Here is a 288,358-nt window from a genome sequence, read left to right on the forward strand (position 1 = left end):
AAACACAATCAGCTACTTACTCCATAATATGCTTTCAGATTACCCAAAAACAAATTAGGATTTTTATATATAAAGTACCTACACAACTGAAATTTAGACAAGAAGTGACAAGAATAGACCCATAAATTGTTTTAAGTGATACAAGGTTTATCAAATAGAAAAAAAAATAAAAATCAGGGGTTAATATTATTTACAGTTAATAAGCCATATTGACCGTAAATATTAAACATTTCCACCCTACAAAATATGACTGCTTATCTCTAGACTTTTACTAGTTGTTTTTAACTGAGTTTAAAAGAAAGAAGGATAAATTGCCCTGGTTTAGCTTTCACTTACCACAGGATAGTTGTGGACCTAGGGACAGTTACCACAGAACAGCTGAAGTTAGAAAAACAGGTTCTAGCTGTCCTTTGGTTTACAATGGTTTCACAAAGTCGTAAGTTAACTGAACTCAGTTACTCTTAGCACTGATGTGAAATCACAATCAGAAACAAACAGTCTGATCAAATGATGACAAACCTTTTTTGAAATTCACATTCTTAATGAACCCATGGGAGAAAGTCTACCATGGGAAAAAGAAAATTTAATGTAAAGCTTCTTTCTTTACTGGTAAGAAATTAGCCCATGGTTTCATGCCTGGAAAGGGATGAAAAGGCAATTTTTGAGACCTTTTATAGAAAAGTGGTGAAAAACAGAAATTGGTGAAAAAACAGAAATCTTTCTGACACATCTTACATTCACTTTACATTTGCCAACATTTTTGTTCCTTCAAGTTATGGAGCAAATGTTCATAAATGTGATTCTTCTCTGTAATATGACATTTAAAATGCCACATTTGTTGTGTCTCAATGATTTCCATATGATATGCATCTAAGTTTTAATTAGAAAACAAGCTTTTCTAGCTTCCAGAGTTGCAAATTAGAATTTTCTAAGGTGTAAATGGTTAGAACTTAATAACCAATACTGCTGATAATGCACAAAAAAGATAAGAATGCACAGCTCTATCAAGCCTCAATATTCTTGCATTGGCTCTTTAAAATGTAGAAGAGTAAAAATGTGTTTACCTTTGGACTTTTGAGACAAACCTTTACCCTGACGATGCACAAGGAGCTTATCTGCTAAGTAACAAGGGGCCTTTTTGTACAGTTTCTTTTCAAAACACAGCTACACTAAATTAGACCAGCAGCTCTCAACTTTTTTAGATGCAACAGGCCCCTTGTTAGCCTCAAAGCGCCTTTTGGAAAATGCCAACTTTTAGTTTTCACTCCTTTTTTTGACTACAGGTCACTGTGGGTAAAGATAGAGTAGCTGGGAGCAGCACCTCCTGGGATGCTGAAGGACTGATCCCAACTGGTTTGGGGCTTGTGGAATAGTCACGTGACTGCAACATGAGCTGCCCAAAACCAGTTAAGAGATAATCCTTGATGGAAGAGGAAGAGGGTTCTCTCTAAGCTGCTCAGAGGGTCCTTAACACATTTCCCTGCCCTAACGTGTGGACACTCCTGTTTTAAGAGCCCTTAACACATATTTACATTAATGTGTAACACTCTAAGTGATGGTTCCTAATGGTAAAGTGTTTTAGAAAAAGGAACTAACATATTAACATATATAGTACATTAATATAACCAATATTAATGATAGTGTTTTGATATTTTTTCTATACTTTCTTCTCTGTTGATCTTTTCACTTATTACTATTCAATTTCTGTAGCTTCTTTGACATATTCCCAAATGCTTTGCAGAACTACAATACCTTGTCCTTCATCATTGTAGTGTTATGGTCTTTTTAAACAGCGGGCGGAGACAAAAACCAGAAAGTTCTGAAAAGCAGAAACAACAAGAATGCTTACAATCATCCTTCACATATTTTCTCTTTTTCAGAAAGCATGCAAGGGAAAGTCTTGTTTGACTTGAACTAGAATGACTAATTTTAAATGCTGTTTCTTTCAGACTTGTTCACTTCTCATGAAATTTGATTATTGCTACTTTAATATAGAATAGACAAATTAAAATAACTTGATCAAGTCTGATTTTAGACCCAGTGTCCCTCCCTCCCGACCTGCTGCCCCATGTGTGGGACACAGGGTAACTCTGCCAGCCTGCAAGAGTAAAGCCCCGGTTGCCAATGATTTTCTTCTTTAAAGAAAAATCCATTTTTAAAGTTTGTTGACCCATTTTTTTAAGTGTGTTCGTGACCTTTTCATATATTCTTGTGACCCACTTTTGGGTTGCGACCTACTGGTTGAGAAACACCCATCTAGGGCACAGTAGATGAATGCAGGGTCCAACGATGATATAGGAGATTTTGCTTTGATCTGAAAGTGAAGAGCAGAGTCCTGAGCTCTGGGCACGTTAGGAAAAGCCTCTGGCTTCCTTTTAAGGGGAAAAAACCCTGCGGGCTTATAGACGGTCATGCAGGTGTACGGCAGCCCTTGCACCCCTCTCTGCAAACTCCTAAGTACCCGGGCAGGTGGGGCTACCCCTCAGGGTCTTTGCTCTTGCTGACCTCCCTCCCAACAGCTCTGAGCCGCAGCGGGGGGTCGGGGCGCTCCTGGGCGAGGCACGCTCCACTCAGGCGGGGAGTCGGAGCGCAACCAATCCGCTGCCTGCCGGGCCCAGCCGAATGCGCATGCGCAACATCACCCCGCGCTTCAACACGCGCCTGCACGCGGCGCAGCCCCGCCCCATTACCATGGTGACGCCAGCTGCCGGGGTTCGAGGCAGCTAACGAACCTGCAGGGCGGCGCGCCATGTCTCACCCGGTGGGCTGGACGCGGGGCCGGGGAGCGCCTGCGGCTCCCTCCCCAGCAGTCCGCCTCGCCGCGCTCCTCCTCGCCTTCCTGCTGCAGGCCGCACCCGCAGGTAGGAGCCCCTCCCCGGGGCGGGGTCGGAGCACTGAGAGGCGCCGGCGCTGCTGCTGCTCTCTGGTGGTGGTGACGTCACAGTCACCCACCAGTTTGGGCGGGGTCCGGCTGCAGGACCCTGGGGGATGGGTCTGCCCTGCCCTGCACCGGCCCTTCATCGAGGGCAGGGCAGCGCAGGGCAGTTCTGAGCTATTCTTGACTCGGGAATTGACCACAGGCTTATTCAACCGAAGGTGTGATCCTCAGACCCCCCTCCAGGTACTCATGATATTTGCAGTGCCAGGCCTGCTCTTGCCTGGATCCATTTCCTTCTAAAGCTAAGGAAACACCGCCATTTTAATAGACGTCTCATTCCTTCCCCACTCTTTGATTCATAACGGAAGGCTTTTTGGGAGCTAAGTGAGTGCTGAAAGGATGAGTTTCTGCTCTCCCAAGTTAAACTGGAAAGCTATACGTAGTCAGTCAGTTGCTAAAATGGTACCCTTTCCTCTACCCAAGGCTGTGCAGCAGCTCGTTACTACTGCACAGCAGCATCATGTGTCATGAAGCATGACGTAACATTACTGTGCAGTAGTAACGAGCTGCTGCGCAGTCAGTGTTACCACAAAGCCATGCGGGGACACCACTGGGCACACTTACAGTCCTTTGGTAATCATATATGCAAGTACTAAATGACCATGCAGTAACAACTGCACTCAGCATCTCATGTAGAGTCCACAGTGTCTTCTTTGAACTGGAGGGGGGGGGGTCTTTAAAAATAACTCCATTACATTTGGCCTGTTTGAGGCATTGGGGGGTGGGGAGGAAAGGGAAGGGGAGAGTTCTTTCATTAGAAAGTGATGGCATCTGGAACAGTGGCTTTGTTGTAGTGTCATGCAATGTACTCTAACCTTGTCTACACACTGCATTAGCAGTGGGTTTAATAGTCAGAAGAGAAAGGTCAAGGCATAATTAAAAAAAAATTGGTAATTATTTTACCATTGTTAAACTGTTATTAATGCAGTTTTAAAAAGCTGCAATCCAGCCTCCAATTTTCCCCCTTCCCCCACAGACTTTTTATATTTCTAGCAATAAGACTTCTATGACAAAATTTTAGCCGAGCAGTTTCCCTCAGCAGGCAGCTTACAAATGTCAATTGTAATTTAAATATCTGAAAACAAGGGACATACTTAAATGTAAGTTTGATTAAGTGAAACAAAGTCTAAGTCAGCAGCCTTGTTTTTGTACAATTCTTGGCTGCAGATATCTCTTTGCAGTAATTATTTCAGAAGTTAATTACTTAAGAACAGCAGCAGTTACCATAAGAACTCAATTTGGTCTTATGCCAAGACTTCCCATCATTTGTAGAACTTTCTTTGCTATATACATTCATTTAAATTATGCCAAATGAACAGTGTAGCAATACATTATTTTATTAGCCAATACAATTATTCAAAGCTCATTGTAAAGCCTATTTCCTAGCAATAACATTTTCAGATCAATTGTAATCTTTTGGTGAAATATTTTAAAGATGATTAAATTTACTATTTTAATCTTCATTCTGAGTGTCAAATTAATGAAAAATTTTAAATAAATTTGTTGGGGTTACATTATGTAACTGGTTTTTAATCATTGTACTCTTTTTGGTCTTTTAAACACAGTTGTGGTCTCATTGGAGAGCATGCATATCATTGTCCCTGTTCCCTGGAAAAGGACATCACTGATTTGGGACAGGTTAAATCTGGACAAGAGATGTAGTTCATCGTGCATTCATTACGTTTCTTTCTTTCAGCTCTGTGGGGATTCCCTCTTCAGTGAATGTTTGACCCATCCAGTTAATATGTACTGGGATAGATTCTTCCTTGGCGATACAAAATCCCCCAATCCCAAGGTTGCACAGACAGCAACTGTCAGCAGCACTGTAGCTCTGGTGTCTTTGAGGCAGAGAGGGTATGGAGGAAGTGTTGTGGAGGTGTGCAGTTTTCATGCACCCTGTTCTGCAAAGTACGAGCAGGGAATCTGTAAGTTACTTTTTTTTTTTTTTTTAGGAATCAAATTTCCAACTCCAGAGAAGAACTCAAAAACAAGTCTATAAACCTCTGGCATGTATGTTTGTGTAATATTTACACCTGTGCAAAATACCAGAAAGTTTTAAATCTACCAGAGGAGAATGCTGGCATATTCTACTGGGTCAGAACCTTAATTAGCAGGTTTATCAGGTTGAAACAGTTTTCCTAAATTATGTTTTAAGTGCATATGGAAAAAGCAATACAACAGCTTCCCTGTGGGTAGGATCAGTAGCTCTGCTTTTGACACATTTTGAAAAGGTGCTGCATATACCTTTTTCTATAACATTGTATGCAAAGCAGTAAAGAATCTGGACCTGCGTGTTTCTGTTGTACAGGAGATATCCTAAAGGTTTTATAAGGCAACTAGGCTCCTTTAATTAATTGTTTCTGAACTTCCATTTCATCTTTTAAGAAGAGATAACATTTAAAAACGTCTCCGTCTTTCAGGAGTTACGCTAATGAGGAAGAGATACTAATAAGCAATTTAAAGATAAAAATGACAGATTTTGAATCCTGTCCTTCACCATCTCCTACTTCACCTTTGCCCTTTTTGTAGTACTTCACAACCTTGTTACTTCTGTTTCATACTTTCTCCAGTTAAATTTAACATATGGTCTGTTCAGAACAAAGTTAGAGTAGAAAGAGGATTGATTGCTAGAGACTAGTATAAGAAGGGTCTCTGGGTGCATAGATGTTAGGAGGTGTGAAGAAGAATTCAAGTAAACTAGGATTCCTGAAAAAATCTGGGGACAACACTTTAAAACAAATATGGCTCAGATGTTGTCAAAAGAGGCATGCAATATGTGAGCCTAGGCTTCACAAGTAGGCACAATCACATACTTGGACATTAAAATGACTAAGCTGTACTGCAGACAACTGAAGGAACAAAAGTTCAGGTTAATTTTTAAATTACAGCATATGGTTTCATAGTGGTTCTTTTGGTCTAGATTTTCTGTCTTTGAGCTAGAACAGAAAATAATTGTAGAAATTGTGTGCGTCCTCGTATCTCCTTGCAGTAACCTACTACCAATACCTACTTTCTTCAGTTCTTTTTCTATTAGTGGTTCAAGAGCTCCATCTCTGGGTTAAAGATATTATAGAAATATTTTTCACCAGCTTTATTGCTGAAGCAGTTTAGAAGTGTTCCATTATTAATACAGTATATTAGGTTTCAGGCTTTCAATTTCTGTTGTTTTATCATTTTAGCAATACATGTTTAAAACTTTCATTGTATGACTTTTAGTAGCTTTTGACAGATACGTGATCATAGCAATATATTGCTCAGTATTTTTTTATCCTAAGTTTTTACTTTTTATTTAAGGCACTTAAATCAACATGGCATCCTGTAAAACATTAGGGAGGAAACAAAGAGGTCCCTTGGATCATCAGGTCCAGTCCTATACTTTCACAGGCAATTAAATTACCCAAGGAATCCCCGAAATGGTCATTTCAAAGTTTGAACACAATTACAATACCAGAAACGCACAGAATGCCCTATAACATGCAGTAGGTAGAAGTGGAAAGATGAGGGTACTGTTACTGTAATTACATGGAAATCATTGGCTAATATACGCTCAGAAGATCCTAAGAAAAGGACCATGCGCTGTCCTACCAAGGAGGCTAACTACTGGCCCAAACACACCGCACTTGCCAACCTGATCTAGGGGAGGGGAAAAGTACTTCTTGACCCTAGTGGGTGATTGGATTCTCCAATTTTCTGGGTACCAGCAGGATCATTGCTGGAGCCTTAGGTGTGACTGATGTCTGAATGCTTTAGAGGAAGGTGAAGCCCAGACACCACCCTCAGAAGTCAGCTGCATTTGTGGTGGCCAACAAAAGCCATGAAGCATAGATAACTGGATGTCTACCATGTTCCATAATATCAAGTTCAAGTTTCAAATGACTCGGGTTTTTTGCTGCCACTATTTGGCTTAGAAGACCAAACTTCATTCCTCTGACGGAGAGAAATCCTATTTTAATTTTCAATTTAAATTTATCCTTAACCATTTTATAGTCATTTGATCCTATGCTGATGTCTTTCAGCTTAAAAATGTCTTCACCTCACTTAATATCAACCTACAGATGTACTTGTAAACAATAATCGAATCGGTCTTTTGCTAAACCAAACAAGCCAAGTTCCTTTAAACTACTGTGATAACGAAAGGTCTTCAGTTCCCTTAACCACAGTAGTGGCATTTCTTTGAACCCAGTCCAGTTTAAGTTCACTGTTATGGAACATTGGTGACCACAACTGGCAACAGTATTTTAAAGGGGGTCTTATCAATGTCTTATACAATGGTACCAAATACCTCCTTGTCACTACAGAATGTAGTCAGCCTATTATATCTTTTGATTGCATTTGTCTTTCATTACACTGTCAACTCAGAACATCCTGTGAATGACAAATACACATAGGTGCCTCTTTCTCAGTTATCACCAGTCTGTGCACCCAGTCTTAAAGCCAAAGTCCCAAGTGTATTATTTTGGACTTCATACTGATAAACGTCATACCATTTTAATGCTCCATTCCTCAAGATGATCCAATTTTTCCTGGGCATGTTTACACAAGATGTAGAGTAGGCTACACAAGACTGCTGAGTAGACTAATTAGCTCCATATTAAATGCCTCATGTTAGGTCAAAAGAAACTAACCCTGCAGAAGGGTAGTACTTGTGTTCACAAGTACTGCCCTGCTGCAGAGTGTTTTTTGGGGTTTTGTTTTTTTGTTGTTTTTTTTTTTTTTTTTCTTTTTTTACTCTGCAGCGATGCACGTGTAGACGCAGATGCGGCTGGCTGGGGCACGAGGGTGCTTCAATGCAGGGGGCTACCAGCTGGCTAGCCCTACTTTGGAGCAATATTGTGTTTTAGGCCAGCCCATCCGCAACATGTTGAGCTGGGTTGGAGCAGCCTCGTGCTGGCAGGCTGATGCTCTGGACCCCCTGCCAGCTGGGGCTGCTCCTGTCTGGATTATGCTTTATAGATCAGAGGTAAAAAGAATTAAAAAAAATAAATAAAAAAATCTGTGTAGTCTCTGGGTGGGAATTTCAGTTGATATAAATTGGCATAATTTCACTGAGGTCAAAACATCTGCTGATAAGCACCAACTTTAAATCTGGCTCTTTTCTGTTACCCCCAAATTTTAATGAAAAATATTGACTCAAGACTGTTCGTTATTTACTGCATGACCATGTCTTATCTGTTCATACAGTTCCGCTATTGTTATTTACCTGTAATTATCTTGCCACCGTGTCACTGCAGGGTCTTAGTTACCCCAAATCTTGACAGCCAGCTTATGAAGTAGAGAAGTATTACTAGCCTTATTAAATAGATCAGAATCTGAAGCATCTGAGTCCTATTTTATACTTACATGCTTAAGCAGCAAGTATGCAGCCATGTAACAGCAATTTTTTGTCACTTACACAATTTAGATTCTATTTTAATCTGTGCTGGAATAGGATTGTCCTGCGTGTGTGTCTGCTGGAAGTAAAGTGGAGTAGTAGCATAGGGGAATTTATCCAGGGAATGGGAAATCCAGATTCAAGGCTATCCTCATCCAGGGGAGGTTTGAATTTACATCTCCAGTTTCCTAGTAAAATGCTGTAGCTATGAGGCCATAGGCTATACATTACCTAAGTCATTCTCCAGCACTTCTCTTGAAGCTGGCCCACTGTATCTTGCCTTACTATTGATTGGCTAAGAGGGATAAACAGAAGTGGAATAATGGGACATAGGCCAGGACCTAAGTTGCCCTTCTTGTATGGAGCAGCAAACATTTTAATAATCCACATTCACTCTGGCTTGTTTTACTCCCCCTGACTCCAGTGGGCCAGGTTCAATAGGAGAGTTGGAGATTATTGGGTGTAATACCTAGCTAGTGGCCAGGTGTTTAGAGCATTTTGTTGGGAAGTGGGAGATAACAGGTTCAAATTTCTTTTGGGTCAGTTGGGGCTACAAACTGCATCTCTTGCTCTCTGAGCTAGTTTCCCAGCTTATTGAGTTAAAAGGTAGAAGAGTATTCTGCTGCCTTCTAAACCCCAGGTTTATCTGCAGCTAGATTTCAGAAGGGAAATGCATGATAAGCATAAATTTAAACAGAGTATGAGTGTTAAAAATTGTTGCTTGATAAGTTCTACTTAAGTGTGGTAAAAGTGAAATAGAATTTAGCCCAAAGTGACTTGCCTGCTGTCACAGGAAAGGTAAAGATGGGAAATAAACTCATGTCTCATATTTCTCAGACAGGTGCCTCAATACCATGACCATTTTCCTTCATCAGTACTTCTATTTTACAAGTATTGTGGCCAAATTATACAGTACAGATTGGTATATGTTGTTACAGTGTTGCATATTTAAACTGTTTTAATGTTGGCTCTTAATGGTAAACTGTTAGAAAAAGGAACCAACATAATACACATATACATCTACAGACACACATATACATAGACACACGAATGATAATATAATCATGATTAATGATATTTATAGTTTTGATATTTTTCTATACTTTTTTTTTGGTTGATCTTCATATTCTTATTACTACTAATTTCTGTAGCTTCTTTAACAAGTTCCCAAATGCTTTGCAAAATTACAATATGTTGCCTTATATCAGGGTGTACAATCCTTGGCCTGTGGGTCCGATTTGACCCATAGAGCCATGCCATCCAGCCTGTGGGTATCCTCATGCATTGGGAAATTTGGTGGTGGAAGAGTGGTAGAAGCTCCGCATGGCTAGATCCAGCCTCACCCTGGCCATTGCAGTGCTTGGATTAGGTCTGGGCTCACCTCAACCTGTCTGGATTGTGCAGAGTTGCTTCTGTCCTCATCCCCACCCCCCTCACATGTCTGGATCGGGGCCAGTTTGCTCCCTGCCCCTCCCCCCTCCAAACTTCTCAATCAGGGGTGATCTGCCTCCCCTCCCCCCCCCCCATGAGGATCGGGGCCAGGTTGCTCCTCTGTCCCCTGCCCCCCCCCCCAACACCACCCCCATGCCCAAATTGGGGGGGTGCCATCACCACTGTCTCCCTCCCTTGTGCATCCAGATCAGGGCTGGGCTGCTCTTCACTCCCCACAACCCCCTGTGCATCCAGATTGAGGCTGCTGCAGTTCCATCTCTGACCCCAATCCTCATGTGTGTGGGGGGAAGACTGCACCCCTCTCCTCCCCGCAACTGGATTAGGTCTTTGCCATGCTGGCCTCATGTGCTAGATCAAGCCTATCAACTGGATTTGCCCATAGATGAACCTGACACCACCCATCCTGGCCACACAACAAAAAATTTGGGCACCACTGCCTTACATCATTGTAGGGTATGCTGTTTTCAAACAGTGGGTGGAGACAATAATGATAACATTCTGAAACTCTTTCAGGAAATATGCAAGAGACAGTATTGTCTGATTTGAACTAGAATGACTTATTTTAAATTCCTTCTCTTTCCAAAGTGTTTTTCATACCTGTGCAATTCTCATGAAATTTGAGTCTCTCTTTTGTAATCCAGAATGTAGACAAATTAAAATAACTTTAATAAGCCTGATTTTAGCTCTGAAGGGAAAGTTAAGACTCAATATTGATCCAGCATTAAGAAATCATCCAACAATAAGTGTGATATTTAAACACAGAGTTTAAGAGATTCCAAAAGACCTGTCACTCAGAAATTTTAAGAGCTTCCTATCCTACGTGGCATGCTTCATGGAGGGAGACTAATAGTAACTCCATATATACAGTCAAGTTCAGTTTTATATTTAAAGTTAGTCTCTTTGTTAGATATATGTACTATATCCTCTTTAGAGACTTACACTGAGTATTTAAGTATATTATGATTTTCTGAGAATTTACAAGTAGGTCTATTAGTTTATGACCTAAAATTAATTAAAATCTGGGTCCTTTAAGAACTCCAGGATTTGTGTCAGTCTTTTCTTTATTCAAATGAACTTAAGAATAGAATAGTACATGATCAGTATACACTTACTAGTTTGAGAGCTAGCCTCTAAAAAACTATTTTATCTGTACTGAGTCTGCTCTACCCCATGGCTGAAGGGAGAGAGTAGAATTTTCTCTGCAGTTGATGCTGTTGTACTCAGCATGGCAACCGAGAAAAGTGGGATTGGCTCTCCTGTATTCTTGGGCATTTTGCTTGCTTGCTGATTTTTTTTAGGCAGCACAGAACTAGCTTGATTGAAAGACAGGAGAGAGAAGAGTTTCACCTAGAATACAATTTTAAATTGGAGGCACCCGTCTATAACTTTTCTGAATTTAGTGGCATTTCATTTCCAAAACTTATTATTCATACTGTGCTCCTGTGTAATATGTAAGAATGTACTTAAATGTTAAGTATGTGCTTATGTCATTCAGAGTAAAGATGTCTATATCATTGTCTTGTTCATTTCATTCAGATTGCCTTAATGGAGGGTTACTTTTATACAAGAACTTATAAAAAGAGTGCCTCCTATCTATTGGTGAACAAATCTTGGAAGCTTTTACATTAACCTGTAGCTCAGTGCTTGCTTTCTTGGTAATTTTAAGTCTCTGCTTTAATATCAGAATATATTTTATATTTTAACAGTTAATTCTTCAGAGAGGTTCTCAAGAAGTATCAATGAAAAATCCAAGGACATGAAAATAGTGGGATCAACTACATTTCCTGGTATTCATATTTTAAATTTTAATGTTAATTGTGTAAACTGTCACTTTTATAAATGGTTTTGTCATTGTGCTATCAGGCTCACTCAAGACCACAATATGCAAACTGTAAATTGATTACAGCTATGAACTGCTCCATTTACTCACTCTTAATATCTTTCCTTTTAGTATGTAACATTCTTAATTGATAAACTTTGTTCTTCGTCATAGTTGTTGTTTAAAGTGATATTGGTGAAATGTTTCAGTAAAATATAATAAAATGATTTTTCAGTGACAGTACTTTAAAATGCTTGAAAAAGTAGAACATTTGTTTTCTATTAGAGAAGCTTCATCAGAACATCGTTCAAAAGAATTTTTCTCCCATATGTTATATGGTATAAAGGTCATAGTATGCCACATGATGTGTTCAGGGATAACAGCTAGTGTTTCTCCAAGGACTCAGAGGATGAACAGTGGACTAGAAAGTCTACCACTCTTTACTGGGTTACAGAACGCTTTCCTCACAGGGTTAGGCCAGCTGGGTGGATTATTACAAAATAGTTTGAAGGTCATATTCTTACAATGCTCAGCCCCTATCTTTTGGATAACCTAGTTCTGTAGGTAGCATTACACTGTTGCTGTGATTCATATAACCCATCCAAAGAGCCAGCTGCAACTGTTTAAAGTATAGGCCTAGTGTCCATGCAGAGATAATGGGAGCAAGGTTTTTGAACCTATGCAGAACCAGTCATAATTTAACTACAAGGGTCTTTCTTCAAGAGAAAAATTGGTATATCAGATACCCAGTGTCCTGCAACAGCTTTGAAAAACTGCTCTCTCTGAAGTTACAGAACATGAAACATCAAACTTTTTCTATACATGTGGCATTTGGACTTCAGTGTCTGTTATATTCCAACAAAATTTTTGTTAAAATAATAAACATTACATGTGCGTTTCAGTGACATCCAGATAACTCTAAAATATAGTTATTGATTTCCATTACCATGTAATAAACCAAATGTTGAAAAAAATCTGAAATATGCTATTCCAGCCTATTCCTTGGTGTTGTGTAGTACTTATGTTAGCAACTGTCTACCACCAATTTCATACTGATCACCCCATCTTAACTTAGGTTTATACAAATAAATTATAGGAATAGTGGAATTCACCACAAATTGTAATGGAATATACCTAATGCAATTCACCTCCACAATTTCCCCATCAATGCCCTGCCCCCAACTGTGATTAGCTAACAGCACAGTCATTACCAAGTCTATTTATAACATATTTTAAAATAAAATTAAATATTGTTGGATATTCTTATAATAACAATTATATATATGTATGACTAAAAGTTAGGCCCCTGGCACATTTTATGTTTCTGGCATAATTAAGGTGTTAATTGCACTAGGAATAGCAACTGGCCACATATACACAAAATTTTTAGTGCCAAAATCACAAACAAGCCACAAAGGTATTACTTGAAAAAACACACAATATCTTTGTGGCTGGTTTGCATGGCACCATAATTTGAACATATGGCATGCCATGCAGGGACTACTTCAGAGCTCAAGCTCAAGGCTAGTCCTGATCAGCTGGTGGGGATGGATGTGGGACTCAAGCCCCAAGGGTATCCCTGCCAGCTAGTGTCAGATTGAGGTGGACCTGGGGCTTGAACCCTGGGCTGTCCTGATCAGCTGCTTATCAGCCAGCAGGGACCACCCCACAGTTTGAATCCTAGGGTGGTCCCTGCCAGTGGATGGGAGATTGGGATGGCTGTGGTGCTCAAGCCCGGAGGCAGTCCCAGTCTGACAATCAGCTGACTCTAGGCCAGCTCTGGGGACTACAGATGGGCTGGAATGGCCCCACAGTCCCTGGAGCTAGCTGGCAATCAGCTGGTTGTCAGGCACCCAACCTGCTGGTGCAGGGGGAGCCTGGGATTGTGAGCCCAAGCTCCCTGTACACTGGCAGAACTGGTGTGATTGGGATATGTTCTCCAATCCTAGCACTTACACCTACCATGCAACACATGCATGGCTGGTACGAGTATGGGATCCGATTCCCAATCCCATTGTGCCTTTAAGTAAATATCTGTCAAGGGCCCAAAGGAGCCAGAAACAAAATCCTTCATCCAGCTGTAATAAGATAGTCACACCTCTTTGCAAAGCACTGCTATAATCCAGACTGGTCTAAAGGGAGTCAGCATTGGGGATTTTTTCAGAATAGTTTATGGGCTGAAGATCAGAAAAACAGCCTGGTTGGGAATTATTTAAAATTATGTAAGTGTGTGTTACAAACAATTTTAGTTTCAGAAAAATTTCATTAATGACCTTTGTTGGGAAAGTATTTCAGGTTTTGGACAGAATGTCTAGTTAGAGACAAACCTGAGAAGAATAAAGAAAAGCCAGTTGCATGGTGTTTGGGCCACTTTGAAGTTTTGGGCCCTGGTATGATTCAAGTGTTAATGATGCCATGAGTAGTAACAGTGACACATGTTAATCTGTGGAATAAGAATATAGCAAGTGAGCCACAGAGATGTTCCTTGTTACATATTATATTTAGCACATGTTATATTTAGATCCCAGTAAGCAAGCATTAATTCAACTTTGCTGATCAGTTGTACAGTAATGTTTACTAGGATCTAAATATAGATTGTCGTACTACACAGGGTCTTGAACCACGTCTGGTAATATCCCAGGGCTGATTCTCAGTCTCAGCCTTGGAACTTTTCAAGTTCAAGGCTCTGGTGCTGTGTCAGGTCTGGAAGCAACACCAGCATAGCAGAGCATGAGAGCCTGTCCCAGCCCCCATGCAACACCGAAGACTTGAACCAGCAAATCTCCATTGGAGTGGGGGGTTGAGTGGGAACCCCACAAACAACTGTTTATCTGGCTCACAGCCTTCTTACCACACTGGAGCCTTGCCTGTTCAAGGCTCTGGTTTAGTAAGGAGGCTAGGAGCCGGACAGACAGCTTTATCAGGCCCCCACCTCTGCACTGCACTGGAGTCCTCTCCTGATTGCATTACCTCCATGGAGCAGTTGGGCCTTAACTTAATACATGTTATAAAATACAGTCTGGAGATGCACCTTGCTAGAAAGGGCCTAACTTTAAAACTCAATATGAACTCTGTATTTGGTGGGGGAGAAATGTCTGCCATTATTTTTAATTAAAACATGAAGTCCATCTTTCCTGTTTTTCACAGAAAGCATATGGCATTTTGTTTAGATCAATGTTAAAGTAATTCTTCACTGCCAATGTTGAAGTATCTTAAGGCTTCGATTCTAACAAGCATCTATTTCTGTGTAAAGCATATGCTGTTAAAATAGACATGCTAATAAGCAGTTTGTAAGCTGCTGTGGGAGATTCTGGGCAGACCACAGCAGGGTATGTTGGTCAAGCTGATAGAGCTGACCAATTTAATTTTTGCTGCTGGCTTGGGCCCTGAACAGTAGGTCCTTGGCGATTGCTTCTGCTGCAGCCAGGCCACCCCAGGCTTGTCAGCAAAGGAAAACAAACAAATGAAGTTAAACAAATAAACTATCACTTAGCTGTCTTCCAGGAGTTCTCCCAGGCTTCAACTTCTGGTTGTCTCTTATCTTTCAAAGGTTTTGCAGAGCCTACTGGCTTGTGCAAACAAAACAAACCAAGCAAGCAAGCAAGCAAACAAACAAACAAATGAACAGAAGAGAGCCCTACTCTCCTCCCTTTGGCCCTCCCAGTGGCTGCTTAACCCACGGCAGCTACAGGCAACCTGCTCCAAGTAGGTGCAGCCCTTTGAGGCTGCTTTCAGCATCTTTTATCCTTCCACTTGTGGGCCCAGGTGACTAACTCTCTCTCACTCGCCACACCTGTGCAGGCTCCCTTGTGGGGAGACTCGCTACATCCCAGGATATGGTTCCCTAGCTTTCACAAGTCCTTCCAGGTGTGGGGCTGCTTAGACTCCCCACCACCCCTAGTAACAGGGCAGGGTTAGGGTTACACAGCTGAAAAAGCATATTATACAATGCTTTTGGCATTTGGTTCTGGGGTTTTGATTCTAATAGTAGGTGGCTGATTCTATTGTGTGAGATTATAATAACTGATGGGCACTGTCTTGATCTCCACTAAGCAAAAAGCTACACTATTTTGCCTCATAAACAGGTTAGGAGTTGTTTTTGAGGCCTCTGGCATATCTTAAAATAATGTCGTGATAGGATCTTATCTCCAAAATTGCACATACTGCCATGCCACATGCATAGCAGGATATGCAATTGTTAAAATCAGAGACCAATCCCAATCATGCCATTATTTTACAGGCAACTTGCAACCCATTTGGGGTTAGCAAGGTTCCCCTCCAGGGGAGGCTCCCCCCACCTAGAGAGTTTAACCTTCCCCTGCTCCCAACAGCCCAGCTGGTTACAAACAGGACCAGCTGGTCATCTGCCTGGCCCTGCAGCCCCCTTGGAAGCTGTGGACCAGCTCGCTGTCCTCCGCAGTGACTTATATGTTGAACCATAAAGGAAACAAAGCAAAACACTGGGGAATCCTGCAAGAGAGACCCTCTTGGATGAATTTCAAGATACATTCCATTCTTCCAAGGACAGCATGGTGAAATATGCTGCAGTTCTTACAGAAAGTAAAAGCATGGTGTAAACAGAAGAAATTGAGAGGTTATAATTGAAAAGAATATTTAGTAAAATGAGAAAAAAATATCCCCAAACTTCTAAAGGCAAGAGCATGTCTTTAGTATTTCTTTTTTTGGTGATGGAGACTGTAGGGCAACCCCAAAATCAGAATCCCACTGAGGTTATGCTTAAAAAAAAAAGACTGCACTTTATTAGCTTATTTTTGTAGTACAGACATTTTATGTTGCCTAAGAAATATTTGCTACTGATGATCATATAATGTATTTTCAGTCAAAGTCTATGTCAAGTTGAATCATGACAGTCCCCGTATTTTATGTGTGACAAATCGGCTACGGGTTTCAGAACTGATTGATCCAATATTCCAGTGGCATGGACCAAATGGTGACATGGTTGCAGGTAGATACTTGATCTTTTTTTCCTTTCCTTTATTTGTGTAGGTGATAAATGCAACCTATGAAATGCAATTTAGAATAGTTGTGATGCTCCTACTGCTCTTTTAAATTTGGGTAACAGTATATCACTTAAGATGCAAAGGTACAGCATAACAGCAAAAAATAAATCTTAAGAGGAATTAGATTTTTGTGCATCTGTTGTACATGTGTATGCATACAACATATTATATAGTACATACTATTTTACATAGATACCCATCTGTTGAGATCCTCACTTTTACTGGGTGCACCTGCACACGCGCTTTACTGTGGAGTAGACCAATTAGCTCCGCAGTAAAGCATCACTGTCACACTTGCACTTGTATTAGGGTGCAGTAAACTAAAATTCAAACACAAACTTAGCACTCTGGCTATAACTTAAATCTAATCCCCCTGGCTGTCTACCCCACATCTCTGTTCATTCTGGACTTCAGTCCCCTACTAGACCTCAGCTCCTTGCTTGCTGTTCTCAGGCTTGGTGGGGTCTCAGTCAGTCATCCAGCAACAGCCATCTCGCAGCAGGGATCTTTCCCTTTTTGCCTCCAGGGCTAGAGTGACTGCCTTGGCTCAAGCCCTGTGTTTATGTCCCCAGGCCCTGTCCCTTTCTGGTTAGGTGACTTCCATGAGCTGGCTACAGGTGTTATCTAATTATGCTTGCTGATAGGTCTGTAGCCTGCAGTGGCTGATCTAGCTGTTGTAGTAGTACTTTGCCTCTTGTGCAGGGCTCTTATAGTACGACTGAGAAATCACCAACACTCTGATAGGCTTCTTGCTGCCCACCCAAATCCTGTCTCATAGCCTATAGCCTATAAATCCCTAGTGGCCAGCTCTCCTACAGCCCTTTATGTGCAGTCTCTCCTCACCTGGAGTTTCATCCAGAATGTTTCCCCCCTGAAAGTAACAGGAGCCCTAGGTTAGTCACTCAATTTCCAGTACTCTTCCCACAAGAATGACTTTAGCTCTTGCTTCCTCTCATGTTGTACCATCTTTGTAGTGGGGTGTACCCAGTTTCCTGGCAGCTGGAATCAGGCAAGGGTTTTGCTCTGTTATTGCAAGGGAGTCTGCAGAGCAAACTGAGATGTGTGCACAGAGGTCCACTCTGCCTTACTGTCAGCCCTGCAAACTTCTCACTCTTCAGATCTCAGCATTCAAGTATCAATACAAGTGGCTCTGGGCAAGCTTTTCTACCAGGAGACCAAACCTGGAAGAACTGTCCCACATAATTTGAATGTGTATATGCAGCATATATTGCAGGAGATGTCTGTTAGCTTTTTGGTGTGAGAGTACAGGCAGCCTGGAGCTGTCTCCAGCCACCCCAAGCAGGTGCTCCTGGGGTTTGAGGGGCCCAATCCTGAGCACCCCAGGCATTCCCATGCAGGATCAGGCCCCTGTAGCCTGGGAGCACCTGCATGGCTTTCACCTAGTACAGAGACAGGCCTAGGGGGAAACCCAGCTTTCCCTGTCTACAGAGACATGCCCTGGAGATCGCTCTGGGGTATGTCTCTGCAAGTGGGGAACACGTCCATTGTCCCTCAGGATTAATGTGTGGACAGTGTGAGACATATTTTGCCCAGTGAAGGGGATCAGCTGTGCTAAGGCACAGCCCAGGTACTTTTTTATATCCAGGCTCCGATTTATGTTACACTGATCTACATCTGAAGTACTTCTTTTGTTTTCAGTTCAAAGTGTAATTAACTGAGAATCTGATCCTTAAAGAGGTTTTGTTAGAGATTCAGAGGCTGTAAGCAAATGCTTCACTGCTATAGAGCAGATCTTGGTATTTATGAATCTCATTCAGGAGTTGAAAGTTCTTTTAATACCTCAAAGCAGTTTAACTGGATTTAATTATTTTTAATTTGAATTATTAAATATTAATTTAATTGTTTTGAATGATTTTATTCCACGTGTTTAGCTGTGAAACATATTTTTCCTAATGCAATTTTTAGTAGTGAAATGGTAATAGTATTTTACTTTACATTTCAGGCAATGAGAATTAACATAAATATTTCTGTGATCAGGTCTTCTGAAAATCCAAACTGATAATTTGGCTTTCAGATGACCTGTTCTACAAAAAATCCAATCATCTTGACATGCCCTTAAGGAAAGAATCTCACCTTATCTATTCATTTGCAAGTCGTCTTCTACCTCACACAGCAGACAAGGTTCCTTGGGTGAATTTGATATCTTTTATTAGACTAACCCAAATGGTTGGAGAATAGTTATTAAGCAAGCTTTCGGGTTCAGAAACCCTTCGTCAGGCTAAGGAAGCTGCAGCAGTTGGTGTATGCTCTTCCTGGATGGAATGAAAGGAAGAGCACACACCTTTTTACCTTGTCTGCCTATATCCTTAGACCAACACGGCTACAACCTAAACCCCTACCTCACACAGCAGGCATTTTGAGACTGTACTGCAGAAAAAAAAATTAAACTCTTCTTTAAATTAATTTTATCTTCTGTTGTGAATATGGAAGAGAGAGAAAGGGAAGTAAGGACCTTATCTGTGAAAATAGTATACAGTGAAATATAATCAGAAATACTTGTCTCACTGCACAGAATATCTGCTCAACTTTTTATGAAGCAAAAGAAATTAATATAGCAAAATTGATTATTTGAATTTAAAAGCTTATTAACAATCTCAACAAAGTTTTAAATTTTAAAGTTACGCTAATGTTCCAATAATTCATTGGAATTATTCCAGTGCATCTTATCAAGGAAGTAATTTAACTTGCGAGCTACCTGAAGTCAGGAGCCATGGCCTGCTGTGGAATTCAGGAAATTCAGGCCGTGGAATTTCAACCCGTAGCCAATGGCAGTGGCCATTGGTGGTGAGCTTGGCTCACCATAGCCCTGGACCTCTCCCATGGACCCACTGCTACCACTGGATCCCTCCCACCACCTCCAGATCCACTGCTGCTGCTGCCTCCAGACCCCACACTGCTGCTGGCCCCCGTTCCTCCTCCCCTACCCTCCCGCCACTGTTGTGATTATCACTTTGGTTCAGCAGTTGGGTTTTTTTTGTTTTTTTTTACAACCAAAAAAACCCCTCTTATGATTTGTTGTCAATTCTGTCACATGCCTTGGGCTTGAGGGTTGCTTTTCCTTCCACAATTAATTATTTTTGACTGATTTTTCTTTTTGAGATTCATTTACTCTACATATTATAATTGTAGCAGCTAGGAAATCAAACTTTAGGCTTCATGCATACTCATGATATCAGATGCCCAACCTTTAGAATTTCTTGAGTCTAAGAAGTAACTCAAATGTGTTTGATCCACATGAACTTTTCTGATTCAACTGTTAAAGATTTGGAAAGCCTTTTACGCCAACTGAAATACTCTTCAGAGCTAATTGATGTGGTTTGATACTGAATATCTGGCTCCATTGGTACTGAAAGACTACACAGGCAGTAAACTAAGAAGATAATTGGAGTTAGGTTATTCTAAGAAATTGGCTTAAATTGGCAATTAGATACTTCACCATCACTCTGAGGGAATTAGGCATTTGAGACCCAAGAACAGTCAATAATAGTTCAGTGTTCTTTGCTTGTCTCTGAAAATCTTATCCTGAAAGTTTAAAAACTGTGACTTTAAGGCATAATAGAATCATAGAAAACTAGGATTTGGTGGGACCTCAAGAGGTCATCTAGTCTATCCCCCTGCTCAAATCAGGACTCTCCCCAACTAGATTATCCCAGCCACGGCTTTGTCTAGCCAGGTCTTAAAAACCTTCAAGGATGGAGATTCCACAACCTCCTTGGGTAATCTGTTCTAGTGCTTTACTACCCTCCCAGTGAGGGTATCTAACCTAGTGAAGCTATCTAACCTAACCTTTCCTTGCTGCCACTTGAGAGCATTGTTCCTTGTTCTGTCATTTGCTACCATCACAGTACTTCAGATGTGGCTTCACCTGTGCCAAATAGAGGGGAATAATCACTTCCCTCAAATAGGCAACACTCCTACTAATGCAGCTCAGCATGCTGTTAGCCTTCTTCACAACAAGGGCACACTGTTGACTCATATTCAGTTTATTGTCCACTATAACCCCCAGATCCTTTTCTATGGAGCTGCTGCTAAATCAGTTGGTCTCTAGCCTATGCTGATGCCTAGAACTGTTCCATCCTAAGTGCAGGACTTAGCACTTCTACTTATTGAACTTCATGGGATTTCTTTTCATTCAGTCCTCTAACTTGTTGAGGTGTCTCTGACTCCTAGCCCTACCCTCCAGTGTATCTACTACTCCCCCCAGCTTGGTGTCATCTGCAAACTTGCTGAGGGTGTGCTCCATCCCATCCTCCAGATTGTTGATAAAGTTATTGAACAAAACTGGACATTGCCAGCACCACCATCCATTGCTTCCTTTTAGTAGCAGAGACATCAATCCTCCTAACCTTGGGGTACCTAGCCTGGCCTCTTCCACCAATGGAACATGCTCCTGTTCCTTTCTTCCTCTTTCTCCTCCTCCTCTGCTGCTTAGGCTCTGTATCTGTTCTTCAGGGAAACTGCTGCAGGTGGAGATAGAACCATAGAAGTGGAAGGGACCTGTAGGATCATCAAATCCAGTTCCCTGCTGTGGGCAGGAAGTTATTAGGCTCAGACAAGCTAAACAAGGTGCCAGTCCAGCCTCATCTTGAACACCTCCAAGGAGGGTGACTGCACCACCTCTGCTGGGAGTTTGTTCCAGATTCTGGTGACCCTTACAGAGAAAAAGTTTTTTCTTGTGTCTAGTCTGAATTTACCCTCTATTAGTTTATGCCCGTTGGTCCTTGTCCTCCCTTGAGGTGCCTTCCTGAAGAGTTGCTCCCCTAGTTCTTGATGCTCACCTCTGACATACTTGTAGGCAGCTATCAAGTCATCTCTCAGCCTTCTCTTACTCAGACTGAACAGGCCCAGTTCCTGGAGTCTCTCCTCCATGCCCTTAACCACATGGGTGGCACATCATTGTACCAGCCTGAGCTACCCTCTTGAGCTTGTCCACATCTTTCTTGAAGTGTGGTGCCCAGAACTTGACACAGTACTCCAGCTGAGGCCTAACCAGCACTGAATAGAGAGGGAGGAGCACCTCTCTGGATCTATTGCCCAGACATCAGCTGATGAATGCCAGAGTTCTGTTTGCCCTTCTGACAACCTTATTGCACTGTTGGCTCATTTTCATCTTCCAGTCAATCGTGACCCCCAGGTCACATTCAGATGCTGTGCCAGCCACTGGACTACATGTAGTTAATGGTGAAGGTTCTTCCTACCTAGGCAGGAAGGACTTGCACTTCTCCTTTTTAAATCTCATCTGATTTTGTTCTGCCCATGAATCCAGTCTGTCCAGGTCATCCTGAATCGTTGCCCTCTCCTCTGGTGTGCCCATGTTTCCCCACAGCCTAGTGTTGTCCGCAAACTTAAATATTGAGCTTTCCACCTCCTCATCCAAACCATTAACAAATATATTAAAGAGCATGGGTCCAAGGACCAATCCCTGGGGGGCACCACTGGAGATGTGCCTCCAAGATGAGGCCATCCCATCGATTACAACTCTCTGGGACCAGCCTCTAAGCCAGTTTTCCACTCACCTCCCTGTAGACTGGTCCAGCCCAGTACCCTCCAGTTTGATTGAGAGAATCTTGTGGGAAATGGAATCAAAGGCTTTATTGAAATCTAGGTAAATGATGTCAACCTCATGTCCCTCATCCAGATGGCTAGTTACCTGGTCGTAGAAGTGTTAGGCCCCAGCTCAAGTCTGGGTTCGTGCCCGGTATGCAAAGGCCAATAAAGATACCAGGGGTGAAAGTATAAAAAAGATTTATTGCTAGCAATAAAAGGTGCAAGCGGAATAATTTCACAAGACAAGCACAAGCACATTCAATACTGAGCCCCTTATATACCAGAGGTTGAATCTTCATAAGCATCCTTGTTTGCTAATTGGTTATAAAGGAGTGACGCAAGGAGTTCTTTACTGAGCATGTCTCTATACCTGTGTTTTAGCTATGTATCTCATTAACGTACATATATGTTCATTAGCATATATCTTCCCCGCCTCAGGGTGTGATTTTTAGTATTATAATGAGCTCTTTGTTCCAGTACCTCTGATTCTGTTTTTTGTTTTCAAGCTTCCTCTATCTAAGACTGTCTGCTCCTTATCATTGCAGATGGGCATTCGATACATAACATTCACTTTTGCTTAGGCTTTGCATAGTAGTTTCTAGGTCAAACCTTACATTTCCCTCATCTGGAGCATTTATAATTATTATTAATTATGATTGCTCCATTCAATTTGACTTAACAGAAATCTAGTATTCTCAGCTTTCTTCGTTTGCAAAATCATTTGATTTACCTTAGGCCTGAAGATAGATGCGATACAAACCGGTATACAGTGGATACAGAAACAGATCATAATCCCTATAAAGCAAAACAGAATAACCATACAAAACAACTGCTTCAACCATCCAAAATTGGGAAGCCAGGAAGTTAACCAGGAAAAGTCTAAGCCAGATGTTTCTTTCAATGTCTGTGTCAATTGTTGTAAGGCACCAATTTTGTCTTCAATTAGCACAGAATTATCAGTGAGGTTGAAGCAGCACATTCCTTTTAAGGTTTCACACCCCAGATTGTGTCGTAACAAGAGATAATCAATAGCGGCTCTATTCTCTAAAACAGCGTCCCTTAGTTGTTTTTGTTCAGCATTCAAGGCTGAGAGCGCTCGAGATGTAGCATTTAGTCCTTTTGCTAAAACACAGGCTACTGAATTAAGATTTCTGCTATTACTTACAGCAAGACCCGGAACCCCCACCATAGATGCAGCTAATGCTATGTATTCTGCCTTAGATAATAGTCCAGGGGAATCATTCTCGTCACAATCAGCAGTGAGAGTAGTGTATGTTCGTTTAAACCTCCCACCCAGAGGGGTTTGTTCAGTGTGCATTAGGTCAGACTTCCTTGGAAGAGCTGCAGTTACCCGGGCAATGGTGCATGGTCCCCCAGTAGCATTTGCTGGAAGGTATGAATATATCATTCTCCCGCAGGCCAGAAACCATCCTCGAGGAAGGATAGTATGTGTATATACATAGGATATTTGACTGGTCTTATTACAGAAGATTTTTCTACCTTGGTTCAATTCAAAGCAATTATTGGTACAATTCACTATTAAGAAACATTCAGAAGCATTAGCTGTTGCCTGAACCCGTACAGAAAACATGTCTCTGCTTTTTTCTTTTACAATAGTCCCCCACTTATATATATCCTGATATGTATTTTCCTTCTTTACATCTTTCAGCATAGTATAATTCTGTAAAATTTTCAAAGGGGTAGGTACTGCAATTAAGCATGAGGTAAAAACCAGATGAGCATTGATCCCTCCTGCCAAGCAGAAGTCTGTTCCATTTAATATTTCCCGGGCCAGATAAATCCAGACATTTTCCTGAGGGTCAAATTCTTGTGGTAAAAGATTTTCCCCTCCTATAAGTAGGAGTGGACAGATCAGGGTGCCCCACACTAAAACCTTGAACAGTTTCATAATAAGGCTTGTAAAACTTGATCAAAGATTGACAAATTATTCAAAGTTCCTTTCTTTTGAATAGGAATTTTAAGTCCCTTATTGGCTCCACCTTCCACTGTTCTCTGCCTCCGGTCCCAGAGTTTGCAGGAGTTTCTTCTTGTTCTGGTTCAGCCACCGGCTTTAGGCGACTGGAATGTATCCAAGTCTTGATTCCTTCGAGCTTTGCTGCCGTCGGGGTCGTTAAATTTACTCTATACAGGCCCTTCCATCTGGCTCTAAGTGGTTCCTCGTTCCAATCTTTCACAAGAGCGTAACTTCCAGGTAATAATCGATTTTCCGGGGTAGGAGACTGGTTCTGTGTCTGCAGCACGTCCCGTACCTGCTGATGGATGGAAGACAAAACAGAAACCAAAGACCATACATATTCTCTAATCATTCCCTCTCCTAAAACATGTAACTGTTGTTCAGTACCCATGGGCAGACTCAGAGGGTAAGGCTTACCATACATTATCTCAAATGGGCTTAATCCCAATTTAGAATGTGGTGCGACCCTTACTCGCAACAGGTCCAAGGGTAGGGCCTCTGGCCATTTGAGTCGGGCTTCTTGGCAAATCTTTGCAAGGTGTCTTTTTAAGGTCTGATTCATACGTTCCACTTTTCCACTGGACTGGGGTCTCCAAGGGGTGTGTAAATGCCAGCTGATTCCCAGGAACTCAGAAACCTTTTGAGTAATTTGTGCAATGAAATGTGGGCCATTGTCTGACCCTATTCCTTTTGGAAGTCCGAAGCGAGGTATGATTTCTCGTAGGAGTGCCTTGACCACCTCTCGGGCTTGGGCAGTCCGACATGGGAAGCACTCAACCCAATTAGAGAAAGTGTCCACAAAGACAAGGAGATATCTCATCCCCTGTTGCCGGGGTAACTCAGTAAAATCCACCTGCCATTCTTCTCCTGGCCCATTGCCTATTCTCTGATGTCCTGAAGTTTCTTTTCTCCCTCTTGGGTTATTTCTCTGGCAGACCTCACATGTCTCTGATACCTTCTTGGCAGCCTCTCTTAATCCCACTCCAGTTACATAGTGACTGATCCACCTTATCAGGGCCCTGGGTCCATAGTGGGTGCCATGATGAGCTCTCTTCACTACCACATGAACCCAGGCAGCTGGGATGATAATGCGGCCATCCTTTGCTACTAGCCACCCGTGCTCCCCCTTCTTTGCTTGAAACTTTCTTATCAATTGTTTGTCTTTTTCCCCGTACTGTGGTGTCACAGGCTGGTATAAGTCTGGGAGGAGAGGTAACAGATTACTTACTTCGGGCAGCAAGTCTGTCTGAGGTTTTTTAGCTGCTTTCTTTGCTGTAGCGTCAGCAAATCGATTACCTTTTGTGGATGAATCATCATTTTTCTTTTGAGGAGCTTTGCAATGCATTATCGCTACTTTTTTTGGTTCCCAGACTGCCTTAAGGAGGGCTTTTATCTGCTTGCTATGTTTAATGCCTGTTCCTTGTGAATCAAGTAGACCTCGCTCTCTCCATAGCGCTCCGTGAGCATGTAAAACAAGGAAAACATATTTAGAGCCAGTATAAATATTGACAGTTTTGTTGGCCGCCAATTGCAAAGCCCGAGTCATAGCAATGAGTTCAGCCTTTTGAGCTGAAACAGATGGGTTTAAAGGTCCTGCTTCTATCACATTCTGTGCAGTCACGATAGCGTATCCAGATTTTCGAATTCCATTCTCTATACTTGAGCTGCCATCAGTGTAGAACTCCAGGTCAGCTTTATCAAGAGGTCTGTCTCTCAAATTTGGTCTTGAAGAATAAACAGTTTCCAGTGTTTGCAAACAGTCATGCACAAGATCTGGTGTGTCACCCATAGATGGCAGCAGTGTTGCTGGATTTACATTGCGAGAAATGGCTAATTTTATTTCAGGCTTATCTAGGAGGATGGCCTGATATCGAGCCATTCGTCCCGGAGTTAACCAGTTCCCTCCTTTCTGTTCCAAGACTGTAAGTACCGCATGAGGAATATATACAATCATTTCATGGCCTAGGGTTAATTTTTCAGCTTCTTGTATTAGCAGACAGGTAGCAGCAACAGCCCGGAGACAAGCAGGCCATCCACATGACACAAAGTCTAATTTTTTTGAAAAATATGCCACTGGTCGTTGCCAGCTACCCAATTTCTGTGTTAAGACTCCCACGGCTACCCCACCTCGGTCATGCACAAAAAGGGAAAAAGGCTTACTCATGTCCGGTAGTCCTAAGGCGGGTGCTTCAATGAGAGCCTGCTTTAACTGGCAGAATGCTTGCTCACACTCTTCAGTCCATTCGAGTACCTTTTCATCTCCGTGTGTTGCCTCATATAGAGGTTTTGCAATAACCCCAAAATTTGGAATCCAAATCCTGCAAAAACCTACTGTACCTAAAAATCCTCGTAGTTGTTTCTTTGTTATTGGGGGTGCCAGCCGGCATATAGCTTCTTTTCTTTCAGGCAACAGGGCTCTCTGACCAGGCTGTAATTCAAATCCCAAATATGTGACTTTCTGGGATATGGGCTGCATCTTTTTCCTGGAAACGCGATACCCTTGTTGACCCAGAAAATTAAGGAGGCAAATTGTTCCTTCCAGGCAGCTTGCTTCAGTGGTGGCTGTTAAAAGCAAGTAATCTACATATTGCAAAAGAGCACAGGATAGTGGCAATTCTAGCCTGCGTAAATCCTTGCTTAATGCATTGCCAAATAAGGTTGGGCTGTTTTTAAATCCTTGGGGTAAAACAGTCCAGCACAAATGAGTCTTAATGCTAGTATCTGGGTCTTCCCATTCAAATGCAAATATTTCCTGAGATCCCTTCTCTACCGGTATACAGAAGAAAGCATCTTTTAAATCAATAACCGTAAACCAATTATGATCTGGGTTCAAAGCAGATAGCAAGGTGTACGGATTAGGCACGGCCGGGTATATACTCACAACCACTTTATTTACAGCTCTCAAGTCTTGGACGAAACGATATTCATTACTCTTAGGCTTCTTCACAGGCAAGATGGGTGTGTTAAAAGCTGATGCACATTCACGGAGAAGGCCATACTCCAGGAACCGTTCAACTAACGGCTTCAGTCCTTTCCTGGCTTCCATCCTCATTGGATATTGCTTCACACATGGAGGCTGGGCCCCTGGCAAAAGTTGAATCTTCACAGGGTCAGCATTCTTAGCCTTCCCGGGTCGGTGACCTGCCCATACCCATGGAACAACAGCATCGAGCAGGGGTTGAGGAATATCCGGTGTACTTTCCTCTTGGAGAAGGCCGAGAAGGCAAGCCTGTAAATGCCACCCCTTTTCAGGAGGCACTGTTAAAAACATTTGCCCATCCTGGAACGACAACGTAGCTTGCAGTTTACAGAGGAGGTCTCTCCCTAAAAGGGGAACGGGGCAGTTTGGCATGTACAAGAATTGATGGGTAACTTCGGCCTGCCCAAGATTACAGGTCATTGGCTGTAGGAAGGGTCGTGTTACTGCCTTCCCTGTAACCCCTACCACCGGCACAGTCTTTTTACTTAAAGGTTTCAGTTTTTGAGTTAAGACAGAATGGGCAGCACCTGTATCGACGAGAAAATCTACCAATTCATCTCTGTCCCCTAGTTGCATTTTAACCAGAGGCTCGTCAGGGGACACTGGGATCTGGGTTATCTTTCCCTCCCGGGCCTCCGGTCCCCTTCAATCTGAATCCCTTCCAAAAGCGAACAATCCACTGCTCTCCTCTTTTTTCTTTTCACCTTCCCCAACTTTTCGATAAGGGCATTCCCGCTTCCAATGTCCTTTTCGTTTGCAAAAGGCACATTGATCTTTCTCTAATGGACCCCGTCTCTGCGGCTGTCTCCAGGATCCCTCATCTCTAGGTTTTCTCGTGATTGCAGCTGCCACTAGGGCTGCCTGCATTTTCATCTTTCTCTCCTCTTTCTTGTCCTGTATCTTTTCCTGAACACTTTCTCGGTTAGTAAATACTTGGTAAGCAATGTCTACTAGTTGGGAAATAGGCATACCTGTTGCTCCGTCTGCCTTCTGCAACTTCTTTCTAATGTCTGTGCACTCTGACCCATAAAGATCATATTTACCATGCGAGCGTTCGATGCATCCTCCGGATCCTCACGAGTGTATTGTCTGAAAGTATTGTAAATTCTTTCCAAAAAAGCACTCGGGGTCTCATTAGCCTCCTGTCGAATCTCATACGCCTTACTGAGATTTTGAGGTTTTTTCACAGCATCTCTCAATCCTATTTTCGATAGGCACGGATGGAGGTCATATCTTGGTCTGGTTTCCAATCTGGCTCCTGGATGGGGACACGTTCGTCTCTATTTCCTTGCAGGTTCCCTGCAGTAATTTCCTTTTCCACGTACTCACGAGCTTTGTTCACTACCATTCTCCTTTCCTCTGGCGTCAACAGGATATCTAAAAGAGACTGAACATCTGCCCAAGTTGGGTTATGGGTTTTGAAAATTGTTTTAAACTGGTTCTGTACCTTTTCAGGATTCTCTCTCAAGCTGGGGTTATTGTTCTTCCAATTATACAAATCTGAGGTATTAAAAGGAATGTGCACAAAGGTTCGACGGTCGGTTGGCTCACCGTCATCTTCAAGAGGCCCAGGTACCACTTGTTCTCTTAGGGGAAATACCCCATTTCCCTTCCCACGGCCAGAATCAGATTCCCTGTGATGTTTTCCCTTAACCCCGGAGTCTGCTTCTAACTGTACTCTCCATCCTCCTCCCGGGCTTATATCAGGAGAAGTCGGGGAGTTTGGAGATGCCAAACACCTGACGGCCATGGTTGGCGCTGTTCCAGATCCCTATGTCGGGGGGTATTTACAGCTTCTGCCTCAGGGGGGGAAGAAGCAGGAAGAGCAGATGCCAATGAGGAATCAGATGAATCAGGAGGAGGAGGAGGAGGAGGAGGAAGAGGATAAGGTAAAGGCAACACAGGAGGAAGAGCCTCTGGCTCCGGACAGTCCAGGACAGGATTTGCAGCTGGTCGAGCCACAGCCATCTCACAGATCCCAACCCCCTCCCCCAATCCACATTCCTCCAAAACTTTTTTATCTCTACAAAGAGACATAAACGCTTGCGCATACATCAATTCCTCCCATTTACCATTCTGCCGGCAGAACAAAATCAATTGTAAGATGGTATTATAATTAACACTTCCCTCCCGAGGCCAATATTCTTTATCATCTAGCTGATAGCGTGGCCACGCAGTTTCACAGAAGAATTTAGCTTTCTTCTTAGTCATAGCATCCTCACCAAACTCTGCCCAATGTCTCAATACACAAGAGAGGGGGGTACATTTCCTAACCTTACTGTTAATAGTACCCATCTCAGGACTGCCTTCCCGGTTCTGACCGTCCGACTTACCTGGGATCCAGGGATCTGTTTTTAGTCCTTGTCCTCACAGGGGAAAAAATCACTGGTCTTGGACTCGGGCCAGACAGAATACTTACAGAGATAATCCCAGGCAGACGTACTGACGGTAGGCCTTATGCCCTTTCTACCCTCTCACCCAGGTGCCTGTTACTGATACTTTCACTCTATGGCGTTGCACCGTTAGGCTACTGCCGCCTCAGCGATCCAGCTCCTCCTGAAACAAAAGTCTCACCGGGAAAAGAAATCCCGGGGCGCGCTCGACTTTTGATAAGAAAAAGCAGATAAACTGGTCGTCAGTTAGTCCGGGCAAAGCTATCTACGGCAGTCCCATCTGGGGTGCCAAAAACTGTTAGGCCCCAGCTCAAGTCTGGGTTCGTGCCCGGTATGCAAAGGCCAATAAAGATACCAGGGGTGAAAGTATAAACAAGATTTATTGCTAGCAATAAAAGGTGCAAGCGGAATAATTTCACAAGACAAGCACAGGCACATTCAGTACTGAGCCCCTTATATACCAGAGGTTGAATCTTCATAAGCATCCTTGTTTGCTAATTGGTTATAAAGGAGTGACGCAAGGAGTTCTTTACTGAGCATGTCTCTATACCTGTGTTTTAGCTATGTATTTCATTAACGTACATATATGTTCCATTAGCATATATCTTCCTCGCCTCGGGGTGTGATTTTTAGTATTATAATGAGCTCTTTGTTCCAGTACCTCTGATTCTGTTTTTTGTTTTCAAGCTTCCTCTATCTAAGACTGTCTGCTCCTTATCATTGCAGATGGGCATTCGACACATAACATTCACTTTTGCTTAGGCTTTGCATAGTAGTTTCTAGGTCAAACCTTACAGAAGGACACTAGGTTAGTCAGGCATGATCTACACTTGATAAAACCATGCTGGTTGCTTCATAACACCCCTTCAGTTACCAGCTTGGGATTGATGGCCTCCTTAACACATTTTTCAAAGATTTTACCCAGGACCAAAGTCAGGTTGACCAGGCTGTAGTTTGCCAAGTCATCCCTCATCCCTTGCTTAAAGATGGGCACCGCATCGGCCCTCTTCCTGTCGTCTGAGACAACTCCTGAGCTGCACGATTCTTCAAACAGCTTGGTGAGTGGTGCTGCTATAAGCTCAGCCAGTTCTTTCAGGACTCTCAGGTGCAGGTCATCTGGCCCAGCAGACTTAAAAGCAGTCAGGTGTTGTAGGAGATCCCTCACTTGTTCAGGACTAATTTCATGTAATCTGCTGTCTTCCCCACATTCCTTGGGACTCTGGTCAGGCAAACAGCTCCCATTCAGGAATATCAATGATTTCAGGAATATCAATGTGAAGTATTAATTTAGGAGTTCTGCCTTTTTCCGGGCATCACTTGTGGGCTGCTCCTCAGCATTCAGTAGGGGTCCCACAGTGGATTCTGATGTTTTCTTGCTCCCTATGTATCTGTAGACTCTTTGTTGTCTTTTATGCTGGTTGCCAGCTTGATTTTCATGCCTGCCTTCGCTTTCCGTGTGTCGTATCTGCAGACCCTGACAGCTGATTCCTTTCTGGTAGTTGATCTGTTCTTCCATTGCTTATATGCTTCTTCTTTCTTTTCCAATAGCACTCTAATATCCCTGTTGGCTCCTTTCCTGCTTTTTGTCTGCATAGGGATGGCCTGTTTTTAAGCTGTGAGAATTGCCTCCTTAAGGAAGCACTACCATTCCTGGACTCCCAAATCTTCCATTTGCTGGTTGTAGAGGACCTCTCCAACTGGCCTCTTGAGCCTGCCAAAATCTGCCTTCCTGAAATCTAGGACTTCTGCTCTTCTGACTGATTTCCCAGTCTTATGGTGGATGGTGAACCTTATCAGGTCGTGATTGCTGTTGCCCAGAGTACCACCAATTCTCAGAGATCTCCAGGACTTCAGAGGAAGGACTGCCAGAGGCAGGACATCTCATCTCACCTGTGATGTCCTCCCCCTTGGTCAGCACCAAATCCAGCATGGTCTTACCCCTAGTAGGCCCTTCAACAACCTGTGTCAGAAACATATTGCCTGTTGCTGCCAAGAAGTTAGCTGACCTGCTGGAGGTGGCCGAGTGGTCTTCCCAACACATGTCAGGTTGCTTGAAGTCACCCATGACAATCATGTCTTTAGTGTGAGCTGCCTCAATTAGCTTTCCAGAGAATGCCTGATTGCACTCTTCCCCTTGGGAGGGAGGCCTGTAGTAGACTCCCACCATCAGGTCTTCCTCTCCTGATCCCCCTTGTATCCTGACCCAGGGGGTCTCAAGGGGCCCTTTCCTGCTCTCAAACGTGACCTGCAGGGAGAAGTACCACTCTTTCACATAGAGGGCCACACCTCCTCCCTTCTTCCCGACCTGATCCTTCCTCTAAAGCCTGTAGCCCTCAATATTCACTGCCTAATCGTGTGTGTCATCCCACCAGGTCTCTGTCAACCCAATCAGACCAAATTCCTTGTCAACCAGAAGAAGTGCCAGTTCATCCTGTTTGTTTCCCATGCTTCTGGCATTCTCATAAATACACCTGAGTTACCCCTTGGTTGCCTCAGATTTTCTGTCACACCGCCTGTGTCTCAGGATGTTAGTACTTATCTGGACGTCCATTGCTTGAATGTCCTCCTGTGTGTCATTGTGGCTAGAGGATTCATGCACAGCAGTAGAACCTTCTCTCCAAGAGATGAAGAGTTCTGCTTGCTGCCAGAGGTCCCAAGCTTCCAGATTCCTCCTTTAATGGGAGCCCATGTACTCTTCCTTCTCTAGCACTGCCTCTGGCAGTCCTTCCTCTGCAGTCCTGGAGATCTCATCAGGCATCAAATCGACAAAGTCCTCATGGCAGAGGAAGCTTTGGAGCCTTGCCATCTCCTTCTATAATTATCTTGCTGGTTCCCTGAGGGACACCACCAGGAGGCACTGCTCACATCGCAGGCACTTCCCCACCTGGCTGTTACTGGAAATAAGCTACAGTCTCCAGTGCCAAACCAGGACCTGGGTGGAAGCCTTCAGGGTGAGCAGTCCTGCCTGGACAGACACCTCACAGGTGCAAGCAGAGGAAGAGCTGGCTATGGCAGTGACAGTGGATTTGGCATTGCAGTGTCCTCCAGCCATTTCTCTAGGTCTCTTAATCCAATGTCTGTCTCTCCCACCCCTTTCTGCAAGCAGACCTTCCCAAGAAAACTCCCCTTTAAGCTGGCCTGTTCAGTACTCTTTGGTCCCAATGGTTCTGTATGGTTTTGAGCTATTCCTCTATGTGGTGTTTTATCCCTAAGTTTTTTAAGCTCTAAATCATTCAATTACTAGAATGTAATTTATACATATTTTTTAGAATTTTTTTCTTCTGTGTGTTTACATATGAAATAATTATTTCATTTGATCCCCTGGGTTACCCTGTTTCTGAGCCACTTGAGGAGCCATTCACTATTAATTTTATCTCTAAGTGTTTTATAGCAATGCATCTGAAACACTGGGGATAGCAGGTAATCATTTACTTAAAAGATTTGATAAAATCCTTCAAGAGGGATTATTAAGAAAAAATAATCTTTGAGAAAGGGCATGTCCTGTTGAGAATAGCTTATTGTTGGGAAGTAGAACAAAAATAAATGGCTTTTTCTCACAGTAAAGAAGAAAAATAGAGCATTCTCCAGAATATCCCAAAGTTAGTATTAGGACCAGCACTATTTAGTATTAGGTTGATAATTTGGGGAGGAAACTGGATAGCAAGTTTTTAATGCACTGATATTAACATTGTTAATTTTCTTTTGATTTTATTAGGAGGCTTTTTTGAGGCTGCACCTATATAGGGCATCTTGTCACTGAAATGTAACAGCCCTTCCTTTCTACAGCTTTGCTATAACTGCAGACCATCAGTTCTGTGCATCATCTTACTGCAGTTAGACTAATGGGAGGGGTTCAGAAAGGAGAATAAAAAATTATTGTAGTGCTGGTGGAACAGAGTTATACAATAAAATGACACAAAAGGGGGTTACATACCCTACAGATGTTTCACTAATACCCACTGTAATTCCAAAGACTTTTTTGTTTATGGTGTTCAAGTTAAACTTTTAAGGAGCTGACACATATTTAGGGCAGTGCCGAGTCAGACCCTGGAAAGTCCTGTGAATGAAAGAGGGATAATGCTTCACAGATTTTTAATGGCTGGGGCAATATGATCTACAAGGTGCTGCATTGTAAGCTCACCTAGAGACAGACCTAGCTCTTCCTCTTCAGCCCTTTTCACCTGGCTAATGAGTCTTGTGGCATTTTCATAGAGCATTTCTTGTAGTTCATGGGATCTTCTCTGCTTTCCTGCCTGATAAGGTCCTGTTGCAGGTCTGGTGTGGGTCTGGCATGCCCATAGTCCTGTATTTCCTTCTTGTACGTCTGTGAGGTATAGAAAAGAAACAATCTTTGTGGACTCCAGAGCACAAGCCTATCGATTGCTGCCAATCCTTACTTGGCAGAAAACTTGCTGTATTCTCTCTTCACTGTCTAGTGATATGAGGGCCAAGTTGAATCTGGACACCAAGAATGCAGTGTAGTGTAGCTTAGAGGGTGATAGATTGTCTTTTGAGGTGTTCAGTTTTGGTTGCCTTATGCAAAAGTTTTAGTGCAGCCTCAGGAGAGTGTCAGAAATGGCTAGATATGGCAGGGTTTAAAACGGTGAACAGTTGAAAAGGCTAGTATAATTTATCCTGAAAAAGACTTGTTAAGGATATAACTCAAGTTTTCTATATGTTCTTTATATTTTTTTTTTATCTTTCCCGGTTTTTTGCCTTTCCACAAGTGTGGAAGTTTTTCAAATTTAAGATAGGCAGTTGGGAATAAATTAACACAACATGTTTTATGCTGCCTATCTGTGCTGTAACTATTTAATTCAGTAGTAGTATATGGAATCTTTCTGATTCCTTTGCACTGTCAGCAGGCCTGTAACAAGCGGAGTTACAAGCCCAGGACAAACCCACCCAGAAGGAAGGGGCAGCATGCAGTTCCTAGAGGTGGGGAAGAATGCACAGGTTCAGAGAGCGGAGACTGGGGGAGAGAGGTTAGCGGCTCCAAGAACAGGGGCAGAGAGGGGCATTCTTACCCACACTGGGAATTTCTAAGCAGTTCTGGTGGAGTTGCTGCATCCAGGCATGCTCTGCTTAACCTGGCTGGCAGTGATTCTTAAAAGTAGTAGCTGGGGACTGTTTCAGAGTTACTGGCCTAGAACTAAGTGCTCTTAGGGCATGGACTTCATGGTAGTGGGTGCTGATTCAGGCAGCACTCCTAACTTGAGACCTGGGGCAGGTACCTCTTTCACCCAGCCCTAGTTACGCTACTGACTGCCAGAGCAACAGAGAACAGTTGGGCTGGGGATATATATGGCCCATAGTTCTTGTGCCTCTGCCTGTCTTATGCAAATTGTAGATCATGTATAAATTGCTGACCTTCTGTTTGCTGTACTTCAGAAGAACAAAGTTTATCTGTAACATTATAATAGATGTATATCAGAAGTGATCTATGATCTAATTAATCTGAATTATGTCATCCATTTCTCAGTTTTTTTTCTCAAAGACCCGCTGGTACAGAAAAACTGGATTCCATACCTTGCATGTCAAAAAGGCTCTGAGTTTTTATTTTGATATGAGTAAGATACTTGGTAAGACCACTAGACATTTTGTGCCTGCTGGCAATGGAGGTAGAAAGCACTTCTCCACACAGGTTTTATCAAAGTGGATTAGAATATGCCTTAAAACCTGTTATAACTTATTCTGGGCTTCTGGGGCTCACTCCACTGCCTCATGCCTTTGTAGTATTTCTGTCATGTAAATCTATCGGACTGCTGCCTGTCAGCACTGCCTCTTCACTGGCATTTGTATGTGAGGTTTATCTTGGGAAGGTGGTCTGGTAGTCTTTTACTGTCTGCTTCAGAGTTTGCTGCTGGTTAAGTTCCAGCAATATGCAGAGATAATTCTTAAAGAAAGAAAAGTTACTTCTTACTAGTAACTATAGCTGTTTTTTTTAATATATTGCCTCTGCATAATTAGACTTTCCACTCCTGCTGGGAGTCTGCTACAATTGGAAGCTACAAATTTCTAGAAAGAACATCACTGGTTGAAGTTGCAAAATACTTTTATACTTTTATAACTGAATGTTTGGTAGTGTATTAGGGGAGAGAGGGGGTTCTCAAAGCTCAGAAATATCAGGGCGTATATCCCCAAAATGATAAATGTCCAGGAACAGTGCAGTCACATACTACAGTTAACGAGTTACCTGTCTTTATTAAGGCTATAACAGTATGATTCTGTGCACATTAAACATTGTCATTCATATTTATCCATCTGATAGTCTCATGTTATAATGGAAACTAAACTTACTTTACTTGTTTTATTTACTAGAAAATAGCAGTGTGAAAATAACACCCACAGGAACCCTAATATTCAGACATTTCAAATACGACATGAGTGGAGTTTATACCTGTTCCATTGTATATAAACCAACTGCAGAGCAGAGTGAAAAAAACTACTTAATCAAATACGTGATTTATGGTAAGATGTCAGAACAGATCAGTGCATTTTTATGTTGTAAATGTTCTTTCTTTTTTTGTTTTTAAATGAATGTCAATATTTTGAAAACATATTAATTCATTAATTTAATTGGGAGTTAAAGGCATTTAGTGTCTTTTAATAAACTGTTTAATAAGAGTCAGCTATCAGGGAATTCATTGAATGTAATTTACAGAGTCATAGAAAAAGTTCTTGGTTTTTTGACTGAGAAATTTTAAGTATAGCTGTTTTATGAAAGGAGACACAAAACATAATTGGAAAATAGAAATCTGAAAAACTGGGTAGATGGACATCCTTAAACACCATGCAAAATAGTCTCATTTCATATTGAAATATCATAGAATCATAAATAAGTAGGGCTGGAAGGGACCTCCATAAGTTATTTAAACCCCTGCCTAATTTCCGTCATTAATTCAGGATTATCCTAAACCATCCTATACAAATCCCCCATCTAACCTCTTAGCAAAACTACAGTGAACCCTGACACAACACAAGACACAACACCCTAATCTGTCACAACTAAAGCAGGGGGATCCTGGTGGCCAAAGTTCTGTTGCTGTGAAGGTTGTTAATATATGCTTAAGAGATCCCAGGAAGAGGACTGTGCCCCCTGCTACAGAGAAGGCAAAATCCCCCACAGTCCTTACCAATCTGACCAAGGGGTAAAATTCTTTCCTGACCCCAGATATAACCATCTGTCTCACTCTGAGCAGAGGGGCAAGATCTGCTAGCCAGGAACCTCTGTGTTTAAGTCCCAGCTAGAACACTGGCGTACCCCTGTCAAAATTCCCAGCCTCGGCTGTAGCCAACACCCAGTACCTCTGAGAGAGGCTCAAAAAAACCACTTGATACCTGTAGCAGCAGGAAGGGGAGAAAATTTCCTCCTAACCCCGTGCAGCAACCAGCAAAGCTGAGAAGCTTGGGAAATACCCATAGTAAAATACTGGTATTTCTTAGGACAGAGGTTCCCAACATTTTTATACCATGGCCCAGCAAACCATGGCCCAGAAGTGACTGCGGCCCAGCAAACCGAGGCCCAACAGTCACAGCCAACCATGGCCAGAATTTGCGGCCGGAGGACAGGTAAGGATACCCTCATCCCTGGGTGGGGGGCAAACCCTGTGCTGCCGTGGGCCCTGCAGAATGAGCTGTGGCCTCTCTGCCCAGCTGTGGAAGACCACGGTTTGCCAGTCCACAGACATTTCCGGTCTGGCAGCTGGCTGTGCTGTGGACCAGCAGCCAATCTGCTGCAGCCTGGGGATTGCGAACCCCTGCCTTAGGAGATTCATTTTTACCTTGTGAAAGTCACATTAGTGCAATTTATGCTAATTTAAGACACTACATTTTGTGTTTACAATGATGTTAAACATAGCTTTTTATTTTGAATGGGTATTGTGTGATTATAACATATTAACAATTCTTTAAAAGATGCTAATCTGCTGTATTTTGCTGAATAAATTATGTTATATGCTATAGCAAATGCCTCTCTACTAAAATAAAAAATACTATAAATATAATTTTCTCTCTTGACTACCAGATCCCCTTTTTTTCTTTAGGGTCTGATTATACTTAAGCTCAACCTATGGCAAAACTCCTTTTATCTTCAGTGGGAGCTAGCTCTAACTTTACATTTCAGATATAAGCAAATGGAATTTAGGAACTTGAAATATAACAGACTAGACAGAGTTAATGTCTGTCATTAATTCAGTGAATTTGTCCAAGTCCCTCCAACCTAGAAAAGGTACTTCCAATTCTAGTAGTTTCCCAATTTGCTGAACACAACTTGAGAAGAGAAAACTTTTCTGAATCATAATTCTTCATAATCCAAAAATTGACAAAATTTCATCTTTCTCAACAACTCCACTTTTTAAATGTCATCCTTCAGTCCAACTGCAGCTTTCATCTTCTCCAAGAAGGTCTATCATTCATAGATTCATAGAAATCATGAAACAAAATGTGACTTCTATAAAATGTACAGGGGTTCCAGAATTCTACGGTCTGGGGAAATAAACAGAAGTTCAGCGTTCATTATGAGCAAGTGGCACAGGTTCTGTTGAGTCATCTAAATTGGGAACCAGTATACCATCAAGTATTTTGGATAATTTCATGTTTTCTTTTGTTTGTTTTAGCTGCCTTAGCTCTCTACTTTATCATTCTCTTCTTAATATGATCTCTTCTTTTTCCTTTTTCTCTTCTGGTCCTTCATTTTCTTTTGCTTTTTGATTCCCCATAACTTCTGTTAGCTCATTTATGCTTTTTTCCTTTAGTCAGCATATATTGTACCAAAAGAGAGACTTTCCTTATCTGTCCTGTATCAGCTGATTAGGAGGATGACCATAGACTCAGATGTAGAGCGAGATGCTGCTTAGCCACTGATCATTAACTGTAGTCTCTTGGATCCCATTTTGGGGAGAATTGATATGCTAGCCCTTTAAAACTCATTTGTCATCCTTAGGTAAAAGATTTGAAATATTGTTTTATAATTAATGTTAATGATGAATTATTGCATCTCATTGAAGTGGGTTTTCTGAAACTTACTGGGTTTCTTGCAAGAGGCAAGGATTTTTTGGGGTGATATCTTTTACTGGACCAGGTGCAAAGCTGAGATAGGTATGTGAAGAAAGCTTGTCTAACTAAGGCACATGTACATGTTTGTCTCTCTCTTGAAAGTGATACATAACTATATAAGGAAATGGTAAGGTAAATAATAAACATTTAAAAATATTCCATGTTGGTCTGACACGTGTCCTTAACATGAAACAATTCTGTGAGGGTGCAAATTGATTTATGAATGATGACTTGACATCTACAATTCATTTTCAAATAAAAATTCTGTACTTTTTTACTGACAAAATTGTTTAAGCATAAGACTCAGTAGCTTATTTTCTTTTCCTGCAGCTTATTCTGATCCCGACTATTACTACGAATTTACAGCCCGATATCACTCAGCGCCCTGCAATAGTATCTACAATGTTTCTTTTGAGAAAAAGTTGCTTCAAATACTAGCCAAACTAGTTGCTGAACTTTCTTGTGAGGTTACTTTAGTTCAGTCAGAGTGCCATCATGTTAAAATGCAGAAAGCAGGTCTGCAAAATGAAATCTTCTTTACTTTTAGAGGTAAAATTTATTTGTATTTCAAAGAATGTTTAGTTTTTTTCAGTTAGAAGATAAGTTTATTTTGTGATATATCTTCACTCATATATACTTTTAATTGTATAGAACTATCTAGATGGGAATTAAGTGACCAGACTATTTTATGTGGTAAATCCAGTATATTATAAAAATCCCAGACATCTGACTCCAAGTATATACTTTGTATTATCTCGCAGAAATGCTTTATGACTTTCTGTGGCTGTAGGTAGATATTTTTAATTGATGATGTTAGAGTGATACTGTGACCTTTGCTGCATGTCAGTGCAGAGAAGCAAGGCTTGTGAAGTTTCCTTATTCCTTTTTGCTCATCGTTCACATTGTGAGCGGCAGCGTAACAAATGGAGCAGCCTCTGCTGGTTGTTGTTTCCCTCTACGCAGTGCAGCAAAGGAATTAACTTGCATTAGGCGTGTAGCAGAGGGGTGAATATCTTTTCTGGGAACGAGGCAGGGAACTGTTGAGCATAGTCATTCTCTGCATCATATTTGTACTTCCTTTCCCCAATGCTACCTTCTCAAGGTTGTGACCAAACCATTTGATCTTCTAATAAATGGCATCTGCTACTTCATAATTTATTTTAAATTGAGTAGGGTATGAATTGAGTATGTGAATAAAAGGGCCCTGAAGCATATGTTGAGGTTGAAGAATTTTTTCTTGTGGAAAAAATTCTTTTGCTCAAATTTTGCTACGTTTTCTATAATTTCTTCTGATGTACTGTGTTTTTGTCAGGAAAAATATTCAAGGGTTTATACCAGAAACTATCACCAGGAGTTGAGAAAACAATATCTATTTCTGTTGTTGGTCCAGACTCTACACATGTGGCTAAGCAGGAATTTCTGTAGCTTAAAGTTTGAATCCTTAGCTTCTGCAGGATCACTGCATATCCAGAGCAGCTGTAGAGATGACATGGTGCCTCCAGTGGTCAGTTCTTTAAACGGCTGCTGCAGAAATGTTATGGGGTAACTGCCTCCAATCACTATCTATTCTTGTATCTTCCTTCATTTTGCCATCTGTCAGTATAATTCCACCTTAATATCCTTTAGACAATTACATACTAGAAAAAAAATAGATGGGAAATTTTGCTTAATTCCCCTCCAGGCAGTTGCCAAATCTCTTCAGACAACTTTTTCAGAAATCCTGACTCCCCCCGCCCCACAAGGAAGTATTAAGACAAACTGATAGTGCCTCTACCACAGACTTACCATGCTGAGAGCTTCATCCCTAAGCATGCCATATGGTATGTAGGACAGTCTGAGCAGCATCCCTTCTCAAATCACCACCTCATCTGAACCAAAACTGCATGATAGGCACTGGAAAAGAAGCCACCTTTCCCCAGGATAAGGTTCACAGTGAGAAGGCAAAGCAAGAACTCTACCATCCTATGACAATGATCAACGTGTGCCTTTTATTTTCATGTCCCAGTGAAGAAGTAAATTCCTCAGTCTCAGCAGATCATGTTATAGTAACAAAAATGAGTCATGAAAACTATAAAGGAATTCTCTATATTCTCAGACCTGTTGGCTACAAAAGAAAGCACAGAACATGTCCTGTTGTAAATTATGAATGGCAGAGGTTTAAGTTGTCTGACGTGAATTTTCTGCTATCCTGAGGTCCCAAGTTTCTTCATCTTTCTTTCAGTACCCACGCTGTAATTATCAGAATAGTAAAGCAAGCCAAAACACGTGTGTTGTTAATAACAGCCTCGGTTTGGCTGTGATACTGGGCATTTTCTGTCTCCTGGCTGTAGCATCAAGACTTCTTTTTTCACTACTTTGTTTCCTGAATTCACTCTCTCATCACCAGGACTAAATCATCCATCCATAAATGAAATTATTGAGTCATTTGACATGACTGCTGATTTGTTTTACAACCTGGATTTGAATGCTTCATTCACATGCAGCAAATTGTTTTTAGAGTGAGAAGCCCTCAAAAAGTAAATGTAATGCTTTGAGGTGGAAAAGGATTATCTTTCAGTCTCTCAGAAAGGTCGATTTTTTTTCAGTTCCTTATCTCCTGTTTATGAACTGTCACCTTCTTTGGACTCGGCATGTAACATTTACCAAATGGATACAATCAATTATTTGAGTTTGGCAGTTTGCTCCCTATGGCTGTGTCCAGATGAGCTCAGCCATTTGTTTCCCTGGGGACAAATTGCAGTGGCACACCTTGTCTCCAGGGAACGCCTGTGCCATGCGTGCTCTGGTACATGGCAGGTTACCCTGGGTGGGGCAGGGGAGGCTGGGGCCAGCAACTGTGCTGGCCCCAGAAGCCTTACCTGGGGTCCTGGGGACCTCAGGGATCTGCAGCCATGGTGCTCCTGCAGCTGGTAGCCTGGCTGGCAGCTGGAGCATGGCACCAGCTGGCCAGGCTCCGGTTTGGGGCTGCACACACTGCTGTCGTGTGTGCCACCCTGCTTTTTTTTATGGCATGTGGTTTTTTTGACCCCAGGATCTCCCAAGGTCAAACCCCTCCTCCCCCCCCACAAGGTAGCAGTGCAGCACATGCCTGCATGTGTTATGTGTGGTGCTGCAGATGGGTCTGCAGCACCACATACCGCATGTCCATGCTCGGCTGGACACGGCTTATGTGGGGTGTAGCTCTCTCTAAGATCTGCATAAAGAATGTTTTAAATTAAAATGTAAACCTTAGTTTTACCTAAACCAGTCAATTTGCATTTTTTCCCTTCTGAGTTGTACACATTGCTGAAGAAGTCCAGTTTACATAGAATAGATATCCTTAGGTATTTTCTAGCTATTTAAGCAGAAGTTAGGTTTTTTAAATTGTCTGAGATGAGATTGCTTCTGGATCAAAATGTCCATACCTGTTGTGAACTTCCAGGAGTTGCAGTACCCCACGGTCTTATATTTTACATCTTCCAAGAGGCTTTTAATATGTATTTCACAAATGTTTCCATTACAGAGATGTGTAAAGATGGTACAAAGAGTTCAGTTCACAGATTTACAGTTCTTCATTTGACAGCTTAATTTTGAAGAGGAATCCATTAATCTTGATTTAATTAATACTTTTCATTTCTCACCATACCAAACTGTTGCTGCTTGTTAATCTGCGAAGAATGGGATCAGTATAGATGGTAACTAAAGCTAAAACATCTGTCTAGCTTGAACTATGCTTCTTACCTTCCTTTACTCACTTCTAAGTTTCATAAGGACCCCTGAGAAAACAGAAAAAATAAGTAGTGGCTAGACCTGCAGAAATCATGAGCGTGAAAAGTCCTTTTACAAGAATGTAGATCCATACATGCAGTCATTTAAAAAAACGATGCTAACTGGGCCAATTCTTTTTGCTATATATACTGTAAGATTGCTTGTGAATTAAAAAGAACTGATTATTGGAAGCATTAGGGATTGTTGTTTTTGAAGGTAGGGGAGACAAATATTCCTTTTCAGAAGTAAGCTTTTGAAGTCCCTGCTTCAGCTTTTGTATAACCACACATTACAAGTATTGCTCCAAATATGACGTAATTTAAAATCTTTCTTCCATAAGCCACTGCTGTAGGCACATTGTTCTGAAAGTGGTTGCTTATCTGTACTGTAAGAAATAGAAGTCTAATATAATAAGAGCCTCTGTCTGTCTGTCTGTCCATAACACTCTGGGCCAACCACGCATGCACCGCCCAGAGGGCAAGTGGCGATTGGCTGGCCCGGACTGTTATGACAGGAGGAGGCGAGGCGGAAGACAGGAAGAGGCGAAGGCAGAAGTGGTTAGGGGCCAGGGAGCAGGCCAGGCAGTGGGGGATGCGGTGTGGCATGCTGCCTGCTGCAGGGCATGGCTGTGTGGTGCGCTGACTGCAGGGCGCTGCCTGCCGCGAGCCATGGCTGTGTGGCACCCCTCCCCACTGCCTTCCATTGCCTGCTGCCTGTTGTCGGGAGGTGTGATGCAGCATGCCCCCAGACCACAGCCAGCTGGGAGCGGAAGGCGGTGGGAAGGGAGAGGAGGGCAGTGGCTATGCGGTGTGGCCCCACCACAGCATGCCCTTCCCCACTGCGCCACGCCTCCAATCACCTGCCCTGCTCGCTGGCCCCTGACTGTTTCTGCCCAGGGAGGGGGAGCAGGGTGGAGGGGTGCTTGCATGCAGCCAGACACTGAGCTGGGGCAGCATGGGGTGGTGGCTACGGCCGCTGCATGCAAGCTTCCCCTCACTTCCTGGGAGGCAGTGTGGAGTGGAGCAGGAGGAGGTGGGGGAGGCACACAGGGCCAGACGAGGGAGGATCTGGGGAGGAGGGCATGTGTCCCCCCGCATGGATCCCCTGCGCCAAGCCCCTGGATGAGCTGCTGGGCTTTGATTGCCCCACAGCCCAGCCCAGCTGGGGCCCCAAAGGCGGGGGCAGAGAGGGGCCTGGATGCGGGCCTGTGTCCTTGCCCGCCCATCATTCTTGATGGGCAGTTTGCTGGTACTTAGATATTTGCCATGTTTCAAAGTTAACAGGTTTCTTAGTGATCAGAAGCAAAAATAAATATTACCACCAACCAAACAGGGCTTTTTTTGGAAATGGATATCTCAAATAGTTTTAAGCATACTTGACAATATGCACATCACAGTAGATCACACGCACGCACAGTAAATCAGAAGCAGCTAATTCTGATGATTTAATGATTCCTTTGAAGTATTATTACAAGTCACATATCTGAACATAAAGTAATTCCTGTATAGTGTTTTTTTTCAGGGACAACCAGAAATTTCATTTTTATAAATTGGAAAAAAATCTTTAGGGCCAGGGACAAACATTCAAAAAGCCTGAGCCTGAATTGATTCAATCTTTGCAGGTTAGTTTAACCTGACTAGGTTAAATCAGTTTGTAACCAGACAGACATCCCAGAAATGCAGGCACATGCCTGCAGTGGCTCAGGCGAGAAGCTGGGGAACGCTAGAGCAGCTCTCCCTTCCTTTGCACAGAGCTGTGTTGAGGGGGGCATGGCCAGGCCCCACAGGACACTATGATTAGGGAGGGGTGCCCCTGCCCCCTGAGCAGCCCAGCAGGGAATGATTACTACCTGTAACTTCATGTTTATCAGCATATTAAGAAAACAACAGAGGGACATTACCAGCAAACTGTTGATTCTGCCTTTGTCTTGTGTGCCGCAGCTTGGACAAAGGATATGGTCTGTTAGGTAATGCTGAGAGCTATCTGTGAGGGACAGGGACTGCCAGCTTAGCAGAGAGTGGGGAGGGAAGGTGGGGAGCAGAAGCCAGGCAAATGCCTGCAGAGACTGCTGGAGCTGCAGCCAGGGAGCAGAGGGGAGGGGCCAGCCCTGCTGTGGAGCAGAGAGCCCCCCACACAGCCTAGAGAGCATGCTGGGATGCTGGGGGAGCCTGATTTAATTTAAACCAGCAAGGGGTCTGGGACAGACATTGCATAAACCGGTTTGAGCCAAATCAGTTAAGTCTGATACTACATTCAACCAGGTTTATCTCAAGCTGGTTTCAGCCATTTTCAAACTGGTTTATGTGCACTGAACATCTGTTCTGTCACAGGTTTAAACCAGTTTCTGATCACTTAAACTGGTTTATGTGTAATGTCTGTCCCTAGCCTAGAAGTTAATGTTTCTGGGATATTTTATGTTGATTTTGTTGTCTTTATTCTGCTAAATAAAACCATGTTTTGTTACAGTTTCTTCCTTCGAAGAAAACAAACCAAAGAATCGCTGTCAAAAAAACACTTGTGATAAAACTAAAAGATTAAACAAGGTACTGTAAATAAGGCAAAAAAAAAAGTAAAAATTATTCATTTATTTTTTTCTTTTACAAATAACTTGTTCTAAATAATGAATATACTTACACAAAACATGTTAATGTATGTACAGCTAGGGCTAGGCATGATATTTTATCATCTGCTAAAATTCTTTTATTTAATTTGGCCAAGTGGAGAGGAAAGAATCATACCATAGGTCTGTTTTGAGACCTTTAGGCATCTGTACATATGCTCTGTGGTGCTTGGTAGCTGCTCTAATTAAAATGCCCACAGCACCTCGTATATTTAGCATCTTGCATTTCAAATTGGCAGTGGGGGCACTTTAACTAAAGCTTTTTAACCAACAGGCTTTGGTTAAAGTGCCCCCCCCCCCCCCCCCCCCCGGTATTTTGAAATGCAGGGATGCTGAATACATGAGACACTGCAACATGTTGGTGTGTTCTGATTAGAACACTTCAGCAGACTCAATTAATCGTTCTAATAAGAATGCATCAGGGTACATGTAAAAGTGCTCTTTGATTTCAGGTGATGAGACAAATTACACAAGTAAATTATTGAGCTTAAAAAGCAACAAAACAGTCAAAAGAATTTTGATTATGAAGTGCTTTATTAACCTATTATTTTTAAATAAGGCATGTTTTTCCATCACTCAAAAATGACCATGATGCTGATGCATGGTTTACTATGAAGTTAAAAAGTCCTAGTGAGACTAAAAAGATTAAATATGCTTTATTTGATTTTAATGTCTCATTTAGATAAAGGACATAAGAGACTGTAATAGTTTTAGAACAATATAACATTGAACTATTTTTCAGAAATATTTTTTGGTTTTTGGTGAAATTGATCTTGAAGACAAGCACTTTATTAAGATTGAGTCATTGACTTTAAGTTAAAGGAACATTATGAAAAATATATGAGAAAAATATGTTGATGTACTTTTTCCCATTATAACATGCAAAGTTTTTTGCTGTTTGCATAAGAATTTCAAGTTCCTCTATTTTTCGTGAAAGATTTTGGGGATTGCTAGAGAGCTGGTAGGATTATCAACATCAGAGAAACCAAACAAATGAAACAGGATTGAGACTATTTAATCATTCAGATTGTTTAATGCCCTTTGAGCAATGAAGCTATACCAATTTTTACTGGATGAGTGTCTCCAATTCCTCTCTCCCCCACTGCCTACTCCCCCCTTTTAGACTTTTGTTCAAACCAAATGCCCAAGAAATACTTGGGGAAAAGATATGTATTTGCTAGGAGGACACATTCTAAAAATGTCTTACTTTTCTGTTCTGTTTCCCTTTTTTATTATTGTGCATCCAGGAGTTGAATCTTCCATTCAGATGAGAAGGGTGTATTTTTAGATAGTATTTCTGGAGATACTCAGCCCATCTTAGAGTTTCAGGAAGAGAGTTGAAAGTAAATGGGGAAAACAGAAATCTGAAAAATCACTGTATTTTGAAATAGCATAACTTTTCTTATTTTCAGATCTCTGGCACTTATCTTTTAACTATACTTCAAAGCATTAAACCCAATATGTAGGGGTCTGCCTATATCGCGGGGGAACTTACCAATTTTTGCAGGTTGATCACAGCATTAAGTTCTAATTCTGCAGTCATTTCCTGGCAGCCCTGCCCCTCTGCACTGATTGGAGGAGAGATGAGGGGGCAGTTGCCATCTTTGTTGCTGGCTACCCTTCATGCAGCCCTGCCACTCTGGGCTGATTGGTGGGGAGGAGGGATGAGAAGGCAGCCACCATCTTGTCTGCTGCCATTTGTGCCATCCCTCCAGCCTCTGCCTTCCCCTCCTGGCGGCGAAGACCGCTGACTCCCACTGGGGAGCCAGCATTTTATATTTAATGTCTTTTTTGTTGTTGGTTTTGCAGATTTTGCAGACAATCCTGGATTTCATGGTTTCTGCGAAATCTGCAAAACTGTGAATTAAGTAGGTCCCTTCCAGTACGGAATTTCACATTTGGTTGGTGGAGCTTCAGTTATGCAGTCATGAACTCATTTTCTTCTGTGTACTCTAAGACACGAAGCATGTCTGTTCCTCTTCTAACATCTCCTGCCATAGTTCCGAGAAATTAAATTCAAGCACTGTAGTTTGGATCTGGGATAAAGTCAGAGTGCATGTCAGATTTTACCTCAGAGGGCAAGCAGACCTGGATCCAAGCTCTCTGCTTCCTAGGGAGACAATCTCTGAACGTGAGACTGATGCTTCCCTACAGCATGCTGTCCTGCTCCCATCTCTGGCAGCAAGGTCCAGATATGCGCAGCAGAATCTTCCTCCTCCCCTCTCATTAATCTACAACAATTGTGATGGATGCCTTCTCTCTGTTAGACTAGGAAGCACATGTCACTGACTTGCAGACACAGGACTCTCTGGAAGCGGGATGTGACAAACCTCTGCATCAGATTGTTGTAGCTGATAGTGGAACAGAGAGCTTACAGGTTCCTCCTCTTTTGCAGACAAAGGTGTTATATCAATCTTGATTGTTAATACCACCACCAAATTTTTTCTCAAAGTGGTGAGAAACTGTGCAGGGAAGCAATTCCCCTGCCACACTGGTGCATCTGCCATTAAATGTGCCTCTGCAGTGCACCTTTGTGACTGAGGAAAATAAGAAATGCTGATCATATTGATCAAGGTCTCAGTTATGGCTTTCTGTCAGACATTCTGATTCCATGGTCAGAAAGTCTCTTATGTGCATTCCCAGCATGCCTCTGATTTTTGCAGGTGCTTTACAGGGTGAAACAGGACTTGGTCTGCATGGTCCAACTGGCCCCCATGTGCCTCAGTTTAGTTCTAATACCTTCTGCCTAGTGTCCATGAGGGGACCAGTGTCTTTGTTTTTGGTCCTGAACTGGCTTATCCAGGACCAAAGGGACCTGGCCCCTGAACCAGCCGACCCAAGCACAGCACTATACCCAGATCTGTACTCCCATCATCTCAAAGTCTGGCTACTGGATGGCTCTTGCAGGTATAGCAAGAACATTCTGCTGAAGTTAAACACATATGTATGCAGCAGGAAGGATCAATTAGACATATATACCTGGTGATGTAGATCAGATTTTCTAGCTGATAGGCAACTGAAAAATCTCTTTTTGTACCTGCCCTTTTTGTACCTTTCTATAAAATAAAGCAGTTGAAAATCTTTGAGCTTCTGCATGCATTGAGAATCCTTCAGCCTCTTACAGCTTCTCTGCATATAGATTGCTGCTGTGCCAGCCTAGAAGAACAAAAAAGCACCTAAGAGCCACAGACAATTGACTGGAGAAATTAATAATTATGTCTTCATAAGAGGACTTGAACTATTCATAGTAAATAAAGCATAGAATTACATATTGAACAATTCATATTGACCAAACAAAATACTGAATAGTTGCTAATTAAGCATCATTCATTCTATGCAGCGAATAAAGTAGAGGTATTTGGAAAAAAAGATTTATTTACATATTTAAAAACAGGCCTAATTCATACACGCATTCAAATTCAAGTTATAAAAGCTACCTTCAGTTGGTATTAGCCAACTAACGAGCACTCAACTTTGAAATCTTTATTCCCCAATGTCCATATTGTTTTGGTGCACAATTATTCTATCTATATAAATGAGTTTATTAAACCCATTTCAAAACTAATTTATTACAGTGCTTCTCTTCTCACACAGAGGCCAGGTAGGGTGAAGGGAAGGAGCAAGTTCTACCTCTGCACAGGAGCCAGGCAGGGAAATGGGAGCACTTACCTCCTTGCCCAGGGTCCAGGTGGGGAGAAGTGAGCACTTACCTTCTTGCATAGGGGCTGAGCAGGGACAAGGGATCATCCCTCCTCTTACCCAGTGGTATCCTTAAAAGGATCTCACAGCACCCCAATTGATCTCTGAAAAGGAAAAATTATCATGCAATTATTATAGCTGTGATGTTTTCAAAAAATGTTAATTCATATTACCGTAAGTACCCAAATCCAAGACAACTTCATATTTAAGAAAGCTCCCCAATAATTAGATTCTTTACATGGAAAATATATACATTTATTACAATTTTCTCTGTATAGAATCTAATTATTTCTCTGTGCAGCGCTGCAGCAGGGAAAACAGTGGCAGGGAAGCAGGTGGCAGGGGAGTTGAAAAGCCTGACCCTTGCCTCTTGCCCCCTGCCACCTCACTGCCTACACATTCCTCTTTTCTCCTTGCCCCCAACGCCAGTGCTGCCTGGTACCTCCACTCCTGCACCCTCCCCTCCCCTTTATGCCCTGTGCCAGAGCAACTGTGTGCTCCATGCCCCAGGCTGCAGCCAGACCTGAAGCTGCAACTGAGAATAAGTGGTAGGGCAAAGCTGACAGAAGAGGCAAGTTGGGGGAGCAGAGGCTGTGTGTGTGTAGGGGGGGGGGCTGGGCTGTGCCTCTGACCCCAAGCCCAAGTTGGGGCTGGAATAACAGCAGCTGTCTGCTCCTACCTTTCATTCAAATACAAGAAGAAAGGCTTTTTCCCCCACATTGAATGGAGGAAAACTTTGTTTTGAATTTAAATAGAGTTATGCCATTTTATATTTAACACTAAATACATGAATGTTAGACTGGCTAGCTAGCTATAGTCCATTAGAAAGCAATAATCAATAACAGTAATAACCCATCTCTTAAATCCTGTATGTTATAACCCATGCCTCTCGAATGATACAAAGAGATCAAAAACAGCTTGCTTTAATTTTTTGAATGGTTGATTTTAGAAAATATCTGTTTTTTTAAATTTAGGCAAAAGATCTTATAGAGAAATTTTTTAAAGAACAAGTGGAAGTGCTGGGAAAACGTGCTAATCCATTGCCTGAAATATACTACATTGAAGGCACTCTACACATTGTATGGGTTAATCACTGCCGCCCAGGATTTGGAATGAACTCTCTGATACATCTAGATTGTCCTGATTGTTGTGGTATGTAGTGAATTTACAAATCATACAGATTGCTCAGCAACTCAAGATTACTTTTATTTAATTGAGCCTCATGCATAATTGAATGTTAACAGAATAGTTAATTGTATCACTTTGCCCTGGGAACCTGTTATGTTTTTCCAGGTAACCAAAGTTGAACTGGGTTGGTTTTTTTGGTAGCTTTGTAAGAAGCATCTTTGTGTTCTCAAGAATAAAATTTGTCATTTAAGATGTGATCCAAATTAAAGTAATTGGGATTTGAGTTAGGCCCTTAGATGGCACTCTTTATTTTGAGTTAGCACAGAAGCTGTGATCCAGCAAAGGGTTAAGACTTCACTGTGCTGCTGGAGGCAGTGGCATAATAGAGTTGGTACCCAGGGCAAATTCTGTCGGAGAGTAAGGGCAGGGGTGTGTTGGCATGTGATTCCAAGAGCAAGGGCGCGGGAGGTGCACCAGCCTTACCTATGCTGGCATTCCTATGCAGTCCTGGCTGAGCTGCTGCTACCACCATGCTTGCTCTGCCCACGTTGGCTGTTGCTCTTACAACAGCGGCAGCCAGGAGCGGTTTTGGAGGGACTTCACGGCAGTTGGGGGCAATTCCAGTGCTCCTACTAACTTGATGCCTGGGGCAGATGTCCCTCCTGCCCACCTTTAGTTACACTACTGGTTGGAGGTGCCGCCTCAGATGAGACAAATGAAATGGGTCTGATTTTTTTATATTAAGAATATAGACTGTCTGATTTTTTATATTAAAATGCACCTTTATAAATGCAGAAATACTAATGTTATGTCCCAGTCTGATTACAAGTTAGTAATTACATATGGCTTAGTGGAATTTCTACTTCAGTTGAATTATTTCACACACATTTCACTGTTTCAAATAGCATGTAGTGTCACTAAGCACTTCAGAGTTGCCTACTTCACCCCACTGGTAGCTGAAATGTAAGTTGTGGAGGAAATGATTTTGATGTATGGCTTGCATATTGCATGTTAAATTTATGAAGCACTTTGTGATGCTTCAGAATGTAAGGCATTGTAGAAACAGAATATCTTTATCACTATCTTTATCACTAGTATTGATCATTAGTTGGGCATGGTCCTGCTTTAAACAGAGACCTGGACTAGATGACCTCCTGAGGTCCCTTCCAACCCTAATTTTCTGTGATTACAGTGAGGTTTTCTGGGGAAACTGATGTTTTATGAAGTCCATGTGTAAAGGCCATTGGAAGAAGACAGCAAAAATAGTGCAAAAATTGAAGAAATATTTATGGGGATTATTTAAAAACTATACAAGAGAAATTAGGAGAAAAATACAGGCTGGAAAACTCAAATGCAGAAACCCCCACATGCCTTCTAGCATAGAGGGTGAATGTATATTGTGACAGGGTGACTGAAACACCTTGTCACGGGAACAATGACTTACCCGGAGAGGCAGGGAAAATCATGGCAAGCCCGGGTGGGAGAAATGCTGCACTCTGAGCAATTAAAGGTACCAGCTGGGGCCGCAGCAGGTCAAAGGCTGCTGTGGCAAACCCAGCTGCTAGGGGCTTGAGCCCGGGAAAAGGAGAATGACGTGGACAAAAGGAGAAAAAAACCCTGTTAGAGGAGGAGAGAGAAAACAGCTGGGTCAGGCAAGAAGCAAATGGGAGGCTGCCATGGCAGACCCAGCTGGGGAAGAGGGAAATTTAAGGGATGCTGAGAAGGCATTCTGGGGGCAGCAGGAGAAAAGAAAAGAAAAGAAGAGAAGAGAGAGAATGCAGGGGAGACTGGAATACAGGACCGACCCGGAGCTCAAAGGAAAACCCCTATTCCTCAATTTACCTGGAGGGATCCAGCGAAGAGGCTGCTCAGCAGGGGAGAGGCAATGCAGGAACGGAGGAAACTGCTTAGCTGGTGAGTCCTGCCCTGGGATGTGGAGTTAACCACTGTGGAAACCTTGAAGAAAGCAAAGACACCAATGAGATTACTCCCCAAGAGAGAGTGAGTCCGTCCTGACCCTGAACGTAAGGGTAGGACTGGAAGCAAGGGTGGCTGGCTTGGGCCCTGTGCAGGGAAGAATGGAGCAAGCAACTTAAAGAGGAGGGAGATTCCTGTCAGTGGTACTTAAGACCAAGACTGGAGTACCAACATCAGAGGCCAGTACCAACGTGCCTGGAATATCTGGAGTGGTTAGGGCAGGGTATGGGGATGGTGGAGCCCTGTGAAGACCAGCCAATGCCATGAGTCCCTAACTAATGCTTTGTTTCCCCAGTGGTGTTTCAGCATCTATCTCCTGTAACGTCAAAGGGTGGCAGGGATTTTTTGAAAGATGAAACACTACCATTTATAGGGAGATGACTCGGTTCCAGGCGACACGGCACGCCAGTGACCTCCTACATATACAAAAACTACTGGCAAGATACAAATAGAATATGAACAAGAAAGGAGCTATTCTGGAATATACTGGCATGGAAAGAGTTGGACAAATCCTTTTCACTTTTCTTATGCAAGTCATGGATTTGACAGTGAAATTACTTACACAAGTGAAGTGACCAAAATTTGGATTATTGTTTTTAAAAGCTACTTCTGACTCCCTGGAAAGAGAGTTCATTTTTTATAATTGTGATAAAAGTCAAATGATCTCAACTCAGCATTGTGGCTGCTAACTTACTAAAGTGTTAGAATATAGAAGCATGAAGAGGAACAGAAGATAGCCAAGTAAGTCTTTTTCAATAGATGAAGTTTTCTGCAGAGCTGGAAATTGGGGCTCCCTGTACATGAGCACGGAGGCTGCTCCGGCGCACTATAATTACAACGCATTGGAGTAGGTCTGATTAATTGAGATGCCTCTGCATCTCGTGTATCAGCATCCCCACACTACAAACTAGTGGCAGAGGCATTTGAATTAAAACTGGTCAAATGAACTTTAGTTCAAGTGTCCCTGCTGCCATTTTGAAGCGTGGGGATGCTGATACACGAGATGCTGTGATGCTTTCTTGGAGCCACTTTAATTAAAGCATGCCCCGGCCCCTGCCCCCCACCCTCAGAGCACATGTAAAAGTGCCCTGGGAGAAAAGAACAATGGATTCCATCCCAAAAGCTATCTAGACACTTAAAGTGCTTTAAAAAAGAAAATGTAGGAGAATAAAAGTAGGCAGTATAATAAAACAAAAGTTGCAGACTGCAGCATATTTGAAGCTTCGATTTTCCATGTGCTCTGATTATGAAAAAGAATTTGTACTGTGCAGGATAATTTCTTTTAGTGGTATGTAGTGAAACATTTGGAAGACTTAGATATATCTATTTACATAATCTCAAGGAAAATTACATTAAAATCACTGTAGGGAGTACATCTTTTCTTAGGAAGCTTTATAATATAAAAGTTTCTAGTTTTATCATGAACTCACCTCCTTTATCCTATGCAGAGGCCAGCTACCATAAATACAGTTGTTCCAGACAAGCCTTCTCAGCTAAGATGCTAAAAGATAGTATGAAAATTAAAATGTAAAACACCAGCTTTTTTTCTTAGAATAAATTAGTAGTTTTACACATTAGAATTTTTTGAGGAAAACACTCTAGGTAAATTAAAGATACCTGAAACTTGGATTCTGAGTTCACCACAGATTTTCATTCCCATCAGCTCAACAAATTTCCTTAAGCAAATACTATTTTCTAATCTCCTATGATAGGTATGCAACTGTGAACAGAAATATTAGTTTTTTCTAAAGTGCTGGCAACATTTTTCCTTCTTACCTTTATACGTCAGTCCCTGTTTTTTCTCTACTCACAGATTTGAAAATGGATTCCTTCCCAGAACCAAAACCTCACATCAGCTCCTTCCTCTTATTCCACTTCTTTTGGGTGGGTGGGTGAAGTTTAACATTTTCTTTTAATTTAACTTCCTCCTTTTTCTTGCTGTGGCAGGCAGAACTATTACATGACCATAGTATCAATATGCAACAGCCCCATTTATCTCAGTCATACTATAACCATATGATATTAAATAAAGATGAGGCTTATTCTCTCTGTCCCTGGATTCCTTTCAGAAATTTGTCCTCCTGTTCAGCGACCTCTCCCACCACACATCCCAACACATTCTTATACTTCCTCCCACTCATAGCTGTTATTTTTAAGTGGGTTCTCATTCTATGATCACAATGTTTGACGTCCCTGGACATCCTTCTGGAAAAGTGCTCAAATCTATAGATTTTTTTTAGCTTCATTTCCCAAGTTCGTGAACAATGTAGACTTCTTTAAACGGTTGTACATTGTTCGGGAATTTGAGCAATGAGATTAAAATATCATTGTAGGACTTGCATACTTGGTCATGCAGCTATGGAAGCTTTTTGTTTAGTAGATCACTATTCAATAGTGTGTACGTTTCTCAAACTATACATTCTGTAGGATATAAGACAGAAAGAGACCTCTCAAGGTGACTGAATGCACTAGGAAACAGCTTTTTTGCTCCTGCTCTGCGTATTATAAATGTGGTCCAGAACCTTCCACCTTTGATAGTGAAAAACCTTTTACTTTTTAACTTAATCGTCTCAATTATTTGTGTCTATAGTTTATACCCATTTGTTTTTGTGACAGCCTTGTCTTTTAGTTAAAATACCAGTTTTCTGTCTGTGGTATTTACCCATCCAGTATATTTCTAGAGAACAGTCATATCTCCATTCAGCCTCAGTTTTGCTGAGGTAAACAATTCAGGCTCTTTCAGTTGACTTTCATAAGATAGGCTCTCTATCCCCTGTTCGTCTTGGTAGTCTTTTGCTATGTGTGTTCTGGTTTAAATTCATGGTTTTTAAACAGGAATGACCAGATGTGTACATTATATTCAAGATGAGTTCTTACTTGTGCTTTCTGCAAACACATTAATACTTCTCTGTTGCTGCTGAAATTCTCACCTGGCATGTTCTTGTATCACAGTTGCTTGTTTTCACAACACATCACAGAAGTGGCCCCACAGTTATTCTGCAGTCAACTAATATACTCAAGTTTCCTTTACTTTATCATTTCCAGCCAACGAGCTTATGATGTGTACTTAGCTTATAGCAGAAATTCTTTTTCTTAGTCCTTAAATGCTATTAAATTTTATTTAGTTTCTGTCTAGTCTCAGGGTGATCAAGTTCTTCCTGAATGGTATTCGATTCTCCTGTATATTGATGCCACCTACTAACTTTGTGTTATCACAGTATTTTATAAGCATTTTTTGTGCTGAGGTTATTAGTGAAGATATTTAATAAAATCAGTGAAAAAAGAAAAGAAAGTCTATGAGGACCCCTATTGGTAACTTTCTTGCAGCCCAAAAGTTCTGCATTTAAGCATCCCCTTTTAGGGCCTTTATACACACATGATTTTGTCACATGACGCGCTGGAGATCTGCCACTTCAGAGCAGATTCGATTAATCAAGTCTTCTCTGCACATGAGCTAATGTGAACTGTGCTGCGCCATATGCAGTTGTATAAGTAGTGAAATGCATGTCAGCATGCAGAAAATGGTGGCGGTATGCTTTTGAACTAAAGCACCTTCTATGTGTTTTAGTTCAAAAGTCATTTGCTGCCATTTTCTCAGTGCTGATGCACATTTCACTGCATTATACAACTGTAAGCATTGCAGCACCAGGTGCTTTTAAAAGCACCCGGCGCTCCAGCACTTACATGTGTAAAAGTGCCCTTAGATTCCTTGCCATTACAAGAATAGAACTTTTTGACCCAAAGTAAACCAATTCCTTCTGATCCAATGCAAACCTTCTGTCATGATGTACATTACCCCATCACTTCAATCTTTCTTTCTCTTCCCCTGAAAGTTCCAGTCCTGATTGTTGTTCTCTTTTTTTTGTTATTACTATAATATTCCACTTTATGTCCCTCACTAGTAACTCTAGTCTTTCCATTTTGTTACCTTAGTAATAAAAGTACCAATACCATACATACAGCCAATTCCATCTCTCTGTGACCCATTAAAATTGTAACCGGATTCAGCATAGGCCATCCTTCCACCAACTGTAACCCCTGCCCGCCTGTAAATGTCATCAGTACTACTTTCTTTTACCTTTCTGTCCATACTCTTGTTGTCTGCTATTCCAAAATATATCTTTGTTTGTAAGGTTTTCCTTCGTCCATATATTAAAACCAGGTCTCATAACCTTAAAATTGTGAGACTCTTGCAATTTGCAGCTCTCAGTTCCTAGTTTAAAAGTTATCAATTGTGTCAGTCATGATCCCAGAATGTTAGAATCCCAGGCATGCAGATAGACAACTTTCATCAAGGAGGGTCAGTTTTTTTGGAAAATGCCTTCCAAACAGTAGCTGTACATCTCAAACTTATTTTTCTACTCATCATGTTGATTCCAAAGCCACATGGATAGGCAAGTAGATCTTACTTTATGGTCCTGTGAAAGCAATCATTTGAAGAGAAAGTGTTACTGCTATTCATATCTATATATTTAATCTATAATTTGTATATATATTAGAGATGCACTTAATCTCATATATATCAACATAACCACCTTGAACATGTAGGTTTGTTATTTTTAGTATAAAAATCCTAGAAATACATTTCAGATGATTTAATCTTCATTTTAGAATTTCCCCTTCTTTGTAAAATGCTCAGTATGATATTAGAGGTGCACTGATACATCGGTCCGATATCAAATCGGTACCAATATAAAGAAAATTGGCTGTATTGGAAATGGGACTGAAGCGGCCAATAATTTGGCTGATAAATGCCCGTGCATGCGCACAGCCTCAGCGCAGCACACAGACAGCGAGGAGCAGAGCCTAGCAGCGTGCAGCTGGTAAGTCTGTTGGGGTGGAAGGAGAGCAGGGAGGGAAGGGATGTGGAGTGGGGATCAACACCCCCTGCAGTGAGGGAGGGAAGGGGCAGAGGCAGGCGCTGCCTAGCCAGGGTGGGGTGGGTGCAGGACAGAACCACAGTTCTCGGGGGGGGGGGAGGGCAGCTCATGCCACTGCGTGCACCCTGGGAGGGCGGGTGACCCCGGATCTGCATGGGGTGGGGCCGGACAAACAGGCTGCAGTTGCAGGCTGCAGTTGGGGCTGTGCTGGGTTCTTCTTGGTGGAGGCTGGGCTCTGGGTGGGTTGTAGCAGCGCTGGGGGGGGGGGGGGGGGGGGGCTACTAAGGAGGTTGCAGCCACCTAAACTTTTGCCATAGTCTGACTCCCAGTGCCACTGCTACCCACCCAGCGCGGCCACGGCTCAACCCCTGCCTCTCCTCATGTGCCAAGAAAAGCTGAGTCTGCACTGGGTAGGCAGCGGCACTAGCACTGGGAGCAGGGCCACAGCAAAATTTAGGGTGGTTGCAGCCCCCTCAGTAGCCCCCATCCCAGTGCTGCCACTATCTGCCCTGAGCCCAGCCCCTGCCGAGAAGAGCCTGGTGCAGCCCCGGCTACAGGCTGCAGCTGCAGCCCACCTGTCCTGCCCTGCCCTGCGCAGATCCATGCCCTCCTAGGGTGCACCCCCCCCCCACTCCTCCCAAAGAGCTGCAGCTCTGTCCGGCGCCCCATCCCACCCCAGGTGGGCAACAACTGCCCCTGCCCCCTCCCTCCGTCACCGCAGGGAGCACTGTTCTGCTCCCCCCCCATGCCCTTTCTTTTCCCCCTCCCCTTCCACCACAACAGACTTACCAGCTGCACACAGCTGTATCGGAAATCGGATTGATATTGGCCGAAATGCTTCCTTAAATATCGGCTATCAGTATCAGCCCCCAAAATCTCTGTTGGTGCACCCCTATATGAAAAAAATAAAGATGCAATATATCTGTCTCTGGACATATACAGATGTTCAGTTAAAGGCACGATGGAATCTGATCTGCAGTCTCAACAATTGCATCTCCTATCATACTACACATGCATGGCAAGAAGCCTGACTGCAAGATTGGGGATTAGATCCCAATTATGCCTTATTGCTGATGCAAGGGGAGCCTGGGATCATAAGCCTGGCTTCCCTTGCACCAGCAAATATCAAGCTAGGTACCCTATGTGCCTGTAGCTTGACATGCTATTCAGGTGATCTGCAGTCCTAGTCACAAGAGCATATTGGGAGCCCTTCAAGACTCCAGTGTGTTCCTGTGACTGGGAGCACCAGTCAGCTAACCGGCACTGGCTACATATTCAATTGAAGGCATGATGGGAACCAGCCACAAAGTTATTACACAAAATAATTTTGTGTAATAACTTTGTGCTTATTCCCTGTTTTATCACGCCATTAATTGCATGAACATATGGCCAGGTTAATACATGATTCGATTAATGGTTAATCACATCTTAAGTGTAACATCTGCCAGGGGCCTAAATTTAAATAAAATACCATTGGTGCAGTGAACATGTTAACAACTTAAATGGCAGGACAAGATGAACTATGCCACTTCTGCATTAAATATAAAAGACTTTTTTCCTTAGTTTTAGAAACTTTCCCGCAATGTTTTATTTTAACTCAGGAGTTCATATACAGCTCTAAGTGCCCAAATTATTCTTTTCTTGAGGGTCTAACTATTTCTGACAACTTGATTTCATCTCCTGGGTAATCAGGTAACCCTTAAAGGTAATTAGAAACCCATTTTTGATATATACAGTAGTCTATTGGCCCTGTTTTTAATCCTGTTCAGTTTAGTTCCTATGAACTAGACACACAAATTGCAGCTAAAATAAGTTCATTTTCTTCATTTCTCTCACAAAGTCAAGTGAATTGTTTATATTTTAAAAATTATATTTTTGGAGCATAATAATTTGAAGGAAAGAAAATGCATTACTCCACAGGTATTACACTTGCCATAAAATTGGAGAAGAACAGCAAGCATCAGGTAGCTTTTAGGATGCAGTAAAGTTTGTGAAGTGTGAAATGGCAAGCGAGATATCACATAAAATATATGAGGTAGAGTATTTTGAGGTGATGGTTATACTTGTAGGGTGAATGTACACTGATGTGAGTTTATGCTCAGTAAATAATAGAGACAAGTTATGTTTACTGATGTTTACTGAGAAAAGAAACTTTTATTTACTTTCTCTTGGTACCTGGCTAAGCAAGTACCAGGTCACTTAATATTTCTTTCTCGTTTCATGCCTTCCCCTAGGTGGCAGATGCAGATTGTGTTATTCAAACATAAGATTATTATCCTGTTATTATAGCTCTCTCCCCTGTTCCAATCCAAGTAGATGAAAATTCCCATGAAGTTCACTAGGAACAAATCTGCTTGTGGCATTTACTAACTAAAGCACAGTTACTCTTCTGAAGAAGTGACACATGCTAGGAAGTAGAAGGATATGGAGGTTAAGAATTGCCACTTTATTCATATATATAAAAGCTTCCTCTGGGCAAGTCATTTTGGTGGAGGGAAATAATGGATTCTTAGTTTCTGACATGTCACATTCAGATATTTTCTTTTGTTTTCTTCAGAAGTGGGAGCAAAATTGCAGCTGCCTCTACAGGCAGAGAATGGCTCCTCTTATCAGTTATTAGAGGTGTACTGATACATTGGTCCATATCGTATTGGCACTGATAAAAGGGCAATTGACATTATCAGCAATCGGCTTTTTGTGGCCGATGTGGCCGATAATGTTGCCATAAAATTCTACGTGCCTGCACAGTTGAAGCGTAGCACACAGGCGGCCAGGAGCGCAGTCCAGCAGCATGGAGAGCAGCATCTGGCGGGTAAGTCTGTTGTGTGGGAAGGGATACGGGGGCAGGGGCAGGCCAAAGCCCCCAAGGTGAGGGAGGGAGTGGGGCTGGCACTGCGGTTGGGGCAGGCACTGCCCAGCCCGGATGCGGCATGGGACAGAGCCATGGGGGGAGGGGGCGTGGCTCCCGCTGCTGCATACACCCTGGGAGGGCATGTGCCCCCTGGATCTGTGCGCAGAGTGAGAGCAGGCTGCCACTGTGGGCTGGGGGCAGCACCAGGCTGTTGCTGGGGGTGGCGGGGGATGCTGGGCTGGGTTGAGCTGAGCTCGGGGCAGCTGGTGGCGCTGTGAAGGTGAGGAGGGCTACAGGGTGGGCTACAGCCACCCCAAAATTTGCTGTAGCCCCCCACCACAGCACTGCTGCTACCCGCCCTCAGTGCAGCCCAGCCCAGCCCAGCCCGCCCCCCTGCCAGGAAGAGCTCAGCGCTAGCCCCAGCCCATAACAGCATCCCGCCTTTGCCCCACGCACTGATCCAGGGTGCACATGCTCCTCCATGCCTTCCCGGGGTGAGTGCAGCAGCAGGAGCTGCCCTCCCTCTGCACCCCCAGATGAGTTGTGGTTCCATCCTGTGCCATGCTTTGGCTGGGCAGTGCCTGCCCTAGCCCCAGCACCAGCCCCATTCCCTCCCTTACCATGGGGGCCTCAGTCTGCCCCCCCCACACCCTTTTCATCCCCCCTCGCCCCTTCCCACCCAACAGACTTACCAGCCAGACGCCACTCTCCATACTGCCAGGCGGCATATCAGCAATTGCATCGGTATCGGCCGATATGGCTCATTCAAAATCAGCCATCAGTATCAGCCCCAAAATTCTCTATTGGTGCACCCGTATCAATTATCATTGTTAATGACTTCTTCTATTTTGCTACTTAATTTATGAAAATGGTCAATAATAATTGTCCAGTGTATTGTTTTTACAGTGTTTAGTGTAGTAGAACTCTGATTTTGGTGAGGGCATTCATAGAATTACAAATAAACAGGGCTGGGAGGACTTTGGCAGGTCACCCAGTCCAACACCTTGCTTAAGTTTAAATGTTGTCCGTCTAAACAACTCTAGGGATTTTTTCTCTGAACAGATGCTAACATAATAAAAATACTAAAATAATGCAAGGTTTCTGAGTGTCTGTAGCAAGGGGAGCCCTGCAAGTCTTTTTGCCAGATCATTCTTAAAATCTACCTTGCTGATGATATTTGATGAGACCTCTAACCTTCCCTTAGGCCACCAGCAAGAGTTGGCAGTCAGGCAGTCCAGGAAAATGCTACCATTGTAGATCAGATTAATTTAAGGCCGTCTGAAAACAGGGATAGACCAGATTAGGTATCATAAATTCTGCTGAATTAGTGGGGTCCCAATAAGGCCTAACTGCTCTCCTCCCCTCCAAAGGAAGAAACCAAGCCAAAATATAAAACCACAGAGCCAGGATATAAGCAGGAATGCACAGGACAGAAATAAGGAGCCATCCAGGTTCCAGCAAGGATTGAACACTAATACCCAGCCTTTTCCTTAAAAATGTTACTGTTACTATTGCAAGAACGCAGTGAGGTTCAAAAGAGCCAGAAGAGCCATGGCCAAACCAACCACTTGACTCAGATCCTGTTTGTTTCCTCCTAGTGATCAGTGTTAGGGCTAGTCTTTCCTGCATGGGTTAAAATTTACAGTCACTCCTTAGATGTGTGTGCTTATTTCCCAAAATAGCACTGAATTAACTGAAACGTGCATTTCTATACAAAACATCTTTTCACACCCCATGCCAGTTTCTTGCTTGAGGCATTCTTTGTGCATTTTTCCCTTTATTAGATTCTTAAAAGTCAAATTTAGTTTTAAATTCTTTTATATTTATCCACTAGGTGGAGTAAGAGTCATTTAGTTCAACATTAGAAGGTACAGGCCATGCTGAAGTCTGTTGGTTACTGCTCATTGTTTCATTAGTGAAACAGTTTACCTGTGAGTAGATCAACCAGGAAACAGTCATACTACAGTAATTGCTTTTCAGAAGAGAAGAATATGTGACAACACAGTGTCACAGTCAAATATTAGGATGCTGGAAAAATTTGTTGTCTTGTCAAATAGTTGATGATATGTCAAAAAAGAATGTAAAAAAATTTCTAATCTATTCAGTGTTTTAGAAGTCATTCATTCATAGCATCTTAATCTTGCTTTGTTCTTTTTCTCTCCCTGCATATAGTTATCTGTAGCCCAGGAACATACAATCCCAGTGAAGGAGTTCATTGTCTTCTCTGCAACAGGACTTTGACATATGGAGCAACAAAATGTTAGTGGAATGTCAGTTGCAGTATTTTGCTCTTTTCACTACTCTATTGTGTGTTGTTTTTTCACTTGGTAAAATCAATAAAGTGATTCTAACAACTTGTATGGGTATTTTTGGTTACAACCATAGAAGGCATTTGTTTTTTAAAATGAGTGACATCTCACCATTTTAACAAAGTATTTTAGGTCTGATATAATTTTGGACTGTTTTATTTTTTTAAAGTGTACGTGCATGTTACTGTAAGCCACTTTTTAATGAGCTATAGCCTGTTTCTAAAGAAATCCTTCTAAGAATTCTTAGAAGTTTATGCATAAATTCAGTCTATGTGTCTATTGATTTTGTGGTCCAAATTCTGTTACAGCGCAGCCTCCACACTAGCCATTCAGAGGGTCATGCATATGAGGAGAATCCCATGCATAAAAACCTACTCATGTGTTTCTTTACAGAACAAAAATTACAGTAATACAATCAACCCATATGCAATTCCTCCCCAAAAGGTACCAGAATTTCACATTAAACAGTTGATAATAATGTCATCATATTTCCTGTTTCACTTACGCCAGTCCCAGAAATTCCCAAAATGAGTTTAAAGGTCTCTTTACTCTAAACCATCCATTCAACTTTTTATTTAATTTTACATTACTACAGTTGGCAACCTTGTATATGAGAGAATTATGACTAACCTGTTGTCTTAATACATTCCTTCTTACTACTTGTTCTTATCAGGCCACACCCTGCTGGATGATAAAGCAGCTAAAATAACCTAACTTCTCATTGTTACCTGTTCTGGAGACTTGCAGACTAGTCCCTATGGAATTTTTAACAGTTTATAAAACTCTATTACTTAGACTTTCCAATTTTGCCCTATTTGTGTTGCAAAACCAGTTTTTAGATCATTTATTTTGGGCATTCATTTGTTTGGAGAAGGATAGGTTGGTTCAAAGGGATTTCAAAAGTGTTCATTTAATTTTTTTGTTTTTATTAGTATTTTTAGATGGATTCTTTGAATACGTAGTCTCAAAGAGGGGATGTATTGCAGTTACCTTTGGAGGAGATGAAATTAATTCTTGATCTCAGGACACTTCATTTGTAAATTACCTCAGCTCACCTCACATTCTCTGCATAGCACAGAACACATATTTCTTATCATTTTCATTACAGTTGTATGAAAAGAAGCTGATAGTTAAGGCATTTTCTAGCCATTTTGTTTCATCACCAGGTAAGAAGTTTAATAGAGTTTGGGATTTTCCAATCCCCATCTCACAAAAATGAACCATGGATTTAAATGTGTGTATTTGCCCAATTAACACCTTCTGAGATCAAGAATTGAAATACAAGTGCGTATATATCAGACAATTTAGTTAGCATTGTACTAATATATTGTTACATGAAAAATGAAGCCTGAGGCTTCATAAATATTCTGATTTGATTTGAATTGTGCCAAAAATAAAGTTTTGAAAACAGTTTTAATGTGCTTTTTATAGATTTAACTAGTTTATCTATAAAGCATGTTTATTTGTATCAGAGGCCTGTAGATAATCAAGAATAAATGCAAGACCATAATGAAGATTTAACAGAATGACTTTTTTATTGCTGAAACATTAGTATAAACAGCATAACTAATATTTAGCAGAATATATAAAATAGCTATTTTTATCAAATGCCATTTTAAAATAAGTAGCTGGGAAAAAGCAGTGTTGGAAAAAAAACTTTAGCGGTAAGTTAAGATATCACCACTCAACTTGAATCAACCAAATGCCCGAATCCTAGTTATTTCTCTTTTCATGTGGCAAATAGGAATGAACAGATGCAAACTGGAAATGCTGTTACACTACTTCGAAGCACTGCACGTCAATGTCATCTCCATAATTAGCCAATCACAATAACACTAAATTACTTAGCATTAGTTTGACTTATCAATGGTTGATAAAGCATAGGAAACAGTGAGTATTGTCTTAGCAATTATGTAGGCTTGTGCTGGTAAAAACATGCCAAATAACATAAGCACATGGAGCTTTGTACAGTACCTACTGCAAATTAATTCCAGTATTACCCCTCTGAAATGAATGCAATTAATTTTAAGGTAACAGAGACAAAAGTTTAATCAGCATGTTAACTTTAATGTATAGATCACTTAATATATTTATTAATCTGTTATTCTTAAAAAAAAATAAATAAACCAAACAACTGTAATTGCTACCCAATACCATGACTGAATGGATGGTGTAAATCAAGTACTAACCAGCTTCTTGGGACAGGCTCAAATAAGCAAGGAATTGGTAAGTTTTAAGTCTCAGTAGTTTGCTTCAGTTTGATCTGGTAAATCCTGTAAGGGTTCTGATTTGCTTCTTAATACATGTTTACATACTCTAGCATAGTATAAAAACGATTTTGGTAATCCTCTTACTTTGTGAAAGTCAGTACATCAGGCCAGGTCAAAGCCTTGCCACCAGGAGATTATGCAAAACAAAAGGTGTGTAGTAGGCCTTGTCTTGGCCTTTCACTAGGTTGTGTTTTATCTACCATAAACACAAGCACCACACAAGACTGCTGATTTTTTTTCTTATCTGAACCATTCATTACATCACATTATTTTTTTATGTTTACTTTCTCCAGGACAGAGTCTGATTTCAGTCATACCAGTATTAATCTGAAAACTGATCTGAATTTAATCAAATTAATTTGGATTACTTCAGCCTAATCGAGATCAGAATGTGGTCAGTTATTCCTATTTGCACATATGCTGCTAGTGAATGCTCAATAAAACTGATTTTTAACCTGCATCTTCCATAGTCTCCTTTCTCATATTTTGGGTGGAGCTGGAAGATCCAAATTTTGTATGTATAAATAGGGAAAAGTTATTTTCTTATGTCTTTCACTTAAAAATAAACACATCAGATTTTTTTTCTCATTATATTGCTTTAGTTTCCAGTTTTCAACATTGTGCAGGAAATGGTATTACTTGTCTTTGCTTTATTCTGCTTTTTCATGATTTCATCTACTATATGTGGGTGAAATAATTTAGGTAAACACATACAGCTTGTGGAGGGCATGCAGTAGCCTTTTCTAATGCCTGTAGCCAAGAGAATTCTCTGCCTTGCATGAGTTGGTGGCGGTAGAGAGTTTCTCTATGCTGTTCTGGAACCTTTTATCCAGTATGAAGGGGCAGGAATAGAAATGAAGATCACATTACAGATGTTGATTCTGTTCAAACTCAATATCAAGATGGTTGACAAATACAAGGACAAAAACTCAGTAGTTACCCTGAGTTACCAGTGTTTACTTTATGTAAATAGTAAGTCACTACATGTTGTGACAGACATTCTAAATATCTCCATCAGGAAGATCTTTTTTATGGCAATGCATTTCTGAAGTGTATCAGTTTTTTCTTTTGAACTAATCATAGTAATTAGAGGGTCCCTATACATGAGCAGCAATTCTGCTCCAACGCTCCAGCAGACTCCAGGGTCTTGTGTATCAGCGTTCCCACGCTTAAAAATGGTGGGGGTGCTTTAAAGCTTGTCAAACAAGCTTTAATTAAAGTGCCCCTGCTGCCATTTTTAAGCACGGGGACGTTGATATATGAGACACTCCAGGCACTTTAGTTAGGGTGGCTCTTGGAGCCGCTCTAATTAAAGCACCTCCCCCCCTTCCCCAAGCTTGTGTATAAACACACAGAGTTGTAGGAGTAAACTGCTAGCCTCAGGTGGGCCACTAGGAAACAGAAATTGATAAGTTCAGAGGCGAATATGGTTTTTCAGTTAATTTAGCTGCAGCTGATTATCATAAGGTTATTTCCATTACAGATAAACTAATATTACTTATTAATGTTTCCCTATCACTTCTAAGGAGGTAAACAATTACAACTTCTTGATGCATCCCAGAACTTTTCGTTCAAGCATGAGGCTGGATTTGGGAGGGGTGGGGGGAGGAGGAAGAGAGCATATAAAAGGAATAGAGGTCAGAAAGATCTATTAGACTGAAGACTTTAATTAGTTCATGTTTTCTACCACTCTGCCCATGCAGGATTGTTTGTACAATATATTTTATTTTCTTCAGTGTAGTATTACACCAATCAAATAAGTGTTTCCACCTAATCTGATAAGAGGCAGATTTATAGCTGAATCTCTCAGTCAAGATATTTTCTGAACTTTAATCTAAATTTTCCTGTATGAAAGGCTTTTATTTTGCTTCCTTGGGTTCCATAGTCATTTCATGTGAGTCTAGTTCTTGCTATAAATTTTTTCCTGATCATGTGCAATTTATCTTTTGTAGTGCTTCGTGTTAGGACAGTTCATTTTTTTAGGGGAATCAGACAGATTAAACTTCAAGAAGTTCACTTAAGTCCTTTTTTACCCAGAAGTAATGGAAGAACTGAATGCATGGATAGTAAAATGGAAAGCAACATTATTGTTTTCTGTCATTGTTTATTGCTGTTTGCCTCGCTCTGCCCTCAATAAAATACTGGGCAGTATAACACAGTAATTAGTTCATGAAACAATATAAACAGAGTAGTGAGTGCCTTGCAAGGCAACACGCTGGCTAGCTAGAGAAATGGGAAGTAAGGAGGAAAGAAATTCCAGTGGTAGGTGTCATCCTGACTTTTAAATTAATTTCTTTTGAAAATTCTCTATACTTGGTATGGATATCATGGCATATATACTATAATTGCCATAAAAAGATACTATTAATTATTTTCATTTTAATATCATGAAAGCCTAATCTGTATTCCATTGCACAACTGGAAGCAAGGAGATCTTTTCCCAGAAAGCAGGGAATCTTCTATTATTTTCCCAGTTAATGCTTGATCTCCCTTTTTTGGCATACAACATCCTTCATGTTCCATGAGACTTTCCCTTTCCTTCATTCTAATGTGTACTGTGGGAACAGCCCACTCCTCCAAGTGGGCCACCTTTACCACATTCATTTATCTCCTACGCCTATGGTAGCTTCCACTCCATCACTCTCCTGTAGCCATATTCAGGGAGTTTTCTCCTTTTTGTTTGACTTGTTATATTTCCTCTGCTATCACTCTCAAGCCATTATCAATTTTCCTTTTGCTGATTCCCAGTTGCTCATTCTTTTTGCTATTACACCAGCCTTTGACTTCATAATATATTACTTTCTACGCATCTGAGTTTCTAATCCTCTTTCTCCAATCTGTACATGAACACTTAGAAAGGAAAACATCAACATTCATTTTACTTGGTTTAAATAGTGTAATAAAAAAAAAATCTCCCATAATGCCTTTCATGTTGGATGGAAACTGCTGGTGAATATGGCTAGAAAGACCACAGTAGAGGGAATTTTAAAGTTACGTTTAAGAACAACATTTCTTTCTTGCATTTTCTGGTTTCCCTTCCCCCACTGTTAGCATTACGTGCATTTTTCCAGGCACTAGAATTTTATTTTACAACTGTGCACTGCCTATTTCTTATTTGAAGGCATATGATACTTAGGCTGTCTTAAAGGCCAATTTGCCACTATTATAACTCCACTTACATCAGTAAAATTGTGCAGAGTAATTTGGTTCTGATTTCAAATCGGGAAGAAGCAGGCAAATTAAAAGCAGACATTCTGTATTCATGCAAATGCCTCTGATAACAGCTGGGGAAGGAAAATCCCCTATTGCCCCCAAAAAGACCAAATCACCTTTAAAGACAAGTGTATTCATGAACCATCAAAGTGACTCAGATCACTTTAAATTACCTGTTTTGGACAATATACATTAATCTGTAAACCAAATGTATTTTCTAAATCAAATACTTATATTACACACAGGCTTGTATTTTATGGCAAACTGACATTTTTCACTTCAGTAAATACATTTTACTTGTTGGAATTTACACACTGAAAAGAGTTAAATTAAACTTCCAATAACCAATAAAGTGGCTGTTCAAGAAACATCTTGAGCTTGCTTTCATTGCTTTACTGTTTATTTTGTTCAAACCTCAAATGAAGACATCTCACTCTGTCTGGGAGTCTGCACTATTCAACATGCTCTGGGCTCTGATCATTAAAAACTATGCAGCTGGATTTTAATTCTACATTTTTTTAATGTGGAAGTTAAACAGGAACTTCTCAACGTGAACAGCAATATTATGTTGCCTGGCTGGTGAGATTCAGATAAATGCAGATTTTCACACCGATATTTAACACGGCCATCAAAACATTCTATTTTGCTGTAAAAGGCTTAGGAGTCCTCACTCCCTAACTGTATTTTGTACTCAGTAAAGTTTCATTTTTCTTTTCCACTGCTGCTTGAAAGACTATATGTAAGGTGTTTCCACTTGAGGCCTCGGCACATAAAGAACAGGTTACAAGCAACCTTGTTTTTAAATTTAATTCATGTACTTTTCTCCATTGACTGCATAAACCATGGTCTATCTGAAGCATTCCTATTACCACCTTTTACATGCTAGAGAATGAGTGCAGGTTCAAGATACCCAACTGACAGCCCAAGAGTTTAAAGCTTTTATACACAAGCCCTACATGTACCCCGTATGACATTGCCAAGGTGGCTCTACCTCACTTAGCAGCAGTAGAACAGCCCTCAGGCTCTCGCAGTCCTTTTGCATCAGTTGAGGCTGCTAACAAGAAGAGCAATCATAGTTGTTGTGGAGAGGGAGTGCTGACATCCCTGGGTAAGTCTAGGTAACTGGGTATTCCTTAAGTCCATTTAAGTTAAGGTCATTCTGTTTCTAGGTTCCTTTCACCAATTATTAAATAATCATATAAGACATTTTGAAACATTTGGAATAGCTTATAGTTTCATAGTGCTAAGGGTCAGAAGGGACCTAAACAGATCATCAGGTCTGACCCCCTGTCCCGGGCAGGAACGAGTGCCGGGGTCATAACACCCCAGCCAAATATCACCCCAGCCCAGCTAAAGCATAATGGGGAAAATACAGAGGTATAAGAAGTCCCTTCAGCACCTTAGATGGGCAAGGGCGTAGGAGGGTATGCCAACTCCCGGACAGCAGGGGGGTGGGGGATGGAGGATTAGTGAAGTCTTACCTGCTGCTCTTCTCTGCAAAGGTGGTTGCTGCTGCTGCTTCTATAGCAGCATTGGCTCAGGCAGGAGTAGCCCCCGTGGCTGGGCTCCCTGAGAGTCATCTCTTGTGCCCCCCAAATATACTACTGGGTATAGGGCTATGCCTGCTATAGCAGGTTCTCTGAAGGCAGTAGGGACCACCATTTTGCTTTTCCCCAGAGACACTGTCCTTCCTGCCTGCTTCTGTGCCAGGCAGGGTGGCTCATGCCATTGAAAAGATTGCCAGATATATCTCTGGTGCTTCCTCAATAGTTGGTGCCCAGTGCTGATGCCCCACTCTCTCTGCCCTAGTTTTGCTCCTGAAAAAATATAAATCATTTACTTATGTACTTACTGCTTGAAAGATAACCAAGCTCCCAACAAAATGGAAATCCAAGCCTAACAGAAACGTGATCTTAGCAAGGATCTTGAGTGGAAGAGAGGCTGGGTTTTCATGCAATTAAAAGTTTTAAAGTTAAACATTATGGACACATGCTTTAAGAGATGTAAATATGGTAAATTTCATATCATTTTGCTACCTAAATACAATAGTAAATGTCCCGATAAGGTAGACAGTTTATCATCCTATTCTGAATCCCAGTTCCTGCAAGTTACATAAATTAGTTTCAATTTTGCTGCTTTAACTCGCATTGAATAGAAGCTTCTATGCAAACAGTCCACTAGTCTCAAGGAAACAAACATGGAATATCATATTAGTACAGTGGAAAGAGTTAGGAATAGGCTTTCAGACTAAAATTCTCAGACATATTTAAGCATCTAACTGCCATTGATTTCAGTAGGAAAGATCTAGGTCTTAGTAATTCAGGACCTAGCTTGCTAGCTTCATTTTTATGAGTAATCTCAGTGAAATCAATAGATCAACACAGACCTAGTGAATCAGATATGGACCTGATTTAGAGCCATACTCTTCTTTTGACTCACATGGGGTGCATCTACACGTGCATTTGATCTGTGATCAGTTTACTTGTCAGTAAAGGCTTCCAAGCAGGCATCTACACATGCAGGGATCTGGGAGCAGATTTGCTGCTCCTAGCAGCAAACTGCTCTCACTTCCTGCAGCCTTACAAAGGGCTCCTGCCAACAACAGAGGAAGCTCTAGGCTCCCCCTAGGTGCTAGCCCAGGGGCTGGCAGGAAGGACTGAGCTGGGACATTGCTTCCTGCTCCAGGGGGCTGTCTGCTGCCAGGGCAAGGACAATGTCCCCCTGGCCCAGCAGCAAGGAGCTCCCAGCCCCACATCCCTGATCCACGCAGGGGACTTGGAAAGAACTGCAGGTGAGGGGTAGGTCCCAGCCCCCTGCCCCAATCCACCCATGGTGCAGCTAATAGTGAGCCCCTGGCTGGGCAGGAATTTTCTACCCAGCTGAGGGCTCGCTACTACCTGCACCACAGGTGGAAGTTGGCAGCAGGCTGGGACCTGCCCCACCCCTGAAGCTCTTTCCAAGCTCCATGCCTCAATCTCCAGATCGGGATGCAGGGCTGGGACCTGCCCCTGACTGGGACAGTTCCCAGCCCTGGCTCCACAATTGCAGGTCAAGGAGTAGAGAGCCTGTTCCCTTCTCAGCTCTGCAGTCACGGAGCTGGGTGGGAAACAGGCAGGGGAGTTTTTTCCCCTGCTCAGCTCTGTAATTGCAGAGCTGGGTGAAGAACAGGCTGGGGAGCCTGTTCCCTCCCCAGCTCTGCACACATGGAGCTGGGCGGGGAACAGGCTCCCCAACCCCTGCCAGCAATTGTGATGACAAAATGGGGGCTGGGAGATAAGGAATTCCCAACCCCCACTCTCTGATTTCAATCTTAAAGCAAGGGTCTTGGAGCTCCTTACTGCCAGGGCAGGGGGACATAGTCCCCACCCAGGCTGCAATGGCAGAGCCTGCCCCAGCAGCAGGCAGCTCCCAGGGGCAGGGAGCAATCTCCCACCCTCAGTGACTGGCTAACTGGGAGCATATTTGCTCCCTGTTGGGCATTACTATGCAATAACTATTCATGAATACACTTGCTACTTGCATTTGCAAATTTACTTGCGATAGTGAGGTTTACTGTGTAGTAAGCATGAGCACATGTAGGTGCAAATGCTTACTGCACAGTAAACTACACTACTTCACAGTAAAGTGTCTCATGTACACACACTCATGGAGTAGGAACCTACTGAGCTAGACATTGCTATTCAGGGAATAAGAAGTGCAGCAGAACCAAGCACTCTGACTCACAGTTCATTTTTATGGTGAGGTATTTAGTACTCACCTGTTGGCAATCCAGTTGCTGCAGAATCACTTCTATTTCAACTGCAACGTTGGAGGTTTTTACGTTGGTGTGTATATGCTTGAGGGAAACAATTTTAACAGGTAAGAGGGGTTCAAGCAGATCAGCTACAGCAGTCTGTCTCAGACTTCTTTCTCTCTCTCTCTCTCTCTCTCTCTCTCCACCTGGGGGGACTGAGGCTATGTCTTGAGGTGTATCTTGTGATTGCTCTTAGTCAGATTTGGAATAGCTATACATACCTAGCTTCGGTCTGTCTGGCATATTTGTGTCCTCTGCATATAACTCTTTACTTGATCGTTTTTGTCTATGATATATCTGGAAAAATAACCTGATAAAGCATATATGTATACGAAAACTCCAGACTGGGAGAGAAATCCTGATGTCAATGGCAACATTTCCATTAACTTCAGTGAGGCTTGCATTTTACCCATGGTGAACTGATAGAAGTCTCTGAACCAAATAATGTAAATAATTTTTCATGTACCTAAGTAACAAGGTAGTTAACATGACACTAACACTGTATTCTGCCGGATTCACAAACGTTTCCCTTTCTGAGAAAACTATAGCTTAAAGTGAACACCACATGGAAATAATTTCGTCAATCAGGACCTTAGTAGCAGAAAAAAACTTCTTATAAGAGTCCTGCTTAATCTTCTTTCCTTTACTTGCTTCACCTGCTGCATTCCCTTTACCCTCTGTTGTTTTGGTTACCTTAATTTGCATACTGTTTAAATGTTAAGAAATTGCAAATTACACTGCTTTGCTACTTACAGTTCTTCATCCTAGATATAGGACGCTACAATTTACATCACTATGGAATTAGTCCTCATGTGATGCATCAGACAAATTCATTTTTTTGGGATCAATGTGATTTATCCAACCAGAGTTTCATAGTGGGTATTACAGAAGTTGCAGTTTCAAGCTTTGTTCCCAATTACACCATTTCTGGGGAGGCACCAGTAAACTGAGAAGAGGACTGGGCTCACTTTTGCACGGCAATATTTTTTGAAACACCACATATATTTTTTTAAAGTATCTAAAGTCTGTGATCTCTGGCTATTTCCTGGCCAGGCACAAATTATTGTTACCCACAACAGAAAAAAGAAAAAGATGATAAAACTAGAATGGAAATGGTTTAGGCATGGTTCATGTATACAATAGGACAGGTGACCATACAGTATTTTAATCTGTATTATCTATATAAAACATTTATTTTTAAGATCTATAATGGGATTATAGAAATACATTGAATATTTGATAGAGTATACTTCAGTGTACTCGCTGTGAAAATAAAACACATTTATTAAGACAGGAATCTTTATGTCCAAACTTCTTTAAATATGTGCATTTCTTTGCCTTGCAGTATTATGTTACTATGAAAAACAAAATACCAGGATGCCATTCTTTTCTCCTTCCCCAAATCTTCTAATTACAATGATTCAGATTTCCCAGAGTCATCTTGGGTGCTCACCGCAGTGAAATGTTTTATAAAAAAATCAAAGTACTTTGATTTGTAGGTTTCCTAGATTTGTTTGCATTCATGTCTAGTGCACATAGCTTGTCGTTCAATTCTCCAAGTGCCTTCTTCATAAGTACAATGACATATAGTGCATTCATCAGTTTTCACCTCTCGGCCTGCTGGAATGACAGTGGTTTCTGCAAAGCAGTTCGGGCCTAAAAAAAAGCAAATAATTTAGAATGCAACTGTGATACTTAAAACATACTGTGATCCTGTCTAGCTTAGTTTTGTTAAACACTGCAAAGCTAATATAAAATTGTACAGGAGGTTTAAATGCAGAGTAAGATTGTAAGAACCTTTGGTTCTTGGCTTGCTTAGAGTTTGTGTGTGCATAATTTCCTCCCACCAGAAATAGAAAATCATGCTAGTTGTTCAGCACTCTATAGCAAGATAACGTGAAACAGACAGCTGCAGTAGAGACATCTGGGCAGAGTTTGACCATCCAGAGGAACACAGATTTCAGATATAAGAAAAGACTCTTTACGGTCCAGAGAGCAGAAGACAACAGGGCTACTGCAGGTTGTTATGCAATCTGTGCTAGGTTTTACTGTTTGCTTGTTTTCACTGAAAACATGTTTAGAATGTGTCCTGAGCACAAAATACCCAAGTGCTTTATTTTCTCTAAATTGAGAAAATATTTAGTCTCTAGCAGAGCAGAGTAATTTGAGTCATTATTGCAGCCAGTGCGCTAAGTGCCCCTTCCTAAAGTGTTCTGAAACCACTTGGTTTCCAAGGAAGGGGCAGAAGTGCCTGCCCATAGAGTATCCATGCTGACAGATATGATGCTGTCAGAAGCTAATGCTATCATATTGCTCTGTCACAGGTGGCTGCATGTGCAATTACCTGTCAAAAAAGAGGAATCAATTTCCAACACCAGGATCCACAACTATTCATGTCAGTGCTCTAAACTCTACCAATCACCAGCTCATATTTATACGCTATCTTCTCAAAGGACCAGGGCACATCATGCATTTAGCATGCAAAAGTCAATTTATTTCTAAGGTGCAGTCTGACTGCTTAACAGGACACAGCAAACCTTATATGCAACCTAGAACTAAAGTGCATTGACTGCATCTGGCTGAAACTGTAGGGGAATTTAGATAGGCAAAATCTCAGCAAACTTTGAAGGTGTTTGCCCAAGAGGTATAGTAATTATGGTTGAGGACTAGATCTTCAGTTGCTTAAATCTGTGAGAAGAACCACGCCAAGTGCTGTGCTACATCATATAAAACACTAGGAATGGCCCACGGTTTTGCGGATTCTTGCAAATAAACAGTAGAGCAACATCATAATTTTGAAGGCATGGGTCAGATGATTTATGCCTATCTTGGAGTGAAAAACATAATTTCATTCATTATCTGGCCACCACAACAACCATACCAATGGTGGACACTACACTAGACAGAATACTGTAGAGTTGCCCAGGTTAAAGGCTATAAAATGTTTAAGAAAAATATAGTGTACTTCTTACATAAATTTGAAGAGAGATACTTTTACGCTGTGCAGATTTAACAACAGAACTTTTCCTTTTTCAGACGGGCTGCAGCCCAGACCTCTAAAACAGTTTGCTTCCCTTTGGGTTTTAAAGCTTTTCCTTCATTCCACATTTTGCCTGTTACAGAATTGCCAATACATACCAACATTAAGATCAGCACCCTTGTTTGTTTGTTTTTTTGCTTATGTTATATTACCACCACTTAGTTTTGACTCCTTTTCATAAGTTATGCATCCCTGGGCTGGAGCAATGCTGAAACAAGAAACCTCAAGTACTGTAAGGAGCATTGGCCCTCTTTCTTCTGAGGGTGCTGCAGAAGGTACCATATTTTCCAGAAGAGACAGAGCATTGGAGTCCTGACCATTTGTAGTCTGCAAATGCAGTAAAGTCTTTTTACCAATATTGTTGTTAATCTTGGCATCCTTGGTCATGTTTCAAATGAACTTTCTAGATAACTGATTTTTCATGTACCTAAATGCCTATGGTTTAGCCTGCAAGTGGTTTTACATCACCAGTTAATAAAGAAGACTGAGCATTTTATGTATTTGTCTGCAAAGGCCCTGGATTGAGAAGGTATATAAGAGAAATGCTCAATCAGCAAAGACAAAATGCACTGTCCAGGGATCCAGCACCTAGATGCCACTTAACAGCTACATAATCACCATGGAAAAGGGATGTATATATAGCATGATCCGTCTCCATGAGCCATGTCTGCATTGCAGTCACAGATACGCTGGCTTTAAATCTGCTGCCTGGCCATGGCAGGACAGAGTTCTTTGTGAGCTAATTTTACCCTGTTCTATCAAAATAACCCACTGATACCTATATGCATATAAACAGGTGGATATTCTTGGAACAAAATTGTACACAATGCATCAATCCCCAGTCTACAAGTCCTTTGACTTCTGTGACTTATTGGTGTTAAAACAAAATTCAATTCTGGACTTTTTAGCTAGCAAGTTCAAATATACCCAAAGACTGTACATGGAACTGGAAACCACAAACACCTTGAACTTGACTCGTAGCTCCAAGCTGTACATATTGTATACCCTCAGCCTCCACATCCTCATCTGTAAGAGAATTATGCCTCACTGAAAAGGCATTAGCAGGATTAATAAGAATATTCACCCAGTGTTTGAGGGGCACCTACTATCTATTTTCACTTACATACATCTCCTCAATCTCTACACTGTAGTGCATTTCAGAAGATGAACCCTAAAACTTCTACTGTTACTTCACTTCTGTATGTCTCTTCTTTTGTGGGTTCCATTTGCAAAGGTAACTGGAGACTGAACTTTTACAATCTTTTCTCCAATGCCTGATGAATGGCATTTGTGCCTGAAAGCTTGCAATTAAAGATTTTTGCAAAAATCTTATTGGTCTAATAAAAGATATCATCTTTACTACGAGTCCTGATTTCATAATAATGAAGGCACTCATAATCTGTCCTGCAAGAGATGAGAGATTCATTTCAAGAGATACAGATGTACAAGAGGGTGCTCTCTGTTGGACTGCTGCATACTCCTGACTCAGCAAGGAAGTGTCATGTATATTTAATTCCTTCGGAGATGCACATGTATTTTGAACAGGCAGATCTCAATCTTATTGTTAATGCACTTTAAAAACCCTTAGCTTGATTTAAATCACCTATCAAGCTCTCTTTTTATATATACTCAGAGACATGATGGGACAACTGACTAAAGGATAATGGATAGATACTAGTGGTTATCTAGATCAAAAGCCAAAGTCATTTAACTACAGGCAGAACTTCTCCCTAGGTTCTGCTCAAGTAGCTAGATACTAAGCAGATGAGGGATGAGAAGGGAAGGAAGTACAGAACTAGCATTCCTTGTTTCACTCCAGGGAAGCTACTTCAAATGCTTTTAAGGTGTTTTAAGCCACACTCTGGTTTGAGCAAACTGTGGGTTTTCAATACATAATTCAGTAAGATGTGTCACTTCTAATTACAGATGGCATGACATGCCACAGTGTATAAAAGACACAGCAAGATTTAAAAAAAAAAAAGTTTTTTATCTGTCACTTAAGAAGCATTTAAAGTGCAAAAGCACTGCTCTTTCTTTGTATTGTTATTTTGCTATTGTGCCTGCATGAATATTTGCTAGTTCAGGTGTTAGAGTGATCTGGATTATCCGTCTCTCCACCAGGGATAATGGAAAGGAAAATGCTTTATCTTGGCCAGCAAAAGCGCACTGGCTGCCCTAAACTTACTTCTAAAACACTATTTCTTCCAACAGTAGAATCCAGGCGTGGATCCAAGGGGGATACACTTGTGCACTTGCATTCCCCTTTGATTCTTGGTCCACCCAAAGTTTATAACCAACTGCCTGACAGTGGCAGAAGCACTTCTAGTCAGGCAGCACTGAGGGAGTCAGTTGACTTCATGGCCCATTATAAACTCTTAATTCCAACAATCCTGTCTTCTTTTTAATGGTCTTGATGGGCCACCAATCAAGCTATCCTTTGTTCTGCTCTCTGTTAGCTGCTCCGGGTAATGCAACTCCTATTTCACAGCCCTGCAGATTGTTATTAACTCATTGCAATTAAGTCATATTTGTTTTTGCTTCAATTTAAACAGAATAACCCAGCTCTAGGCCCCTAGCATATTAGTAAAGCTTCTAGTTTTTTGTTTAATTGAAGAAAAATGTATGTTGTTGTATAGATGCTGATGAACCTCACCATTGGCATCCCTCTTTTCAAAATTCTAGATCTGTTCATGGCACAAACTGTAGATGTAGCAGGACTCAGTCATACTTTGAGGACAGTCTGTTGCAGATGCCTAATTCCAGTGACACAAACAAGGCTGCACTTTTTTACACCAACTCTAGATATAACCTTGTCTCACTCCTGCAAGACAAGCAGTGTGACAGGACATGCCTAATACAAACACTAATAGAAATGTGTTTTGCAAAATACTGTAGAAAAGATTCTGTCATTTTTACTTGCGCCAAAAAGCACTTAGCAGTGGGAAAACTTTTGCAAGGCTAAGAGGCTGTTCCTGCTGTCCCAGGAATGTCCATAAGGAAACATAATATAGTTTTCTCAGTATAAAAATGAGCCTGACACTAGAACCACTAAATAAGGAACTTGAAGGTTTCTAGAAGGGTCAATGTGGTCTCAGCCTAACTGGGTCTTATTCATTAGGATTTTATCGTTGGATATTGCTTCTTAAACTCTCAAAGATAAAAATAGATTCCATTGGAGTAAATGCAACTCTTACAAAATGTTTTTATGAGTTTTTAAATTGATACTAGGAAAAACTTCCAATGAATTATGATGTTATATGCTCTAATGTTGATAAATACAATGGGATTTAATTAAAATGCAAATTTTGTTATCTCAGAAGAAAACAGCCAATACCAATTATCAACAAAGAATACTCAAGCCACTCACCTATAGAAGCAATGCTCCCTGTAACCTTGACAACCTTGTAAGAGAATTTCAGGCTGCCACTCCTCCCCTTTCATAAACACATATCAATGCTTTATACAATTCAGCTTAATTTCTTTCTTTTCCAGACTCATATGACTTTAATATGTACACATTCATCTATTCTTTTGATTATAAACCAGCTGCAGTAACTTAGTCAATCATGCTTTAAACACCTCTTCCCATAATGTTGTAGACAGAAAATTGGACCAAAAAAACATCGAGTTTGGGTAAATATATAAGGGGTGTGCACCAGGAACTGGGAGAACCAGGGCACCCCAGGGAAGACTAGGTCCAAGGGTCACAAACTCTTGGAAGACCGTTTTAGGTTGGACATAAGGAAAAACTTTACCTGGTCCCCGGGGCCTGGAATATACTCCCTCCAGAGGTGGTGCAGGCACCTACTCTGAATGTCTACGCTTGGATGCCTATCTTGCTGTGATCATTTGACCCCGGCTGACTGCCTGCTGTTTGGGCAGCGGGCTGGACCTGATGATCTTGCGAGGTCCCTTCCAGCTGTAATGTCTATGACATCTTTATCAAATGTCAGAGCAAATTTTAGTTTGTTAGAATTATGAGCTACCCTCAGTAACACTTGGATGTAAGGCTGCTTTAACTCAGTGTGCCAACTATACTCAACTCCTTAATAACTGTACTTCTAATACCAGTCAAATATGCCGTTTCCACTCACACTTTCACTTTTCTCCTGCAAGCGGTAGGCCATTGCAGCATGAACTGTCATAGGACAGAAGCCCTTATCTCCATCTCAGAGTTAGGAGGTATACTTAGGGCTAAGGAAACTAAGGACTAGACCTCAAATTTCAGATTATTTTTTACTGGCTCCCAGTGCTGTACTGCTATAGGACACTGACATTCAATTGGAACATTAAGCTCAAGTCCCTTCCGTGCTTACTGAACAATTTTGGATGGATTTTTCACAGCATGAGGACAGAAAAGAAAAACACTCCAGCATGTAATACTGACCCAGACTAGACTCTGAACAGCAAGCTATTTTTTCCTCTAAATCCAATCACTGTTTTCTCTGAAGATGATATCTGTGTACTTTATGCCCTTCCACTCACTATAATCTCTTCTAAAGAGCCTGTATCTTCCCAATTTGATTTTGTTTTCCCCATCATGGATATATGTGTGTATACAAATTATGCAGCTTCAGAGAAACGTCAGTGAGATAGATAATGCACAAAAATCAGCTAGGCTAGCTGGCAGAGGTGGTCTGAAACTAGTATAGCCTACACTGACTCTTTAACAAAAGTAAGTTCATCACCTCTGTCACTGTCAGAGTATGGACTGTTCTCAATCTAGTTTAGCCTTTAGCTATACTGTAGATATCTTTGGATCCTGCTGAAGCAGATCAGCTGGAATTCTGCTTGTAGAAGGAGAATTCCTGCATGTCCAATTTTAAGAACAATCTGGGGGTTTCAAAGCCCAAACATGGGGCAGACCCCATAGTTTATCAGTATTGTCACTCTGGATGTTAAAGCCCTAAACCACTGCAAAAGCATTTTTTAAGCTTTAGTGAATCTGTGTGTTCCAGAGACAAAAAGAAAAAGCATCTCTCATGTGCTTGTAATTCTGTCTCCAGGAAAAGCTGGACTACACAATGTGCTGCTCTTCTTAAAAACCATGTTTTGTCCAAGATAGATAGAATCTTAATGCTCTGTACAGGAAAACAAAGAATACTTTTTTCCATTTCATGCTTAAGATAATTTTTTCCTGTTACCTACATAAGAAACTGACAGGAAGAAACTTGACATAGGGAAAACAATTAAAAAGAATATTTTGCTATATAATTTTGGAACATGAATGGAAGTGTATCTGCTGGAAGAACATAGATAAGGCAAAAGCAACCTAAGTCTTGTGTAATGAAAAGAGTTGGACATGTTCTTTTTGTCACTGCTGAAGCAAATGCACATTTTATCCAGTGCTACAGATGTTGTGATGGTAAATGAATATCATTTTTTAACAATAAGGGTCAGTGGAAGTACACTTACTACTTAAAGTTGCTTTTTTATGCTCCTATTGAAGATAGACTCACAACCTTAGATTAAACATTTTAAAAACATCAAATATCACATGCGACAGAGTTACTGATGAATCCTCTTGGCTGGCTCTGGCCCTCGAGTGACAACTGCTGAATACAGACATTCAGCAAAGCACACAATAAAGGTACTCAATTTTACTCAATAAAATCATTCCTTACATTTCCATATAGAAGGCACTGTACCTCATGCTCCACTGCCCCATGCCAGGCTGTGGCTGCTATATCCACCAAAGCAGACCTAGTCAGAAAGACAGTGTCCTACAAGCACTGCATAAGTATAACCAAAAGCCCAAGGAGCAAAATAGTGGGGGTCAGGCCCATAGCAAGAACATGGTTCCTGTGACGAAAGGAGCAAACTCCCAGGCCCAGTCACAAGAATGGCCCACTCCTTTGGTTTTCAGTGAGCTGCACACCTTGCTCTCCTGCCATGCCTTGTTGTAAATTAATCCAGATGTTCAATAGGCAGGAGGCTGTCCTTTGAGCACCCTGATGGCAAGGGCAAAACTTACACGCTCTGATCTCCCCTTGACATGGCCCATGCCTTGCAGATAAACACACTGTTTGGTATCATTCCAGGTTGAGGCTGGGATGAACTCAGTACATAGTTAGGCCTCCTCTGCACCGTCCTATACCGGGCCACACCCATACCGCCCCTCCTCTCACTGGGGCCTCTTGCACTCCACCTGTTCTCAGGTCATCAGGCTTGAATCTACACTCTTTGGCAGCGCTGGCACAGCCTTTTGGGCCTCTCCCGTGACCCTTATCTGAACGAGGCTGGGTGATTAGCCAAACTGTGGGTCAGCTTTGCCCCAAGCCCCTCACCGGGCTACTTTGCCCCTCTCTAGGGCTAACACTCTGCCCCCCTACATTGGGGCCACACTCTCCGCCTTCTCAACACTGCCCTCTCTCTAGGGCCTCTCAACTTCGCCCTCCTACCAGGGCATGGGGTCAAACACCCCTGTAGGCTCAGGTGCCCCTCATCAGTGTGCCTAGCCCATCACTCTGCCCTCTCACTAGGGCATGGGGTCGAACGCTCATGTAGGCTCAGATACCACGCCTCAGCATGCCTGTCCCACTGCTCTCATTAATAAACCGACCGGATGGTGGAGCCTGGGGTTAAGGCGCCCCTACCCACCTTTCACCAGGAAGGTAAGTGGCCTGGCATTTCTTGGAGACTCCCTTGACACAGGGAGCCCCACCCTTACCTCCAAGATGTTCCAGGAGCTAGCCCCACCGGGTGATGTTACTCCCAAACTACTGACCACAAATTGCTCTCTCAGCCTTGAGAGCTGGGCTCTTAAATGGCTGCCTTAATCAACCACCTGCTGGCTGCCTGCTCCAGCCTTTAAAGTGGCAGAGCACTGAAGCTGCTCCATTACAGTTCCCTTGGACTTTTACAGACGTTCAAGAGAAGCAATTTTCACAAACTTTTTAGTACATATTGAACAAACAGAAGGCAAAGTACAAAGAAATGATACAATCAAATGATGTACAAACCAATCAGAAAGCATCAGAACATAAAAAGGGCCTGACTGAATAAGAAGACTGAGTGTCATGAGAACAGGCTGTCAAATAAGCTCCTCAATCAAAAGAAAGAACAAAGATAGAAGGAGTGGAACACTTGCTCTGAAAAGATTTTCGAAAGTGATTAGATGTTAAACATTCCACAGAGAATCAGAACTGCACCAATTAGAGAGGTACTGAGCCAGCTTCAGGAAGCTTCAAAATGTTGTACTTGTGTTCTCTTATGGCTCAAAAAGCCCTACTCTGGATTCAAAAAATTAGAGGTGGTGCTCATACAAACTGGGGAAACCCATTTTGGATTTCAGATGCTCAGAGCACTCTGAGAGGGCACTGGACATTTTCATCTTATCACTTCTGTTCCATTAACACCAGAGGCTGATAAAACAAAGCCCATACCCCAAAATGCAAAATAAAACCATGTTAAGCTTATTAGTCAGCTACTAGTTCAGAAGTCTGCTAAAGGAATGTTAAATGTAAGAATATTAAGTTGGATGCCACTAAATTTCCCTTTGCTTATGTAAATTTCAGGTCAAACAGTTACCAGAGGAAAACCAAGGCTTGGAGCTACCAGCATATGCTTTTCAGCATATGTAGAATTTTACATTTTTCCCAGCCTGGAATGTGGCATGCTGCTGTTCTGTATGTGCAGCCAACCAGCTTAGATTGGTTTAAGAAGGTACCTTTTTATTTGACTCTTTGTAGCAGCTGTGTGACTGGCAGTACCTGTTTTTGTATGGGTAGAGTCTCTTTAAATTTGTGCAGTATGTTTTTCAGGTTAGTTATTCTGCCCTTTAAACAACCCTGAATTTCATGCTGCTTAGCTTCCACAATGAAATGCCATTCCATATTGGGCATGTTCCATTTCCATTTGTGGAGGACTATGCAAATCTTGCATTGAGCCAAACTTATTTATGCTGATGCAAGGGGACTGATTCCATTAAAGGAGTTGCATGGATTTTTAACTTAAAAACAGTTAAGAAAGATGGGAATTAGGCCTGTTAGCTTCACTGAGAGCATGAAAAGACCACACAAGAGTAGGCACAGGCAAAATTGGAGCAAAAATTAATAAGTGACTCATGTTACCATCACTAGGGACTAACTATGGATCAAATGAAGCAAAATTATTACCAGCACACTAATGAAGGAAGAGTTTCATTCAGTAAAATTCAAAGCTAACGTGAAACCAAAACACAGTATGGTGCTGCCTTGTTAGTTGAATACAGATCAAAGAAAGTAGTTCCACAGCCATCCTGAAATACTAGTCACCCCTTACTTACAGTATGGCATTCAATGCTGGTCAACAGCTGTTTATCACTTTCCATGAGTTAAGCTATTTAGAAGAACAAGAACAACATTATTCAAATTACTCTCCTTTTAGCCTCAAATTACAGCCAATGTACGATACTCTAGTTCTTTTACCCTTACTATGAAGGCTCTTCCACATCAAAATATTGAATCCACAATTTTAGAAAGTTGGTTTGTGACAGCTTAAAAAATACCAGATGGCATATCCTGACAGTTTCTTCTCTAGTGAGGTTTTCTTAATTTGCTTGAGGGACCTGACCTATGTTTGTTTCTTTATTTACAATCGCAAGTACTTCAATACATTGGAAAATTTCCCTGTCAAGCTGCTGGAGTTGCACCAGTATAACTCCACATACAGACACACTTATGTCAGAATAAAGATTAGCTTTCTTGCTTAAACTGATTTCAAAGTTACATAATGTACCATCAAAAGAAGAAAAGCATCTAAATGGGGAGTTATACCACTATAATTATAATGTTAAGCAGTTTTACCTGATGTCCATATAACTTCCCCATATAGGCATGCCTTGAAAGAGTTGTTTTCTTCTAATGACAAAAGGATTAAAAGTTTTAACCCTTAACTGAAATGAAGGCTTCTGGATAAATGTAAGTAAAATAAATGGGGGGCAAATGACTAGGCTGAAATGCTGCAGAAAAGGATCCAGTGTAACACAAGGTGAATATGAGTTAACTCTGTTTTTGTTGCAAAAAGGCCAATAGCAGACTGGGATATATTCATAGGAATGTCACTTACAAGTGCTTCTTCCAGGCTATTCAGCCTTCATGTGGTTTTGCCTGAAGAATTGCGTTCAGTTTTGAGCGACACACTTCAAGGAAGCCATGGACAAATTGGAAGGTATCCATTAGAGAGTAACAAAAGTGATTAGCAGTCTAGGACACATGATTTACAGTGATAGGTTGGAAGAACTAGGATTATTTAGTCTGGGGAAGAGAAGACTGAGGGGACATTTGACAACAGCCTAAAATACCTGGAGAGTAGCTATAAAAAGGATGGTAAAAGACCAGGGGTGGGCAATTATTTTCGCTGGCAGGCCATATAATGAGTTTTGGTGAGCTGTTAAGGGCCACACACACAAAACCTTTCAGAAGATATCATTTTAACAAATTACAGATAAAAAACAAATCATATACTAAAATCAAACATCTACAGCATATTTTAATTTTATTTTAAAAATAGTTTTTGTCCTGATTTATGGGGGGTTTTTTAGTAGTATATATAGAGGTGATTGCCTAATAACTCAAAATAAAGTTTTACTCTTGCATATGATATGTGTGTGTGGGGGGGACTGCCTAGGTGCTAGGTCCTGGGAGCTGGCCAGGATGGAGGGAGAGAGATGGGATGACTGGGGGCGCATGCAGCAGAGCTTGTTGCAGTGGTGCAATGCAGGTGTGATCCACCCCACTCCCATCTGGCCTATGGCTGCCCCCACAGTGCTCTGTGTGGGGCTGAGCTCCCACTTCCACCTGGGGCAGCCTGTGGCAAGATCCCAGTTAATATCAATCCCCGCATTTGATATAATAGGCCACAGGCAGCTGCTATGTTGTGGAATACCACTTTCCTACACAAGCAGTCCCTACTGAAATCACAAGAATACTTGCTAAGTGCTCATGAACTTCAGTGGGTGACAGTCAGAACTTTATTATACTACTGTGCAAATTTCATAGTTCTATTCATCATCTTAATTCATCTTCCCCTACCGTGGTGAACAGCAATGATTTTTGTTTGCATTCAAAGAATTCTGGTTACCAGCTCCATTTTCTAGTCCAGTCACGCCTCTCAGACTTACTATCCACACCTACTTCACTCATGCACATCCAACCTGATTCTGTCCATCACAAATTTCACTATTGATTTTTAACTCCAGACATCCATCATTCTGCTTTCTGTGTCACTGCCTGTTCAAGACACGAACTATAACTTTCATACTAAAGTTAATTATCCATCTGGTGTGGAAAGTGGGAAGTGAATTTAAGTGCACTAAGTACATGCTGGAAGTGTACCTTAGAAGTTAAACAGGGTAAGATGCAATTTAAAAAACACTTGCATTTGTACAAAAAATTGCCTGTCAGACTGTGGCTAAAGATTTGTTAGAAAGAATAATGATGAAGAAAGAAAGAAAAACTTCATAATGGCTCAAAACTTATTGCTTTTAAGAACTGAATTCCCTCCATCCCCCCCTCTTTTTATAAAAAAGTATAAATTTCCTGATACCTGCGCCTCACTCAAATACAGCATCTATCTTTTCAGAATGGGCAGGAATCAGAGTGCCAACTCAATGAAGGATATTTTGAAAACATGTCTTGTATTGCTTTTAAACATAATAAACTGTAAAAACGTTCTCCAGAGCTTATTTCCAGCTTCACATACATGCTAAAAATGTACCTTTTTACAAACATATTGGCTCTTTGTTGGTATAATAGGTGTGACATTAGACTCTTCTCCAGATTATAGATTGATTTATATTCAGCAGTCTTAATGAATTACTGAACTAAACATTTTACTTTGAGCAGAATAACAACATTCATATGCTCATGAGCTGCATCTGTAAATGCACCTACTTTTTACTTCAGGGCTGTTGCTAGTGGTCATTATAAGGTGACATAAGTCACATGTGGGATATTACCCAAAGCAATCAGAGACTTTAATAGTTCCTCCAGCGCAGAGAATGCTTTATGAACCCCAGGTAAAGCTGTCCCTGCATCAAAATACAGTAGGTTGTTTTGTGAGCAACAGGTAGAAATTGCCCTATTTTTGCCTTGTTAAGCTGTTTACTGTTTTCTTCCACTTTTCTTTTCATATGAAAGATGTTGCACATCTTTATCAGAGGACACACAAGATGGCTTACTGTAGACTGATTGCATTTTGTACATTTTTGTACAAAACTGCAAACAATGAATAAAACATCATATTTTAAAAACAAAACATTTCTGCTTATAAATGCAACTAAGCTTTTGTATTATCTGCCCCTGCCAGCATATATAATAATGGGAAAGAGAAGAATCCAGGCACTAGCCTGGAACTGAGGAGAGCCCACTCCCCATTCAGTTTAATTTTAGGCAAATCTGAAGGAGAAATCCTAGTTCCAGTGCATGCAGTGGGAGTTCTATGATCGACTGCCTTCATCTCTGTTGGTGCATCTATATGTGAAAGTAATGCGGTGCAATAAACTCTGGCACAGTTCACGCTGGAGCTTATTGCTTCTGGGCACAGTGTTTACACATGTGCCTGGGACTGAAGCAGGTTGAGTTGGGGTGGCATGGCTGCAGCTGGCAAGGGACCCAAGGGATCAGACTGCCAGCCCAGAGCTGCTCTGACCCGGCTCAATGTGCTGTGGAGGGTCTGGCTGGGGCACAAGAGTGCTTCAGTGTGGGGCTAGCTGGCAGGAAGCCCCTGCACTATAGCACCCTCGTGCCCCAGCCAGCCCCATCACTGTCTATATGTGCATTGTGGCAGAGTAAATAGCTCTGCTGTAGGATAGTACTTATGTCAGGCAGTACTATCCTATGGCACAGTTGATTAGTTTACTCCAGCCTAATAGCATTGCACATGTGGATGGTGTCAGTTTACTGCAGAGCTAACTAATTAGCTCCACAGTAAAGTGTCTTCCATAGACATGCCCTGTGTGTCTCAAATCCCACTCCATAAAGTGGTACTATTAGGACCTTCTTGCCTCCCTAACAAATACATTAGAGACATTAGAGACAGTGACATGAAGGGCATGAACATACAGCTGACTTACTGCAGGACAGAGGGCTGCTCCATGATAACTGGCTGTTAACTCTGGGGTCAGTGGAACTCAATTACAACAGCTAAACCCTCAACGAAAAAGGAGTAAGTTACCACAATTTGCCTTGAGTTACCATGGGGTAATAGTACCTGCAGAGCAGCTGATGCTCAGTAAAGTCCTACACCCTTATATCCCCTGCTAGGATGATTAAATATTGAAAACCTACTGTTTCATGGATCATAAAACTACCCAAGACTGATAAATATACATCAGATCAGTAACTTCATGCTTTCATCTACTAAGAACAGTGGTCAAACTATGGCGTTGCAATCAAAGGCTCAGTGCTGCAAAGGCTTACACATTTGCTTAACTTGACACATTTTGAAGAGTCCCAGTATCACAGTTTAACTGTGTTATACAGTTTTTTCTAGTAAATTAGAACTATAAACATATCCACCTAACAGTTTTTGCTATCTCTTTGCAAGCATGGCAGTGCATAGCAGGAGTTACCATCTCTAAGTAAAATGAATTACCTGTTTTGCTAATGGCATGGACACCCACCCAGGAATTGAGCAGCTCTAATCTGGATAGTCTTCATCTACAGGAGAGGCAAGAGTCAATGGATTACACCAAATGGATTCATTTTCTCTTCAGCAGCAAATTTAATCAATTCAAAACAATGCTGTAATGCTTAAATAGTTTTACTAGACTACAAGTTACTGGTCACAAGAGAGCTGTTTACAAGCACAATGGTAAATGCAGTGTGATAGGTGGTAAAACTGAAATCCACCATTGTCCCACTCATTACCATACCCTTCCACCCAAATAAAATTCAGGAATGAGGGTGGGCAAACTGGCAAGTGACAGCTGGATAAAGGTGGTGCTCCAGATAAGGGACAAGTGGGAAGCCAAATGATGGAAGAATGATGAGGCCAAGAGGGAAGTAATAGTGGGGGGGAGGGGGTCCAAAGAGTGGGAGAAGCAGGAGCAGTGAGGGCACAAGCAGTGAGAAGTGAGGCTGGAGAGGAAGGGTGGCAGGTAAAATGGCCCAAAAGAGAGGCAGCTATTGGGGGCCTGGTGGGACTTTTGCATTGCCTTTCTTCTGTCCTGCAAGGTAGAGGATTGCCCTAGCTGGTAGCTGTGTATGGGTAGAGGGCAGGCTGCTCAGTGGTGGGAGCTGGTGCACGGGTGGGGAAAGACAGCAGCTGACTTGTAAAACTGGAAGTGCAGTTCAATGAGCTTTATAAGTCTCAGATAAGTCCAGACACAACATTGAAATTTTCCTCTGGAATCCCAGGGGTGGAGATGATGAGGATATACACAAGCCCGAGGAAATCACTTGCATTTCACTCACTTTGCTGCCCCGTTTTTTCATTTTCAATACATGCAGCTTCTGTCTTTCTTTTAATGTCAATTCAGGTTGAGCCTAACAATCTGAATCCCGCTGCCAGCTGCTGGTATTTCCCTTCTTATACTGCTGTTGCTGTGATGACAAGCAATTACTTGGACTTCCTCTCTGTTACAAGAGCCCTGGAAGTTGAGAAGGCCATGGTGAAGAAGCGAAGATCATAACTCTTTCATGTTTTGGAGGCAGCGAGTTCCCAAAGAGAGGAGAAAGATAAAAGGCAAGAAAAATTGCTATAGACTATCAGACACACACTGATGCAGGTCTAGACTGAACTATCAGCCCTTAACCTTCATATCTCTGGACAGAGCTGGTTGTTACTTCTTTCTCATCCTGTTTAGACTGGCTAGGAAAAAGTGCTCAGTCCTGTGGAACTGCATGACTCAAGTGTCACATTCATCCCTCTTCAGGAGTCAGGGACCTTGGAGACATATCCCAGGCCTGGATCATCATCTTTAGTGAAAACAGTCTCCCAAATCTTGGCAGCAGAAAGCCACATCTGCTCTACACAGATTTCATCTACATGTGATATTAATGTGCTTGAATAAGCCCTGCCTAGTTTGTGCCAGAGTTTACTGTTCCTGGATGCAGTGTTTACATGTGCATCTGAGACCACAGCACATTGAGCTGAGGCAGTGCAGCCCCAGCTGGCAGGAGGCCATGGGGATAAGCCTGCCAGCCTGCAGCTGCTCTGCCCGGCTCAACACACTGTAGAGGGGCTGGCTGGGGCACAAGGGTGCTACAGTGTAGGGCTAGCCGGCAGGAGGCCCCCCACACTGTAGCACTCTCATGCCCCAGCCCACTGCAGTCACCATCTACACATGAGTTTGAACGCACCTAAGTACTTTGCTGTAACATAGTACTTGTCCTGGGTAGTACTATCCTACTATCTGAATTAGCTTACCGAGGCCTAATACTAGTGCACATGTAGGTCATGATGCTTTCCTGCAGAGCTAATTAGTCAACTCTGCAGTAAAGTGCACGTGTATATGCACCTGCTGAGAAGAAAGAAGGTAGGAGTGCCTGACATACAAAACATCCTTTCAGTGGGGAAGCATTACTGCTCTGAGAGTTGGTATGTCTGGGAAAAGTCTTTACCACCCTAAAAATAGGAAACTCCTGACACATGAACAATAGGGCTCAGGCAGTCTACTAAAAATAAATTAATCCAGGAAATGCCTCAGGCTGGCTCAAAGGAACTTGGCTCCCAGTTGCCGATATGAAACGAGTCTTCCCCAGTTACGTGACTGTTCAGTTGACTATGAGGCCTACTCCTCTCCAACACATAAGGCCGCCAGACTGTTACTGAGGTATGAAAACCAATATTATTTGTATTTACTGTAATTGAATTATTGTAAACCTATTCTTAAATATGGCTGTATTAGAGGTTTCTTCTCTGTAAGATTATCTCTAAAGGCGAGTTATTATGGAAATGTAAAATTCTGGAGGAAAAAACAGCTGGTTCTTTAATGTTTACCTGAGAGTTATATTTGCTTTCTCCTAGGCAATGTGAGAACTACAGGAAACTAGAATGAATCCCCAGACACTTCAGACTGATTTTCATAAAACTCACATTAGTACACTAGAAAATGCCTGTTAAATAAAATGAAGGAAAATAGCAAAGTCCTGTTTTACTCTTCTAATTAAATTGTTTCTGCAAAATATCCTACAAGCAACAATTAAAAGCTCAATTTATGTTCTGGATTAAATTGTCAGCCACTCCATTTGTCTTCAGGGTATTCTTCTGTTGAACAGTAAGAAAAAATGATCACTCTACCTACAGTTACCTCATGAAAGCAGAAGGCAGGCCAAGAAGCTTGTCATGAAATATAAATTAGAAGGCTTACAGCAACTCTTGAGAAGACAAAACCAAATTAAAAGGAGTAGCAGTAAATTATTGCACAGACCTAAGGACTGAGAAATACATGGAGTTTCAGAGACGCAGCAGCAAGAGGCCGGTACAGGAGTCACTTGGGCAAAGGCAACCTGGAACTGTTATTTCCTGGGGAAGCAAACTTTACTCCTCTAATGCCCACTCCCTTTGAGCAGCAAAGTTTAGCTCTGTGTTGTGCTGCTTTCTCTCTGCAGGTATGATCTTATCAACATACAAGGCTGACAGCTGAGAGTGGTGCCAGTGACTCTAACAGCATCACACACACTGGTCAATGCTGCACGTGACAGTGGGTGCTGACACAACCGGGCATTTAACCTCAAACCTGTATAGAAGTAGGAGGTGGGTTGCACCACAGTATTCAATGGGTTACTTGCATGCAAAACATTTTGCACGTGGGTGAGAATTATAAGACCAGAGCCTTCACATAAGCTCAGGACTTTTGGTGTGGTCCAATGAAGAGGTACACAGGATGGGAAGTTAGGAAGTAGATTCCTGAGTGCTGTGTGTCCTTGGGTCAGTCTCAAAAGTGCTGGGCCTCCATTTCACTCCTACCTTACTTGTCCTGCCTGTGCTCCTGGGCAGGAATTTTGCAAACCAGAAGGTCAGCCCTAGCTTGGGCCTCCAGTGATGCTCTTAACAGGTGTTTCATCTCCCTCCCAGGCCACCCAGAGCTGTACACTCAATACTAGTTCTAATAATAAAACAAGTTTCCTGGTTCATGTTTGAGTTAAACCAACCTACAAGGAGAGAAAGATCTGCATATAAATTAAGTCTTATGAAGGCATCTTTGAGACAAAGGAAATGTGGAATCACGGGAGTCAGAAATCTGTCAGGACACTGATATTAATAACGCAGACATAGCATATGGTAATGCTTACAAAAACCAAAGAGATTCTGCAATGATTGAACTGCCGTGCATAAACCAAGTATTAAAAGATAATGTAGGCAAGCAACTTAAAAAGACTTCTTCTGCAATTCACTCCCAGGAACAGCAGTCTGACAAAAAGTATTTTATTAAATTTCCATCACAAATAAAAAGAAAACAAAGGACATTATGCTGGCCTATATACTTCTCAGAAAGCTATTAATTTTAACTATGGGAATGTGACGGGGTGAAAAAAAAATGTAACCTTGTGCTAATGTTGGCAGGTGCAAGTTATATCTGACATGATCTGATGTCAGCTGCAGAAAGACATAAAAGCTCATGGCAGAACACTTGAACCTTTCTGGACACTCCATCGCTGATCTCAGGATTGCTGTTCTCAGGTAGAAAAATTAAAAAAAAACAGTTTGAACGGGAAATTCTGGAACAAAAAAATCACCCACAGACTGGGTTGTATTAAGTATGGTTTAAACAGGGGTGATGGATTCTTATCTCATTACCTGGATTAGGATTTATGACCCCTTAGTCCTGTCAGTTCTTTCCTCGTATGTTTCTCTCAGCATTCTCCCTCCCCACTTCCTACCTATTGTATTCTAATCACTTACACCACTTCATACTCTGTGCTGTCCTTTCCAATGCAGCTCCCATTCGAGTGCAGTGCTTAAGCATGTACCTAATTTTGAATGCTTGAAATCAGTGAGGCAACTGGCCCCTAACATGACACATGGGATTCTCTGATCATACCTGGCCAAAAGCATCCATTTCCACTAATACAAGAGAAAGTGGGGGTGCTTACTCCTTGTAATGCACCCCAGTTGGGACCTGCTGTGGTGCGAGATACATGGGTGTAAGCCTGTTGTGTCCCTGTGAGCAACGGTACCCCAGTGGACCCTCCAGTGGACCCTGACCCCCAGTGCAGAGCCGGGAGGTAAGCGGGGCCTGCAGTGGGTAGGCGCTACCGAGTGATGGGGCTGCAGCTGGGCGGAGCTGAGGAAGGTAATGCCCCCTGGCTCCTACTTAGCCCAGTCCCTCAGGAAGCCACACAACCGGAGCCATGCACAGGCGTTCTCTGGGCCTGGCATGTGAGTTAGCATGGGAGATTGCGCAGAAGGGTGCGTGAAAAGGCAAGGGGCTCTGCACAGCAAGCCCGCAGACTCAGAAACCCAAGTATTTGGTAGCAGCTTAGACCCGGGGTTGTCAACCAGGGGTATACATACCCCTAGGGGTACTTAGAAAGGTTATAGGGGGTACACGCAGGCAGGTGGGCATGGAGTGCACCCCAGGATGTGGTGGCAGCATCTCCCCTGCTGTATTCCTAAACTTCAACTCTTACCCAGGGGAGAGGGAAGGGCGCTGCTGCTCTTGAAGCAAGCCGTGGCAGCAAGGCACAGAGGGTCACAATGGTGGAGGGGGGAAGTGTGTTTCTGTGCCCATTCCCAGGAGCAGGGAAGTGGGGGTTGAGGCCAGTGCTGCCTGGGTTGAGGATTCACTGGGTACCATTTCTGAAAGAGGGGTGCTATAAATAGTAATTAAGGAAAGTACATTAAATACTTACAAGACTTGAAAGCACAACTTCTACACACAATATCTCATATTTTAACATTTCAATGAAAAACCTAAAAAGCACCCTCTTTATAGACAAGAAAATTTAAAAAAAACAGTGCAATTTTATTTTGCTCAGTATTAGTCATTTCTCCACTGACAAGAAAGCCATTAGAGACCCAGAAGTAAAGTATTTAAAGAAAAAAAGTGAAGCATGAAATTCAATTTTCAAAGAATATTTTTTATTCTAGATATTAAAGTATATTAATATATTGAACCATCATTTGTTTACATTGGTATTTATTTCATTACTTTTATCCAATATTTTATAGAGCTGTCTAGGTTAATGAAAAATATTTTCGTGCATAATTTTATTCTTGAATTGCCATATGAATAAGGCTGCAAAATAAAGGGTGCACTGTACGCAGACAGCAAAGCTTTTGAAAATTTTGGCTCAATATTTTCATACAACTCTGAATCAGAGAAGGGCCTGCCTAACAAAAAGTGCTGAAGACCCACATTCTAAAAACAGACCCCATGAAAAGGTCTCAAAATGAACTCCCCAAAATTGCCCAACGGCAGTGGGCATTTTCAAAGACCCTAGTCAGCAATATTTTGCTTTCCAGCTCTGCAAACCTGCCCTGAAGAGCCTGAAAGTTTCATTAACAGAATCAATATCATTGTCAGCCCTGAACAGTTTAGCCAGCAGATGTTGTGAACTCTGCAAGACCAAGCCAAGTGGTTTTAACATACCCTGGAATTTGATGGAGCACATAGACACATTTGGATTTTTGAAAAACAAACAGGTGCTAACTTTTTTTTGTCTAATCTCATGAAAATGGCGCTATCCTCTGAAGCCACTAGGAGACTTTTAACTTGTTTCCATGACCTTTGGATCATGAACCATTAAGGGCAAAAGACGAAACAAGGTTAAAATTTGTAGACTATCCTAGTTTTAAGATAGCCTTACCAAAAAAACCCCCAAAACCATAAAAATCCAAAACACTTCTCCCGCAGAGTGGGCACACAAATACTTGAAGCCCTTTCAGAAAAGGAAGATTTCAAAAGGACAGTGGCTAATATATTCTTATTGTATGTGAACAAGCTGAGGGCCTTGTTACATCTTATGCTCTAAGCCACAGAAATGTTGAGTACTAGCTTGCAGTTTGGAGCAGTCACACCTTAAGGCTCAGTGGCGACATGTAAGGGGTGCACAGGGATAGACATGCACCCCCTGATAGCGCTTGCACACCCCCTGTCAGCCAGTGTTCCCAAGTAGGGTGGGGTAGGCGGGAGCAATGGTGCCCCCCCTAAAAGTGCTGGCTGGAGAGTGGGGGTTCACCTGAAAGTACCAGCGCTCTCCCAGAAGTGTCAGTTGTGCGCCCAGAAGTGCCAGCCACTGCCACTTCCGGGTCAGTGGGATTGCCTGCAGGGGGAGCCCCCCCTCGGTTGATGACTGGTCACTTGAGGGGGAAGTGCTCCCCCTGACTCAAGAGGCACCTGTCGCCCATGTTAAGGCTAAAAATCTTCTGACCGTCTTCCACCTACACAGCTGTAACTGGCCACTAGAGTCCTGGGCTTGAGACAGAAGTTGCACATAAGACAGTTTAAGTGATCAGAAACTGGTTTTAACCTGTAATAGAATAGAAGTTCAGTGCACACAAACCAGTTTCAAAATGGCTGAAATTGCTTTAAGATAAACCTGGTTGAATGTAGTATCAGACTTAACTGATTTAGGTCAAACCAATTTATGAAACTTCTGTCCCAGACCCCTTCCTGGATCAAGTTAAATCAGAGTCCCCCAGCATCCCAGCATGCTTTGCAGCCCTGTGCTGAGCTGTGCTGTCTGCTCCAGAGAGCAGGCTGGACTCACCCTTCTGCTCCCTAGCTGGAGCAGCAGGAGCTGGCTCACTAGCCTCACTGGCTGGTTCACTGCCCTGTGCCCCCAGGCAAACCCCTGCTGGGGTCTGGGACCAGGGAGAGAGGTTAAACTTTTCTTCCCCTGAGTATGTTGGGGCTGAAGACGGCAAGGAGAGGGGCTGACTAAGCACATGTGGGGCTCCACTTGCACTTGTGCCCCCTTACCTGAACAAAGGCAGTGGTGGCGGCAGCTGATCCCCCTAAGGTAAGTGGGGAGAGGAGCCAGCGCAGCTGGGGCAGATCTGGAGGGGAAGCCCCCAGGATCCCTTTTAGTTGAGCTGGCAGGGAGCCGCGCTCCCGAGCCACGTGCTAACAGGGCATGCAAACAGGCATGCTCGCGCGCCAGTGTTTGCGCCAGCGTTAGTGCAGGTGGGCAAGCAGGAGGGGATAGGAGGAAGACTTCGGCAAGGGTAAGGTGAAGGCACCGCACCAAAACAATGCCCAAAACCAAAACCAACCAAACAAAAAAAAAATGGTGTGGACACAGAGTACTGCTAGGGCCCCTGCCCCGGGGGCTGGGGGTGGCACGCTGCCCACCCGAGGCTTCTCTGAGGCCTCCACCCAGACGGAGCCCATGGGGAAGCTGGCGTCACCCTGCCCCCTGGCCTGCAGAGGATGCCCAGCAGGGCCAGGGTGGGGCAGGGGATGGGGGCCCCCACACCTGTCCCGCAGGTGCCTGTCTTAGGGCCTTGGAGGGGCAGGTGAGGGAGCTCCAGGAGGAGGTTAGCGGCTGAGGGGGATCAGGGAAGCAGATGATAGGTATTTCCTTTCCCTGCAGGGCCATGCACCAAAGGAAGAAGAGTGCCCTCCACAGCGGCATGACAGAAGGTTTCCTCCAGAGCCAGGGCTGCTTGTGGTGGTGCAGTACCAGCTCCCCCGGTCCAGCTGGGGAACAGGTATGAGGCCCTGGGGACACTGGAGGAAGAGGATGGTGAGGAGGAAAATTCTGGTGAGGAGGTCACTCCATGCACAAAATGGGCCGGAGGCAAGTTGACCCGAAAGAAGAGATGCCGGGTACTTGTCTTAGGTGACTCTATCCTGAGAGGAACAGAGGGTCCCATCTGTTGCCAGGATCCCATGACACACAAGGTCTACTGTCTGCCCGAAGCGCGGATTCAGAACGTGACAGAAATGATCCCGGCCCTCTGATTACAACCCCATGGTCCTAATCCATGTGGGCACTAACGATGTGGCCAGGAGCAGTCCAGATCGCCTGATGAAGGACTACCAAGCTCTGGGGGCAAGCTGAAGGAGATGGGGGCACAGGTGGTCTTCTCATCAGTCCTTCCAGTGAGCGTACATGGAAGATGCCATGAGACCTGCATCTGGGACATCAACTTGAGGCTTTGGGAGTGGTGTCTTGCGGTGGGCCTTGGCTTTCTGGACCACGATCCATACTTCAGAACAAGAGACATGCTCGGATGGGATGGGCTTCACCTCCCCCCAAAGGTAAGCATGTGTTCTCTTTCAGGTTGGCTGATCTCCTCCAGCGGGCTTTCAACTAGGCTCATTGGGGGAGGGGGAGGAAGAGGACCAAGGGAACCACAGAACACCGAACCAAGAGATACCCACAAGAACAGCCCAGCCAAGACAGGCGATGAGCACAAGAAATACCCAGGTAAAGGCCTGGATAGTCCTGGGATTGGGGGGGAGGCGCATACACCCTCAGGAGGCCTTAAATGCCTCTACACTAATGCTTGTAGTATGGGGAACAAGCAAGAGGAACTTGTCCTCCTGCTAGCTAACACAAACCCAGACATAGTGGGGCTCACTGAAACTTGGTGGGATCCAACGCATGACTCGGTGGAAAACATCAAGGGCTACAGGCTGTATAGGCGGGATAGAACGGGAAGGAAAGGTGGGGGTATGGCGCTCTACGTCAAAGAGCAATACACATCCTCAGCAAACAGCACTGGGTCTGAGGAAGGGCAGACTGAGGTGCTCTGGGTCACAATACAAGGGGGTTGGGGGAAAAGGGACCTAATAGTGGGGGTCTACTACAGGCCACCCAACCAGGTGGAAGAGCTGGACCAGGAATTCTCAGGTCAGCTCGTGGAGGCAGTTAAGTCAAGGGACGTGATCATCATGGGTGACCAAAACTATCCAGACATCTGCTGGGAACAGCAGTCAGCCAGGTCTGACTGCTTGCGTAGCTTCCTAGCTGAGTAACAGGACCTCCATCTAACCCAGGAGGTGCACAATCCCACCAGGGGAAATGCCTTGTTGGACCTGGTCCTGGCCACAGGCAATGACCTGGTGAGGGGACTGCAGGTGCTTGACCACCTGGGTGATAGTGATCATTGCCTACTGGAATTCACCATCCAGCAGAGGGTGACAAAGGCCTGCAGCAAGCCCAAAGGGTGACAATCCCCACATGGATCCAAGGGGGCAAGAGTGCTCAAAAGCCCCCATGGCTCACCAAAAGCACCCAGGAATGTCTCAAAGCCAAAAAGGAGGTGTACACCAACGGAAGGGAGGGGCCATCACCAAGGAGGATTATACCTCCATTGCTTGAGATTGTAGGAGGGCTGTTAGGTAGGCTAAGGCAGAGATGAAACTGGGACTAGTGACCCAGATCAAAGATAACAAGAAGTCCTTTTTTAAATACATAGGGCGTAAAAAGAAGGTACCAAGTAACATGGGGCCTCTGCAGGCCACGCTTGGTAATCTGGTGGTAGCACCAGACGACAAAGCTAATTTCTTTAACAGATTCTTCGCTTCCATTTTTCTGAGCAGGGACAGGGACATCCCCCCCACTGGGCTTCTGGACGGACCCAGGTGAGGTGCAGCCAAGCCCATCGTCACTGAGGACCTAGTCAGGGAACTTCTGAAGGGACTTGACGTGTTCAAATCAGCAGGTCCTGACGATCTCCACCCCACAGTGCTGAGGGAATTAGCAGAGGTCATCGACGTGCCAAAGGACTGGAGAAGGGCAAATGTGGTCCCCATTTTCAAAAAAGGGAGGAAAGAGGACCCAGGAAACTATAGGCCCATTAGAGTTACCTCAGTCCTGGGGAAGCTCTTTGAGAAAATTATCCAGCAGCACATCTGCAAAGGACCAGCAGGGGAGATTATGCTTAGGGGCAATCAACATGGGTTCATTAGAGGCAGGTCCTGTCAGACCAACCTGGTTGCCTTCTATGACCAGGTCACAAAAGCCTTGGAGGTAGGTGTTGTGGTGGACGTAGTCTTTCTGGACTTTAGGAAGGCCTTCGACACAGTCTCTCACCCCATCCTCATTAAAAAATTAGGTGACTGTGGGGTTGACGCCTACATAGTCAGATGGGTCGCAAACTGGCTGGAGGGCTGCACCCAGAGAGTGGTGGTGGACAGGTCATTTTCAACCTGGAGAGATGTGGGCAGTGGGGTTCCCCAGGGTTCGGTCGTTGGGCCCGCACTGTTCAATATCTTCATCAGCAACTTGGATGAGGGGGTGAAAAGCACCTTGTTCAAGTTCGCAGATGACACTAAGATGTGGGGAGAAATGAGCATGCTAGAAGAGAGGGACAGGCTACAACTAGATTTGGACAGGTTACAGAGGTGGGCGGATGAGAATAGGATGGGTTTCAATACGGACAAGTGTATTGCACCCGGGGAGGAAGAACCAGCAGCATACCTACAGGCTGGGGAACTCCCATCTCGTCAGTACAGAGGCAGAAAAGGATCTTGGAGTCACTGTTGATTCCAAGATGAACATGGGCCGCCAGTGTGGGGACATGGTCAGGAATGCTAACCGCACCTTATCATGCATCCATAGAAGCATTACGAACAGGTCCAGGGAGACTTTGTGCGACACTCCCCCTCTATGCGACACTGGTCAGGCTGCAGGTGGAGTACTGTGTCCAGTTCTGGGCGCTGCATTTCAGGAGGGATGTGGACAGCATTGAGAGGGTCCAAAGGAAGGCCACTTGCACGATTAGGGGGCAGCAGGGCAGGCCCTCCGAGGAGAAGCTACAGGACCTGAACCTGTTCAGCCTCCACAAGAGAAGGCTGAGAGGGGATCTGGTGGCCATCTATAAACTTGCCAAGGGGGGCCAGCAGGCAAAGAGAGAGTCCCTGTTCCTTTGAACACTACTGGGAGTAACAAGGAATAATGACCGTAAGTTGACTGAGAGTAGATTCAGGCTAGACATCAGGAGGCTCTACTTCACAGTCAGGGTGGCTAGGATCTGGAACCAACTTCCAAGGGAAGTGGTACTCATCCCTACTCTGGGGGTCTTCAAAAGAAGGCTAGACAATCATCTAGCCGGGGTCGTTTGACCCCAGCATCCTTTCCTGCCATGGCAGGGGGGGCGGATTTGATGATCTGCTTAGGTCCCTTCCAACCCTACCAACTATGAAACTATGGAGCTGCTCTGCCCTGCTTACTTAGTGCTGCAAGCAGGAAGAAGAAGTGATGAGCAATCCTGCAGAGTCCTGCTGTTGTGAGTCTGAACTACAAATCCCAGGGGGCAGCAGAGGAAATGAACATACAGGCCATGCTGGCTGTGCCAGAGAGCCATGCTCTAGTGCCCCCTAGCTTCTGGCTTGAATCACTGCAGGCATGTGGCTGCATTTCCTGAATCAAAGGTGAATATCTATTCATTTGCTTATTGGTTTAATCTTTGCACCTTAAATTAACCTGGAAAGACTCAATCAATTCAGCCTCAGGCGTTTTGATAGTGTGTACTTAGCCCGGTTGGGCAGGGCTGGTGACCCAGGACAGGCTTCTATCCTTGCTCTGTGGGCAGTGGTGTGAGAGATGGGTTGGGGGGGGGCACAAACATGCAACTGTCAGTGTCACCTGCCTCCCTTGGAACCTGGCACAGGCAGCATGCTGGTGACTCATCACAGAGGCAGCACCTTCTCTTCCTCCCCCAGCACAGTGGCTAGGCCCTGCAATGCTCCCACCAGCCATGTTATGGGGCTGTGGGAAAAAAACAGTGGAACAACACAGTGCAATGCTCCCAGGCTGAACACTGATGGAGCTGTCAGCACCCCAACTCATCAGGCAGTAGAGCCAACACCAGAGCCCCCTCCTGCAACACCCTCTGCATCCTTGGCACCATCTCACATGGCTCTGCTCTTTCTCTTCTGCTGGATCATGCTCTGCCTGCCCCTCAGCATCATCCTAGTATACCAGCTCTGTGTTTCCATGCTTCCTCCCTGCCTCACTCCCGACCAGCTCTGACCTGCCTCAAGCTGTCACCATCTTCAGCTGTGTACAGAAATACCATGTAGGGGAGGGGCCACTGCATCCTGGGATACTGGAGGACTTCAATTTATACAGCACAGATGTGGGGAGTGACCACACTTTAATGGAACAGAAGAAAGATTATGTGGATCAGAGATAATCCTGCCCTGGAGTGGCATAATTTTGAGCTGCATAACAAGTACTTCAAGCCACTTAAAGGTGTTAATATGAGGCCAATCCAGAGGTTGAGAACTCCAGGGGCTGCCTAAAATTTCCATGTAACAAAGCTCTGAGAGTAATTCAAATGCAGCAAGTTTGATTCTAATGCAGCAAAATTACACTACAACTCAGCTCCTTCACACACCATTTGAATATACTAATTGCTGCCCTTTGGAAATATTCCCCTTATAAAACATTCCTCTTGCAAAAGGGGCCCAAGTATATGTGTGTCCACGCTCCCAATGTCCCATGCCTTAAAAATGCTATCTATAATTAAAATTCAAGGTTTTCCTCCTAAAATTCTTTTTCTGGCCAGGGACCTAACAACAGAATTATCAAACTGGATCCAGGACAACAATTTACTTTGAAATCATAGCTACGGAGTTATCACTGCAACTTTGTAAGATGATGAGCATGGAGCCCTTAACAATAACATTTTGTACTTCAAGATGCACAGAAATCCAACAAAGCATTTCAAACTTTTCCTTAGAACTCACATTTGGTCAGGATAATGCAAGCTCCATGAATGAGCAAGTTGAGACTGCCACTCACTTCATTTAAAAACAAAACAAAACAAAACAAAAAAAACAAAACAAGCATACTGCTGATTTTTTTAAGAGGCAGAGTACGCTATTCTTTAAGAAAGTGGTAAATCAAATAAGCCTCTTAGCAAAAAATGACATCGTTCTCCTTAAGCTCACGGCAACAAGTACTAACCAATATCTAAAAATAGTTCAGTATTTACTTTTCTTTGCCCCAAATACATAGAAAATATTTTTTTCTTTGTTGTCTTTCAGGATTTAATATTCCTAACCTGTATCAATTATTTTTACATGTGAATTCTAACTAAAGAAGCAGAAGTTCTGGCAGGCTCTGATTAGAATGATGTAAATAAGGTCACTTTAGCATTTGGAAAAAAGCTAAAGCATTTAGGAATGGATGCTTTTAGGTTAGATTTGTATAGTTTCTGGCAGAGATTTTACACCCAAGGAGCCTTCTTCAAGTATTTGTGTCATCACATCATCTGAATTCCATTGTAATAAGAACAGTGCTCTAGGTAAAAATGTACCAACAGCAGGACAGAGTAATCCAGCTGTAAAGATAAAATTCTCTGAGGGAATCATGTAGCCAAAATAGCAGCAATTGCTCTTTCAGAATGCCTTTGAAAGCAACTACAGCTAAATGTATCTTCATCTCCGCCTAACACTACAAGCACCAGAACTGTCAAAGGAAATTGGGGCAAAGTCAAAATACCCTCATCACCGCTAAATAATCACATTGATAAATTTAGATTTCAAATTTTAAATCCTCTTGGCATGTTGTGTCATTTTCCTTTGGCACAGAGTCTTAGCAAATAAAACAACTACACCTGTAATTATAAGACTCATATTTTTAGCTAATTATGCCATATTTATTCACACTAAATAAAACTGTGTTGACAGGTAGTGATTGAATGCAGGCACTGACTGTCAGGAAGAAGAGAACCCTTAAAATAGTATAAAATGTCATATCCAGTGGAAGGCAGCATCAGAAACCCACCTTTTATCTCTCCAGTAATATTCCATGCCAGGCTACGTTCCTGTCAAAGCAGGACTTTTAGAGGCTACATACTCAATCACTTACTTCCTCCTAATAGCTCCTCAATTGCAGCTTCTTCCATGTGACTTTGATTTTAGAAACATTCAAACACAAGGACATTTGCTAAAAGCCAAATGCTAGCCCAAGATCATCAAAATATAAAGCACCACAACTAAAGGAAAGGGCTGGATAGGTCAGCTGGGTCTGATTGGCACCTCAGTTCTAAATCAGAAACAGGTAGGCTAAAGCTGCTGAAGGAAATGCTCAAAACAGGTGAGTTGAAGATTCTTCTCGTTTTATCCCCCACTGTTCTCTAAGTTGTTTCTATGCTCTGTGTACAATATTCAAATGAAGACTCCTTAAGAGGACAATCAAATCCCTTCCCAGGAAACTGAACAACATAAGTAAAACAGACAAGTACAAAGGCCTAGAGAAAAAAAGATGGCAGTGAATTGTGGGAAAGCAACAAAAATAAGAAAGCACAAAATAAAAATGGAGGGAAACAGGGGCCTTTTCTCCACATCACTGTGAATTGCCAATATACACAAAACTGCTCATGAATGATGTAAAATTATTTAAGACAAACTATTTTTACAATAAACAAAGCATCTATAGGGGTGCTTGTACATGGCACGGGGGTTTAATTCAGTTTAGTTTTGCCTAAATTGAAATGGTGGGTTTTTAAAAACCCACCATTTCCACTGCTTCAATTTAGAGAGAATTAAACCAAAATAAACCCCCGTGGTATGTACTCAAGGGTGGGGGCCTGATCCTTACCCACCTTTCCAGCAGCAGGGGGGAGAGGGGAGGGAAGTTGCCAGCAAGCCGAGAGGTCCCTGAGCTGCGAGGGGGCTGGTGCTTCCTTCCGTGGCAGCGGCAGCACCAGCACCCCCCAGATGGCACCTGCCTGCTGGCACATGGCCCAGGAGGTCCCGGGGGCACTGTAGCCATGGAGGGAAGCACTGCCCCTCTCCCCCGCACCCACAAAGGGAAGCACTGGACCCAACGCAGCTCAAGCAGGCAGGCAGGCAGGCTCTGGGGAGGAAAAAAAAAAAAGATCAGGCTCTTTGCTACTTTTTTTCTTCAGTGGAGCCTGCCTGAATGGGCTGCTGCTGGATCTCACAGTCCCTGAGCTGCACAGGGCTTGGTGCTACCCTCCACAGCTGCAGCACCCTCCCGGGACCACCCAGGCTGGGCGCCAGTGGTCAGGGCGGGGGGCCCCACTGCTCTGGAAGGAAGTACCAGGGTCCCCCACAGCTCAGGGGGTCATGTGACCTAGCAGCAACAGCAACCCCTCAGCTCAGCTTGCCCTGTCCCCCCCCCCCCAGAGAAGCAGATAAGCTCCAGCTCCTCTGCACCATCCCTGCCACCTGGGACTGGACCACCTGGGAATAGCTAGCTTACACCTGGGGCAGAGAGGCAAGGAAGCAGGAGGGAGGCTGGGTGTGCTGGCAGTGGGAGAAGGCGGCAGGGATGGTGCATGGGGCACTGGAAGCCCACCAAGCCCCAGGCATGTCAACTTCCAGGGCCCTGTGCACTATTGCACTTTGTTAGGTAGCAAACTAAAACACCTTGGAGGTGTTTTATCTTGCTATGTAACAAAGTCATTTAAAGTGCAAAACGCCACCAAGCGTGCAAACAGCAATGCCATTAAACAGTGCAAAAGGGCATTTAAGCCCCTTTAAAGGCCAATTTTGTTGCATGTACAAAGGCCGTGGTTAATTATGAAATTTGGTAATCTGATAGGTCCGCATCTAATAAAATAGCAGCAAGTGCACGCTAAGTGCTAAATTAGTGGACCTGTAAACACCATCAGAATTTCTAGTGGATGTGCCCTGAAATGTTTGAGGCCTCATTCTCAAAGAGTCCCCAGCCCAACAGCACTTGCATGTGCACAGAAATTTAAGTTCACAGACAACTTTGCACACACTGCACGAGCATTGCCAATGCCTAGGCAGCTAGCAGCTACAGTCAACAGACCATGAGGGTGTCAGTGCTTTGAGTTCTAGCATGGGTATTCTGTTCAGAAAACATGCATGCCTGCTTTCTGAAGAGTGCCTCACAGTGCACAGAGGGTAACAGCCAATTACAAGGTGTGGGAAATCTAACAAACCAAAAACGGCCTTTCCTTCTTCCATAAACAAGGGAATTGATCTCCCATGTTCAAGCAGGTTCTCTTGATGCTGCCTTATTCTATGTTGTCTACCTGGTCTGTATTATGAAAGCAAGAACTGCCATAACTGGTCAGATCAAATGTCCTAATCTAAACCCAGTATTCTGTCTCTAACAGTGACATGTAGTAGATGCCTTAGTTTAGAGGACTAGAAGAGTAAGAGCATATGTGAGTGATCCAGCTCCTATCATGTCCTCCCAGCCACCACTTGTCATAGATGTAGGCATGTCCTATGCCATGAAGTTATACCTTTGACTTAACAGACCTGAGTGGGCCATAAATGTGTGTGAAAGGGGCAATAAAAGCCCTCTAGTGGGTCCCCAGCCCCACCCCACATGCTCCGATACTCATCACACAGGCCTAAACGAGCAGCAGCTGGGAGGAAACGCAGACACGGGCTCCATGATTCCGGAGCTCCCTGAAGCTGCGGATCAGCAAGGGACGGGGGCGGAGCCTCAGCGAAATGCGGGCTGCTCAAATAGGAGCTGGGAGACCAACTGAGTGGCTGGCGTGGGAAGAGCAAGATGCCGGCCAGGAGACACCAGCAGCCAAACGGAGGATTGCCAAGCTGGAGAGAAGGCAAGAGGAGCAGAGTGGCGACCGGAGGGCTCCAGCACAGCAGGGTAGAAACCCAAGCCTGGGGAGGCAAGAGATGCCCAGGAGCAACGCCACGGCCCCACCAGGGAATACAGGTACGGCAGCTGGGGACGGCAGCAGGGAGCTGATAACCCGCACAAGCAGCTTGGCGGGGAGGAAAGAGCAACACGGCGTGGGAACTGCACACCCCTCCAGCTCAGGAGGAGCAATAGAGCAACCCCAGGTCAGCAGGGATCCAGAGGCAGTCATGCTGGGAAGAAGGATTGGGGAGGGGCACAGAGCAGCTTCCCACCCCCATGATCATTAGGAGGGAAGGGATGAGCAAGTCCCACCCCCTTTTATTCTTTCTCCTTTATTTCGAGTAACAAGCGGGCACTGGGAGACAGGATCCCAGGGGTCCATCTGCAGATGCCGGATGCTTTCAGTTAGATTCATGTGAAGTCTTAGTGAGCCCTAAGGCAGGGCAGGTTTATGTACTCAAGTTGGCCCGAAGCTGAGGAACCAACTGTGGGGGAAGACTGTACTGGCCAAGAAGGCCCGACCCATCCCAGGCCGTGAACGTGGTAAGAGTGGGGTAAAGGGGAGGTTTGAAGCCCCACGAAGAAAAGACTGGGGTTGAGACCTCTTCACTTGTGGGGGCCACCTGAAGGGAACTGCTTCCCCAACAAGGAACATCAAAGACGTGGAAGGCGAGTAGGAGCAGCACCCATACCATCTAGGTGGCACCCAAGCCCAAGTCTCGCCCTGATGTCGCTTGGGGGCAAGGCACCTATCAAGAAGAGGCTGAAGCCCTACAACACCTACAAGCGACAATTTGTCCAATCTCCTTTGAGACACAAGTATACTATATATCCTATGACAATGAACTTTACATTATACTATGCTTATGTTAAAAGGTAGTTCCTCTCCTTTGTTCTAAATCTGCCATCTGATGCTTTAACAGTTACCCTCTTGTTCTTGCATTATGAAATATAGTGAAGAGTTCCCCTATTCATTTTTCCAGCATCATCCTTCATATCCTTGATGGTATCCCCATCTGAGTCATCTCTTCCAAACTGAAGAGTCTCAGCCTTTTCAGGACCCTCCTCATATGGAAGCTGTTCCATCCCCCTGATCACCTTTGCTTCCACTCTCTGTACTTCTAGTTCTACTCTAGCCTCTTTGAAGGGGGGGGGGAGGGGCGGGTCTACAACCACACACAGTACTGAAGATGTAGGCATACCATGAATAATAAACGAGATAATGATGCTTTCACACAGATTCACAGAAGTTTAGGGCTGGAAGGGACTTCATGAGATCATCAGGTCCAGCCCCCTGCTCTGGGCAGGAAAGACTGCTGGGGTCAAATAATCCCAGCAAGGTGTGCATCCAGTTGCATTTTGTTTTCAGTTGCTTCCTTAACTATTCCTTAAAATCCCTGAGTTTTTTGACGACCGCTACTCGCTGAGCTCATGCTTTTAAATAATTCTCCAGAAGGACTCTAAGGTCTCTTCCATGAATTATAATCATACATACATTGTGACAGGTTTGGAATTGGCTAATTTATCCCATGTGAAATTTTCTGCATTTACAGGTGTTTAATTTAATCCGCTGTTTTACTGTCCACTCACTCACTCAGTTTGGGGAGATCCTCCTGTTAACTCTTCACCATCAGTTTTGGATTTGATTATTCAGACTAATTTTGTATTAGCAGTAAACTTTGCCACCTCACTCTGCACTTCCCTTTTCAGGTCAATTCTGAATATGCTGAACAAAGCAGGTCTTAGTATGAATCTCTGGGGGACCCCACCATTCACATTACTTAGCAGAGGTTTAGCAGCATCATCTCTTATCACTCTTGATATATATCTATAAAAGCATGCCAACAGTGTGGCTTCTGTAACTTTTTAGCGCCCATGTTCCTGTAGAACAGAATGACAACCAGATCTCTCATAGTATTGTTCTATTTTAATCCTTCTTTCTTCTTGCCTCGCTCTCCAACTTTTTCACCCGTCTTCTTTGCAGTCAACTTCAATTTGTCATCATCACTCCCCTACACTGTGAAACCTACAGTGCAGACACACTTATGAGACAGTAGTAGATCCCCAACACTTCTAAAATACAGGTTGGGTAGAGGGTCTGAGTAAGGTTTGACCTGTGTCCCTATAAGAACATACATTCAAAAGGTACAGCAGTTCAGGACCATGGTTTGGCCCTATGTACACTGCAAGGCTAGGTTTCATAACACTAGGGGAATACAAATATTTACCTGCTCTGATTTCAATGCTTCAGGCACCCTGTTCTTTCATGCACTCTCTCTGCTCCTTTCCTCTAGAATTGCTCTCTTCTTTTCTTCAGTCTCTCCTCCCATCTGCTTGGGGGCACACCTCTGGATCCCATTTTGATTCAGCTACTGTCCCTAGACTCTCTTCTCCATTCTTTTCAGCTCTCCCAGTCTACAGGGTCTCCTCACACACAGCTGCTCCCCTGTGGGCTTTTAACTTCTCTTTTTTAATCCCATCTCAGCTACTCTAATTATTACAAGTCATGACCACAGCAGCCAGCCCCATAATCTCATGAGTTAAAGAGTTGTCCCTGTTGTGCCCTATCTCCCAAGTCTCATCGTCCAGGTGCTCTGTCTCTTAACAGCTCCCTGGCTTCTCTTCCTATTGTGTAATGAGAGGTAGAAAGAAGCAGCCACTGGGAACAATAAGCAGGCAGTTTGCTTCTGTAACAGGGAAAGAGTCTAGCCAGCAGGCAAGAAGCCAGAACAGCAGGGATGCTGAACGCTTGTTGCAAGCTGCTGAACCTAGGGAAGTTGTGAAAGCTCATGGGAAGGGGCACCTCTCTGAATTCCATGGTAGGGGCCTACAAGGACCTACATGCCAATTTCCACACCCAGTGTCCCATGAAGGAGCTCACTAGCCAAAGATGCATGATCCATCTACAGGAAGAGAAAAGCAGTGTGTTGTACTATGAGGATAGCAATGGGAAAATGTCGGACTTCCTGTCTTTCCTCTTAAATTACCTAGCCATTTGCAGCATGGATCACACCATAGATTTTTGCCCTCCATAAGAAATGGAGACATGTGTATCTGACAGGAGTTTTGTAAGGGCATAAATCAACTGAAGTTTGTAAAGCGTTCTGATACAAGAGAACTAGATAATCTGTATAGTACAAGAGATTTTTACCAGTAACACAGGTCTGATGTGGCCTATTACAACATTCAGTCTCCTTTACCCTCCCCCTCTTTAGGCCAATGATTACAGTTGTCAGCATTGATCTGGTAGCTCAGACATATGAATAAACCAACTCCTTTGTTGGCAGTCTGCATTTTCTCTCCTAACTTGCCAGCTACCTCAGGTAACATCATTACATAGTTGAAAGTTTTTGGATAGATTTTTTAAAACTATTCAAAGCATGAAGATTCCCCCATGGATTTGTTAAAACTGCACATGCATCCTCCACACTAAAATATTCATAGCTGCATTGCTGAAATCTGCTATATTCATGCACATATGCACAAACACACTTGACACAAATTCTGTCCAAATAAAGGTGCAGAACTTAAGAGGATTTATTCTCCCCCACCCCCCAGAAACAACAGCACTGAAAAACTGCATACAATAATCATGAGCCTTTGCTTAGGCAATCTGTATTTGGAGTTTATTATAAATAAGCTTATTAGGATGTTTTCTCATTCGTGTGTGCAGAGCTTTGCACTGTACACAAATCATTGACCAAGCAGATTATAAAGCATCCTTTAAAATGGCCTTATCCTAGTATAGTTCAAAGGAGGAGATGGCTATGATAATTCAAGTAAAAAAAATAAATACAATACAAATAATGTATATAAAAAGCTATCATGCAAAAGGGAGGGCAAATTAAAGACAAAAAAGCAAAAAGGGGTCTGTGCAGTGCATTCTGTTAGAAGTGGGTCAAACCCCCAGGAATTTATTAGAAAAATCCCAAGTTTTCAGGGGAGTTTCATCAAGAGGGGTATGGATCTGAATTACGCCTGGTTTTTATTTTCTGAAACTAAAATCCCTTCCAACAAGGTTTGATCAGGCATGACAAACCACTCCATTCTTTTGCGCCTCTGTTCAAGAGAGATGGATCATAATCAGAACCAGGGTTTGAATTATACTTTGACTCTTGGGTGGGGAGTGGTCTGCAAAAAAATTGGGCTGCCCGTCATGATGCCCTAATGAATCTGAAGACCCCGCCCTCCCCCCCAGGCTATGATTTTCAAATTTTATAGGCAGGCTTTCATTTCTTATGTGGGGGGAAAGTCCCCCTGTAATTCAAACCCTAATCAGAACTATTTTTCCTGTTCCCAAACTCAGCAATTCTTTCTGACCCTGGGATGCAGAACTATAGGACCCAGGATCTGGAAACTGACAGACAAGGCAGGTCCATCTCAAGGGTCGAAGCAGCCAAAAGCAATTCAAGCGGAGAGACAGCTAGCAGCAGAACAGTGATTAGTGTCAACTTATACATTCATGAAGAAAAGCAGAAAGATTTTCATTATGTTAAAATAAAGCAAAATGAATGTGAAAGAGCTAACAGGAAAGTGGGGATTCCTTATTCTTCTGACAGAAATGCCTCTGATTCCTTCCCACATAGAGTTAACAGGCTCAGAATCTACAGTGATGGAAAAGCCAAAGAAATCCCTACGTAAGACACAATGAATCCTGTAGGAAGCTTCAAAAGATCTTAATTTGGTTGCCTAAACTAGGGACCTGAGCCATTCTTGCATTGGCAGGTATCCCCAAACAGCGCCGTGCATGAGTTTTAGGACAGGAGTAGCATAAGTGCTAGTTGTTCCAAGAACATGGTTAACTCACCTCTGTCAGGCAGGGCCTGCATTCATTAATGCCCCCTTTTACACCCACCCCGATTGTCACATCTGCCAAAGGTGCACTCAGCATTGTCAGAAGACTCCCTTGACATGCAGCAAGGATTCTTCCGCAGCTTTAGAAAGGTACTTAAGCACGTGCTTAAATGTTAAGCACATACTTAAATCTTGTGGACTTCCTTGCCCTGGCTACAGGCACTTTCCTGACACAGAGTCTGAAAGAGTTCTAGTGAGTTTGAAGGACTCTTCAGGAACTGCAGCCTGAAGAAGTCAAAGTCAGGCTCATGGGCTAACAGCTCCATTTCAGCATCAGGCAAAGAAAAAAAAAAGGATTTTATAGCTAAAAGACTCCATCTTCCACTTAAGCAACAACTGTTAGCAAGACAAGACACCTTCAGAAGCAACGGAATTGTTCCTATACGACCAGCTTCCATGGCCTACAGGTTGGAGAAATGGACAATAGTTTTTCTACTTACGTCTTGAAAGTGTAGTCTGCTCTTTAGCTGGACTCAGTCCTGTATGCTGGGCAGATGCAGATCCAGCATGACAGGGACAGCCATGTACGGGGACTCACAAAACATAAGGCTGGGAGTTCTTTTGCTCAAGCTCCTTTTTCTAGGGCTCTTCACAACATACTTGCTTTCTAGGGCTCACCACTGTCTTCAAGCTTCCACCACTGCCTAAGCTGCCACCTCTGCAACTTCCTATAAGACAGGCAGTTTACAAGACCACTGATATATTTTCATGCAGTAGACCCCCTTTTTTTCCTGAGCTACCTTTATTGCAGTGTGGCTTGACCCTCTGGATTGCTGAAAGCTAGTGAGCTGATAAAAAATTGGTTTTCTGTAACGGCTCTGGGAATACCTTACTTTCAACTCCTTGTTATAGTGAACAGTGAATGGCATCTGCTGCAAACGTGCAACACAGAGGATCTGCCATCAGACCATTTATTTGCTTCAGACAAGTCAACAAGGGATTTTATTCAGTCTGAGGTGTTCCACCATATTGCAAAACAATACATCTTTAGTTTGGGCTTGGGGGGGGGGGGGGGGTCAGGGGAGATGTTCATCAATCCATTACAGGACAAAAACTGAAGATTAAAATTTTTGCTCAAAATCTTATCTAACAATATTGCATGTGACTACAAATCAATTATTATTAAACAGGTCATCTTCTACCTAGGATAAAATGTTTACAGTGCAATGTGATTAAATAGTCCCCTCTTCTCCCTGGCATAAACAGTACAAAGAATTCATGGAGCTATATTCTATTCTCTCTCACAACCCAGCAAAAGCCCATCTGAGAGCAGAATATGATCCATTATATACTTCCAAATACACAGTAATGGGAGATCTGGAGCTCAGTTTGCTCTGTGTCAGAAATATGACATCTGAAAGCCTAAGGGAGCTAGGGAGGCATAGAAAGATTTCTGTGGCCCATAGCATATTAAACAACATGCAGTAACGTGAAGGGCTGTCACCATCTGTATCAGTCTGTACAGACTTCTCATTACAAAACCTGTTAACAGGATTCTCTGACAACCATTTAATACATTTAAATAGGCATGTGAATGAAAGTCATATTAGCCTCAGAGCTGAGAGGGATGATAATCTAACACAGCCTTAAACATACCAAATCTCTACCAAGTAACTCTCTTCAAAGCCTGCTTGAAAGATACAAAACTGTAATTTCTGTACTTCAGGAATACATTTGACTACATCAGCTTTTCCACTTTATTCCAAATTTATGTCCAATATTTTTCCAATAAAAAGATTCTAAACAAAATAAGATTTTTAATATGGTATTCAGTTTGTTGGTTTGTTTGTTAGGGTTTCTTTTGGTTCCTCCACTTCCATTCACACTCTTTCTTAACTTCATACCCTTTCATCTTTTTCTTATCCCACTAGAAAAGGGAGGGGAAAAATGTTGGGAAGGAAAGAAAATAGAAAGGAAAACTTCAAAAATTAAAAATGTTTGTTTAAAGACTTCTTAGTTGAAAATATTTCTCCTACCCCATCCCATACTTAGATTTATTAATTTAGATGTCACCTTTCAGAGACCTCCATACACTTTTACATAATTACAAACTCTGGAGTGAGTACAGGCCTCCAGCAATTATTTCATCTGACAATGAAATGCAGCTGTCTCTGGAGTAGAACAATGGAGGCCTAATGACATCAGTAGAAGTATGTGCGTCATTCAGGGAGAACGTAATTATACAGGATGGAACATGGCCAGCAAATGGTGGCAAGCCTGAAAAGAAGAAGCTGTGAAAATTATTAATACCAAAGGTGAATCTGTTCTTTACCAAGAAAAAGGGGACCTCCAACACTAGGACCCCATGCCCACCCTAGTGCACTGGTTCAGACACTCCATAGCAGAACCTGCTATTGTGCCAATGCTACTATTTTCTGCATCATGCACATTTATCTTTGGAAGCTTCTCAGCCACATGCAAAGCAAATTCAAATTCCTACCTAATTTGTGAAATCTAACAACCCAAAACAAAGGGAACTGGACAGCCCATTCACTTCAATGGGTTTTCTTTCTGAAACTCCTGCTAGGACCATCAGTGCAGTACTGTCTCAGAACAGTGGAATGGCTACTTTAATATTAAAATGACTTTTTCTAGACTAAATAATAATGCTCTTGTTTAAATGGCTTTAGCAGGGCATCTTACTGGGGTAAGTATAGTGTGAGTGGATAGATGAGTATGTATATTTTCCATTGCCATTTTGTTGCTGCAGCCCTTTGCATAAAGCTGCCCTTACAGTGCAATTCTGCATAGGCTTTAACAGGAAGGTTAAAAGTCTTTACAAGGGATGATCACCTTAGCTTTTTAAAAACATAAGTTATTAATAAAAATTGAGCAAAGACCCCCCAAACTGTAAGAACATATATGTGTCAAACGTTACAGAGCTGTGTGCCTACATGGGTTTCATTTGGTTACCTGGGTACTCAGTGTTTCTGGCTGCTTTAGTGTAGGGGTTTTAACACAGATTTGGGAACTTAACTTTAGGCTCTTATTACACATTACACTTAGCACATGCTAGTTTTTATGGGTGTTAAAATTAACATGTGATTTGAACAGTTGCATGTTAAGGTTTACTATCCCCTGTAACTTGCACTGATCTCACCTGCCCTTAGAGGGCTGGCAAGCAGGAGAGTAACTAGGACCCAACCTGGTTTGGTGTCTGCACAGATCTCCTGCTCCCAGGGGCAGGGTAGGTGGTCCAGACTGTGGGCAGCCAGAACTGGCAGGGTCCCATCAGGCCTGCCAGCCCCTGCCTGCCTGCAGTCTCAGTCCTTGCTGCCTCCTGGATTGAGCCCGTGAACCCCTCCTTCTGCAAGCCAGGATCTGGGCCACTGCTGCCCTTCCACCCCCTCACCCCACCTCTGGGGCTCTCTATCTGCCACTCAAGGACTCTCCCACGGCCCCCCCACCCTTTGCGGGGAACCCTCAGGACTCTCCCAACCCCCACCCCATGGGTTCCTGGCTCACCTGCAGCTCTCAGGGCCATCCCAGAGGAGCAAGCAAGGAAGGGGAACCCAACCGCTGCCACCAGGCTGTGGCTGCCCTCCAGGCTGAGTGGTGGCAATGGTGGGAGATAGCTTCCCCTTCCCTGCTTGCTCCCCCAGGACAGTGCTGAGAGCTGCAGGTAAGCCAGGAGCTCCTGGGTGATCAGTGAGCAAGGATATGGGGTATATGTGAGGGGGGCAGCCCTGATCCAGGAGTGCAGAGTGGGGGAGGGTGCAGCAGGCTCAAGGTGGGGCAGGCGAATGGCAGGCCTGATGTGGGGAGCCATCACCTGATCCCCTCCCCCACACCAGCCTTCATCAGGCCTGCTATGCCACCTGGCTCCCCTGTGCTCCAAGATCAGGCCTGCCTGTCTCCCTGCACCCAAGATCCCCACTCCCAATTCCTACCCCAGCAGCTCCTGATTTACCTGCAGCTCCCATTACTGACCTGGGGGAGCAGGTAGGAAAGGGGAACCTGTGCACCAGTGCTGCCACTATCTGGGCCAGGCTAAGTCTGGAGAGCAGCTTCAGCTTGGTGGTAATAGTAGTGGCTGCAGGCAGGTTTCCCTTCCCTGCTTACCCCTCCAGGACAATGCCAGTTGCTACTGGCGTGTTGTGAGGCTGGGGCGGGGGGGGTGATGGGGGGGGAGAGGGACACAGGGGTGAGCAGAGTGGGAATCCTAAGGGGCAGGGAGGACCCCCTAGGGTGTGTGGGGGGGGGGCGGGAGGGCAGACAGGAGGAGGCCTGGGGGCCAAAAAGTGCCCAGAATGGATGGGGAGGAGGGATTGTTACTTTTAGGTGTTCCCCTGACTACCCCCACTGTCACTGTGGAAGATGGAGCAGCTGTGGGAGCAGTGCCTCCTAGAATGCTGAAGTACCTCTCCCAACTGGTTTTGGGCCTGTGGAGCAGTCGTATATAACTGTAACATGGGCAACCCAGAACCAGTTAGAGAGAGTTCTCGATGAAACAGGATTATCTCTAACCTGCTCAGAGGAAAATTAAGGTTAGAAGGGACCTCAGGAGGTAAACTAGTCCAGTCGCCTGCTCAAACCAGGACCATCCCCAACTACAACATCCCAGCCAGGGCTTTGTCTAACTAGGTCTTAAAAACCTCCAAGGATGGAGATTTCACAATGTCCTGGGTAACTTGTTCCAGAGCTTCAGTACCCTCCTCATGAAAAAGTTTTTCATAATAGCAGCCTCAACTTCCTTTGAGGCCTTTGCTTGACACCATTGCTCCTTGTTTTGTCATCTGCCACCACTGACAACAGTCTAGCTCCATCCTCTTTAGAACGACCTTTCAGGTAGTTGAAGGTTGTTATTAAATCCTTACACCCGGTCGTCTTTTCTGCAAACTAAATAAGCTCAGTTCCCTCCGCTTCTCTTCATAAGTCATGTGCTCTCCATCAATCAGCAGCAGGGAGGTATGCGGGAGTGGGGGTCCAAGATTAAAGGAGCTGTTGCATCACAAGCTGGGCCCACTATTTAAAACAGGCCCTATTCATAAGGTTCTGCTGTGGGCCCCCTGTCCAGCCTGATGTTCTTGGTAGATGTAGGAGTACAGACCCCTGGAACTAACCCTTTAGGTGAGGCCCTCCGACCCCCAAGTCCCAGACTGCCTGGGCATGGGGGAATCTTCCCCAAGGGGTAGAATCTATTGAATATACCTTGTAGTTGATAATGTTTCAAATTGCATTTGGTGTTTTCCTTACCTTTGTTTCCTATAATAAACCTCTCTTTTGTGTTTATAGTGCTTGCAAAGAGGGAGTTTTGTTTATGCATGACACTCCCTCCAGTCAAATTCCATGATCCCAGATTTCTGTGTGGGGGCTCAAGCCACAGTGAAAACTTCAAAATTTGAACCTGGCTCTTGTTGCTGCCAACCGGTACCTGGCAGCAGAGTTACATAAGTTAACATGTGACAACACCCTTAGTCACCCAAGCCTGAGACTTTGGCCATAACTTTTAGTACAAATATTTTAGTACAAACATCCTGGATTCTTTTTAGCACACTGCCAGTTATATTGAACACAGTCAGAAGAACCTTTAGGGTAAAATCCTGACCCAGCTCAAGTCAAGTTGAGCTTTGCTTTTTGTTATCAAAGACAATCATGGAAGACAATCATCCTCAATTGCGAGGGATTGCTGAAGGATGATACAAAAATTTTATAGGAACTACTTTTCCTCAAAAGCAAATTATTCCATTAGATTATTCCACGGTTTAGCAAACCATACCTGTGCTTCTCCAGTGGTTAGCAACTGTAATTTTAACTGCAAAGAATAAGACCTTCTGAATTTAACTTAATGGCCTTATATTGTAAAATATAAAGGGCCTTGACACTGTCTGTTTGGACAAGCTATAAGAATTTAATTAACATATAGTCTTCTGGGGATTACAAGAGTGTGAATTGGTCACTTCTTGCAAAAGTGTACCCATTTATCCAAAGTTCCTTGGATTTCTAACTTTGTTTTACTACTTATCATTGTTAAAGGGAGATGTAAATTCTCAATCTGAGCTATGCCATTTTACCTTACCATTTTTGTGCAGGAATTTATTGTTTGAATATCAAATCTGCAGGAGAAGAATCCTGTCCCAACCAAAAACAAAGGCAATTCACAGGACAGGAAACCAGTCCGACAGACCCTGCTAGAACCACAAACCTTCCTGCTATCCACACCATCATAGGCGGAGTCCTACTGATTCAGAGGTCCATAAGGCAAGAGTCCCACCCTTGAAAATTTTTGTTTGGAAGGCCCTCACAGAGAGGTGCTGTCTAAATGTGTAACTCCCTGCTTCACAGTTTAAACCCAGGAGATTACCTCTTATGGACTGTATGGAGAGAGGAAGGGCGATATGAAGGTTGAGAACAGAAAGACCTGGGAACTTGAGAAGGAAAATGTCTCATGTTCCTGTGATATGCATCAAGTAACACTGAGGGACATAATCAGTTTTCCTTAGTCTCAGTGGGAGAGTGGGTTCCTGGCTCTGCATACCATGGCCCTATAACCCTTAGGAAGTTCTATTATGCTGTTTCAGTTTACAAACTTCACTTCTTGCTACAAAGGACAGTCTGCCGTGAAAGGGAAGGGTCTCATGTTTGACTCCCAGCTCAGTTCAATTCTCACTTCTTGTACAGGCTTTTGAAAAAAACTGATTCATCCATTGAGAGTCTCTGGTCTTCATGTGTAAAATTAAACGACTTCTCTAATTCAGAGGAATGTTGGGAGGATAACCATACAAAGTGACTGTGAGGCACTTGGACAGTATGATCTTCTCATTTCTCTACACCACATTTGAGAATTTTGTTATACATGCTTGTGCTCGTTTGTTGTACTTTGCAAGGTCTTTCATTGTACACATGCCTTTAACCAGTGGGCATGGCAGCAGGTATTTCATAGTCAGAGGTTCTGCGCTGTAGTCACAGGTGGTTGAACCCATGGTATAGCCCCGCTTCTTCATTAGTCTCTTGGAGCATCTGACTCGGGTACGCAGGTGGTTGAGACATTGCCACCTTTGCCATGGTTCAACAGCCCCTAGTGGTAAGGACTCAGCTGCTGGAATGCCCATTTTTCTGCTATCAGGTATTTTCTTCAGCCTCTCATTCCACACCTGTAGTCATGTCTCCTTGTGTGTGGCATCGAGAGGTTTTGTGCTGCAGAGGAAGCTCCTATGTGACTTCAGGCATTTGTGTGCTGTGGGACGGTCATCCAGCAGGTGCCTCACTTCTTCAGTTTGTCTCGATTGTTCTATCCTGCTGGCCACCGTTCTTCTGATGTCAGGTGGCGTGATACCAACCAGCAGGTATACACTGTTTAGGCTGGTAGGCTTTAGACATCATGGCTGCTTGCAGAAGTTAAAAAATAAGTAAATAAAACAGCACTTTACTTTAACCTCTGCACACCCCTGGGCTGAGCCCTGCACCTGCCCAGAAGAGGCATTGTGTTAGTTGGACCTGGCTTGCCCAACCTCTGTATAGATTGGGCACTTTAGTGGGACTTTTTGGTACTTTTATCAATCAGCTATTAGATAAAAAGATCAGCTATTAGATAAAAGTGCCACAAAGCCCCACTGAAGTGCCTGATCTATACACATGTCACCTGTGGAGCCAGGTAGAAGTAACACACTGCTTCTGCTGATAAAGTGTGGGGGGTTTTGTTATTGTTTTAACTTATGCAAGCAGCCCATGCTGATAGAGAATGATGATACAGGCCAAAAAGTAACAGGCCTACTTGTCACAAGCTGCAGAAGCTCATGCCCCATCCCCACCTTGTGTGAACCTTTTAAAAGGGGCAGTCACCCCTGAGTCTTAAGTTCACTGGAAAGCCGAGAGCAGCCCCTGCAATATCAGCCCCCAGAGTGAACACAAGTAGGTTCACTGGAAGCATCAAAGCCTGTGGAGGGTATTGCGAACCACAAAAAATCCAATGAACTCATGGCTTCCCCACTGTTATAAGATTTCTGGAGGAACCTCCTCAGAAGTGCTGGGTGTTCTGCCTGCCTGCAGGTTACAGTAAGAACACAGGAAAGGGGAATGTCAAATTTCAGTCCACCAAATGCCTGTGCTGGAATTGAGAACTCAGTAGAATCCTGTAAAATAGCTTCTTTGTGTCTTTTTTTTGGTTGTTCTTTTTTTTTTTTGGTTCCTCTTTGGATTCTAATGATTGTTTTTGTGAAGTATCAAGAGTCTTGTCTCATTCATTGGAAACGTGTTAGAAAAATTCTCACTCCTCCCCAGAGTTACTGTGGTGCCCTCAGTTGGTGCTGTGGGTATCTCCCCTCTCCCTGGGCCAGGCCCCCAACTCTCCTGCCACGACTTGATGGAACTGTAACTAAAGGAAGGGTTCAGTGGTGTTCTTGTCCCTGGCCCAGAGACAGGGGTACTCACGGACTCATAGTTTGTCCTGGAACTCCGCTTCCGCTACACCCCATCCACTCGCCAACCATCAGCACCGTTGAGCCACTGTGCCAGTGCACAGCCACTGGCACAATATGACCACAGCTTCCTGTATCGAGCCGATGGATCCCTAACTCCTCAGCCTCTGCTCAAAGTGCAGGCTTGTGGCCGCAGCCTTCCCTTCACTCCTACTCCTTATCCTGGCTTCACCTCTGTGCTGGGCTGGCGTCTGAGGGTCCCACTGCAGGCATAGGGTTGAATATGCCTGGCCTAGACTTTGGGGGTGGTGGTCAGCCCCAAGCTTGTTTCCATAGATCTTGGGGTTGGGACACCACGCCTGGCTCCCAACTGCTGCCCCCACCCATTCTTGATGGAGCAGGGTCGTGTGGGGGTTTGGTTCAGCTGAGTCACTCCTCAGTGAGCTTGGTGTCTTGCCTCCTGCCTTCCCCTCCCCACCCAACTTCTGCCGGGGTTTTTAAATCTCCTACAGTGGCAGCTTGATTGACAGCCGCTTGAAGAGCCGGCATAGCGCTGGCTCGTGCGGCTCCTTCTCCATCCTGGCCTGCCTCCTAGGTAAGTTTTCTGTGGTTCTGGGGTCCCTGGGCCCTCCTCCAGGAGCATCAGGGTCTGTCCCTGGTGCTTCCAGCCCCTGAGGGTGGGCCCTGCCGCCACAGACCTCACCCCTTAAGCTGTCTTGTGGTGTCTTGACATTTCATCAATCTTATGCTGTCAGCTGGTGTTGCCTCTGTGCTCACCGCATTTCCTGTGCTGGATCATCTTCGCTAATATACCTGGAAAGGAAGTCAGCCATGAGGTTGTCGGGGCGGTGCACCCCCATAAGTTTGATCAGTTGTAGGGCCAATGCTCAGCAGGTTATCCGGGCGTTTTCTATATGGGCTCAACCATTGTAGTCAACTGCTGTAGTCAGGGACAATGCCCCACTACTAAAAACTCCCAGCTCAGGAGATAGGATCCAAAATACTTTATCACCCAGAGTACTGCTAAGCACCTTTTCTCTATGGTAGCGTACCTGACCTCAGCTGTGTTAAGCTTATGGCTAGCAAATGCTACGGGACGCTCATCTCCTCCCATTGTTTCACAGATTCATAGATGCTAGGGTCGGAAGGGACCGCAATAGATCATCGAGTCCAACCCCCTGCATAGGCAGGAAAGAGTGCTGGGTCTAGATGACCCCATCTAGATGCATATCCAACCTCCTCTTGAAGACCCCCAGGGTAGGGGAGAGCACCACCTCCCTTGGGAGCCCGTTCCAGACCTTGGCCACTCGAACTGTGAAGAAGTTCTTCCTAATGTCCAATCTAAATCTGCTCGCTGCTAGCTTGTGGCCATTATTTCTTGTAACCCCCGGGGGCGCCTTGGTGAATAAATACTCACCAATTCCCTTCTGTGCCCCCATGATGAACTTATAGGCAGCCACAAGGTCGCCTCTCAACCTTCTCTTGTGGAGGCTGAAAAGGTCCAGGTTCTTTAGTCTCTCCTCGTAGGGCTTGGTCTGCAGGCCCTTAACCATACGAGTGGCCCTTCTCTGGACCCTCTCCAGGTTATCTGCCTCCTTCTTGAAGTGTGGCACCCAGAATTGCATGCAGTACTCCAACTGTGGTCTGACCAGTGCCCGATAGAGGGGAAGTATCACCTCCTTGGACCTATTCGTCATGCATCTGCTGATGCACGATAAAGTGCCATTGGCTTTTTTGATGGCTTCGTCACACTGCCGACTCATGTTCATCTTGGAGTCCACTAGGACTCCAAGATCCCTTTCCACTTCCGTGCCACCCAGCAGGTCATTTCCTAGGCTGTAGGTGTGCTGGACATTTTTCCTCCCTAGGTGCAGCACTTTGCATTTCTCCTTGTTGAACTGCATTCTGTTGTTTTCTGCCCACTTGTCCAACCTGTCCAGGTCTGCTTGCAGCTGTTCCCTGCCCTCTGGCGTGTCCACTTCTCCCCATAGCTTTGTGTCATCCGCAAACTTGGACAGAGTACACTTCACTACCTCGTCCAAGTCGCTGATGAAGACATTGAAGAGTATCGGTCCAAGGACCAAACCCTGCGGGACCCCACTGCCCACACCCTTCCAGGTTGAAACTGACCCATCCACCATGACTCTCTGGGTGCGACCCTCTAGCCAATTCGCCACCCACCGGACTGTGTAGTCATCCAAGTCACAGCCTCTTAACTTGTTCACCAGTATGGGATGGGATACCGTATCGAAGGCCTTCCTGAAGTCTAAGTATACAACATCCACCCCTCCTCCTGTGTCCAGGCATTTCGTAACCTGGTCATAAAAAGAGACTAGATTAGTCAGGCATGATCTGCCTGCTACAAACCTGTGCTGGTTCCCCCTCAGCATAATTTGTCCTGCCAGGCTCTTGCAAATGTGAGCCTTGATAATTTTTTCAAAGACTTTGCCAAGGATGGAGGTGAGACTGACTGGCCTGTAGTTCCCGGGTCTTCCTTCCTCCCCTTCTTGAAAATGGGGACCACATTGGCCCTTTTCCAGTCCTCCGGGACTTGGCCCATGCGCCACGAGCGTTCAAATATTCCTGCCAGTGGCTGTGCAACGATGTCAGCCAGTGCCTTCAGTACCCTCGGATGGAGCTCATCCGGGCCTGCCGACTTAAAGGCATCCAGTTCTTCCAAGTGACTCTGCACCATCTCAGGGTCTATGCATGGTAGTCTGGCACCTTGCTGCTGCCTCTCTACAACCCCAGTGAGAGACTTGTCGTGCCCCTCTCTTAGGAACACTGAGGCAAAGAACTCATTGAGGAGTTCAGCCTTGTCCCCCCTGTCCGTCACCAATTGCTTCTGCCCAATTAGTAGGGGTCCTATTCCTCCCTGGGTCTTCCTTTTACTCCCTATATAGCTAAAAAACAATTTCTTGTTGTCCTTTACTTGGGATGCCATCCTCAGCTCCATGGTAGCTTTGGCCCGTCTAACTGCCTCCCTACAAGCACGAGCAGAGGAGGTATACTCCTCTTTGGTGCCCTCTCCCTGTTTCCACTTTTTACGTGCCTCCCTGGCACACTGGTTCTGCTATTGTTGTAGCAGAACTGCTCCCAAGGTTCTGCTGGATGCGGCGGTCTGCAAGATAAAAGGTGCTGCAAAATCAGGGGTGTGTACCACTACATCTTTACATATTGCCTCCTTTAAGCTCTCAAAACTTTTAGACATTTCTGGAGTACGTTGGGGGCCTTTGTTGCTATTCTTCTTGGGGCATCTGCTAGGGGTGCATCTGCAAAGTGTGGTATGAACCTCCAATAATAGTTGATGAGCCCTAGGAATGATCGTAGTTGTCGCCAGTTACATGGCTGTTGAAAGCAATGTATCGCCTCAACTTTGTCCTTCAGGGGCCTGATCATCCCTTGACCCACACAAAATCCCAAATATCTGATTTTGTGACCTGCCATTTTGCATTTTCTGGGATTAGCTGTCATCCCGGCTGCTCTCAGCTCTCCTAGGATGGCTTTCAGCACGTGGGGGTGTTGTGTCCACTCTGTAGTGAAGATGACTACGTAGTCAATGTAGGTGGCTGCATAAGCCACATGTGGGGCCAATAGGGAGTCCATCAGCCTTTGGAAAATGGCTGCAGCCTCATTTAGTTCAAATGGCATTCATTGGAATTTGAATGAGCCCTAAGGTGTTCCAAAGGCTGTTTTAGCACAATCTGAGGGCTTCATAGGGATTTGCCAGTATCCCTTGGCTAGGTCTATGGTGGATAAAAATCTCGCCTCCCCTATTTTCTCCTGGAGGTGGGACATATGGGGCATGGGGAAAGCATCAAAGGTTGCCAACGCATTCAATTTTTGATAGTTGATGCACAAGCAAAGCAACTCGGGTTTGGCGACAGACACTATGGGGCTGCGCCAGGGGCTCTGTGATGGACGGATGATGCCCTGCTTCTGCATCTTATCCATCTCTTGCTGGACCTCTTCTTGTAGCTGTTGGGGTATGAGTCGCCACCCTTTTCTGACCAGTGTGCCTGGTGGGGTTCTAATCTCGTGCTCCACTCCTCTAGCCTGTCCAGGGGTCTCCTAGAACACATCCTGGAAGGTTTTCACCACCTTGGCCAATTTCCAGCATTGCTCAGATCTTCCGCAAACTGGACTTGCACCCTGGATACCTCACTGGTCCTTAATTCCAGAGAAGGGGGCCCTAATTCCCCATCCTCTTCGTAATGCTATGCTATCCACCCTTGTGGTGTCTTCCACTTCTTGAGTAGGCTGATGTGGTAGATTTGGCACTCCCACAAGTGTCCAGTTTTAAAGGCCTCATAGTCCACAGGCCCCACTTGTCTGATCACCTTGAACGGTCCTTGCCACGTTGCAAGCTGTTTGTTCATAGATGTAGGAAGCAGAACCAGCACCATATCCCCAGGTAGAAATACTCTTGGCTTTGTCCCCTGATCTTACTGGGCTTTCTGCCACCCTTATGACACTCTCAGATTCTGGTTTGTGATCTTTTGTGCTCTATGCAGGTGTTCCTGAAGCTCCTCCCAATAGCCTTTGACTTTGGGCCTGGGTCCCACTGGTCTCTCCCATTCTTCCCTGACCATATTTAACAGCCCCTGTCGGTTGTGTCCATATATGAGCTGGAAGGGTGAGTATTGAGTCAATTCCTGGGGGGCATCATGTAGTGCAAGCAACAGTGGTGTTAGCACCGTGTCCCGTTTGTGTGGGTCCTCCTGTGCACACCTCCAGAGCATTCTCTTGATTGTTCCATTAAACCTCTCCACTAGCCTGTTGGACTTGGGGTGGTATATGGATGTCTTCAAATGGGTAATGCCTCAGGTGTTGCACAGAGCCTTCATTACCCCCAACATAAAATTGGTTCCTTGGTCAGTGAGTATCTCATGAGGTATCCCTACTTGGGCGATCCATTTTAATAACTCCCCTGCCACCTAGGTTGCTGTGATCGGCCTGAGTGGTATCACTTCTGGGAATCATGTGGCATAGTCCACCAGGACTAGTATGTATTGGTGTCCCGCGTGAGACCTCAGCAGGGTTCCCACAATATTTAATGTGACCCATGAGAAGGGTGTCTCAATTACTGTCATAGGCTATAAAGGGGATCTTCGGTGGCCTCCGCTCTTGAGTTCTTTGGCACTCAGGACATGCGGCACCCCATCGTTCTACATCGTCTTGCAAATGGGGCCAGAACAAATTGCAGATAATCCGTGCCCTCATCTTGCTGCACCCCAGACGACCTCCCAATGGGGTGTCATGTACCAACCACCAGATTTGCTGGCAGAACAGGCTTGGTACCACCAACTGGCGTCTCTCAGCCCCAGTTTCTTGCCCCCGCTGAACCCGATATAGAAGACCCCCCTTTACCTCGTAGTGGGCTGTTCTCATCCATGTCCCTTCTCCTGGGTCATCGTCCACCAATCATTGCAGTTCTGGGTCTTCCTGCTGGGCCTGTCGAAACTGAGCTGTGCTATCCACCTGATCCAGGTTTATGCATGTCTTCTCGTCTCCTCCCTGATGGGGATTCACTTCCCCTGCCCAGCCTTCACCTCTCCGCAGGTGTTTCCTCTCTTCCTTTGTCGCTTTCACCAGCTCCAGCACCATGTAGATTGGGTCCCATTCATGGCCTGTGATCATCTCGCAGGCCAATGCTGGGGCCAACCTGACCCTCAACTTGCCTTGAAACTCCATCACCCTAGAAGACAGAAAGCAGCTCTCAAAGTGCATTTCTCCACCCATGATACGTGTCATAATGAGGGGTCTGGCCTTCTTCATGCTGGCCTTTGATGCCAGGTCTGTGTGGAGCAGCGATTGTGAGCACCCAGTGTCTAAGGTCACCCGCACTGCTTGGTCACCAATCCACGCCATCATCACTGGATGTTCCCATCCCCCCTCCTGCAACGCCAACCCGATACTGCAGTCCGTGGATTCACCTTGCTTTGCTTCCCTGGGCTTGTCCCTGGGACAAAGGACTGGCGCCACCCCATGGCTCAAATCACTCAGGCCAAGTCCGTACTCCCTAGAGAACGACCGAGCTTGCCATGTGGTAGCAAACCATGCCTCTTGTTGTCCCCTTCTGGGGCCCCATCTTCTTCTCCTCCCATACAGGGTTCACTGCAAGGGAGTGTAATCCCTGACCACAGCCATGCTCATTGTCCGAGATGAAGAATGCCTCTGCTTGGCAGAGCGCCTTCTCACAACTCCGTGACTGGTGTCATTTCACCCATGTCTGCGTCTCGTCTTCTAGGTCCCATAGGAAGTGCTCCAGTAGGACTTGATCTATCACTCCCTCCCAATTGAACCAGTTCCCTGGGAGCCATTTGTTCAGAGCGTCCCTCAGGTATGACAGGAGGCTATGAGGCCTCTTGGCGTCTTTTGCCTTTCGGGCCCGGAAGGCTTTTCTGTAGCTCTTGAGCAATATTTCTAGCCTGTACAGCATGGCCACCTTTACAGTTCCATAATTGTGGGCCTCCTTTCTCAACAACGCCCAATATGCTGCCTGGTCTTTATTGACGACTAGGGCACGTAACTGGTGGGCCCACTGCAAGTGATCCAGCCAGGCCTGCACGGCCGTTCACTCAAATGCCTCTATATAGTCATCTGGGTCATCGTCTCTAGTCACCTGGGGCATCTTAAAAAAGGACGCGTTCTGCTGCATCCATTCCAGTTGATGCACCCCTTGTCTTTGCTACATCTCCAGCACTTCTCCTATTGCTTGGATAACCTGGGTTAGGAGCTCTGTGTGGGCCATGGCTGTCGACTGCATGACTGCCTCTGCTGGGTCAGGATCACTGATCCTCTAATGACGCTTCCCAGCCAGTGCACTACTCTGGCGCCCTCAGTTGGTGCTGTGGGTATCTTCCCAACTTTCCTGCCATGACTTGATGGAGCTGTAACTAAAGGAGGGGTTCAGTAGTGTTCTTGTCCCTGGCCCAGAGATGGAGGTACTCACAGACTCATTGTAGTTGGTCCTGGGCTCCGCCTCCCCTACACCCCATCCACTCGCCAACTGTAAGCGTCGTTGAGCCACTGTGCCAGCTCCTGACCATGGCTTCCTGTATCCAGCTGATGAGTCCCTAACTCCTCGGCCTCCGCTTGAAGTGCAGGCTTGCGGCCATAGTCTGCCCTTTGTTCCTGCTCCTTATCCTGGCTCCACCCCTGCGCTGGGCCTGTGTCTGAGGGTCCCACCGCAGGTGCAGGGTTGAATATGCCTGGCCTATGCTCTGGGGGTGGTGGCCAACCCTGAGCCCCTTTCTGTAGAGCTTGGGGTTGGGAGGCCTCGCCTGGCTCCCAACTGCTGCCCCATCCTGTTCTCAACAGGGCAGGGTCATGTGGGGGTTCAGTTTGTCGGAGTCACTCCTTGGTAAGCTTGGCATCTCACCTCCTTCCTTCCCCTCCCTACCCAGCTTCTGCTAGCATTTTTAAATCTTCCGGGTGGTGGTCACAGCTGACGTCATCAGCTAGCTGCTGCCCAGCTTGATTGATAGCCACTTGAAAAGCCGGTGCAGCACTGGCTTGTACGGCTCCTTCTCCATCCTGGTCTGCCTCCTGGGTAAGTTTTCTGTGGTGCTGGGGTCTCTGGGCCCTCTTCTGGGAGTGCCAGGGTCTGTCCCTGGCACTTCCAGCCCCTAAGGGCTGGTCCCGCCGCCACAGTTACCCTCCCAATTCTGAATTCGATATATACCGTAAAAGTTTTAGAGGGGTTTGAAGTTTGTGGAAGAATGGGCATTGGGTTACAAAAAAGGCTTACAATGGGGTTTCACTTATCACCTTAATAATGAAGCAATAACATGCAAAACAGGCATAGTTTATAGCCAATTTTTTAAATGAAATTAATTCCAATATTAATATTAATGCATAATAAATTTATAATTTCTATATATAATCTAACATAATTACATTATCTGATGTTTAATTTATGCTTATGCTATTTATTGAATATAATTAATTTTATTTATTCAAAATTAAATGTATAGCAGCTTATCTGATGCTTCTTTAGGTTGATCTACATAATTTGTCTTTCCAAATTCAAGCAACTAAATTCCTTATACTGTACTCAAAAGTTTTATATATTTATATCCATATTAATTTACAAACTTATTGAATATCAGTATACTTGCTTATGCACATATACTATAGTACACACCAGATATTTAATTTGATGCTTGTATTTCAAAGAATGCAGTGTATCCTATGGATAATATGCAATATACCCGTAGCAATTTGATGTAATGTATAACCAGTACAGCGTCCAGAGGAACTGGCACGTGCTAATCTTATACACCATTATTTCACCTAAACTCTTTTACTGCTAAGAACACTAATGTCAGTCTCTAAACCTGATACTTAAAGTGGTTATGGTTGAGACCCTAAATTTCTCTTAGTAAAGAGGAAGAATTAATTTAGAGAATAATGTAACTTAAAAAACTAGGTTGTCAGTATATCAGGGCAGGAAACAGATTTTACAGGTTTTTAAACTAAAGAATAATGGCCAACTAATAGAAGACTCAGTAACCACCATTATCAGTGTAGTGCGAAATTAAGTACCAATACCTTTACATGTGGGTTGTATGGATGGAGACAAAAGAAGTGAACCCAGCTACTAAAAAAGAAAAATCATTGTTCTTTAACTGGTCAATGTTTAGAACAGTAATATCAATAAATCATTGCTTATATGGCTGGGGACCAATTGTGGTATGCACAACCACAAATAACTTCCTGTCTAACCAGGGACAAAGAGAAAAGGAGTTTATTATGCCTCTCTTTAAAGGTGGAGGAACTGAAACAGTCTGTAACTTTCTCAAGGTCATAAGGCAGTTTGGGGCAAAGCTGGAAATTGAATAAACATGCTTAACATCTAGTATGGCAAGGAGCCAGATCCTCAGCTGATGTGTATATAAATGATCTATTTCATCATATTGGCTCCACCAGCTTCAGCAAGCTAATGCCAACAGATTTATATTAATTTATAACAGCTGAGATGCTAGCCCAACATTATTTTGAGATCTATAACCACACTGCTATATCCAGTACATACAGTACAGAAGATTTCTTTTAGCTTTTTACAGGTAGGTAATGTGTTACCAGTTGTAGCAGAAATCCCTATTATAATAGGAAATTTCTGCCTAAAATAACCCTCCTGCTAAATGGCAACATCACTGGGAGATATAAGCATACTGGGGGTGGATGCATCTTTTATTAGACCAACTAGATAGCTGCAAAAAAGTCTTTATTTGCAACCTTTCAGGCACACTCACCCTTCCTCAGGCATAGGAGAGTGCAAAGATTGCAAAATTTCTCCCAGGTCAAAATGAAAATCCATATTTCACAGGAGATCTGAAAGGTGGTGTAAGATCTCCTGATTGGAAAAGCTCATTTTATGCAAAATAGGCTCAGGTAAAAGTTGGAGCAGTCTATTTACCTCAGAGTTGTCTGATGGCAAGCAGGATGCTGAATTATGCTTCTTTCTTGTTATGGTATTTCATATTTCACAGGAGGATGGGTGATGGAAGGCTCTCCTGGGCAAGAAATTGTTTTTGTGTTCTGACTGCTCTGTGAGCATGCAAATGTACAATATTTGCACTCTCCTACGCCTGAGGAAGGGCACATGTGCCCAAAAGCTTGCAAATAAGGAAATGTTTTTGCAACTATCTAGCTGGTCTAATAAAAGATATTACCTCCCCAAGAGTTCTGATTACTTTTGCCTGCAGACCAACATGGCTACAACCTGTACTCCTGAAACATGGAAGATATCAAAATTAGCTATTTTAAAATGAAAACTTCATAATTTTATAACAAGGAACCAAAATTCAACACCTTGAGACCTGAAAGCTGACACCCTTGCTCCAGCCTTTTGTTTCAAGCCAAATTTGTATGTTCACAGAGTAGTCACAACATAAGAGAAATTCCTTGCCCAGGAGAGCCTTCCATCACCCATCCTCCTGTGAAATATGAAATATCATAAAAGAAAGAAGCATAATTCAGCATCCTGCTTGCCATCAGACAACTCTGAGGTAAATAGACTGCTCCAACTTTTACCTGAGCTTATTTTGCATAAAATTAACTTTTCCAATCAGGAGATCATACACCACCTTTCAGCTCTCCTGTGAAATATGGATTTTCATTTCAACCTGGGAGAAATTTTATAATCTTTGCACTCTCCTATGCCTGAGGAAGTGTGCCTGAAAGCTTGCAAATAAAGATTTTTTTTGTAACTATCTAGTTGGTTTAATAAAAGATATCACTTCCCCAAGAGTTCTGATTACTTACTGCTAGGTGTGGACACACCTATTGGTCTATGCTCTATGCATTTTCCTGAATGATCTCAGATGATCCTATAGAAGATAAAATGAGTGAAATCTATAAGGAGATCTTAAATAACTGCAATCAAAAGTGAAATCAACAGGATTACAGTGTTTAGGTGATTCCTGGATGGGTAACGGGATGAGATCTTTCACCTCCAGAGCACTGGTTCAAACTACTCCTGAATCAGGAGTGACCAAGTCATTCCAATGTTATACCTTTTCAGTGACTAACATGGTATAAATGTGGATTTACTTGTTTGTCACACAAACTCGCTATAACACTTAGAACTACTTTCTCTGTACAGCCAGAGTCTGATGTTCACTAGAAGTTTTGCACTGTACTGCTGGAGGAATCCAAAACACAGTGAAGTTTAACAGGTTCCAGGAAGGTATCCCAACACAAAAGGACTCTTCTGGTAACATGGAGCCCACAGAGCAAAGCCTGTACCTTTGCCTTCCCTGCTGGAAATGTAGCACGGAAAAGCAGCTATTACCAGGTTAAGAAACATTGTAGTTGGATGCTTCTAACACTATGTTAGATTTTTAAGTTGTATTTTCAGTTTCTCTGGGTCCTTTGCCATTTCCTGCAACTACACTGCCTCCCAGCATAAGAATACTGGTGCTTAAGAGGCTTGTACTGATGTAGCCACGTTGGCCCTACAGAACTGGTGGTGAGAAATTGGTTAGGAACATGCATGCTCACCTGTTGTAGAACAAGTATCTCCCAGTTATCCTTTTCCTCTAATTTAGTGTATTAATAAAGTCTAACCTGTTCCTGTAAGCTTGACTATGGCTTTGCTGAACCCATGAACAGCACACCCAGGTTGATTTAATTCAGAATTGCAGAATTGGACTGCATTGTACACGCCAGAATTGTACAATCTCCCTGGGTTGCTCTTCATTCAGTTCAGTCAGGCTCTATAGAAAACTGATCTATTCTATTTCGTCAGGCATGTAAAGAACAGGTTATACTGCCACCAACTACAGTGTACTATGACTAAACCAACAGAAACCTTTAACTTGGCTCCTTTCCCTTCACAAGCCTTTATAAGCTTGTGATGAAAGCCACGCGCAGTACAAAGGGGGGAAAGCTCTAATTTCACTTCTTTACTCTCGCAAAGCTTTAGCCTCTCTTCAGGAGTGCAATTAATTAGTGCCTGTTTGTATAATGCTTACGGGGCTATGAAGAAAAGCAGCCATCAGTTCTGAACATCTTGGACTATATTTACATTTCCTTTTCACTTACTGCTAGCTCAGGAGTTAATGCAAACAGAGACAGATGCTAAATAGCTTTTGCAGCTGACTGTAAACAAAAACAGTCTTTTGACTCTGAGGTTGCTTGAAGAACTAGGGGAGAAAAAAAGTCTCACATCTGAATTGGTGACACCTCCATCAAAGGCACTGAGCCCAAAATACAGACCGTAAACTTTGGTTTTTTTAAAAAGTTTGATGAAGCCAGAAGCGATTAAAAGCATACACAAAGGAGAAAGCTGAAAATAGATTTAGAAGTGTTCTGAGTCTAGGTATACTTTTCACTACCTTTACAAACGCACATGTACAGTCAGCAACGTCTGATTTTTCTGCATTTGCAGTTAAATGTTCTGGAGACCAGTAATATTTTTTTTCTGCATGTCTTAACTGAAATAGAGGAACTGCACTATGAATGCATAGGAGTTAGTTATTCTTGCTGCTGCTCTGAAACTAATACTAGTGAGTCTGACAAAAAGATTAGTTTGCAAACTTTGCACAGTCAGTGTTCTCTAGAGGATCATCTCAGTACCCCACCTAATGGAGAGCTACACGCAGGATGCTGACAGATGCTTTCAATGGCTGATTGTGCAATAAACCATCACGTCTGTCAGCAGCCTGTGTGTAGCTTTCCATTAGGTGGGATACTGAAATGATCTCCTAGAGAACACTGCATAAGGGTTCAGTTGAAGGCACTCCAAAGCAGAGCACCTTCATTAATGTCTGTCAGCGCACACTGGGAGCACAGCTGGGCTGGCAAAGCCCAGCCCTGCTCTGGGCACTGCCTTCAGAATGGCAGAGAGAAAGGAGCAGAGTGAGTTCTGTCTGGCGGTTGTCCAGCCAGCACTGGATAGTGGGGCACGTGGATTTCCCCCCACTCCAGAGCAGGGTGGGGAAACCCCAGAATGGACATCCATCCTCTGCCTTCCCCCTTTCCCATCCAGAGACAGCATGGGAGCCTAGAAAGGGAGGCAGGGCTAGGGGACAGATGCATCAGACACACATAATCTTCCCTTGGATTAGCTCCACAGCAGAACTTGATCACCCACCCTCCTGATCCAACAGCAAATGTCTGAGTCAGGAGGGTCAGCCTAACTCATGGTGTTTCTGTGAAGTGCCATGAGTTAGATTGGGGATCTGCATGTTTGTTGGTACCCACAATGGAGAGAGGATTATTCCATCTTCTATTGGAAGCACATCGATGGCACAAAGGAATCTCTAGATCTTTCTCCCGTCCATACAATTAAACACAGTCTCACAAGGAATGTAGACGGAAGAAAACAGTTCAGTGGTTCCTAAAAGGGTGGCTGGGTTAAAAAGGTCCTTTAATTTCATGCAAGTTTAATTTTATTTTTAAAGAAGTAAAACATTACGTTTAACACCCCAAAAAATCAGTGACAGAATGTGAGCACCTATTTAAAAATGCCAAGTGCAGTCTAAAATAAAATACTTCTGTCAGTGAAAACCAATTCTTCTTTTACATTCCTGTCTAGGCCAGGGCTTAGTGTCTTGTGTTTCCTTAGATAAAAGTGACACAGTCATTAACACTAAAGCAGCAAAAACAATGGAGGTAATATACACTAGTGCTCTAGCAGACACCATGTTCTAGGTGTCATTCCCAATGCAAAGGAAATATTGAACTTTAAACACAGTTCTTCCCAGGTAAGCAGCTTCCTTCAAATCATCTATAAAATCATTATTATAAGGGAGAACTGTCAGAGTTGGCCAGTCCTAATGTAAAATGAATATTTTTACTAATACTGAAAAACCACAGTTCACACAACTGGAAAATCTACTGCACTATTCTACTGCACTATTACTTTTGGTTCACCTGGTTATACTGCTACTGATTTCACACATGTACAGCTGAAGAAGTCTGGGAGTGCACCAGTCTCTATAAAGTGTACGGTATTTTTTAAAGTGTAGTCTGGACTGCTAAACTTGCTGGGTTGGTAGCCCAAGAGGCTGAAGACCTCAATGAAACAAAAACTGCTGCCAGGAAAGGGAGATACCATTATCAGACAGATTAAATTTAAATGCCAACCAAGGAAAAAAGGTGGCTAGGAAAAGTTTTACAGAGTTTACTGAACTCTCACCCAATGGTTTCTATGGACTTTGTGTCGCAGCTTTCCATTCTGAGCCATGGCAATGAGGAGAGATTTTTAAAAAGCAGAGATACTAGGCTAAAACTTTACAGGAACATTTTTTTTTTCTTTTTTCCTATTCTAAGCAGAAAGCAGGGCAAGATGGCACCTTAGAGATTAACTTGTTTAGAAAGGCATAAGCTTCAAAAGCGATGGCCTACTTAGTCTCTAAGATATCTCTCTGTCCTACCTTGTGTCTGACTTCAGACTAAGACAAGTATCTTTACCTACCTCTTCCTAGTCTATGGAATTGTTTCTATCATTTTTCCCCTCTTGACAAGTAAACCAGGCTTGCAGGTTAAATTTTTTTACAGCACCAAGCCAGGTGTCTACATTGGACTTAAATTGAAAGAATGCACTTCAGCTAGAATTCCTGAAACCACATGTAAATAAGCTTTACAACTGCTTATCATTGCCTAGCAGTGTTATTCCAGAAATACTGGACTCTGCTGGACCTACGATAACTGGAAATACCATACCTTTTACCAGCTGAAAGCTGCTGCCTGCGTGGGCAAACATCCAGTAGTAGAAAGAGAAAAGAGATAAAGAACAAAGGATGCTGCTTCTTCTAAACTGTTCTTTCTTTCTTTGTAGCCTTTCCTCTTAAGATTGGTTCTTTTTCCCAGCAGGAAGCGATTCTGAACAGTGGTACCAGCACACAGCTTCAATGATGGAAGGTTACTCTAGTTCAGGGGTGGACAATTATTTCGGCTGGCGAGTCACTTAAGTTTTGGTGAACTGTCAAGGCCGCACACACAAAATCTTTCAGAAGATATCATCTTAAGAAAGTAGATAAAATTAAATAGTATACTGAAAATAAAACATCTACAATAACATGGTTTAATTTTATTTCAAAATATATTTTGTCTTGATTTATGTTTTCTAAGTAATGTATATGGAGGTGATTGCATACCAGCTCAAAAGAAAGTCTTACTCTTGTATATTGTACGTGTGGGGTGGTTTTGTAGCAGAGTGGGTATGCACATGTGTGCAGGTAGCTGCCCGTGTGCTAGGTCCTGGGAGTCAGATGGGGATGGGGCAGGGGGATGGAAGAGAGGGAGAGGAGGGGCAGGGAATGCATGCAGTACTGCTCGCCCAGGTTGTGTAGTACAGGTGCAGCTGTGGTCCACCCCCAAGCCCCCATCCAGCCTGTGGCTACCCCTATGGCACTCCACATGGGGCTGAGCCCCACCCGCTCCCACCTAGGACGGTCCACACCATGCTCCCACCTGCAGCTGCCCCGTACCCCCAAGGGCAATGCCCCAGCCACGGTCAGCACACACAGCTTCCTGGTCGTGCAACTCCTACTGCTGCTGCTGTAGCTGCCCAGGTACTGCTTGGCTCCCCCTGCCTCCAACAGCTCCTCCTCCTCCTGCTGCGCCACTCCAGGTAAGGGGTAAGCTACATCTGGGCAGCTTCTGCCCCAGTGTGTGCCATATTGCCAGGAGTTTGTAGTACAGACCTGGATTGGTTCTTCTTTCCCCACAGAAAGTGACTCAGAGTAGCATACCTATTCCTAAAATGAAATGAGATCTACCAATTTAAAGGCACCATAAAGCCATACTGTTATATACAACTAACTATATAATTGTTCTATAAACATATTGTTATAGAACTGTATCTGTGAAGCAGCCATATTAGAATCGTTATTTAGGTAATTAAAAAATTACACAACAATAGAACTACAAAAACTTTATGTAGATTTATGTAGATTATGCTTAAGCTTCTCCACACAGCCCACTTCAGAGCAAGACAAACCATCAGGTTAACCAAAGCCCCATATTTTTCACATTTGGCTTCTCTATCAAGTCTACAGAGAACAAACTGGTTCCATAAAGACTAGACAGCCATGAGATGGACATCACTTTTGGTTGCCGGTGGTCTAGCCTAGATTCACAACAGAGATGCGGAGGGTGTATATTACATTTCAAAATCATCTTAAATCATTCTCAGTCACTCAACCAAAGCTATGAGTAAAGTCAATCTGACATCCCTTAAATGGTATTTTTCAAATGCATGCTTTAACTGCTTTTGTCCTCCAGTAGTTATCAATGCCAGTAACCAAACACTAATAAATATTTACAAAAACACAATTGTGCCCATGTTCTAGGGAAAATAATTTAAAATAAAAAAACCCATACCAGATTATGTTTTTAAGCCTCCAAAAGACTGAAAATAATTTTTATTTGTTAAAAATACCTTTAACAATGGCCTATTGCAGGATTTGAACATGATAATGGCATTTGAAGAAATTGCAGAGAAAGGAATAATTATTCCCAGGTTTCAAAATTTTAATTAACGCATCTTGTTGTAATCAAAGTAAAGTATGATTAAAGTGTGCCTGGTCAATGGAACTTCATAGCATGCTCTTGTTATTTACAGTTGCTTTTGCAGAGTTTAAAAGCTGAACTCATTAAATTTAAACCCTTAAAAGCTCTACAGGATATGTTTACTACCAAGTCTTTAAAATAATTGGGTCATTATCATTAAAGCTTCCTTAACTGACTCAAACTTGAAAGTACTTCAAATGGCTAAGAGATGATATATAAACTGAAGATATTTTTACTGTGAGGTGATCTAACCAACAGACATCAAAGGCTGAACACTTTTAACACTGATTTTTCAGCCATTCAATTCACCATTCAGTTTACTTTCAGTTTAACAGCTATTCAATTTACCTTTCTACTTTCACCCCATGCTCTCCCATTTACTTTGCATTGCATTTCACACCTGGCAAAGACTTCCACACCTGGCTTGAGGTCAGCATGTCTGCACCTTGCAAGAAAACAATTAATTTTATTCCCAGATAGTCACAAAGCTCAAAACCCCACAGAAAAGTGTTAACACATCCCTCCATGTAACTAACTTAAAGATTGTGTCCCATTTGCAAAGAAAATGAAAGATAATCCTAGGAAGCTTTCACTCCCAGGCATGCTTTGCTTATTAACTTTTCTTATGAAAATATAGCTCTGTCTGCTCCAGAATGATATACAAAATATTTCACACTGCTCTTGTCTGTTTAAAGACTGGTCTAAACTTAAATTTTCATGCAAAAGGACAGGAAGTTTATGTGCTGTGCAGTTCTCCTCTGAAATGGGTAAAGAAGAGTGTTGTCGACTCTCTTCACTTAGGGATGAAAACTGCAGCTTGGACTAGCTGACCCCTAGTGTTGAGGTGGCTCAGTGTCTTGCACCTGGTGTACAGTCACTGCAGGTAAGGCTGGTTTCTCTCCCAGAGATGCAGCAAATCTTTCTGTTTGACTTGTAAATATGGCTTGCAAATGCCTGAGCAAAATTGAAGACCAAGCCAAGAAAGGTGTTAACATTTTAGTATTAAATTCAGGGCTTGGCTTATCACAGGAGCTTACATGGTAGCTGAGAGGTGAAGATGGAAAAGTTCAGCAGATCCCTTTACAACAAAGCATTGCAAAATGCATCCTATCAACACCTGATCCACTGTCCCCATGGAAGCACTTTACTGAGCCACATTATCTTGACCAGTCCCCCAGATGGGGCACCAGTCTATCTCCTACACATCACCATCCTTCTTATAAGCTTGCTGTTCTTCAGTTCCCCTTGGTGGTCCATAATTTTTCCTCACCACTTTCAGCTCTACCTACTTCTTGAAATACACTACACATCCCTCTTATGCTTCAGCCAGGCATTTGTATCTCTAATTTTAGTCCTCTCCTACTTTTTCAGGCTCAGGGGCTCAATGAGGTCCATGCTATTTTGCTAGCCAGAACACAGTACAAGGAGGCACCAGGGATTCTCACAAAACTTCTGAAGAAAGAGTGGCTGGAGGAAGCAGTACAATTTTATAAAGGCGTGGGCTTGACAAAAGCAAAGCGCTGGAAGGGAAGTGGAAGACTTTAAAGCCTTTGATTAAGCTGGGCAACTTCACAAGACAGGAACTCAGGGCTTGTTTTGAGAAGCAGGGGTCTCCTTAACTGAACTGTTACAAAAGGCCTTAGCTCAGAGGCAAAGATTGTACCAACACCCAATTTTCTATCCCATCTTACATCGGTCTCTGAAAATTATATGATACCAGAACAGTAAACTTGGTTAAGAAAGAGCTAAAGCCCTGATGTTGGCTGTAGAGGAAGTCACATTCTTAAGAAACAGAAAAGCCACAGCATTGCCACAAAGGAAGATCATGCCACTAGACTAGGCACCATCAGCCTGCGCACCCATCTGACTGACAAGTGTAGTTCCCATTCCCATACCCATTCCCATACCTTTCCATGCTTCCTGCACACTCAGTTATGTGTTGTCTTCAAGCAACCTATAAATTATTCTGGGCAAAAGCTAGATTTCTGTATAGTACAAGAGGCTCTTTGGGCTTACCACAATCTAAAATGCAAACATCAACTGACACAATAACTTGATGCTTTTTCTGTACAGCTGTCATTCCTTCTTCAAGCTGGGGTGAGGGAGAGAAAAAAGGGCTAGTGTTTCTATAAAATGTACTCTAAAACATGTGCTTTTGTCCTTTTCTTTCTTGCCCTCTACATGTGAGTTCATACTGGCTGTTTTCCTCATGCAAGAGGTCAAAACCAATTTCCCCATGTGACCCTGGAACATTATCCCTGCTTCATTAGGTGTATACAATGATAAACTAAAAAGCACAAAAGAACCAGGCCCTCATTGTGCAAGCTAAGATTCCAAATAATTTAAATATAAAGAATATTCAGTCAGCTAAGCCTAAAATTAGACCTTCAGGTGACACACCAAATAGCTCGTAATGATGGTACTGAATTCTGCTCCACCCCCTCCCCCCTTTTTTTTTTGCTTATCAAGATTAAAAAAAAAGATCTCTCATCAAACTTAGTTATATTTTTCCTCTTGTGGCACTTAAAAGAAATTTAGAATAGACCTTTCGTTCCCTTGTAGACAATATACCTAAGGAAAATTCACCTCCAGTGTGCCACCTGATCTTTCCCAGAAGAATGTGAAGGCCCCCCTCTGCTGTACTGTTATTAGGTGAGGGATAAGGATACAGCACCCATACCATGGGTGCTAGAGGTTGTTTTTGAATGTGTGTATATTATACTTCCAAAACAACAGGACCACAGCCCAGATTGCAGCCACTCATATCAATATTAAACAGCAAAATTGTGCCAAAGTTTCTCCTAACTTTCCCTTTATGCCTATGCAATTTTTCAGGAAAGGATGTGGCATAGTAGGTAAAAATGCAGGAGCCAACTGCAGCTGAGATTCCCAGGGAAAAGGACTGGATAAGCTTGCTTTGCCAAATGCTGTAAAACATTCTGTCTAGGGTATCATTAGCTCACAGCTTATAGCATTGCATCCTGTACTTCGGCCATGGACAGTCTACAGCACGCCTGCCACAAGTGGCATGCAGCAGATCAGGGAGGGGACAAGCAGTCCAGTCGCAGGTATGCCAGGAGGCAGAAGGAGCAGCAGATCAGACAAGGGAAGGGGACTGGGGAGGGCATAGAGCTAATTTGTGACACTTGCCAGAAAGGTTGCCTCCCACTGTTCTATTTCAAAATTCTTACTAATCAGAAACTACATGAAGTTATTTATTAATGATAATACTGTAGCACTTAGGAGCCCTACCCATAGATTAGGACTAGGTGCTCTGCAACATTCTACTGGCAAAAGTGCCTTTAGAAGAAAAAGGACTAACTAACTGATATCTGCCAGGCTGCACAAAATAGACTGAGGGGCCAAACACAGGTCTAGAAATCACCAGGAACCATTACTGTAACTGTATCCAGATGAACCCTAGTGGGGTTTGATACCACATCGTGCAGGTCTGTGAAGGAGAAATCCTGTAAGATTTTGGTAGTGGCAGTACGAATAAACTTGTGCTTGATAACCTGACACAACAGAAGAAGCCTATGGTGACTGCTCATAGGGATGAGCATATATTGCCTCAAACTATCCCTCCTACCCCCAACCCCGGCCTCTTCCATGACATAGAATAATAATAGTAATAATTTGAGTAGGCTGTGACCCATACTTGACCTGGCAGCCTACCAAGTCAGTGAGTCAGCAGGTTGGCTGCCTGCCTCTGGTTGACTGCCAGAGTACAAAATTATCAAACAAAACCTAAGATACAATGTCTTTACTTCTACCTGGATTTCTTTAACCATGATTGATTTGAATTTGCATTCAAACCAGACAGGCAAGAAGGCACTGAAGGAACTAACATGTGCTTTTGTACGCATATAATTAACAGCAAGTTGGACAATAAAAAAGTAAAATTCCTGATTTGCTAACAAATCTATATCACTGTATTTTCCTTACACCTTTCAAGATCATTACAGCCAATCAGTCCAGTGGAGCAGACTGTATTAATGAGGGATGTTTTCTAAACCAGGACAAATTGTGATGGCTACTCCTTCACTTTCTAGGTAATATGAACACCCTTAGGTTATTACAGTACCAGAAATTCCAGATTAGCTAAATTTGCTACGCAGTATCTCACCAGAGGTTGCAATATTCACAATTACACAAGATTTCAAACAAACTGTGCACTATATTATCTCATTTGCATATGATAATATGTCTTAAACATTCCTCTCCAGGGTACATACATTTTAACCTTTGCAGCTTCTTAACTGCTTACAGAAGTTTTGTGAATATAAACAGCACTGCAAAAAGCCTGAGCCTTTACCTAGTGGAAAAAAAAACCCTGCATGCAAGATAGGTGTTGATTTAGGGACTGGGTTGAAGATGTGTTTAATAATAATTCCACCCATAGCAGCCAACAGCCAAAACACAATTACAAGTAAATTCATCCAAACTGCTGTTCTAACTCAATCAAAGGACTGATTTCTGCAAGCAACTGAGGGGGAAGAGAAGGGCAGCACTAGTCCCTCACTAAGAAGTCAGAATAGAAGGTGAAATCTTGTCAAGGAGTGCTTGTCAAGCAGCACCTACACAAACAGGAACTAAAATTATTATTAAAGTAGTCATGGGCTAGAGTCTAAAGAAATGACAACTGGCCAAAAGGAGATCTGGAGATTGGCACTAGAAGACAAAGAAAAAGAGAGGGGAAAGGTGAAAATCACCACACTTTTACTGGAAGTGGTTATTATAGGATCTAAATTTTAGGCTAAATTTAAGTGAATAACATTTCTTTAGAAGGAAAATAGGACTGCAAAATTGGTTTCCCACACTACAAAAACCACATCAACGTTATCATAGAATCATAGAAAATTAGGGTTGGAACCTCAAGAGATAATCAGTCCAACCCTTTGCTCAAAGCAGGACCATCCCCAACTAAATCATTCTAGTCAGGACTTTGTCGAGCCAGGCCTTAAAAACCTCCAACCTCTCTAGGTAACTTGTTCCATTGCTTCACCACCCTCCTAGTGAGAAAGTTTTTCCCTAATATCCAACCTAAACCTTCCTTGCTGGGATGGGCACTATATTTGCCCTTTTCTAATCATCCAGGACCTCCCCCATAGTCATGAGTTTTCAAAGATAATGGCCAGTGGCTCTGCAATCACATCAGCCAGCTCCCTCAACACCACTGGATTCACTGCATCTGGCTTCATGGACTTGTATATATTCAGCTTTTCTAAATAGTTCCTAACCTGTTCTTTCACTACTGAGGGCTGCTCATCTTCTTCTGAAACTTTGTTGCACGGTACAGTAGTCTGGGTTCTGACCTTACCTGTGAAGACTGAGGTAAAAAGGCACTGAGTACTTCAGCCTTTTCCTCATGATCTGTCACTATTCAGAAAGGGAGCCACACTTTCCTTGACCTTCCTCCTGTTGCTAACATACTTTGATTCATAGATGTTAGAGGCTGGAAGGGACCTCATGAGATCATCAGGTCCAGCCTGCTTGCATTTGGGCAAGAAAGATTGCTGGGGTTAGATGACCCCAGCAAGGTGTGTCTACAGATGTTTTTGAAGATTTCCAAAGTAGGTGATTGTACCACCTCTGGAGGGAGCTTATTCCACAGTCTGAACACCCTGACTGTGAAGAAGTTTTTCCTTGTGTCCTAAAAAGGAAAAGCAATCTTGTAACAATTTATGACCGATATTCCTCATCTTCCCCTGGGGTGCCTTGGTGAATAGATGCTCCCTTAGGCCCTGATGTGCACCCCTTATAGGCTGCCACCAAGTTCCCTCTAAATTTTTCTTCTCCAGGCTGAACAGTTCCATGTCTTTCAGCCGCTCCTCATATGACCTGCTCTCCAGACCTCTAATCATATGCACAGCCCTCCTTTGGACTCTCCCAAGCTTTTCCACGTTCTTCTTGAAGTGCGGTGCCCAGAACTGGATGCGGCACTCCAGTTGTGGCTTCACCAAAGCCAAGTGGAGCAGGATGATGACATCTTGTGCCTTGCTTGATATGCATCAGTAGATGCATGCCAATGTCTTGTTGCCACTTTGGCATGCTGGCAACAACATCGCATTGGTGGCTCATGTTCATTCTGTGGTCTATCACGACCCCCAGGTCTCTTTCAGTTGTGGTAATAGCAAGTTTAGTGCCACCAAGCCTGTAAGTGTGTTGTAGATTATTTCTCCCCAGATGGAGCACTTCACATTTCTCAGTGTTAAATGTTATCAGGTTTTGATCCGCCCACCTTGCAAGCCTGTATCCACAGACTATCCTCCATTGTGACCATACTCCCCCATAATTGGGTGTCATCCACAAACTTTGCTAGTCCACTTTTAAACACCTGGATCCAAATCATTAATATGTTGAAAAGCACTGTTCCGAGTACTGAATCCTGAGGGACGCCACTGGTCATCATGTGCCATGTCGACTCAGGTCCATCTATTAATACTCCCTGGGTCCTGCCTCACAGCCAGTTTCCTAGCCACCAGACCGTTAAGTTGCCGACACCGCAGTCCTTCAATTTTACCATGAGGACGTCATGGGAGACCAAGTTAAAGGCCTTTTTGAAATCCAAGTATATGACATCAAACTCATCTCCCTTATCCAGGTGGTGTGCTACCTGATCATAGAAGGAAATGTGGTTGATCAGGCATGACCTGCTTGCAACAAAGCCATGTTGGCTATCTTTAGCCATGTTGCCATCCACTTCTACATTCCCCACCAATTCTTCCCTGCTTGTGAGCAGCAGGTCAAAAAGAGCATGGCCCCTAGTAGGTCTCTTTAATATTGCACCAGGAAGTTGTCTCCAACGCTCTCCAAAAACTTCCTGGATTGCCTGTGCACTGCTGTATTGCCCTCCCAGCAGATGTCAGGGTGACTGAAGTCCCCCATGAGAACCAGGACCTGTGATCTGGAAACTTCTACAAGTTTTCTGAAGAAAGCCTCATCTACCTCATTTTCCTGGTCTCGTGGTCTATAGCAGACACCCACCACAACATCACCATTGTTGCTCTTCCCTCTAACCTTAATCCAGAGACTTCCAACAAGCCTATCTCCAGTTTCATACTGGAGCTCTGAACAATCATACCGCTCTTTTAAAAACAGCTTTGATAGGGACAAAACAATTGGGCTCTTTAACATAAGCTTCCCTAAAAAGAACAAACAGCAAGGACATGATTATCTTGATTGTGATGAGATGAACCAATGCTGCTGCTCCATGAGATTCACCTTCACACAGGATACCTGCCCTCAACACAGGCAGTGCATCATTACTGAAACATATATAAAAGTATATCATAAAAAAATTGAATTCAACAGTAAAACTACAGGATATTTTCCTTCACAGCTTGTGCTGCATCTGAAGACTTTTTTCCCCCACAACTAAAATTTTTTTCATGTGAAAGGGGCTGGAGACTTGACAAGTCTTGGAGGCCAGAGCTGTCCATTTACACACAAAGCTGGTATAACACTACTCTCCTGTCAGCATGCCCCATTCCTGACCCACTGATAAGGGTAAGCTCATTCAATCTTCCTCTCTCTGTTAAGACTTCCAATTAGTGCCAAGTATAGTGATAGTCTGTTATAAGCTAAGAGTAATAGCCAATTAAAACACCTATGAATATTCAGCTAATCAGACAGTTCAATTTTCTGAATATACCAATGCCTCAGCTTGGTCTACTGATTAGAGCCAGCACTGTCAACATTTTAAATAAGTCTCCTCAAATATTTTGCATCACAATCAAGCGATTTTCTCTTGGGGAAAACACTTACATTTCTTGTGAAAATTTTTTTCTTTCACTCTCCATTACTTTAGGGAGGCACCTCAAGTTGGTTGCAATTGGTCCTCAGAGAAGCAACACAGGTGGTATACAGCAAGTGGGGCGGGGGCTACTCAGGCAGGGAATAGTTCTCCCTTGGTTCTTGAGGTACATGAACTTCTGCACAGATTGTCTGCAAACTCCATTAGCAAATGTGGGAAGTGTTGGGGCAAGGTTAAGGGTGTAAATCTCCCCACGTGGTACCAATTCTTCTAATTCTAGGCCTGAATTGGGCGAACCCTGCTGGAGAGGGAATAAAGAGTTCCAACCATATCAGGAATCCCAACATTGTACAAAAGAATTCTGGTTTGGACTTCTGTGTATCTCCTCTTTGCACAATGCTCTTCAGTAAACGTGCATTCTAAGAACATAGATGAAGGAGTAGCTGCCCAAACAAATGAAAGTAGGTACATTCAGACCCATAGAGGCCTTGGGCATTTTATACAGAAGATCTGGCATAAGCTTACTGTACTAAGCCTTTAGGACATTGCTTCCTTCTCTACCTGATCATCAAAACAAACAGTTCTGAGCCCAGCACAATCCTCCTGTAATGCCTGGGGGTTGGCCCAAGGGTTTAGCAGACAGGCAGAGAGAAGATTTTCTGGAACATATTTATACAATTACTGTCTGGAGATGGGGAAGGAGAGGGAGAGCAAGTGCAGGTGCAAGTGAGCTCACATGCATGTGCATATTGTATGAGTTTCAGAGTTATGGCATCTTTCTTCTTTTAAGGAAACAGACAATATTCATTTTAAAATCAAACCAATCAAAATGACTGATTTGTTTTCTTTAGAACCCAAAACCAGCTCCTAACAAGGGGCTTGCATGAACCCATCCACCACATAATCAAGTCTGTAGTTAGAGCACTGGACCAGGAAGTCAGATGGTTTAGAGCTAACACACTTTGCACAGATTTTCCGTAGGATGTTGTGCAAGTCACTCTACCTTGCATTCCGCACCTGAGATGGGGATGCAGGTCTGTCCTCCTTGCTTTGTAGAATGTGCTACAATATCTGAGCAGAGGTACCAGAGTTGTTTCTCTTTATCGTGCAACCTTTTGGCCACAAAACTCTACTAACTAGAGTATTGCTAACGAAAATTTTTTTATTTCATTGTTTCATATTTTCTGAATAACTCACACATTTAAAAATAACTCAGAAGAGTATATTGGGTTTTTTGTAATTAGGTGTAAGTATCAAACCTGTTGAAGTTTTATAAAGTCTTTTTTGCAAGTGCTGCTATTGTGCTCATTTAATTAATGTTTTGAGCATTTTGACAGATATTTGACTGGCTTGAACAACCAGTTAAATTTTGACTCATCAAATGCCAACCATAGTATTATCTATCTCTGCTGGTCCTTCATTTGCTAAAGCACTAAATTCATTATCAGTACCAGCATACAGAAGAGTGTTAAAACTTTCTCTGTTAGGAGAAGAGTAAAGCAGCCATCTAAACTAACTCTACTAACTAACTCTACTACTAAATCATGAAAATTCATTTGGGGAACAAAACAACTATCAGATGCAGTTGTCACAGAAATTGTGCTGTGCAATCCAGAATAGTCAAAGGTATTGTTGGCAATTATTTGGGGGCAATGTCCTGTGACCCCTTCTTCAATAGCAGCCAATTGGGGCACTTTGTTGACTTTATGACAATCTGAAATATTTGATCAAAGATGATCAGTGAATACAGGTTTTAAGTAGTGTTGATACAACTGAGTGTCAACCACACTGAAGAAAGGCTGCTGGCATTTGTTTGTTTGTGAAAAACACAACGATGCTTTTCAAATTTTGATATACACTATGGGAAAGTAGATGATCTACAACACTGATGAGAAGCTGGAAAATATGGGTAGTCTAACCATGACAGTCAAAGTGCAGATGTTCATTTATCAACAAACCCCAAGCCGTTTGCATATTTGGTTCTGTCTTGTAACACAGATAAGCTTCTGTGGACGGGTCATTTTCGACCTGGAGGGGCATGGGCAGTGGGGTTCCGCAGGGCTCGGTCTTCAGGCCCGCACTGTTCACCATCTTCATCAGTGACTTGGACAAGGGTGTAAAAAGCACCCTGTTCAAATTCACAGACAACACTAAGATGTGGGGAGAAGTGGGCACGCTAGAAGAGAGAAATAGGCTGCAATTAGACCTAGACAAGTTACAGGGGTGGGCAGATGAGAACAAGATGGGTTTCAACACTGACAAGTGCAGGGTACTGCACCTGGGGAGGAAGAACCAGCAGCATACCTACAGGCTGGGGAACTCCCTTCTCATCAGTGCAGAGGCAGAGAAGGATCTTGGAGTCCCTGTTGATTCCAAGATGAACATGGGCTGCCAATGTGAGGACACGGTCAGGAAGGCTAACCGTACCTTATCATGCATCCACAGATGCATCTCAAGCAGGTCCAAGGAGGTGATCCTCCCCCTCTATGTGACACTGGTCAGGACACAGTTGGAGTACTGCGTCCAGTTCTGGGTGCCGTATTTCAGGAGGGATGTGGACAACATGGAGAAGGTCCAGAGGAGGGCCACTCACATGATCAGGGGGCAGCAGGGCAGGCCCTACGAGGAGAGGCTATGGGACCTGAACCTGTTCAGCCTCCACAAGAGAAGGCTGAGGGGGGATCTAGTGGCTGTTTACAAACTAGTCAGGGGGGAACAGCAGGCATTGGGGGAGTCCTTGTTCCCCCAAGCACTACTAGGAGTGACAAAAAATAATGGTCACAAGCTGGCAGAGGGTAGATTTAAGCTAGATATCAGGAGGTACTACTTCACTGCCAGGGCGGCTAGGATCTGGAACCAACTTCCAAGAGAAGTGGTGCTGGCTCCTACCCTGGAGGTCTTTAAGAGGAGCCTGGATGAACACCTCGCCAGAGTCGTTTGACCCCAGTACTCTTTCCTGCTATGGCAGGGGGTCGGACTTGATGATCTGCTCAGGTCCTTTCCGACCCTATCAACTATGAAACTATTTAGTAATGATATTTAAGTGGTCAGCAATATATTCAGGTCGCACAGTCATTGGCTGGAATGAATACAATGGTAGTTTTGGAGTGCTGAAGTTGATGACACCCACATTGTGAATATTGCTCTGTCCATCAACTGTTTGGCAACTGTTCCAAAAAGCAACCCAAATATTTTCAGGTGTGTCCACCCCCCACATCCCACCATACTACATGGAGGAAGAGGAGGGGCCCATCTTCCCCAAAGCAAGTGTAGTATACACATAGCAGTAGGCCTAGGCACATGTGACCTGTGCCAATTCAAGGGCACCCCCACTAAAAGTTTCAGTGCTTTTAACTGGAGCTGCTTGCAGCTGAGGAGAAAGGCCAACAGGAGACATTAACGCCAGCACCAGAGTTGCTCCTCCAGCAGCACAAAGTAGCTCCCTCAGCTTTATGTGGCCCTAGGCAGAGAGGGACCCAGAAGCTACAGAAACACAGAAGAAAGGCAGAGGATGCATGTCCCTTAAAGCAGGGAAGGTAGGGGTTATATAGCCATGTGTATGGTAAGGGGTCTGCATGTGTATGAGCACGGTAGGTGAAGGGAGTGCATGTGTGCACATCCTTACACTTGCAAAATTGTGGGTACAAAGCCCTCGTTCAGATCAGTCGACATAATTTGACTAGTCAGCTGGTCAGCCTACCAAGCCTAGACAAAATGGAAAAACATGCTTTACTGTTTGCCCTGCTCCATCTTATAGACAATTGCCAGCTAGGTAAATGGCTGGTTTGTTTTCATGAACTCAAACAGAATTCTTTAGAGTGAGCAAAAACTGTTTCAATAAAAGCAAACTTATGCCAAGCAGGATCCAATACAGACTGCAACCTGCAACCGAGTCCCTGAATTCTACTTATCCTGCTCATGCCTGTCTTTGGGTATCTCCTATCATATGAAATACTATGTCAGCATGCTGTTTTGCATCCTTCTATACAATAAAATACAAAGCAAAAAGAAAAAGAATTCAACCAAAACAAACAAACAAAAATTGTTTGCATTCTTTTTTTCCTTCTTTTGCCTCATCCTTGGTTTTTTTCTTCTTCCCTTTATGGTTACCTAAAAATTTCAAGCTTTTCCAACATTACTTTTCCCTTTATCTAACTGTTTTTTTCACAATTCTACCACCTGAGTCTCTGCCTGCCTTCCCCTCCCCCACCAATTCATTCCCATTCCTTTTCTGCTTCTCTCTGTTCTTCCCTCTACTCATTTGCTACATTCTCCATCTTCTTTTCACCTAAAAAAATAGGATTTGAACTAAGATCTCAGTAAAATTATAGGCTAATGGAGAAGCTTACTTTACTTGTACTGGTGCACTACATAGGTACTTGTGTGAAATATTACTAGAGAAAGCAACAATTTACCTGTATACATTGAATGAAGCTGCAGAAGAGCTAGGTTACATGCCCCAAACACCTATGTGTATACAAACATATAGATACAGCTGCCAGTCTGAATCTCCACAAGAATATCGCTTTAGGAATTTCTGCCATTTTTTCAGACAGGAAAAAACACAGTCTTCCTTAGGTTAGTCTCTGCCCTCTTCCTCTGTTTGTTATAACATTTCAACACCTATAAAATCTCAGGGGTCCTATACAGGTGTGCAGAGACGATGTGCTGGAAAGACTTCTGCATCACATGCATCAGCTTCACCATGAGTCTCCGCACTGAAAAAAATGGCAGTGGGGCACTTTGAAATAAAACATGTTCAATGAGCTTTACTTCAAAGCACCCTGCTGCCATTTTTTCAGTGTGGGAATGTGCTGGGATGCTGATACAAGTGACTCACAGGCACTTTTAATTGTCATGGGTTGCTAATTAAAGTGCCTGATGTTGCATCCCACAGCACATGTAAAAAGGCAGAGGCCTTGGTGTTTAAATGAAATAGAGTGAAGTTTAACTTATCATTTAACATGAATTTGTGGAGTACCCTTGTTGAAAGCTATTGCTTTTATTGGTTGAAAAATGAACAGCAACTGATTCAAGCTGCAGACCTGAATAGCAGTAGCCCTATCTCAATCTTGCCAGGAGCCTCAAAGCTTCTAGAAAAAACAAATATACACCATGTACCCCTTTATGGTTAAACAAAGAAAATTGGATTTTTATCAGTTTGACTGTCACCTTTTGCATAGCAATTCATTGTCAAGAGCCACTAATGAAAGAGCTTAGCTATGGATAAAGGACATGTGGCTTCAACTGAATTTATAGATTTATCCAAAACAGTTTATAGCGTGAATCAAATGTACTCTTCAAAGCTCTCTGAAAGAAGGATTAGGCAGAAAAAAAAATGGATGTCTTATATCCAGGCAACCCCTGCTTCGCACTCTTAATTGGTTCCCCAAAAAAACAAGCATCAAGTGAAACAGTGTTAAGTGAATGAAACTTTCTGATGAGCCAAGATGGCAACCGTAAGCATTACAACAAAACTCACTGAGTGCTAAGCGAAACTTGGGTATCAATGTAAAATGTGCATTATAGTGGAATAGCTCTCAGCGAAACAGCGTTAAGCAGGGGTTGTCTGTATATGTATGTATGTAAATACGTATGTATCTATGTATGTATATCTACATTATTGTATATGATTGAACAGCTTCAGTTAATAAAGTCACTCTCTTACAGTATTTTAGTTTCTCACTGAGTCCCAAAGGAAGAATTAAAAAATCCTTCTTATTTTTATCACACATTAATATTGGCTGGGATTTTCAAAGGATGGCTGGATGGCTTGGTGGTTTAGGTACTAGCCTGAAATTCCTAAAATACAGGCTTAATTCCTGGTTCTGTTATAGACTTTGTCTTTCCCAAGATCTCACACACCCTCTGTGCATCTAATCTAAAAAATGGAGTAAAAAAGAATCTTTGTCTCCCAAAGATTCTGTCAAGATGAACACATATAAAGACTGCAAGGTGCTTAAATACTATGGTAATGGAGGCCATAACGAGACTGGTCAGTCAGGGGCTGGGATATAGGATCTTAGATTCCTTAGGCCCTTTTGAAAACACTAATATCCGCAGCAGCTGAGGTTAGGAAACATCTTACAGTGCTGAACTGCTTTTATTATTAATAGCCTAGGACCTGTTCTCTGAGATACTGAGGAGAATAAATAGGAAGAATGTGCAATGGAAATCCCCAACCACCATTTTTCATTTCTGGGATAACTGTGTCAGGTTCTTAATATTCCAAAGAACTCATGGAAACCCATCACAGGCAGTGGAGACTGTGATTGTGTCTCAGGAAGGAAGGAACCAAAATTCAGATCCAAGTGCTCCCAGCAGATTTTTCTTTTACTATCCTGGATAAAAACAGCATTAAGAGTTCAATGCTCTGAACCACTTAAGCTGATTTTCTATAAAGATGTTTAAAGTGACTGAGGCATAGATATATATGTATTTATGCCTAATATATTCTCTCTCTAATTATCATGAAGGCTGGCTTATGCCATGGCAAAAAACTACTAAGGAAGTCATAGCTCTTTCACATCACAAAATATAAAAAAACATCATTCACTTACAGAAAGAGAAGAGCCACAGCACAGGCTTTAATAATGTTCACCCTGGGAAGGTACAAATTAAAAAATAAATAAATCAAAGAAATAACCTTTGTTTAATAAATATTTTCAGAACCGTCTATTTCCCTGGTTGTTTCAAACCACTAGAAAAATCTACCCTGGGTTTATGGCACCATATGCATTAGTCCAGAGTGACAGAGACCATGTTTAAAATCCTGGCCTCATGGAACTCAGTGGGAGTTTTGCCCTCAACAGCAGTGCTGCCAGAATTTTACTGCATGACTTTTTTTTTTTTTTTTTTTAATATAACAACCCTAAGACAGAAGGCAAGGTAAGTTTGTCACCTCAGGCCCCTGACAGACATTAAAGTAAAGGCATGATGGGATCAGATGCAGGATCCCAACAATTATGTTTTCTGCCATATCATACATGCATGGCAAGATGCATAATTATGGGATCCCACATCAGATCCCATTGCACCATATTGACAGTGCAGGGGGAGCTTTGTGGGGGGTGGTCTCAGAGCCTGCCTGCACAGCCTAAGCCCAGCAGATGTGGGTGTGGGCACTCTCACACACCTCTCAGAATGCCCTACGGGCTTGGCAGGCTGCCAAAGACTCCTGAGCAAAGCCAAATGACTGAGCCACCCCTAACTGGCTGGCGGGGAACATAACAGCTGCCCACCTGGACCTGATGCAGCAGCAGCTCACCATGGCATGTGCCTTCATGGCCATGAGCTGCCAACTGGCTGCCCCATGCACACCCAGTCAGCACACCCTGCACCCATTGTGTGCGTGTGTGTGTCCTCTGGATGCCTGGCTTCTGTGTGTGTGTGTCCCTGATCCATTTGGGGGGGGGGGTATGTATGTGTGTGCGCATGCATACCCTGGACAGCTGAGCTCTGTGTGTGTGTGTGTGTGTGTGTGTGTGTGTGTGTGTGTGTGTGTGTGTGTGTGTGTGGCTCATGTCAGGCAGCCGGGCCTACCCAGGGGGCTGCCTATTTGCACCAAGGCTGCACTGCTCCCTTGCAGCAGCACACAGGCCAGGAGTAGGGCCATGGAGAGCAGAAGAGTTCCTCCCTGGCCTCCTGGGGGGTGAAGGGGGAACATGGCTGATGAGTTGGGGCTGCCAATCTCTGCTGCTAGAAGCTGCCCCAGCAACCACCTGACCTGGTAGACTGAGCTTAATTCCCTGTTCTGAGCACTCCTGCACCCCTTGGGATTGGCCTGGAGCCAACTGAGGGGCCAGGGAATATTCATAGACATTAGGGCTGGAAGGGACTTCAGAAGATCTTTGAGTCCAGCTTCCTCCCTCAGGTGCAGGAAGTCAGTAGGGGTCATAGGCTCCCAGCAAGATCAACATCCAAATGTCTCTTGAAGGCGTTCAAAGTAGGTTCTTGAACCACCTCTGGCGGCAGTCTATTCCAAACCTTGGGGGCTCAGACAGTAAAGAACTGCTTCCTTATGTCTGACCTGAAACAGTCATGGAGGAGTTTGTGACCATTCAATCTTGTTGTCCCTTGGGGCACTCTGCTGAACAGATGTTCCCTCAGATTCTGGTGAGCACCCCTGATAAACTTACAGGTGGCCACCAGATCACCCCTGGGCCTGCACTTTTCCAGGCTGAAGAGACCCATAGCTCTCAGCCTCTCGCCATAAGGTCTGTTTTCCTGACCCTTGATCATGCGTGTGGCTCTCCTCTGCACTCTCTCAAGCTTCTCCACATCCTTTTTGAATTGTGGAGCCCAAAACTGGATGCAGTACTCCAGCTGCGGCCTCACCAAGGCCGAGTACAAGGGGAGAATGATGTCCTGGGATTTGCTTGAGCAACATTTCTTGATGCAAGCCAGAGTTTTGCTCGCTTTACTAGTTGCAACATCACATTGAAGGCTCATGTTCATCTTGTGGTCAATCATGACCCCAAAGTCTTTTTCATCCGTAGTGCTAGCCAGCGTAGCACTGCCAAGCCTATAAGCACGCTGCGGGTTTTTCTTCCCAAGGTGGAGAACCTTGCGTTTTTCGGTGTTAAACACCATCAGGTTCTCATCCGCCCATTTCCTGAGCCTGTCAAGGTCAGCCTGGATTGCCCTCCTGTTCTCTGGTGTGGATGCTTTGCCCCAGAGTTTGGTGTCATTGGCAAACTTGGCCAGTCCGCTTCTGACGCCAACGTCCACATCATTAATGAAGATGTTGAATAATATAGGCCCAAGGACAGAGCCTTGAGGGACCCCACTGGTCACAGTGCACCACGACGATTGACTTCCATCAACCACCACACTCTGGGTCTGACCACGGAGCCAATTCCCCAGTCAGCGGATCGCGGTGAAGCTGAGGCCGCAGTTGGCGAGTTTTGCTAAGAGGTGATCACAAGATACCAGATGGAAGGCTTTTTTAAAGTCAAGATATATGACATCAATCTCTTCCCCCTTGTCCAAATGATAGGTCAGCTGGTTGTAAAAGGAAATATGGAGAGACTGCCACCTGCCACCAGTCAAAGTAGAGAGTTGGGCCTGGAAGTGGAGTGGCTTCCTTGACAGCCCCATCACAGCATCTCAGGCAGCCAGGTCCTGCTCCCCTAGCCCACTGTTGATCCCCAGAGCAGGCCCTGCCTGACACCTTCCTGCCTCCACAGTCCACAAGTCACCAGCTCCCATACACCAGATCTTCTGTCCTGGCTCCCTCTCCGCCCCCAGCACCTCCCAGTAAGGGCATGGTGGGGAGAGTTCCCTCAGGTTTCATCCCAGGGTCCCCCCTTTGGGACCCCTGTTCCTGTTAGCCCAGGGAAGAGTCCCTGGAGTGGGGCTTGCCTTGAGGAAACCAGCAGCCTGTCTCACTACTGCTGCCCTGGACAGCTACAGGCTCTCCATGGGAGCTAGCAGTGGTGCCAGTCAGGGGTGTTGTACATGTACCTCAAGTGGTCTAAGACTCTGCATTAACTCCCTATCCTGTCACTGTGACTCTCTCAGTTCTGGTGCACTGTAAGGTGCCTCCTCCAAACACTGGGTGGTCACCTGAGGCCTCCAGCCATGTAACTCAGCAGCCCAGGTACAAGTACCCCTCAGCCTGTCCATTTCCCCCCATACATCTCCCTACTTGCTCTTCCTGTCAGTCTTGCAGACCTTGGCATCAAGAGTCCACAGTGCGTGGCCTAAACTCAGAAGATGAAGCCACAATTTGTAACACATCTAATTAATTTCACCAGTGACTTATATGCATGTCTTTCATTCACTTAGCAGATGTTTGGCTGTCCATCCTGAACCTACAATGTCAGCTGCCATGAGCTGGCCTTCCACACACAGATGTGGAGCCTGCAGACAAGGGGGAAGGAGGTTAATTACCTTGCAGGAATTGGAGTGGGGGGCAGGTCTGGGCCTGGGATGGGCCCATGATAGCAGGAGGAGGGTTGCCCTAAGGAGTCAATATGGTGACTGCCTGCATCATGAGGATCAGAATCAGCTGATACACACTGGACTTCACCCATGGATCAGTTCAGAGGGGAGGGGAAGACGTGCTGTTAGGCCAATTGCAAGCTTGTCCAGGTCCAGAACCTGGAAGTCACCCTGGCAGTGAGAGCTGATCAGCTGAGATAATGGTTCCCATGAGAGAATCCTTTCAACAGAGTGTCCCTTTCCTGGACTGGGAAGCTGAGAGGAAGGTCTGGGGATTGTTTTTTGACAAGTGAACACCTTTTTCTCACTCCTTCAGTGGTTGTCAGACATAGCTGCATCCTATCTCTTATCCCTGACTTGTGGGTACTCTCTGCCAGAACTGCTGTTTATTACCTTTTTGCCTGCTGAGCTCAATAAATGCTATCAATGCCTTTCTGTGAGTGCTTTGTAGGGTGGGGAAGCTGTTTATGCATACATGCTCAGGGTATCTGTGCTTAGACTCTTCTCTCTCACGGAGCGCAGCATGGCCCTGACAGAAATGACAAGGATTTGTCAATTAGGCAGCTTTATGATCCCACTGAATGGGACATGCTCTCTTAAGCCCCCAAGGGCAGGAGGGGAGGGGAACTTGGTGCCTTGGCTGGGCTCCAGACTTCAGAAGGGGAGGGGGCAGGGATGGAGGGGAAATCTGGCGATTCACCCTCCCACTAAGCCCCAGCATTCTCACCCTGCCCTCCTCCCTCTAGCCCCAATCCCTTTGTGGGCTTCTTGGACATAATGGCCTTAAAGAGGGCAATAAATGAAGGGGGTGGCCTGTGGCGGCTTCAGCTCCCCCTGCTGCCTCTTCCTTCCCCCTCCCCTGTCAGGGGTTTCACATTTCCCCTGGGGCTTGGGTCCCCATCACGTTTGCGTGGAGTTGGGGCAAGTCTTACCATCACAGATTGCACTGCATCCTCACACGTGGCCTGCCTCATTGGAAGAAGCATCAGGAGAAGAGGACGCAGGTCCTAAGGGCCACTGCACTGGTACTGGGAGGGGCTTAGAGATGTGCAATAGGACTTGCCCTGGAAGTCACAGGCCCTATGTGACAAACAGTGTCACAGGGCATCCCTGAGCCTCCCTCTCCAGTGGGGTTACTGTGATTCCTTTGGAACACCTCTGGTCCCATGAATGCTGTGTGCCCCTGGAGGATGGGAGGCATGGCAAGCTCCTGTGGGTGGCAGTACTGTCGGTGGCAGGAGCATGGCAGAGACAAGGGGGGAGCTGCCGCAGCCAGCTGCAGCACTGTCAGTGGTGGGGGGTGGTGAGTGCCAACCAGTGATCAGCAACCATCCACAGACACTGCCGGCAGTATCGGTGGTGGCCAGCAACGATCGCAGACTGCCCACAGACACCACTGGCAGTGTTGGCAATGGGGGTGGGGGGAGGGGTGACAAGTAGCAACCACATGCAGACGCCGCTGACAGTGTCGGTGGTGCCTTGTCACAGGGAGTGCACCGCCATGGTCAAGGGTTGCACGTGCACCCCCTACAAGTTGCCAATGTCTGGTCCTGTGGGTGTGGGGGGTTGGAGGAGGGGGCATCTGCCTTGCTCTTGGTAAGGAATTGGGACAGATCCTCATAGAATATGATGGTCTAGCCTCTGGCCCATGGAGCACTTTGTAGTGTCAAGCACACGGTTATAATTCCTCTTCATCAATGTAACAGGGGCTCAGGCAGGAGTCCAGTTACTAAGGCAAGGTCAGGCAGGATTGACCTGACCATGCACCCTGCCAGGCGGAGGGAATTACACACCCGGGACAGGATCGGGTGATTAGCCCACCAAGACTTGTATACATCTGGTGGCAGGGCACTTACTGGTTGCCTTTGGGCACAAAGAGAAAAACGAGGAGCGTTTTGAGCCCAGACGGTGAAGAATATGAGGAACCCGCCTGGTGATCAGGAAGAGGCACTGAGACTGCAGGACTCTAGATGGAGAGTCCGTTTAGGCAAGCTACATATCTTGAAGTTCTAGTGGCTCCGGTGGGTGCGGTGGGAGCTGAGGCTGGGCAGAGCTATGTGGCAAGGAATCCTAGAGTGAAGGGGGCATCTCACAGGTGGAGGACGACGGGTGGGCAAGAAGACTCCATGCCAACGCGGATCCCGAACCCCAAAGAGACAACATGGCTGGGAGTGGCGACGTGGGAAGCATGGAAGCCTCGGGGACTGTCCTGGCATAAGACTTGCATTGTGAGATAAGGGGAACATGGCTCAGTAACAAGATAATTACAGCTCAGAAGGCTGAGTGCTACATTGTATCCAGGAAGCATCTGGTGCTAACTGTTCGGTGTTACGGGAGGGCTTCACCAATGAAGTAATTGGCGAAGCTACAGTTACTGTAACCTTTTACTTTGGAAAATAAACTAACACCCTGAGCAAGTTACATCTGGGTGGTGTTTGTCAATCACTAGCTCTAAAAAAACCACTGATCTCCTTCATTTTCTTTCTAATCGAAGTTGTGGCAGGAGAATACAGAGGGGAGACGAAGCTAGGATTGCCCAACCCACTCATAATCAACATAGATGATTCACACATAGATTCATAGATGCTTGGGTCAGAAGGGGCCTCAGTGGATCATAGAGTCCAACCCCCTGCTCTGGGCAGGAAAGAGTGCTGGGGTTAGATGACCCCAGCCAGCTGCATGTCTAGCCTCCTCCTAAAGACCTCCAAGTTAGGGGAGAGCACCACCTCCCTTAGAAGCTCATTCCAGATTCTGGCAACCCTTACCATAAAGAAGTTCTTCCTGATGTCAAACCTAAATCTGCTCTCTTTCAGTTTGTGGCTGTTGTTCCTACTTACTCCAAGGGGTGGCCTGGTAAACAGAGTATCTCCTACTCCTTGCTGCCCCCCTCGATTAATTTGTAGGTGGCCACAAGATCACCTCTCAGCCTTCTCGTGCGGAAGCTGAAGAGATCCAGGTCCCTCAATCTCTCCTCGTAGGGCTTTGCCTGCAGGCCCCTAACCATACAAGAAAGCCTCCTCTGAACCCTCTCAAGGTTGTCCACATCCCTTTTGAAGTCTGGCGCCCGAAACTGGATGCAGTACTCCAACTGTGACCTGACTGATGCTGCATAGAGGAGAAGTATCACCTCCCTGGACCCGTTTGTCATGCACCTGCTAATGCATGATAAAGTGTGGCTAGCTTTACTGATCACTTCGTCACATTGGTCTTGGTGAGATATTTTGCCCAGTTTCTGCTGTGACCCCTCATCTGCATCTCCTGGGTGATAGGGCATTGAATTAGAGATGTCTTCAAGCATATCTGGAGCTGGCGCTGGATGCGATCCTCATCCCAGATGGCAAGGAGATCCTTTATTTCCCTGTATTATCACTTGCGTCCCTGTGTTTGGTTGGTGGTGGCAGATGGGTAAAGTTTGTCCATGGTCCACAGTGGGGCCCATGGGTGAGGGAGGGTCTGGCTGTGAGGGGGTTGAGGGAAGGTTGGAGGGTGGATGGATGGATAGATAGAAGCAGCAGCAGCGGATGTGCGAGGGTGCAGTTCCCAGCATATGGTTCTCGTGCTCACTTCAGAGGCTTGTGTCTCCTGGTCCTGTTTCACCTGGGCTCTGCTACTCAGGCCTCCTCCAGAATCTTGAATTTTCCAGGGGATTTCAGCTGATGCCCTGTGATTCTGCCAATGCCACATGCTCTGCTCAGGCTGTAAAGCTGGAAAGTCTATGGCCCAGGTGGTTCCTTAAGTTCCAGGGTTGTGTATCTGTTTGCCCTGGCTTGGAGATTCAGTGCCCCCCCAACCACATCCTCCCTAGAAACTGAACTACCTAGTTGATCATCTACTAGGTATTTGATCAGTGAGGAAGAAGGGGAGTCAAGCTACCTTGAATGAGAATGAAAGACATGTCAGGAGCCTTCCCTCTAAAAATAATAATATAAAAAAAAGGGATGCAACTATTTAGGGCCCAACTCAGACACCCTCACTTTACAACCTTATACCATGGATGACTTTAAATGTAGTAGATTCAATTATTGGCAACTTATGAATTTCAACCACAAATAGTACTTGCCAAATTTTATTAAATTTCATTTTTTTTTTCATTCTTTTCCTCATCCCTTAGCTGGCACAATATAAAGTCCCTGTTTTGAGGAGATTTCAGTATAAATATAAAGGTCACAGGTGAGAAGGCACAAGGCAACACAGTCATGTGGTTGTTTTTGGTTATTAAAAACTAATTTTGAAAGGAAGATTACAAAGGAGGTCTGACACAAAAATAAGAAAAGATCATCTCCTCTCATTATTTTCCATCATCCAGATGTGTAGTCCTTCAAGAACAGACATAAATAAAACAATTTTAGCACTGGAACCAAAACCACATGCCAGGTTCAGATCCAAGATTCTAATGCAAACACTTCCCTACACAGCTAAATTGAAAATGCATATTTTTAGGCTTCATCCCTTCTCTACATGAAAGTGGTTTTTGGATCAACTAGACAAGTCCATAGAGTTTTTGGTTCACAGTTCAGAACTAACCTCTCTCAGGCAAACACAAACTTGGTTTGAACAAGACACTGTTTGCAGTGTCTTGTTCAAAAAGTATTACAAAATACTTTTGAGAATAAGCAGCCCCTTCCTGTATCAGATGCATTTGAAATCACTTTGGAGAATACAAGAGGAGAGAGTTGATATTATGGATTATAGGCACTGAAAACAAGAAATACAGTTTCCTTTTTTGTTATTGTTTCCCCACATAAACCTTCAGGTAGAGTAAGAAAGTGGAGTGCTATTAAAATATTTCAGGCAAGCTGGTATTCATACTTTCTTTACAGCTGTATAGAGCTCAGCAGCTTTACCTGATAAGCCTTGGGTGGCTTAATTCATCTTTGAAATTGCTGTCTTCCCTCCCTCATCCCCCAAAATGTAGAATTTTTGAATATTTGTAACTGCTTTTAATGATTGCCCAGCCTCAGATGGGATTTTCCCTAGCTCAGACAATTTTTTTAAATTTACTGCTAGGAGACAAAACAAGGACAGGCTAGAGATGTACCTTACAGACTAAGCAGTACAGTACAAAGACTCAATCCTGTGCCACTTGAAATCAAAGGAAAATTATGTCAATTTCAGATTTATACTATATTTCAACAACTTGCATGCGACTGAATGACTGTATGATAAACTTAACTCCCCCACCCCACCATGGCTCTCTCCCAACACTTCCACCCTATCCTACTACAGTAGGCAATCTATTTCCTACAAGGGCACTGGTCAAATGGAGGCACTGACAAAAAGGTGCACACCAGGGAAAGCACTTCCTTCTTATGTTCCATTCCTTCTTCCCAAAACCACACCAGCAGGCTCCTTCCACCTCCTGCAGGGTAAGCCATAAGCCCTCCAATTGGTCCTTGTCAGGGTGTTCTCATCCTAGTGAACTCTCTCGAAATCCACTGTAGTATAAAGCAGAAAAATTATGTAGTCCTTAAGGTACTGATGTTTTTGGTGGCTTAGCTTTTACCTCAAACAGTAAAAAGTGCAGATGAAAAAAATACAGCTTCATACATCTGCAAGAAAGCCAGGTACTTGGGGTTATCCATCAACAGGAAGCCCTTATTTTCTAAAACCCACTCTGATGTAAAAATAAAAAATAAATACTGTGCTCATTTAAGTTCAGCTTTCAGCAAGTTTTAATCCAGCTCTTTTTGGTCAGAAAATAAGGAAGTAAAGGGGCAGGCTCCAAGACTGGTTTCAGAGTCAAAGGCATAGCAGAGATCAGAAATCCAAATCTTCATACCTTCCAGTCCTCTGTTCTGACACTAAGCCCCTGTCCCTTTCCACATACAGCCAGGTACATTTTGAATCAATGTAAACCATAGGAACATCACCTCCTCAGAATTAACAAATCCCTTATTGCAAGTGATTGACAGCATTTCAGATTCATCTACCATGGATAGATGAGCCAATTTACAAATTAAAAAAGGAATGAGTTACAGGTTTTTAGAGAAAGAGAGGTAAGCAGACCTGTGTAATAGACCTAAATACACTGGAATTATTCTAAAGAAGAAGATACTCAGCCAAAGTATTTTCATTCTTTTTGCAGATGCATCCTCTTGTCTTACTTGCACTATCCATTTCCCTAGAAGTGATATCATTGCTTCCTGATAAAATAATGTTTTTACACATAAAAGACCTACTTAGCAGCAGAGAGACCAAAGTCTTTTAACCATTCTTTAAAAACATGACTCAGAATTAAAGGTTTTACAAATTGCTCTTTCATAACTTGACAATTTCCCAGGAGACGAATTTGTGGTACAGTTTCACTTGCTGTATCAAGGGAACACCTCCATTGTGTTGCTTTCAATTTTGTTCCATCTAAAGATTTATTATTGAGTTGCATCAAATTCAAGTTCAACATTGCAATGGCACAGCAAATACGTGAACTATATGAAAGTGATGGTGTGGAGTGGGAAGAGAGGTTTGCCTAAATTATAAATGTGAAACTTATCTTAACACTGCTGTGACACCACCATTGTAACAAAGCATCAAGAGAACACAGGAGTTCACAGACACAAGCAAGTATCACATACTGCTGGGCTAAGTACCAAAAGTCAGACATATGATGTTTCATCCTCTCAAGGAACTGGGGCAAGGGCATAGGGAAAGACAGTCCCAGATTGCTATCTCTGTTTCTTTGGGAGGGAAAAGGAACCACAAGACACTTCAGGTGGGAATATTAACTCATATTCTTACCCCATGTCAGGGATGCCTTGTGCACAGAAATACCTTAATTTAGTAATGCTGTTGGCAATGCCTGATTCACCCAAGGAACCTTGTCTGCCTAGTGGTGTATTTGATATCTTTTATTAGACCAACCCAAATGGTTGGAGAATGGTTATTAAGCAAGCTTTCGGATTCAAAAACCCTTCGTCAGGCTAAGGAAGCTTCAGCAGTTGGTGTGCGCTCTTCCTGAATGGCGAAGGGTTTTTGAACCTGAAAGCTTGCTTAATAACCATTCTCCAACCATTTGGGTTGGTCTAATAAAAGATATCAAATTCACCCAAGGAACCTTGTCTGCCTATGTCCTTAGACCAACACGGCTACAACCTAAATCCCTGATACACCACTACACACTCTTCATCCAAATCTTTTTCTTTGTTTGCTTCAGAAAGAACCCCCCTTCCTTTGCTGGAGGACTTTGACAAGATCTGTAGAGAGTATAGATAATGAAGTAGCAAATGGCTATGCAGAAATTTCTAAACATGTCTTCCACTGTAGCTAAAGCTTCAGGTAAAAATGAAACCCCATAAGGCACTGATCCTCAGATTCCTGATAGAACTCAGCCTGGTTCTCCATCAAAAAAAGAGAATCCAACACTTCAACATGTGGGACTTTAAGGCCATCTTTAAACAGTACGTCATTAAGGAAGAATTCATGGAAAAAATAAAGATTGTATTTTTCTTTAGCACTTTTACCTTTAGTACTTACTACCTTTGCTTTAAGTACTGCAGCAGTTCTTCCATGAAATCACCTGTGAACAAACTGGTGACCCACTTGGCAGAGTGTGTGTGCACACATTTGTGCATGTGTGTGAGCACACACACGTTTTAAAATAGTGACCTCAATTATACAGTGTGCGCACATGTGTTTTTTAAGATAATGGTCCTGATTATCCAATTGCATACTCTTGAGCCAATGGACCATTTTGGCAAATATATGGCCTTCCCAGAATACAAAATGCTACACTGATATGACACTTTCCCTGTTCTATGATCTACCAGCAACAAACCCAAGGGACTGTTTTTTTCATAATCTGCAATATATGCATGTCACACCGTCCTACTCTGTGCCTCTGAACAGGCAGGATGCTGAAATATACAAGAACCTTGGTTTTTTGGAGCACTTGGCAGGAGAGATTCTGTGCATTTCATCAGTCTGCCTGCTCACATCAGAACAAAACAGGCAGCCAGACCACGGGGAGAGCGTGACCTAGTCAGAGAGACCCAACAAATCAAAATAAAACCTACAGATACGTTTGGGCTTCCAGCCTTGACTTGACAGTATCATTTTAACGTTACCAAGGACTCCTGGAAACAGAGCACAGAAATTTCCTTTGAAATGTGTACTGTGTTTATATTCTGAGTATTAAACAGAAAATCGCCTATGAGCTTTGGTCTTGAGGTCATAATCAGAGTCTAGCTTAAAACTAAGCATTACTGTGAACTGGTCATAAAAATAATCATTTATGTATGTTAGCAATGCTGCCAGACCACTGATCCTCAGTTCATTAAGAATATATCAGGCTATCAAGCTGCCATGCAAAAAAAATAATTAATTTTCCATGTTGATATAGCACATCTCTATACCACATAGATGCAACAAATAACTTCACATGATGTATAATTAACTGGTAAGTAGGACTCACTGCTAGTTAACCCTCTGGTGATTATTTTAAATACTTAGTGCTATATCTTTAGAGACCCCCTGCCCACTCCACTACTATACACTCTCAGTAATAGCAATGTTAGCCTGTACATGCAGTTATCATACAACAAGTTATTGGTAACCTGCCTTTAGGTCTTTTCAATAAACCTTGACAGTACTGCTGAAAGTAGAACATTTCAAAAGGCACCCTTATTAGCTATTTCCTCTGCTTGTACTACCTTGAAAGCTCCCCTTTAGATTGTACTTTAAGTTCCATGACACACCTGAATGATGATGCAATAAGTATATGTGTGTGCATGCATGTTTGAGAGGGGTGTGGTGGGGGTGTAAAGTGTTGCTATATTTAAGGCAAAATTTGCATTTATTCTCAAACAAAATTTAGTTGATTGGAGTTGAGGCAGGCCAAGTTTCTGTGAGGCTTAGAAATGCAGGTTAAAAGGAACACCTACATTGTTAAAAACATGAAAATTTAAACTTAGGATGCCAGGGGTAGGATAAGAAAGATAATTTGCACTACTGTGAGACACACTGATTCAGTAACATAAAATAACACGGAGGGGGAATTTTCTCTCAGACTCCAAGCCGAATAGTATGTGGATTGATGTCCCCTTGGGCATTTCTACCCAATTTAGAGTAAATTTAGGTATTTTATTACTGTTATCAAAGAACTGATCTTTATCATCTGAGTAAGCTGTGTATCAGTAATATCTGGTAGCCTGGTGCTACAGAGGTCAATTACATGCTGCATTATAAACAATATTATCTACATTGCCTTTTGATTTCCCTGAATTCTTCTTTGATCTTCTATTATGTGAAGTAGGAAGTTTCTGACTGATTCCGTTCATACTATTCATAATTTTGTATGTAATATTTCTATCTCATGATTTCCTCATTCATGGTCTCTCTCTAATAACCTTTTCTTGCAGGAAATTCATTTTATTGCTGCCCTACACTCCAAATTTATGCTATACTATTGTGAAGATAAGGCAACATTGAACATCGTATTGAATATGAGGGAGGTGCCTCACAGACAAAGGCTAGTACATCCAAATCTTTCTTCATGCATTCTAACTGATGTTTCCATTAAAAACTTCACAATAATACTTCAATAATAGGTATTTTTATCAAGTGGTTGCAGTTAAATCAGAGATTATGAGTAGATTCAAGAAATTCCTTGTAATTTACATTTGATAATGTTTGGGCACCTTCAGTTTCATCAGCTATTGAGTTGCCCTGCTACATGGCTTCATGAAGACCTATGTCCCCTTTACTTCACTAACCTAAAAAAAAGTTACAGATAATGCAGTTCACTCCCTGTTCCATTATGGCTAAGTACAGACAATCAAAAAGCCAGAGGCTGAATCAATTCAGTCTTTGCAGGTTAGTCTAAAATACACAGATTGAACAGATTAGCAAGTGAACAGACATTCACTTTTGACTCAGGCAATGCAGCCACATGCCTGCAGTGGCTCCAGCCAGAAGCTGGGGGGCACTACAGCATGCCTGCCAGTCACTGTCAAAGGGAAGAGAAGAGAGGAACCCTCAAGGGACAGGGCGCAGTCACTGCCAGACTGAGGCGGGGGGAGGGGGAAGGTAGTAGCACTGAATTCATAAAAGCTTGAACAAGAACAGTACTTTCTCTGAAGCAACCATGTATTCAACGGAGCACTTCGACAGAACCTCAAGCACATGACAGAACCACCAAAAACCTTTGCCTAAGCGAAGTATGTATTCTAGTCTCCCACCTTTTACAGGTTCTGACTTATAATGTAAATGTAGTTTTCCGCTTTCTCTGGTCACACTAGCTCAAGCTGTCTGTGACCCTGTCCTGTTCCTCTGTCTCCAGCATATACATGTAAAGACTGTGCCAGGTCTTTGCCAACATGTCCCACCTCTCAGTCTGATCCTATAGGACTTGGCTCTGTGCTCACAGGTGGCAGGGGATGAGCCCAAGCAGTCCCTCTTCTGTTCCCTTAGCTACATCTCCAGCACATCTGTGATGACTGTGTCAGGTCTTTGCCAACACCTTCCACCTCTCAGTCTGGTCCTATAGGGCTTGGCACCAACACACTCAGCTGGGGAAAGGGGGATTAAAGCCCCTCCCAGATGCCATACCCCAGCTGGGGTTTGCCTGAGGAGGCAGTCCCTCTCAGGTTGTTGCCTGCCTGCAACCTGCACCCTGCTCTAGCAGAGAGCAGGGGGCATGGGCAGCACACTGAGCAGGGGAAGTGGGGAAGAAAGACACTCCAAGATCCCAGCCAGAGTTTGCCCTATCCCGCCCTACACCCGTACCCACTCCACTCCACTCCAGAGGGTAAAAGGTCTCACAGGGGCTGTCCCCCTTCCCCTGGCAGACCTGGCTGTGGGTTCCTAGGTAGGTTTCCCACCTCTACCCTCTTGTTGGGCAGCCTTCACTGCTCTAGCTAGACAGCAGAAGGGCAGGGCCAGCCTCGCTCTCTGGAGCAGACAGCACAGCCCTGCAAACCATGCTGGGATGCTGGGGGACTCTGATTTAACTTAAACCAGGAAGGGGTCTGGGACAGAAGTTCAAAAAAACGGTTTGACCTCAATCAGTTATGTCTGATACTACATTCAACCAGGTTCATCTTAAACCAGTTTTGGCCATTTTGAAACAGGTTTATATGCACTGAACTTCTGCTCTGTTACAGATTTAAACCAGTTTCTGATCATCACTTAAACAGACTTATGTGTAAACTTCCGTCCCTAGCCTATACATTTATGTAGACCCAGATTAATCTTCCAAAGGCAATTTCCACTTTGAATACTCAAACCTCCAATCTGGTCTTGATAGTGTAATAAAAAACCCAGTTTCTGAAAGAGACAGAGATCATTTGGAGAACAATGCATCATGAACAAGCATATTTTACTCAGTCCAAGAAATGAGTCAATCTGGAATTCTGACTAACCCCCTGGCACTGGAGGGGTTTGTGTTTTGGTTTAGACGTCTTTCAACTAATATTTATAATCACTGTGGGAGACAATTGGGTTTACACCACCTTTTGGTTGCAGCCTTCACTGGAAGGAAGCTTCCATCTTGTGAGAAATTACTTTCTAGGCAGGATGCACATGAACTGTATCTGTTCTTTGGACAAACAACACATGCTGGGAAGCACTCAGTTTCAAGCATTTCAAAGAAAGTTGCCCACTAATCAGTGTGCATGGACAAATGTTGCCCTGGCAGGCAGAAGAGGGGTTTAGAAGAGCTAGAACAGCACAATGCTACTGTATTGCAACTTTCAAGGTCAATCAGATTTGTGTATCTTTTTCTAACCCTCTAGAACCAATGACCCCCACCCCCCAGGGCCACTGGCAGAAAGCAGACAAAAGCAAGATGAAGAATCAGCTGTAAACATGGAATGTCTGGAATAAAGTGATGTTTTCTGGCAGAAACACATGACCAAGAGGAAGGTTTAAAATAACTAGATTGGATAGAAACAAAGCACTGTGTTCTCCTGGGGGGAGCCATAATATTCTAAAATATTTGATTCTTTTTTCTTCTTTCAAATCTTTTGAAAACTAATCAAGGGCTTTGTGCCCAGAAAGTTTTTCATTTTGATAAGTATGTTGGTGAAGCTCAGAAATTACTTTAAACAAAAATTAAAGAAAAAAAAAAATCACAGCTGCACAGCTGATATACTCAGGGAAGCAATCTAGGGGTTCATAAGGTGAAGGGTGCTTCCAGCCAAGAATAAGAAGTAGATTTAATTTGAAATCAAGGTTTTTGATTTTAAAAAGCATTTCAGTTAGTCATGACTATACTGAGCAAAAATATCTATTTCAGGAGTCATAAATGAGAAAGACTGAAAAAAAATCTTGTGTTACTTCAGTAAGCGGGTAAAAAATGGCAGTATGCATATCTTCTGGGAAATGACAAGTAAGAACTTAGCAAAACACTATCTATAAATGTTAAAAATTGTTATTGGATAACTTAGATTCATTAATATAGTTTAAACATACATTAACAAAACACTGAAATTCTATAAATACCAATAAAAATACTATACTTTCTTCACCGAACAGATTTTTAAACTAAGACATAGGGCTAGAAGAAAACTCCTGAGTCATCAAGGTCAATCCCTAGTCCAGGCAATGACTCAGTGTACATTCAAAGACCTAGGAATTCCTCAAGCAAGAGGGATGTAGGACGTTGTTGAAAGCGTTTCCCAGCATAGTGCAGCTAACCCATGTTAACAATATGGTGCCTGATGAAACTGCCTCACCTTTAAGAAAAGCCCCAACATTAGAAAGTCTCAACTGTTGAGAGATTACACACAGAACTTCTCAGTTAAGGGATTCTGCCATATCCCCATTGCCACAGAATCCTTCCAGCACTACAAGGAATCTCAATCCTCTCAGCCAGTTCATAGCCATTTAACTTTAACTCTCTCAACAACATTTGTAAGAACAGATGCATAAAGTTACATACATACAAAAAAATTATAGAATACTGGAAAATCCCATTTCTAATTAATGGGTGCATTTCCAATATTCTGTATCATTAACATGTACTACAGCACTCTTCGCTACAAAAAGCTGTGCATAATTTTTAACAAGATATAGTAAATCTGGATAACAATACAAATATGCAAATCCTATGTAAACTTATGAAGTATAAGTCTTCATATCCATATAATTTGCCATCCCCATAAAAATGGTATTTATGTTATGCTAGCATCAAAGGACCCCCGGCATGCTACGATTAGAGCCACAATGTCTTACATATTGTACAAACCTGGAATAAGAGAGTACAATAATTATTACTGTTCTATCTTGTTACACTCCATAATATGTCCCACTATGAGAAAACATTAAAGCAACTCTGACACTGCATGGTCTGAAACTATATTCCTTTTGAAATGTTTGCAACTGAACAAACAATATATAAAAGCTTACACACAAAAACATTTCTTTACTACAAAGCAAAACAAAAAAGACAAAAATAACACTGGGTAGGTATTGAAATTAAGTATTATCATGAAAGACAGGCAGCAAAGAATTGGCTAAATTATTAAGTAGTCAAGTAGAATGTTTTCTTTGGCATCAGCTGGACTCTACTATACTAAACACACCTGCAATCCTAACTTAAAAAAAAATGAACCCCCCCCCCCCCCGCAAAAAAAACCCCACTTGAGGTTTTTTTGTTTTTGTTTTTTTACAGTTAACAAGAACTTCTTACACTATAACCTGAAGAACACATAATTGCTACAGCTACTTCCAACAGCAAATGTCTAGAGAGCAAAAATCCAGAAGGAGTGCAGAGGCTCGTCTATGTCATTACAAGACAGCTCCCTCCCCTCCCCACCCCCTCTGTCCTGTTGGAAAACAAGTAAGGAACAGCAAACTCCCTCGTCTGATTCAGGGGCAGCCTCTGTGGGTGGGAGCTCTGGAAGGCATGTGTAAAAGCAATCTTTTACTTTATCATTAATAGTGTCACAAAACTGTAGCCACCAAGGTTATAATGATATGGTAATTTGAAACTTTAAAGCAAAAACAGAGAAAGCTCTGGGCTTCTACTCCTCAAGATTAAGCAAAACATCTATCCTCAACACAGGTGTTAATACACACAGGAAGGGAACTCTGATTCTATTCAGCATGATATTAGTTTGTACATACACTAATCTGTTCATTACTTAATTCTCTGTGCCTCTTGCTGCTATTTAATTGACTTATGTCCAAATCAGATTTCTCCCTTGCACTGTATTATCTACTTTTGCCTAAGCCCTCAGTGTGATTTCTCAGGTTCTGTTCATGACATAGGAATTTGCCAGGGGTGTTTCAGAATAATCTCTCAGATTTCTCTGCAGCAGCAGCAGAGCAGACAGAAAGAGAAATAAATAGACTGTCTGGTGAAGAATTCAGGTTGCAGAAATAACTAAAAATGAGAAAATATGGCAAGGCCAATGGTAGATAGTCTTGAGATTAAACTCCTATTGCATTTTAAGAGAATACTGTGCACTCCCCTGCTCTTACCCAAGTATTAGTTTCAAACATTAAACTCTGTTAAGGCTGCTTGGGTTGTCCCTATATGACCAAGCAGAAAGATGAGATGTTTTATTCTTAGGGACACATACTGCCGTCTGTCAACAGCAGAACCCTTACTGAAATCAATTTAGTTTCCTAGTGTCAAAAATTTAGAAAAGTTCTCCAAGTAACATATTTAGGCCTAAGGTGGCTGGATAATTTAAATAGGTTTTAGATAAGCTTCCCAACTAATCCTTCACATCTTTTAATGTCCTCCTGTCAGCAGATGAATCCGATCCCCTGTAAATCAACATAAAATGCATGGTGAAAAAAAAAAATAGATAAATATCCTTTGAGAGAATCCATCTAGCTACAGCTATCCATGCAAGTAAACCTAAGAACAACAGGCTTCTGGTCTTAAATACACCTGTATGGGGAGGCTGCAGAAGTCAATGGGGTATCAGTTTGTGTGTTCCTGGGCAGAATCTCAGGTGGTCCCTTTATTGATGCGTGGCAATCCATTCATATGGAAGGACTTTTGTTTTCTGCTAAAGGAAAAAGCAAATAGGGTCTGGTAAAACACAACGAGAAGCTTGAGCTTGTACAATTATCCCAGGTATCTGGCTAAAGAGAGTCAACATACTATGCAAACCCTTATATTAGTAAAAGTGCCTCATATCTGAGCAAAAGTACACTAGGAACAATGGGTAGCAAAAATACACGGATATTGGGATGATGTATTATTTTCCTTCTAAGGTATTTGTTACAGGCAAATAGTAGGGCTGCATGAAGCTTCAGTCCCTGATTTGATTTGGTGGAGATTAGGCCCAATTCGGTGTCCAAATCTCTGAAAATTAATCAAATCTGAGGACACTTTAATCTGTCCGAATTGAATCAGAACCCTCCAAATCAATTCGGAGAGATCTGGCAATTTAGACATAGAGACAGCTTTAAATGTTTTTTCTACATACCTCTAGGTAGCAGGGGCTGGATCCGAATCCAAATCGAATAGGGTCCACTTCGCACACCCCTAGCAAATAGGCTACTATATGGTCCCCTGTTATCCCCCGGTGAGGCGCTGAAACAGCATCTATTGCAAACAGTATTCCCAGTTAGCTGTCCACTAGGGATCCCAGTGTAATTTATATCCATGTATAAAAACATTTGTTTCATCATTAATGCAGTCACAAACCTGTAACCACTAAGGCTACCAAGTGTAATTACCATGACGTACATTACGGACACTCAGATGTTCTGCTTAATCTTTAACTAGAAGATCAATCTGCAACACAAGTGTTACAACAAACAGGAAGGGAGCTCTGGTTCCTTGTCATGTGATGACTGTTGAATGTAAAACACACTACTGTAAACATGTTGTAGGTCAGGCCAGAGTGAAAAGGCCTAAACCTAGTCCTGTTAAGCTTTTCTCTCTGGTTGAACAAGTACAGGAATAAAATTCAGTCTACTATCTGACCAACTTTACCCCTCAGATTTGTAACCAATCTATAGATGAAGGATACCCAGAGGGTTCAAGCCCCAAAGCAAAGAGAAGTAAATCTGATGCTGTTTGTTTCCAGTGAAAGATGACAATTTTCCAGGATATCATTAAATTTTCTCAACCAGCTGTATATTTGCTTGGTTATTTTATTTTCATACTACTGTTTATGCAACTTTAATGGTGTTTTTCCTACTAAAACATTAATACTTCATAGTTAACAGTCCCCTGTTATAAATTATTTCATGAAGAACAGCCAATTAAAACAGAAAATGTATGCTGAAAATTTTTTGCCAAGTAACTCTTGCATACAAAGAACCCCAAATAAACCCCTGCATTTATACTTAAATGCATGCTACCAGTTAAACTAAGAACAATGAAACTATTGATGTTGGCACACTCTGAAGAGATGGAACTGGGGCTCAAGTTACACCTGTCTGCTATAGGATATTGGCAGAGGATTTTTTTCTAAAAATTAGCTTAATATAGAGGCTACACCATTCCACAAATTATATAGGCTATTGTTAATGGATACAGTCATCTGGCCTGCCTTCTTGCATAATGAAGACCTTCCTCAAACTTAAAATTCAGGCATATTTTATTTTATTTCATTTCATTTTAAAAGGAGATTATCTATAAAAGAATTAAAGCAAAAACAAAAATGAACTTGGAGCATCTTAATTCCTGACATTTACAATGGGTTGCCTTAACTTTCACCAGGACTATATAACCATTCTTGTACTGGGTTGGAACCCACTGGCCATAGCAATTCATATGCTGTGAGTAACTGAGGAAGCCTATTGTATTTTAAACACACTGCTGAGGGACATTATATGTTCTCGGGCAGATCTCCACCGTCCCACTCCTACTCAGACACTGAAGACTAGTGAGGGCACCAAGGAGCAATCTGCAGCCCTCCAATGCTCAGCTGTCCAGCCCTTGCTAAAGTGAGATGCACAGCAACAGCTGAAATATATACACTGCTGACACAAGTCCCCTCAGAAGCTTTTATGGGAGACAAGACTAAGCAGAAGTGTTCTGTGCCATGCCATGTCCTCCCTCCACCTTTATGTTAAAGCAAGGATAGCTGACACAGTAAGGGGGTGGGTGCCTATACATGAATGCAGAAGCTGCTTTGATGCACTATAATTACTCAATGAATCAAGTCTGCTGGACTATGGTAATTACTGCGCTCCAACCAGCCTCCATGTCTCACATGAGCGTCCCCGCACTTCAAAATGGTGGCGGGGGTGCTTGAACTAAAGCTCATCAAATAAGCTTTAGTTCAAGTGCCCTTCCACTGTTTTGAAGCATGGGGACACTGATATATGAGACACTATGGCACTTTAATTAGAGTGGTTCTCAGAGTTGCTTTAATTAAAGGACCTCCTCCCATCTCCCGGACACACGTAAAAAAGCCCAAGATCATTGCCTAGCTAAAAGTTCCCTTACCTAGATTAAATTCCCTGTTGTCATCACATTAAATTCACTATATGGCACCTGCTGTCCAAGCAGACAGGAGAATCCAGCCCTATGCATAGAAGTATGCTTCAGTCAGTAACAAGTCTATACTTACAGCAGTCAGGAAAATCACACTAGACCCCCAACAAAATAAAAACCACCTTTTCAACTACAGTGATACAAATAGTTTATGCTTCAAAACTCCATTGCCAAAAATAAAATAGAATTTATAGGGCCTATCTATTATCAACAGCTTACTTAACTATATGGGAGCTACTGGGGCCTTAACAGAGAGGAAGATTGAGCTCCATGTGTAGTTTTACTTGAGCTAAAACACCTGCAGGATCCCAAACTAAGAGGGTGAGTGCAATCAAGAAATTCTAAACACATGCATGAGGGAAACCCCATTATCACCCAGATTTTGTTTTGCTTTGGTTATAAAATCTCCCCCATCTCATGTCCCATTTGGGGCTACTGGCTTAACTAAATCCTACTGAAACATATACATGAGAGCAGGGCTCATCGCAACTCAGGCCTTCAAGGAGGCTGCAGGCATGGAGGCAGAGCATTCAACAAGCATTCAACTGTGCATGCCTATTACAGCTCTCACACTAAAACCACAAGTGGAACAGACAACCATGGTAATTCAATTTCCAAAGATAATTCACTTTCAACATTAAAGAAAAAAAAACAAACAAACAACCATAATCAAGGAGTACTATCAAATGCCTGGCCTTTTATTAGTGAGAAAGGGAATCTTATGCTTGTTATCCTGGTCTTTAAATAGCCGAGTTGCACTGCAGAAATGTTTGTAGCCAATTCTGATTTCAGTGATACTGCTTGTAAAAAGACTTAACTCTGCCAAAGTCCATGTAATTATGCTAGTATAAACACAGAAGGGGATTAGAATCAAGTCTTTTCTAATTTTGTACTGACAAACTCATTTAGTAGCTGCCCATAAAGTCCCAAGTTCCTGTGAGCTTTCAATTAATACTCGTGACTTTGATATATTTTAGTAACTGTATTTTCTTAAACTGGCTCACATTGTGTGCTGCATCGTCAAAAGGCCAGGCTTAGCTCACATTGGGTCCTGTAGAAAACCAGGCATTGATTCAGTGTAAATGATCCAACATCTTGGGCAAAAATCTGCAGGGGATTTTCACAGAGCTTCCCCACATATTATTTTTTCCACATTAATTTCAGCTATGGCTGGTTGAACTGTTAAAAATTATTAGCTTTTGTTTCCTGCTTGCAAGTTATCTAAAAACTGACTTTACCAAAGCATTCCCCAAACTGTCACACTGTCAGTCTAGTCCCAGCTGACCAGCTGGAACCTTCCTTCTGGTGCAATCACACCTTTATTGAAAGCTCAGAAGACTAAATTATGCCCTCAACAACTAAGCTGCCCTATAATAGAAACTTAGCATTCTACATTACTTCCTCCCCTCCCTACCATGCACAAGGACGAACAGAATACAGCTCACTGTGCCTTAGCTGTGATGGTTCCACAAGCCACTGTGGAAGTAACTGGTATTCATAGATGTTAGGGTTGGAAGGGACCTCAGTAGGTCATCGAGTTCAAACCCCCTGCCCTGGGCAGGAAAGAGCACTAGGATCAGACAACCCCAGCTAGGTGCTTGTCCAGTCTCCTCTTGAAGACTCCCAGGATAAGGGAGAGTGCCACCTCCCTTGGAAGCCCATTGGAAACCTGCATTTTTGTCTCCAATGCAAGCCTACACTTTTAGTGCAGACAGGGAGCACTAAACCTCTCAGTGGGTGCATCTACATGTTCATTAATGCGCCATAGTTATTGCGCATTAAGTTTAGTACTTGCATAACCCAGTACTAAATCAATAAGCTGCACACTTGCATAACCCAGTGCACAGCTTTTTACTGAAGCTAACTGTGCAGTAGCCTAATATTACCTCATAGTAGTGTATTAGCATGAGGTCTGCCTGGCATACTACTGTGTAGCTACTGCGCAGTTAGCATCTCATGTAGATGCACCCAGTGAGAATGTGCCATTTTTACAAATCACAAGTCACTTTTGAGAGCAGAACTGCCTTTTAAATCCTTTTTTGTGGCGCACACCAAACAAACAACATTATCATCTGCCTTAATCCAAAGAACCCTGGATATTTTATTAAAATACCCTCCTAACCAACAGAGTGAGACATGTAGGCATATAAATATATACACATAAAGTTGTTTCTTTTTTACTAGTTAGCCACTTTTTCATTCACTTGCCTCTTACTGTGTTCAGTATAGCCACTGTATCTGAGTGCCTGTGCACAGTTACATTTGCCCCATGTGCAGGTCCTTACCTGCTCTCATTTAATTGAATACCAACTATTAAGGGGAAAGGGTTGGACGACAGAAATATGCTCCTCACCTTGTGGATTACAATGTCTGATATTTTTGACAGAGAAATGATTGAATCACTCATCTCCAGTTCCATCATGCTTTTACTAGGACCCCTGCCAGAGGTGCAGGTAAAGGTGCAATGGGATCTGATAAACAAACCACACAATTACACTTCCTGCCATGCCTCACATGTATGGCAGGAGGTATGATTGTGGGATCAAGCATTAGATAGCATCACACATTGCTGTTGGTGCACGGGGAGCCTGGGATCATGATCCTGTCCCCCCACCCCATCCTGCACCAGCAAGTAGCAAGCTTCAATAGCTGAAAACCCCAGCATGGTGTAACCCTGTGGCTCGAAGCCTAGATCAACTATTGGGGCTCCCAGCCACAGAGGTGCATCTGGCCACATGTTTAATTAATGGTGTAATAGGAACCAGCCACAAAGTTACCACACATTTTTGTGGAATGACTTTGTGGCTTATTACTTATTTTATGATGCCATTCATTGCTTTAATGTGTGGCTGGATTACAATTTAAGACATAATTAAATGGTTAATCATATCTTAAGTGTAATGTGTGGCAGATTCCTAAGTGTTCTCCACAAACATTTGGCTCAAGATCTCATTTGTGAAAGGTGTGGTCACCTCTCTTTCCATCTCTCCCCATTCACTGTCTGTGAGCTAACTGGTCAGGAAAGTCTGGAAAGCTTCTGTACAAAGTAGGTGTAACAAAAAAAAAATAAAATCAAGAGAGGTCTGACTTTGGATTATGCTGCTTGCCACAACATTCAGCAAATACACAGATTCCAAAACTAATTTCCTCTGCCTGTCCTCATTTCAAGGAGGAAAAGAGTGCAAATTGTGGCGTGCACCATGTAGCAGTAGTCAGTTCACCTTTGTGTGCTGTGGGGTACTTCACCATAATTGCTTCTACCTATTACTGGACTTCTCCTACTGCCCAGGTGTCATGACTGGGCTTCCCTTGCACTACACCCTGATGACCCACAAGAGCCTGGGTATGCTATCTGTGCTGCAAGCAGTATTGCAAGAGAACACAGTTGTACTAAATTTAATTAAAGGGTGAGCGAATGGAAATGAAATGATCAGTCACACTATTCTGGTCTGAAATCCTAATTTACTGAACATATAAGCAATATCAATAACAGTCCATATAGATATTTTTATGCAAGCCTTATGATGGACACAGTGTGTTCAGTTGGCCAGGTGTCTGGGTTCAGATAGGTGTTGTTTCTTCCTTTCCTGAGTGTTATTCTCTCTGTCCCCACCCCTGCCCAGTCTTTTTTCCTTAGGTTTTCATAAACATTTTTGTAGTTCTCTTCTGTATGTTCCATATGTCATAAATATCCACAAATCAGCTTTCATAATGGCTGTTCCTGGTAGATTTAGACTGCTAGCTGCTGTCTTGGACTGGTACCACATCCTCTTTTAACTTCTTTGCTAGCATGGGTTACAGAGGTCAGTTTAAACTGTGGCCCACTTGCTCTGCTTTTAGTTGTGTTTAGTTAGTTATATCAAGACAAAATGGCGTTACTCATGCTAAGCATTTTGCTAAGGTGTCTTTCAGGCCTACACTGTGATGCTGCTGACTCACATTTACAGTGCATTTGGTTCAGCAAACTGAATGAAGCAGCGTAGGTTTTTCCACCTGATTGGTTTACCCAGACTTGATTAGAAACATTCTCTAATTCACTGAGATTTCCTCTTTCTGTAAGAGTAAACAATTTCAAATTGCAGGGGTGCAGTACATTTTAAAGCAGCTGCATCTCTGCTTCAAAAGCAAGGAACCTGATATTTTTTAAAAAAATCTCATCTCCACATGGACAGGATTATTTAGGAACTGTTTTACGATTATTTAAAAGCTACTGAACCAGGAAAAATTAACCTCTTTTGAACCATCCTGGAGATTTCTGTTGTTTAAAATAATAGCTTCCAGATAGGGAGAAAAAGCCAACAAGGAAAAATACTGTCCATCCTCTGATGTTCACAGGAGTAACTGAAAAAGTCACCGGAAACCAGCAGCTCTGGTCACTGCAGTCTAAAATTGTGTCAGCAATGCTGTTCTATACACAAGAATTTGCAGGGCACGTACAGAGTTACATATTTGGAACCATAGGACACCATTACCCAGGCCTACAAGAGAGGATGATCCATTTGGAAAACTCAGCTTATTTCACTGTGTGCCCTTGGTGAACCCCCACCTCTCTGAGGCAGGGCTGGTTGTTAAGCACAGATGTGGAAGGGTGTTTAATTCTCTGATCCTGCCTCACTGCTGAGACTTTGAACTCCAAAACCATATGCCCCTAAGTAATATAAGAAAATTATCCTCAGGTCTTATTGCAGCTGGTTGAGAGATGCAATGCAATTACCCTTATAGAGAATGCTTTCATTTATAGTGCAGATAACTAAACTTTTTACCTACTGGTAAATTTGTGGAATGTATTTTCTGCACATAGGCTCCTCCTCCAGCTTTTGTTCAGTTTCAGTCCATGTGCAGCAGCCCTCCATAATCTACCAAAACAACATTATGGCTCCAAATTATCTGAATAATTTTAAATGTCTTTTTAAATTTAATCATTTTTTAATTTGAGATTTTGCAGCTTTCATCTCTATTAAGAACTTTTTTTTTTTAAATAAATAAGGTAAAATGTTATGTACTTTTTTCTTCTAAATAGACCAAGACTTTGACCTAAGACAAGCACTTGCTAGGAGGAAAGAGACTTTCTGTCTAGTTTAGCTATGAAAAATATTCAGTTAAAATTGGGAGTTTAATTCATTTAGTTATGAAAATGAAATGAGCTCAATAAGGTACACTTGATTTGCCTCTGATAAAATAATAAACTCAAAGTAGAACAAAAGTAAATTCTAATGCAGTGCTGAAAAGGTAAGCTGAGTCAGTCAGTGCCTAGATTCTCCTTAATGTAGGCATATAAATTATGCCCACAATAAGCATATGCAGAGAAGAAGCTGTATGGTAGCTGGTGTGGATGCTACAGAGTTTGGATTAATAGGATGTTTGTAGATCACTATCAATCATTCCCAGTCAAGGAAAGAGTTATTACATCAAACATAGCAGAGCTCTTTTATAATTCTGCATCTTGACTAGAAAATTAAATTTCACTCAAAGAAAAAAGAGGGGTTGGGGGAGGGGAAGAAAGAAAAGAGAAGGAAAAAGAAAAGAAACCCCCACTCTCCAATTTTGCATTGGTTACCTACCATTTTTGCAAATGGGACAGCATTGATCTGGTTCATAGACTGGGTCCACACATTCAGTCTGAGGGCAGGCAGACACTGTGCACAACACTTCACCATTGGCTTCACAGCGACATTTCTCACATGGGGAAACCTGAAACACAAAACCCATTTGTCTTTTAGTTAGCCCATTCAGTACTCTCTTCATGGCTATGGAACAGCTTCCTTCGGTCTTGCCCACTCTTCTGTCTTTCCTATAAGTTTTCCGTGTTTCACAGCTGCTCAAACAATCTAGGCTGCTGCAGTCTCAGCTCAGAGAGCAGCAGCCAACCTAGCCCCAGGCTCTGCTCTGAATCCATGGCCCAGATTCAGCAAAGCAGAAAGGTTCAGAGGAGCAGGGACACATGAGGCTGTTGGGTAAGGGCAAAACCACATGTCACTTCTACCCTCCCTTCCTAGCTGTAAGGAGGGATGTTGGGGAGGAATGGGGGTAGGGAGGAAAGGGCAGGGGTGACAGTTCTACTTCAACCTAAAGCTGGTCTAGAGTGTGTTTGTTCATTTTTAAATAAATGTATATAATTAAAAATTGCTGTCAAAAAATTAAAAAAGTTTTCCTCAAAAATGATTCCCTTTTACAGATTTTTGGTCTGTGTTTGCTGCTAATAGCAGGCCAGAACCCAAGAATACTATCTTTTCAAAAACTGATGTGAGGTAAAAATATAATAATATATATATTTTGGGGGGTAAAATATAGTTTTTTTTTTCAGTGACAGACATATAAAAAATTAATTTTTACAGGAAGGCCAACCAAAAGTGAAAACCAATTTCCTATGGAAACTGGCATTTCCCATAGCTTCTACTATTTTATATTTATAAATACTAATATTTTGAGAGAAATTAAAATAGCTTCCATGCTCTTTTGTGCCACTGAAATATGTCTGGCTTAGATGAGCTTTCTGGGACGATCATTCAGACTGTATTACTGGAACAAAAGGGTCTGATTGCTAACACTGATGAAACTCAGTGATGAAACTGTCACCCATTTTGATACACAAGGATCAAGCCCCTAATTAGGAACAGTTAGACCTGCACACAATTCTCATGTACAGAGCAGATCTGGGGGGAGGGAGGGGACAGGGGTACAGTCACATCTCCCTTCTGCTACCACTGCTGCTGTCTCTGGCTGAACTCAGTAGTCCTTGTAGCTGGAGCCTACAGGCTGGCAGTGGACCCCAGGGGCCTGAGCAGGGAGCGAGAGCAGGTAGTGGAACCCTCGTCCACTGCCATTGCCACCTCCAGCTGATCTGGTGATGGGGGCAAGCCCAGAGCTGCTCCTGCTTTAATCCATCCAGGGGCTTCAGCTTTATAGTGTGCTGGACTTTGCAGAGGTTGGAGTGGCAGTAGGCAGATTTCCTCCTCTTGTACCTGCTCCCTGCTGCTTACCCATCTTGTCTCCTGGCAGGGACAGTGGCAGCAGCAGGTTCCTCCTTCCAGCACCTGCTCCTGGCCAGTGGGGAGACATAGGAAGGGGGTGGGTTAGCAGGAAGCACATGAAGGAAGACAGAATCTGCCCACCACAGCTGCTGCCCCCGTCCAAGCCTGGGTCCCTGCATAGCCACCCTTCTTTATGAGGTGAGAGGAGTGGCTCTAGAGTTTCCTCTGTGTCTGGATAAACCAGGGACAGTAGCAGCAAAAGGCAGGTCCACCCTTCCTGCAGCTGCCCCTGTCCTACCCTCCCAGTGTCTCTTACTAGCCCAGGAGCTCCAATCATACCTCACCCCCATCCTCCTTTACTAAGCCCTAGATCTGTCCATACTCTGGCAATTTCCATAATGCTCTCATTATGTCTCAGATTTCTGGATCATTCTGCGGGGAGGGGGTAGGGGAGGGAAGGGGTATATCCACATTAATAAGACATTTCATGTCCTCAGTGAAGAGGAGATATGAGTAGTGCAAGATTCACTGCTGTGCTTCAAATGGCATTGGTACCCACAAGCCAAATCCAGGGAGGAGAACATGCCTGAACACTGCATACAGTGCCAGCTTCCCCTAACTTGAAGATGTGGGAACTTTCTAGAAATGGACCTGAGGTTTAGAAATGTTCAAGATGTGATTAATTCTCTTCCCTCCCGTTACTTTTTAAATTTAAACGTCCCAGCAGCTAAAAGAAACACCAATACAATGTCAGATAGGCTGTTCTCACTGTTTTGTGTAGGAACAAAATTACAGAAATCTCTTAACAATAATTGTTCTCACCAGAGAATCACTCCAGGTTTGGACAGAGTGGTGAGTGGGCAAAATCTATGACTTGTCCCTATATTGCCTTCCTCAGGTAAGCATCTCATCTGTCACCATTTTATCACTGCCAATGCTCACACACCAGGCTTATATGCTCTTTTTGTCTGGACTTTTTTTCCTACCTTTCATTCAACCTGTCACAAGCAGTGTTACCTTCCAAGATCACTGTTCCCTCTGCTTGAATCCCTGCCCTGACCTCTTGCTTCTTTAACTTCTCCTTGATTTCAAAGGCTCTTTAGAAGGCTACCAACTGGTACTTCAATGCCCTCTAACCAAATTCCTCATCTCTCCTACTCTTTTTATGCTATGTGAGCAAAACAGCCTCTCCTTTTCTAGTACATCAAACCCACCTTGCTCTCCCTCAATACAATCAATTTCTGCCCAGTTACACTTCCACACCTACCCATCTGCTTCCAATGCTCTTCTCCATACTTTTCTAACTACAATACAAAACATACTATACATTAAAATCCTGAGGTTTAACAAAGACTTACATTGTTTGGCTTTGTATAAGATCTTTGGGGCAGGGACCCCATCTTGTAATGGGGACTTACATAGGACAAACCTGCTCTGAAATTTTCACCTTACAGATAACAGCAGAAGAAAGATGTCTCAATAGTAATTTTAAGTAGGATTTCCTTATCTCTCTCACTTTATCATCTAATGTATGAAAACATGCCATTTATCTTTAGGATTTTATTGATTGATGCTTCCAGAAATCAAGTTCTAGGGGCAGGTTCACTGAGAGGCTAAAGAGGCATAACTCCATTGCATGCTGTGAATTTGGGATTATTTTTAAAAAGTGGTGTACTTTACATACCTCTGTGATTTAACAAGATTGGTTATTAAAATGGACATTCATCATGCAATACTCCAAAAACCACAATCAAGCTCCCAATCCAACAATTTCTAGCAGTGCAATGAATGACTCATTTAGCCCAAAAGCTTTGGCCACAAAAGCTACCATAGCACCTGTGATCTTGTGGCAGATGTGTCCAACTTCTACTGCTGTTGCTCCTTAAATCCTAGATCACTTTGTTTGCACACCAGAGTCACTGCTAAAATCATCCTATCTATGTCTCTCCACCCCCACAAGACCCCAGCAGTCAGTTGGTGTGCTGTCCTGTCCTGAACAAGAAGGAACTTCAGTACTTTTGGCAAAGGTTTTTCTAGCCAGCCCTGCAGTTACTGACTGCACCCCAAGTTTTCTAAGTGCATGGCTTTGCAGGTGCTATTTATCTCCCACATGCATGGCAGAGCCAGCCTAATGGAGCCTACCTTCATTATCAATGCTTTAGTATTTGTAGTAACCAGATCATTACAGCACCTCAGTGCTGGACAGCACCTCAGTCCAGGATCAGTCAAGCTCTCTGGTCATCAGAAGGGAACACAAAAAACAAGTAGTGGACCTTCCCCCTAGTATCCAGGTGTGTTGCCTGTACAATTTCCAGGTTTCACATCCTTATATAAGGAAAACTTTGTGAAGACCTTGATTTCTCATTGCTTCTAGACCTAGTTGGTTGATCTGCCACAACTGGCATTTCCTTTCAGGAGGCAGAAAACAACTTCCTCATGAATGCTAATGTCACATATTAGCCCACTGCCTGGGCAGCAGAATTTATGAGTCACAGGAAGTTGCTGTACACCAGAGTATGGTGAAGATGGCACAAAACTCTTGCTGGGTGCCGGCTGATATAGGACCTTAACGTTTGGTAAACTCCTTAAAGCCACCTGCAGTGAATCCAAAACCATCTGTAGCTGCCACTCAGCCGGCAACCAACACCTGAAAGTCCTGTATGGAATATACCACTAATACAGACTCATCTGCAAAGAACAACTTATGGAGCAGCTGAATGGTGACATTTATATTGCTTGCAACCTCACAAGATTGAACAGTGATCCCAAGGTGCAGAAATTCATCACCACACTGACTGGAATGTTATCAACTGACACTTCCACACATGCTACAAAGGACAAACATGAATGGAAATGGCCTAAGTGTACAACCTTGCTTCACTCCAAGTGGAGCCAGAGATAAGGCACAGATAAATTACTGCTAGTCTTCATTCTGCAATGCATTCCTTCACAGAGCTCAAGCATGACCAAGAAAAACTTTTCAGGACACCAGAACCTACCTTAATAGGCTTCAGAGATTGAAACAACTGATCCTAAAAAAAGGGTTTTTTTATTTTAATGAAAGCCATATAAAAATGGTTGCTCATTGTTTGGGTAGCATTATACACCTTTTCAGGTCACGGAGAACCCCCCCCCCCCCCCCCCCGTCACAGCAGAGTTAAATACTAGACAGAATAAAGGCTTGCACAAAACTCCATATGTACATTTTTTATTTACACAAAAATCTTTACCCTCTTGCATTTTTTCTGGATCACCACAGCTATAGCATCAACCTAACACTATTCTACTCACAAAAAACCTTACTTCTACTGCCCCTTGACTCACTCTAAAGCTTCACTGAGACTCTGGGAGCTTGATTCATAGCAGGTGTAAGAGAAGTCAGCTGCGTAATATTCAGGTCAGTATTTTACTAACAGTTGCTAACAAGGAGATCTCTCTATTCATCCCCTTTTTCCCTCACAGATCTTTTCATGATGTATCTTTTAATTCTTGAGAGAGAACTCTCTCTTCCCAAATTTGGCAGAAGAGGCTGTGTAAACTCTCAGTCGCAGCTATACATCCTGTTCGCATACCATCAGGACCTGGAGCTTTGCCACTTTTCAACCTCTGCACAGCATCCAGGACTTCTGGCGGAGCAAGTTCATAGCCTAAATACATTGTTTAATTTTATCTTGTCTTGTGCTGATCAGCACATGGGCAACAACATTAAAGGGAGCATGCAACAAGTCTGTTAAATGCTGCTGTCATTGCAATTAGCACATTCCCAATGGGAATTTCAGGTGTTGGCTGGTTGCTGTGTGACAAGCACAGACAGCTTTGGGCTCACACATAGTTCAAAATAGTTAGTTATGTGCTACCTGCACTGTACATTGGTAGGGAGATTAAACTCCTGGTGGGTCACCTGTGCTAGACTGATTCAAAGGCAGAAGCTAAACAGTGAGTAACCCACATCAATCCATGTCAGTAGTGTCTGTTCTCCAACATGGTTGCTACCAAGGATGTTAAATGTCCATGTCTAACAACTTCCTGGTAATTAAAGACCATCATCTCAATACTGAAAGGGGCCAATGCCCCAAACATAGAAACTGCTGATGGGAAAACTAGCGGATGAACCTATTTGGGTCTACAGCAGGGTACAGTTCTCAGTAAGATGGTAACATGGTATCACCAAACTGCACAAACATCACATCAAATGGAACTTGGACTAGCTCCACTGATAGTCAGAGACTGCACCCTAGCCCCTTCCCAGTCACAGTAGCTTTCCTGTTCAATTGGGCTTAAAGAATATGGGACAAAAGAACAGTGGTAGTCCTATGAAAACAACCTAGATCCATTCATGCACTGTTACACCCAAGGTGTCTTCTGACATCCTGTAGCAATGGGAATGCAGCAAAGCAAATAACACAGTAATGCTGGAAGTTGTGAAGCTGCTTACCAGCAACCCAGAGTGTAGTGGCTGACTGGATGTCAGAAGCAAAGGGTAGCAGCGTCTACCAATAATCCAATTGTAACTGAACAGCCCTTTTTATGTTGTCCTAGAAAAAATGCCCTAGAAAAAGCCTGCTCTTCACATAAACTTTACCAGGTTGCCACATCCAGAGGGTCCTGTTTTTCTAGTCAAACATCAAAAAAAATTGATTCTCTCAAAGTCATCCTTGTAGAATGCCTATCCTGCTTTTACCGTGGCAATGGTCACCAAATACTGATATTACTATTTTAAATAAGTCCAGACAGGCCTATGCAAGGGGAAGCACACTGAGCCTGAGGCAGCTATACCTTTTCCTAGTGAGGTTGATCAGCTAAGTAATTTCTTTTTGGAATTGGTCTGACCTTGTAAGGCAATTGCAATGGCTCCCAGAAGGATTCAAAGTGATAAACAAATGTGCATATATTTGCACATTTGTCCTCTGGGTCCAAAGGAAATATGCTACATTGATTAGCCTGTGGGAGTAAATGTTCCTTAGTGTACAGGGCAAGGAGAAGCAGAAATTCACTAAGGACCTGGACCATGTTCTATCTTGCACTCCAAGTCAGCAGATTGGGAGATTTCAGCACATGCACTCAGTAAATTCCACTTCACATCATACATCAGACAGACCTGACACTGAATCTGCCACACAGTCATTGGCACCTTAATGTGCAGTAGAGAGACCTTAATGGTCTCAGGGTCACTCAAGTCATGCAAGAAGCTGACTATTGGGCATGCCATTAGATGCTCCATTCAAAGCTAACTGAAAGTGCCAAAAAGGTGGCACTATTACAGCTAGGTTTCCATGAAGACAGAATAATCTGAATCATTCAACGTGCTTGAATGAAGTAATGTGAAAAGCTGACCATTGTTCTGTCTGGCTGTGGCTTGCTCTTTAGGGATATACCCATTGATATGATATGGAGTAACACCCAGGACACTGCATATCATCTTGGCACTGAGCAAACTGTCACGTGTGTCACCTTGACAGCTCTGAGGGCTGATCCAAACTAAATGATGTCACCATCCAAAAGCAGTTAGATATAAAGAGGATGATCCATGAAAAACTTCTCAACAGTCCCAGTTCCCTTGTCCATCACTTAACTTTTCTGTAATTTTAATATACATTTCATATTTATCATTTCTACCAGTTATACCTATGGCTAAGCAGAAACTGAGACTGAAAATAAAACCTCTGATCTAACAGCTTATTTACTGGAATTGCAACTTTGACAGAAAATTGTCTGCCTTCAAACAAAGCATAAACTACCCAGCAGCAGCAGCCATTTAATAAAGAATTAATAACCCTGTGCTGAAGAGAGCACACTGATCTAAAATTTTACCTCATAAAAAGGATTCTTAATTGTACATTTCCCTCTTAAATATGGATCTTCATTTAAAGATCACATTTTCCAGAAATTGAATGCTTTGGGCTAAGTACATATCCTAGTAGTAAGTCACGAATGCTCATTCCATTGTAATTTATGGTAGTTTATTGCAAAAAAATATTTACAGCAATGCTTTAATAAACACTGTCATCTGTCAGATGTTTTGTTCCACTTTTCCCACTGGATGAGACAAATGTTCTTCCTTGGATTAGCTGTCACATGTGTTTTCTATATTTACATTGTGATCTTTAGTTCTTAGTTCTGCGGCCTGATCATTTGAAACTCCTTTTACCTTGCTGATCAAGAACTCACTTCAAAAAGACCCAGATTCTCACTTCAGTCACACCAAGTGTCAATCTGGAGCAAATACTGCAAAGGCAGATATAGCTTCTCCTTACTTACATGGTGTCACCAAGATGAGAGCCTGATGCTCAGAAGTGCTAATTCTTCAAGCACTACTGTTCTTCAATATGAGTTTGAATGTGCAACTTTATAGATGCAAGAGAGCACTTGCACAGTCTGTTGAAATCAGTGGGACTCCTTGTATAAGTAACAAGCTCACCAATGAACAGAGTTGCACAATCAAGCCCTGTGTGCACTCATTTTTACTGATCTAAGCAGTTCTCTCCTCTCTATGTCTTAATAGTCTCAGGAATGTAACTGGAATGGAATAAGTGCCAATGCACTAGCTCCATCCCTTATTGATAAGCCCAAAGGCATTTCCATATGTCTTTGGACCAAATGCTGACTACTCCCTTTCCTAAAATATTGGCAAAATACATTTAGAACAGTGGGAGAAAAATGTCTTCCCCCATCTTAATATCTGCAAAATACCTGGAAAAAACTGTGGCCAATGTAAGACAGTGAAGAAAGATTGTTTCCTTTGGGAAACTATGTTACAGTCTAATAGATCTCATAGTTCATAAATAATGTTAGGGCAAAGAGAGGACCAGGAGTCAGGAGATGCTGTGTGACCTAACCATGTCTCTATGACTCACCTTCCCCACCTGTGAAATGAGGCTAATAAGAGCTCTTCTTTCTAAAGCAATACATGAAAAGTATTATTAACAGTATCAACATATTTACTCTACTTATGCCAATTCAAAACAGAAACAGCGAGGCAATACAAGTCCAATTCATTTGCCAGGCAGCAGTAAAGCTGGCAGAAAATGGGGGAAGGGGCAGGAGAGAATCCACACACACACACCCTGTTAAATGATTCCTGAGGAGTTAGGGAACAGCATAAGCAGGAGTATAAAGGCTTTTACAGCGGAGCTGCAGATGTAGTAATAAAGCAAATGCAAAACTGTGCAAACAAATAGATTTCCCCACAACAGGGCAAGGGTGTTTCTGACTTGATAAATGCAGCAGCCCAAACCCTCCATCCATATAAATTCTCACAGTTCCACTAACTTGGATTAATCTCTGTTAATTTATGCCGGCTGAGAAACTGGTTTAGCATGGATACAAAAATGCTTAACTATCTGCAAAAAAGTACCTGAATTGCATAAAGTGGCAACCTTAATTTTGCACTGTGACTACAGCAGGGATTAAATAATTTAGGAAAAAAAAATACAGACAGCCTATATTTCAATTCTTACATCTCTGAAAACGCAAAGTAAAAAAATCCATAATATCACATCCATTTGCTGTTGGGTTGGTATTTCTAGTAACATTTTCATTCCAGTTACACCCCCCAAGAGAACAGGAACAGGGTTAGGCTGACAAGTATGAATATATCAGCCTTGTTTGTATTTCTCTGTGGCTTCAAAGTACTGCAAATACTTCAAAATCCATCTGGATTTGTTGTCGTCTGGAATTTCAAGTGAGCTGTTCATAAATAAAGCCACTTTGGTGGGACAGAAGTCCAGAAAGGAACAAACAGAGACAAATTTTTCACAGCTTCAGTGTTTTCCTAAACAAGTAGCATTATTAATTCATACTCAGTATTTTAACAAACAGCTCTAGAGATAATTCCAAATTATGGTCCTTGTAGGCTGGTCACTTATAGGGGCAAACTGAATTTTTAAGTGACATTTATGAAGTATCTTATTAGTCTCTAAAAATTAAACATCAGTAACAAACATTGAGGTGCTTATTTAAAATCTGAACACAAATAACAGAAAATGCTTCCATTGTCCCTGTCTCTTAATCACTATTCACTTTGTTCTTGCACATAGTACGTTTTGCTCTTAGTCCTATTAAAGTTCCTTATAAAGGTCATCCTAGGATGTATTTACCAAACAGCAAAATGGCCTTCATCAAAACCAAGGGGATGAAAAAACAAACAGTGACATTAATTTGGTGGAGGAAGTCTTAGGGTGGTATTGCATGTCAAGCAAATGAGTTACACCTGCTTCATGTCTGCTGTATCTCACAGTAAGTGGAAGCTAAGCCACCATTCAGCAGCTGTTTCATTCAGGGGTAAGCTACCCTGATTTCACTTCCCCTTACTGTGGGGGATGAAAGAGTTACAATTGTCAGCTGACACGCACTAACACATGGCATTAACTCCTTCCCCAGCCTCCTCTTTCAAATCAGTATAGTTGCTTCCCATATCAGTATAATTGCTTCCCTTAACCACTGCCTTATAACACAAGAGATCTTTATCAACCCCTTTTTACCGATTTCTGTATTCTCCCCTATTTCTCTTTCTAGTGCAACTCCCTGCACATGCAAGCAGAAGCAAAGTCTGCAGATAAAAATGGGAATGCAGGAAGTAATGCATCAAGCTCCTGAGGCATTGATAGGACTAGTATCTGAGGTGGTACTTCCTTACCTTATGCACCTGCACAAACAGTCATACATACAATTTAATTCAAACATTAAGGAGTCATCTTTTTTTCTTCACTGGTGTCTGACTACCACTGATAGGAGGCATGTACATTAACAGGGAGAAAATGAACTGTGTTCCCTATTTGCAATTATTTCTCAGACCTAAATCAAGAGGTAGAGCGTATTGTAATAGCATCCAGAAGGCACTCAGACCTAAAGTTATAAAGATGGCTTCTGGCACCTGGGTGGGGGGTAAATATCAACATCTGTAACTGCATGCACTTGGTGACAATCTGACTGTCCCTGTAAATTATTTGGCACTGGCAGGTGCAACCAGCTCTGCCTGCAGTTTTGTGCCTATAAATCTGGGGACTGAACTGAGTCCCAGCTAAAAAAATTAAGTCCTCATTGTGACAAGAGAAATAGGCAGCAATTCAAATGCCATATTGCATTGTATCTTCTTATCCATTCTGGGCATGTGCCCCTCTGAACTCATGCTAACTAATCCTAACTAAATACAAAGCACCAATAACTGGGGAAAATGCAATACATTGAAGAAAGACTTCACTGAAAGCCTGCCACAACCAAAAAGGAGTAACACATGAAGCTCAAGGCCAGACTTTTTTTTTCAAAGCTATATTTTGGTTAAGGGTCCATGCAACAGCTTCAAAACCTGCCAGTCTCACTGGTTGTATGACAGTCTGGAAGCCCCCTCCCCAGACACACACTAAACTCAATAAAACAACCTGTATACAATTAAAAACTGCTCTAAGTCATGAAAGCAAAGCTGTTAGACAAAATGAAAATATGGATGGAGCTGGAAGGACATGGATAAAGTGGGTAAACAGCACATCAATATTCTGAAACAGAGATAACATATACATGCCCCTGCTGTACTGGGTTTCATATATAAATTTACTTTGCTGGAGCAGGAATGATTTCAAGATCCAATCTTAAAAGCAGTACATTTAAAATTATTCTCTCTGTCTTTAAGACAGTAACTTGCTCCAAAGGCTAAACATTTCTTTGGATGCTTAAAAAGAGAGAAAGTAAGCAAATAACCTACTTATGTTATTACCCATGCCTTGGAAAGAACTACTCTACACACTATCACCTAGGGATGGCAGGGAAAAAGTTCTGCATTTTTTCCATCAACAGTCATCTCCTGTTTTACTCTTATCCCCCTTCTCTTTTTCTCTAAAAGGATAGGGAAAGGTGTTTCAAATAGAAATAAATTAAGAACAAGTCTATTTACAGCCTATGTAAAGATTAATTTTCTCTCTCTCCCCTCTAAAACATATTAGAGATTGGTTTAAGATGAAATGTATTTGATAGTTTTGTAACTTTGTTTATGATATTCTAGTTTATAAAGGCCAGGCATATTCACATCTGGGATTTTGGTTCAACCTCACATCACACAGAGGCACTCCCAAAAGTACATACAGAACAGAACCAGTTTACAGAACTCAGATGGACTGAGATGCTGCTGATTGAGTAAAAGAAATGTTTAGATACTGTAGGACTGCCTCTATGGCTACCTTAATTTGATGCATTGTAACATGCAAGATGCTGTTATGGAGATAATGAACTCCCAAGCTCCGTGAAGCTGTTCCAAATAAAAGGTTTTGTGATAATTTAATTTTACTGAACAAAAAGAATTAGCAGTATTTAAATACTGCTATAATCTACCGTCCAAACTATGCCCCTTTTTTTCTTTTAAATAAAAGGTCTATAGTCATTCCTGGGTGAAACATTATGTAACTGCAAGGAAAAAAGACCATGCGTTATAGGAATGGGTCACTGTCACTGATTAAAAGCAATGGAAATAAATCCCAAATGGAAACACATAAGGCAAGAGATTTATGCTTAGCATTGCACAACACAGCAACAGTAAATATGATGCTGAAAATGCAGTGGAAAGCCTACAGAAACTCTCATAAGATCCACGTTACTATCAAATAGATTCACTGTGATTAACATTTATTATAAATACCAAATGAATTAATAAAGATCAGACCCCTCATTTTAAAATATTGCAGTTTCTCTGAACAGGAACCATGTTAAAGAGGAATATTTTACCTAATGCTGTAGTTACAATATTAACAAGGAGGCAGGGGGGAACTCTCAGAAACCACTTTGAGAACAGGATCCCTTTAAATGACAGACCTGCCCCCAATACAATGGCTAAAGCCCTTACCATGAATTCCTCCAGAGTCTGGTAGGTCTTCCCTCTGAATTCACAGTAGTTCTTCCTCTCTTTGCACTGTGGGCAGCACTGACTGGTATCGACATGAATGCACCGGGGGTGGAGTCTTGGGCACTCAGGTTGTATGCACAGAGGTCCCTCTTCAGTGCAAAGGCAGGGGCAGGCAGAGGGGCCTGGAGTAAACTTCTCCCCGATAGCATAAACAAAGCCGCTCTCATCTACACATCCTTTCCCACGGTAGTCTGGATAAGCATACTCCTCGGGGGGCTCAGGTGTAGTGCTTGCTATAGCTTCTGGCAGGGAGGGATCTTCAGCCCCCTGAGGGTCCTCCGGGACACCGTCGCTCTGCTCTTGATCTTCAATATTCCCAGATTTACTGCTGGCTCCCTGAGTAGTCCAAGCCTGCTTCTGCTTAGTCCAAGAGTCTTTGCTTGAATAATTTCTGTTTCCTTTGCTTTTCCAATCTCTGGTGCCCTCCTCCCTCCCATTCCTGCCGATTTCATTCATTTTCCCAGGGCCTGTCTGGCTGTCCCTGGTGGAGGCGTGATCTCTCTTTTCCTGGCTTGTCTTGATCTCCTGTTTGTCTTGAGCCTTGGCCAGTTTTTGCACAGGGATAGTAGAACTACAGAGGGCAACCATGAGGCAGCAGGTGACAAGAAGAGAACTAGAGAGAGCTCCAATGGCCATTGCAGTAGAGCTGGGCATCACCTACTGCATCCCACAGGGGACACTGCATTCACATCCAAGGGAATCACTGTGCAGATCTGCAATCCCTAGGAAAAGAACAATTAGTAACACTTCAGCTCACACACTTTGCTGCCTTGTCCTTCCTGGCAATACAAGCTCTCAAACACCAGGCAACTTCATCTGGTAGTTTATACGTAGCATAGGCAGTCACCATTGTGAGATATCCCTCCTCCTCTCCCCCCCCCCAATTTTCTATGTATGGTTGTCTGTACGACTGCAAGCTCACTGGAATAGGGACTGGGTTTCTTGCAGCTCAGTAAAAGCATTACCTGAACTGCTGGTGGGATAAGATGCATAGCAGCAGTTAAATCAACACACTTGGGGATGTTGTGCTTTGTTTTGTTTTGTTTTAGCTAAGCACCACAACACGAAGTGGCCATACCCAGAATCAAATAAAACTCGAATCACAGCAGCCTCACACCAACCAGTTCCCTTCCATTTCCCCAACTGCGTGCCTGGTGATTTTCATGCATCTTTTATTCAGTCTGAAAAGGGCTGCTTTAAAATAGCCGATGCAGAAAAGCACAACTTCAAACGAAGAAAAGAAAAAAAAAAGACAAGCAAGCAGCCTGAACCTCTTCGAGCCGGTCAGACTACAGCTGGTCTGATTTTCCTCTGGTAGCCTTGCCTGTCCTCTCTACCTTTGCAAAGACAGAGCAGAACCTGCCTGGGTGCCTCCGGCAGAGGTTCAGCTCAGCCGGATGCTTCAAGACAGACAAAATGAAATGTCCTGACTAGCTACCAAAGACCAGTTATCAATTCATACATGAATTCCCAAATTCCTAACTCCGTGGCAAAATAAGTGAGACGTTAGGCCAGTGGTTCTCATCCTTTTTTTGGACTTGAGGCACCTGTCCTGGTCTCCCCTCCCTGGACCCAAGGCACCTCTCACTGGTTTCAAAGCAGGCTCACTGGTCTCCCCTCACTGGGCTTGCGGCACCTCTCGTCTCAAAGCACCCCGCGCTGGTCTCCCCTCCCTGGCCTCTCCCTGGTTTCAAAGCACACCCGCAGTACTTGAGGCACCCTCCACAGCTCCTGTGAACTGAGGGGAACCCCATGTCAACCAGGACCTTACAGGGCAGTGCCGACCTCCTTGCAGAGCGGCTGGGGGGGGGGGGGGAATCCTCCGGGCAGGGACAAGCCTGCGCCTGGCTGCCCTGCCTATCTCCTTCCCCCTCGGGGCACACCCCAGAGTGCTGGGGGCTGCGACTGCTCCCGCGTGAGGGAAAAAAACACCCCCGACCCCGTCGTCTCCCAGCCCGGCCGGGCACAGCCCCGCATGCGGGTGCCGCTGCGGCGGCGCGGGCTCCCCGCGGGACTGACAGGCGGCACCGGCGCCTCCCGCCACCCTCCCGCTCCGGGGCGGCTCAAACTTTGCGGGGGGAGGGGGCAGGGACCCCCCGCACGGAGGCAGGACCCCGGTACCTGCAGGCGGGGCGGGCGGCAGCTCTAGCCCAACAGCCGGCTCCTGGCGTGGGCAAGCGGCGGCTCCCACTTGGCTCCCATGCTGGCAGCGAGGCCCCGCTTGTTGCTGCCCCCTCCTCCGCGTCCTCGTCCTGGTGCTGCTGCGAGGCAATGCCCCGCCTGCGGCGCCCCCCTAGCTCGCTCTCATGGCAGCCGGGAGATGCCCCTGGCCCTGGCCCGGCGGTGCCCGGCCGCTGCCCCGGGCTCGGCTGCAGCCGCCCGCGGAGCCCCAGGCGCGGAGCGGCAGGGGCCGGTGAGGCGGAGCGCGGCCGCAGGGGGAGCTGCGGCTCCTTCAGCAGCTTCCGCCTCCCCCCGCGCGGGGAGAGCGCGCACGGGCCGCCCTGCCCAGTGCGCATCGCACCCCGCACCCGCCCAGCAGCACAGGGGGAGAGCCCTGGCCAGGGCTTTTTTCCCCCGCTTGGTTCCTCTCTCACTTGCAGCCTCTAGTCTAGGAAGTGCGGATTCAAAGGCTGCATCGCCAGCGCCGGTGTTCAGGAGCCCCTGGCGCCCCTTTCCTCCCAGGAATGTGTCCTTTTGAATCTACCCCCCACAACCAGCTCCACACGTTAAGGACCCGCTGCGTGACAAACAGTTGCCTCGCCTTAGTTTGAAACTTTCTCGTTTCCTTTTGTGCCTCCTCGTCTTGTGAGAGAGAATAAAAAATAAATCCCTATCCTAGCCTCTTAGTATTTGTAAACCCTTCTCCTGGCACCCCCTCAAGCATCTCTTTCCTAAACAGAATAGGCCTCTTCAGGTTCTCCTCCTAAGGTGTGTCTATAGGTGCTGATTTAAGGCTCATCAGCCATTTTTAAGGTGCATGAAGGATGTGGGTCTACACGTCTGCACCCTTAATGCGACTGAAAAATGGCAGTTTTAGGCTATTTGTGCCTAAATTTGATACCTGCAAAAGCAGGTATCATATTTAGGCATGATTAGCTAAAGCACCTTAACACACATGTAGATGTGCTAAGGCGCATTGACACTGTGTATGTTGACAGTGCTGGTATCAAATTTAGGTACAGATAGCCTAAAACTGCCATTTTTGGGGTACATTAAGGGTGCACTCGTGTAGACCCATGTCCTTCATGCGCCTTAACAATGGCTGGTGTGCCTTATATCAGCCCGTAAAGACACACCCTATGAGGAGACACTGAAGAGGCAAAAGCAGGTATCAAATGTAGGCACAAATAGCTAAAGCACCTTAATGCACATGTAGACATGCTAAGGTGCATTGACACTGTGTATGTTGACTGACTTGGGCCTAACTTTAGTCTTAAGTCGGTCTGCCTACCACATTAATTCACTTTAATGTGGCTCCCCCTCTTCTGTTTCACAGCTCTGCAGGCTGTTTTTAGCTGAAGCTAAAAACTTCAACTCAAAGGTGGTTATATTAACTTTGGTGTATAAATGACTGTCCGTGGAGCACTGGAGGCACTGTCAAGATACAAGAAGGCTAGATTTTGTTTTATGAATCTGAATAAGAACTGTACCTTTAACTATAATGACTGTAGAACTGATGACACAATACATCTTTTGACTAGTTTGGCTATATTTTGCCTAGTTGTGTTTTTTAAAGCTTTATATATAATCTATCAATTAGTAAAGTTCCTCAAGACATGAAGGATGCAAGCATAGTCACTATAGACAAAACAAAGGTGATATGAGCAATAGCAGTAACTATCACAATATATCCTTCCTATCATTGGGAAGCTGTTCACCAAAGTCATTCTGCTAAGGCTGCAGAGACCCTTGTGGACAGAGTCTACCTTGAGTCTCAATGTGGCTTCAGCTCTGGTAAATCCATGATGGGTACGATATTCTCCTTGAAACAGCTACAAGAGAAGTGCTGTGAACAAAAGAAATCTGCGTACACAGCATCTGTTGATCTCACCGAAGCTTTTGATCTTGTCAGCAGAGATGTTTTTTTCTGAATCCTGAGAAGACTAGCTGCCTTCCTAACCTCCTGAGCATCATCAAGTCCTTCTGTGCTGGTATGCATAGAATGGTGTAGTTCGATGGGCCATGTTCAGAAGAATTTGAAATCAAGTGTGGTGTCAAACAGGTCTGTGTCCTAGCTCTGATGCTTTTTGGGATTTTCTTTTCTTTGCTGTCCTACTCAAATATGCATTCAGTGGCTATTCAGAAGGAGTATACCTTTGGATCAGATCCAATAGAAAACTCTTTGACCTCAGTCGTCTCAAAGGGAAAACAAAAACCCGAGAAGTTTTTGTCCATGAAATGCTTTTTGCCGACAATGCAGCAATTGTTAGTTATTTAGAAGCAGGATTGCAAAGTCTCACAGATCACTTTTCTCATGCTTGTGATGATTTCGGTCTGACCATTAGCCTAAAGAAACCAGTAGTTGTGGATCAACAACTTGAAAATTAAAATAAACGATGAAAATTAAAATAAATGATGAAAGCCTGGAAGTGGTTGAAAAACTCACTTTCATCTTGCAAAATCTTGGCTTGGAAGCTAAAATGAAATTAACACTTGCGTTGGAAAGGCAAGCAATGCCATGGCTAACCTTTAAAAGAGAGTTTGGAAAAACAGAGTGCTCATTCTGTCAAAAAAGAGGTCTGTCTACAGCGCGTGTGTACTTGGCTCTCCATTGTACAGCAGCAAAATGTGGAGTCCTTAAGCCAAGGAAGAAAGAAAACTGAACAGTTTCCAGCTTTGATGTCTCCACCATATCCTGGACATAACATGGCATGACAAAATTTCCAACTTTGCTGTTCTGGAACAGGCCAAGACACCCAGTATGTTCATGCTCCTGAGACAGGGACACTTCTGTTGGTTAGGACATGTGAATCATGTGAACAATGGCCAAATCCTCAAAGATATACTCTACGGTGAGCTGGTCACTGACAAATGTCAACTTGGATGGCCAAAACTCCAGCTTGTTGATGTCTACAAGAAAATCCTTTGTGAGCTGCACATCACTGGCCAATACTGGGCATCAATTGCTTTAGACCACTGGAAGTGGAAAGTCCCCGTGAAGCAGGGCCTACGTCACTTTGAGGTGGAGAGGGTCAATGATGAGATAGAGAAGAGGTGTAAGAGGCAGGCAAGACTCTGCATGCCAGCACAAGCTCAACTGAGTTTGTAAGAGTAACTTTCTGGAGGGTCTGCTTGTTGCACATCAGACTCCTTGGCCACTCAGGAAGTTGTGGTAGTACCTGGTAATCCACCAAGGGAGCAACCTCCATGGTCTCTCAAGACTGATGGCTGCCAATGATATAATCTATTAAATTAGTATACATTCCAGCAGTTACATTTGTTTTTACTTTGATCTTAAATGGAATAATATAGTGCTAGTCCCCTAGCATATTAGTAAAGCACGTAGTTTCACTTTAACTGGAAAAAATGTGTGTTGAGTTATAGGTGATGATGTGCCTCCTATCTACACCACTCTCTTCAAAAACCTAGATCTGCCTATGACTGCCTCATATGCTGTTAAAACCAGATTTTCCAAAATGCTATCTTTGTCAGAAGACTGAGAAGAGCTCACTGTAGCACTGTAGTTATCTTTACACTGGCCAGGTTGTCTCCATTTAGTTGGCAGCAGCAAGAACCAAGAGAACCCACCCTGAACACTGAGAACTGCTGGTGCAAAGCTCTTTAAATGTTTTGTATTTAGGTGCCAACATGGCCAATATTAACTTCTGAAAATATCTTCCTTTATTTAGATGCCTACGTGGTTGTAGCCACATGCTAAGCCCTCTTCCGAATCTGGCCCTGAAGCCTGAAATTCCCTTCATGTTACAAATGCCCATGATTCATATCTAGCTTAGAAAATTTTATTCCACCAAAGCATTTCATAGCTAGGAGTCAAAGAATCACCAGACAACAAATGCTAATGGAACCTCATTCTAAATATTTAAAATCTAAAAGGATGCTACAGGAAATTATAAAGCATTCAAACAGATGTTTCAACAGGTTACATTAGTAAAGTAAAATTCCAGGTTAGTGCAAAACTTGAGGTGTGCACAGTCTGCATCTAGTGCAGACCTTCCTGATTGCCTGACTAATAATTACGGAACCAATTAGAAGATAATCATTTCACCTCATTACCTCTAAATAATAAACCCTCACACCCTTTCTGAAAGCAGTAATATTTATGTCTTTTGTATGATTTCATCATAATGCATAGTGAACGACCACAAAGCCATACCAGTGTTCTATGCTGCCAGATATAATTTATAACCAACACTCCTTGACATTCACACATGCATCACCTTTGTTTATGAAAGATTTTCAGCTGTTACTTGGACAGCACAGGGGTGTGAGAAGGAAGGGTCCCTACAAGGATTTTTGCTACATTGGGAGAGAAAATTAACAACCCACATCATGGCCCTTATCTTGAAATGCTTCCTTAAATTTAAGAAGTGAGGTCTAAAGGCATTTAACTTCAAAACAAATTATAATAGGCCCAATGATCCTATTCACACTCTTGCAAGCCCCATAGGTTCCATAATATTCCAATTGCCAGGCCTTGTCTCAAGTAAAAGAAGCTTGTCAGGCTATCCTGGTTAAGGAATGGCAGTGTCCATAGCCAACAAGGGAGCAACATGGCCAATATACATCTAGCTGCCTTTGTTTCCCCAACCTGGTGGCCAGATACCTACCTACTCATATTTGGGCATGCTATGCAAAACAACTTGGCACAGTCTCTAGAATTGTTTGGGGGTGGGGGAGGTTCTAGCTTCCTTAACTTTTTTCCACTACTTCCAAATATCTCTTGGTAGGGAATTCTTTAGGCCACACAGGGTGGAAATTTTGATGTCACAAGGCAGTTGATTCTTGGTGGATTCAGATGAATCTTAGCAGAGGCACACTTCAGAATTTCTTAGGCCCAACCCCAACTTGACATATTTAAGTTAAGTTCCACCACTCCTTTATGAGAAAATCTTTGTTGATAGCCGTCATTCTGTTTATCCAGATTTATAAGTATTTTTAAGTGATGGGTGCTCCCCTGACATTGGAGTCATCCACTTGTAAAGCTACAATTAGAACACTTTGACTGATGCAATACTAGCAGACTACAGTGTATTGTATCCTACATGGACAAATAACCAATATGGAAGAAATGTGGTCCCTATTTAGCACTGGGCTTACAAAACTGAGAAACGCAAAGAATTGTTGTTTCAAGGCCATTTTTAAAATTTATGCAGGTTTTTAATGTATACTAGCCAGGTGCCCATCAGGAATGGCGGGGGGGAAGCATGCAGGGATGGAGCTGCTCCCCACCCCACTGCCATGGCAGGCTGGCTTCTTCCCCAGCTTAGGCTTGGTCCTCCTCCTAACCCACATCAGGCCCGGGCCCACTCCTCCCCTCCTGTCACTGCCATGGCCACAGCGTGCCTGCTATTCCCTCAATTCATGTCAGGCCCACTCCTCCCCCCGCTGCCACCACCTCGGCCCTGTAGGCAGTAACGATGGAAGGGGGGACAGGTGGGCTAAGGCCAGAGCCGGTGGCCTCACCTCCCCATGGTGTCCCGACCCTGTTCCCCCCACGCGCCACCGCCATTGTCATCTGCAAAGAGTAAGGGGGGGTGCAGCCAGCTCTGGCAGCTTTGCCACCCCCCCACCCTTGCTTCATTGTTGCTACCTGCAGGGAGCAGGGTGGGGCGCCTCACCCCCCCTACCCCCCGTCCCCACCAGCTCATGTTTGAATGCTTGTTTGCACTCTGATTGGCTGTTTGTCAGCCAATCACAGCAGAAATAAAGCGTTACAGACAGACAGGCAGGCAGACTTAGGCTTTTATAATATTAGAATGTAGTGCTCTTTAAAAATATCACACTGACAACCCTAGACCCTGAAACCCTGCAATAAAGCACAGAACAGTTTTAGTATAAGCAACAGGTTGTCAAGCTTCCCGCTTGGTTCCATGAATTTCAGACTAGTAAGCACAGACTGGAGAAGATCATAATCTCAGGGCCCTTGTGGTTCTCTGCCCCTCAGCTGAGGCTTTGTCCATATGAGAAAGTTACACTGGTTTAACCAGATGGATTTAGTTAAACTGATGCAAACTAGCACATGGACCCACTTTGTTTTAAATAATGTTTATTTAGTCTGACTTGCATCTACTGGGAACTGGTTTCAGCTAGTAGTTACCAATCTTGGATGTCCAATATGCAAAAACACTGAGCAAGTAAGCTGCTTCCCGTGATAGATAGGTAAACTGAGGCAGAGAGGGGTGGTAGATAACAACTTTCTACAAGGCACAATAACTAGCTTTCCTAGGTTTGTATGTTAGAACATGTTTTCTTAAGGTAAGAAATATGGATCAGGAGACAGGGCTTCTCTCATTCTTTTCTAAGCACACCCGATATGCATTAACACCAATAAATTGCTTTTGGGCTTGATCTTCTCAACAAGTTTGCTTTCCAAGAGAGGTGGCTACTGAGGTAATGGAAGTGTTTGACTACCTCGAGAGTCTTTCCCTCAATAGTAATTTGTGGGGTGGGGGCAGCTGGTCACATTCATGGTCTGGGGAAGGCTGATAGAACACTTCTGTCTTCTTGATGTCGAGAGAGAGACAAGTCCAAAGTTTGGTAGGCTTCTGCAAAGAGATCCAGTGTAGTCTGGAGGTTTTTCTCAGTGTGTACAAGCATGGCACAGTCATCAGTGTATTGAAGGTCAAAGATGCTTGTTTTGAATACTATGGTCTTTGAGTGAAAATGTCTCAGGTTGAAGAGCCCTTCATCCATTTGGTATTCATTGTTGATTCCAGAAGGGAGGTGATTAATAATGAGAACCCGAATGATTGTCAACAAATGAATAACAGAATTGGGGCAATGATGCATCCTTCCTTGACCCAAGTTCAGATGACAAATAGATCCATTTCCAATCTGTTACAAAGAATGGTCTCAGTCATCTGGTCATGGAGAAACCTTGGGGTCTTGATGTATTTTTTAGGGCATTCAAATCTGGCCAGTACTTTTCACAAGGCTTCACAATTGATGGAGTCAAAAGCTTTAGTGAGATCAGTGAAGGCCATATATAGGTCCTGGTGCTGTTCCCAACACTTTGCTTGGATCTGATGGGCAACAAAGATCATGTCAATTACCCCAGGCAATGGTCTGAAACCACACTGAGATTCCAACAGGACTTCCTCAGCAAGAGTTAGAAAACTATTCAGATGGATATGGTTTTCCTTAAGCTGAAAGAATGTAGAAGACATGCATGACAATGGGCCATTTTTAACACTGCTGCAGAAATAAAGGAACAGACACATTGATTGTCTACACTATCCAAATCTGGTCTACCCTTTTCAAAACAAAAGTGTATCCATAGCTTGCATTCCATGTCAGCTGCTAAGGGCCCTTTAAAAACTAGCACCTCCCTGCATGTAGTTGGGCACCACAAGCTACACAGGTGTGTACCAGCTCAGGTGGTGCCCAAGACCAGGGCGCCAGACATGACCTTTCTTTTAAGTTGCTGTTGCTTCAGTAAATGGTGAGTTCCTCTGAGATGGGAGTGCAGATGATGTTGAGTGCTAAAGTTTATATATATAAAGGAGACTTGACCACACCATATCACTCACTCTTGCGATTTTGTCAGAAGTCTTGATATTTGACATTTTTCTGAAAGCCTCACCTCCAGGATTCTTGTGATTACAGGTGAATTACAGCTTTCATTAGAACAGTGAGTTTTTTGTCCCATGGCCCACAAAGAAACGCCCCCCCCAGAAGTAGCCAGAAGCAAAAGACAAAGAGAACCACCCCTCCCCCCCCCCCCAAATGTTGTGATTTGTAAGAAAATTTCTTATAAACATCATGATTGTTGGTGCCCCAACTGGGGTTGATAGTGTTATAATGAGATCTAGAACAGGCAGGATAATCTGTGAGAAAAGGACCTTGCAGAAAGAGGAAAAAAGAGAAAGACACCACTAGATGACCTAAGGGGAGCTATGATTCAGCCAGAAACAAATGCTGTCTTGCAGGAAATGTGAAAGCCTATAGAGCAGTTTTGATGGGTGGAGGATGACAAATCATTAGAAGAATGCAGAAGCGGAGAGAGATTTTAGTATAAGCAGTTTTTGATCAGTTCATGAATGTCATGATCTGTTGGTACACAGCTCAGTGGGCCTATCCAGAGCATGGACAATATCTCAGACTGAAGAGAACCCATGGCACAAGATATGGGGCCACAGAGAGAAGAGTCTAAGAAGCAAAAAAGGTTCAAGTGCCTATTAGGGAAACAAAAAAGTGAACCCATTGGCAGCAATCTTTGTTAACTTTTCCTAGTTTTGGTCTTCTTTCAGAGGAAAAAGAATTCTAATATGAAAGATTTATTTTCTTCTGGTGCTAAAGTGGCACTTGTTCAGACAGATTCACATCACAGCTTCAGAAGTGCAGCAATTTACAGAATAATATTAGTCCAGCTATATAAAATAACGCCTTTCAAATAGCAGTTGGTCTGAAAACAGGACAGTAGAGAAAAAAACCTAGGGCATTTATTACTATAACTATTCATGTGCATTTGAAAGGATGCATTATAAGTGATCAGTTTAAACAACTCTTTGAAAAGGTGCTTCAATAAACTATTTTTTAACCTAGAATCTCTTCTGCCCTTTAATTTTTATTTTTATGGTTCTATTTTTTTAGCCCAGTTTTCAAAGGAAACTGCAGTACTGAATACATATGCTCCAGCTCTTTCCATTTGCTCAACATGTATTTAGTTGGCTTATAAGTAGATATAGAATATATATAGTTAAGTAGTCTTACCCAAGCTGTAATTATTGCTATTTATGTTCATTAATTGTTTTAAATTATTCAGTTTGTTGTAGATAATGATACATTGTGACATTATGGTTTTTATGCTTTACATGCTGAATACAAAGCTTAGAAAAAATTGTCACTCTGACACTAGGCTTTTTAGCACTGGAACTTAATGTATTTCTGTGAAGTGTGTAGCACACTTTGAGCTTGTGTGAAGCAAACAACAATATTAATTTTTTTCCTAGATTTTTGAAGTGAAGCTGTTTGTTTTGCTTATTACTTGAAAGACAAAAATGTTCTTCTTAGACAAGTAAGAAATGGAAATTTGTGAGGACTCTAAGGACAGGTCTACCACCCTAGCATGAGGGAGCTCAGCAACACTGCTGAAAAAGTAATCCTCACCTACTCACCTGCCCACCCACTTCTACTCCATTAGCCATGGGAAGGAGGAAGTAAGGATGGCCTGGGGCACCCTGGCATTGCCCTCAAGGCCTGGATTTCTGGCATGCTCATGAGCAGCTATTTTGGGCTTCCACAGGCCATATTCATGGCCTTATTTCCAAGGTTGAAGCATACAGCATAGGAACAGGTGGGCAGGTCTTGTTTTTTCAACTAATCAGACTGAGTATTTGCTTCCCACATTGTAGACACACGGCCAATCTATAAAATGTCCTTTGCAATGGATTGCTGGTATTGATTTAAAAACTAAAGTAAACTAAAGTAAACTAAACTAAAACTAAACTAAACAAAAACAAAACAAAACAAAACAAAAAACAACCCAGGGCTTTTTAGGCAGGTTTCATTCTTAGCTCACAACTACTGTATTTTGATTCAAGTCAATAAATCATACATACATTGAAACTCGCTGTTCATTAAGGATGTCCACATATGTGTGCATAGACACACACATACACACATACTTGTACTGAACTAAGTGTGAATTAAAACTTATATATGTGTTTCATCTCCAAATTGCATAAACATGTTTTTCTGACCATTTAAAACTGGTCATTTCATTTTTTTGTTAAAGCACGATTAACTAAATACTGTGGGGCAAAAAAATCCTTCATTTAGGATTTAATTCTACAATACTTCAATTAAGGCCTAAGATAACTTCTAAAGCATATATTCCAAGTCAACAATTAATTTCCTTCCAAACTAAAAAACAAGGAAGAATAAAAGCTAAACTGAAGTGAAAGAAGGGTACTCAGACTTTCAACAGCAACTGGACTCAACCTCCTATACCCCACCTTCCCAGTCTGTGAAGTAAACTGAGAAATAACTATAGTTTGCTTAGTCTACCACACAAAGAGGGGTTAAACAGCCAGACAAAGTGCCACTTGCTGTTTTAATTGCTTCTCAAAAGCAATGTTCCCTCTAAGGAGTAGCGGTCCGTGAGCACGCCGCTTCAGTCTCGCCTCCCCCTTTCGGTGTGGCATGGGACACTTATTGAAGGTAAGCTCCTCACTCTTCAACTGGGGCAGGCAGCGGGGGCTGGGGGCTGTGGCCTGGTGCAGGCTCCATTGGCTCTGGGGAACTGCTCTACTTCCCCCGCTTCACTTTGGGGAGTGAGGAAGCATGTGGCATCAGGGCTGGGGAGTGGGCCAGCAGAGCCCACGGAGCGTTTCCCTGGAGCCAGCAGAGCCTTACTCAGGGCAGGCAGCAGCTCCTCTCTGAGGTGAGGCAAGGCAGGGATGGAGCCTGGGGCTGGGGGCTGGCGCAGGCTCTGCGGAACTGCTCCGTGGGCTCTGCTGGCACTGGGGAAGTGCTCCACTCCCCAGCCCTGATGCCATGTGCCTCCTCACTCCCTGAGGCAATGCGGGGGAATGGAGCAGTTCCCCGGAGCTGGTGAAGCCTATGCCAGGTCCCCACCCCTGCCCCCATCCCCACCTCCACCTTGCCTCGGGGAGGAGCTTACCTTTGGTAAGTGTCCTACGCTGCAGCCCAGCTCCTACCCTGTCGGGTGTGTGGCCTTAAAAAGTTGGTGTGCAGCAAGACTTTTACTTGTGTGCAGCTGTGCACACGCGTACTTTAGAGGGAACCTTGCTCAAAAGGCCTCTGAGCTAAAGTATAACTAGTCTTAATTAGATGCTAACAGGACAGTACACATGAAACACACAAAGGGTGTGCACAGAAGTGCAGCTCCCCTCTGTAACTCAGAACACTTTGCAGGAATGCTCCCCCAGACCAAACAGAAGTTCACTGTTGGTTCCACGGGGGGAGGGGAATCTAGCTGCAGCCTGTAAGGGAAAAGCCACAGTTTCCCACATTTTCCTCCTTTAAAGGAGAATCCATTTTTTAAAGATTGTTGATCTATTTTTAAAGTTTGTTTGTGGCCCTTTCATATATTCTTACAACCTACTTTTGGGCCATGACCCACAGGTTGAGAAACACTGAACTGAAGCCCCACCATCTCAGGGGGGCTCCAATACACCTACCCCATCCTCCAGTGGGGGCTGAAAAAACCCCATATCAAACTCCCTCCACTCCCTTTCCCCTCTCCCATACTGAAAACAGTTTGGACCCTGGTAAGCAGGCAGATACAAGTTACAGAAGACACTGGTTTGAAACATCTTCATCTTGACCCTCATGCAAGGAGGGTTCAGATTTTCACCTAATTGGCCATTTTTTTAAGTGGACTGCAGCCAGGCACTTGTGTTTGGTCACAGCTATAGACCACTTTCTGTGGCCAGATTGGGCAAAAATTGTCACTTCTTTCTGTGCCCAAATTAAAGAGCTAATGAGGCATCAGGCTTAATTAATTGTAAACGGTGTTTTCTGCATAGAAATTAACAGGCTATGGGAAATAGCTTTTGCCATTTGTACAATTTAAATAGCTGCCTTCATTTCCTGTGGGAATCTTGCAAACTATCATGGTAAGATTTAGAACTGTTAGAGCTCATCCTCTTAAATCTTGTTAACCTGCTCTTTTAATTCCGGGACAGTTTCTCAATTCTGGATAAACTGATTATTCAACAGAACTAATTAAACAAACTGAAAAGAAAATGAAATGGAAAAAAAAAAAAACCTCTGCACTTACAGGAGAGGCTACTTCTGTCAAAATGTGGTTTAGTACTTCAATGTATTTTGATTTCAGGAGTTTGGCTGGTAACTTCCACTAATTCCATTATCTGACTTTCTTTAAAACTTTGCAAGTAAGAGTGTATTCCTTAATTTTTTAATTGAAATAATTTCATCATCTTAAATATATTTGGGCCTTGGCATTGTTTTATTATATGCTTAAATAGGTTTGTTGTTCAAAGGAAAAAAATCAGCGCTACAAGTTAAGCCCCTCTTCCTCCAAGTGCTGCTCAGGTATCCTTTCCTTCCCCAATCTGCCTTTCTCCTTCCTTCCCAGTCTGTTCTCTGCCCCTTCTGCAAGTGCCATGGGTTATGCATTCCTGCCCAAAAGTACTCATCCTTCAAAGAAGCTTAAAAACAAGTTTCTCTTCTCTTTGGGGGGAAAATATCAACAGTAATCAAAATTAGTACTGAGCAGGAACACTGTAAAGCAACAGACCCTTGCACCGCTGCAAAGACTGCAGACTACAGGGCACCATGAATACTTGGAAGCTGCCAGAACATCTGCACTGTCAGCACCAGAGGCTCTCAGGAGTGCCAGGCTGGCTCCCTACTTCCTGAGCTTCACCTCCCAGCCTAAGCCCAAAACATGTTGATGGCAGCCTATCCCCCACTCTGGGGTTACCATGTAAAATTCCTGGCAGTTTCCAGAGTGAAATAAATGTATGCCATGTTGTCCCTGGTCACCTTTGGGCTCATATGTCACTAGTGACCCACATCTACCTTTAAGATTACAGTCTTTTCTGCTACTGTTAGGCAAGGTAGTTAGTCCTGCTGCAAAAGGGAAAGCAGAATGTGCTGCAGGATGGAAGGCTCAGGATTGAAATGTGATTGAAGGTTAAGTGATGAGGGGATGGTTGGACACAAAAGAGCTAAAACAAGGCTCTGAAGTTGCATTAAAAAAAACTCTTGTATTAAAATGTTTTTATTTAGGTTGCAAGGGCAAACAATGTAGAGAGTCAGAATTCTCAGTGAAATGTTAAAATTGTAAGGGAAATGCAAAACTGGAGTGAAACATTATGAAAAGAGACTTCATGAAAAGAAAAAGATGAGAAAATTAAGGTCTTACAATAGTTTATTAGTTATCAACAAGGAAAGTAATGACATACCAGGAAGGATATATGAGACATAAATGAAAAAAAAATTAGAATTAACAGAAGGAATATACAAGGGAGATAGAGTAAGTTAAAATGCTTCAAATGATGCAGAAACATTATGTTAAAATGGACACATTTATAACATGGGAAAAATTAATTTCTGGTACATCTCCACTTGATTTGTTCAAATGGCAGAAGTAACAAACACTGTCCTACGTGGTTGCATTCATTTAGTGGAAACTATACAGTTAAACCAGGATTAAATGAACCTTTTGGTAAACCAAAGCTCCAGGTGAACTGGTGGTCAGTAACATCCCCATGGTGGCAGGAATATCTTCCCATTCTGTGGGAGGCTGAACCTGTGTGCGGCCAGAGAACCCCTTATCGAAAAGTTTGGATAATACATACCTGTGTATGCGTTTCTCTCGATAAGGTATAGCTAGACATTCCTCACCTTCCCCACAAACAACACTGAGGTGAAAGTCTTGCTTGAAAGTCGTGAGTTATTTGAATAAATTCCATTCCATTCCATTAATTTAGTGTATTTTGTCCATTTTATCCATTATTTATTGCTGAGTATAATTAGAAACCTAAGGAAAGGAGGGAAAATTGAAATATATCTTAAACTTCTGTACTGTAAAATACAGGTCATGGGTAGGGGTCTACCCAATTCATGGAGGCAGCTGGCTGATTTTACAGGCAGATTCTGCGGCCACCTGCCATTTTCAAAGGCTAATCATAGCCGGGGCCCCTCACACCTCTGATTGGCCAAGGGACCCCAGTGGCCCTGCCCCTCACCACTGATTGGCTGTGAGGGCTGTGAGGGTTGTCTGTAATACAGCCCTGTCCTTCACCACTGATTGGTTGCAAGAGCTGTCTGTCATGCAGCCCTGTCCCTCGCTACTGATTGGTGGAGGGGTGGACACACCTGACAGGCAGCAAGGGGCAGAGGTGGCAGCCATCTTGGACTCCCCTGTGTGCCAGCAGCCTCCCTTTCTCCTTTTTCCCCCTGGTGGACTGCGTGACCAGACCACAGTGCTGTCAGGACTGCTGGCTCCTTCTGGGGAGCCAGCATTTTATCTTTAGTAAGTTTTCTTTTTTTTTTTCCCCATGCATTTGTGGACAATGACCACTTTCACGGGTAATGCTGGATTTCACATTTTCTGGAAAATCCATGTACTTGTCATTTCAGTAGGTCCCTAGTCATGGGAAAGCCTTGAAGGAGGTCAGGGAAAGGGGACTGAGATCTCTATTCCTATCTGTCTCTAGAGGCAAAAGTTGCAGTTATGTTTTCTAGAAAAGGGATTTTCAGCCCTTTTTATTATTCACCTCACAAAAAAAATCTCTTTTTTTTTCTCTTGTTACGCCTCCCCTTATTCTAGTTTCTTTGTCCCTATAATAGAATCCTCTACACTACTAGTTCAAGGCCAAAAAGTTCATTTTAAAGCACTTGCTAAGACATCCTAGATATTCGTATCTTTTACAGCCAAGTAAATGCTAATGAATATACATTTGATAATTTAAAAAAGTAAGGCACAAGTAATTTGTAGCTTATTGAAAATTTCATAAATTGCACATTCCCTAGTGTTCTGTCTTTAGACCTAATTACCCAGGACAATTAGATTGAGATGGTTCTCTCTATAAGGAACAGTGAGAAGGATACATTTTTGTTTTAAAAAAACCCTACATTTTAAAGAAAATATTGGACACTGTCAGGATACAAAACTTTGCAAGCCACCATTGGGTTAGGACCCCATGCAGAGAAATGTAGTGCATTTTAATTTTTATTACAGTGCCTAGAGGCTTTAAGTGTAGATGGGCCTCCATGGGATAAGCACTGCACAAACACATAGTTCAAGACAGCTCATAGTCCAAGCAGTTTGCAGGCTCAAGCGATGAGAGACAGTGCATGCACAAGTAAGCAGGGGTGCAAAAAGGGAGGGGAAGCCAAAGTGTAGGGAATTGACCAAGGTCATACAACAGGGCAGTGGTGGGGTTGGGGGACCAATATCAGGTCTCCTGGCTACTGGACTAGTTCCATATCTCCTAGTTTATACTGTCTATTCAGTGTGCTAAGCCAAAAAAAAGTCAGTTTGGATTAAATAAATTTAGTTTGTTTTTTCCTCAAGAAAAGAAAACTTGTTTTACATGAAATGGAACATTTACTTTGACATGAACATTTAATGCAGCATTAAACAACCACTTGGCAGGAAAAAGAAGATGAAGGGCTAGATTTCTACAGGTGAGGGCAGCTCCCTTTTATTCAATAACTCAGGGATAGATTTGAACCCACATCTTCCCTCTCAGGATAGTTCCCTCACCATGAGGTGAAGGCAATACGCTAGACAGTGGGAAACCTTGTTCAAATTCCTATCCTGAATCAGATGGAAAGAAACCAAGGAGCCAGCAAAAAAGGGCAAGCAGTCTGAAGGAAGTTTGCTGGGAGCAAGAGGAGGAAAGGGAATAAGCCAGGCACCAGATCTGCCCAGAGAAGTTAAGTGATCCAGAGCTGCCTGTGCCTTTGGTTTGCTGAGTGTTTGTTTGGGGGGCTGTGTGTTTGGGGCACGTGCTCTCAGAAGCTGGGCATGTTGCTGGCTGAGTATGGCTGATTGCTGCATGATTGCTGCCTGGGCCTGACAGAAGCCCTAATGAGGGGACAGAGCCAGTCCAGGCCCAGCAAGATATAAATGGGAGACTCCCTAAGCAACAAGGGAGCTAGTGAACAGGGGCTGAAACAGGGTAAGCAGTTTGCAGGCAGTTCACAGGTCAGTTTACCCCTCTTGCCCCCCTTTAAGGGGAGAGCAGATAAAGAGACCCAGGGAAATGGCTGAAGATTACAATGCCAGAACCACTGCCACAGCTTGCCCCTGTGAGGTTTCTGATCAGGCAGGACCGCTCACTATTGAGGCTTCCACCCAGGTCCAGATTTGGTGCTGTGGGGACTGCAGCTTGCAGGTTCCTTCCAGTGACGGCCAGGTTGGGGGTGCCTGTGGTGTGAGCGGTACCTCCTGTGGTGGGCCAGTAGGGGGTGCTTCTGTGTTGAGCCACCCACTGCACGGCGCCTGTCCACCTGCCAAGCTCCGAGTGCCTCCCTGGAGGCACCTCATCTGGCCAACCCCATTCTTGGAGAATACCTGCAAGCCTGGGGGTACCGCTACCACCACCCAGGCAATCTGTTCTATCTTTGGCCCTGTGCCTCAGGATAGAGAAATATTACAGAATAACTCTAGAGCAAACAGTGTGGCTAGTAGCCTTTGATCACGCATCTACTTTACAGCAAGCTATATATCTACATAGGTTTCAGCATTTTACTCACTTCAGCATCTTGAGAGAGAGAGCCACATATGTTTCAGCTGCTGCAGGCATCTTCATCATGGGTGCTGCCCCTCCTCCTGGGCAGTCTTGGCTTATATAGCCCTTTTGACATCATATACTAGAGCCAATGAAGACCAGCAGGTGTTGGCTTTCAGCCAACCAATTTGAACTGCATCACTGGTTACTGGGTAGGGTGACAAGTGGTGGATGAGGCTTTCTTCAAATAGCTAGCAGACATTTTTCAATCCCAGGCCCTGGTTCTCATGGGGGATTTCAATCACCCTGACATCTGCTAGGAGGGCAATACAGCAGAGCGCAGGCAATCAAGGAAATTTTTGGAAAGCACTGGGGACAACTTCCTGGTGCAAGTGCTAGAGTGGCCAACTAGGGGCCATGCTCCTTTTGACCTGCTGCTCACAAACAGAGATGAATGGTGGAGAATGTAGTAATGGACGGCAACTTGGGCACCAGTCATCATGAGATGATTGAGTTCAGGATCCCGAGGAAAGGAAGGATGGAGAGCAGCAGTGTAAGGACCCTGGACTTCAGAAAAGCAGACTTCAACTGACTCAGGGAACACTTTGGCAGGATCCCCTGGGAAGCCAGTCTGAGGGGAAGAGGAGTCCAGGAGAGCTGGCTGTACTTGCAAGAAGACTTACTGAGAATGCAGGAACAAACCATCCCAATGTGCAGGAAGACTAACAGGTATGTCAGAAGACGAACTTGGCTTAGTAGGAAACTCTTCAGTAAACTAAGTCACAAAAAGGAAGCTTACAAAAAGTGGGCATTTAGACAAATAACTAGGGAAGAATTTAAGAGTATGGCTCAGGCATGCAGGGATGAGGTCAGGAAGGCGAAAGCACAATTGGAGCTGCAGCTAGCTAGGGAGAATGAAGGGTAACAAGAAAGGTTTCTGCAAGTATGTAGGTAATAGGGCTGTGCGAGGCTTCAGACAGAGCTTCGGATCCGGAGAAGCTTTGGATGCTTCAGAGTCCAAAGCAGCATGTCCGGGTTGAAGCACTGGCCTTGTTAGGCTTGCTGAAGCGGTTCGGAGCTTCCAAAGCGCTTCTGTGCCGCCTCGGAGCCACCTTGGAGATCCGGCCGTAAGGTATAATGGGGAAACAATAAAATATCTATATCTTTCTTGTTTTTTGTCTGATTTGAATGACATTTTCAGGAATGGTAGACTCTGTAGAGAGCATGAAGCCTGCCAAGCTTCAAGATAATCGGTGCACAGGTTTGGGGGGAATGACACCCCAAATTCTTGAAAGCAAAACTCATGTCACGTCTAGGTGTTACAACATAGCAGGGTGAAAACTGCAGGGGTGGTAGCTCTTACTGAGGCCACAAAGCCTGCCAAGTTTCAAGAAGATCAGTGCAGGGGTTGGGGGGAACTGCCCCTCAAACTGCAGACAAGCAAAACTCGTGCCATGGGTGCTGTGGGACTGACTGTGTCTGTCTTGGGGCGGGGAGGGGAGACACTACTGCAGGCCTGGCTGCTAAGCTACTGTGTTCCCAGTTACCAATCAATCAATCATGATTCACTCAGGGACCAGGGACTCAGGGACCAGCTCAATACACAGAACCTAGCAACTACATAACGACTTAAGGAGCATCAGTTAGCACCTACAAAACCAGGCTAAGGAGAGGAAAGAATCAATACAATCAACTGCCCCAAGACAGAGACAGTCTTGGCATGAGTTTTGCCTGTCAGCAGCTAGGGGTGCAGGGCCCCAGAACCCCCCTGCATTGATCTCCTTGACAGTTGGCAGGCATCACAGCAGGGGCCACCATCCCTGCAGCTCTCACCCCGCTGCACCTTAACACACGCAGTGTCACCCATTGCACGAGTTTTGCTTGTCTGCAGCTTGAGGTGCAGTTCCCCCCAAACCCCAACCCCTATCTCCTTGAAACTTGGCAGGCTTTGTGGCCTCAGTAAGAGCTACCAGCCCTGCCGTTTTGACCCCCCCCCCCCCCGTGTTGTAACATGTAGGCGTGACAGGAGCTTTGCTTTCAAGAATTTGGGGTACAGTTCCCCCAAACCCCTGCACCAATCTTCTTGAAACTTGGCAGGCTTTATGCTCTCAGCAGAGGCTACCATCCCTGCAGGTTTAATCCAAATCAGACAAAAAACAACAAAGTTATAGATATTTCATTGATTCCCCATTATACCCTATGGCCGGATCTCCGAGGTGGCTCCAAAGCTTCGGAGCTGCTTCGGTCAGATTGAGACAGAAACCCAGTGCAGAGCTCTGGATTGGATCACAGCCATCAAAGTGGCCAGCTCCAAAGCTGGATCAGATTGCTGCTGACTTGCACAGGCCTAGTAGGTAACCAAAGGAGGATCAGGGAATGTGTGGGTTCCTTATTGAATTGGGGAGGCAATCTTGTGACAGAGGATGCAGAAAAGGCTAAAGTGCTCAATGCCTTCTTTGCCTCAGTCTTCACAGGTAAGGTCAGCTCCCACACTCCTGCACTGGGTAGCACAGCTGGGGAAGAGGGGAACAGCCAGCAGTGGCGAAAGAACAGATTAGGGACTATTTAGAAAAGCTGGACATATAAAAGTCCATGGGGCCAGACGGGATGCACCCGAGACTGTTGAGGGAGATAGCTGATGAAATTGCAGAGCCACTGGCCATCATCTTTGAAAACTCATGGTGATCAGGAGTGGTCCCAGATGATTGGAAAAGGGCCAACATAGCACTCATATTTAAGAAAGGGAAAAAGGAGGATGCAGGGAACTACAGACCAGTACGCCTCACCTCTGTTCCTGGAAAAATCATGGAGAAGATCCTCAAGGAATCTATTTCTAAATGCCTGGAGGAGAAGAAGGGAATTAGGAATAGCCACCATGGATTCACCAAGACCAAGTCATGCTGACCAACCTGATTGCCTTCTATGACGAGGTGACTGGGTCTGTGGATGTGGGGAGACCAGTGGATGTGGTGTACCTTCATTTTAGAAAGGTTTTTGATGCAGTCTCCCACAACATTCTTGTAGGAAAGCTAATAAAGTATTGGCTGGATGAATGGACTGTAAGGTGGATAGAAAACTGGCTGTAGCATCAGGCTCAGAGAGTAGTAATTAATGGCTTGATGTCTAGTTGGCAGCCAGTATCAAGTGGAGTGCCCCAGGGGTCAGTCCTGGGGCCGGTTTTTTTCAATGTCTTCATCAACGACCTGGAAGATGGCATAGAGTGCACCCTCATGAAGTTTGCAGACACCAAACTGGAGGGAGTAGCAAATACGCTGGAGGGTAGGGCTGGGATTCAGAGTGACCTAGACAAATTGGAGGATTGGCAAAATAAATCTAATGATATTCAATGAGGACAAATGCCAAGTCCTGCACTTAGGAGAAATAATTCCATGCATCAGTACAGGCTGGGGCCTGACTATCTGGGCAGCAGCTCTGCAGAAAAGGACCTGGGGGTTACAGTGGACTGTAGCAGGGCACTAAAAGGTGCCTGCTCCTTTAAGGCTGAAGTAGCCTGGCCAGAGAGCCCTGCTTAGTCAGCAGAGTGCTCCAGCTGGGGGTTGCCAGGGTAACAGCATAAGGAGGTAATTGGGTAACACCTGCAGGGGTCACATGACTGGAAGGAGGCAGGGTTTGGGTTATGTAAGTTCAGGGATGGAACCAGCAGGATACTTTCTCTCTGGCAGCTGCCAGAGAAGGAGTGCCTACTTGTGGCAGCTGTCTGAGAACTTGTTCTGCCTACTCTGTTACTTAAGTGCTGTGAGACAATTGGAACCTCTCAGGTACTCAGGCTACAGAGTAGGTGGGATTAAGAGTGTTAGTTTGATCCCTAAGGGGGCATAGCACTGCTGCTGTTGATAATACTTAAATTATAGTCTAGAGGTTTTGGTTTGTTTCTTTTTACTCCAGAGATCTGGGATGAGGCTAAAAGGGGAGGTTTGTAGGCCTCATTAGTGCCTGTAAGAAGGGCACCAGGATTTGGGTAGAGTTAGTGACAGGCACACAGAAAGAGAGAGAGATGCCCTAGGGGCTTGGAGACAAGGGTGCAGAGACCCTAGAGCTGGAGGGCTCAGAGTCAGGGGTGAAGGGAGTCTAGTGCCAGCAAGGCATAGATATAGGGGCATAGAGCCCAGTGTCAGAGAGACCCTGAAGTGATAGAAAGTAATAACACCCGTGAGGCTTGGGACACGATAAAGGGGCAGTTGGAGTTGTGGATAAACCCTAGACATTGGTATATAAAATGGGCAGCCTCTCACCTAGAAATAACTCATTCATTCCATCAAAGGCATGGCAGGAGAGATAGATGGTCAGACTGTCCAGACAGGTGAGCAGGCCATGGGGATGACCGGCCTTGAGAGAGATGCCTGTTACACTGAAAATAAGCTGAATATGAGTCAGCAGTGTGCCCTTGTTGCCAAGAAGGCTAATAGCATACTGGGCTGCATTGATAGGTGTGTTGCCAGCAGGTCAAGGGAAGTGATTATTCCCCTCTATTCAGCACTGGAGAGGCCACATCTGGAGTACTGTGCTCAGTTTTGGCCCCCCCCCCCCCCAACTACAGAAAGGATGTAGACAAATTGGAGGAGTCCAGTGGAGGGCAACAAAAATGGTGAGGGGGCTAGGGGACATGACTTTGAGGAAAGACTGAGGGAACTGGGCTTATTTAGTCTAGAGAAGAAGAGACTGCAGGGATTTAATAGTAGCCTTCAACTACCTGAAGTGGGTTTTGAAAGAGGATAAAGCTAGACTGTTCTTAATGTTGGCAGATAACAGAACAAGGAGCAATGGTCTCAAGTTTCAGCAAGGGAAGTTTTGGGTTAGATATTAGCAACACTTTTCTCACTAGAAGGCTTGTAATACACTGGAACAGTTTACCCAGAGAGGTGTTGGAATCTCCATCCTTGGAAGTTTTTGAGACCTGGCTAGACAAAGCTTTGGCTGGGATGATATAGTTGGGGATAGTCCTGGTTTGAGCAGGGGGCTGGACTAGATGACCTCCTGAGGTCCCTTGCAACCCTCATTTTCTACAATTCTGTGAAAGCAAATTTGAACCACCACCTCCCCCAGCATATTTGTGAAAATCTAGTTCCTCAATTCTCTTCCTAACCCAATGAAACCATTTGGCAACATTTGCCCAAATAGGCTGCATCCACACAAGCAGGAGTGTGCATTCACAGCAGCACTAGTAGTAGCAGCACAAATTTGTGCCACTACTTTGTGCTGCAGTGTATGCCCCTGCTCATGTGGCTTGCAGTGGGACATTGTCTCCACTGCTCTATGTGCTGCAAGAGGGGCTGGCTGGGGCACAGTGTGGCTCAATGTAGGGCTGGCCAAAAGGCACTCCACATGCTGAGGCACCCTGTGCCCCAGGCAGTCACTCTCCAGCTGGCTGGGGGGCAGTGTGCCTTGAGATGAGGGCTCTGCAGCGAAGCCCCCATGCTGAGGCATGCGGAGACAGGGAGCAGCCACCCAGGGCTGCCTGCTCCCCTTTGAGGCACACTGCACCCCAACTGGCCAGGCAGTGGGTGGCTGGGGTTCAGGATTCCTTAGCACAGGGGCTTCACAGTACATGGAGATGGGGGAGTAGGCAGCTTGGTGTGCTTTATGCCACTTTATTTTCAGGGTTTGTTTGTTTTTTTGCTATTGGGATGCCACAACCTGTACATGCCTACATGTCTGGATCTGGCCTTGGCAACCTATTTGGTCCATAGGCTGTTCTTAAAATCTGGTAATTATCATTTTGCTAACTGTAATAGGAAGTCTAGGGACTACTGAGTGCCCAACACTTTTGAAAATCCTGCACTAAGCAGATCCGCAGGTGCTGCCCAAGCCTTTTGTTCTGTTCCCTGTTACTGTACAGCAATTGGCATGGCTGCGAAATGACCATTAGCTGGGAGAGCACTCTAGGTGTTGATATGCTGTTGGCTTAGAAACTATTTAAAGGCCTGTTTTTTTGCAGGGGAATTGGCTTATAGTTATAGATATATGCATTATAAGTGTTCAAGATGGGCAGCAGGAGGTAAATGGATTTCTAAAGAGCTACACACACACACACACACACACACACACACACACACAGCTTCTCATGGCCCTGAAAGCAGACGGGCTGTCCAGCACAACAAGGCCAATGGATAGACACTGCCTGAGAACTTGAGGGGGAAGAAGAGTCATCCAATAACACGAGATCACAGCCTTCAAGGCAGATGCATTGTCTAATACAGCCTGGGAACTGAAGAAGTATGTACCATACTGTCCCATAACACAAGATAAGTGACACCAGCAACAAAGCCCCAGAGCAGCAGAGGGGCTGAGTCCTGGTTTTGGGGGAAAAGAGCAAATTATGAGAAGGCTTGGAAGGATACGTGGATGTGTGACCACAGAGAGACAACCAACCAGAGGAAGCCACGGACGAAGAGTCATCAGGAATCATCAAGGGGGCAGGAGAATACAAAAGCAGAGACTTGAGATTAACAAAGGGTCCCTCCCTGTCATTCTGTCTGTCCTTCCCTGTCCCTCCTCTTCCTTGAGAGGGGTTCCCATCCCCATTCCCTGGGAAGAGTCCCCGAGGCCACCATGGACCGAAGGCATACCAGTAGCCTTGTCTCATGCACCCCACTGGAGGGGGGTTGTGGGCCTCTGCATCCCACCTCTGGACTGCTGACACCTGAGAGAGAGCCTCAGAGTGAAGCCTGTACCTGGACAGATATACTTTGACTCTGATGACAGCCCTAGGATTGGTAGATATAGAATTGTTTGATTGTTTGTATTGTTGCTTTTTGTTATCACTCTGTATCAGTAAATTCACCTTTTATCAACTGGTAGGAGTTGTGGTCGGTCTGAGGGTTGTGCTCGCCTAGAACAAAGGTGCTGGGTTCAAATCCAGTGTCAACAATGTAAGTGAGCTTTACTGCACTAGCATCTTTGATTTCTCAGACTCATATAATTTCTCAGACTTTTTTTCCCCTACTTCCTTCCTTCTTCCTTTTAATCACAAGACTCCACTTGGATTCCTTTTCATTGCCAGATTTTGGAATCAACAGTTTACTGAACACATACAGTATTCAAAGGCCACTGAGATGGTTTCTAGAATCTTACCTGCTGGTATAATTTTGCATTCACATGGGTCAACTTCCCTATAAAAGAATATTCCCATGATTGAGTGCAGGCCATGAAATAGGCCAAGATCAGTAAGAGTTAAAATCTGCAAGTCAATTTCTATGGACAGTATTCATAATCTGGAATGTACAGAATCAGTACAGCCTGCTGTAATAGGCAAGAAAATCATATAGTATGGTCCAACCGAAACTCGATACATACCTATGTAGATATGTAGGAACACTATAATCACAATTTCTTGAACTTATTTAAGATACGTGGCATGAAACATGATTGATCATATGTGAGTAATGATGCAGACTTGTTTGATATAAGTGCTTCTAACAGACCAAAAGAATAGAAAAGAATATTCACTTTGGATTGGTGTTTAACCCTGTACTATCCCTGCTGTCAGCCAGCAAGGTCACCTGGCTGGTAGTGTGAATAAAGGTTACAGTATGTATTTACTCACTGAATAGTTATTTGTAGTAGAACTTAGCAGGTTGTTGGAGGTAACAGCACAGAGAGCCTCAGGACTAAAGCCCAGCTATCCCTTCTTCTCAAATTACAGTTACTATATTGGGCACTTACATCTGATAGTCTTAGAATGTTATTGCATCAACTGAAAATAATTAGTTTCCAATTGCTTTTAAACTAGGAAAGGCAAATCATACAACCTTAGTTGCAGATAGGAACCATACTATTAAAGTGCTACCCAGGGCCTCTGAATACATACCCAGCATAGTCTACACAGCCACTCAAAGCAGTTACTTTCCTCATTAGAAATAAAGGTTCATGAATATGTCCTTTTCATTTGGTAGGTAGGGAGCTAACTAGTTTGGTAAACTCTGAACTGCAGAGAAGCTGGCTTCTACCAAAGTCAGTGGGAGCTATGGCTGGCTAGCCCCGCTCAAGTCAGGCCCTTAGCTTACATCTTCACTAGCAAAATAGAGCATATTCTTAACATGACTCTGGTACAAGAAGCAAGACAGGAACATTAGTAGTTGCTTCCACAGGAGCTTAAGTTTGAGTTTAAAAGAAGGCATGTATATCATCTTTATCTGAGATTTTGCTACTAGTCAGCTGAACTAACAATTCACCTTTACCCTGCCTCAAAGGGAAGAGAAGGCCTTATATAATAGGGGTAAATGCTTAAGAACAGTCTTTCTGATAACTTTTCATGCTTTTCAGATCAAAATGTGTCATTAAAGAAAATCAATGAAATTAAGTTAAAAACCCCAAGAACAAACCCCTCTCCCTCCCCCATACATGCTGCTTCCTTCCAGCTGCGATTATTTTTAACAGCAAAAAATCCTACTTACTATAGTGAGAGGGGAAAGAGGAATCTAACACACCTGAATGTTTTAAACTACTGCTACTAAACAAATCTATGGTGAACTGAAGATGGAAGAGAAAATTCCTTTGTGCACTGGTAGAAAGAGAAAAATAGATCGCTGAGTCTGTGGTAAGGCTTTTGCTTTGGTTTCAGTGGGGTTTATTCGACAGAAGGACTAACTCTGTTGATAGAAAGCAAGACTTAATAATTATATTTTTCAGATTTTGTCACTATTCTTAGTTACCATATTTTTACCCCTGGAGTTAGTTGAGCATTGCCCTTAGAGTTTGTATTGCACAATGGCACAGAAAGTTACTTTGTAAAATTATTTCTGACTGTTGACTATGTGCACTGTCCTCAGCTGATTACCTAAGGAAACACTGCATAATTTTGACATGCACGTGACACGCATTCTCCATGCAGTCAAACAAAACCAGTTAATGAGAACCATGAAATTTAAGCCTAATGATCTTTAGCTTTTGGTGCCAAACACGCCACAGAAGGAGGTAGAGTAGGTATGTAACTGTTTCATTTGCCAGTTGGTGGCCAGACACTTGACTAATTAACACAGTCTCATTTGGTGACTGAGCTTGTGGTAAGTGCTTCTCACACACTGCTACTGCTGAGATTCAATCTTTCAGGTCTTAAAACAGCCGCTCCATCAGGTTAGCCAAAAAAGACGATTCCCTAACTGAGCAATTAAGAGCTTGTCTGGAATAAAGAATGTTCAGTGCTGTTGCACTGGTATTAACAACACTGGGGGCCCTTGAATCAGAGTTGCATCAAACCCATGAAATCATCTATATTAGGGCTGTCACTGTTACTGATTCCCTTCTGATGATGGCAATAGTGGAGGTATTTTGATAAAAGATCCATTGTATGTATCCAAAGCTTGAGAGTTCTACTGAACTTGCCTCTGGTGGGAGTCAGTCTGCAAATGTCTTGTTCTTACAAGAAAATGGAAATAAAAGCATTCTAATCACTTCAAGCCTAAGGAGATTTTAGAGAACAGACCAGAAAAGTGTGTCTCTGCCCTATATGCAGACCAGGGTGGGCAATTATTTCTGGGCGGAGGGCCATTTAACATGTTTTGGTGAGCTGTAGGGGACCACATAGATGCCATGCCCCTGGCTGCCATATTGAGACCAGAAGTTCTGTCCTCTAACCCGATACCTTTGCCACCAGAAGTCCCTCCCTTTGCCCCCCCAGAAATACTCTTTCTGGAAGGGGGGTTGCCACCTTAGAACCAGAAAAAAACAAATCATACATTAGAAGTCAAACACCTACTATATTTTAATTTTATTACAAAAAATATTTGTCATGATTTGTGTTTGTGTAGTGCATATAGAAGGGAATGCATAATAACTCAAAAATAATGTCTCACTCATATTGTGGCAGGTTGTATAGTGGGGTTTGTGGGTGTGCACAGGGTATGTTGGATGTATGTATATGTTGGTGGGGGTTATGGGGTAGTGTGTGGGAGTGTGAGGTTTGTGGGGTGCAGGGACCCCCCCACACTCCCCCACATGGCACACAGCCCCTGCTGCTGGCAGCAGCAGCAGCAGGTGTGGGGGGGGGGGCGCTCAGGGAACTTGTGCCTGGTGCAGGCACTGGTGCCCAGCAGGGCACAGCTCCAGGCAGTGCTGCATGTGGGGCTGAGGAGCACAGCTTGCCTGGCTGCCTCTATCACAGGAGCTCCGTGCCACATGCCTGCAGCTCCTGCCCTCACATGGGGGAGTCCTGCATTGGACTCCACAGGGAAGCAGAGGACAGGTCTCCCTCCACTCCAGGCAGAGTCCAGAGACCTGTGCAGCAGGGGGTGGGGAAGGAAGCACTCCAGTGCAGAGCTTTCCCTGCTGTGAGTGTGGGAGCTGCAGGCACTGCATGGTAGAGGTGGCAGCAGGAGCCACCTGAGATCCGTGGGGACCAGGCTGGGTCCTGCTGCATTCTGTTATCCCAGCTTTGCAGCTGGGAACCAAGCGGCAAAGCGCAGCAGGACTGGGCACCTTCTGGCAGTGCGCTGTTCCTGGCTCCAATGCTGGAATGCCACCCCCCCCACCCGCAGCTCTGGCACTACACAGTTCCGGCTGCAGGGCTGGGACCATGCAATACAGCAGGAGCACCACACAGTTGCCAGCTGGGAATTGCGTGGTGCCAGCTGGGCTTGGCTAGCTCTTGCTGTGCCAGCAATCCTCCCAGTCCTCCGTTCTTACCTGAATTCCCCTCTCCAGTGGAGGGAACAGTCCCAGGCTACCAGGCCAGAAGCTTCTGCTAAAGCTGAAGCTTCCAGCTGGGGGCAGAAGGGGCTGGAGGTGGGGTGGAGCCAGTGGGCCTTGGTACTGCTGCCGGCTTCCCCTGGGTCCTGCTGCTGCTGGCTCCTGTCATCTTTGACAGGCAGCCAGGGCAGATAAGTAATAATTTAAAAAACATTTTTAGGATCCCTGTGGGCAGGATAGAATGGCTGGGTGGGCCAGATCTGGCCTGGGGGTCATATTTTGCCCACCCCTGACAGACTAAATACTACAGGATGACCAACCCTAAAAGTTAAAAAAAACCAACCTCCCCCCCCCATAAATAAAACACTTGACCAAACATGGAGGTTTAAAAGATTTCCCAATTTTGAGAGTGTAAGAGTGAATCATATGCTTCACAGGTATGCAAAGAAAGACAGTTCTGTTTTTGTATGGTATTTCAATGTTTAGAAACTAAGTTTTGTTTCACATCGGAAAGAAAACTAAAAACTTCACAATGGAACTTTGGCACTGTCCTAGACTGCAGTGACCTTAGCACAATGGTGGGCAATTATTATGCCCGCAAGTGATATAGACAGTTTTGGGGAGCTGTTGCAGGCCAGTCAGCACCTCCTCCCCACCACAACAGCTCACCAAATCCAGAGCTCATGAGCCCTGGGGCTCCTCCCTACCACTTCTGCCACCACCAGTGCCCAGTAGCAGCTGAGCACACAGCCCCGATCCATCCCAGACCCACTCGAGACTCACCTTGGCTGGAGCAGACCAGCTCCAGGCCAGCTGGGAACCAAGTGTATAGCCCTATCCCTGAACCTGGATTGCCCTGCACCTGCTTTGGAGCCATGTGCACAGCCTGGCCCACCCCATGCCTGCTCCAAGCCTGCTTACCCACAGTTAGGTGGGGGGAGGGCATTGGCTGCTTTTTCCCTGTGCCCAGCAGCAGCTTCTGCCTAGGTGCTGCCGCTCATTGTGGATGGGCTGGTTCAGAGCAGGCATGAGGTCAGGGCTGTACACTCGAGTCCTGGTTAGTTTGCTCTGGCCGGGGCAGGCCGAGGTTGTGGCTGCATGTGTGGGTTCCTGCCAGTCTCCATGGGGCTGGGGCTGGGGCTGGCGGGGGTAACCGGTAGGAGTTGAACCAGCCCTGCTGTGCACTAGAGGTAATGCTACTCATGTCATGGGCTAGAGGGCATCTGGCTAGGTGGGACCAAGAGACCCACTATGGGTCAGCCAAAGTCCCTCTGGGGGCCAGATTTAGCTCGTGGGCCATATTTTGCCCACCCCTGCCTTAGAAAGTAATGACCATTTTGGTATATGCTTACTCTGGATACAAACCAAGGGAAAGTTGGAAGTCAGTAGTTGTTACCCTTCACAAGAGGACTGGGCAGGCAAGATATTGACTCCATATTTACTCCTGCAGATTCCTCTGCTTCAGCTTTCCTGCTGCACACTCTACTTGAAGCACTGGAGGGGAAAGCAGAACTGCACTACTGTGGGCAGAGTAGCTGGGTGCTCTGATGAAACTACAGGCCTGTGTTTGAGGGGGAAAGGGAAGATTTATTGTTTTGCCTTTTCCTGAAGGTCTCTTCCTTGAAACTCCAGATGAAGCTTGTTATATACTGACATGTACTTCTGACTGTAGGCAAGGCTATTCTGTGATGTGTTAGTCTCGTGTTGCTACCTGATGTTATGCTTGAAGACTACTAAATTATGCCTTTTGTTTGTACAATAAAGCTGTTGCTCCCTACCTGATCTCACTGGGACAAACCAACCCCTGCAATACACAAAACTGTTGATGAGGATGGGATCTGATTGAGCAGAAAATGCTTCCAGTGCTTCATCCTGCACACTAAGTGCCAAGTGCTGCAAGGGAGAACAGGACCTGTGCTGCCTGGGGAGCTTGAGCCAGGGATTCCCTTAACCATGGGGTACTCTGTTCAGCTCTTCAACATGGAGACCTTGAACTACATGGAAACATTAGACATGCCCAAGCAAGTCTGCTGGGGCTCCTAATTCAATGGGCTCATCTTCTATCTGAAAGCTAATCATATCACTTGGATTAAACAGAAATGTGCCATGCTACTGACTGTCACTGGCCATCTAGGTTTTAACACTGTTCACTTACTCATATCTCCAGCCAAACATCGCAATTGTCTATGATGAAATCCTCACAGTATTTAAAAAATATTACTTTGCATTGACTCCATCTGACACAGCAAGATAGTTCTATTTGAACCAGCACAATTAGCTGCTCTGCAAAAGGGTTTCAGTGTACAGAGGTGAGTTGCATCATTTATCCGAGAATCGTAATTTTGGCACAGGTCTTGAATCTTTATTGAGGATTCAACTCATGTGTGGGGTTTGAGATGAAGCTGTATGACATAGGCTCTTCCTGAAGCAAAACTTAACATTCACCATTGCTTAAACTCATGATGGTAGAGGCTTTACCTCTACTTTCAAAGGCAATCCAAGTGTTGCTGGTAACAGTGTCATCAACAGAGATTCACATGCAATCCAACAGGAATTCTTCATGGAAGTCACCACTAATGTACAAGAAAATGTAGTCTTCATGCCTACAAAGCTGCTATAGCTGTGGTGGTAGTCACAGCTGCAGTGTATTGTTTCCATGATGCTGAATGCCATCATTTCAAGCACAAGGGTCACATTAAACATGCGTCATCAGAAATACAAGCCATTCAGAAAGAAGTCAAGCAAATAGGGTATGCTTTCAAATGTCACAAATACTATCGTTAATCTGAATGGAATTTCAATTATGTCTAAACTGCCAGGTTGGTCAACAGTGTGCAAATGCAACTTTTTTTTTTTTGTAAAAGACCTAGACTACTGCAATGCTCCAAGGTGTTCAACATATCATGGAGATAGACTCAGAATCTGAGTTTGCTTTAATTTAAGAAGACATGCAAATTGCTATGGCCTCAAAATCATATTCCTATTATTTTGTGTGAAGCAATTTGTCATGTTTTTGGCTTATAGTGTCTTTGTCTGTGCTTACCACTGGGTTTTTTTTTAATTGTATGTATGCCCCTGACTTTCCCTCCTGCCATGTCTTTGATGTTATTATTATTAATATTAATTCTAGATATTATTAGTTGGGAGGTTTATTTTCCTTCGGCCTGCTTTTATTGTAACATTTTTAATAGGACCCATGCGCAAAATCTATATATTATCCACTCCGCTTATTTGTATACCCGACTGAGCTCGAAGTTAGACGTCCGACCACAGTTTGTTCAAAAGCATTGAATTTTTTTTTAATTTTAATTTTTTTTTTCTTTACAACATTTGTTTAATTCCCACAGGCTGCCAGACTGAGGCTGTTCACAGTATCCTCTACGGTATAACTTTGTAACTCTTCCTACACAAAATAACTCTTCTTGTTAACAGTTAACACACAAATGACTTGAACTTAGCATTAATGAACTGACTGAACTTTTAATCTTGAACTCTGTTGGTGACCAAACTGGACTGGTCTTGAATGTAGGTGGAGAGTTTGTGGTAAAAATCTTTTTTTTTTTTTTAAATTGCTGGAGGGGGTTCTGAGTCTTTCAGAATCCTCCCAGGGCCTCCGCTCCTTGTTCTGTTCCTTTCTTCTCCTACAGTGAGCACCGCAGGTCTCTCTGCTGATCCTCCAATGGTGCCTTCCCTTTTCTTTTTGTTTTTTCCCACTGTTTTCAGATCCTGGGTCTCACCTCTCCATTCTTCCTTCCGAGTTCATGTCCCGCCCCTCCCTACTTCTCTAGGAGCTTCTACCCTAATAAGGCAATGGCTCTGGAAGCGGTGATCTCCGCTCTCTCTCATTGTGTCCCCGCTCACTCTCACTCCTTCACATAAGTCTTATCCAAAACAGAAAACAAGCCACTGACTTGAAAGTGAAATGTTACATTAATGACCACCATGGAAAACTGGACCTCCATCTCATAATTGCCAAAGGACAGTGAGCTAGCTAGTTAAGTGGAGAATGGTTCAAGCTACTGAATATCAACTTAACAGAACGGTGCTTTCAATATTAAATTAAACTCAAAATGAAACACTGTACTGTTGAAACTCAAATCGAAGTGGAATGCTGCTGTTTTGCATAGCCCTAGTAGATAATACCTGGAGGCCACCCCAGGCTTGTTAGCAATGCAAAACGAACAAAAGAAGTTAAATAAGCTAGCACTTAGCTGTCTTCCAGTGGTTCTTCTAGGCTTCACCTTCTGGTTGCCTCTTATCTTTCAGAGGCTTTGCAGAGCCCACAGGCTTGTGCAACAAAGCAAATGATCGAGCAAGCAAGTAAGCAGGCAAACAGAGAAGAGCCCTGTTCCAGGGCCAAGCCCTGTTATAACACCATTCAAGATTCCTAAAGAAATTCAGTGAAAATTTTTAAGAAGGGCTAGTTTGAACAAAGGCCCATCTGTTTCATTTACATTGGATCAGACCACAGCACTGATTCAAATCATCATACTGCACTAGTCCTTCCCAAACCTCATCATATTGCATTAGTCCTCCCCATAGTCACTAAGTCTGTGGGTGCTTTGGGGCTCAAGCACCCATGGAAAAAAATCAGAGGGTGCTCAGAAGCCATGGAGCCACTTGCAGATGTAAAATCCCCCTCCCCCTGTGTTTTACTGGAAGAAGCAGCGTATGGCTTCCATCCAGCTCTGCAGTGTCTATAAAGATAAGGTGCTTCACCAGGGCTTTTTGGCACTTTTAACTAAAGCTGATTCAATCAGCTATTAGGTAAAAGTGCCATGAAAAGCCCCACTAAGGTGCCTAATCTTTACAAACACTGCAGAGCCAGGTAGAAGAAACGTGCTGCCTCTTCTGGGCGTGTCCAGTACTTGGCATGGACAGTAGCAAGTTATGGTGGAGTGTGGTCACACTTGAAGATAGGCTACAGATACAGGCAGACCTAGACATGATAGCAAATTGGGTGGATTGGAACCTGATGAAGTTCAACATCGAGAAATGTAAAGTGGTCCACCTTGGGATGAGCAACCCCCAACACACCTACAGGCTTGGCAACACCAAACTGACTAGCACCACGAATGAAAAAAACCTGGGGGTAATAATAGACCACAGTATGAATATGAGCCGTCAGTGTGATGCTGTAGCCAGCAGAGCAAATAATAGTCTGGCATGGATCAATCGATGCATCTCCAGTAAACCCAAGGAGGTGATTCTTCTGCTCTACTCAGCACTGGTGAGACCATTGGAGTACTGCATCCAGTTCTGAGCACCACACTTTAACAAAGACATGGACAAGCTTGAGAGAGTCCAAAGAAAAGCCACCCATAAGATCAGTCTCTTAAAAGGCCAGCAATATGAGGAAAGGCTGAGGGATCTGGGACTCTTCAGCCTGAGGAAAAGAAGGCTGGGAGGGGAACTAGCAGCAGTTTACCACTACACTAAGGGAGTACATCAGGGCCCGGTGAGCACTGTTCACCAGGGCATCTGAGGGGAAAACCAGGAGTAATGGTCACAAACTCCTGGAAGATCGATTCAGGCTCAACAATAGGAAAAACTACTTTGCAGTCAGGGTGTCCAGACTGTGAAATAAGCTTCCTCCAGAGGTGGTACAATCACCTACTCTGGAAATCTTCAAGAGGAGACTAGACAGTCTCCTTGCTGGGGTCACCTGACCCTCAGTTATCTTTCCTGTTTGGAGCCCGATGATCTTCCAAGGTCCCTTCTGGCCTTACAATAGAATCTATAGGAATGCGCCCAGTTAAAAATAAAGTGCCAGGTTTGGGGGTGGGGGAGAAGGGAGTAGGGGTTGGGTTTTGTTTTTTTTACACCTGCAAGGACCCACCACCAAAAAAAAAAGTCGGTACCTATGGGCCTCCCCATCAAAAACTGATGTAGAGATCAACTGCCTTGCAGAACAAGCTGCAGTACAAGCAGTAGTAATTGCCATGGTCCAGTCCCATTGCATCCACCATGAAGCCAAATGATGATGTCCAAATCTGTGCTGACTGCAGGGGCATGGTAAATAAAGCACTGCAGAAACATTTATACCAGATTCCAAATGGAAGGCAATTCCTTGACACTCTTGCTAGAGGGAAAGTTTTTGCTGAAGTGAACTTGGTACAAGCATATCAACAACTCCTTGTGGATGATCAAGCTACTGATGGACAGACAATCATTACCCACCAAGGAGCATTCTAAGCCAAGCACCTACACATTGAAGTAAGTGGTACACTAGGAATTTTCCAAAATTTAATGAAAAACTTTCAGAGAGAGAGAATTCTTAGTACACCACTTACTTGAAAGTGTAGGTGCTTGGCTTAGAATTGTAGAATTATACCGTATTATTATAATATCCTTAATGAGGCAGAGTCTATGCCAGAATAATTTATTTCATTGCAAGAAACACTACTCCATATCACCAACACTGGCCTAAAACTCAAGAAAGAGACGTGCAGTTTCATGTTAAGTCAACACTGAATTCCTGGGAGTTGATGGAAATGGAATGCACCTAATGAATGCAAAAGTAGAAGTAATTCATGAAGCTTCAACACCCAAGAACAAGCGGGAACTGCAAACATCCCTGAGTTTTCCTAACTTTTACTATTCCTTTCTAAAAGATAAAGCCATCGTTGCTGAGCCTTTACATCATCTATTGGACAATGATGCAACATGGAAATGTACTAAATGTCCTGACAAGTCTTTCAATGATGTTAAGTGACTGTTATCACCCAAGAGTGTGTTAGTCCATTACAACATGGAGAAGCCACTTCTACTCATCTTTGTGATGCTTCACCATATGGAATTGGGGCTGTCCTGAATCATTTGCAGAACAGTGGACACAAAATGCCAATTGCCTATTATATCCAAACTAAGATTTTGGCAAAGGAATTACACTAGAATCAACAAGGCAGTACTTGTGGAATTTTATTTACCCCCAAAACAATCACACCAACTTATACGGCTGTAACTTCACAATTGTAACAGATCACATGCTACTATTAGGACTATTTGACAAGAGAACAGATGAACACCTTAAATCATTTTGCCACTTATTCTCCTTTGGTCCTTATTCCTCTACGTGTATGACTGCAAAATTCAATGCTGCCCTGGAAGGTTGATAGTCCATGTGGATGTATTGATTCAATTGCCATTATCCAGTCCTGTTCCTCCAGCATCCTAAGTTTTAATAATAGAGCAACTTTTGATCCACCTCTCCATGCAAAAGACACTTCTTGCATAAGTACCAAGGACCCAGAGTGAGTTCAAGTGCTGAACAGGGTAGAGAAGAGTTAACCTACAGCAAACTTAGAAGCTGAATCCAAGCCAACTGTTATGCATCAGCATCAATTCTCTCTATAAATAAGCTTGGCAGAATTCAATTTTTATTTTTAATTTCAATGGCTAAAATTAATGTTTGTTTTTAAGCATTTATTTCAATTTTTAATCAATTGAGATTATCAGGATTGCACTAAATTAGGTGCGTTTTTTTATTTTTTATCAATTTAGCATGCACACATGCATGCACGCACAATGGCCGCTGCAGGAGCTGGGGACCATGCTGGTAAGGCTGTGCTGGGAGGGAAAGGGGTTTGGAGGGGCAGAACTGGTAGCACTGGGAGTCCTGTGTTACTGGCCCCTCGCTCTGCCCAGGTCCCAGCTGGGGCAGGCACCAAACTCCCATGAAGGCCAAGCTAGCTTGGGCTCCCCAGCAGTTTGGGCCTTGCCCTGATAATGCGGGGGCCAGGCCAGGCCAGGCTCTGCGTGAGTTTGGCTCCTGCCCTGATCACACAGGGGCCAAATTCCTGCAGAGACCTGTCTAGCCCAGCCCAGCCCAGCCTAGCCCAGCCCCTGTGTGATCAGGGTAGGGGCCATAGCAAGTGGCCAGCAGCACCAGGCTCCCTGCTGCTACCAAGCGGTTCCCCTCCAACCTCCACCCCCTCCCCCCAGCACAGCCTTACCAACATAGCCTGTAGCTCCTGCAGCTGCTGCTGTATGTGTGAATGTGTGTGTTTAATGTCCCCTGCCCCAGATTTCTTTATTCATTCATAGATTAATAGATTGTTAGGGGCTGGAAGGACCCATCAAAAGTTCATCAGGCCCAGCTTCCCTGCACTAGGCAGAAAAGACAACTGGGGTTAGGTGACCCCAGCGAGGTGACTGTCCAGTCTCCTCTTGAAGATTTCCAGGGTAGGTGATTGCACCACCTTTGAGGGGAGTCTATTCTACAGTCTAGACACCCTGACTGTGAAGAGGTTTTTCCTAGAGTTGAGCCTGAAGTGATCTTCCAGGAGTTTGTGGCCATTACTCCTGGTTTTCCCCGAGGGAGGCCCTGGGTTTCCTTGTACTCATGGAGAAGATCTGTTTCTGGGCTGTGAACAAAGAGGTTCCTAGGCAGTGAACAGCTGTTCACTGAGCTCTTGATGTATTCCCCTGATATAGCGGTAAGCTGCTACCAAGTTCCCTCTTAGCCTTCTCTTTTTAAGGCTGAAGAGGCCCAAGTCCCTCAGCCTCTCCTCATATGGTCTGCCATGCAAGTCTCTGATCATATGGGTGGCTCGTCTCTGGACTCTTTCAAGTTTTTTCCATGTTTTTGTTGAAGTGTTGCGCCCAAAACTGTACTCCAGCTGCAGTCTCACCAGTGCTGAGTACAGTGGAAAAATCCTTCTTTGGTTTTATGTGAGATGCATCAGTTGATGCATGCCAGAGTATTGTCTGCCCTGCTGGCTATAGCATCTCACTTCTGGCTCATGTTCATGTGATGGCCAATTATTACACCCCTAGATCCCTCTTGGCCATGGTGCTAGTCAAATTGGTGCCACCTAGCCTGTAGGTATGTTGGGGGTTGTTTGCCCCCAGATGGAGCACTTTACATTTCTCAGTGTTGAACTTCATTTGGTTCCAATCTGCTCAACTTGCCAGCCTGTTCAGGTCTGCCTGAATCTGGAAGCTATCTTCAGGCATGACCATGCTTCTCCATAGCTTGGTGTCATCTGAAAACTTGGCCAGTGAATTCTTCACCCTCACATCCAAATCATTGATGAAGATGTTGAATAGCACTGCACCAAGCACGGACCCCTGAGGGACACCACTGGACACTTTTTGCCAGGACAACACAGATCCGTTCATAAGAACTCTCTGGGTCCTACCTCCCAGCTAGTTTCCCACCCACTTAACCATCAAGCAGTTAAGTCCACAATCTTCCAACTTTCCTGTGAGAATATTATGGGATACTAGATCAAAGGCTTTTTGGAAGTGTAGGTATATAACGTCGACCTCCTCTCCCTTGTCCTCTCACAAGGAGGGTGGTGCAACACTGGAAGAAGTTACCTAGAGAGGTGGTGGAATCTCCAAACTTGGAGGTTTTTACAGCCTGGCTTGAAAAAGCCTTGGCTGAGATGGTCTAGTTGGGGATGGTCCTGCTTGAGCAGGGGGTTGGACTAGATGACCTCCTGAGGTCCCTTCCAACCCTAATTTTCTATGATTCTATGAGATTTTCTCATAATGTTTTTAATGGTTTATAATTTTAATTTTACCTTTGAGATGTGTACTGTGCTATAGAGCAGACAGATGACATAAAAATGATATTATGACCTTTTCAGCCTTTTTAAAGTCAGTTCAGTGCTTAAAAAGGATGTTGCCTTATTTCAATAATGGCAACAATGAGTAGAGTTTGCCATGCCACAAATACCCTATTCTCTCAGGCTAAGGACAGAAATTACACACAAACCAATATACGTGATTGGAAACTGGTTCAAAACGGTAACACAACACAAGTTCAGTGCATATAAACTGCTTTCAAAATGGCTGAAACTGGTTTAAGATGCACCTGGATAGACATAGCATCAGATTTAACTGATTTAGGTTAAATCGATTTATTGCATTTCTGTCCCGGATCTCCTTCAGATTCAAGTTAACTCACAGTCCCACAGCATCTCAGGATGCTTTACATCTCCCCCATAAATCCTCCTTCACAGGGTGGGTGGACTAGCCTTGGCTCAAGCTGCCTGCTCCAGCCAAGCAGGGAGGCATGCCTGGGCCACTGCAGGCATGTGGATTTATTTCCGGAATCAGAAGTGTCTGTTTGCTTCCTTATCGGTTCAATCTACAGTTTAGACTAACCTGCAAAGATTGAACCAATTCAGCGTCAGGCTTTTTGACTGCCTGTAGCCTCAGAGAACCCAGTTCTTTACTGAATGCAGGAGGAAAAAATTATCAAGAGTTAAGAGCACAGGTGAAAAATGAAGAGACTAGAGATGGACACTGAGCAGTGAGCCCTGAACAGCACCCACTACTCTGAGAAAAGAGTTTAAGGAGTCAGGAAACACTTCCCAGAGGAACTCTACCTAATCATGCACAGAGTTGCTATTATTAGTTCCTTTTTTACTTGCAAGAGGTTTCTTCACCCAGAAAGTGGAATGCAAATAAAAATACTACACTTTTTATCAAGAACAAAATGTTTCAAAAGTTACATATTTTTTTAATAAAAATATCTCCAACTATTACAGTTTTCCTTCAACTAAGTGCATCCTTCCTGCTTTTTCAAGCTTTCTGTTGCCCACTGAACCCACGTGCTCCATCAATTTTTTTGAGTCTCTCAAATAATTGCTTTTGTTCTCTCTTCAGTTATGCTCCAGGAGTGGCAAGAGATGTGTGGGTGAAAGCCTGCTGTGCCCCCGCTCCCCCGAACCCCCCAGCAGCCACAGAGCCCCCCTGCTGACCCCCAGCACAGCTGGAGGTAAGCAGGGCCCATGGTGGGAGGGGGTTAACCCTTTGAGAGTGGGAGGAGGTGGCTGAGTGGGAGCTGGGCTGGGTCTCACCCTGCCCAGGCCCATACATTGCCCAGCCCCCCAGGGAGTCATGGAACCAGAGCCACGTGAACAGGCTGTGCAACCAGGCGTGCTTGTCTGCTGGCATGTGAGTTACTGCGGAGTTTGCGCAGAAGGGTGTGCGGGAGGGCCTGAGGCCCTGCCTGTGAGCCCCCCAGGGTAGGCAGTCCCAGCTGTAGGCAGCCTACCAGTGGCATGACGCAGATGGGCACGCGCCACACCCCGAGGGTCCCCTCCGGATCTTCGGCCCTCACCCCTGGCACCTCAGAGACGGCCACCCAGATGGAGTCCATGGTTCCAGGCTCCATGTAGACAGAGCCCCTGGCTCTTGGCTGTGGGGGCTGCCTGTCCCTTTTTCAGGCTCTGGGGCCCGGGAGCATGGCTACCTCCCCTTGTGGGGTCTGCTCCCTACTGGGGTCTCTGCCGTGCTAGCTGGAGGAGCTCCAGGCCACAGTCCAGAGACTGCATGCCATCAGGGACTGCGAGCAGGAGATTGACTCCTACTGCCAGGCCCTTCTTCCCCGGGAGCCGGAGGGTAGACCACGGTCTCCCTCTAGGACAAGGGAGGACTCCGGGACCTCCCATTCTGTCCAGTCAGGGACATGGACCAAGGTGGCCAAGGGCCCTAAGGCCCGCCGCACCAAGGTCCTTGCCCTCCCAGAGCAAGAGAGGCAGCGAGCTGCTGGGAAGAGATGGCCTCCACCTCTCTCCCTTGGGGAGGAGGCTCTTCTCAGCCAGACTGGCTGACCTGCTCCACCGGGCTTTAAACTAAGCCCGCCAGGGGATGTGGGGACTACCACCACTGCTGGCCCACTGAGCAACCCTTGCAAAGCTATCAGGCCAAGACACTTAAGGGAGTTCACCCCTGTCCCAGCCCTGGTACAATCTGTGGGCAACGCAAGAGCCCCCAAGGGGACACTTGTTTGCCTGTACGCAAATGCCAGGAGCTTGGGGAATAAGCAGGAGGAACTTGTCCTCCTGCTTAACACAAATAATTACGACGTCATAGGGATAACGGAGACCTGGTGGGACTCCACCCATGACTGGACCACAGGTATAGATGGCTATACCTTGTACAGGAGAGACTGAGTAGATAAAAGGGGCGAGGGTGTAGCTCTCTATGTTAAGGAAATCTACGCGCCCCTGCAAGCTGATGTTGGCGACTAGGGTGGACAACTGGAGACCCTCTGGGTTAAAATCCATGGGGAACATGGCACAGGGGACACAACAGTGGGAGTCTACTACAGACCTCCCTCCCAAAGTCAAGAGCTTGACCAGGAGTTCGCCCGGGAACTGGCTGAGGCCGCATGCTCCAGGACCATGGTTGTCATGGGTGACTTCAATTACCCAGACATCTTGTGGAAGGATCACTCAGCAAAATCCGAGTGGTTCCAAAGCTTCCTATCGTGCATGGATGACCTCTACCTGACTCAAGAAGTCTATGGGCCAACGAGAGGTAAAGTGCTGCTCGACCTGGTACTGGCTACTGGGGATGACCTAATCGGCAGCGTAGTGATTGATGGAAAGCTGGGTGACAGCAACCATGAGCTGATCACCTTCACCATCTGCTGTATAGCTGGCAAGTCAGTGAGCAACACTGAAGTCCTTGACTTCAGGAAAGCCGACTTTGACAAGCTCAGGAGGCTTGTCAGTGAGGCCCTAAGGGACCACGACCCCAGGGGGAGGGGAGTTCAGGAACAGTGGTTGCTCCTCAAGGGAGCGATCCTCGATGCACAAGCTAATTCTATTCTATCTCGGAGGACAGGCAAAAAGAGGGCATAGTAGCCCCCCTGGCTCTCCAGGGATCTAGCAGACTTCCTGAGGCTAAAAAGAAAGGCCTACAAAGGATGGAGGATGGGATTCACCTCCAAGGAGAAATATTCTGCACTAGTCCGGTCCTGCAGGAAGCAAACCAGGAAAGCCAAGGCTGCAACTGAACTCCAACTGGCTTCGAGCATCAAGGACAATAAAAAGTCCTTTTTCAGATATGTGGGGAGCCGGAGGAAAAGCAAGGGCAACATTGGACCCCTGCTGAACCAGATGGGACAACTGACAACTGCCCAGGAACAAGCCAACCTATTAAATGGGTACTTTGCATTGGTCTTTCATCAGTCCCATGGGATGCCCATGCTCACTACAGGGCAGGGAGGTCAGGGTGAGGGAGATCCCTTGCCCTCCATCAATGCTGACCTCGTAAAGGAACACCTTGAGAGGCTGGATACCTTCAAGTCAGCTGGTCCTGACAATCTACACCCCAGGGTACTCAAGGAGCTGGTGAGCATCATAGCCCAGCCTCTGGCACAGATCTTTGAAAACTCCTGGTGCTTTGGTGTAGTGCCCAAAGACTGGAAGAAGGCCAATGTGGTGCCTATCTTCAAGAAAGGGAGGAAAGTGGATCCAGCAAACTATAGGCCCATCAGTCTTACTTCTATCCCGGGGAAGATCTTAGAAAAAATTATTAAAGAGGCCATCCTTAATGGACTGGCCAACGCCAACATCCTCAGGGATAGCCAGCACAGGTTTGTTGCGGGTAGGTCATGCTTAACCAATCTCATTTTCTTTTATGACCAGGTGGCCTATCACCTGGACAAGGGAGAAGAGATTGATGTCATATATCTTGACTTCAAAAAAGCCTTCGATCTGGTATCCCATGATCGCCTCTTGGTGAAACTGGCCAATTGTGGCCTTGGGTCCACCACGATCCGGTGGCTGGGGAATTGGCTCCAGGGTCGGACCCAGAGGGTGGTAATTGATGGAAGTCAATCGTCATGGTGCCCTGTGACCAGTGGGATCCCTCAAGGCTCTGTCCTTGGACCCATATTGTTCAACATCTTCATTAATGATGTGGACATTGGGGTCAGAAGCGTACTGCCCAAGTTCGTCGATGACACCAAACTTTGGGGCAAAGCATCCACACCTGAAGACAGGCTGACCTGGACAGGCTCAGCAAATGGGCGGACGAGAACCTGACGGTGTTTAACACTGAAAAATACAAGGTTCTCCACCTTGGGAGGAAAAACCTGCAGCATTTTTACAGGCTTGGCAGTACTATGCTGGCTAGTACTATGGAAGAAAGAGACTTGGGGGTCATCACTGACCACAAGATGAATAAGAACCTGCACTGCGATGCTGTGGCTAGCAAAGCAACCAAAATGCTGGCTTGCATCCATAGATGCTTCTCAAGCAAATCCCGGGACGTCATTCTCCCCTTGCACTCGGCCTTGGTGAGGCCGCAGCTGGAGTACTGTGTCCAGTTTTGGGCCCCACAATTCAAAAAGGATGTGGAGAAGCTTGAGAGAGTCCAGAGAAGAGCCACGCGCATGATCAGAGGTCAGGAAAACAGACCTTACGATGACAGGCTGAGATCTATGAGCTTCTTTAGCCTGGAAAAGCGTAGGCTCAGGGGTGATCTGATGGCCACCTATAAGTTTATCAGGGGCGACCATCAGTATCTGGGGGAACGTTTGTTCACCAGAGCGCCCCAAGGGATCCTATGACCCTAGCTGACTTCCTGCCCTTCAGGTGGGGGGCTGGACTCAATGATCTTCTGAGGTCCCTTCCAGCCCTAATGTCTATGAAATCTATGAAATCCTATGAAACCATTTATATAAAAGGTTCAAGCTCTGTCTGCCAAGCCACAACCCCTCTCCACCTTTAAACTTCTTTACATCCTTTCCTGTTATGGTGCCTTTTAAGAATCTTCTTGGTTGTTGTAGGAAAACAGCCCTTCTGTTGTTATCTAACCTTGACCTTGGTCTACATGTAAGCTCACTGGGGCAGGAACAGTTTTCTTGAATGTCAGGGAAGCACCCTACTGAAAAGAAAGTATTCTAATAGAAATCAGCAGAAATATTTTCTCTCAAGTGACTGACCAACTTTCTTTCACCAAGACTGAAGGAAGCTTTCTAAGGCTAGAGGGTAGTTCACTTCCTAAGTCCATTACTTCCAGAACCTTTCTGTGCCCTATCCGTAAGAGAATTCCAATGGTTGTGTGAATATCAGTCAAATAATCACATCACACCACAGAGACCTTAAATGAACAGTTGTATGATAACTTTTTTGCCATTACAGAAATAAACTTCATTCAAACTAGCAATCTAAAGGTGAAAGACTTCTGACAGCTTGTCCTTGGGTCCTGCTAACCCATGCTGGAATCCTACTACTCCAAGCAACAATAATTTATATCTTCTTAAAAAAAAAAATCACATTGTTTAACAAGATACTGCTATAATACCCTAATGGTGCACAAACCATGACCCATCATGCACAGATTTTTATCCATGCTTATTATGAAAGAACAGTTCAGAACACCTTTTTCCTAGGTATTTTAAATCAGGTTTTTTTGCTCTTTTTACACAACCCTGCCATGTAGCACATATTGAGAAATAATAGGAAAAAACCCCTTCCTTTCCTTATTGACATTGTTTTCTTCTATAAAACACAGCACTGGACTCCGCCCCTCCCCTCCCTCCCCCACACACATCCCTAGTGAAGCTGAAATAACATTGTTCATTAATATGCTATTTTACGAAACCCAATTCAACTTCCATGGCAGACCAGAATCATTAATAAGAGAAGGCTTGTGTCTACAGAATCAGCACCCTGACAAACATTAGTAACTTAGACCAAATGCCAGGTTCAGACTTTCAGAGTTCACGTACCTTGGATCAGTCACTTAATCTAACCTATTACTCTGTCTTACAACTGTCCAATGAGGAGAAAGGTACTTCTCTTTGCCTACTGGAGTTTTTTGATAAAAATCCATTAGCAAAAAATAATGTGCTAGGATGTCTGGTTCAGAAAGGCAGAATGTATTTACCACTCTGATTCTAACTGATGGACACATTTTACACCTGCTCTTGTCACTGGCCTACTTCTTTTGCCAGTCATTCTTGAAGCTCTAAAATTCATCTGTTTTCTTCTTTTTCTTTTTAAAAAGGGTAGTATTGATTTAACAGCTAACTCAACATTATTGAACAGAATGGATGGCCTAGCAAGACATGGGACATCCTTAAGTTCATGGAACACAGGTACATGTAAATAGGAGCTTGATATCATGCATTTGCCTCCCATGAGCTTCACTTTCCTTTCATGTTCAGGAATGGCTGCTAAAAAGACTGTGCATCCTCGTATTTTACACAAGTACTGAACAATTTGTGCAGTATATGTATTTCAGTTTTGTATAGTTATGACATAAGCTCCCAGCACAGCTTGTTCCCATCACCTATCAACAACAACCTACTGCTTAATTGGGCCCATCCTATTTGCGTCAATGTCTACACCAAGTTTTTAAGGTCACTGTTAATGTTGATCCACCTACAAGGGCAGAAATGGAGAAGTGTTTTTCAATTGCTGATAAATAGCAACTGTCAGAGGACTACAGGGCTCAGGGGACTGACAACAGGGTAAAGAGACTTTCAGCTTTAAGACTGGTTCCTGCAAACACCCACTGCTTGCTCTCAGGTGCACCACCTAGCACTGATTAGATCTGTATGGCTGCTTGCAGCCATCGGCATTACACCCAAGAGAAAACATTTGTAGGACTGGGTTGATGGATGGCTAGGGTGATCATATGGGACAATGTGAAATCTGGGACACCGCCCCTTCCTCCCACATCTCAAGTCAGGGGTGCTGCTGCAGGGATAGGCAGAGGCAGGGCAATATGGTGCACTTCTGGTATTACTATTCAGACAGCTAAGAAAGTCAATAGCCCTTTATTGACCTATTGTTATTTATTTCACGTGTTAACAATGGTTTTCAATGATCATTCTACCAATCAAGCTAACCTATTTTAGAGCAATTTTGCTGTCTGCTAGGGCTTCCCATTTCACGCTCATGCCACTCTGCCTCTCTGTCCTGTGCCCAGGACATGTAATTTAATTTAAATCAGCTGTTTGGAACCAGTCCCCAAAATCTGGGACTGTCCCAGCCAAACCAGGACATATAGTTTCATAGTTGGTAGGGTAAGAAGGGACCTGAGCAGATCATCAAGTCCGACCCCCTGCCATGGGCAGGAAAGAATGCTGGGGTCAAATGACCCTGGCTACCTGATTATCTAGCCTCCTTTTGAATACCCCCAGGGTAGAAGCAAGCACCACTTCCCTTGGAAGTTGGTTCCAGATCCTAGCCACCCTGACTGTGAAGTAGTGCCTTCTGATGTCTAGCCTGAATCTACTCTCAGTCAACTTATGGCCATTATTCCTTATTACTCCCGGTAGTGTGCGGGGGAACAGGGACTCTCCCTTTGCCTGCTGGTCCCCCTTGGCAGGTTTATAGATGGCCACCAGATCCACTCTCAGCCTTCTCTTGTGGAGGCTGAACAGGTTCAGGTCCCGTGGCCTCTCTGCTTAGGGCCTGCCCTGCTGCCCTGCTGCCCCCTAATCATGTGAGTGGCCCTCCTTTGGACCCTCTCCATGCTGTCCACATCCCTCCTGAAGTGCGGCGCCCAGAACTGGACACAGTACTTCAACTGCAGCCTGACCAATGTCACATAGAGGGGGAGGATCACCTCCTTGGACCTGCTTATGATGTATCTGTGGATGCATGACAAGGTGCGGTTAGCCTTCCTGACCATGTCCTCACATTGGCAGCCCATGTTTGTCTTGGAATCAACAGTGACTCCAAGATCCTTTTCTGCCTCTGTGCTGATGAGGTGGGAGTTCCCCAGCCTGTAGGTATGCTGCTGGTACTTCCTCCCTAGGTGCAGTACCTTACACTTGTCAGTATTGAAACCCATCTTATTCTCATCCGCCCACCCCTGTAACCTGTCCAGATCTAGTTGTAGCCTGTCCCTCTCTTCTAGCATGCCACCTTCTCCCCACATCTTAGTGTCATCTGTGAATTTGAACAAGGTGCTTTTCACCTTGAAGATGTGCGGGCCTGGTGGACTGAACTCTAGGGAACCCCACTGCCCACGTCCCTCCAGGTCGAAAATGACCCATCCACCACCCATCTGGGTGCAGCCCTTCAGCCAATTCATGACCCATCTGACTGTGTAGGCATCGACACCACAGTTGCCTAATTTTTTTTAATGAAAATGGGGTCAGAGACAGTGTCAAAGGCCTTCCTAAAGTCCAGAAAGACCATGTCCACTGTGACACCTGCATCCAAGGATTTTGTGACCTGGTCATAGAAGACAACCAGGTTGGACTGACAGGGCCTGCCTCTAATGCACCCATGTTGATTGCCCCTAAGCATAATCTCCCTTGCTGGGCCCTTACAGATGTGCTCCTGGATAATTTTCTCAAAGAGCTTTCCCAGGACCGAGGTAAGACTAACAGGCCTATAGTTTCCTGGGTCTGCTTTCTCCCTTTTTTGAAAATGGGAACTACTTGTCTGGACCTGCTGATTTGGACACATCTAGTTCCACTTTAAGTTCCCTGACTAGGTCCTCACTGACCCTGGGCCTGGCTGTGCCTCCCCTGGGTCTGTCTGGGATCCTGGTGGGTGGAGCGGGGATGTCCCAGTCCCTGCTCAGAAAAGTGGAGGCAAAGAATTTGTTAAAGAGGTCAGCTTTGTCATCTGGTGCGACCACAAGACTTCCAAGAATGTCCTGCAGAATGTCCCCACATTACCTGGTACCTTATTTTTACCCCCTATGTATTTAAAAAAAGGACTTCTTGTTATAGATTCATAGACTCATAGATGTTAGGATCGGAAGGGACCTCAATAGATCATCGAGTCCGACCCCCTGCATAAACAGGAAAGAGTGCTGGGTCTAGATGACCCCAGCTAGATACTCATCTAACCTCCTCTTGAAGACCCCCAGGGTAGGGGAGAGCACCACCTCCCTTGGGAGCCCATTCCAGACCTTGGCCACTCTAACTGTGAAGAAGTTCTTCCTAATGTCCAATCTAAATCTGCTCTCTGCTAGCTTGTGGCCATTGTTTCTTGTAACCCCCGGGGGCGCCTTGGTGAATAAATACTCACCAATTCCCTTCTGTGCCCCTGTGATGAACTTATAGGCAGCCACAAGGTCGCCTCTCAACCTTCTCTTGCGGAGGCTGAAAAGGTCCAGTTTCTCTAGTCTCTCCTTGTAGGGCTTGGTCTGCAGGCCCTTAACCATACGAGTGGCCCTTCTCTGGACCCTCTCCAGGTTATCCGCATCCTTCTTGAAGTGTGGCACCCAGAATTGCACACAGTACTCCAACTGCGGTCTGACCAGCGCCTGATAGAGGGGAAGTATCACCTCCTTGGACCTATTCATCATGCATCTGCTGATGCACGATAAAGTGCCATTGGCTTTTTTGATGGCTTCGTCACACTGCCGACTCATGTTCATCTCGGAGTCCACTAGGACTCCAAGATCCCTTTCCACCTCTGTGCCCCCAGCAGGTCATTTCCTAGGCTGTAGGTGTGCTGGACATTTTTCCTCCCTAGGTGCAGCACTTTGCATTTCTCCTTGTTGAACTGCATTCTGTTGTTTTCTGCCCACTTGTCCAACCTGTCCAGGTCTGCCTGCAGCTGTTCCCTGCCCTCCGGCATGTCCACATCTCCCCATAGCTTTGTGTCATCTGCAAACTTGGACAGAGTACATTTCACTCCCTCGTCCAAGTCACTGATGAAGACATTAAAGAGTATCAGTCCAAGGACCGAGCCCTGCGGGACCCCACTGCCCATACCCTTCCAGGTCGAAACCGACCCATCTACCACGACTCTCTGGGTGCGACCCTCCAGCCAATTTGCCACCCACCGGACTGTGTAGTCATCCAAGTCACAGCCTCTTAACTTGTTCATCAGTATGGGGTGGGATACTGTATTGAAGGCCTTCCTGAAGTCTAAGTATACGACATCCACCCCTCCTCCTGTGTCCAGGCGTTTCGTAAGCTGGTCATAAAAAGAGACTAGATTGGTCAGGCACGATCTGCCTGCCACGAACCCGTGCTGGTTTCCCCTCAGCATAATTTGTCCTGCCGGGCTCTCACAAATGTGAGCCTTGATAATTTTTTCAAAGACTTTGCCAAGGATGGAGGTGAGACTGACTGGCCTATAGTTGCCCGGGTCCTCCTTCCTCCCCTTCTTGAAAATGGGGACCACGTTGGCCCTTTTCCAGTCCTCCGGGACTTGGCCCATGCTCCACGAGCGTTCGAATATTCCCGCCAGTGGCTCTGCAATGATGTTGGCCAGTGCCTTCAGCACCCTTGGATGGAGCTCATCCGGGCCTGCCGACTTAAAGGCATCCAGTTCTTCCAAGTGACTCTGCACCATCTCAGGGTCTACGCATGGAAGTCTGGCGCCTTGCTGCTGCCTCTCTACAACCCCAGTGAGAGACTTGTTGTGCCCCTCGTTTAGGAACACTGAGGCAAAGAACTCGTTGAGGAGTTCAGCCTTGTCCCCTCTGTCCGTCACCAATTGTTTCTGCCCATTTAGCAGGGGTCCTTTTCCTCCCTGGGTCTTCCTTTTACTCCCTATATATCTAAAAAAACAATTTCTTGTTGTCTTTTACTTGGGTTGCCATCCTCAGCTCCATGGTAGCTTTGACCCGTCTAACTGCCTCCCTACAAGCACGAGCAGAGGAGGTATATTCGTCTTTGGTGATCTCTCCCTGTTTCCACTTCTTATGTGCTCCCCTTTTGGCCCTTAGGCTGCCCTGGATTTCTGTGGTCAGCCAGGGAAGTCTCCTGGCCCCTTTCCCTCTTTTGCCTCGCTCGGGGATCATCTTGCTTTGTGCCCGAAGGATCGTTTCCTTAAGGCACAGCCACCCTTCTTGGGCTCCCATCCCTTCAAAACTCCTACTCTGCAGTGCGTCCTTGACTAATCGCCTGAGTTCATTGAGATCAGCTTTCCTAAAGTCTAGCACTTTCACCCTACTAGTTACCTTACCCACTCTACGTCTTATGGTGAATTCTATTATTAGGTGATCACTGTCCCCCAGATGGCTACTGATCTGGAGGTCCCCTACCATGTCATCCCCCATTGCCAATACCAGATCCAGTATGGCATTCCCCCTAGTGGGACTGTGTACCTCCTGTGTCAGGTGGAGGTCCTGTACACAGGTTAGAAACCTTTGTGAGCGGTGGGACTTTGCTGTCTGTGACTCCCAGCAGATGTCCGGGTAGTTTAGGTCCCCCATGACTACCACCTCTTTAGCTTTTATAGTCTCCGAGAGTTGCCTCAGGAGCCCCAAATCTCTTTCTTCCCCTTGATGTGGGGGTCTGTAGCAGACCTCTACCACCAAATCCCTTTCTCCTTGCCCCCCATGTAGCCTAACCCACAATCCTTCTACTTCCTCATCCTTGGATTCTGTCTTGATGAGGGTTGATATATATTGCTCACTGACATAGAGCGCAACCCCTCCCCCTTTCTTCCCCACCCTGTCCTTTCTGTACAGTCTATAGCCCTCAATATGTACTGCCCAGTCGTGGGATGAATCCCACCAGGTTTCTGTTATCTTTGATCTGGGTCACTAGTCCCAGTTCTGTCTCCACCTTAGCCTTCCTAACAGCCCCCCTACAATCTTGATGTGGGGGTCTGTAGCAGACCTCTACCACCAAATCCCTTTCTCCTTGCCCCCCATGTAGCCTAACCCACAATCCTTCTACTTCAGCGACCACGAGCTGATCACCTTCACCATCTGCCTAAAAGCTGGCAAGTCGGTCAGCAACACGCAAGTCCTTGACTTCAGGAAAGCCGACTTTGACAAGCTCAGGAGGCTTGTCAGTGAGGCCCTAAGGGACTGTGACCGCAGGGAGAGGGGAGTTCAAGAAGAGTGGTTGCTCCTCAAGGGAGCGATCCTCAATGCACAAACTAAGTCTATTCCATCTCGGAGGAAAGGCAGCAAGAGGGCACAGCAGCCCCCCTGGCTCTCCAGGGACCTAGCAGACCTCCTGAGGCTAAAAAGAAAGGCCTACAAAGGATGGAGGATGGGAGTCACCTCCAAGGAGGATTATTCTGCACTGGTCCGGTCCTGTAGGGAGCAGACCAGGAAAGCCAAGGCTGCAACTGAACTCCATCTAGCTTTGAGCATCAAGGACAATAAAAAGTCCTTTTTCAGATATGTGGGGAGCCGGAGGAAAAGCAGGGGCAACGTTGGACCCCTGCTGAACCAGATGGGGCAACTGACAACTGACGCCCAGGAAAAAGCCAACCTATTAAATAGGTACTTTGCGTCGGTCTTTCATCAGCCCCATGGGACGCCCGTGCCTGCTACAGGGCCGGGAAGTCCGGGTGAGGGTGATCCCCTGCCCTCCATTAATGCTGACTTTGTGAAGGAACATCTTGAGAAGCTGGATACCTTCAAGTCAGCCGGCCCTGACAGTCTTCACCCCAGGGTACTCAAGGAGCTGGCGAGCATCATAGCCCAGCCTCTAGCGCAGATCTTTGAAAACTCTTGGCGCTCTGGTGTAGTGCCCGAAGACTGGAAGAAGGCCAACGTGGTGCCTATCTTCAAGAAAGGGAGGAAAGTGGATCCGGCTAACTATAGGCCCATCAGCCTGACTTCTATCCCGGGGAAGATCTTAGAAAAGTTTATTAAGGAGGCCATCCTTAATGGACTGGCCGACGCCAATATCTTAAGGGATAGCCAGCGTGGGTTTGTTGCGGGTAGGTCTTGCTTGACCAATCTCATTTCCTTCTACTACCAGGTGACCTATCACCTGGACAAGGGAGATGAGATTGATGTCATATATCTTGACTTCAAAAAAGCCTTCGATCTGGTGTCCCATGATCGTCTCTTGGAGAAACTGGCCAATTGTCGCCTTGGGTCCCCCACGATCCACTGGCTGGAAAATTGGCTCCGGGGTCGGACCCAGAGGGTAGTAATTGATGGAAGTCACTCATCGTGGTATCCTGTGACCAGTGGGGTCCCCCAGGGCTCTGTCCTTGGACCCATACTGTTCAACATCTTCATTAACGATGTGGACACTGGAGTCAGAAGCGGACTGGCCAAGTTCTCCGATGACACCAAACTTTGGGGCAAAGCATCCACGCCAGAAGACAGGCTGGTGATCCAGGCTGACCTGGACAGGCTCAGCAAGTGGGCGGATGAGAATCTGATGGTGTTCAATGCCGATAAATGCAAGGTTCTCCACCTTGGGAAGAAAAACCCGCAGCATCCTTATAGGCTCGGCAGTGCTATGTTGGTTAGCACTAAGGAAGAAAGAGACTTGGGGGTCATCATTGACCACAAGATGAACATGAGCTTGCAATGCGATGCTGCGGCTAGTAAAGCGACCAAAACGCTGGCTTGCATCCATAGATGCTTCTCAAGCAAATCCCGGGACGTCATTCTCCCCCTGTACTCGGCCTTAGTGAGGCCGCAGCTGGAGTACTGCGTCCAGTTTTGGGCTCCACAATTCAAAAAGGATGTGGAGAAGCTTGAGAGAGTCCAGAGAAGAGCCACGCGCATGATCAGGGGTCAGGGAAGCAGACCCTACGATGACAGGCTGAGAGCCCTGGGGCTCTTTAGCCTGGAAAAGCGCAGGCTCAGGGGTGATCTGATGGCCACCTACAAGTTTATCAGGGGTGATCACCAGTATCTGGGGGAACGTTTGTTCACCAGAGCGCCCCAAGGGATGATGAGGACAAATGGTCACAAACTACTACAAGATTGTTTCAGGCTGGACATAAGGAAGAATTTCTTTACTGTCCGAGCCCCCAAGGTCTGGAACAGCCTGCCGCCAGAGTTTGTTCAAGCGCCTTCATTGAACACCTTCAAGATGAAACTGGATGCTTATCTTGCTGGGATCCTATGACCCCAGCTGACGTCCTGCCCTTTGGGCGGGGGGCTGGACTCGATGATCTTCCGAGGTCCCTTCCAGCCCTAATGTCTATGAAATCTATGAAATCTCAGGCAATAGAGGTATAATCCTCCTTGGTGATGGCCCCTCCCTTCCATTGGGTATATGCCTCGTTTTTAGCTTTGAGACATTCCTGAATGCCTTTGGTGAGCCATGGGGACTTTTGAACACTCTTGCCTCCTTTGATCCACACTGTGACTGTCACCTTTTGGGCTTGGAGGATCATCTCCTTAAGGAACAACCACTCTTTTTGGACTTCCAACTCCCCTCCCCTCCGGGACCTCAGTGCCTCCCCAACTAATCACCTTAAGTCATTGCAATTGGCCCTCCTGAAGTCCAGGGCTGCTGCCTTGCTGCAGGCCTTTGACACCCTGCGCTGGATGGTGAATTCCAGTAGGTGATGATTGCTATTACCCAGGACCAGGTCCAACAAGGCATTTCCCCTGGTGGGACTGTGCACCTCCTGGGTTAGGTGGAGGTCCTGTATCTCAGCTAGGAACCTACATGAGTGGTCAGACCTGGCTGACTGCTCCTCCCAGCAGATGTCCGGATAGTTTAGGTAAAATCCACAAGACAGCCTTCAGGGAACAAAGTAGGTTCTACCAAGATGGTCACTCTTTGTATCGTTGGCTTGAAACTAGCCAGGTTGTAGTGACCAATATAGTTAGTCAGAAACAACTTCACTGCATTCAGTAGAACTATACAAGTTTTAAATTCCTTCATTCAGAATCACATCCTTATCAATTCAACATTTATTCTAATATTATAAAAGCCTAAGTCTGTCTGTCTGTTTGTCCATAAAGCTTTATTCATGCTCTGATTGGCTGTCTCAGCAGCCAATCAGAGTGCCCTACACAGACAGAGACATGCAGCGGAGTGCTGCCATGACAGTGGGGTCTGAGGGGCCGGCGGAGAGAGGGGCAAGGCCAGCTTGCTCCTTGGAAGCAGAGGGGAACAATGGGGACTGGAGAGCCACCATAATGGACAGGACAGAGCGGGGGGTCTGCTCTTTGGAGCCAGGGCAGTGTCCCCCACCAACAACAGCTGGCAGGGAGGGGAGGCAGCAGGGAACAGGGGAGGGAGGGGAGCAGGAAGGGGAGGGGAGGCTGCTGGTGGCCCAGTGCCACCACAAACACCACCATGGTCATGGGCCCCCAGCCCTGTGGTCATGGGCCCCCAGTCCTGGCCCCAGCCCTAGTCCTGGCCCAAAACAGCATGGGGGAGGGAAGGGGGGGGATGACCCTGACCCTGGCCCTGGCCCCAGCCCTGAACCTGACCTAAAATGGCAGGGGAGGAGGGGGAAAGTGGCCCTGGCCCTGACCCAAAGCAGTGGGGGGAGGATGAGCGGGGGGACAGCCCTGGTTCTGGCCCCAGCCCTGACCTGAAGTGGCAGTGTGGGGAGGGGGGAATGTCTCTGGCCCCAGCCCCGACCCAAAGCAGTGTCGGGGGGGAGTGGCCCTGACCCCGGCCTCAAGCGGCGAGTAGGGAGGCAGGACCACCCTGGCCCTGGCTCTGTCCCCAGCCCCAGTCTTGGCCCCGGCCCTGACCTGAAGCAATGTGGGGGGAAGGGGGGGCATGGCTACAGCCCCAGCCCAAAGCAGCTGGGGGAGGGGGAGCGGCCCTGGCCTTGACCCAAAGTGGTGGGGGGAGATGGAGAACAGCCTAGGCCCCAGCCCCGGTCCTGGTCCCAGCCCAAAGCAGCTGGGGGAGGGGGGGGTGGCCCTGGCTTTGACCCAAAGTGTTGGAGGGAGTTGGAGAACAGCCTAGGCCCTGGCCCTGGTCCCAGCTCAAAGCAGCTGGGGGAGGGGTAGAACAGCCAAGGCCCCAGCCCAAAGCAGCAGGGGGGAGGCAGGGAGCAGCCCAGGCCCCAGCCCCGGTGGGGGAGAGGAGGAACAGTTGTGGTCCCAGCCCCGGTCCCAGTCCCAGTCCTGGTCCCTGCCTGCCCCCCCCCATCATTCTTGATGGGCAACTGGCTAGTATTCTAATATTATAAAAGCCACAGTCTGTCTGTCTGTCTTTCCATAATAGATTCATAGATTCATAGATGTTAGGTTCGGAAGGGACCTCAATAGATCATCGAGTTCGACCCCCGGCATAAGCAGGAAAGAGTGCTGGGTCTAGATGACCCCAGCTAGATACTCATCTAACCTCCTCTTGAAGACCCCCAGGGTAGGGGAGAGCACCACCTCCCTTGGGAGCCCGTTCCAGACCTTGGCCACTCGAACTGTGAAGAAGTTCTTCCTAATGTCCAATCTAAATCTGCTCTCTGCTAGCTTGTGGCCATTATTTCTTGTAACCCCCGGGGGCACCTTGGTGAATAATTACTCACCAATTCCCTTCTGTGCCCCCGTGATGAATTTATAGGCAGCCAGAAGGTCGCCTCTCAACCTTCTCTTGCGGAGGCTGAACAGGTCCAGTTTCTCTAGTCTCTCCTCGTAGGGCTTGGTCTGCAGGCCCTTAACCATACGAGTGGCCCTTCTCTGGACCCTCTCCAGGTTATCCTCATCCTTCTTGAAGTGTGGCACCCAGAATTGCATGCAGTACTCCAACTGCGGTCTGACCAGTGCCCGATAGAGGGGAAGTATCACCTCCTTGGACCTATTCGTCATGCATCTGCTGATGCATGATAAAGTGCCATTGGCTTTTTTGATGGCTTCATCACACTGCCGACTCATGTTCATTTTGGAGTCCACTAGGACTCCAAGATCCCTTTCCACTTCCATGCCACCCAGCAGGTCATTCCCTAGGCTGTAGGTGTGCTGGACATTTTTCCTCCCTAGGTTTAATAATGTTTTATTCACACTCTGATTGGCTGTCAGAAACAACCAATCAGAGTACGACTACAGTGTCTGGACAGGAGGTGGTGGGGCACCACCATGATGGTGGGGACACAGGGGACAGAGTGGGGGTTGGGCAGCGAGACCAACACAAGTGGCCTTGCTTCCCCCCCTGCTTGCTCTTTGGAGGTGGTGGCAGTGGCACAGTGAGGAGTGGGGTCTGGATGCAGTGGTGGGGGTGTAAGGCCAGCAGCACTAGCCTTGCCACCCCCTGCTGGTGGTGAATATGGAAGGTGGGGAGAAGCCTCTCCCACACTGCTTCCTCCCGATGTCAGGGGGAAGGGAATGGGAGGAGTGGGACCAGCCCCAAAATGGTGGGAAGGATGGTGGCAGGGCAGGCCCAGCACTGGCGCCACAACAGCGGCAGGGGTCACTGCCAGGGGTGTCACGCAGAGCCTGGCCTGGCCCCAAAACGGAGCATATGGCGGGGCATACTGGGCCCAGCCCAGCCTGTAAACTGGAGTGGGTAGGTTGGGGGGATGAGCACATCTCCGAAACGGTGGTGGGGAGGGGCAGGCCTAGCCCTGCAATGGTGGCAGGGAGGGTCGGGGGGAGCTGGATGCAGGCCTCTGTTCCTGTCTGCACCCCCTGCTCATCATTCTTGATGGGCAATTGGGTAGTCTTCTATAAAATACTGATTTAGAAATCCTGATCCCTGTAGCACTGGACTTTGCATCTTCAAATGATGTGCATTCCTAGACAAGGAGGATGCCTATAGACATGCTGGGAGGCTGTTCTGACAGTGGGTTGGAACAGACTGGATTAATTGATATGCAAAGGCTTCTAGAGGCATGCTAATTAGTGCAAACACAGATTAATCCATTCTGCTTGTGCATGCTAATTAGCATGCCTCCAGCAGCCTCTGCCGCTCGTGTATCAGCATCCCCGTGATTCAAAATGGCTGCGGGGGCACTTTAACTTTAGTTAAAACATCCCTGATGCCATTTTAAAGCATGGGGGTGCTGATACACAAGACGCTTCAGGGACTTTAGTTAGAGAGGCTCTCCCCCACCCCCAGAACATGTGTCCAGAGAGGAGCTATAGAAGAATATGTTCTGTAAAGCAAATACAACTCGAGCTGTATCATCCAAGATAATTATTTTTAGGCATCTTGGTTTCCTTGGGTCTAGAGTGATTACTGAACATGACACAGAACAAAGAGAACGTTCTGAATCCAGCTATCTTTGTGTTTAATTTTTCTAATCATTATATTCATTATAGTTCTGTTGCACTAGGGGGGAAAATATTGCTGTAGCCAGTATCAGTAAATTATCAAGAATAAGATGCAAATAGAGTATATATATTCTAAATTACAAAGAAATCTTCCATCTTCCATCACCCCAAAAGTTGTACTAATTTTTAAGTAGTTAATAAAAAATATGCATATCATTGAATCAACACGCATTTTGCTTCTAAAGAAAAATGAAAAAGGCAAAATGCAGCCCATTTCATCTATATAAAGAAGTGATATTAATTTTTTACTGTCCTGATTGAAACAAATTGTACTCTTCAAAACCAAAGCCAATGTCATATGTAAAACTGAAAGTCACAAAAAATGACCATCAAAAAATACACATCTTATAAGAGGATAATTCATACTTGTCAGAATTTGCTGATTCTAAACAATTTTCCAAGTAGTGCTTAGCCCGAAATATGTTCTTATAGAACTACGGAAAAAATGCATTTGTCTTAAAAATTACATTCAAAAGCATTTGACATTCACCATGTTATCACTTGGATTTCTATTGTAGATACCAGTAGTTATAACAAGTATGTGGAAAAATACTGGATTGGGAATGAAAGAAAAATGTGTGCTGTATCCTAATGTGTCTCATGGATTGCTCCATTACATGTTAGATCCTAGTATTAGTCAGTTCTACAATTCACCAAAATACAGACAGTCTTATTCACACACAATCCCGCTGGGAGGGGATACAAAAGGAAAGGCAATTTTCAAGCAAGTGATTCTGGTATTTTAGCTATCTTTTAATGTTACTTCTGAGACCTAAGAGAAGTAGTACCCCCAAAATAATCAGTTCTCCAGGGATTACAGAAGGAGAACCACTGTCTAAGAATATTATGTTCTGTTGGGGACTTGAACCACAAATGAGTTCATATTGGACTATACAATATTTTTGCTGCTGCAGTTTCAACACCAGATGAGATCACTAGTGACTAACCTACCTGAAGTAAACTGATTGTCTTAGGGCAGTTTCCAATGGAAAAAAAACACTCACAGTGCAAAATACATTAACAGAAAGACCAGGGATTCAGATGACATGACCTGCCCTATCACTTTTCAGTTCTTTCCAGATAAAAATATACTGAAACCCATACAGTGGGAAGTTGACCCACTGCACATTAAGAGGATTTTTACTGCATCAGTCTGGAACACCTCAGCAGAATTAAAACCATAACAATACTGAACAGGAGGGAAGCTGCATATGAACAAGTATGAAAGAGAGCTCTTTTTAGTGGCTCAGGCTACTACATGCAAAGCCTCACATTTTCAAAGATTTCTAGACACCTGTAGAGCAGCTACTGAGGTTAATTGGAGTTGCACAGCTAAAAGATAAAGAAAACAATGCAATGCCTTGAAAAATCTACTATAGTGCCTGTAAAGAGAGGAAAAAACATATAGAAAGCATAAGGACACAGCAGTGAACAGATCTCATCTTGGCACAACCCTGCATGAACCTGATGGCTATGCCAAATGAGATAGATGCAAAAGCAATGGAGGGAGGAGATTTATGAATCAAACTCTATCAGTCAGTTCATCAGGAAGCATCAGTTCTGTCAGTGGAGAAAATACTGACTAAACATCTCTTCTGATCTCAACAACAGTGAAACTTTTTTGTTCTCTCATTCAAAAAAAAAATTAAAAAAAATATTTAAAAGCAAGAAGGGTCTCTCACATACTGAGGGGAGAACTAGCATCATGCAGAAGGGACCAGATTAAAGTACTAAAGCTTGCAAATGAAAAGAAAACAAGCATCTGGGAAGCCAGCTGTGAAAGGGAAGATCAACACTTTTTTATCTGAAAAAATTAAGTTATACCATGTTTATAGGGTCTCACACCCTATCCTCATTGGGAAGCCAGCAGACTGTGGAGTGGATGCCTACATGGTCAGGTGGGTGGCCAGCTGGCTTAGGGGCTGCACCCAGAGAGTGGTGGTGGATGGTGCCTTCTTGGCCTGGAGGGAGGTGCGCAGTGGGGTCCCGCAGGGTTCAGTCCTTGGACTGGTATTATTTAATATCTTCATCAGCAATTTGGACGAGGATGTGGAGAGCACCCTCTCCGAGTTCGTTGATGATACCAAGTTATGGGGCAAAGTTAGTACACTGGAGGGCAGGGAGCAGATTCAGGCCGACCTGGATAGGTTGGATCAATGAGCAGAGAGAAATAGGATGCAATTTAATAAAGATAAATGTAAGGTACTCCACCTGGGAAGGAGGAACCCCCGGCACACCTCTAGGTTGGGAAGTGTCCTTCTCAGCAGCTTGGAGGCAGAGATGGATCTTTGAGTCATAACTGACTCCAAGATGAACGTGAGCCGGCAGCGTAACGAGGCCAACCGCACCTTGTCATGCATTAGCAGGTGCATGACTAATAGATCAAAGGAGGTGATGCTCCCCCTCTATGCAGCCTGGTCAGGCCGCAGTTGGAGTACTGTGTCCAGTTTTGGGCGCCACACTTCAAGAGGGACGCGGAGGATCTGGAGAGGGTCCAGAGGAAGGCCACTCGCATGATTAGTGGCCTTCGGGAAAGACCCTATGGGGGAGGTTGAGAGCTGAATCTCTTCAGCCTTCACAAGAGATGGCTGAGGGGAGAACTTGTGGCCGCCTACAAATTTATTAGGGGAGGTCAAGGGGGAATAGGTGACATGCTGTTTACTAGGGCGCCCCAGGGAGTGACTAGGAATAATGGATGTAAACTAGTTGAGAGTGGATTTAGGTTAGATATTAGGAAGAAATTTTTCACAGTAGGGGTGCCCAGGATCTGGAATGGTGGTGCTATCACCTAGCTTGGAGGTCTTCAAAAGGAGGCTAGATAGTCACCTGGCTGGGGTCATCTGACCTTGGTCCTCTTTCCTGCCAGGGGCAGGGGGTCAGACACAATGATCCATTGTGGTCCCTTCTGACTCTACAATCTATGAATTTATGAATCTATGCTGAAGCAGGTGCCTATGGGAAATGAGGCTGCTTTCAGAGGGAAAAAAGTCTAAGCAGGCTGCAGCCCACTCTGCACTGCACTTAAAATGAAGGGGGTCTTGAAGCTATTTTTCACTCTCCTCATTTTGGGTTGTTGTGAAGCCCCTGACATCCCTTTGATAGCCCCACGGCCCAAATTATGACAGACCTCATAAAATGCCTTTGTACAATGTAGTGCTGTCCAGAAACTTTACAGAACTGCAACCCTGCTTAACTGCCACTCTGCCTCTCCTGATGTTTGCAGGTAGTCTTTGGGGGGTGGCTTAATGGTTGCCTTCTGTCTAGCTTGGATAGAGGAATCCTTATGTAACTAGAACTACGGCCTCTATTGGCCCCTTTCTGCCATTCCTGTCCATTTTTGAAGTGTCAGTAGGACAGAGCATGGATGCAGATCTCAGTGTGGGAACAAAGAAGAATGAAAGGACCACACTCCTGCATCACTTAAATAAACTGCATACACCTCTATTTTCCAGCCAGCTGGGTGTTGAAGTCATATCAGGGTGAGGGACAGACATTACACATAAACCAACTTAAGCGATCAGAAACTGGTTTAAACCTGTAGCAGAACAGATGCTCAGTGCACATAAACTAGTTTGAAAATGGCTTAAACTGGTTTGAGATAAACCTGGCTGACTGTAGTATCAGACTTAACCGATTTGGCTCAAACCAGTTTATACAGTGTCTGTTCCATACCCCTTGCTGGTTTATGATAAATCAGACTCCCCCAGCATCCCAGCAGGCTGCCTGGGCTGGGTGGGGCTCTCTGCTCCACAGCAGAACTATCCCCTCCCCTCTGCTACCTGGCTGCAGCTCCAGAAACTGCAGGCTGCTCCCACCCTCTCCCTCACCACTCCCTGCTAAGCAGGAATTCCTCCCTCCCCTCCGCCTTGCTGAGGAGGGGTCTGTGTATTAGCTAGCAGACCACATGCTGGCTCCAGTTCATGCTGAATCAACAGGCAGAATCAACGGGTAGCTGGTAATGTCCCCCTGTTGTTTTCTTAATGAGGTGATAAACACTGTTCTTAATTTCCTCCTGGGCTAATCAGAGCATCCTGCCAGAGCCTGGCCATACCTCCCCTCAGCTCAGTGCTGTGTAAGGGTGGGAGGGCTACTCTAGCGCCCCCCAGCTTCAGGCCTGAGCCACTGCAGGCATGTGCCTGCATTTCTGGGATGCCTGTCTGTTTACAAAACTGATTTAGCCTAGCCAGGTTAGACTAACCTGCATAGGCAATGCATGGGGAGGTACCGGGGGGGGGGGCATGTGCACCCCCTGAGATTAGCGCTTCTCTTAGCACTCCCACTCTCCGGCTGGTGAAGGCCATTGACACTTCTGGTTTTGCCACTGGCACTTCTGGGGTTAACGATTGGCTGCTGAGGCACTGCCCTCCCCGGTCAGTGATCGGCCGCTGGTGTCCCCCAGACTCAGGAGGCACCAGTCGCCCATGCCAACCTGCAAAGATTGAATCAATTCAGGCTCAGGCTTTTTGAATGTCTATCCCTAGCCCAAGTGATTTTTTTTTCTGTTCTTCTTTTTACTAACACAAGGGGGAGGGGACAGAGAAGTCTGTATCTCCTGATTTTTGACTGTTCCAGTATATAACTATAATATTCTTGTAATGTAAACCACAGCATGGATTATTTATCAGTACTCACACACAAGTGTATGCTACTGAGGATAGCACACACTGAGAACAGAGTGGAGATACAAAACCAAAGCTCTGCAGCTCTGCTTCAGTTATGAATGGATGGTTTTATTTGCTTTTGTTCTTCTCCAGTTTGTCTCAGTTTGTATTTTCTCTGCAGTGCGTTAGAAAAGGAACATACTGACTGATGCCTCTTTAGCAGTCTCCAAAGAATTTAATAGCGCCAAGAATTTCACTGAGCCACTAGGGAATGAAAGAGAGATAGAGCAAGACCGTGCTAGATTTCTTTTCTTTTCTCTTTTTTAAAGAGACTATACTTTTACCTCTATTACAAAATATTAGAAGCAAAAAAGGTGAGGTGCAAAAATGTATGGCACTCCCAGGTGCTGAATATGAAACACTTGTCAGCAACAACCCCCCCCCAAAAACATATCACTGGACATTAAAACCTCTCCCCTATGGGGTTACTCATTTAGAGGGGAGAGGGAGGTGAGGCGGGGGAGAGAGATTCATGTGAAAAGCACAGGTTACTGTTTGTCTCTCAACATACCAAACGACATAGATTATGAAATTAGACACAACATTGTTCTGTACAGTGATAGTTAAACACTTCAGGAGAGCAACAGCCTCATCATCAGCACTTAAGGTTTTTTTTTTCCTATTGAAAAATAATGTAAACAAACTTCCCTTCATTACCATTTAAGGGCAGAGTCGTTTTGTCTATTTTAACAATGTTTCATTCTAGAAGCCTAGTAGGAAACTGCTCCTTGCTTACTGTCTCATTTGTCCAATGAGAATCAGTTACTAGATTTCACTGCTTCTGAAAATCCTGAAGTTCAACTCTTCATGCCCTTGTTAATTGGACTCTCTTGTCAGGTTTAATGATAGCACACGCTGTATTTTTCTTTTGTTTGTTCAGATTTAACATGCTCATGTTATCTGAACTGAGAATATTCTATTGCAAAGTACCCACTCTTAAAAAAAATCTGCATACATAATGAAGATACATAGATACATACATACCCTTTTTATGCAGGCATGCATTATATGTGTACCCCAGTTTCTATGTTAACTTTTGCCAACTTTCATTTTATTTCTCCACCTTTAGAGTGTTTCATCTCCAGTGAGTGCTTGTGTGCAAAACAGTGTTTTGAATAATTAATACAAAGAACAAATGTTCCCATTCCAAACCACCAAGAGATAAAGGGTGTTAGCTTTTATGATATGTTGCATTTTCAAGCAGTGTATGCCACTATTTGCACATGAGGATTAGTATCTATCTATGTTATTTATAAAACACTGCTCACTGTCAAGCCCAGCCAGTAGTGAAAGTACAGCTGAAGCTGACTGAAGCACCACCTGCCCCCTGAAGCTCCTGCCCCCTGCCCTGGAACATACTGAAACTAGTCTGAGGTTGCCAGCAACTTCCTGGTTGCAATTGTACTACAGCCACTGAATTTTGCTGTGGAAACAGAAATTTTCCTGTTCCAAACCACAAAATCCTTGTATTGCCATAGAGCTAAAGGGTAATGCCTTGTATCTGTCAGCAGTTCAGGCTCTATGACACACAGTTGAGGTTCTATGTTCCATCCAGCAGGTGGCAATGTTCACATATACATTTGCCTGTTCTTTATGTAACCCATGGAGCAGGGGGTTTCAGTAGCACTCAATCACTGGGGGAGGTTCTTTTGAAACATGAATATGCATCATAAGCTCAGCTCCCTGCTCAGGATGTGTGGGACCCCTAAGTACCTTCCCCTTCCTGGGTGCTCTTAATGGACAATACTTTCAAACTCAAACACTGAGGCTTGTTTGCAGACACAACCCTCAGTGTTTGAGTTTGATTAATTCTGAGGAACAAATAGGCCCAAAGTCTCAACAGTATTAACAAGACTATTGTCCTACAGCACTGAACAGTTAAAGAAGATTTGGGGTTTGGAGTACAGAGACCTTCAGTTGCTTATCCCCTTGGGAACAATCCATTACCTATAAAAAGATCTCTAACCTTTTATTAGAGATGCATTTAAAATGCAGAACAGTTAAAATAATTTGAAATGTAAGTTAAGCTTTCGATTTCCAATATTCCTTATTCACCTTTTCCTTAAATGTAGAAAATTGTTATAAGGAAAGACACTTGTTCAGCTGGCTTCTAGATTGTATTAATTGGCAAAAACTACATTTTTAGATGAAAAGGGGAAAAAAAGTAAGATGAGATGGGAACTGCTGTTGTTAGAGCCTGGTTCTTCATCCTTGAAGACAAAACAAGGCAAACACCCACAAAACAGGAGCTCGAAAATGCAAATTCTTACTCTTGTGTGGGCTCTGTCTTGTGAGACACTTACTACTGGACAAAGATGGACACAATACCACCACTCCTGGACTTGACAAACTTGTACCAATGTTGGCTGTTTAAGGCATGCCCCTCTGATCCCTGGCTTACAGGTGGGTTTTTGTTTGTTTGTTTGTTTTAAATACAAAGAACTTTGGCTCACAGACTTTAATTCAAGAAAGTAAAGAGGAAGATAGGAAAACTAAGAAATAAGGTGAGAAAGGGAAACAACACATGAGGGAAGGACCCAAAGGAAGAATGCAAATCTCTAATTCCAAGTGGCATTCTGAACCATGCTCAAGATGAAGGGGCAGGTGGCATCCCCTACGGTTCTTCTCTCTGGTCCGGTGAAGTCTGGTTCTCAGAGACGAAATAGTGTTACACGGGATACCAGGATCCAAGAAGATAGTGAAGATGGCAGCGATGATGGTAAAGATACCTTCTTTATGTCCTCCTATCTTCCTGGTTTCATTGTCAAATTAAGGATCTCAGATAACTCATCTTCACATTATTCTGTCCACAAACTAGCCTTAATTTCTAGTCCTCCAATTTTGGCCCATTAGATTTCCAGTCCTGAAATACTCTTGTCAGAAGAAAAAGAAGATTTAAACAAGGTCTTTGGGAAGTGCTAGTAGGCCTTTTTCTTTAGACCAGCTCAGGATTTCCATGTTCAAGTTTTTCTGACTTTTGTAGTATTAGAGTCTGACCCATAGAACTAACAGCTATAGAAGCTTATTACATTTGGGGGTGGGGGGCAGATACTTAACTGTATTTTTTAGGTTTGCAAATTGCTTATCTCAAAAATGGAATCTGGGAATCCACATCATGACAGAAAAAACTTTAGGCTTCCCAGATGTTATAGAGTCATAGAAAATAGGGCTTGAAGGGACCTCAAAATGTAACTGTGTGGGCCGGGAGTGGTCTGAGGCCTTCGGGGGTGCGCGGTGGGCTGTGGCCAGCAGCCCTGGCACGTGGGTCGGGGAATGCAGGCCGGCAGACTAGAATTAGGCACAGACACGTAGCGGTTGATTAAAGATTATTTTACTTACACCGTAGATGGTCGCGGTGCAGGCAGGAGAAAACTTCGCTTAAGTTGCAGTTACAAAACTTGTACGAACAAGACCCGTAGAAAAACTCGAGCCTCTTGAAATAACTCGGAAAGAGCTCTGGGTACACACACACACACGGAGTTTGCTAGGCTCCGTGGAACGAAAGCGCGCAGGGAAGGGTTCGTTGAGGGATTAGGCAGCGACGGGGAGAGGCTAGAGGTTGATCAGGCCCCTATATCCTTCTTAAGGCACATGCTGGGTTTGTTAGGCTCCGCAGCGCTTAGAGTTCTTCACAAGATGTGAAGTCCTCCTTCTCCTCCTCCAGATGGTTGTGGAGTCTTCCCTTGAGGGGTTCTCCTTGGAGTTCTCCAACTTGGGCGGAAACCGCTCAAGCCTCTTATACGGCTAGCAAGCCAATCGCTAGCCATCACGTGGGAATAATTTAGAACTGGCCAATAGTGGGACACAAATTTGCATGCGAATGGTGGGAACTCCTTTGCACCGGGGTTTTCTGTTTGCAACTGAGAATTGCACCGTGCAAAGAAAGCTCCTTGTGGCGGGAAATAATTCTGCAGTGCCGAAGCGCACACAAAATCATAACCTTGGGTTATGACATTCCCCCTTGCTGAAGGCACAGCTGAATTATGCCATGCACTCGTTACTCAGGTCATTGAGAGCTCTTACCACGGGTCGTTGAACTAAACGGGTAAACACAAAATTAGCTAACATAAGAAGTTCGTCCTCCAGGGATCAAATCAAATAATAACCAGCACAAATACATATACACATAATTAGATTCATAACAAAGAACTGCACGATCAGGGCTTCAGTGGGCGTCATGGTGAAGTCGCGCGTCAAGCCCTTACTTCTGCCGATGATGTTATCTTTCTTGGGGCTTCTTTCTGCCACACACTTTGAATTCCAGATCTGTGAACAAAACTCTCAGAAAATAAGTTAACATATATCAAAATATTTACAAAATTTCCATGGAACTACACTATCATTTTTAAAACATATAATACAGGTGTTTGCTACTCTGGACTACCGTCTCTTGCACACTCAGCTGGATGAAATCATCGAGGAGCCGTCGTCTAGTTCTTCTAGATAATGGAAACCTAACTCATAGGCCAGTTGCCATTGGCCTGCGTCCCCTAAAATCCGAAGTTACTACTTATTGAGTCCAGAACGCTGTAGGAGAAATCCAAACATGTATCGCTCCTCTGGTGTTCTCTGTGGCAACGATGGAAGATCGGATTCACGATATATTGCACCTTGAGCCTTGGTCGGGTGTCGACGTTCCCGATCACTAGATAATCTTGGCTCCATCAGGATACGCAGTCGTGACAACTGATGAAGAAGATTACTCATGGGTTGGTTCACCATTGGGTTAAGCAGAATCCGGAGGACAGCGATGTTCTTTCGCCCATAAACCTCAAGACAACTATCTATGCTGTGAATGGTTGCTGGAACGGTTCCAGGATTTCGTAGATGATGGTGAGGCCATGGTCTTATTCACTGGAGTGATGTCAGTCCTAGTGCACATGCTCTGGGGTTCCAGGCACAGTACGAGACTCCGATGATCACTAGCATGAGTTGCTCTGTGCCGGTATGTTCTGGCCGTCCGTCATGCCACGCATGGGCTTTTTGACCGATCAGTCCTGCAACAAGCACTGGCAGTGGAATAGGCCAGTGAACGATAAACGCCACCATGTTGATGTCAGTGACATGTCCTCTACTCCACGAAGCTTGTCTGACCAAGAAGCTTGCTTCTTCCTGGTTCAGCAGGTCGGACCCAAGTTCCACGACCAAACGTCCCAACCATACAGCTAGAGTTTCTTCAGGTTGGATTCTTGATTCTCTACACAACTCCTGTAGTTCAGTTCTGGTGCGAGCGTAATAGGTAGTAGCAACTTGGCTGGTTGTTGCTATAGGCTGATCTGCTACTTTGGGAGTCGCTGCTGCTGTTATTGCTTCAGGCAGGAGGGGCGGATGCACTCCTCAGCTCGATTCTCCCTTCCGTCGGCAAGAAGGTGTGGTCACAGGAAGCGACGCTGCGTCAGTGGGTGGGGTCGCCGGCTGAACTCTCGCGGGTTCTTCCGAAGCTCCACCCTTCTCTTCCAGTTCTTCCACGCGGTCTCCCTCTTGCTCGACGCCATCTTGGCGTCGCGTCTCAAGATTTTCTTTCGCAGCCACCTCCTTGACCGCTTGAACGGCCATACGCAGCTGGGCTTTCAAACTTAAATTCTTTTGCATTAAATCGGTTACAGTACGAAAAGTTGCAGTTAGCATTCCCCCCTTGTCGTATTTCGGGGCCACCCTCTCATCTGCAGCACGTCCCTCCGTCTCCAGATCTTCGCGGAGCTCGGATGGAAGCTCGCGACCCCTCAATCTAGACACTACCATAAAGGGGGTGAACCGGTCAATCGGCACCGGTTCTTCACTCTCCCGAGCACATCTTAGGCAACGGGTACACTCCTGGGTGAGGGCCGGGTTTACTGCACCTGCCGGGTTGACTCTGGCGAGGGACACAGTGTCGAGGGGCCTAAACAGGACCCGCTCATCACTCATCACACACCTGAATGCCGTGGGGTGAAGATACACTTCCCTCTCTTTTGGGGCTCCGTCTTCGGAAGCTCCCTCTTCTTCCTTCAGCGAAAGGCGTCCGCTGATAAACCTCTCACCCATTCCGCCCACCTGGTGGTAAGCGATATGCGCCTCTGGTTCCATAAAGTTTTCTACTTGGCGTTTTCCACTGCGCCAAGGGCAGTTCTTAACTAATTCTAGCTCCAGCGTGCCTTCCCCTGATCCCATCCTCATCGCCATGTGCGGGCCGGGAGTGGTCTGAGGCCTTCGGGGGCGTGCGGCAGGCTGTGGCTAGCAGCCCTGGCACGTGGGTCGGGGAATGCAGGCCGGCGGACTAGAATTAGGCACAGACACGTAGCGGTTGATTAAAGATTATTTTACTTACACCGTAGATGGTCGCGGTGCAGGCAGGAGAAAACTTCGCCTAAGTTGCAGTTACAAAACTCGTACGAACAAGACCCGTAGAAAAACTCGAGCCTCTTGACATAACTCGGAAAGAGCTCTGGATACACACACACACACGGAGTTTGCTAGGCTCCGTGGAACGAAAGTGCGCAGGGAAGGGTTCGTCGAAGATTAGGTGGTGACAGGGAGAGGCTAGAGGTTGATCAGGCCCCTATATCCTTCTTAAGGCACACGCTGGGTTTGTTAGGCCCCGCAGCGCTTAGAGTTCTTCACAAGATGTGAAGTCCTCCTTTTCCTCCTCCAGATGGTTGTGGAGTCCTCCCTTGCGGGGTTCTCCTTGGAGTTCTCCAACTTGGGCGGAAACCACTCAAGCCTCTTATACAGCTAGCAAGCCAATCGCTAGCCGCCACGTGGGAATAATTTAGAACTGGCCAATAGTGGGACACAAATTTGCATGCGAATGGCGGGAACTCCTTTGCACCGGGGTTTTCTCTTTGCAACTGAGAATTGCACCGTGCAAAGAAAGCTCCTCGTGGCGGAAAATAATTCTGCAGTGCTGAAGCACACACAAAATCATCCCCTTGAGTTATGACAGTCACCTAGTCCAAGCCCCTGCTCAAGTCAGGATTATCTTTATCTAAGCCATGCTATAGAAGTATTTGTGTAACCTCTTCTTAAAACTGTATGAGTAATCCTAATCCACAACTACCACACACAGAATCTGCAAATGTTAAGAACATCCTAGCTTGCCAGAGGTAACACAGGGAGATGGGAGCACTGTCAATGTCCCACCACTGCAAGGAGAGAAAGTAGTTTGTTAAATATACTCAGGAAAGCCAAACCTAAAACCTTACAACTTGCTTCACGTGTACCTAAACAAACTCAGAACTTCTCCTGTTACAGGCTTTTATGTTAACATACAAACCAGCTCTTCTCAATTCTTTGGTTGCATGCCTAGGGTGGTTAAAAATGGAATAATATCTTCCCCCTTTCCTTGCTGCTTGCAAACATAGAAGCTGCAACATTATCTACAGGTGTCAGTCTATTTGTGAGGACATATAAGCATCAGAATCGATTACTGAGGGATATTTTAGAATATTCATCACTGGAGGTTTTTAAGAATGGGTTTCACAAATATGGGTCAATAATAGTTTAGGCATAGTTGATTCTACCTGTAAGCCAGGAGATGGATTAAAGGCCTTGTTACACACTGCACTTTGAGCTGCTCAAATGTTGATTGGTGTTAGTACTAGTTCAAGTTTGGGACAGTCACACCTTAAGGCTAAAAACCTTCTTTGCCATCCCCCACTCCCCCACCTGCACAGCTGTGGTTTGCCACTACAGGGCTGGCAAGCAGAGGCCTGGCTAGGAGGTACAGCTGTGAGTTGCCACTATAATGCCAGTAAATCAGGACAAGCTTCTATCCCTGCTCTAGGTGGAGATGAGGGATGGGTTGAGGGGGAGAGGGAGGGGACAGGAACATGAAGCTGGGAGGCAGAGAGTTAATGGGATGGGGGAGGGTAATGAAATAGTATGTGGCGAATAAATGAAAAGCCACTGAAAGATCAAATAAAAACATGTAAAAAAGATTTAAAAAACAATAAAAAGGAAGTAATTAAAGAAGCTCTCATGTTTTAATAAATTGGGATTGGGATATGGGGGGTACTGGTTGTGTTTCCTGGGGTGGTCGGGAGGTGGGAGCCACATCTGGGGAAGCCACTGCCCCTGCCCCAGGAAGGAAGCCCCTGGCTCATAAGGACCTTATCTGGCTTCCTACTTTATCTTCCCCCACCATCCTTAGATCCCACTCTTAGCATGTGCTTTGTAGCTTGTTTGCACTTATGGGGTTGGGAAGGTCACACCCCTAGAGGTGGGAGGATGAGTTGGCTTGGTGCCAGAACTGCCCCAGGGCAGCAGAGTTCAGGGGGTGGAAAGTTTGTCTACACAGAACAGGAGGGTTGGGGAAGGGACACTGCATCCTTGGATGCTGGAGCACTGCAACTTGGGCAGCTCATCTGTGAGAAGTGACCACACAGTAGTGGAACATGAACAGGGTAGCAAGAGTCACCTGGAGTGGCATAACTTTAAACTGCCTAAAGTGTACTGAAAACTAATTACAGGTGTTAACGTGTGGACAACTCAGGGATTAAAAACTCCAGAAACCACCTAAAATTAATGTGTAACAAGTTGTTAAATGATCCCTCAGAGTCTTTGTAGGATTCACACACGTCATGCATATCTTATATGACTACTGAAACCTGCTTCCTCACAGTAACATTTAGCTCTTGCTAAAGTTTACCATGGGTACTTTTACCCAAGTGTACTGTCTCCATTTAAAAAGGAACACCAGCTTCCTGGTGTTCTTACCTATTTTTGCCTTTATGACATTTTCAACAGCCAAAGGCATTAAAAACAGGCAGGCAATTTTAGTCCTTCTGATTGCTTTGGTTCACCAATATTTGTGAGGAACCAACAGGGCCATTTTCGAGTTCTTCTCACTACACAGTCCAACCCACAGTCCTAGATTGGTGTCCTCGTGTACACAAAAACATCTCTATGAAATTGCAAGAACAAAATCATTTGGTGCTGCAAACATGTTTTTAGATGGTTTGAAAATTAATTCATAGTAACAGCTCTAGCAGCCTCAGTTCAAACTGGCATTTTGTTAGCATGCAGTAACCCAAGATGTTATTTTAGTAAAAGCCTGCTCTCGCAGCTTAACCTTCAAAAATCCAAACCATTTCATTTTCACCTATTTTCTATTTTCTTTCAAAATGCTTTTATAGTCAAAATTACCCACCAGTTACAAAAATTATGAACCTCAGCATGAACAAAAAACCCTAAAATAGACATTTGTGTAAAGGCCAAATGAATTAAACTTTGTTAAGTCTTCTTTTATTCTTGAGGAAAGAACATTAATATTTTTTTTTGCCCACATTACTCAGGAAGAGCATATTCAAGTGCACACGGTATTAAAATAAACTTTTTTGTTTCTTTAACCAGCTTTGGAAACAATGGCTGTTTTTACCATTTTTACTAAAGCAGACAGCCTGAGACTCCTGGCTGGATGACAAATCCTATGTAAACACCATGGCCAAGATCCACCAAGGTATTCAGGTGTTTAATTCTCATTAAAACTGATTGAGATCAGTGGGAGTTTGAGGCCAAGATACCTTTATGGAACTGGGCCTATACCGCCCATGAACATAAGAGTTAGATTTTTTTCTTTCTTGCTTTTGCAGCTGTAGCAAATGTATCCACATAGATTTGGTTCTAAAAGCAAGGGGTAATGTTGCAATAATTGGGGCCTGTAACATCTAGCTTAATTGTGAGCACAGCTATAGGAAGGAGGTAAAAAGATTCTAAAACATTGCACAAACTGGTAACAATAAACACGCGCTGACGTGGTCAAAGAGACAAAAAGCCTGATAAGCAGGAATCTTTATATACGCCAGGACTCTTTGGGGGCCATTACTAATAAATAAGCAGATAATTAAAAACAATTAATCAAAGTCGGTGTGTCAGAAATTAAGTTTATCTGGCAACTGAAATAGTGAAGGGATGGTCTATTTCAATCTCTTCTTTTCCTGGAGCTCAAAACAAAACAAAACAAAACAAAAAAATCCCCAACCCTGAATATATTCCTTCTGTTCCTTTTCTCTCAGCTGTTTACCTGATCTGAAGATGAACTGCCCTGTACCGACCAGCAAATATGACATGATAGCCCAATTCAAGCTCTGCCCTGCCTGAGGATGATGGCTGTGACCAGACCAGACAGATGACATTTCAGATCAGGGAAGCAAGCCAGGGTTCAGAGCAACAGCTGTCATGGCCAACCTGCCAGCCTGGAGCATCCCCCTGTGACTGACCAGATGCCCTGCATCCCAAGAACATCAACAAAAGCAGTCTCACCCTGCCCTTTTACTGTGCTCTCTCTTTTTGCATGTGCATGTTTTCTTTAAAAGCAGGAAAAGTAACCACAGCTCTCGCAGAAATCAACTTAAAGAAAAAAAATCAGTAGCAGAACCAGCCCTTTCTTCCCTTATAAGGTGAATTGATTGAAAGATTCAAAGGTCTGGAAAGTATCTTGGCAGGTCATTTAATTCAACCCTCTGTTCCAGGCCAGACCCTTCCAGGTAGATGTATACAAGTAAGGAACCAGCAAGACATCCACTCAATATATTAGATACTAACCAGTGCTGGTCCAACCATTAGGTGAACTAGGCCTAGAGTGCCAAAATTTGGGGAGGGGCACCAAAATTATATGCAGAACAAAACAACAGGAACATCATTCTAAATAACAGCCCTGGCTGGCCAACCTGCTGGCTCCACCTTGGTCTAAGATCTTTGGTTTGGTAAGGGGAGAAAGACCTCTGAAAAGATCTCAGAGGAAAGATCATTAGAATTGACCATCACAGCTAGAACTCCTGGTTACCTCCACACAGCTACATCAAGGGATTGGACATGGCTTTAAGTGCACCTCACAGCTCTCTTGTGCTCTCCTCATGACTCCTACCTTTACAACTCTCAAGTGGACTTATGACAAGAGCATACCGCTGGCAATGCCATCCTAAAAGATACGTTGGAAGTAGTGGGGGTGCCGAGGTACACAGTTACCCTTGGACCATCCCTGTACCTAACCAGTATATCCTCTTACTATTGGAAGGGAACTGTAATGGCCTTTGACAAGTTTGTCTCGGGTAACCACTCAGTTTCAAAATGATTTGCATTCTTTGTCTCTCATGTATGCGTATGAAGGAGTTTCCAAAATTTGTCATTCATTTTCCGGTGTTTGCCTCCGAACTATGGAGCTAAGGTCTTTGTCCTCAAAACTCCAAACCAAATGCAATACTGGTACGTTAACCTTTTTGACAGTGCTGGCTGACTATATTAAAATTAACAACAGTATGAGACATTAACAACTATTATGGGACAAGAGACTGGTTTGAAGGGGCCTCACCAGACGTTACTCAGCACTGCTGCTGTTTTGGGGCTTAATAAAGAACCTTCCCTGCATTGAAACTCATTGATGATGCTGATGCATCCTGCCACTCACTGGAAGACAATGAGTGAGAACCCCAGGATAGACCTCACTACTACTAAAGACAGACCCCTCTTCTCTTTTCTCCATTCATTTCTGCCACCCAACCAATCTGGGTTTTGTGTAGTGATTCTCAATTTCTCCCTGGAGGAATTCTGGGTAGAATGCTTACGGAAACGAAGCGGTTTGCAGTTCTTTTCCTTTGCTCCCCCACGGATGGTGACAGAAGCATCCTGCCATCCCCTCTTGAGCTTTTGTCCACATAGAATTCTGGGTAAATAACTTCTGAAGAGATGAAGCAGCTCAGTTGCTGTTCCACTCCCAATGCACCAGCAGATGGGAGCAGACAGCCCCTCATTCTCAAAAGAGTTCTCAGACTACAATACATAAACTCAATGTTTACCAATGCATTTCAGCACTTGAAAAAGAAGATGCAATAGGAATCAAATAGTTTGGAACCTAGTGATTTCAGAACATAGAGCTTAGCAGACCTACAGTTTTTTTCCAATGGGAAAAAAATTACACAAACGCACAACCGCAATTGTGTTTACAAAGGCAGATGCACTCAGACACATCACAGAAGTTACGTCCCAACTCACTTTCCAAGCTGCCACGCTATTTCTCCTGTTTCTGGACTAGTTCATTGCATCTAGTTTAATGAATGACAATGAACCTAAATGACCACAAGATGGTGCTATAGTGGAAAGCACATAGGGCCATGTAAATTTCACATTTTAAATTGCTGATGTTTCTGGGTTTTGTGTCCTCTCTGCCTTCTTTCAAAGTGTTTCTGGATGATATTGAGGGTGATTTATACACTATAAACTTGTCTTGCAATTACCCACAGGTATGTCCTAGAAAAGATAGTCTATAAAACAAGAGGAAGATTTCAATATAATTAAATGTTTAGGGGGGAAGTGCATCATTCCACAAGAAGGAATTGCAAACTTTCTGAACATATGAACACCAAAATAATATTTTTTTTATAAAAAACTTCTATAAGCAAGAATTGAGAAGCTACAGACAAACTTCAATACAACAATCTATCCTTCTTATAGTATTACTGTTAATGAAACCTTTAAAGCAGTGATTCTCAACCAAGGTGCCACGGCACCCTGAGATTGTCACAGTGGCCTGCAATGTTATCACTATTAGGTGCACAACCACGATTCACAGCATAAACCCAGAGATTTCAAATAGGATTTCATAGTGTTAAAAACATTTTTGTCCTGTTGTGGTCTTTCTGAGTTCTTTCCAAAAGAGAAATTGCTCTATCGCTTTTCTGTTGCTGAAAGAGTGAAAACTAAGAGCTAGCATTTTCTGAGGGGTGCCTTGAGTCTAGTGAGGTTGAGACCTATGCTTTAAAGTATGAGTGAATGGTCAATCTGAAACCCTGTTTCTGCTATCAACTTTCTGTGACAGGAATACTGCAGTTGATTGTTTCCCCAAGCTATAAAATAGCTGTAATTAAACTGAGGTGAGTCCATAGTTTCCACTTATATACTTTGTCAGGGGTTTGTAACATTTTTGGGTAGAGTGCCAAAATCCCCCACAACCTCAACTTCTTAGATGTTGGTGTGCCAGGGGTGGACGACAGGGGAGCTGTAAGGGGCCCGATGCTTGTGGCAGCGTATCCCTGGTCCTTTCTCTGAAGTGCAAGTGCCAAGTAAAATGCCTCTGCATGCCTCACTCTGGCACATGTGCCAAGGGTTGCCTACCCTTGCTCTACGTTACCACCCAAGCATTATGGTACTTTATCACTTGAATCCTGTTGGTAAACATCATTGTCAAGTTAAAGGACTGCACCTGATATACAAAGAGTATCACAGAATATTAGAAATAAGTGAACATGATTTGAGCTGTGATAAAGTCTTTTGTTAAGTGGGAATGATGCCTGTATGGATTCAGAAACAGTAACATTTTATGGAAGCTAAAAAACACCCCACCCCCCTACACCTTCTCTCATGACCAAAGAGAACTTATTGTTTTTTCAATACGGGTAACTCTTCCCCAAATAAAATTCATTTAATACACAGCCCACTCACATTCAGTGTTTGCATGGTTGGCTTGGTCAGGGTCAAAATCAATTGCACTGGTTGAAAATTAAAACATCAGAAAATGCCAATGCATCAAAAGCACGAATTGTTGAAGGAATGTGTCAGTTTTATGAAAGTCCTGTTTGAGAATGCAGGACTCAGAGGAGAGAGAGCAAAAGATGGGCATCCCAGAACAACCAATAACCCACTAGTTAAAGCACCCACTTGGCATACAGGAATGTCCTAGCTCAAGCCATTGCTCTACCCATTAGTTTCCATGTGGCTGGAGACCCAATGTCAAGCCTCTGTTTTAAATCTCTCTTTCCCTCATTCCACCCAAGCCATCCAATTTTAAAGTTACTGGATTTGATCCATACCAGAACAAATTCTGAAACCTCAAAAAACATTGTTTTTTACAGAATTAGAATTCCTGTTTCAAAGCCAACCCAACATTCAACCTAGTTAAAATACCATGTCTTAGGCAGCATTACATATTCCCTGGCTTACCCTCCTCCCCCCCACCCCCAGTTACTGCAAGGGTAGGTCCTGATAACAAATTCAGATCCATATTGCAGTAGAACATGGGTGGGCCATAACCAAGCTGACACAACTTTTCTTAAAATGTATTTGCTTTTGTACTGTTGACAAGAGCTTAATGACTTTAAAGCACTGAGATTATATATGCTATGTCGTGCCAAGTATTATCGTTAAATAATTACTTATCCATTATCCAAGACCTAAGTATTTAGTATATCAAGGTAAAAATCTTTTAGAGAAAAAGTGCAGTCATCATAATTTAGATGATAGAACTAATGCATTCTGACAAGAAGAATGTCTCTAGGCATTTTGTCAGATCTACTAACTAAAGATAGACCCATCTAAACCCATTTGCACAACTTTGGAACACAAGTAGTAATAAAGATATGCCAGAAAATGTACTGAACAATTTTCATGAGACTTAGTCAGCCTAAATATACTTAAAAGAAACAGTAATACATATATTACATATGTGTATATACACACATTACAAATATTATTTCTTGTATAAATATCTCACATAATGTGAAAAGAGAGTGGTAAGCACCTACAAGGCATTTAGCATTAATTAGTATTATTTTCATATAATGAGCGTGTTATCTCTAACCACGCTGTAATAATATACTGCAGGCTCAGATTTCAATTTGCTCATTTATATGCACTTTGCACATGTACATGTCAGTGCAACACACAATTCTACTTCAGTATTCACAAGCAAACTACCACTTACATATGGTCATATTGTGAAGTGGCTCTCATTGGGAATTAAGACCCGTCTTCTCATCCCAATGCCTTGTTGCAGGCCCTCATTGCAGCTTCCTGAATTATATACCCTTTGATGCAAATATGGGCTACAGTAAATAAGTACAGGAGGATGTGGATATTTTGCAGTTAGGTTCATACCCTCCAGCAAAAACGAAGGTTTGCAAAGGGAGGATAGGTAGATAGAACCACTGAGATGTTGCAGTGATACCCATGGCTTTTATTTCAAAAGGTGCCACATCTCCAGTTGGCCGTGTAGGACAACTGATGTTCTCCACCTGATCAGATAATCAGTGCCCTTTGAAGTTAAAGCTGCAGAAAATAGCTAAATGGCTCATTCTTGATTCAGCAATTCACTGTGAACTAAGCACGTTGCAAAGCACCTGGAGATGATTGATGTGGGTTCTATTGTGCCTATGCAACTGTGTAAGCACATGCACAATACATAATATGTAACCATGCTCCCAGTACACAGACTAAAACACATATGTGCACATCATCATTTAATACTATCATAGACTGTCAGTTTTGCTCTCAGGTGCAAATCTTTCACTTTTTTGGTGATATTAAGCAATAATTTTTTGTGTGTTCCTTTATTTACCATCAGTTTCCCCTGCTTGTTACAACAACTGCATTTTTCTAGCGCTAGTATGGTTCTATAGCTTTCTTTTATGCCTAAAGGTTTTGCTGTACTTCCCATAGCCTGCCCTTTTGCTCACACTATAATTATACCATTTTGTTGTGCAGCCATGATGACTGGCACTGTTTATAGTCACTCCAGTGCTGCATTTGTTGGACAAGTCAGAGCAGCCTGAAGGAGTTTAGCAATGCAGTGCTGTAAATTATTTCATACTCGCCCTTAACCATTTCTTTGCTATCCAGCAAGATAGATATGCAAAGTAAAATACACTTCCCACATGCCAGATGTATGCATACAAGCATAGTTCTATTGTAAAGGTGCAGACACATGAGTTACTACAAGTACTTAACTCTGGATTTTATTCACTAGTAAGAGGCGGGCTCCTGACCAACTCTCTCAAGCTCCCATCTGCTGAAAATGGCTACCCCAAAATAAAACTGACCATGGAAGAAGACACATGAATGATTCCACATAGTAGCATTTTTATGTAATAAAAGATACTATGCATTTTCAAACTTTACCCTGGATTAGAGAGACTGATTACAAGTACAGTTGTGGAGTACATATACAACACATTCTTAATACACAGTAAAGTCAATTTACTATAATATACATCTCTCTAAAGATGACATAGAGGGAGATTTTCATTTACAAGTCTATTTTTTTTTACCTTCCAGCTCTGCAAATTCAGTCTAGGCTCCAAAACAAATCAGGATCCTTCCCTTTTAAGCACTAGTCATGCAGGCCAGTGCAAACCTTCGGAAAGTTTGTGCAGGTTGGATCTAGTGAACAATTCCACAATTGTTCTACAATTTCAAGTCTGCCTCATCATCTTTTTCTCCATCCCTATGGAAAAACAAATCTTTCTGCTACCAGGGGAAATATTCAATTAGGAACAGTGGGTTCTAGCGAACAATTTAGGATCTAGTGAACAATTCTGTTTATAACGTAGAACAGTGATGGTTTTTTTGGAGACATCTCTCAATGGACCAGCTGTCTAGTTGGGACAGACAGACAAGTTTTTTCGAGGTCTGTGAAAGAAACTGCTTCAGCCTAAGCTAAATACCAGTTGCAACAATAATGGTTGTCTGAACAATGGAGAAATCTTTAACCAAAGCAATTCAAGTGAACAATAGTTCACTTGCCTTCTAGGCAAACCATAGGGATCTTTTAAAGAAAGGGGCAGTGCCTGACTGGAGACACTAAGATGTACATCCAAGTAACTGGAACATCTCTTTCAAGCATCTCTTTCTTTTTTGGTACACAAACTAGTCAGGTGCATTTGTATACATTTAGGTTTCAGAACCAGGCCTCTTCTGCTCAGAGATGCAGCAAGAACACCAAGCAAAAAAGTGATTGTTTGCAGTATGCAATCTCACAAGATAAGAATTTAGTCCAATAGTTATTTTCTCATCCAAGCCCACTGCTGTATATTACTGATGTATACAACCTAACATATGTTACTCACAAAGGATGGACAATTTACTCTTAAGGTAAACTCCAGGATAGAGCCTACTGGTGCCTCATTAGATTGGGGGTGGGTGGGAGGCAGGAAGCTCTGAACAGGGGTGTTTATAATTCACCTCTCTAGTTATCATACAACCTCTTGCCAATAGGTTACCTACCCAAAGATGGGCAGGCATGGTTAAGGGAAGATCACAACATTGGCAACAATTTATACATGCTACGAATCCACAGAGATGGAGAATGAGGCAGTGTTGATTGGTCATTATAATCACCTCTTATACCTCTTTGGGGCAGGACAAATTCTTCCCTCCAGTGTCAAGATTTCACTGGAGTTTACTTACCAATTTCATTTTATATCAGTGTAACTCACTCAGCTGAGAGCCTGAGCTGAGACTCTTGAGACAGAATATTCTTTACTTGTGCAGGAAGAGGGGAAGATTTCAAGCCTGCCTTACTATCTGTTTCTCCATTTCTATGGAAGAAAAAGTCTTTCTGCTACCAGGGGAAATATTCAATTAGGAAACCCCTACAGAGCAGAGGGAAACCCAGCAGGCAAGGAGTCAAAATCCTAGCAATCAGTATTGATAAAAGGTTGTTATTTTGACAAATGAGATAACAAATAAAAGGCATGAAAGGCTTCAGCAGGAGACCTGAGACAAGCCTTGATTGTTCCATTTCCTTACGGTGCATTTGTTTGCTGGGGTAAGTCATGCATGATTGTTGGAGGCAAGATTCTCTGATTTGTCGTTGCCTTTTCCAGCCTTTTAACTTATTAGGAGTTACTGTAGTTTGAAATGTGTTAGCTGGGCAATGCACTGTATTTCAAATGCTTTCAGGAGTTTGAGCATTGTATGGCTGTAGCATTTTGATTCATTCCATGGACCTTCTATGTTGGAAGAATGGCTCTTATTATAGTGACAAATACCCCTTTCAACTGAGATTTAATGCTTATTCAACTCTGTAGAAAAGACCCTAAGTCAGGTATAGAAGTAATGGGCTCAGTTCAGCTGTTATTAGACTATTTCAGAAGCTGCACCCTTATTCAGCAGACAGTTTGAGAGCCCACAGAACACTAGGTTTTACCATTTTTGCTTCATTTAACCTCTTAATATCTCTGTCCCTCTGCTGGAAAGACTTCATGATCTTGCTAAGGCACCAGATAGCATCCAGATACCTGGATTCCAATCCTGGCTTAGCCACTGGCTTTTCTTCTGAGTACTGTTACGTAAGTCAGTGCACCTCTCTGTCTAGTTTCTCACTTGCAGGGTGGACTTCACATACCTACTTCCCTCTGCAAAGCATTCTGAAATAAGTAGTGCAGTATCAGGTTGAAAGATCATGTTGTAATCAACTGGAATGTATCCTCCTTCCCATACTGTACATGACAATGTTTTAAGGAACTCTACTGAACATATGCTGAAACACATCGCATGCAACCACTGAGTTTTACACAACCTCTACAATCTGACTGGGGAAAAAAGAAAGGAAAGAACAAGAAATCATCAAGTTTTTCTAATAAATTTAAATACCATTTCAGAATTCTCCGTTTGTTCCTGCCATAGTTTTATAATTGTTCTGTAGCTATTGTCCCACTGCAATAAATGTGAGGAGAAAAATACTATTATTATTCTCTTGGATTGAAATACATTTAGGCAGATGTCATTTATTACATTAAAAAAAAATAAGGCACCTCTATGTAGGTATATAGCACAAATAAACTGATGTTAAGACCAATTGGTTCATCATTATAATCTTACACAAATAAACAGGCACCATCTTCTACAAGGGGAAAATACTACCAATATATCCTCATAAGTCTTTTTTTCAAAGTGGAACAAAAGTACAAATAGCCACGGTGTGGTATAAATGGCAGCTTGACAGTGTTGTACTTTTACCCACAATAAAGCTCTTTCCAATACAAGGCACTGCAGAGTTATTTAGGCTTCAGAAAAAACAAATCCCAGACTCTTTGCCAAGAGGTTCAAATAATGGCAGGGTTAACTTAAAACTTAATTCCTTTGAGGTAGATAACTGAACATCAGGCAATTTTTATTATTTGTACCACCACAGTTCCCAGAGGGCTTGCCTGAGCGTGTAGTGGTAGGCACATTGTAGCAGAAAGGTTCTGCCTAGGAGATGTTATAATCCTAGGAGATGTGCCAGGAGACGCATTGCTTCATAACAAAAGCACTATCGTAACATCTCCTAGGCAGATGTGACAGAGAAAAGACAGAAGCATTTTCTCATTTCACAAGTGGGATTTTAGACAAAAAGAGATTAAGTGATTTACCCAAAGACACATCGGAAATATGTTGCAGAACCAAAAACCGAGCCCAAATCTCCCGAGTCCCAGGGCAGTGTCTTCCTTTCTATCCCAGATCTGGTGTGCATGTTCCTCTGCTCCTGCTTCAAACCTGAAAAGTGAAACTGCTCCAGCCCTGTCCTGAGCATGCTGGAGACCACAGTTCTAACCCAAGCTTCAGAGGAATACCCTGCAACATCTCCAGTGTGCTTCTGGGTTTGGTTGGTTGGGAACATTCACATGTGGAAGGTGGTCAAAGGTGAGGCTATCATATGCAGGTTGCCATCACAGGGTTTGTGTACTCTAAAAGTTCATGGAACCCTTTGTAAGGGAAAAGGCTTTACTACTTTTCCTTTCCCTATTTTTGTACCATGAGTAGATACATTAGCCTAGTCTTGGTGTTGGCATTGTTGTGCCCCAGCTCAAGTCTGGGATTGTGCCCGGTATGCAAAGGCCAATAAAGATACCAGGGGTGAAAGTACAAAGAAGGTTTATTGCTAGCAATAAAAGGTGCAAGCAGAATAATTCACGTAACAAGCACAAGCACTATTACTTCTAAGCATCTTTTATACAGGGGTTTTCAAGCCTTCGCAAGCGTGCTTGTTTAATGATTGGTTATAAGTGAGTGACGCAAGAAGTTCTTTACTGAGCATGTCTCTATACTTGTGTTTTAGCCATGTACCTCATTTACATACATGTGTGTTTCATTAGCATACTTTTTCCTCACCTAGGGGTGTGATTTTTAGTATTTTAATGAGCCCTTTAACCCAGTACTCTGTTTCTTCTTTTGTTTTCAAGCCCCCTTTATCTAAGACTGTCTCCTCCTTATCATTGCAGATGGGCATTCTTCACATAGCATTCTCTTCTTCTTTGTCCTCGAGTAGAGGTTTCTAGGTCACTCCTTACATGTACCCCCTTTGGAGCATTTTTAATTATTATTATAATTGCTCCATTCAATTTGGTTTAACACAAATCTAGTATCATCAGCTTTCTTTGTTTGTAAAATCATTTGATTTACCTTAGGACTGAAGATAGATATAAAAACAGGTAAGCATTGGATACAGCAACAAACCATAATTCCTATAATACAGAACAAGACAATTATACTAACTAACTGTCTCAACCATCTAAAATTGGGAAGCCAGGAATTTAACCAGGAAAATTCTAAGCCAGATGATTCTTTTAACGTCTGTGCCAATTGTTGTAAGGCACCAATTTTGTCTTCAATTAGCACAGAATTATCGGTGAGGTTGAAACAACACATTCCTTTTAAAGTTTCACACCCAAGATTGTGTCGTAATAAGAGGTAATCAATAGCGGCTCTATTCTCCAAGACAGTGTCCCTTAATTGTTTTTGTTCAGCATTCAGGGCTGAAAGAGCTTGGGATGTAACATTTAGTCCTTTTGCTAGAACACAGGCCACTGCATTAAGATTTCTGCTATTACTTACAGCGAGGCCCGGAACCCCCACCATAGATACAACTAATGCTACGTATTCAGCCTTAGATAATAGTCCAGGGGAATCATTCTCATCACAATCGGCGGTGAGAGTAGTGTATGCCCGCTTATACCTCCCCCCAAGAGGGGTTTGTTCAGTGTGCATTAGGTCAGATTTCCTTGGAAGAGCTGCAGTTACCTGGGCAATGGTGCATGGTCCTCCAGTAGCGTTTGCTGGGAGGTATGAATATATTATTCTCCCGCAGGCTAGAAACCATCCTCGAGGAAGGACGGTATGTGCGTATGCATAGGATATTTGACTGGTCTCATTACAGAGGAGATATGGGGGCAGGTTTTGCATTTCTTGTCATGGCACGGTCTGGATCCTTTTGGTGTGTTCTGGGAGGATCCAGACCGTGCCATGACAAGAAATGCAAAACCTGCCCCCACATCTGCACCACCTCCACTATTACTACACCCCACAACAGAGCCATCAGCATCCCAGGATCTTACAGCTGCACCTCCAGGAATGTAGTATACCTCATCCAATGCACCAAATGCCCTGATGGAAGATATGTAGGAAAGACCAGACAACAACTGCGCACCAGAATGAACGCACACCGGAAATCCATCAAAGACAGAAACACCCAATTACCGGTGGGGGCACATTTCTCACAGGAGGGCCACTCTCTCTCCAATCTCTCAGTCCTGATCCTCAAGGGAAATTTACACAACACATCCCAGAGACGAGCCTATGAGCTCCATTTCATCAACCTGCTGGATACTAGAGATCAGGGACTAAACACAGACATTGGATTTTTGATACATTACAATCTGCCTGGCAACTGACTCCCCAGCCCAGCGCAGCCCAGCCCCTGGCTTGTTTACTTTTCATTCCATCCAGGAAGAGCATGCAGCAACTGCTGCAGCGTCCTTAGCCTGACGAAGGGTTTTTGAACCCGAAAGCTTGCTTAATAACTATTCTCCAACCATTTGGGTTGGTCTAATAAAAGATATCAAATTCACCCAAGGAACCTTGTCTGCCTTTCTTCTGAATAGGAATTTTAAGTCTCTTATTGGCTCCACCTTCCACTGTTCTCTGCCTCCAGTCCCGGAGTCTGCAGGAGTTCCTTCTTGTTCTGGTCCAGCCACCGGCTTTAGGCGACTGGAATGTATCCAAGTCTTGATTCCCTCTAGCTTTGCTGCCGTCGGGGTCGTCAAGAGGACCCTATATGGGCCCTTCCATCTGGCTTGAAGTGGTTCCTCATTCCAGTCTTTCACGAGGGCGTAACTCCCAGGTAATAGTTGGTTTTCCGGGGCAGGAGACTGATCCTGTGACTGCAGCACGTCCCGTACCTGCTGGTGGATGGAAGACAAAACAGAAGCCAAGGACCATACATATATTCTAATCGTTCCCTATCCTAAAACATGTAACTGTTGTTCAGTACCCATGGGCAGACTCAGAGGGTAAGGCTTACCATACATTATCTCAAACGGGCTTAATCCCAATTTAGAATGTGGTGCAACCCTTACTCGTAAGAGGGCCAAGGGTAGGGCCTCTGGCCATTTGAGTCGAGCTTCTTGGAAAATCTTTGCAAGGTGTCTTTTTAAGGTCTGATTCATACGTTCCACCTTTCCACTGGACTGGGGTCACCAAGGGGTGTGTAAATGCCAGCTGATTCCCAGGAACTCAGAAACCTTCTGAGTAATTTGTGCAATGAAATGTGGGCCATTGTCTGACCCTATTCCTTTTGGAAGTTCAAAGCGAGGTATGATTTCTTGTAGGAGCACCTTGACCACCTCTTGGGCTTGGGCAGTCCGACATGGGAAGCACTCAACCCAATTTAGAGAAAGTGTCCACAAAGACAAGGAGATATCTCATCCCTTGTTGCTGGGGCAACTCGGTAAAATCCACCTGCCATTCTTCTCCTGGTCCATTGCCTATTCTCTGATGTCCTGGAGTTTCTTTTTTCCCCTCCTATTGGGTTATTTCTCTGGCAGACCTCACATGTCTCTGATACCTTCTTGGCAGCCTCTTTTAATCCCACTCCAGTTACATAGTGACTGATCCATCTTACTAGGGTCCTGGGTCCGTAGTGGGTGCCATGATGAGTGCTCTTTACTACCACATGAACCCAGGCAGCTGGGATGATAATGCGGCCATCCTTTACTACTAGCCACCCGTGCTCCCCCTTCTTTGCTTGAAACTCTTTTATTAATTGTTTGTCTTTTTCCCCATACTGTGGTGTCACATGCTGGTATAGGTCTGGGAGGAGAGGTAACAGATTACTTACTTCGGGCAGCAAGTCTGTCTGAGGTCTTTTAGCTGCTTTCTTTGCCATAGCGTCAGCAAATCGATTACCTATTGTGGAGGGGTCGTTCCCTTTCTGATGTGCCTTACAATGCATTACCGCTACCTCCTTTGGTTCCCAGACTGCCTTGAGGAGAGCTTTTATTTGCTTGCTATGCTTAGTGCTTGCTCCTTTAGCATCAAGTAGACCCCGCTCTTTCCACAGCGCTCTGTGAGCATGTAAAACAAGGAAAACATATTTAGAATCAGTATAAATATTGACAGTTTTGTTGGCCGCCAATTGCAAAGCCCAAGTCATAGCAATGAATTCAGCCTTTTGAGCTGAAACAGATGGGTTTAAAGGTCCTGCTTCTATCACATTCTGTGTAGTCATGATAGCGTATCCGGATTTTTGAATTCCATTCTCCATACTTGAGCTGCCATCTGTATAGAATTCCAGTTCAGCATTGTCAAGGGGTCGCTCTCTCAGGTTTGGTCTTGAGGAGTAAACAGCTTCCAATGTTTGCAGGCAATCATGTACAAGATCTGGTGCGTCAGCCATAGATGGCAACAGTGTTGCTGGATTTACATTGCGAGAAATGGCCAATTTTATTTCAGGCTTATCTAGAAGGATGGCCTGATATCGAGCCATTCGTCCCGGGGTTAACCAGTTCCCTCCTTTCTGCTCCAGGACTGTAAGCACTGCGTGAGGCACATACACAGTCATTTCATGGCCTAGGGTTAACTTTTCAGCTTCTTGTATTAGCAGACAGGTGTCAGCAACAGCCCGGAGACAAGCAGGCCATCCGGATGACACAAGGTCTAATTGCTTAGAAAAATATGCCACTGGTCGTTGCCAGCTACCTAATTTTTGTGTTAATACTTCAACGGCCACCCCCCTTTGGTCATGCACAAAAAGGGAAAAAGGCTTACTCATGTCCGGTAGTCCTAAGGTGGGTGCTCCAATAAGAGCCTACTTTAACTGGCAGAATGCTTGCTCACACTCTTCAGTCCATTCGAGCACCTTTTCATCACCTTGTGTAGCTCCATACAGAGGTTTTGCAATAGCCCCGAAATTTGGAATCCAAATCCTGCAAAAACCTACTGTACCTAAGAAGCCCCGTAGTTGCTTCTTTGTTTTTGGGGGTGCTATCCGGCATATAGCTTCTTTTCTTTCAGGCAACAGGTCTCTCTGACCAGGCTGTAGTTCAAATCCCAAATATGTTACCTTCTGGGACATTGGTTGCATCTTACTTTTGGACACCCAGTATCCTTCTTGTCCCAGAAAATTAAGGAGGCAGATTGTTCCCTCCAGGCAGCTTGCTTCAGTGGTGGCTGTTAAAAGCAAGTCATCCACATATTGCAGAAGGGCACAGGACAGTGGCAGTTTTAGCTTACGTAAATCCTTGCTTAACGCAGTGCCGAATAGGGTTGGGCTTTTTTTAAACCCTTGGGGTAAGACAGTCCAGCAAAACTGAGTCTTAATGCTAGTATCTGGGTCTTCCCATTCAAATGCAAATATTTCCTGAGATCCCCTCTCTACCGGTATACAGAAGAAAGCATCTTTTAAATCAATACCCGTGAACCAGTTATGAGCTGGGTTCAAGGGAGACAGCAGGGTGTATGGGTTGGGGACAACCAGATGTATACTCACGACCACTTTATTTACAGCTCTCAGGTCTTGAACAAAACGATATTTGTTACTCTTAGGCTTCTTCACGGGCAAGATGGGTGTGTTAAAAGCTGATGTGCATTCACGGAGAAGGCCATACTCCAGGAACCATTCAACTAACGGCTTTAGTCCTTTCCTGGCTTCCATCCGCATTGGATATTGTTTCATGCATGGAGGCTGGGCCCCTGGCAAAAGTTGAATCTTTACAGGGTCAGCATTTTTAGCCTTCCTGGGTCGGTGACCTGTGCATACCCATGGAACAACAGCATTGAGCAGGGGTTAAGGAATATTTGGTGTACTTTCCTCTCGGAGAAGACCGAGAAGGCAGGCCTGCAGGTGCCACCCCTTTTCAGGAGGCACCGTTAGGAACATTTGTCCATCTTGAAATGACAATGTAGCTTGCAGTTTACAGAGGAGGTCTCTCCCTAAAAGGGGAACGGGGTGGTCTGGCATGTACAAGAATTGATGGGTGACTTCGGCCTGCCCAAGATTACAGGCCATTGGCTGTAGGAAGGGCCATGTTACTGCCTTCCCTGTGACCCCTACCACCAGCACAGTTTTTTTACTTAAAGGTTTCAGTTTTTGAGTTAAGACAGAATGGGCAGCACCTGTATCGACGAGAAATTCTACCAATTCATCTCTGTCCCCTAGTTGCATTTTAACCAGAGGCTCATCAGGGGACACCGGAATCTGGGTTATCTTTCCCTCCCGGGCCTCCAGTCCTCTTCAATCTGAATCCCTTCCAAAAGCGAACAGTCCACTGCTCTCCTCTCTTTTCTTTTCACCTTCACCTACTTTCCATTTGGGGCATTCCCGCTTCCAGTGTCCCTTTTGTTTGCAATAGGCACACTGATCTTTCTCTAATGGACCCCGCCTCTGAGGCTATCTCCAGGATCCCTCATTTCTGGGTTTTCCTGTGATTGCAGCCGCCACTAGGGTTGCCTGCATTTTCATCTTTCTCTCCTCTTCCTTGTCCTGTTTCTCTTCCTGAACATTTTCTTGGTTAGTAAATACTTTGTAAGCAATGTATACTAGTTGGGAAATAGGCATACCTGCTGCTCCGTCTGTCTTCTGCAATTTCTTCCTAATGTCCGGTGCACTCTGACCTATGAAGATCATATTTACCATGCGAGTGTTTGATGCATCCTCCGGGTCCTCATGGGTGTATTGTCTGAAAGTAGTGTAGATTCTTTCCAAGAAGGCACTCTGGGTCTCATTTGTCTCCTGTCGAACCTCATACACCTTACTGAGATTCTGAGGTTTTTTCACAGCACCTCTCAATCCTTGGAGGATATATTCTCAATAGGCACGGATGGAGGTCATATCTTGGTTTGGGTTCCAATCTGGCTCCTGGGTGGGGACATGATTGTCCTTATTTCCATGTAGGCGCCCTGTGGTAATTTCCTTTTCCACGTACTCATGGGCTTTGTTTACTACCATCCTCCTTTCCTCTGGTGTCAACAGGACATCTAAAAGAGACTGAACATCTGTCCAAGTTGGGTTATGGGTTTTGAAAATCGTTTCAAACAAGTTTCGTACCTTTTCAGGATCCTCTCTCAAGGTGGGGGTATTGTTCCGCCAGTTATACAAATCTGAGGTAGTGAAAGGAACGTGCACAAAGGTTCGACGGTAGGTTGGCTCACCATCATCTTCGAGTGGCCTGGGTACCACTTGTTCTCTTAGGGGAAATACCCGATTTCCCTTCCCATGGCCAGGATCAGATTCCCTGTGATGTTTTCCCTTAACCCCGGAGTCTGCTCCTAACTGTACTCTCCACCCACCTCCCGGGGTTATATCAGGAGAAGTCGGGGGTTCTGGAGATTGCCAAGCACCTGACAGCCATGGTCGGTGCTGTTCCAAATCCCTGGGTCGGGGAGTGTTCTCAACCTCTGCCTTGGGGGGGGGGGGAAGGAGGAGGAAGAGCGGATGCCAACGAGGAATCAGATGAATGAGGAGGGGGGAGAGGAGGAGGATAAGGTGGAAATGGCAAAGGGAGTGGAACCTCCGGCTCCGGACATTCCAGGACAGGATTTTCAGTTGGTCGAGCCACTGCCACCTTACAGATCCCAACCCCCTCCCCCAATCCACATTGATCCAAAACCTTTCTATCCCTACAGAGAGACATAAACGCTTGCACATACATCAATTCCTCCCATTTACCATTCTGCCGGCAGAACAAAATCAATTGTAAGATGGTATTATAATTAACACTTCCCTCCGGAGGCCAGTGTTCTTGATCATCTAGCTTATAGCGTGGCCACGCAGTTTCACAGAAGAATTTAGCTTTCTTCTTAGTCATAGGATCCCCACCGAATTCTGCCCAATGTCCCAATACACAAGAGAGGGGGGTACATTCCCTAACCTTACTGTTAATGGTACCCATCTCAGGGCTGCCTTCCCGGTTCTGACCATCCGACTTATCTGGGATCCAGGGATCTGTTCTTAGTCCTCGTCCTCACAGGGGAAAAATCACTGGTCTTGGACTCGGGCCAGACAGAATACTTACAGAGATAATCCCAGGTAGGCGTACTGACGGTAGGCCTTATGCCCTTTCTACCCTCTCACCCAAGTGCCTGTTACTGGTACTTTCACTCTATGGCATTGCACTGTTAGGCTCCTGCTGCCTCAGCGATCCAGCTCCCCCTGAAGCAAAAATCTTACCAGGAAAAGAGATCCTGGGGCGCGCCTGACATTTGTTCCGGAGGAGCGGTTGTCTGGTCGTCAGTTAGTCCGGGCAAGGCCTTATCTACGGTGGCCCCATCTGGGGTGCCAAAAACTGTTGTGCCCCAGCTCAAGTCTGGGATCGTGCCCGGTATGCAAAGGCCAATAAAGATACCAGGGGTGAAAGTACAAAGAAGGTTTATTGCTAGCAATAAAAGGTGCAAGCGGAATAATTCATGTAACAAGCACAAGCACTATTACTTCTAAGCATCTTTTATACACGAGTTTTCAAGCCTTCGCAAGTGTGCTTGTTTAATGATTGGTTATAAGCGAGTGACGCAAGAAGTTCTTTACTGAGCATGTCTCTATACCTGTGTTTTGTCACTGCCGTGCATTGCAGTGAAGGGTATGAGACCTTTGAAGGCCGTCAGGCGGGTACTTATGATGCTTGGAGTGGAATTAGGCACAGACGCTTATCGGTTGCAAAGCAAGATTATTTACTCACGCCATTAACGTGGTGAAAGATGGAGGTCAGAGATATTTGGTTAGTTACAGCTTAAGGTTCGAAGGTCGGTCTGTATGAAAGTCTTTGGTCGGGCAGATAAACGGAGAAAAAAAATCGGGCCGGCAGGTTGTTGATTTACGTCTTAAGATTGGGTCGAGATGCGAGGTGGGCACTAGCAAGTGATCAAGTTGTCAGTTACTCTGATACATGTGATCAGAGGTCTCCAAGGTTCGTACGGAGGTCCCCCTTCTTCACGGAAGTGAAGATGGGTTTTATTTGTATATTAGCCAATTGTTTTTTGCCACGTCATAAATTTAATGAGAATTGCCAATTGTATAGTGGTTTTTATTAGGGTGTTTGTCATAGGGACACTCCTCTGTCATCCCGACCAATTATAATGATTTATATAAAGCAAAGAAGGCAAAAGTTTTTATCTCTGTTAGTGGCGCAGTAATAAATTTCTTTTTGACATGTGCAGAAAAAAAACCCCTGTTATTATCATCTTGTTAGTTAACCCTTAGTTACCTTGTATAGACTAAAACTGTTTTGATTAATATATTTCTTGCTTGTGGCATGGGCAGTACTTAATTTGGTTGTGACATGCCCCCTTGCCCATGGCACAGCAAGTTACATCATATTTATGTACAGACCATTTTGTTCATCATTGTTAGTGTTTGGCAAGCGGGTGTATACAAAAGCAGAAAGCGTGGTTAACTTTGTTTTGAGATACTGTAAAATCCAACAACCAAAACATATAAACACAGCAATCGGTAACAACAGCGTAATGAGGGGCATTAACAAGTTGAGAAACCATGATGACGTGTCCCATCCAAACCAATGGAAGAGGTCTGATAGCCAACCTTGACCTATACCTGAAAGTTGGTTGACGTTTTCCGCAATTTTCTTCATTTTGTCAACTTGTAGAGATAGAGGGAGAGATACATTGGGAATGGCAATACAACAATGGTCACGAGAAAGATTAAGGTATTGACAAAGTCCACCTTGTTGAAGAAGAATGGCGTCTAATGCTAAGCGGTTTTGTAGTCATCTGGGAGGTGGCTTGTAACTGGAGGTTAAGGAGCTGTATTGCTGTGCGGGTCGTGTTGGTGAGTTCTTCTACTTGTTCTATGAGTTGAACGAGGGCTAGGTGGACCTTGATTCCTCCGTATCCGGGAATGAGGGATTCCGCCCCCCATTTTACGGTTTCCCATAAACGTTTGTGCCAGGGTAGTTGGCTTCAAGTATCTTGGTGTTGGTACGGTTCACGGGTTATTCGATGACGACGGATAAAAGGACTGTGGGGTAAATACGTATTAGCGTATAAGGGGGGACACAATGCCATGTGGGTTAAAAAACATTGGACACCGGTAAGGGTGGCCGGCAAAGCGGTATACAGCCGGCCGTCAGAGCAGGCCCACAGTAGGCCTAGCGGAGCAGGAGTGGACAACTGTACACAGTCGCCCGAAAAGGAATACGCTTCTCAAGCTCGTGGAGGTTTATCAGTGATGAGCTTTACGCCATGACAAGCCGAACTTATTAATGCTGCGCGTAAAATGGGGTAAAAAAAAGAATGCCAGGTTTCATTATCAGACACATTGACAGCTAGAGACGTATTCCAGGTGACTAGGGGTGGGGGCCTGTTAAGAGATGAAAGAGTAACCTGAGGGATAGGCCCAGGCCTGCATGGACAAATAGCGCGAGTACCTGAACAGTTGACACATGGATGGATACAAGGTGGGAGTTCGAGGTACCAAGGGGGAGTTAAGGTCTGTGGGTTCCACGCCAGAGAATTATCAGACCTGGACCATTGCATACCCCGAGGGTTAATTCCACACGGGATTCGAGAACAGAAAATTGAGATGGTATCACCTGTCACGGTACCACTTGCCAGGTGATCAGTGGACGTGGACGTACAATTACGTGTGGTCGTGTTTAGGTGGGCAAAGGTAATTCCCTGCGGCCAAGTATAGGTTGTGTTTTTGGAAACCCACTTGTTGGACCCTCGGTCGAAGTGAACAGTAATGGACGGGGGATTATCTTTGGATCTATCTTGAAACCAGGCCAAAACGTCAAATGGTTCAAGATAGGGGGTCAACACCGGACCAGAAACAGAGAGGGGGAGACAAAGACACGCGGTAAGGCTAGGGTGGTTGGTGGCGATGCCGATAGTTTCGGCCCAAGCTGACAACATCAATAGGACGGTGTTGGTGGACGGCGGTGGACTGTCATCATCTGGTGGTGGGTTGACACCTCGCTCCTGTAGAGGGCTTGCTCGACACAGGAGGACCAATAGACACAAAAGGAACATGTCGTCATCAGATGCAGGACGACTTGAAAGCTGGAGCTGAAAGAAAAGAAAAAGAGACAAGACAGTAACTGATTTACAACCTAAAGGGTCGTTGCGTGTGGGTTTGCGCGTTGGGACAACCAATTGTGATGGGTGAGAAGCGTAGTTGGTCGGTCCTCATGGATGAAGGTAACGGTATAGGTGTTTGGATACTGTTCTGGACGGACGACGGTTCCTTTGTGGATACGCGGATGTGGCCGACGTGGATGTGGAATGGTAATCCAGACTAACTCGTTGGGTGTAAATTTTGGGACCCATGGTTTCGGGGCCCAAGAAGTGGATTCATCCCACAATGTCTTATCTGCATTCAGTGATATGATGACTTCGTTGTTTAATTTCGTCCAGTTTTTGAAGGTTCCACCACATTTTAAGCGCAATCGCTCTTTATAGAGGCCAATGTGTCTTTCTACTACTCCATTGGATTGGGGATGATACGGTAAGTGCAGATGCCAGGTAATGTTATGGAGGTGAGCGTATTTGTCGAGCACTGAGGAATTAAACGGTGGACCTCCATCTGATTGAATTGTGTCGGGGGTCTTCCAACTGGCAATTGCTGTAGTAAGAGCCGATATAATAGCGACGGCGTTGCTCTTTCACAGGGGGATGACTTTTAGTTGCTGGGTACCAAGATCTATGATAACGAGTCCCTTGTTTGGAGGCTTCGCGCCTGGTAGAGGTCCCAACAGGTCTACTTGCCAGACCTTTCTGGGTGCAAATTGCTGCGCGTCTAGCGCTCCAACCTGATGGTTCGTCTTATGACACTTTTCTTTGGTGCATGCTTCACAGGCTTGAGATATTCGTTCCCAATCGGACCTTGTGCCATAGGGTGCGGGAGTTTCTGTGGTGGATCGCTATCGTAGGTGACTAGCCCTTGGTCCTGGGTGTCCCCAGTGTTCATGCAGCCACGTAAGGAACGGATCGAACTGTGGTTTGGGGTCATCTGCTTTAGCAACTAAGACAACATCACTCCGGAGAGGGTCTTCTAGAAGCTTGTCGATGATTTCATGTACTGGATCAGTTTCAAGTTTATGCGACTTGGTGTGTTTTATGAGCAGTAGAACAATAAATTGGGATAACAGGTCCCAGATTCTTTCCCAATCCTCTAGGTTTTCCACCGCAGTCGCTGTGCTAGTAACAATTTTGTAGACATATTGGGAATCAATAGCTATGATGGGAGTCGGAAGTGTTCCGTCGTGATGTTGAAGACAGTGGCGGATGACAACTTCAAAACCTAAGAGTTCATTGTCACGGCGGAGTCCTCGCGGAGGGCTGTGATCTCCTTGAGGCCCTCTCACCGCGCTACTCCGGCCCGAGGGCACCCTCCATTCTCGCCCGCCACGTCTTGATCGAATATGTAATAGGGAGGCTGCCTTGTGTTTCCTCGGGCCTGTCAGCTCCTGGACCCCTCGTGGGTCTCCCCGTACAATGGGCGCTACCCAAGCGCCCTAGCCTTATGGGCTATGCGTGGCTCCTACCAGCCCCTAATACCACGCCCCAAGCCTCGCAGATGTAATGGACGTTGTCCGGTCTGTCTCTCTAATGTGGCCCACCCTGGGCTCCCTCTCTCATGCCCAGCCTCTTGCTGGGACTCTGATCTAGCCCACTCTGGGCCTCCCCTGCTGGTGTGGTTCCGCTTCGGGACTCTCTAGCGGGCCTCCGGTCCTATGGGCCAACCGCACGGACACCCTCCCTGACTCTGGCTCACCGCGCTGCTACTCCCTGTCTTCTCAGGGGCAACCGCAGCGCCCTGCCTTGGTCTGAGGGGGATTGCCGCACTAGCCTGCGGCCGGGCTCGCTATGCCCGTGCGCCCACACTAGGCTACTCAATAATACACAAGGGCGTTCCCCCTCTCTGGGGGCTCGCCACGCCCACACTGGGCTACTCAATAATATACAAGGGCGTTCCCCCTCGCTGGGGCTCGCCATGCCCACACTGGGCTACTCAGTAATACCACCCCTTTCCTGGGGCCGGGGGCTATGTTCCCCCACACGCAATCCGGGGTCTCGGTCCCCGTTCGCAACCTACGGGCTGCGCCCGCGACCCACTGGCCGCGCTCCTCGCCGCCCGCTGCTCGCGCAGTGGCGTGCGAGCTGCGCCTTCCCTGGCGCTATACAGGGGCTATGTTCCCCCACACGCAATCCGGGGTCTAGGTCCCCGTCTGCAACCTACGGGTTGCACCCGCGACCCACTGGCCGCGCTCTTCGCCACCAGTTGCTCACGCACTGGAGTGCGAGTAATTGAGGCCTCCTCCAGCACTTACAGCCTCGCCCAAGCCTCCAGGTGTAATAACACAAACACAAAGCAAAACTACAAGCCCCTAGGCTGTAACACAAATGCAAGCTGCATGGCCATAACTCATCATCATAGCTCAAGCCTCCAGGGCTATCATGAGCTGTACTTGCAACTTAGGCTCCTTCCCATATCTCGGCCGAGGGAGCTCCTGCCTCTCCGGCTGCTGGCAGAGAACTGCCAGCCTGGCCTCAGCCCTGAGCTTTATAAGGGCCAGGCCCTGCCCCCTACAGGCAGCTGGCTCCGCTTGGTTGCTCCGGCAACCCGCAGCTGCGCTCATTACCTGAGCCAGCCTCAGCTGGGCTCGTCATGTCAGGCCAGGGCGCGCTCACTCGCTCCCTGGCAGTTTCTCCACTCTAGGAGCAGGGGTACCGAGGTGCCCTGCGACATTCATTTCTTTGGGCTGTGGCCCCTGCCGGGGCTCTGTGTAATCCCACATCATGGCACGGTTTGCAGTAGAACCCATAGCCCCCTCCATTTTGAGTGGTGCCATTAGAGGCCATCCAGGCTGGGGCTATGGTCCCATAGAGAGTGAGCATTGAGTTATCTTGTGCGTCGGGACCGGGCGGCAAGTCTTCACACTTCCAACAACACCAATGATAGTGGTAATGCAATACCATTTCGTCCCAAGTAGCCGGTTCTCCTTGGAACTGTGAGTCAACCTTTGTGGCGTCCAGCAAAGGTAAGAGAGTAGCAGCTGCTGCTTGAAGCGTTCCATGTCCCTGGGATAGTAATGTGACGAGTCTTTCTGCCAACAGAATTTTTCCAAAGGCTCCGTAGCGATGTTGTGCTGCCTGGAGAGCTTTGTGTGAGGCATATACCAGTTCGTTTTGGGGGTTATGGGCAGTGGCCCATACATGACTGGCAGTATATCCCAAAGTAATTACTAATGCCTCGGTGAGGTTAAGCGCTTGAAATGGCGTGTGTTTCACAGCGTGGAGAAGATTACGAAGATCCTTTCTGTCTTTGTCTGTCCAAGGTGTGGCTTTCCACAATTTGTCGCGGGTCTGACGCTGGAGTCTCACCAATAGCAGAAGGTAATGCGGAGTGATGTAATGTCGATACCAACTGAGATGTCCCAGGAGCCGTTGAAATTGCTTTTTGTGCATTGGTAATGGCTCTTCAAGTGTACCGAGCGCTCTGGGGTTTCGTCGTGTGTGACACCGGTTCTAGTTGCACTGGTAAATCTGGTACCTAGGAATGTAATATTCATTGTGGGTTGCAAGTTTGATTTTTTCAAATTAACCGTCCAGCCCTTAGCATGGAGATGGTCGACTAGATGGCGGGTGACCTCAGCAACAACTTGCTGATCACGACCCATAATGGCAAGGTCATCAACATAACTCCAAATTTTGAGTTGTTTTTCCGCTGGCAAAGAATAGGAAGCGCGAAAGTCTTTAAGTGTGTCATTCATTGAGCCTGTGGCCAATGCAGGAGAGTTGCGATATCCTTGCGGGCATACCGTCCATCGGTACATCATACCTTCGACACACATGTTCAAGATTCCATTGTTGTCAATAATTGGGATGGAGAAAAACATGTCCTTGAGGTCAAGGGTCGTCCTGTACCACTTGCCCCCTTGAAACCTCGCCATTTCATATAAACACTGGGGTAGCGTAAAAGCATTGGGTTGCGTAAGTGGGAGACACCGTTTATTCGCCTCGCGGAAATCCACTACAAGTCGGACTTCGTTGGGTTTTCCGGGCTTTGCGATTCCCCACCCTGGTGATAGGTGGGTACTGGCCGCTATCGGTGTTATACATCCCTGTTGTTTGAGCCTCTGTAACAGGGTGACAAGGGCTTCCCGAAGATGTCGTTTGGTTGGGATTGGTTTATAATGCCATGTAGACGTGTTACGAAGCATAGGTTGGTGTCGGTCGGGCTCAGCAATAAAGAATGGAAGAGCTTGAAATATTAAGTTTTTTAACTGGAGTGTCTTAATGCCTGGTACGCCCAAGATGTTCATGCCCCCTAGAACTGCTTCAAGGGGTTTTTTGTGATTGTGTATCCAAAATTTGACTTTTTCAGCAGTTGATATAGCATTTAGCCCTTGTACCATGATGGTTTTTGAAGTCTTTCTATGAGTTGTTGCAGGTGCTACGACATTAATTTGTGCTCCCGTGTCGAGGAGAAAAGAAATCTTCCGTTGCATTGAGGGATTATTGGGGTGAACGATAATAAAGCTGGTATATGGGCGAGGATCCGAAGGGTCAGGCTTTTCTGTAGGGCCGCCGGCTCGCCCGGCGGCCACTACCTGTTTTTTGGCTTCTGGGTGTAATTGAATCCCAACTTTTCTGCTAGGGCGTTTTGCCCATCGTGCCTCAGGGCGGGTAATTGTTGTTTGGTAAGGCCGGACTCTTTTATCAGGAACCAAAAGATGGCCTTTTCTTTAAGGGGTCCGTCCTGGGACTGGTGGTGAGCCTTTGTAGGGTGGTCTGTTCACTTCAGGTTGTTTTACGGGGTACACTGACGATGGGTCCGGTTCTGTAGCACAATTGACACCTTGAGTTATTGCTGTTGGCTTCATGAGGGTTTGGATATGGCCCAATTGACTGAGGATGTTCCCGGCCTGTCCGTCTATTTGTGGGGTAAGGAGGAGGCGAAGAGTGATGGCATGAGATCCCCCATAGATGTCTATGCAAGCTTCCAAGGCTTCAAGGGTGATTGGAACCATTCCGGGTTGTGTTAGGAATCGATGTGGCCATGGCCCAGTGGCCTGTTGCTCCGTCAAGCCGAACCTGTTGTGTTGAATACCCATCAGCTGTGGGCCCCCATCCCATGTGCAGTACGAGGTTCCTATTATTGCTAATAAAAGTTGTTCTGCCGACGCTATTTCCGGGCGGTCGTTGTGCCACAGGTGGGACTTGTTCACGATTTGGCGGGCTAGAAGCACAGGGAGTGGTATGGCCCAGTGTTGGTTTTCCATGATTGGGCCGCGGTCGGTGGCGTGTCCTCCACTCCATGCAGCTTGACGGATGAGGAAGCTGGCCTCTTCCATGTCCAGTAATTCTGAGCCAAATTCGACTACCAGTCAGCCAAGCCAAATCGCCAGGGTTTCTTCTGGTTTAAATTTTGATAGCTGAAAAATATCTTGCATCTCTGTTCGGTTATGGCTGCGGTAGGTGGAAGTAGCGTGAGTTACGCCTTGTGGATCCATTGTGTATTTTTGTAATAATGATAGGGAAGGCCGTTTTCATGGAAGTCGGCGAAGACTTCATCGGTGGGGGCGGATTCTCCATTGGTAGGGAGGGATATATTAACTTGGAGGTTCTTTTTTCTTCATCATAGGGGGGCGGTAGCTGATGTTCCGGGGTTGGAGCCGTTGGGTCCGCCCCGTTGCACTCCCGTAGAGAATGAGGTAGTTGTGGACCTCCCACAACTCTGTCCTCCGCGTCCTTTTCTGAAGCTCCGTCCTTCTTCTCCGATTCTTTGAAGAAGCTGAGTTTTTCACTGGCGCCATATTGGGGCGATGGTGTAGGCGATTGCTGCGCAGCAGCATTTTCAGCTGTGACTTTTCCCAGGGTCAGAAGTTGGCTATTCAAATTTTCAATATCGCGTGTTGCGTTAACAAGTGCGCGGAACAGAACATTAATCATTTTCCCTTTTTTCCACTTGGGGCCTGCCCATTTGGTCGCGGTGCGACCCTCTGTCTCCAAGTTTTCACGGAGCTGGGTGAAGAGTTTGTGACTGGGGGACTGGGGCACCATGGTCGGACAGTTAAACTTGTCAGGGGGTGTTCCTTCCCCACCCTCTCGTACGTGGCAGATGCAACGGGCAATCTCTTGGGCAGGAGTTGGGTCCACCCCCGCCGACACTTTTGCCGCTGCCACCACCTTTACCCGATGTAGGGATATGATTCCCACTTCGTCCCTGGGTCTGTACATAACGCCTTTAGCGCTCATAACACACCCTAGGGCCCTCACATCGAGCTGAGCGCTCCACTCTTTCCCTTCTTCCACTTCACCCCTTAGGGAGAAGTGTTCAGTAACCGCATTCAGTCCTATCCCCTTGCCTGATGGTAGGCAATGTGTGCCCATAATTCATCCGAATCGGACGTCAGGCGGTCCCCACTGCACCATGGGCAGTTCTTTACTAGTTCCAACTCCATTGCATCTTCCCCAGATCCTGTTCGTGATGCCATGTCACTGCCATGCACTGCAGTGAAGGGTACGAGAACTTTGAAGGTCGTCAGGCGGGTACTTATGACGCTTGGAGTGGAATTAGGCACAGACGCTTATCGGTTGCAAAGCAAGATTATTTACTCATGCCATTAAGGTGGTGAAAGATGGAGGTCAGAGATATTTGGTTAGTTGCAGCTTAAGGTTCGAAGGTCAGTCTGCATGAAAGTCTTTGGTCGGGCAGATAAACGGAGAAAAAAATCGGGCCGGCAGGTCATTGATTTACGTCTTAAGATTGGGTCGAGACGCGAGGCGGGCACTGGCAAGTGATCAAGTTGTCAGTTACTCTGATACATGTGATCAGAGGTCTCCAAGGTTCGTACGGAGGTCCCCCTTCTTCACGGAAGTGAAGATGGGTTTTATTTGTATATTAGCCAATTGTTTTTTGCCACGTCATAAATTTAATGAGAATTGCCAATTGTATAGTGGTTTTTATTAGGGTGTTTGTCATAGGGACACTCCCCTGTCATTCCGACCAATTATAATGATTTACATAAAGCAAAGAAGGCAAAAGTTTTTATCTCTGTTAGTGGCGCAGTAATAAATTTCTTTTTGACATGCGCAGGATAAAACCCCCTGTTATTATCATCTTGTTAGTTAACCCTTAGTTACCTTGTATAGACTAAAACTGTTTTGATTAATATATTTCTTGCTTGTGGCATGGGCAGTACTTAATTTGGTTGTGACATGTTTTAGCCATGTATCTCATTTACATACATGTATGTTTCATTAGCATACTTTTTCCCCACCTAAGGGTGTGATTTTAGTATTTTAATGAGCCCTTTAACCCAGTACTCTGTTTCTTCTTTTGTTTTCAAGCCCCCTGTATCTAAGACTGTCTCCTCCTTATCATTGCAGATGGGCATTCTTCACATAGCATTCTCTTCTTCTTCGTCCTCGAGTAGAGGTTTCTAGGTCACTCCTTACAGCATCAGAGGCTGGACTGTGCAGTGTGCATCTCATCCTAAGTGTTTACTGTGATAAACTGTGACTATTTATCAAATCCAAGCTGTCGTCATCCTACACAGCTAAAACCCTATTGAACAGACACTGACTGACCATCCTACTATTGCAAATGGAGGTATACCGACCTCCATTTGCAATAGTAACTGATAGGGGTATGCGAAGCAGGCGTTATTCAATTCAGATTCTGCCCAAATCAGGGACTGTGATTTGATTAATTGATTTGGATCACTATCCCTGATTCGATTCAGCTGAATCCAAATCTGGAGATTCAATGCTGATTCGGAGAATCAGCGATTTGGACATAGACACAGCTTTAGAAGTTTTTTCTACATACCTTGAGGGCTCATGAATGCTGCGATGTTGGGGCGCATGGAACATACCACAGGAGTATGGGGGGGCCCTCCACATGCTTGGCAGAGAACCCAGAAGTGGACTAGAAGTACTTCCAGTCCACTTCTGGGTCTGCCGGGGAGCACGTTGGGGGCCTCCCCCGTGCCTCCCTGGCTCAGCAATTGGCTGCAGAGGGACCCCAGGTGTCCCCCCAGACCCAGGAGGCAGCAGTTGCTGAGCTTCTGGTCCACTTTGGGTCTGCTGCCAAGATTGCTGGGGAGCCACCAATGCTTCTGTGGGACACTCCATGTGCCCCAGCATTGCAGCACTCATGAGCCCTGTTACCTAGAGGTATGTAGAAAAAACATTTAAAGCTGTCTCTATGTCTGAATCTCTGAATCTTTCCAAATCTCTCTGAATCGATTCAGAGGGTTCCAATTCAATTTGGAGAGACTAAAGGGTCCTTTGATTCAATTTGGATTAGGAGATTCAGCCACAGAATCAGGCTGAATCTCTGCCAAATCGAATCAGGGACTGAAGCTTTGCACAGCCCCAGTAACTAATATTTTTAGAGGTGCACTGATATATCAGTCTGATATTGGATTGGCACTGATATAAAGAGGATTGATTGTATCGGAAATTGGCTTGATGTGGCCAATAATCTGCCCAATAACTGCGTGTGAGTATGCGCAGCTGCAGCACAGCATGCAGGCAGCAAGGAGCACAGCCCATCAGCGTGGAGAGCTGTGTGCAGCTGGTACGTTTGTTGTGGTGGAAAGGGAGGAAAGGGACATGGGGGGGCAGACCAACACCACCTGCAGTGAGGGAGGGAGTGGAGCAGGGCCTGGCACTGCCTAGCTGGGGTGGGGCGAGGCACAGGACTAAGCTGTGGCTCATCCAGGGGACGTGGTGGTGGGGGGTGCACCTGCCACTATGTGCACCCTGGGAAATCAAGGCTCCTGCAGTGAGGGAGGGGTAGGGGGTGCATGTTTCCCCAGATCTGCGTGGGGAGGGAGGGGACAGGATGCTGCTGCAGGCTGGGGCTGCACCAGGCTTTTTTCAGCACATGGGGACTGCATTTGGGGCCATGCTCCCAGTGCATGGGACTGCACTCGAGGCAGGCAGCAGCAGCACTGGGAGGGGGCTATGGTGAAATTTGGAGTAGCTGCAGCACCCCCCATAATGCCCCTCCCAACACCGCCACTGTCCACCTTGAGCACAGCCTCGAGCGCAGTGTCCACACACTGGGAGTGCAGCCCAAAGCACAGCCTCCATGTGCCAGGAAGAGCCTGGTCAATCCCTGGCCCCAGCCTGCAGCAGCACCCTGCCCCACCCCCCTGCGCAGCTCCAGGGTCCCATGCTCCCTCATGCCCTCCCATGGTGTGTACAGCAGTAGGAACTGCCTCCCCCCTCCCCAGGCCCCCCGGATGAGCTCTGTCCCACGGCCCAACCTGCCCCAGCTAGGCAGCACCAACCCCAGCCCCTGCCCCACACCCTTCCTCATTGCAGAGTCCTTGATGTGCCCCCTATGCTCCTTCTCTCCCCCCTTCTCATCCACTACAATAGACTTACCAGCTGCATGCAGCTGTATTGGAAATTGAATCGGTATCAGCTGATATGACTCCTTAAAAGTCGGCTATCGGTATCGGCCCCCAAAATCTCTATTGGTGTACCCCTAAATATGTTTGATGTCTAAATATTTGGTTACCCAACATGAGACATATTTAAAGTGCCTAGATTTTCAGAAAGTACTGGGCACCTGTTCTCTGAAGTCACAGATCCTTTTCAGGGGTCTCAACTTGGACATCCAGATCTGCTGTCATTCCTGAAAGTTTCCCCCATCAACTTTTCTTCTGTCTACCATTAAGTGGTTTCTGCAACATGGACAACATTTAGCAACAGCTCAAGACAGTTTTTCCTTCCTTCTGCACTCTCATATTTTAGTTCTTGCTTTTGGCCCCTTGCACATATTTCCTTCTGCAGTTTCCCCACTCAGGCTCACTAACTTTTATGGTCACTGTTTTATGCCTATGTAGTTTATTGGAAGGCCAGGAGAATAATCAAGGAACATATAAATGATGGGGAGGCACAAATCGCTGATAAATCAGTGGAGAGCAATGAAAGAACAGACAGAATGCTAAGGTTAGACAAAAACACAGCTATTAACAGCTAGGCTAAAGGAGCTGAGGTAGGATCTTAATAGATTTAAGATAGCTCTGTTGCACATCAGTCTTTTTAGGTTTCCCCAAAAATTTCTAGAAAAATTCTTAAAAAGATAGAGAAGGGAGCTTAAACCTAAATTTGCAAAAGTTAAACCTATGTGCAGAACCACGATGTGCCTTCAGGTAAATGCATTTTGGACACAAATTTACTTTGAATTGCTCTCTCAATGCAGTGGGTTCTAGGCCTCTACTGCTGGTGCCAGATATTAAACATGGTGTCTCTCATACAGCATATGTATAGTTGGCTGATAACTATAACTACATATAGGAATCAAAGGGACCAGCAGGGATGCCAAGAGCAAGCTGTGGCATGCAGTGAGGTCCTCTTAGGTGGGGAAAAAAATGTGTTTTTTTATGCTACATGGCATTTCAGTGTCTCAGAGGTAGCATCAGGATCTTTCAAGCTGAATATAAGGAAGCTACAGCATTAGATGAAGGGAAGGAGGGGGTCCTCTTCAAGATCATGGACAAGACCTTCAGCTAGAGTAGATCAAAGTTCCACTAACTTCTGAACATCTGCAGTGAGACACATCACTGGCTGGAAAACTGGCTCCGGGGTCGGACCCAGAGGGTAGTAATTGATGGAAGTCACTCATCGTGGTGTCCTGTGACTAGTGGGGTCCCCCAAGGCTCTGTCCTTGGACCCAAACTGTTCAACATCTTCATTAATGATGTGGACACTGGAGTCAGAAGCGGACTGGCTAAGTTTGCTGATGACACCAAACTTTGGGGAAAAGCATCCACACCGGAAGACAGGCAGGTGATCCAGGCTGACCTGGACAGGCTCAGCAAGTGGGCAGACGAGAATCTGATGGTGTTCAATGCCAATAAATGCAAGGTTCTCCACCTTGAGAAGAAAAACCCGCAGCATCCTTATAGGCTCGGCAGTGCTATGTTGGCTAACACTATGCAAGAAAGAGACTTGGGGGTCATCATTGACCACAAGATGAACATGAGCCTGCAGTGCGATGCTGCGGCTAGTAAAGCGACCAAAACGCTGGCTTGCATCCATAGATGCTTCTCAAGCAAATCCCGGGACATCATTCTCCTCTTGTACTTGGCCTTAGTGAGGCTGCAGCTGGAGTACTGCGTCCAGTTTTGGGCTCCACAATTCAAAAAGGATGTGGAGAAGCTTGAGAGAGTCCAGAGAAGAGCCACACACATGATCAGAGGTCAGGGAAGCAGACCCTACGATGACAGGCTGAGAGCCCTGGGGCTCTTTAGCCTGGAAAGGCGCAGGCTCAGGGATGATCTGATGGCCACCTATAAGTTTATCAGGGGTGACCACCAGTATCTGGGGGAACG

The 288,358-nt window shown here is 44.3% G+C and overlaps 3 protein-coding genes across 8 annotated transcripts; 1 reads left to right on the forward strand and 2 right to left on the reverse strand.

Moving 5' to 3' along the window:
• Positions 1-2,784: 2,784 nt before the first annotated feature.
• Positions 2,785-61,834, forward strand: ZPBP (zona pellucida binding protein). The gene is made up of 10 exons (XM_059728593.1): positions 2,785-2,861; positions 4,891-4,948; positions 11,468-11,548; positions 16,421-16,546; positions 35,839-35,988; positions 36,964-37,089; positions 38,905-39,123; positions 44,788-44,864; positions 49,615-49,792; positions 61,649-61,834. Exons 3-10 carry the CDS (start codon positions 11,518-11,520, stop codon positions 61,738-61,740), a joined length of 999 nt encoding a protein of 332 aa, XP_059584576.1. The 5' UTR covers positions 2,785-2,861; positions 4,891-4,948; positions 11,468-11,517; the 3' UTR covers positions 61,741-61,834.
• On the reverse strand, positions 24,326-28,134 carry LOC132250842 (uncharacterized). The gene is made up of 2 exons (XM_059728588.1): positions 24,562-28,134; positions 24,326-24,442 (listed from the first exon to the last, which is right to left on the reverse strand). Exons 1-2 carry the CDS (start codon positions 27,698-27,700, stop codon positions 24,336-24,338), a joined length of 3,246 nt encoding a protein of 1,081 aa, XP_059584571.1. The 5' UTR covers positions 27,701-28,134; the 3' UTR covers positions 24,326-24,335.
• A 1,461-nt stretch (positions 61,835-63,295) lies between the features above and the next one.
• VWC2 (von Willebrand factor C domain containing 2) lies at positions 63,296-188,208 on the reverse strand. Of its 6 annotated transcripts, none has more exons than XM_059728589.1 (5): positions 187,874-188,208; positions 185,693-186,474; positions 173,455-173,584; positions 165,870-165,988; positions 72,630-72,717 (listed from the first exon to the last, which is right to left on the reverse strand). In XM_059728589.1, the coding sequence occupies exons 2-5, from the start codon at positions 186,404-186,406 to the stop codon at positions 72,667-72,669; spliced, it is 1,014 nt and encodes a 337-aa protein (XP_059584572.1). In that variant the 5' UTR covers positions 186,407-186,474; positions 187,874-188,208; the 3' UTR covers positions 72,630-72,666. The 6 variants fall into 6 exon arrangements, with proteins under 6 accessions (XP_006265116.1, XP_059584572.1, XP_019339425.1 ...); XM_019483880.2 differs by lacking the exon at positions 165,870-165,988 and adding an exon at positions 86,678-86,742 and having other exon boundaries at positions 72,631-72,717; positions 187,874-188,203; XM_059728590.1 differs by lacking the exon at positions 72,630-72,717 and adding an exon at positions 164,065-165,446.
• Positions 188,209-288,358: the final 100,150 nt, after the last annotated feature.

The sequence above is a fragment of the Alligator mississippiensis genome, chromosome 5, assembly GCF_030867095.1.
Source record: "Alligator mississippiensis isolate rAllMis1 chromosome 5, rAllMis1, whole genome shotgun sequence".
Classification (NCBI taxonomy): Eukaryota; Metazoa; Chordata; order Crocodylia; family Alligatoridae; genus Alligator; species Alligator mississippiensis.

Coding starts and splice junctions, on each gene's coding strand:
- ZPBP (XM_059728593.1), top strand. CDS start 11,518: ATGAAAATAGTGGGATCAACTACATTTCCTG. Junction 39,124..44,787: donor AATCTTCTTTACTTTTAGAG/GTAAAATTTATT, acceptor GTTTTGTTACAG/TTTCTTCCTTCGAAGAAAAC. Junction 49,793..61,648: donor AGATTGTCCTGATTGTTGTG/GTATGTAGTGAA, acceptor CCCTGCATATAG/TTATCTGTAGCCCAGGAACA.
- LOC132250842 (XM_059728588.1), bottom strand. CDS start 27,700: ATGCAACTAGGGGACAGAGATGAATTGGTAGATTTTCTCGTCGATACA. Junction 24,443..24,561: donor CCCATTTGAGATAATGTATG/GTAAGCCTTACC, acceptor TCCATCCATCAG/CAGGTACGGGACGTGCTGCA.
- VWC2 (XM_059728589.1), bottom strand. CDS start 186,406: ATGCCCAGCTCTACTGCAATGGCCATTGGAGCTCTCTCTAGTTCTCTT. Junction 165,989..173,454: donor CTGTCCCATTTGCAAAAATG/GTAGGTAACCAA, acceptor TGTTTGCAATAG/ATGCTGTTTCAGCGCCTCAC. Junction 72,718..165,869: donor CCAGCCCCTGCTACCTAGAG/GTATGTAGAAAA, acceptor GCTTTTTTTTAG/GCCCGAACTGCTTTGCAGAA.